The 264,763-nt window shown below is 49.3% G+C and overlaps 7 protein-coding genes, 1 non-coding gene and 1 pseudogene across 35 annotated transcripts; 4 read left to right on the forward strand and 5 right to left on the reverse strand.

The window, feature by feature from the left end:
- Positions 1-12,220: 12,220 nt before the first annotated feature.
- NEFH (neurofilament heavy chain) lies at positions 12,221-20,638 on the reverse strand. 5 transcript variants are annotated; one of them, XM_043557988.1, is made up of 5 exons: positions 19,704-20,638; positions 17,664-17,863; positions 16,559-16,683; positions 14,238-14,925; positions 12,221-13,985 (listed from the first exon to the last, which is right to left on the reverse strand). In XM_043557988.1, the coding sequence occupies exons 1-5, from the start codon at positions 20,575-20,577 to the stop codon at positions 12,828-12,830; spliced, it is 3,045 nt and encodes a 1,014-aa protein (XP_043413923.1). In that variant the 5' UTR covers positions 20,578-20,638; the 3' UTR covers positions 12,221-12,827. The 5 variants fall into 5 exon arrangements, with proteins under 5 accessions (XP_043413923.1, XP_043413924.1, XP_043413925.1 ...); XM_043557989.1 differs by having other exon boundaries at positions 12,221-13,943; positions 14,214-14,925; XM_043557990.1 differs by having other exon boundaries at positions 12,221-13,781; positions 14,070-14,925.
- A 9,564-nt stretch (positions 20,639-30,202) lies between these two features.
- AP1B1 (adaptor related protein complex 1 subunit beta 1) lies at positions 30,203-116,406 on the forward strand. 11 transcript variants are annotated; one of them, XM_043557993.1, is made up of 23 exons: positions 30,238-30,428; positions 80,669-80,731; positions 83,660-83,765; positions 86,609-86,744; positions 87,524-87,769; positions 89,569-89,759; positions 90,564-90,785; positions 93,305-93,425; positions 93,890-93,985; positions 94,998-95,113; positions 95,462-95,627; positions 102,325-102,423; positions 102,960-103,219; positions 103,872-104,073; positions 104,850-104,870; positions 105,421-105,564; positions 110,369-110,514; positions 112,283-112,412; positions 112,710-112,794; positions 113,492-113,578; positions 113,682-113,836; positions 114,533-114,541; positions 115,405-116,406. In XM_043557993.1, exons 2-23 carry the CDS (start codon positions 80,695-80,697, stop codon positions 115,477-115,479), a joined length of 2,850 nt encoding a protein of 949 aa, XP_043413928.1. In that variant the 5' UTR covers positions 30,238-30,428; positions 80,669-80,694; the 3' UTR covers positions 115,480-116,406. The 11 variants fall into 11 exon arrangements, with proteins under 11 accessions (XP_043413936.1, XP_043413928.1, XP_043413935.1 ...); XM_043558000.1 differs by lacking the exons at positions 104,850-104,870; positions 114,533-114,541 and adding exons at positions 60,830-60,935; positions 61,272-61,398 and having other exon boundaries at positions 30,240-30,428; XM_043557995.1 differs by lacking the exon at positions 30,238-30,428 and adding an exon at positions 60,830-60,935.
- On the forward strand, positions 111,080-111,176 carry LOC122471086. Its single transcript, XR_006294103.1, has one exon. It is a non-coding gene; the product is annotated as a small nucleolar RNA SNORD125 (small nucleolar RNA).
- Positions 116,407-126,401: 9,995 nt separating the features above from the next.
- On the forward strand, positions 126,402-129,559 carry RASL10A (RAS like family 10 member A). 2 transcript variants are annotated; one of them, XM_043558005.1, is made up of 4 exons: positions 126,402-127,257; positions 127,432-127,467; positions 128,511-128,635; positions 128,919-129,559. In XM_043558005.1, the coding sequence occupies exons 1-4, from the start codon at positions 127,039-127,041 to the stop codon at positions 129,184-129,186; spliced, it is 648 nt and encodes a 215-aa protein (XP_043413940.1). In that variant the 5' UTR covers positions 126,402-127,038; the 3' UTR covers positions 129,187-129,559. The 2 variants fall into 2 exon arrangements, with proteins under 2 accessions (XP_043413940.1, XP_043413941.1); XM_043558006.1 differs by lacking the exon at positions 127,432-127,467 and having other exon boundaries at positions 126,415-127,257.
- Positions 129,560-129,706: 147 nt separating this feature from the next.
- On the reverse strand, positions 129,707-135,184 carry GAS2L1 (growth arrest specific 2 like 1). The gene is made up of 6 exons (XM_043558004.1): positions 135,026-135,184; positions 133,406-134,057; positions 132,025-132,132; positions 131,834-131,930; positions 131,559-131,730; positions 129,707-131,028 (listed from the first exon to the last, which is right to left on the reverse strand). The coding sequence occupies exons 2-6, from the start codon at positions 134,036-134,038 to the stop codon at positions 129,993-129,995; spliced, it is 2,046 nt and encodes a 681-aa protein (XP_043413939.1). The 5' UTR covers positions 134,039-134,057; positions 135,026-135,184; the 3' UTR covers positions 129,707-129,992.
- Positions 135,185-142,008: 6,824 nt separating this feature from the next.
- Positions 142,009-169,468, reverse strand: EWSR1 (EWS RNA binding protein 1). 5 transcript variants are annotated; one of them, XM_043558009.1, is made up of 18 exons: positions 169,389-169,468; positions 165,415-165,451; positions 165,221-165,272; positions 163,091-163,214; positions 162,684-162,701; positions 158,589-158,775; positions 156,475-156,642; positions 154,533-154,744; positions 153,338-153,518; positions 150,533-150,567; positions 149,965-149,997; positions 149,530-149,648; positions 145,086-145,215; positions 144,111-144,233; positions 143,445-143,607; positions 142,931-143,028; positions 142,378-142,630; positions 142,009-142,223 (listed from the first exon to the last, which is right to left on the reverse strand). In XM_043558009.1, exons 1-18 carry the CDS (start codon positions 169,399-169,401, stop codon positions 142,184-142,186), a joined length of 1,986 nt encoding a protein of 661 aa, XP_043413944.1. In that variant the 5' UTR covers positions 169,402-169,468; the 3' UTR covers positions 142,009-142,183. The 5 variants fall into 5 exon arrangements, with proteins under 5 accessions (XP_043413944.1, XP_043413943.1, XP_043413946.1 ...); XM_043558008.1 differs by having other exon boundaries at positions 150,533-150,570; XM_043558011.1 differs by lacking the exon at positions 162,684-162,701.
- Positions 169,089-175,019, forward strand: RHBDD3 (rhomboid domain containing 3). Of its 3 annotated transcripts, none has more exons than XM_043558022.1 (7): positions 169,089-169,269; positions 170,193-170,340; positions 171,960-172,148; positions 172,776-173,159; positions 174,060-174,222; positions 174,311-174,598; positions 174,685-175,019. In XM_043558022.1, exons 3-7 carry the CDS (start codon positions 172,001-172,003, stop codon positions 174,860-174,862), a joined length of 1,161 nt encoding a protein of 386 aa, XP_043413957.1. In that variant the 5' UTR covers positions 169,089-169,269; positions 170,193-170,340; positions 171,960-172,000; the 3' UTR covers positions 174,863-175,019. The 3 variants fall into 3 exon arrangements, with proteins under 3 accessions (XP_043413957.1, XP_043413956.1, XP_043413955.1); XM_043558021.1 differs by lacking the exon at positions 169,089-169,269 and adding an exon at positions 169,539-169,650; XM_043558020.1 differs by lacking the exon at positions 169,089-169,269 and adding an exon at positions 169,904-170,014.
- A 1,092-nt stretch (positions 175,020-176,111) lies between these two features.
- Positions 176,112-224,088, reverse strand: EMID1 (EMI domain containing 1). 7 transcript variants are annotated; one of them, XR_006293909.1, is made up of 17 exons: positions 223,939-224,087; positions 215,662-215,775; positions 215,065-215,168; positions 207,344-207,427; positions 206,162-206,223; positions 204,068-204,188; positions 203,815-203,865; positions 203,648-203,737; positions 202,713-202,868; positions 201,643-201,732; positions 201,450-201,502; positions 200,904-200,966; positions 200,753-200,797; positions 186,260-186,304; positions 181,194-181,278; positions 180,121-180,211; positions 176,865-176,897 (listed from the first exon to the last, which is right to left on the reverse strand). XR_006293909.1 is itself a non-coding variant. In XM_043558014.1 (16 exons), exons 1-16 carry the CDS (start codon positions 224,037-224,039, stop codon positions 176,773-176,775), a joined length of 1,395 nt encoding a protein of 464 aa, XP_043413949.1. In that variant the 5' UTR covers positions 224,040-224,087; the 3' UTR covers positions 176,658-176,772. The 7 variants fall into 7 exon arrangements, 6 of the variants coding, with proteins under 6 accessions (XP_043413948.1, XP_043413951.1, XP_043413949.1 ...); XM_043558014.1 differs by lacking the exon at positions 181,194-181,278 and having other exon boundaries at positions 176,658-176,897; XM_043558015.1 differs by lacking the exon at positions 180,121-180,211 and having other exon boundaries at positions 176,658-176,897; positions 223,939-224,086.
- LOC122471098 lies at positions 197,903-198,070 on the reverse strand (annotated as a pseudogene).
- Positions 224,089-264,763: the final 40,675 nt, after the last annotated feature.

The following is a 264,763-nucleotide window of genomic DNA, read 5'->3' on the forward strand; positions in this document are numbered from 1 at the left end:
GGGTCTCCTGGGTGGCTCAGTCGGTTGAGAGTCCAACTTGATCTCTGCTTGGGTCGTGATCCCAGGGTCGTGGGATCAAGCCCTATGTCAGGCTCCACACTGAGCTTGGGGCCTGATTGGGCTTCTCTCTCTCTCGCCCTCTCTGCCCCTTTCCCTGCTTGTGCCTTCTCTCTCTCTCTCTGTCTCTCTCTCTCTCTCTAAAAAAATAAATTTTTTAAAAAGTGGCTTTTTTCTCCCAGAACATACTTTGAACTTTGTTCCCTATCATGCATTTATTCACTCGGTGGACTAAATATCCTTGGATAACATGGGTCTCTGGTATAAAAGCTGTTTCCTCCTGTCTTGGCTGATCACAGAGCATCTCAGTAATAAGGATTTCCTGAGAAAGAACCAGGAGACTCCTGGCCTTCCCAGGGCCCTTCATTTTACAGATGGAGGCCTGAGCCCTTGAAGAAAGGAGAATGTCCTCTCTGGTGGCTAAATGACCACCACCACCTGTGCCTCTCGTTTCCCTCAGCCTGCATCATTCTTTTGAATTCAAAGGTAGATACTCTTCTGCCCAGAGGCCCTCAAATGTAAGTGTGTGTGAGTCCCCCATCCCAAGAGGGCGTTAGAAAAACAGATTCCCATGCCTCCCGCTAATATTCGGACTCTGTTGACCTAAGATGGGCCCAGGAAGTGTATTTTTAACAAACTCCCCAGGTGCACGTTGCCCTAGTCTCTTTTTGGAAGTAGCTGTACTTCCTTCCCGTCCCTCATTTTTCTTGGTGACTCCTCATATAATGTAGGAAGGCCCGATTTTCTGCAATCAGCTCCCCCTCTTCTGTCTTCCGTACTGTGGGCAGCAGAGTGAACCTCCCTCCGTGTGCTGCTTTCTCTCCACATAGTGAGATCTCCTTGTCATTTCCCTGACCTACTTGCCTGGACCCTGTCCCTGCCGGCATCCCCTTGGTCTGGACACCTTCAGGCCCTGCATCTCACCGCCTGTGCTGAATAAGATTGAAATGGGGCCTAAAAATAGTTCCTTTAATGGCCCCTGCATTGCAGCCTCCACTGTTCTTGGCTGGAAGGCAGCCAAACTGACTCAGCACAAAAGCTGGTCTCCAGTAGCTGGGACAAGGTTGCAAAGAATGTGAGCACAGGGGAAAGGCTCTACTTCCCCGGGGCGGATGTCAGAACCTGTCGCCCTCCAGAAGAGATTTTCCCTCTTCAAAGGAGCTGGCTGAACAAAATAATCCTTTGGCTGTAAGGAGAAGTATTTTAAAGCTAGTGACAAGCTCAGGACAGTCCAGCCCCTTTGAGGTACTTGACAGCCATATGTGCTTCCAGTCAGCAGTTAGGGGAAGGGCCTGGCTTGGAAGGACCTCAAAGCTTCCCCCTCAACCAGAATTGTCCTTGGCCTTTCCTGGAGCACCTCCCAGACAGTAGTCCCTCTCTGTCATCCTCCCATACCTGGGACTCAGCCTAGGTTCCTTACCTTTTTATTTATTTTTAGTTTTTTAAAAAGTAATCTCTGTGCCCAACGTGGGGCTCAAATTCACGACTCCGGGATCAAGAGTCGCATGCTCTACCGACAGCCAGCCAGGTGCCCCTCCTTGTCTTTTTATTTTTATTTTTTAATTATTTTTAAAGGTTGGTTTATCTTTGAGAAAGAGGGAGACAGAGGATCCAAAGCCGGCTCTGTGCTGACATCAGCAAGCCCAATGCGGGGCTCAAACTCACAAACCGTGAGATCATGACCTGAGCTGAAGTTGGACCCTCAATAGACTGAGCCCCTAGGTGCCCCATCTCCTTGCCTGTTTTAAAGCTACCATCCACGTTCTTGATTTCTTTGTATATCTTAATCTCGCCATTATTTTCTTCTCAGCTTGCTCTCTCCTGTTTTCTCTACAAATAAAATCCAAAAGACCCTTTTTATTTTAAGGGTGTTCTTGCTGATCACTGTGGGGAAATGGCTAAAAACCCTATCCATGGGCTGCCAGACTGCCAAAGGAACTTTCTCCCTGTCTCTAGCCCCAACTCTGTCCTTTCCCTGGCGTGCAGCAGTCTGTCTGTTGAGACAGTTGTGCTAGTCACAATTTTACATTCACTGTCCCATTTAATTACAACAGGACACCAAGAATACACATTCTCTTCATTTTTACAGTTGAGGAAAGTGAGGCTCAGAGCATAAAATGAGGTGTTCAACCCGGAGGCCTTCTTGAGCTGAGCACCCAGGGTGAGATCTCAGCAGGTCTAACTACCGTGAAGGCTTTCCTTTTCTTTTTTGTCTTTATTAAAGTATTTATTTATTTACTTACTTAGGGAGAGAGCGTGAGAGAGAAAGCACACAAGCAGGAGAAGGGGGGAGAGAGAGAATCCCAAGTAGGCTCTGCACTGCCAGCATAGACCCCTACACGGGGCTCAAACTCACAAACCGTGAGATCATGACCTGAGCCGAAATTAAGTCAGACGCTTAGCCAACTGAGCTACCCAGGCGCCCCAGAGCTTTCCTTTTCATAAGAGCACCTACAGGCTCAGCATAGTTTCATGCTGGCACTTTTTGCTGGGCCGTTTGTTCATTTCATCGACACAAGTACACCAAGAGCACTATGGTGGTCAAGAGTTACAGCTTAGTGTCCGGCTGACCCATCAGGTCCTTGTTCCACCCTTGAGCAACTGTTTGACCTTGGGCAGGTTGCTTGACTCTAAGTTTTGGGGTCCCCATCTGCAACTGGGAGTGGTTGTAGGGATTAAGTATCAACTTTCTCAGCACCGTGCCCAACACCTAGCATTGCTCAGCAAAGGGGAGAGATTCCTGTCCTTGCCTTCCAGATTTCAGCCCCAGAGAAGGGGCCTCTCTCTTTTTTTTTAATGTTTTTATTTATTTTTGAGAGAGAGATGCAGACAGCGAGCAGGGGAGGGGCAGAAAGACAGGGAGACAGAGGATCTGAAGCAGGCTCTGCTCTGACAGCAGAGAGCCCGATGCGGGGCCCCAACTCTCAAACTGTGAGATCATGACCGGAGCTTAACCGGAGGTTAAGTCAGATACTTAACAGACTGAGCCACCCAGGCGCCCTGAGAAGGGGCCTCTTGAGTAAGGAAGGCCTCTCCTGCCTGATATGCCATTCCCCTGCAGATGGTTCCCAGGTTCTGGAAGCCCAGCTCTCTCTGGTCCTGTCACTCCTGGCCCCCAGCACTTCCACCTGTGGCAGCTAAACTGGGCTCTGCCCTCAGGTGGAGGAGCCAAGCTCTCATTACCTGTCACTAGGCCAACCACAGCCCATTAGCCTCACATCTGCTCCCTGCTGTCTGTGGGCCTGTGTCCTGGTTCCCACCAGAGGGTCACCTCAACTTCCTGGGCTCTTGCCACACCCTCTCCTCACTTGGCTTTCTCACTACTTCCACAGATGACCTAAACTGGGAAAGGAAACTCCAGCACTACCCAGTGGGGCTGGCGGGGGACCCTCAGAGTACATTTGTGCAATGAGTGAATCGATGGCATCCCAAAATATTTCAAAGGTGGACCCAGTCTAACAAGTTGCAATGTAAAATTCTACATGAAGGGCATAAAAACCAATCAATCGCTCACCCATGTGCTGGGATACAGCAGCTTGAGTGAAAATATGTGGTGGTTTTGGTGAGCAACTGTGCCCAAGGGGTATCTGCCCTGGCAATGCAGGGAACTGGCAGAAACGCTGAAATTGCACTATTCCTTTTCTTATTCCATTGGGTCAAATTCCACAGGACCAGTTACCATATTTATTTCCCACTGTATGTAGACTAATCACTTACTGGCTGGGTGTTTCATATTTTCCAATTTCACATTTATTTGTTTTCTTACTAAAATGAAGCCATAGTATACAAAATTCTTAATTTGATTTTTAGAATAAGTAATTCATTCACAAGAGGGAGAAACCAGAAAGCATAAGAAGTGAAAGTACAGTGAAAAGTTTTACCATCAATCTTATCCCCCACCTGCCAAGTTCCCACCTCTCCCACAAATAAGCAACCAAGTTGCTTACTTTCTCTTATATCCTTTCAAATTCTTTAAACAAACACAAATTGTTTTTCTATTTTTTAAGAAATTTATTTTTAAGTAGGCTCCACACCCAATGCAGAGCTTGAAACTCATGACTCCAAGATCACGAGTCGCATGCTCTAACGACTGAGCCAGCCAGGCGTCACTATTTTTCCATCTTTGCACAAAATACCATACTGCATACACTGTTTTTGCATTTTGGCTTTTTTCTTTTGTTTCTTTTTTTTTTTTTTTTTAGACATCTTTCCATATCAGTGCAGGGGTATAAAGAGCTTCCTCATCCTTCTTTACAGCTGCATAGTATTCCATTCAATGGATGTTCCATATTTAATTAGTTTTAATGGATAGTTGGCTGTGCCACCTGGGTGTCTCAGTCCGTTGAGCATCTGACTCTTGGTTTGGGCTCAGGTCACGATCTCACAGTTTGTGGGTTCGAGCCCCATGTGGGGCTCCATACTGATAGCATGGGGCCTGCTTGGGATTCCCTTTCTCTCTCTCCCAAAATACATAAATAAACTTTAGTTTTTAATTTTTTTAACGTTTATTTTTGAGAGAGAGAGATTGTGAGCCGGGGAAGGACAGAGAGAGAGGGAGTCAGAGGGTACGAAGAGGGCTCTGCTCGAGAGCCCGATATGGGGCTCAAACTCAGGAACCAGGAGATCATGACCTGGGCCAAAGTTGGATGACTAATCAACTGAATCACTCAGGTGCCCCTGTATCTAGAAACTTTTAAAATATACAAATGTATATTTTTTATTAAATAAACTCTACCCAACGGGGTTTGATCTCACAACCCTGGGATCATGATCCAAAATCAAGAGTCATATGCTCAACCAAATGAACCACCCAGGTACCCCTGAAATCACTAATTTAATCTCTATTTGTGGTAGATATATTCCGATTTTCTATTTTTTCTTGAGTAAGTTTCAGTAGTTTGTGCCTTTTTAGGAATTTCTCCATTTAACCTGAATTATCAGGGATGTAGTTGTTCACAGTATTCCCTTATAATCCTTTTTATTTCTGTAAGTTTGGTATTAATGTCCCCTCTTCCATTCCTGACTTTAGCAATTGAGTGCTCTTTCTTTTCTTCCTCAGTCTAGCTAAAGGTTTGTCAGTTTGGTTGATCTTTCCAAGAACCAATTGTTAGTTTCACTGACTTTTGTCTTAGTTTTTATTCCTATGCCATTAATTTCTACTCTAATTCTGCTTTGAGTTTAGTTTTCTTTTTCTATCATTAATCTTAAGGTAGGAAATTAGGTTATCAATTTGAAAACTTTCTTCCTTTTAAATGTGGATAATTGCAACTATAAATTTTCCTCTAAGCATTGCATTAGCCACATCCCATAAGTTTCCATATGTCTTTATTTGCATTCACCTCAAAGTATTTTCTAATTTCCCCCATAGTTTCTTTCTCTTTAAAAAAAAAAAAAGTTAATTTATTTTGAGAGAGAGAGCACACACACACATGGAGGGGGGCAGAGAGAGGGAGAGAGAGAATCCCAAGCAGGCTCCATGCTGTCAGCACAGAGCCTGACTGGGGGCTCAATCCCATAAACAGTGAGATCATGACCTGAGCCAAAATCAAGAGTCGGACGCAACTGACTGAGCCACCCAGGTGCATCCCCCATGGTATTTTCTTTGATTTTTTTGTTATTTAGAAGCGTGTTGTTTAATTTCCATATATTTGTGAGTTTTACAAATTTGTTTGTTATTTCTAATTTCACTCTATTATGATCAGAGAACAGACTTTGTCCTATTTCAATCCTTTTTAGATTTGTTGAAGCTTGTTTTATGATCTAACGTATGATCTGTCCTGGAGAACATTCCGTATGCTTGCATGGAGTGTTTTAAAGATGTTTGCTATAAACTGATATAAATTACTTGTAACATTAAAAATTAGTTTTCTTTTGGGGTGCCCGGGTGGCTCAGTTGGTTAAATGTCTGACTTCAGCTCAGGTCATGATCTCATGGTTCATAGGTTCAAGCCCCATGTCAGCTTGTGTGCTGACAGCTCAGAGCCTGGAGCCCGCTTCAGATTCTTTGTCTTCCCCTCTCTCTGCCCCTCCCCCACTTTCACTCTGTCTCTCTCTCTCTCAAAAATAAACATTAAAAAAATTTTTTAAATAGTTTTCTTTTTTGCTGCAGAATCTTTACTAATATAAATGTAATTTAATTTATTTAGTCATTCTCCTATTATTGTATATTCAGGGTATTTTCCATTTTTCCAAAATATAAACAAAGCTGAAGTGAACATATTTTGGATTTGAATATTTCTGTACAGACCTGATTATTGATTTAGGATACATTTCCCAAAGTGGCATACTTTGGTTAGAGTATCTCAGCTTTTACGCTTCTGATATATCTCATTAGATTGCCTTCCAAGAAGGTTTTGTCAGTTTCCATTCCAACCATTAGTTCCAAAAAATTCAGGTTTCCCAGCATGCCCACTGACACTGAGTATTATTGCTCCTTGGATCTTCTACTACATGCACTGTGGACATTTATCATTGTTACCACCAAGCATCTACTCCTTTTTAATAGCAGTATCTCCAATTTCGTTTAGGAACCACACCTTCTAAACTCTCAATTTCAATTTGAGGGCCTAACATATTTCCCCAGCTGTAAGCATGAGCAAGTGACTACAGCCTACAGTGTACCAGAGAGGAGCATGTGACCTTATCAGCCCAATGAGAACCAACCCGTGGACTTTTCCTGAAATATTGAAGAGTTTACTCATCTGGTGGCACGGAAGCTGGAAGCTGGAAGAGACTACATGGAGAGGTCCTGCCTGAGAATGAAGCCTACACAAAAGAAAACAGCTGAGAGATGGGGAAAGAAATGACAGCATCTTGGGGAACATCCTTTGAGAATTCCCCCGATCTAGCTTTATCTGAGGCAAGTCAACCTTCTTAAACTCCTTGGTTCTGTAAGGTAATATATTTATTAATTTATCGGTAGCAATGGTATTTTGTTTAAACTAGTTTGGTTCTGTTTTGACCACTTGCAACAGAAATAATGCTGATGAATATGGAAACCTCCAGTACATCCTCTCAGGAGCTGCTGGTCAGAATTCTCTGGAACATTGCTGTGGAATTATCAGTGCTGTCCCCTAAAAAAGTTTCCCCTCTTCTCCCTTTAGCACTGAGTAGGACTGCTCTGCCTATCTCCTCTGATATTAGATATAACTGTGTGAATTACTTTGGCCAGTGAAATGTTGCCAGAAGAGACCTGTATCACTTTCAAGTGGAACTTTTAAGAGCCTGTGCATAGTTTGCTGTATTCTCTCTCTCTTGCCTCAGTGAACTTGGAAAGCCTGGGTCTACATGGGTCACCTATGAACTTGGTTCTCGAGTGACCACTATGAACACAGACCCCTGCTGACCCACACTGGATGTGTAGCATGAGTGAGAAAGATGCTACATCGAGATGTAGTTGTTTATTATCACAGACAGAACCTAACCTAGTCCTTCTGAAACAATTCCCCTGAGAAAAAATGAAGGATGTTTTTCATCAACCCAGCTGTGTTTGCTGAACCGACAGCTAGCCAGCAGGAAGGGCACATCCTAAAGCAATCAGCTTCTTTCCATGTATCATTTGTGTCCCCCAGGCCTTTGACATCTGACAAGCAATTTCTTAGCAAATTGACTCCCTTGGTTTTTCCCAAGCTTTGTTATCCTCTCAGAAGGAGAATTATTTTGTTTGGCAGATGGTTAAAGTTAGTCCTAGTTGGTATCTGGCCTGCTAATCCTACCTACAGCATTGGGAGCATACCCACTTAGGGCAAGAGAAGAGGAATAGCTGGCTCAGATCCTTCTGCCCTGCCTGTGCCACTTGGGGCCACCATGAAAATGATATCACCAAAGAAGGCTACAGCTTTTGGCATTCCAGATACCTACAGCATCTGGTTTGGGGTGGTCATGTAATATGTCAGAAGACAGAATGGCAAAGAAAGGAAGAGCTTGGGCTGTGTGGTCAGACAGGCTCAAATTTAAATCCAGCCTTCACCTCTTCCTGGCTCTGGGATTTGGGGCAAAGTCACTTCTCTGAGCCTCAGTTTTCTTGACTGAGAAAATGCAGGCCCAAGAGTGCTCATTTCATCAGGCTGTTGTTAGACTGTGAATATAAAATGTGTAGCCCAGTGCCCAGTCCTTGGAAAGTGCTCAGTAAGTGGTGACCATGATGGTGCATCAAAGCTGATGACCTGGATTCTAATCTAGACAAGCCCCCTGTTGTCTCCTGTGGACATCGGCTGAGTCAGTGATTTGTAAGAGGCCTTGTATCTCTAACACCAATCATGTCTTCCCTGCAATTTCAAAACTGAGTAAGTATACATTTCCTAAATGAGGGTCACTGAGGGCAATTTTTAAAAAATAGAACTGTAAAAAATTGACATCCAGGTAATTCATATTTTCTCTCTAGAACAAATAGGAAAGCGAAATCTCTGCTACCAACTTGGCCTCAGGCAGGCTCCTGCGTCCTCTGGCCTCCTCTTAGAATAAGGAGATGGGGCTAGAAGCTGTTTTGGACCCTGTTGGCATTGACTGGTTATGATCTGCTTATAGTGATGCATAGGGGTCTTTGCCTCCTCTCCTGACCCTCATCTGCTTTATCTTCAACTCCATGGCTTAGGTTCTGATGTCTGATATTTTACCTTGTATTTTTAGCCCTGTGCAACTTCTTGATATATCATTTTTTTAAGCTTTATTTTGAAGTAATTTAAAATGTACTGAAAAGTTGCAAAGACAGCATAGTGAGTTCCTGAATACCCTCAGGAATTGGTTTCTTTTAATAGTCACCTCTGTGTGATCATGGTATGTTTGTCAAAATGAAGAGATTAATATTGGTATGTTACTCTTAACTAAATGACAGACTGCATTTGAATTCACTGCTTTTTCCTCTAATGTTCCAGGATCCAATGCAGGCTGCCACACAGCATTAAGTCATCATGTCTCCTCAGTCTCCTCTAGTCTGATGGCTTCTCAGGCCTTTGATGTATCAGTTTTAAGCAGTTTCTCCAGACTGGCATGAGAGATAAGTGTTTTTGATCAATTACACACTCCAGTTTCCCTTTCCCCATCTTTCCCTTATGTTTATCTTACCTTTGGGTGTAATCCACATTCATTGCTTTTGTTATCTTTATGTGAATATTGTTACCTGTTGGATTCACTATGCATATTACACTTCCTCTTATACATAATTTTTTGCCTTATAGTTATTTTATTATTTGTTTTATTTTCCTTGAATTGACTAAATCTTCCCACACTCTCCAATAGTTCAGTAATAGACTTCCAATTTTATACATGATGGATCATGTCAAGCAATTTATCAGTTTAATTTTTTTCTTGGAAATCCCTCTCCCCCCCAGACTCATTCCAATCTGGATACAGGCTGCACAGCCATTGTCCTTCAGTTCATCCTCATTTGTCCAGGACTTTCCTAGTTTGAAACACTGAAAGCCCTATATCCTGGGAAACTTCTCCATGCCAGACAAATTAGGACAGTTGTCACCCTACATAGCAGTCCTCTGATGACCAAAATTAAGCCAATGATACACCACAGAAACTTGTTCAGGATTCTGTGGCAGGTTACTACAGAAAACATACAGACTCTGGAGTTCTAGGTTTAAATCCTGGCTTTACCACTTACTAGCCGTATGACTGGGCAACTCACCTCACCAGTTTTCTCAGCATTATACAATAGGCAACAGAACAGCTACCTTGAGAAACTCCCATGTAGATGGGAAAATGTGAAATAGGATTACTTCAACAAATGGTAGTTATCATTATAAGCAATTTGGGGAACGCAACTAATTGTGACTTTTTTCAGAAAAGACACATGGGGATTTCCTAGGTCCTAGATCCCCCTCAATATTTAGGTAGTGTAGCTATATGCCAGGGCCTGTGGAGGTCTGATTTCCCTAGGAAAGAACTGTTCAGAAAATTAATACTCAGGTTTCATAGAGTCCTTGGTTGTGTTTGATAACTTGAAGGGCCAATCAAAACTGTTTCTAAAATGACATTTAAAGACCCCTTTGTCGGGGCGCCTGGGTGGCGCAGTCGGTTAAGCGTCCGACTTCAGCCAGGTCGTGATCTCGCGGTCCGTGAGTTCGAGCCCCGCGTCAGGCTCTGGGCTGATGGCTCGGAGCCTGGAGCCTGCTTCCGATTCTGTGTCTCCCTCTCTCTCTGCCCCTCCCCTGTTCATGCTCTGTCTCTCTCTGTCCCAAAAATAAATAAATGTTGAAAAAAAAAAATAAAAATAAAGACCCCTTTGTTTAAATGTGACCACCCTATACTGTCTTGATACTCTGTTTTAAAACTTCAGACCTATGGGGCTCCTGGCTGCTCAGTTGGTGCAACTTTTGATCTCGGGGTTGTGAGTTCGAGCCCCATGTTGGGTGTGGAGATCACTTAAAAATAAAATCTTTGGGGCACCTGGGTGGCTCAGTCAGTTGAACGTTTGACTTCGGCTCAGGTCATGATCTCGGTTTGTGGGTTCGAGCGCTGCATCAGGCTCTGTGCTGACCGCTTGCTCAGAGCCTGGAGCCTGCTTCAGATTCTGTGTCTCCTTCTCTCTCTGCCCCTCCCCCGCTCACACTTTGTCTCACTCTGTTTCTCAAAAATAAATAAATGTATAAAAACATTTTTAATAATAAAAAATAAAATCTTTTTAAAAATACATAAATTAAAAAATAAAAATTGAGACCTGTAACAGATGAAAGTGGTTGCCAAAAGTGAGATGTGGGCCTTGGGCTGAGGAGTGGATTTTGGGCACAACTTTGAGGAGTTACTTGCTCATTCTCTGAGAGATCATCATTTGTGTTCTAGCACAGTGACCAGCCCCCTTCAGTTACTACATTATTCAGAACTCTTCTGGTTGCATATGACAGAATCCTAAAGTATCCTAAATGAATTTTAACAAAACTTTATTGGCTCAAAGAATGGCCAACAAGCTTTGGAAAGGAACATCAGAATCAAGGACTTGAAATCTATAATGACTCTCTAGGTATTTTGTCTCTATCCATCTATCTCTGTCCATCTATCTCTCCCTTTCTCACAGACTAACTTTTCCTCAAGGCTGGAAAAATGGTAGCCCATAGCTACCGATTCCCATATCTTCCCACCTTCCACAATGAGAAAACTGCCAGCCAATCTGGTCTCAAGTTTGAAATCCCGGGAAAGGGATCTCATTGACTCACCTGGAGCCACGTGGTCATTCTTGGGCCAATCACCAGTGACCAGTGGCATAGAGCAATTAGAAAACATGGTGGCTCTGAGAACCACCTGGTTGGGGCAGGGAAAGAAGCAATTCCCAGGAGAAGTGCTAAAAATAAACACAAGGAGTCATGACAGTGCTAAAATTGGAAACCACACAGGGATTTTACAGTAAAGACCTCACATCAGTCCACCAGAACAACACAACTTTCAAAATCATGTCTGGAGAAGTATGCTGGCGTTCAATTAAGGGACTACTGACAGATTGTTCCCAATGGTGGTGACTGTAGTCTTCACCACAGGTGAATTGGCAACATATGGCCCCTCATTCAGAAGACTCATCCCTCCTTACAAAAGAGGACATAGAGCTCTGTAAATAGACTTTAATATTCAAAGGACCTCACCTATTCTCAGGTGTCAGGGTGCATCAGAATCAAGTGGGAGTTGGTAAAGCATGTACTTTCCCAGGCTTACCCCTCAAATTTTGATTCAATGGTCTACAATGGAAACAAGGAATCTCCTTTTTCTTTTTTTAGTTTTAGAGACAGTGTGCCTGCGAGTAGGGTGAGAGTGTCAGAGGGAGAGAGAATCTTCTCTCCCTCAGAGGGAGAGCCTGACATGGGGCTTCATCCCATGACCCTGGATCATTACCTGAGCCAAAATCAAAAGGCGGATGCTCAACCGAGACATCCAGAATCTTCATTTTTATATGGCTCCCAGATGATGCTGATATAGGTGATCCATGGACCACCCTGTGAAACCATACACCAGACCACTTATCTACAAGATCCTAAAAATAAAGCACATTGCCTGGCACATGATTTATGCCAGGAAATAGCCCAAGGAAGGCCACATTAACTGGTCCCATACCTGCATGAGACCTCTGATGCTTACTCAGTCCTCTGCTGTCTTGAGTGTGACATCTAGACTTCCCCTGGCCCTGTCCCCCAACCTGCCTGGGGAAAGAGAATAAATAACAACAGAAACATTTTCATTTTATAAGCACTTGGTTTTATTGCACAGAAGCAATTGAAAGTGAACTCCAGTGGAAAAGTGCGCCCTGGCATGATTCAGTGGCCAGTGCACAGCCCCACCTGCTCCAGCTCTTCCAGGATAGAGAGCTCTGGGCAAGGGCTCGGCCACTCCTTTGGAAAACAGAAGGCATTCAGGAATAAGTTAAGACATCTCAAGCATTATGTGTTTCTAACTGCTCATTCATTATTGCGGTCATCTGTCAGTTGCACATACAGGAAATAAATGCACTTATTTGGAAAGGAGGGGGTCAGTTTGTATACTCAAGTGTTTACATGTGGCATTCGGCATATATCACATTCGGCTACATAAGCTATCATATAACATAATTGTCCATCACCTGGGAAGGGTTTGGGGTGTGGAGTTGGGGGGTCGGGAATACCCTCTCTTGCTAAATATTGCTAATAGAAATTTCTGTTTGGTGAAGGAGGGCCCCATCGTCTAAGTAGAGTTTCTTATATAAAGAAAAGGGAGAAAAACATGAAAATTTGTTATGTCAACTCTTGAGCTCCCAGACCCTCCTGAGTTTCTTTGGCTGTTCTGGATAGTCCTTTCTCCCTGCTTTACTTCTCCCCCTTGGAGGCCTTGTCTTCTGTGGCCTTCTCTGGAGGCCTGCTGTCTTTCTGGTCTGTGCTAGAGGATTTCTCAGCCTTTTCCGTCTTGGCTTTGCCAGGTGTGGGGGCCTCCTTGCCAGGCTCCTCTTTGGGTTTCTCTTCAGGCTTCTTGGCCTCTGTGGTCTTCTCCTTGGCATCTTTTTTCTCAGGTGCTGCTGGTGTCTCTTCCTTCTTTGGCTTTTCTGGCTCCTTCTCTGCTGCTTTGCTGGGTTCTTTGGCCTTGGCATCATCTGGCTCCTTCTTGGACACCTCAGTCTTCTCTTTGGGCTTGGCCTCCTCCTTCACCTTGGCAGGAGCCTCCTTCTCTGGGGTCACTGCTTTTTTCTTATCTTCAGCCTCTTTCTTGGCTTCAACCTTGGATTCTTTGGGCTTCTCCACAGCAGGTTCCTTCTTTTCCTGGACCTCAGGCTTTGGAGTCTCCTTCTTGGGCACCTCATCTTTCTTGCTGTCCTTCTTCTCCTCAGGTTTTGGTGTGGCTGGAGCTTTCTCTTCCTCGACCTTCTTTGGGGGCTCTTTGACTTTCACTTCCTGGGGTTTCTCTTCCTCCTTCACGGGGGACTTTGCCTCTTCCTTCTTTGTGACCTCTTTCTCAGAAGCCTTGGTCTCCTCCTTCACAGGAGATTTCACCTTCTCTGGGGACTTGACCTCCTCCTTGACAGGGCTTTTTGCCTTTTCAGGAGATTTGATGTCTGCAGGGGACCTTTCTTCCTCCTTTGCTGGGGTCTTGGCTTCTGGGGACTTCACATCAAGAGTCTTAGCCTTCTCAGGGGATTTGGCCTTCTCAGGGGATTTGGCCTCTTCCTTCACAGGGGACTTGGCCTTCTCAGGGGACTTGGCCTCTTCCTTCACAGGGGACTTGGCCTTCTCTGGGGATTTGGCCTCTTCCTTCACAGGGGACTTGGCCTTCTCAGGGGATTTGGCCTCTTCCTTCACAGGGGACTTGGCCTTCTCTGGGGACTTGGCCTTCTCAGGGGACTTGGCCTCTTCCTTCACAGGGGACTTGGCCTTCTCAGGGGATTTGGCCTCTTCCTTCACAGGGGACTTGGCCTTCTCTGGGGACTTGGCCTTCTCAGGGGATTTGGCCTCTTCCTTCACAGGGGACTTGGCCTTCTCAGGGGACTTGGCCTCTTCCTTCACAGGGGACTTGGCCTTCTCAGGGGACTTGGCCTCTTCCTTCACAGGGGACTTGGCCTTCTCTGGGGACTTGGCTTCTTCCTTCACAGGGGACTTGGCCTTCTCAGGGGATTTGGCCTCTTCCTTCACTGGAGACTTGGCCTTCTCTGGGGACTTGGCTTCTTCCTTCACAGGGGACTTGGCCTTCTCTGGGGACTTGGCCTCTTCCTTCACAGGAGACTTGGCCTTCTCTGGGGACTTGGCCTCTTCCTTCACAGGGGACTTGGCCTTCTCTGGGGACTTGGCCTCCACTGGGGACTTTGCTTCTTCCTTCACAGGGGACTTGGTCTTCTCTGGAGACTTCACCTCAGTTGGTGATTTTGCTGCTTCTTTCACAGGGGATTTAGCTTTCTCAGGGGACTTCACCTCAGCTGGAGACTTGGCCTCTTCCTTCACAGGGGACTTGGCCTCAGCTGGTGATTTTGCTTCTTCTTTCATGGGTGACTTAGCCTTTTCTGGTGACTTAGCCTCTTCCTTCACTGGGGACTTGGCCTCGGCTGGGGACTTAGCTTCTTCCTTCACAGGGGACTTGGCTCCAACTGGTGACTTGGCCTCCTCCTTCTCTGGAGATGCAGCCTCTTCTGCTGAGGGAGATTTTGTTTCTTCTTCTCCTCCTTCTGCTTCCTCCTCCTCACCCTTCTCCTCTTTGGCCTCTTTCTCTTCTTCTTCAGTTACTTCTTCAGTCACTTGGATCTCCTCTGTCTGTTCCTCCAAAATCACAGTTTCCTTCTCTGACTTTTCTACCACCTTGATCTTCTCTTCACTTTTGACCTTTATGTGAGTGGCTGCAGAGGGAATTTTGGGGAGTGCTTCTGGAAGGGAGAAAGGACTGGGGCCAAAGCCAATCCGACACTCTTCGCCCTCCAGGAGTTTTCTGCAGAATGGATAATGGAACACATTATTATTATTAACTCAGAACAGATCGATGGATTGGGGGTATTCTTGAGTTACTCTGAAGGCCCACAGAATCCAACGGTATGGACTTTGGTGGAGGAAGGAATGTGAATGGTGGGCACTTTGAGACCGGAAAAAGTCACTTGGCAAATCATCCCAGGAACTACCCAGAATCTGCACCCCAATGGACTGGGGTTTTATGCAGCTAAGTATGAAACTTATAAAACAACCTCCCCTAACATGCACAAAAACATGGTCCTCAAAAGAGAGCACCTGCATTAACAAAAATTACATTAATTGTCCCTCAACTAAAACATTTAAGAGGAAGATGGGAGCCTGAGCAAACAATTCCACATTTATAAATTTGTGATTAAGAGGTCTCAGAATATACCCATTGGAATGTTAAGGGTCTCTTTTCACCTTATATTCTCATTCTTTGAGTTTTAGGAATAGGGAGGGGGCAGCAGTTTCTACCCTTTCCTACTCAGTAGATATGTGACCTCAGCCAAGCCACTCAAACACTTTAAGCCTCAAGTTTCTTCATTGGCAAAAAGAGGGTCACTAAGAGTCCCTACCTCAGAGGATTGTTTCAGTGAGATAATGAATAAAAAGAACCTGGCAGTACCTGCCTCACAGTAGGTGTAGGGGTTACCCCTAGAGACCAGTGTTTTGCAAATTTAACAGCATACACATACCCCAGCAATCTAGTTAAAATGCAGATTCTGATTCAGTAAATCTTGGGGGGACCCGAGAGTCTGACTTTCTAACATGCTTGTGGAAGATGCCAATTGTGCTGGTTCATGGACCACACTCTGAGCACCAAGATTACAAACTAGACCCAAGAGGTGAGAAGTAAAGGGTCACCAGCCAGCAACTGGGACAGGTCTTCAGGGGGTCAGTCTGCTCTTTAGCAAGAGATTGCTAAATTGGGAGGTCTCATGACCTTCTCCTGGCTACCATTTCCTGAGGGCTTGCTCTGTGACAACCCAGAGGTACTAAGATCCGCTCAGGAACTGGATTAGCACCTCCTCCTGACAACCCAACAAGAGTACTGTTATTATCATCCCCATTTTATTTCCCCGGAAAACCAAAGCTCAGGGAGCTAAAAAACACTACGAGAATTGTAAAGGCCCCTAACAACTGAAGTATCTCCCTTCCCTCCAAAGCAGACCTCTAGTCAGCTGGATTTGGGGAGGGATGAGGAACATTAATCCTCTAAATCACTGTCAGAATGAAAATAAGCCACTCTCAAGACTTATTTCTCTCAGAAATCAGGATGATGGTTGCCAGGGCCAGAGGAAGGGAGGAAAGGGCAGTGGGGAGTTATTCATTATCAAGCACAGAGTTTCAGTTTGGGAAGATGAAAAAAGTTCTAGAGATAGATGGTGGTGACTGTTGCACAACAATGTAAGTGTACTTAATGCCACTGAACTGTACACTTAAAAATGGTTAAATAGCAAATTTTGTGTTATACATTTTACCACAATAAAAAAAATTCTTTTTGCTCTCTAAGACAGGCAGGCCACCTTGCTGGGAACTTGAAACTCAGTGCTTCGCTTCTCATAAGAACACAAGGGCTCCCCACCATGACAAAGGCCCCTGGCCCACCTCACCTGTAAGCAGCGATCTCAATATCCAGAGCCATCTTGACATTGAGCAGGTCCTGGTACTCTCGAAGCTGGGCTGCCATTTCCCACTTGGTGTTCCTCAGCTCGGTGTCCAGCTGCTGGATGGCTTCCTGGGGAGAGGTCACACACACACATGTCACGCACCAGCCAGTGCCTGGCCTTCAGCACCAGAGAAGCTGGGGCAGACTGTGCAAACCCAAAGCAGTTCAATCTAGCCAGTCTCACTGGGGCCATGCTGTCAAAGCTGTGGCAGCCTCATTCATGGACATGGAAACCAGATGAAGCAAAAATCCTGCCGTGTATGTATATGACCTCAACCTGGGGACTGGTCTTGAATGAAACACACCAGGAATGATGGGTGACGTTTTACAGATCTTTTAAGCTTAGAAAATGCTCAGCAGGAACATAGCCTTGTCTGCTTTGGCTCCCAATGCTCCCAAGTGCCTGCCAGATAGGGCTGAGGAAGCACCCGCAGCTGATGACTGAAGCAACACACAGAAGCAGGTTAAATACTAGTGGAAGCTTCTCCACTAGTATGAAGGCTCACTTAGCCCTGCTTAAAGTGAAACATTATGGCTGATTTTTATTGCCTCCTTTCTGCTTTCTCCGTTCTCTAATTTATCCACAATCACCACAATCACCATACTTGCATAATACGTTCTTTCAAAGTGTTATTTTCTTTTGCCAGTTGTCTTTAATGCAAGGAATCTGCCAAGGTCTTCCCCAGGCTACGCTCACTCCCAGACACTGGTTATTATTTACCAGATGTGCACTGTGACTAAGACCCTGCTGAGCAGGCTCACACACAGCTCGTGAAAAGTTTGCCCATCTCTTTAACCTTTGCAGAGCAAAGTGGGCATTCTTTTTTTTTTTTTTTCTTCATTGCATTAAAGGAATTCAGACTCAGATAAAGCAGGTAACTTTCCTGGGGCCACTCAGCTAGAAAGACACAGTGGTACCCCTCATATGTCTGACTGACTCCAAGGCCCATGGTCTTCACCACCACAACCCTGCCGAGAGAGGGGCAGTGACTTGTTCAGGATAACCCAACCAGGTAAGGTAGTCTGGTCTCTGCTCCACCCCTGCCCACCTGGTAGGATGCGATATCGGCCTGATGACGGTCCTCCAGCTCAGAGCGTTGCCTCTCTAATGAGTCCTTGGTGCCTTTGAGCGCTTCCAGTTCTGTGGTCCTGGCCTGTAGCTGGCGCCGATACTCAGTTATCTCCTCCTGTGCTGAGCGCATGGCATCTGTGTTCACCTTGGCTGCCTCTGAGAGTCTGTCCAGCCTCACTGGGGGAGAAGGAGACAGGGAACAGAGTTAGACACACCTGGATTTGAATTCTACTGATCCAAAAGGTGACACACGTGCGTTGAGGACCTACTGGGTGCCTGGTGCCATCTTGGGTTCTTAATCCACCCTATCCTTTGTGATAGGCAAATTACTAATATCCAAGGCCACCTAGCTAGTAAGCAGTAGAGCTAAGATTCAAATCTAGTGTCTATCTGGTTCCAAAGATTACATTGTCTCCCCAATACAGGATCTGAAAACTCATAAGGCAGAAGAAGCCCCCAGTTCTGGTCCTAATACCCAGTTCAGCTCCCCAGCAAGGGCTGGCAGTGCTAGTGTTTAAATGTGAAACTTGGCGTACAGGGCTTAACTCTGAGCATGTGGCTGAACAAGTTAATGAGCCTGTGACCTTTGGAGGCATAAAGGTGCTATGAGCTACTATGTAGCCATAGCCCCTTTCTTGCAGGTTTTTGGCTCTGTAGAACCCAAGGTCACCGCAGAGCCTGGGGCCCATGCGCCATCTCCTCTGTCCCTTCCCCCACCTGGCTGTGCATTCTCTAGCATAGGAGTCCCTGTGCCAAGGACAGCCACACCCTGGCCCCTGTGAGCAATGGGCTGCTGGTTCCCAGAAGATCTCTCAGGATCAGTGGAGGTCTGGAGACTAATCTACATCTCCTGAAAGTGAATATCCTGCATCCCAAAATAGTAACACCCAGGGCCTGAGTCGGGAGGGTGGGCCAGGGAGAAGGGAAGCCAGTTGGATGGGCCAGAAGTCCTGGGATGGTTTGTCTATGTGAAGGCCAAAGCCCAAGAGAGCAGAGAGGTTTGCTCTGGGAGGTGTCTTGCTGCAGAGATGGGGGAGGGGAAGGTTCTGCCACTGCAAAGGAGAGGAAAAGTAATGGGAAAAACCATGCACCTAAGTTCTAGCTTTCCTGGCTTTCCCTGCTAGTGTTGGCAAAGACTTAAAAACCATCAAAGTGGGTGAGGACCCTTACCCATTGTGGATCACAGACCTGTTTGAAAATCGCTGGAGCCTCTGCACCCTCTCCCAAGAAAAATGCAAAAGTTGTATACAGAGTTTCAGGAAGGATCATATAGCTCCCCTGAGTAAGAGGCTCAGCTTGTCAACCGCCTCCCCTTTTAACCCGCAAAGAAATGAAAACCAGAGAAGGCAAGTGTTAGTCAAGGTCACCCTGCAGGTGCTGGGCACAGCTTCAGAGCTGCTGCTGCTGCAATCTAGCTGACTCAGAGCATCATGGAGTTGGGAGGAGGGGGGAACTTAAGAGGCTCCCAGCTTCTCAAGTGGAGAGAGGACATTAAGGGGCCACCTCAGCCTCACACACCCATTCGCTGAGGTGATGATCCCTCACTGGGGAGCAGCCTAATAGGAGTCTGGAGGATGGGGTCCCCTGCAGGGTGCAGGCAAGGGGGATGGGCAGTGTTGGGCAGCGAAGGCATGTTACTTTGAAGGGCAAAGAGTCCTCAGTGCCTATGACTAGAAGCCGTCACTGCTTTGGAACTGTGTTAGGAACCTGATGGAAAGGGGCCTCAGAGTGGGGTTATCCAATCTTGGGCGGGGGGGGACAGAGGGGATCCAGAGCTTAAGGACAGCTATAAGGCCCCTGGAGGAGGGCAGCCAAAGGAGAACCCAGAGCTGCAGGGAAGGGAAGGGGGTTATCTCCAGAGACCCAGAGTGAAACTGTCGTTTAACTAAGGGGGATGCACTTTGCAGGGGGAAGCTGAGCAATACATCCTCCAGCCCTGCCGCCTTCACCCTGGGAGTCCACCCTGCCAGGCCACCAGGGGGCGCCCCCTCCCCCGCACCACCGTGCGCCTACAAACCTCTGAACCACTCCTCCGACTGAAGCGTGCTCTGCACCGCGTGGCCTTCGAGTTGCGCGCGGATTTCGCGCAGCGCCGACGTCACGTCGCACTTAAGGGCGTCGCGCGCCTCGGCCTGCGCCTGCGCCTGCGCGGCGCCGCAGCCCTGGATCTGGCCGAGCAGCTCGCCCACCTCCTCCTGGTGGTGACGCCGCAGGTAGCCGCACTCTTCCTGCAGTGCTTGCGCTTTCTTCTGCAGCTCGACGCGTGCCGCCTCAGCCTCCTGCGCAAAGCGCGCGAGTGCGCGCGCTGCCGCCTCAGCTTCCTCCCGCTGCCGGGCCTCGTCGTCTAGGCGCTGGCGCACGTGCGCGATGTCTTCCAGCAGGTGCTCCTGCTCCAGGCGCAGCTGGCCGCGCGCCGCGCCTAGGCGCAGCACTGCACCGCGCATCTCGCGTACCTCTCGCTCATACAGCTCGCCCATGGCGGAGCGGCCCGCCTGCTGCTGCCGCAGCGCCGCCGCCTCGCCTTCCAGGCTGCGGTTATGTGCTTCGAGCTGCCGCACCTTGTCGATGTAGCCGGCGAAGCGGTCGTTCAGCGCCTGCAGCTGCTCCTTCTCGCTGCGGGCTGCCGCTGCTGCCACCACGCAGCCCTCCGGTCCGTTGCTCAACGTATCTAGCGAGTCGGTGCTCGAGGTGGCTCCTGCACCGCGGAAGCGGCCCGGCGAGGCCGATACGGAGCTCACGGATGTCCGCGCCCAGGAGTGGAAGCCGCTGGATGAGCCGGCAGCAGAACGCGCTCCGCCCTTGCGGGCCAGCGCGTAGTGCAGGCTGCCGCCTGCATGTAGCGGCGCGAACGGGGCGCCCAGCAGCGCGTCCGCGCCGCTGAAGCTCATCATGGCCGGAGCAGGTGCGGCCGCCGGTGGAGGGGGAAGCCCAAGGCCGAGACGGGGCGGGCGGCACTGCGGCAGCACTGGGATGCCGGGCTTTTTATAGCAGCCCGGTCGGGTCCAGCCCCTAGGCAGTGGGGGGGGGGGGGGGCGGGGGAGGAGGGCCCCGCCCTCTCTCCCTCCTCCCCCGCGGCCCGGGTCCGGCAGCTCCGCCGCAGTGAGAGGGGCGGGGCAGGGGGACTCTGGATTGAAGGGGAATCAACGCGACGTCAGAGGACCACCCTGAGATCGAGTTAGGGGGTAGAGGACTCCTGGAGTGGAATGGCGGGGACCCCTGGGTGCGAGTCCGAAGACCCTGCTACTGTGTTCGGAAACAGAAAAGGGGCCCGAAATGGGGAGATGACAAGGAGTCCTGGTGGGAATAGGGGCAGGTCGCCTTTGGGATGGAGTGATGGATGACTCTGTAGTCAGTAGGATGAGGGGACCCCTGAATGGGGGGCACAAAATTTTCCTGAAAGTTAGAGAGGACCTTCAGATAGGGGGTGTAGCGTGTCTGGAGATGGCCCAGAATAAGGGAGGGAGCAAAGTAATCATAAATGGACTCATGATGGGTGCTACAGAAGGTAGAGATAGAAGACTCCTGAATGGAGGTACACTTTTTCCCTCATAGCTTGGGACCCACCAGGAGAGGCCTCAAGAAACTGCAGCCGGCTGCGGAATAGGGGAGGGGGACTTGGAGTTGGGAAGGGGGGCAAGGCTACCCTGAATTGGGGGTATGGGAAACACTTCAGAAGATGGTGAAAGGGGAGCCCAGATGGGAGACACAGTGGTCTCCACAGTATAGGAGGAGGTAGGCTCTGCAGCTGGCCCCAGCAAGGGGGACCCTCAGTGAAAGAGGCAGAGGATGCCATGAATAGGCAGGAGGAACATGGGCTGTGTGAGAGAGAATTCAGGCCAGGGTCTGCACACTGAAGTCAGCTCCACAGTTTGCTGGCCAAATGACCTTGGACAAGCTGTGTCCCCCACCCCTGATTTTCCTGTCTGTACCAAGAGGGGGCCCTGCCCTGGGACAGGCTGCAACTAGAAACCCCCTCCCCACCCCACACAGCTTTTGCTTTGTGTGTGTGGGGGGGTGTCTCTGGCTGAACTAGGAAAGGGGACCCATATACTGCCCGTGGATATGGCAGCTGCTTTCGCACAACTAGGAAGTCCATCTTCCCTCCACTTTGACTTTGTCATCTCTCCCCCACTCCCACAGCAGAGAAGTGGGTGCTGCGATAGGCATCCCTTTTCGGCCCCAGCTAAGTGGTGGAATGCTTTCAGGGTACCAAAATCCCTTACCCCCATAATCCCTAATAGAGGGTCAGATAGAAAAGGGGTCCCTGGAATTTGGGGTGCCCTGCAGCTGCCGGTGTTCTATGACTTTTTCTTGGGCTTTCATTCTCATGTGAAATTCCTTGGGAGTGGGGGCCGGCTGCGTCTGTCGCTTCAGCACCGAGGCCAGGGTCTGTTCTTTCTAGGGGGAAAAAGGGGTTAATCTCTGCCTTTTCCTTGGGGGGAGAGGGGAGGGAGGTATGCGTATGTGTTATGCAGATGAAAACCGAGGAGGGGGCGGTGAATGATCTGGCGGGGTCACTCTGGGAGTCAGGGACACAGCCCCTTGATCTTCCGCAAGGGGTTCCAGTCCCATGTTTTCTATGATGTTCTCCCACTTACACACACCTGGGCTGTCCCACTCCTCCTTTGATAGCTGAAAGGACCCCCACAGTCTTTTTCTGGGAGGGAGCTTTAAGCCTCTCCTCCCAGATCTGAGCGTCCCTGAGGCAGTTATCTCAACCCCCACTACACTTCCACTTTACACTGGCTTTCCTTTGGTGGGATCCCCAGGATGGAGACAGATAGATCCCCCCAGAAAAGACCTCTGCCAGTTTGTTTCTCCTTGCCCTCTGCCTCATTCCCAGACCGCTGGTTCTAAGCAGACCCTCAGAGATGAAGAAGTGATGGTGCTGTCCCTTTAACCATGTTTTACTGGAAGGAGAGTGCGCCAGGGAGGAGCAAGGAGGGGGAAGGGAGTTTCTAGTTTCGAATGGAGAAGCAGAACATGATGAAGCATTTTTCCCCCCATTTAAAGATCCAGTCATGAGTCTGTTTGCAGGGGCCAGACGGTCTGGTTTGCAGTCGGTGCTGGGAGGATGGAGGTGAGTGTCTGGTCGAGGCTTCTGAGAATGGCATTTGGGGGGCTTGAGCAGGGCCTCCATGCTCTCAAGTGGCTCCCCATTTACTTGTCATTCTGCTTGAAATTTTGCCAGAAGAGCCAGACTCCTTTGAATCTTTTCAGTCATCTGCATAATGCAGATATATCCTCTGCATGTGTAGGATGTGCAGCTGACAGCAAGGGAGAGTGGTGAGAGGGGCTGGGTAAAAGAGGGGAGGGGGCCAAGATGGATTCTATCAAGGTCAGGGGGTCACAACCATGGGATCACAGCTGCCTGTGGATTCCAAGCAAGAAATCCCAAGCATGATTTGTGTGGTTGGAAAAATAACATGAGAGTGGGAACCCTGAGTTCATTATTCCAAAGGGCCCATTTGACTCACATCTAGGAAGCCATTTCTGGCCTCCTTTACCCCTGCATTTAGTTAATTATCCTCTCTGAGTCTTTAGTGCTAATCTACCACACTGCACTTAACCACTCTATGTTGTCATTGGTTGAATGAATGAATGAATGAATGAATGAATGAATTCCATCAGTTCTCCAGCCAAACTTGTGGTCTAAAAGGAACTAAAATGGTTCTGTCCTAAGTCCTTGGGCTTCACATCTCTTTCACCTTCCTCCCCTCAATTTTTACATTTGGAAATGAGAACAACATAATCATCCATCCATCCATCCATTCATCCATCCATCCATTATATGTTTACTGAGCACCTACTGTGTGATAGGCACACGCAAAACATGGAGGTTACAGAATCCCATAAACCTCTAAAATTGTCTCCCTGCGACAAGAATCCTCAAGTCCTTCCCAAATCCTAGTCCAGCATTTCCTAAGGCACCTTCTTGAGGATGATAAGTGTTCCTCCAAAAGGAGAGGAAAAGAGGAGTTTCATGGCTAAATGAGTTAAATAGGGCTCCTGGAGCCTGGACTGGCAATGAACACTGAAAATCTCCTGAGGTAGGTGGAGTATGCTGAGTTGCCCAAGCCTGTTTGACCATAGGTCCTTCTTGACCCCAAGTGTCTCCCATGGTAGCCCACACTGAAGGACCCACTCAGAACACCCCTGTGTTCTTCCTGGGCTGCCGTCTGGGCTCCTTTGGATCTTGTCTGTTTTTCTCAGACAAAATCACGAAAAATAAAAGAAGGACATTCACTTAAAAGGACATAATGAAACATGAAAAATGAATAACAATTTTTTAAGTAAGCTCTACACCCAACGTGGGGCTTGAACTCACAACCCCTAGGTCAAGAATCACACATTATCCTGACTGAACCAGCTAGGTGCCACTGAGAAACAAAATTTTAAAAGACTATTGCAAAATACAAAAATATTTGAATGCGTTTTAAATGTGTGTACATTCATGGCAATACTGCAAATAATTGACTTTATTTTGTGGATTGTACCTAAGCACTTACCTCAAAGTCATTTGTTCATAGTATTACACATTTTTTGCTTGCTGATTCATCTCATTTAGCATCACAGTTTTTCCTTCATTAAGAGAGGTATCCATTTCCAAATACTAGGATGCATATTTGTAACTGAGTTTTGTATTGCATCATGAAAGCCTTCTACTCTGTTGTTTGTTCTTGACATATTGCCACATGACCATTGATAGGCATCCCAAAGTTCTATGGGAAATGTGAGTTCAAGACTGCACCACTGGGGGCGCCTGGGTGGCCCAGTCGGTTAAGCGTCCGACTTCGGCTCAGGTCATGATCTCACAGTTTGTGAGTTCGAGCCCCGCATCGGACTCTGTGCTGACAGCTTGGAGCCTGGAGCCTGCTTCAAATTCTATGTCTCCCTCTCTGTCTGCTCCTCCCCCGCTCATGCTCTGTCTCTCCCTCCTTCAAAAATAAATTTTAAAAAACATTAAAAAAATTTAAAAAGACTGCACCACTGTATAGACCATTATAATGGCTGCAGTTTATATTATATACAAACGGGAGCACTATGTCAATGGAGAAATGAAACCAAACTGTCAGCTAGTTGAAGAAATCAACAAACTATCAAACCAAACTGCCAGCCAGTTATTTTTTTTTTAATCTTTTAAGGAAAAATTGTTTCATGGCCAGTTAGTTATGTGGTGAAAATGCTTGTAGCAAAGATGCTTGGGGCAAAACTATCCAGAACCCCTGTGGACCGTAAGATTAGCGCTCTTCAGGAACAGGGCTTCAATGTGAAGGATAAAGCAGCGCAGTTCTCCATGAACATCAACCAAACATTACTGTCACTCACTTCATTCATTCAGCATCTATGGGGTTAGACCCTGTGTTGAGCACTGGAGACTCTAAAGAATGAGACCTCAGTAAGGGGGAATCCTCCCCTACCCCGTCATGTATATAGCAAAGAGAACTCAGCCACCACTTTCTCCTTGGTACCTCCTCAACCCTTGTTCACTAGGCAAGGATCATTGTTGCTATTTTATAGATGAGTAAAATGAGGAAGTCAGTTGCCTGAGTTAACCCACTGATAAAGCAGAAGTGAGCCCAGTGTCTCAAATCATCCAGAACTAAACTGGTGCTGGACACGCAGGGTGGAAACTCACTTCTCTGGCACAGTAGGGACCCAGATGGCCTGAGGTTGAAGGAATGAGTATCACCCAGAGAGGGGACAGGCCAGGGTTGGAGTCTGGCCTCTGATGGGTCATTCAATTGAAAGTCCCTGTGACCTGTGACCCAATGTCAGCACATCCTTTATATAAGGGCTCACTCCCAACTTTGGCATCCTGTACCACTGTGTCACCTCTCTGGAGAGCAGCATGTGACCATTGTTTAGGGGTGCATTTGCCAAACTGTTCATTCTCTTCCTGCTTTATTTTTCTCCATAAAATGTGTCCCTTTTCCCACATTAAATATTGTATGAAAATTGTAACTGATTTAGCACTTTGTTAAAAGCGAAATGACAAATCACATACATAATGCATTCTGTGTGTGTGTGAATGTGTGTGTGTGTGTGTGTGGGTGTGGCTGTGGCTGTGGCTGTGGGTGTTGGCATCGGATGTAAAATCCATCACCAGCTATTACTTAATTAGGGTTGCGTTTTATTAAATGACCTTTGTTTGAAAACAATAATTTATAACAATTTATAACAACAAAAAAAAGTGACATAACATGGATAGTTCTACTCTCTTATCTTGTTTTCTTCCATGGGTTGTAAGCTTCATAAGGGCCCAGATTTTTGTCGGTTTTATTCACTGCTGCCTTCCTTGGCACTTGGAACAATAGCTGGCATATGGTAGGTGCTTAACAAGTAGTTGTCCAATGGCTGAGCAGTTCTGTCTGACAGGCTAGTAAGAGCCTATACATTTCAGCACCAGGCATCTGGACAGCTCCCAGGCTGCCGGGCTCTTCAGGCCCCAGTAAGGAGGAGGGAAGGGGAAAGGTGGGCTTGAAAACATGCCCTGTACACCGCCCTCACTCTCCCCACCCGCCCTCGCCCCCACCCTCAAGCTTGGAGCCTCGTGAGCCCAGCTGTGTGCTCAGTTTTGCTGGGGCTACAGCCTTGTCTATTCTGCTGCAGTCTCCCTCAGTATTCATTTTTGACTTCAGCAATTATTTGCACGTATCTATGAAGATCGCTTCTCAGGTTTTTGACTAAGATCAAGTACATAGACTTATTTTAAAAACTAAGCATTTCTCTTTCTCCTTGTCTCTCATCCCCTTCATCGTGCCCCCACATTCTCCTCTTTCCCTGTCCTTTATCCACTTTTCCCCTTTCCTTTTCCCTGTTATCACATCCCTCTTCCTTTCCCCCAATTTCTCTGTCCTATTTATCTCTGCCCTCTTCCTCCCCCATCCTTAGAGATGTCCCATTTTTTGCAGGGCTTGATTTATAGTAAAGGGAGGCAGCCTCCCTTCCCCTACTCCTTTTATGAAGGAAACAAAAAACGGAACTACATGCAGTTTTGCCATAAGCCTCCTCCTCCTAGTGTCCACCCACAGGTTAACCACCAGGGAACCTGCCTGCAGCTGATGAAAGCCTGCAGCAGGCCTGCCTGCCCACTTGTCTGCACCCTGGGGTGGCACCAAGTGGGAAGCAGAATTCTGCTGCAAAGGTCATGGGCTGGTGGGTGGATTTACTGATCTGCCCCATGTCCCCTGCTCCAGTTCCCTTTGTGGGTAATCATAGATGAATGATTTGGGGCTGTGGTTCCTAGACTAGGAGTGAGGTGATTCATTGGGCTTTCTAAGGGACCAGTTCTAGCAGCTGGGTGAGGTTTGCTGTGTTACACATGCTGTCATATTCTTGTAACGTAGAGCAAGAGGCTAAGCAACAATAGGAATGAAGGCTCTTAGCTAAAGAGGGGAGGAGGTGCGTCTGAGTTTACCTCTGGCCTTGCTCATCCCTGTAACCCTATGATGTAGATAGATACTGTTACTATCTCCACTTCATGGTCTGGGAATTGGAGGCCCAGAGAGGTAGGGTGACTTGCCCCAGGATATACAGCTAGAAAGTGGTGGAGCTGGGATTTGAACTCAAGTCTAATGGATTCAATTGCAGCAGGTATAATGAACTACAGGATTGTGCTACCACCTCTCACGTCCATGGGAAGGCCCAACTAGGTTCCCATAGGACCACTGTTGTAGAAATGGACCCAACACTCCCAGTTCCATCACAGCTGGCTGGGGCTTTGCTCTGGGCACTCCTTCTGTAACCTTGGGGGAAGCAAGGGGCATTGAGAACTGGCACTGTCTCTGGGGGAGGAGGCTTTCCAGAGAGTATAGTCAGGAAGTTAAGATGACAGCCAACTCAGCTTTCTGGATGACCTGACCAGAGGAGAGACTGATAAATAGAAAGTGGTCATGGAACCATAATTGATGTTCACAGTGTAGATCTGGAGTCATCAAGAAAACAATTTTGGCAGCCTCCATGTGGTGAGCACCTGCCTGCTGTGTGCTAGCCGCCTACATATGTGGTGTCTGCAACAACTTCGCTAGATCTGCAGGGTATCCTCTAATACAAAGTAGAAGATCTAGGTCAGAGAAAGTAAGTGACCTGCCAAGGTCACAGAGCAAAGTAGTGGAGGGGCTGTGGCTCACACCTAAGCCTCCTGTACTTTCCAGTTTCCACAATGGGTCTCAGAAAAAAAAAGGTTTCAGTGATGTTTCATCTCTTTATTCCAGAAGAGAAGGCAGCACATAGTAAATTTTAGAAAGATTATATGCCAATGAGTTTAAATTGAGGCTCTGGGGACTTGAGGGGAGAACTACCAGTTGATAAAAGGTCATTCCTTATGGTCAGTGTTAGCAGGTAAATGAGGCATTACTGGGCTTTAAAAAGGCCCCTGCAAGTGGGCACAGCCCCGGGGTTGGTGGACATGAAGCTTGCTTTACTTGGGGGCAGCCACCTCCTGGCCTGTCCCTCTGCAGTCAAACTGCGTGAAGACACAGGGGGCCACCCAAAAGCACCAAATGCCAGCATGGAGGAGACATGCCAGGAAAGTTTCTGAAACCTCTTCCTCTGCCCTGAGCCAGGCGCCTCGGGAGGACCCGGACTGGGGACTCAGTTACACATAAAAAGCTCTGCTTGGGTGCCTGACTGCTTCCTGGCTTCTGGGGAGATTAGTGGTGGAGGAAGGAGGAGACAGAGCTGAACTTGAGGTCTTTGCTCTTAGGGGGAATTAGTGGAGATAATGTGCTTTTTATTAAAATTTTAAAACTAGTTCTGCCCCAGTGCTGGTCACCAATGCATATTCCCAGGCCCACCCTGATCTTCTTGAGTCAGAATCTTTGCTGAAGGTCCTGGGGATGTGCATTCTATGCCAGTGTCCCTAGAGCAGAACTGCCTCTGGATCTGTTCTCAACCAACCTACCAAGTTCACTGATTCAGTTCCTGCTCTTGCCTTTTACATACATTCTCTCATTATGGTGTCACATCCACTCTAAGAAGCTTTGGTAACAAAAGTGAGGCCTGGAGAGGCTAATCCACTTGCCAGGCACAAAACTTCACAGTCTGGCTCTAGATAGCCACCCTGTCCTATCTTCCTGTCTGTTCACAACTAGATCTTTCCCAGGAATGCCTTCTTGCTTCATCACTCCACTCTAAGCCTTCCTCCATCTCCATGTGCCTTATGCCCTACTCATTACCTAAGTGTATGTCCTGGGTCCTAGATGATGACATGTGCTGGAGTCCCTGGCACCTGTGTCTAATGGCCTGTGGATGCAGGGAGTGGTCCTTGCACCTGGGGCTCAGGATGTGTGCAGTGGGTGAAGCAGCTGTGGGGACATAGTACTTGAGGCAGAGATGGAAGGACACAAGCATGTTCCCTCGTGGTGTCTTTGGAGGGGGCAGGACTGGATGGAATGGACAGAGAGAACTGGTATGCCCTCCCCTGCCCACATCCCTCTCTGTCCAAATCTCTTCTGCCTTCCAGGGCTGCCTCCATGGAATTCTGGATTCTGCCACATTCTCTTTCACCATGAGCTTCTTGTCTGAAATCCTTTCCTTCACTCCAGTAGTCACTCTTTACCCTTCCTTCACATAACTCCTTTCCATATTACAGCTACTTCTTGTTATCCACTCCTTCAGCAACTTTCCCTAACTGCCAAAGTTTTGATAGCTGCTTCCTTTGGGCTTCCACAGTTCCTCTCCCTGTCCCTCATTCTAGCCCAACACTATCCTAGAGGGCTGTTTATATGCTCCTAACTGAACTGTGAGCTCCCCAAGGGCAAGAGAGAGCCATCTCTACTCAATATTGCTTCCCTAGGATCTGGTATTAGAGTATTAGCTCAGTGAAGTTTTTTGTATGAATAGATGCCAATTGGTGGTGACTTTAGAGTCTGTAGACACTGCAAAGTCTCTACTCCATTTTATGAATCTAATTATAATACATCTTGGACTGCTTTTCACAAGCCAGAATCCAAGGAAGCCAGGCTAGAGAAAGGAGGAAGAAACTGAGGTCCAAGTGGTCAGTGACAGGTCTGATTCCGAGCCAGTGCTTTCACTGCAGCTCCCAGCTGCTTTGTTTCTGGTTCTACGACTGGAGCTCCTTGAGGACAGGAACCAAGTCTTGGACATTATTTCCTGGCTTGGCAGGACACTTTGCCTATTACCACAAATATTGCCATTTACTGGGTGCTTACAAGGTGCCAAGCCCTTGATATGCATTTTTCCCACAGTTTGCAACTCTCACAATATACACAGGGCAGGAAGGTACAATTATCCCCATTTACAGATGAACAAACCGAGGAAGGCCAAGTAACTGCATATTTATCAATGTTTCTTCTAGTTCATTTCATAAATGTATCCAGGTCCCACTGCGGCCTCACCAGACTTGTCATCAAACCCACTTTCCAGAGCAAGAAACCGAGGTTCTAGGACTACAGCTGATTCCTGTGCCTCCTGGATGCTTGGCCCACAATCTGACTTGAACGAATCGCGCAACAAGCGCCCTCTGCAGGCAGCGACGGTGACGTCTGCGTCACGTTCAGCCCCGCCCCTCGGCGCCGGAAACGCCCGAACGCTCCCTCCGGCCACGGAAGATTATGGAGCGCTCCTCCCAAGGCCCGGGCTCGGAGAAGCCGGGAACGCGACGTTCAGCCCGCACCCGACTTCCCGGCAGCCTTAGTCGCCGCGGCATCGGGTCAGAGGCATCCCCAGGGACCAAGGGAAGGTGGAGGCGGCCTTGGCTGCCGTCGTCTCCTTCGTTGTGAGTAATGTCCCCCCTACGGACGCCGCGGGGCGTCGGGGAGGGCCAGACGCCCACCCCCAAGCAGAGGAGGCGGGGCTCTGGGAGGGGTTCCTGCTGCAGAGGCTCGTCCCTGGGGGACGGTGCCACAAACGAGGGCACCCGTGCATCCAGCCCTGGGCACGTGTCCGTGCATCTGTGAGCAGCACCCTCCCCCTCCTCAGACCTCAGTTTCTGCACCTGTAAAATGGGGGCTCGGGACACTTCCGTGACTGCAAAAAACGGGATTTCGTCCAGTATTTTCAGAATTCCTGTCACCAGGCAGGCACCGAGAAATCAGAGCTGGGTCAGGCTATCCCGTGTGGCCGCGCAGAGCCCTGGGATCTCCTTCCCTTGCTGCATTAGCAGTCCTGAGACAGAAGAGTCCTAGAGGTTGGGGACTAGCCCCTTCCTGGTGGACCAGACACCCTGCAGCCTGGGATGGGACAGACATGAGACATGGCCATGCAAGTAACAAGTAATAGTGTTAGCTCAGATTTACTGAGCACTTATTGGGTGCCTGGCTTTACACGAAGCCCATCACATGTGCTACTTCCACCTCGCCACAACCCTGCCTGGGAGGTACTGTCCTTGCCATCCTGTTGAATGGAGGAGATATTTGAGGCCCAGAATCACAGAACAGTAACCAGTCCAAGGTTACCCAGCTAACAGGTGGCTGGAGCAGCAGTCCACAGTCTTACCCACTACACTGTTCTGAGAAATGTTTGATCTGGAAGGCAGGATGGCAGACGGGGAAAATGACAAGGGCCTGCCAGTATTAAGTATGTGTCGGGTGCCAGCCTAAGGGCCAGCATCCTTTATACTGCTGACAGTGACCCTACACTATAAGTTTCGTTATTTCTACTTCACAGATTAGACTCAGAGAGGTCACCTCACGTGTCTCAGGTCACACTATTAAACTGGGACTTTCGAGTTCATTGATGGTGCACTCTGCCTGCCTGTATATCGCTCCTACCCCACTCTCCTCTGAGCCTCAGTTTCCCCTTCTGTGAAATGGGAGGTTTGGGCCAGAAGACCCTGGACATTGATTGTTTCCTGAGCTCACATTCTTTGACTTTTAGGTAGCATTGACATGATGTCTAGAGTCCTGGGTTTGTTCCCAGTTATCTGCAACTTGGGAATGACTTGGCCAAGTCCCCTGCATCGCTGAGCCTCAGTTTCCCCTTCATAAGATGTAGAGACTAGACAATCCTAATTGCAATGGCACCTTCTGGCTTTAATATTTTATGACCGTAGATGAAGAGACAAGTTGAGGTTCAGCAAAACATGCATCCCCTGAGAATTTCTAATGAATGCAAATCTGCCACTTCACTCAGAATGTCCCGGTGCTAGACTTCCAAGGACAGATACTGTACATGGGTCAAAGGGAGCAGACACCTCCAATCAGGAGTAATTTCTGGGGGAGGCTTACTCCTCCAATGGTACAGAGCCCACTGCTGAGGTCAGACCAACCCAAGGCTGAGTGCTAGCATTCCCACTTCCCCTCAGAGCACCTCGAGCGAGCGACCTCTCCTTTCCATGCCTCAGTTTCTGAATCTGTAAAATGGGGTACTAATAATACCAGCTTCGTTTGAGATTTGGTGGAAAACATAAGCAAAAAGACAACCGCTTCTGGCCTAGAAAACCCTCAAAAAACATCTGTCTGCTGCGCCATCCTGGGGCTGGGAGAGTTCCTGAGTTTTGGACCCTGCCACCCTCTGCCCCCTGAGACCAAGGTGGTGTTAGGGGTGAGGGAGGAGACGCAGGGTCCTGCTGAGTCAGCAGGGGACCCAGATAAGAGATATAGGCGGCCCCACCCCTAATACTGCTGGTGTAGGCTGCCAGGTCTGATGGTGGCTGAAGTGGCTAGTGCATTCCTGCACGTCCCTGGCTGGCGGCAGCCCCCGGGGTGGGGCAGAGGCTGTCTGAGGACAGAAGAGGCAGAGGAATGGTGTCAGGACTGCTGCATTGTGTGCCAGGGGCTGCAGCGAGGTGCGGGCTCGCGGTTGAAGATGACACAGCTGACGTGCGTGCTATGCTTCAGGCTTTTATGAAGTGCATTCATATCTCGTGTCCCCAGGACAGGGCTGTGTGACATAGGACAGGATTCTCCGCCTGCAGTATAGAGATGCTACTCCTGGCCTGTGAGTGAGCTACAGGGAGCCAGGAGCCCTCAGAACTGTGTGTAGGATTGTGTGAGTGGTTGTCCAAGAGGTGCAGGACCCCAAAATGCCAGAAGTTCTCGATTTAGGAGTCAGAAGAACTGATGTTAGTAAATGGCATAGTGTGACTCTGGGCAGGCGGCTGAACCCCCCACCCCCACCCCTCAAACCTTATTCCTTCCTTCCTCTCTTCCATCATCTGTTCAACAAACATTTCTTGAGACCTGTTCGAGGCCCAGGCCTGTACTGGAAATACAGTCACAAAGACAGTGGTCCCACCTCCTCTTACCACGAACAAATAAGGAACCGGTTTTATAAGGGCTGATAGAAGGGCAAGTCCAGGGGCTATGGGAGTCACAAATTGCTGCTCCTGACCCAGCATGTTGGGGGGGGGGGCAAGTTGGGGAATCAGGAGGTGAAGCCTGGTTCCGTGTCTATAGCCTCGGGCAGGTCACTAGACTTTCTGAGCGTCATTTTCCTCCTCTTTCCCATAGGCTCAATGGCACCACTTTGGGGTGGAGTGAGGGGAGGGGTGAGGGGGGGGGAGGTTAAGGGTTCCCCTTTTGAATAGGCCAGTGGGGAGAAAATTGGTGTGGGACTCGAGGATCTGGCCTCAGTCCCCTTTCTACTTGGTCTCACTAGGTCACCCCAAACACCTCCTCAGGGCCTCAGTTTCCTTCCCACACAAAGAGGGAGCCTGGCTGCCCAGTCTTCCACGGGCAAATGCACATGGGCAGTGGGAGCTCCAAGAAAGGTGAGCAATCAGGGAGAAGGTCCCAAAGGAGGTGGCATCGCTGAGGCCTGGAGGGTAGCAGAGGTTGTGGGAGAACCACAGGGGTCCCTGGCAGAACCCCCGGTGTGATGGAGGAATTTAGGGGTGGGGCCTTGGGTTCAGGTAGAAGGGAGGGGAGGAGCGGGGTGGTCCTTGAGCTCTAGCATTCACTGACTGGTGGAGTTAATGACGAAGAGCAGGGCCTCTGAGTCAGGTGAGCCTGAGTTTCAAGCCTACCCATCATTGCTTCATGAAATGCCCTTGGTGGGACACCTGTGTGGCTCGGTCGGTTAAGCATCTGATTTTGGCTCAGGTCATGATCCCATAGTTGGTGAGTTCAAGCCCCTGCTCCGGCTCTGTGTTGACAGTGCAGAGCCTGCTTTGGATCCTCTGTTTCCCTCTCTCTGTGCTCCTTCCCAGCTCTCTCTCTCTTTCTCAAAAATAAATAAGCATTAAAAATTGTTTATAAAGGCCCTCAGTAAGGTTTTCACCTGTCTAAGCCTCAGTTACTGCCATCTGGGAAATGGGGATAAGATAACCCATTCATAAAGTTGTTGGATATTATATGACTCCATTTATGTGAAATGTCCAGAATAGGCAGATGTATAAAGAAGAAAGTAGGTTAATGGTTTCCTTTAGCTGGAGGGTTGAGGGAATCGAAGGATGATTGTTCAGGAGCATTGGGTTTCTTTTTGTGGGGATGAAAATGTCCTAAAATCGACTGTGGTGGTGGTTGCACGACAATATACTAAAAAGCATTGACTTGTACACTTTAAGTGGCTGAATTGGATGGATGGTGTGTGAATTATATCTCAGTAGACTGTCACAAAAAACCAAAAGGTTGGGAAGATCCGATGAGATGCTACATGCCAGCACATTGTAGGTGCTGTCTGAATGTTAGCTATCACTGGCACTGTTTATTCCCAGTAGCAAGTCCAGCCCTCCCTCAGAGAGGGCTGATACACTCCAGGAGGAGGGGAAGGAGCCTGACCCACCACCGGCTGGCTAGGGGCCCAAAGCAAGGCGCATAACCTCTCTGAGCCTCAATTTTCTCATCTGTGAAATGGGGTGATTTTCCACATTTTGGCCACCTCTTGAGACACTGTGAGGTTCAGATCAGACTGAGTTTTTGCCAGATACAGACACAAGGTTGGATGCATCCCCACTTAGGCAGAGAAGGACGGGGAGATTGCATGTTCCCTCTCTCTGCCTGAGGTGGGACTGGCTTCACCCACCCATTCGTCTTGAGTACTGAGTGCAGATTGCATTTAAGGCACTGGGCAAAGGATAGAGCAGGGCTGGCAACAACCAGAGCCCTGGACCTCAGAGGAGCCTGGGTGGAGGGACACGCAAGGGTCTCCCAGGCTAGGATTGATCAAGCCGTCATGTTATCATTCTGGGCCTCAGTTATCTCATCTGTGAAAAGGGGAAAAATTGTGTCTCCCGGGTGAAGCTTAACTGAGGCTTACAGTGACTGGCCCAGTGACTACACTTAATACGTGGGAACCATTATTATTAATTGCTATCATTAATATCATGATCAAGTGCCTTTTCTCACCCCATTTCAGCTATCTTGTTACACGGTGAATTGTGTCAGGTCTCCATCTCTCCTGTCCGTGTCCTAGATGATCAAGTCCCCCAGGTCAGGGCCTAGATGCCCCTTCCTGGTACTGTCCTTTTCAGACCCAGCCCTGGGGCTTGAAGAAGCTTCTCCTCTGTGCAGCCCCAAGCCCCCTTCTTGCCCCCTTCCTCTAAGACCCTTTTCTCTGGACCTGCAGGTCTGGCCAAGCAGGGAACTGAACCCCTCTCCTTCCACCCAGCTGCAGGGTAAGGTCACCAGGCTGCCCCCTGGGAGGCCTTTCTGGGCATTTTGTTCTCACTGCGGCTGGAGCTGAGCTAGAGCAAGCTGAGCCTGGCTCAGCGTCTCCTCCCACATCCCTCCCTCTGCAGAGCTGTAAACCAGGCTGGCTGGCGACTCAGCCAGGGCCGCAGCAGCATCTGCAGCATCCCTGTTGCTGTGGTGGATGGAGGGCAGGGATAGAGGGGTGTGCTTTCCCTTGCTGGGTGCTACTCTCCACTCTGGATCTGCACTGCCTGCTTTGCAGCTCCCTCAGAGTGCTCTCCCCCAAAACTGCCTGCTGACAACTCCTTCCCCCTTTTTTCCTGGTTCCCATCTGCAGACAGCATGGTTGTCTCAGGCTACAGCCTGCCAGGCACCTGGGATAATGAGACACGTTGTGTATTGAGAGTAAGGTCAAGGTCCCACCACAGCGCTACCATGAATGGGCTGGGCACCTCAGAGTGGTTCATGGAATTTCTCTGGGTCTGTTTCCCCATTTGTACAGTGTGAATGATCCTGAAAGTGTCGGCACTGACATCCATCCTGCTGATTTCTTTTTAACTCCCCCCGACCCTGAATCTTTTACCTTGAAACTAGGTCTCCTGTGTGACCTCAGCAACCAGGCCAGGCAAACAGGAGAGAGCTAAGATAGGGTGGGTGATGGGGGTGGTGGAGAAGCCAAGCTTTGGAGCCTGCAACCTTGGGCTGGACTCATCTCCACCACCCCCCACCACCCACCCCACCCCGGCCAGTCCTCACCTTCCTGAACCTTGTTCTCTTCATCTGTAAAATTACAAGAGTCAGACCTGAGTTATTGGAGGTGGACCCCTCTGCCAGACACGCTGCTAGCAGGTGACAATAAATATGGGTCTCCTTCCCCTTCAAAGTGCAGCTTCGCTCCCCAAATCTGGGCCTCTCCTGTAGAGGTCCCTGCAGATAGTGTCAGGGATGGGGAATGAACTAGCGATGGACATTTTGTGGCTGAGGTGGTTCCCAGGTGGCGCAGGGGATAGGAGCATCAGTGTGCCTCCAGGTGATCTGTGTGATCCCAGCACAAAGTGTGTATGGTGAGCACAAAGCGGGGAGGCCAGAGCAGACTCCACCCCCGGGGGTCAGCAGAGGGGTCATGGGACTTGGCACCCTGTTTGCTCATTTGTTCATCCACTCAGCAAATAATTTAGTCTCCTTGAAGGCCACTGCGTGCCTGGGCCTGTGGAGGACAGAGCAGTACAGGGCTGTGTGCCAGCCCCTGGTTCTAAGCACCTTACGTGAATTAACTCACTTTTACCCTCACGACAACAGAATGGGATAAGCACTGTTTGCCTCGTTTGGCACAGAGAAGTTAAGTACCTTGGCCAAGGTTACATAGCAGGTAACTCGTAGACCTGGTGTCTGAAACCAGACAGTCCTCTGAGGTCAGTGACAAAAACGTCTCCTCATCTTCCCATTGCCCTCAGTGGGCCTGGCTTCATTTCCTTCCTGCGTGTTCTGGAACAACCCACTGGGTCTTACACCTCTAGCCCTTGTTCTTACAGCTTCCCCTGTCTGCAGTGTGTTTTCCGACTCTCTTTCTCCTCTGACTGACCAACTCCTAGTCATCCTTCAGTGCTCAGCTGTGGCAACACCTCTTCCAGGAAGGCTTCCTTGGTGCCCTTTCCACCCCTGGCTGGGTTAGGCCCCTCTGCTGGCCTCTGTTCGCTCCCTTTCCCCCATCTCCCACTTATCTCTCTTGTCACAAGCATCTGTTAATTTATTTTTTTAATGTTTATTTATTTTTGAGAGAGAGCAAGCACAAGCGGGGGGGAAGGGCAGAGAGAGAGGAAGACAGAGGATCCGAAGCAGGCTCTGCACTGAGAGCAGAGCCCAATTGGGGCTTGAACTCACAAACTGTGAGATTATGACCTGAGCCGAAGTAGGACACTCAACCAGCTGGCCCACCCAGGTGCCCCAAGCATCTGTTAATTTAGGTGCCTTCCCACCAGACTGTGAGCCCCTTGCCCTCACCTTGGCACCCCCTGTGCCTGCCACCATATGTGGTAAGTCTTGATTGTTAATAATCTTGTGAATAGTGGGCAAGTCTAGTATCTCTGTTTCATAGAGGGAGAAGCTGAGGCACAGAAAGGTGACATGACCTACCCAAGTCACAGTAACAGAGCCAGCATTTGCTGGGATGGCCTCAGTCTCGAGGAAGAGACTTTGGAAGGTGTCAGAGAACTTTGTAGTAGCCCTTGCTTGAGGTCTGACAGGCAAATGGCCAATAGTAGTAATAACAATATTAATAATAATAATAGCAGTCCCACTTAAGAGCTTTTCCTGTGTCTCGGGCATCATGCTAAGCACGGTGTATGAATACTTTCACTTCTGCCTTACTCTTTCCTTATGAAGTAAGTGTTATGATTAACCCTATTTTAGAGCTGGGGAAATCGAAGCTCAGAGAGGTTAAGTGACATGCTCAAGGTCACACAGCAGTGATTTACCAAACCAGAGTTTAAACTTTTTAAGTGATTTATTAATGGCTAAAAGCCCAGAGGCCCAAAGGGTAGATGATGAAAAGCCTCCCTGTCTTCTGTCCCCAGCCACCCAGCTCCTCCCCTGGAGGCGACTAGGATGATTCACAAATGTCCTTCAGAGCAGGTCTGTGTGTTCACAGACAAACCTGGGTTTGTGTTATTCAGAGCCAGGTTTAAACCCACACCTATGAGATTTTCTGTCACCCACAGAGGCTCAGGGCTTGACACAGAGTGCCCACCATGCCCTGGCAGAGATTTGGGGACCCCAAAAGCCTCTGTCCTCTGCCCGAGTTCCCTCTCCCCACTGCCATTGTGTCTCTTCAGCAGTTGGCTGAGGGCCTGCCTCGCTCGACTCAGGCTGCAGCAGAGCCTGGGCACTGGTCCAGGGCCCTGCCCAGCAATGGCAGAAGGGCTGCGGCAAGCCATGGGGGACCCCTTCAACCCAGTCTGACATCCATTTTACTATCCCTCATGGTGGTAGCCCAGCATAGGGGAACAGCTCATGCAAAGGCAGGGAGGTGAGAATGAGCACAGGGGTATGGAGGTGCCATGGTCTTTGGGTACAAGGAGACTTGGGTCCGAGTCCCGGCTCCACCCCTTCCTGCTGTGGAACCAGATGGGCCTGCCTCCTTAAGGAGCCTCTGTTCTCTCAGGACACTCATGAGGATTAAGAGACAAAGCACCTGCTTGGGGAATGTAATAGGTCCCCGATAAGTTGGTAGTCGGCTTGTTTTAATTATGAAGGCCTCTGTTCTGAGCTTTTCCAAATTTCTACCTGACCCCTGGAAAGCGGGGATGCAAGATCCTCAGCTCTCCCTTCCTTTCTACATGCCGAAGGAATTGAATGTGAATAAACATTAGGTTGTATTATTATTGTTGTCGTTGGTATTATTATTACTCTTACTTGGTGCCCAGAGAGTGGTGTCCTTGGGTATGTAGACCCCAAGGACCCCACCCCTATCCTACTCCCCGGGTGACACTCTGAGGGGAAGCCCATGGCAGGAGTTTACTGTCTTGGGGGGCAGAGCAGCAGGGGACCTGTGTGTGGAGATTCGAGTTTTGAAGACCAGGGGAAGGGGGCTAACAGGAAGCTGGCTGGGAGTAAGAGCATAGGGCTGGGAATGGGGTGTCTTGGTCAGTAGCCATGGCCTGCCTGAGCTCCAGTTTCCTGTGTGGAATTGGGGTCATCTGTCCTTTCCCATTAATATCGTGAGATTTGGGATGCTCAGGCAGGGGAATACATGAGAGAATATCTGCCACCTTCAAAGCCAAGGTCACGAGCAGTCAGCCCACAGGCTGATGTGGCCTGTGGAGCAGCTGGGTCCAGCCCCTCCCCCAACCAAGGGTATTAAAAAAATTCGTTTGGAAATAATGGTCATGGTTGCACAGCATTGTGAATGTAATTAGTGCCACTGAATTGTACACTTAGAAATGGTTAAAATGGTAAATTTTATGTTATATATATTACACTATGATTAAAAAGTGCAGAAAAAAGAGGATTTGAATCAATTGCTGTTATCAGAAAAACAGAGACCACTTTATGGGGGTCAGTAGCGACAATTTTGAAAAGCCAAATAGGAGGCAGTAAGGGCGTGGTTACCCAAACTTGTGACCTGGACACATGGAGGATGGGCTGGCTTTGGAGGGCACAGTGGCTTTGGAGGAGACCCAGGCACTGCACAGAGAGCTGGGAAATACCCTGGCCTCTTCCTACCTGCCAGTCTTTCTTTAATGCCTCCCATTGGCTGAACCTAACCAGAGTCCGTTGGCAGAGGAGCTTGGGAAATGTAGTTTCCCAATGAGCACTTGGGATGCCAAGAAAAGCAGAGGAAGAGCAGGGAATGGGTCTGAGATCATATAGCAAATGACTGGTACAGTTGTCAACATCTGACAGCTGGGTCATTTAACATAAAAATCTGGATTCATAACTTTTTCCAAAACATCCTTGAGCCCCCTATCCTGGCAATGACCCTGTAGACAGGGAAAGGAAATGAAAGGAAAGGAAAGGAAAGCAGAGAAGAGGAGAGGGGAGGGGAGGGGAGGGGACAGGTGGGGAGGGGAGGAGAGGAGAGGAGAGGAAGACAGGGCATGGGGGTCAGCAAGGCCCATGAGGGGAGGGGAGGGGGAGGGGAGGGGAGGAGAGGAGAGGAAGACAGGGCATGGGGGTCAGCAAGGCCCACCTCTGCCGAGTCATGCTGGGGCACTGCCTTGGGCAGGCCAGCTGAGGAGTCCTGAAAAGCTTACAGAGTCTCCAGTTTTCTGACCAGCACCTAATGAGGCATGAAGGGACCCCCAAGTCCTTTAGAGCAGGGATAGACGAAAAGCCATGAGGACCCTGAGCCGGGTGGACAGAACAGGCAGGGCCAGGGGAACTGACAGGGCTGGATCGGCCTTTAGAAAGAGCGCACCGGGTATCCAGGACTATGGGAATACCCTAGCTCTTGGAGACTCTCTGGTCCTGTGGAGGTTTTGTTTGTTTGCTTTTTGTTTTATTTTTTCTTTCTGAGGCTGTCAGGCCCTTTGTTCATACCAAATCTTCCAGGAAAGCCCAACATGTTAACTCATGGCAGAACTATCCTGGAGGAGGAGGTTGGGCGGCCTGAAGTTCTCCTCTGAAAATCCCTGAGGCGATACTCAGGAAGGGTCTCAGACCTGTCCAAGGTCACACATGGCATTTGAGGAGATCTGTGCTTATGCCACAGGCCTCTTGGCTCCCAAGATGCTGAGAACACTGGCTTTGGAGTCACTTGGACTGGAGACAAATCCCCACCATAGCTCAGTGACCTCAGACAAGGACCCTCACCCCTTGTTAGAAGGGGATGCCAGTATCTCCCTCATAGGATGTGGGGAGGGGAGGAGAGGTTTATGCTTGTCAGGTGCCCACACAGTGCGTGGTTACCTAGGTTATCATGGTTACCAAGGGGCCAGTCCCATGGCTAACCCTCTGACCCCCAAGATGGGGAGAACTCCCCAGATTCTTCCTACCTCTCTTCCTGCTCCCTCCCAGGCCACACAGCCAGCAAGAATTTGTCCTCTGCAGGGATGTGCAGGGAGAAAGTCTCCTTTTTTGATGAAACAGCAATGAGGTGATGTCTGGGTTTTTTATATCCCCATTGCTGAACTGGTGCCAGACACAAGAGTACAAGCCAGATTCCATTAGCCACATTTGTCCTATGGACTCCTAGCCCTGTGGGGACCTCCCAGTGGTCCAGTGTGAGACCCAGCAACTGGGAAGACATTGGCCAGGGCCAATGAAAGCAGTTACAAGATGTGACACCTCCCCTAGGGACCCAGGCAGGGTCTTAAGAGTCTGCCTCGCTCAAGAGCCTTTCCTTTTAGGGGTGCCTGGGTGGCACAGTCGAGTTATGCGTCCAACTCTTGGTTTAGGCTCAGGTCATGATCTCACAGTCATTGGGATCAAGCTGTGCTTTGGGCTGGTCACAGAGCCTGGTTGAGAGAATCTCCCCCGCTAGTGTGTGCGAGCTCTCTCTCTCTCTCTTTCTCAAAAAAAAAAAAAAAAAAAAAAAAAGTCTTTCCTTAAAAAAAAAGAGACATGGTTACATTTTTCTTCTTGCCAATGTAAGAAATCCTTTGAGGTGTAGGAGTTACTACTAACCCCATTTTTTTGAGAATAAAGTGAGGCCTAGATAGGTTAATTACCTTGCTCTGAGGAACCCATCTGTAAGTGTCAAGTCATGGCTTAATCCTGCTAATCTATTGTCAATCAGACTTCAGAAACCTGAGTGCTCATTATCATTCTGCTCAACCAAAGTATCAATGGTCTGGAGAATTTGAGATTGTTGGTGATAATATCATAGGATTATATTTAAAAAAAATTTTTTTTGTCAACATTTATTTATTTTTGGGGACAGAGAGAGACAGAGCATGAACGGGGGAGGGGCAGAGAGAGAGGGAGACACAGAATCGGAAACAGGCTCCAGGCTCTGAGCCATCAGCCCAGAGCCCGACGCGGGGCTCGAACTCACGGACCGCGAGATCATGACCTGGCTGAAGTCGGACGCTTAACCGACTGCGCCACCCAGGCGCCCCTCATAGGATTATATTTTAAATGGGGGGAAAATCCCTCAAAGTAGCATGCACTTGTTAAAAAAAATATTCAGTTACAAAAATGTCTGAAGTAGATAGTAAAAGGCCCTGCAACCCTACTTTCCAGAGATAAGCTCTGGAACCACTTATTATATATATTCTTCCAGGTTCTTTTATGCATTTACAAGTAAGTGTTAATATTTATGTTTTAAGAAGATTGTACATTCTGTTTTGCAACTTGCTTTTTGCAAGTAACAGTAGCTCTTGAAATACAGAGGTTCCTAACCACTCAGATCTGTGGGGGAAGCGACTGGTAAAGTTTTAATGCGAAATTGTGTTTTGTGTATGTGAGTGGAGGGATGGTGATTATGAGTATCATCAGAATTTCTGAAAAGATTCGGACCCAAGCCCCTTGTATTTCAGCTGGAGAAAACGAGGCCGAGAGGGGAAAGGCAGGTGAGTGGGGAGCCCAGCCCCTCAGGGTGGCCTTGAAGGATGACAGGGAGAATGCTGCAGTTGCTGGCCCTGGGCACCCTGCCCTGGCCCCGAGAGGAACTGCGCCCTGCGGAACCAGAAGGAGGGTGAGGGAGTCAGCCTTGCCTGAGCTAGCAGACAGGGCTTCTGCAGTCCCTGCCAGGCCAAGATTTACGGCCACCAGGAGCTGGAGGTTACAGAGAAAGAGCCTGGTGCAGCACTTGGGAAGGGAGCCGTCCGCAGTGCCTGCAGTGAGCCAGCTACTGGTCAGGCCTGGCTCCTCTGGGCTCAGGAAAGCCCTCTGAGGTGCAGGCCTAGAACATGGGGATGGACAAAGGGTGGGGTCAGAGGGCACTCTTGGGCCTGGCCAGGTTCTTGTTACTGAGCTAGTAGCAAGAAGTTGCTAGAGAAGGGGCAAAGGACAGAGTGACCAGCACAGGTAGAATGACATGAGGGATTTTAGAGGAGGTCCAGATGGCTGGAGCTCAGAGCAGAAGGGTGAGGTAGGCGAAGGGAGAGGCTAGGAGCATCGTGCCATGTGGAGAGCTGGACCAGGGAAATTTCGAGAAGGGTTCAGGCAGGGGCTCACCATGTCTCAGATGCAATATTTGAAGGCTCCCTCTGGGGACTGGATCAGAAGAGATCAGATGGGAAGGTGGTGAGGAAGCAATGGCCAGCGGCCATGTGCCACACTGGGCGGAGTGTAAACAGGGCTGGGCCACTGAACCGGCCAGGAGGCTCACACCTTTGGCTTCCTGTCCCACGTCCCTACCCAGCTGGGCCAACAGAAGCCTCACCGTCAGAGTTTCATGCCGGCACCCTCGCTATCAGATGAGCATCACCCCTGCACCTCCAAACCCACCTCTAGTTCCTCTAATTCTGGTGGCTCAGGAAGGTGGGCATTCACAGGGTGGGTAATCATAACAGTACCAGGCTGTGCTCACTTCTTTCCATGGTGTCTCCACATTGGCTCCAAGAGGTAAGGACTGTTACTCTCCCTGGTTTATAGAAGAGGAAACAGGCTTGGGGAAATTGAGAGCCTTGATCAAGGCTCCACAGTTACTGAGTGGTGGCAGACAGAGCCAGGACACAGATCCAGGGTTCCCAGTGCCATTGAGATCCCCTGAGTCCCCCAAATCCAAAGACCAAACCCAACCCTTCCTCATTTTTTCTTTCACTCGATTCATTCGTTCGCTTGTCCATTCATTCATTCATTCATTCATTCACATTCTCATGAGCCCCACTGTGTGCCTGGCTATGTCAGGCACTGGAAAGGCAGCAGCCCCTCCACTCTCAGGGGGCTACCCCGTGTGCAAAGAACAGAAGCTTTAGTAGAAACCACATGGTAGGGACCCAGGAGACCAGAGGCACTGCCAACCCTATCCCTTGATGGCATCCACCAGACACAAATACCAGCAGCGTCCTCTTTGAGAACAGCATCTTCTTGGTACTCAGGCAGGTGAGCTGGGTGGGGGCAAAGGAGTCAGCCAGATTGGGGGTTACTGGGTAAGAGATCTGGGTAAGGCTAACGTGGAGGGACAGAGAAGGGATATCTTTCAAAGGGCAGCCCATGGGAGGTTATAAGGTATTCTGTTATCTTGTGGGTGAGCCTTGCAGAGGAGGTGCAGAGAGTTTGGTGAGGAGCAAATGGGAAGCTGCTGGGGGCAGAGGCTGGCTCTGGGCCTGCCAGGATGGGGTGGCAGAGGCTGCTGGCCAGGTGAGTGAGAATGCTTGTGCCGCACCCCCTCCCCGGGGGGCAGGCCCATCTGGCTCGAGAATGGGGCCAAGCAGCTTTCTGGGCACCTGGCAGGCCTGTTATGCGGCTGTGGCAACCGGAGCCTGTCATGAAATCCAAGTCCTCAACCCAGACAGCATTTCATCTCCTGCTTCAGCAGGGATTTACCCAGAGGGTGGAGAGCTGGTGCTGAGGACCAAGTAGATTGTGGTTCACATCCCAGCCACAGATAATAACGCATTTAATATGGAACAGTGATCGATGTGGTGTGCTCCTTGTATACCAGGCATTTGGCATTACTGCTTTTGGTCCTCGTGGCAGCCCTGTGGAATGGGCATCAGAGGAGACCGAGGCACAGGGAGGGTGAGTGATTTGTTCAGGGTCACACAGCTAAAAACAGCTGAACCTGGGTCCAAGCCCAGGTCCATGTGATTCTGGGATGGGCTCTTCCTAGCTGTATTATCTCTCTCCTAGCCCAACAGTTTTCCAGCTGTGTGAGCCTCCATGTTTTCACCTATGAAAATGGGGATGACAGGTGTGCCTACCCCACGGGGTTATCGTGCAGATTAAGGGAGACAGTCGAATTGAATGATTTTAGTGTGGAGCCTGGCACATACTGAGTGCATGGCAAATGTCACTGCTATCATCATCGCCACCATCACCACCATTATTACCGATGGGCTAGAAGCCACCTGAATGATCATCCGATCCAGCCTCCTTGTACAGATGCGGAAACTGAGATCTGAACAGGGGGCGGTGGATCACACAGTTGGTGAGCCGTGAGGGAGTATCAGAAATCCTCATGAGTCAGGCCTGCCACCTCCAGCCTCCCCACCCTGCAATGATGAGTGTCAGGCCTTCCCATGAATGTAGCCCCAACGGGGGTCCCAAGGGGCACTAACCCAGCTTTATACCCCCAGCTACCTAAGGTGGAACAGATGCAGCTACAGCACCAAGAGTTCCTACAGATGTGGCTGGCCGCCTTGCACAGGAAATTTGTCCTGTTCCACCTTGGAGAACCCCACTGCTCTATCCTGGAGGCTTCCTCTACCTCACAGCCTCAGGACGCCACTTTCTTCCTAGACGTGGCTTGAGAGCCCTCTGGTGGCCACCTAGGGCTGCAGCTTCAGAGTCTGGGCATCATGGAAGTCCCGCTCTGCCCCAGCTGGGAGCCCGGTTCACATGTGTGTCTTTTTTGTTGTTGTTTTTTCTTTTAATGTTTATTTACTTTCGAGAAAGAGAGAGAGGGGCGGATGGAGACAGGATCTGAATCAGGCTCCACGCTGACAGCGGCGAGGCCGATGCAGGGCTTCAACTCCAGAACCGTGAAATCATGACCTGAGCCAAAGTAGAACACTCAACCAACTGAGCCCCCCAGGTGCTCCAGCCCCACTGAGTGTCCCAACCTTGGTGCTAAGGTCTGAACTGTGCTCCTATGTGGCATAGGATCCATCCCGGTAGGGTGTTAATACCTCATCCCCAGACCCTCATCACCCTTTTGGTCCCCGGGGTGTCCCAGTTCTGGATGCCCACTTACCACAGTTCCCCTTGTGATACAGAGGATCTGGTTTTTATTATGTAGGATTCTGGGTTTCCTTTTATTTTGCTTAGGAAAATCCATGGGATGGCAGGTAACTGTGGCTTTTTGTTGTTGGAGCCAGCTTGGCAAAAATCTGTCCTCCTCCAGCCACAGAGAGTGACAGGGAAGTTAGGAGAGTTGGACTCTGTCTGAGTGGGTCTGTCAGGAGGACCTCACACTGATGGCCTTTGGAGGCCCTGAGCTCTAAGAACCTGCCTGCTCTGACCCAGTGTCCCTCCTCTGATTCAGTCAGGGGTCAAGCAGAAATACCAGGCCACAGAGAGGAAGGGATTTGTCCCAGGTGTTTGAACTTGAGCAATTATGGGAGCCGCTTAAGCAGTCTCTGCAAGGATATTGTCATCGAGTCTGGACATCGAGGCTGGAGCTTGAAGACATAGAGCAGGCTGTCAGCAAGGACAGAGGTATATCATGTATGGGAAGGACAAGAACATTCTGGGATCCACAGGAACAAGCTGGAACCCACATGGGCAGACTGGAACCCCGGTTGGTTCTTGCTGCTGCCAACCTTGAGGGGTGTATGTGGGGTTTCTGGAGAGACCAGGGCCCTTCTCATAGATCTAAACACACACACCTGGCTTAGCAAGTGTCAAAGCTGAATGCTGATCCCAGGGTGGGAGAGGCAGTTGCAGACCAGCCACTGCCTTGAGACAGAGAAACTGAAGGAACCCCCATGAAGAACTGCTTTTTTGTTCCTTTTCCTGCTTCTGTTCTTGCTAGGACCTGCCCCCTGCCTTACACATGCCTTCTTGTACAGGTAATGTATGTCCTCCTTGTAAAGGTCAAGAAACCGATGATTTCTCTGGAGTCTTCCAGCACAACAGATAACATCTAAGGAGTGACCAGGGTCATCATGAACATTTTCCAAGACCTCTGACACACCAAGATCCCTGGCTTCAGGGCATAAGTGACTTATGGTGGACACCTAAACCATTGTCTTTGTTCACGGGTGCCTGAGAAGACACAGGCATTGGACCATAGACCTCAATAAAAACCCCAGACTCCAAGCAAAGATGAAACTCACTCTTCTTTCCTTTCCAAGTCTCCTGGATGCTCTGTCCAAATCTACACACACTCCCTATCTTTAATAAACTCTGCTCTCACTTCTTCTTGGATTGCATTTGATTCCTATCCCGCGTGAAGCCAAGGACCCTCTTGGCTAGTTGTGCGGGACCCCCGCCCCCCCCCCCCCGCCCGGATCCTTGGGCCCAACCAGCCCGCATCAGCCTCATGCCCACAAAATGAGCCAGTCCCTCCGCTTCAATATGTGGGAGCTACAAAAAGCATTGCCATTTCACTTCTGTCCCCCTAAATCTTTCATAAGAACCTCTCCTGTGCCCCAACCAGGGAAGGGAATTGTGAGAAATGTCATTCAACCTAGCCAAATTCACACCTTATAGACCTACCATAGCCTCTGAGGTGTCCATCAAGAGCCTTCTAGCTGTTGGTATGGATTTGTCCATTCCCTCATGTCCCCGGGCCCTCCCCAACTTCCATTATCCATCAGAGAAAAGAGCCCAGGCTTTGGAGGCCCACAGACCTGGGCTCACACTCTCAATCTGACATTTATGAACTGAGTTTTGAGCCTCAGTTTCTCTGTGTGTAAAAGAGGGTTAATAGTGCACAACCTGCAGAGGTAACATGAGGATTGACGATAATGCACAGAGGGGTGCCTGGCTGGATCAGTTGGTAGGATATGCAACTCTTGATCTCGGGATTGTGAGTTCGAGACCCACGTTGGGCATGGAGCCTACTTAAAAAAAAAAAAAAGAGCCTCATTAATAAAGAAAAGAAAGGGAGGAAGAAAAGAGAAAGAAAATGCATATAACATACCCAGGAAGACATGTTCAGGTAACCTACTTAATATTAATCTGAGGGGCACTTGGGTGGCTCAGTCGGTTAAGTGACTGACTCTTGATTTTGACTCAGGTCGTGATCCCACAGTCGTGAAATTGAGCCCCTAGTTGGGCCCTGTGCTGAGCGTGGAGTCTGCTTAAGATTCTTTCTCTCGGGGCGCCTGGGTGGCTCAGTTGGTTAAGCATCCAACTTCAGCTTAGGTCATGATCTCGCGGTTCGTGAGTTTGAGCCTCACATCAGGCTTTGCGCTGACAGTGGAGCGTGCTTGGGATTCTCTTTCTCTCCTTGTCTGTCTCTGCCCCTCAGCCACTTGTGTGCAGGTGCACACGCTCTCCCTCTCTCTCAAAAATAAATAACTTAAAAAAAAGATGCCCTTCCTCTCTCTCCCTCTCTGCTCCTCCCCTGCTTGCTCTCTTTCTCTCTCTCAAAAATAAATATTAACCTGAATAAAGCACAATTGATCATTTTAATCTGCCCTTAATAAAATAATGATCCCATGGTAATTTACTTGGAAAAATGGTTTGATTCCAGTGCTGGGACAGAGAAAATACAAGATGAGCCTGGAAACATCATGAGGTACCAGAGAATAAGGAAGTGCTAAAAAAAAAAAAAGTGGGGTCATGTTGAAAGGAGCCAACCTAAAGGAATTCCTAAGGGCCAAAGCTGGGAAAAATGATCAGCAAAATAAATAATGATAGGTTTGGATTATAACTCAATATCCATAAGCTTAAATGGCTAATAAATAATTGAATTTAAATAAATAATTGACGATGGAGAAATAAGTAATTGAACAAATAAATTAATGGGGAAGAAAGGGCAACTCTTCCTGGCAGAATTTCAACTAATAAATGTAGAAGGAATCAGGGAACTAGAAAATCACCATTAAGCAAACACAACAGTAATGCCTCAGTCTTTCCCCACAAGATATTCATTAATTCCAAAGGAAAAACAGGAAGGCGGAGAAACGTGATGGACACATCCTCAACCAGGTGGCCATGATTGACGTTACCAATAGTTTTTTTTTTTTTTTAATGTTTATTTATTTTGAGGGCAGGGGAGGGGCAGAGAGAGAGGAAGAGAGAGAATCCCAAGCAGGCTCTGCACTATCAGTGCATAGTCTGATGAGGGGCTCATTCCCATGAACTGTGAAATCATGACCTGAGCCGAAATCAAGAGTCAGATGCTTAATTGACTGAGCCACCCAGAAGCCCCAACATCACCAATAGTAAGGTATATCGCCATCATGTATCATGTCTCCCCTGATATATGCTGATGAGAGTACGTCACTTTTTCGTATTGCCAAAAATGTATAATGCTTGAAGTTTGTAAAAGAGGAGAAATGGAAAAACTGTCAGCAACCAGAGGAGACTAAAGAGACACAATGGGGGCACCTGAGTGGCTCAGTTGGTTAAGCATCTGACTTCGGCTCAGGTCATGATCGCACTGTTTGTGGGTTTGAGCCCTGCATCAGGCTCTGTGCTGACATCTCAGAACCTGGAGCCTGCTTCAGATTCTGTGTCTCTGCCCCTCCCCCACTCACACTCACACTCGGTCTCTCTCTCTCTCTCTCTCTCTCTCTCTCTCTCTCTCTCAAAAAATAAATAAACATTAAACATTTTTTTTTTAAAAAGAGAGGGAGACGATAATTAAATGCAATGAGAGATCGTGGATTGGACCCTGAAACGGAAAAAAGACATCAGTAGGAAAACCGGTGAAATGTGAATGAGGGCTGTAGCTAAAATAGTTACGGTATAGTATCAATGATTTTGAGCATTGCACTATGGTTAGATAAGGTGTAAATATCAGACAAAGCTGGGTGAAAGGTAGGTGGCATTTTTGTAACTTCTCTGTATATCCAGAAGTATTTAAAAATGAAAAGTTTAGGGGCATCTGGTTGGCTCAGTTGGCAGAGCATGTGATTCTTGATCTTGGGGTTGTGATTTCGAGCCCAACATTGGGTATAAAGCTACTTAAAGAAAAAAGGAAAGTTTAGGGACACCTGGCTGGCACAGTCAGTGGAGCATACAACTCTTGACTTTGGGGTTGTGAGTTCGAGCCCCGTGTTGGGTGTAGAGATTACTTAAAAGCTTTAAAAAAAAAGTTTAAACTAATTTTACAGATTCAAACGGAAGTATTGTGAAATGTCTCCTACCTTCCCATGTCTTTCAGCCACCCAGGTCTCTTCCCCACAGGCATCAATGTTATCAGCTTCTTCTGTTTCCTTCCAGAATAATCTATGTGTATGCCACAACTAGTCTAGATTGTATCTATGCTGTTTTACTCATCTGGCCTCTTGGCCTCTGACTTCCATATTTTGCAAATGCCTGGTGATCCTTGGCTGCTTCTTCAGCTTTAAGGGAGGTACTGACAGCTGAGTGATCGCTCTGGTGGACGTGGGCTTGTCCACCATGGTCCTCACTGTTTTTACTGTGATCCCCGCCCCCACTATGCTGGTTTTCTTTTCTGAGAGTAGACCTCAGTCTTCTGTGGGAGGGAAGGGGGAAGTTGTCTGACAGAGTGGGGGAAGGATCTGGGGGGTGTCTGACTCCTTTTCAGATGTTCACCCGATCCTCCAAATTTTACTCAATTCTTCACTTCCACTTCCAGACTTTTCTGGTGCCACCAGTTCCTGGATCTTTGGGGTCCTGCAGTATCAATTGGGTTGCTTCTTGGCTTCCCTTCTTGTGGCTTAGGATTCAGCTAAGTCAGTAACCTTTTATCCATTTGCTTTTAGCTTTCAGTGTTGTTCCTGTTGTCTCTTGTTCTCATGGCTCTTGTAGATTTCCACCTTAAAACAATCCCTTTAACCACAATGAGATACCACTTCACACCCATTAGGATGGCTGTTATTGGGGTGCCTGGGTGGCTCAGTCGGTTAAATGTCTGACTCTTGATTTTGGCTCAGGTCACAATCTCATGATTCGTGGGATTGAGCCCCGAGTCAGGCTTTGCGCTGACAGTGCAGAACCTGCTTTGGATTCCCTCTTTCCCTCTCTCTCTGCCCTTCCCCTGCTCGCGGTCTCTTTCTCTAAATAAATAAACATAAAAAATGGTTAAAATAAGTTGCATGCTATACATTCTGCATTATCAAAATTATAAGACCCCTTAATGTAGGTTTTTATTTGTTGTTGTTGTTGTTGTTGTTGTTTGTTTTTTAGTAAGCTCTACATCCATCGTGAGGCTCAAGCTCATGACCCCAGGATCAAGAGTCACATGTTCTGCTGACTGAGCCAGCCAGGTGCCCTCCCCGTCCTAATATAGGGCACATGAATTCACTCCCTCACCCAGAAGATTCAGGTGTTATTTAAAAGAGAGTGCTTTAGGGGCGCCTGGGTGGCGCAGTCGGTTGGGCGTCCGACTTCAGCCAGGTCACGATCTCGCGGTCCGTGAGTTCGAGCCCCGCGTCGGGCTCTGGGCTGATGGCTCAGAGCCTGGAGCCTGTTTCCGATTCTGTGTCTCCCTCTCTCTCTCTGCCCCTCCCCCGTTCATGCTCTGTCTCTCTCTGTCCCAAAAATAAAAATAAAACGTTGAAAAAAGGGGCGCCTGGGTGGCGCAGTCGGTTAAGCGTCCGACTTCAGCCAGGTCACGATCTCACGGTCCGTGAGTTCGAGCCCCGCGTCGGGCTCTGGGCTGATGGCTCAGAGCCTGGAGCCTGTTTCAGATTCTCTGTCTCCCTCTCTCTCTGCCCCTCCCCCGTTCATGCTCTATCTCTCTCTGTCCCAAAAATAAATAAACGTTGAAAAAAAAAAAAATTAAAAAAAAAAAAAAAAGAAAAAAAATTAAAAAAAAAAGAGAGTGCTTTATTTGCCAGGTGTAGGGTCAGTTTTCTGATTTTATTATTGATTTCTAGTCTTTTAGGTTGCAATCTAAGAATGATTTATGAATTCTGATTCTACTATGTTAGTTTATTGATATTTCCTTTGTTCCCTAATTTATGGCCTTTAATAATTGTAATCATTACTAATCATTTGGTGCTTGCTAGGCATTGCTCTAAAAACATTACCTACAATATCCAGTGCAATTCTCCTGACATCTGTATAAGTCCCATTTTCCAGATGGGAAAGCTGAGGCTCAAAGAAGCTAAGTTATGTGCTCCTACATACACAGTCAGGAAATGGCTGAGCTGAACTAATATTAACACAAGTAGCAGCTTCCATTGAAGGAGGCTTTATAGGTTGCCAGGCACTGAATATAAGCTGTACAATTTAATCTCCTTAACCACATAAGGAAGCCCATCAGCCCCATTTTACAAATTGGAAAGTAAGGTCCAGTTGGGGACTTGAACCCAGGTGGGATTCAGATCCTGGCCTCTTCAGTTGCAGCAGTGGAGGGCGGTTTGGCTCTCTCGGGGGCACCTGTGAGGCAGAGCAGAGCTGTTTGAGAAGCAGCCTATTGTGGCAGCAATGGAGCCAGGATGAGGTGAGCAGAATTTTGCTCCTGGGAGGACCAGGGATGATGTAATGAGAACATTTGCAGCAGGAAGAAATGGGGGTGGAGGAGGAGTCCCCAGGAGCCGCTAGGCCCTTCTGCCCCTTGGGGGGGTGCTGTGCCAGGCCTGGCCTGGGCTGGAAGAATATGGAGCTGCCCACCCTCAGCAGGTGCAGGACTGGTGTTATTAGTGAGGGCTTGACAAAGTCACCTCCTTCCTCCTTCCAGAAAGGATCTGAGGTAACTTTTAGTAATTTGTAGGGTAAAAATAATAAAAATGGCAAACAGAAATTGAAGTAGAGGAATAGTAATCACATAGGAAGAAGAATCCAGAAGGAAGATTGAGACACAGGGATGTGGTGGGGCTGCCTAACAATTACACAGGAAGGGAAAGGTGGCAGTTAGTGTCACTTGTGTGCCCTCTAGTGGGCATCAAGAGAAATAATACTTAATTTGTGCAACATATATTTATTAATGCACCAGTATGGCAGGAGGGTTGGAAGGACATGCTGGGAGATTCTGTGTGTCAGAAAGAGGAGGGGACTTACTGAAGGGCACACAGTGCCAGGAGCATATCTTCGATCATTTTATGACCACAAGAACTCCCAACCTTCCTCTGATTGGATGAAACCTCACAATGCAGGTATGGATGGGGGAAGGAGAAAGCATGGGCCCTGCTGTCATCAACCTTGACTCCCAGCTCAACATTGTTGCCTTGTGAAAGTAGGAAAGTTCCTCAGCTTCTCAAGGTCTTGGCAGGCTCACCTGTGACTGAGGGTTATTGTAGCCCCCACCTCTTGAGAATGGTGAAGGTTAACATAAAGGGATTGGATGTCAAAGGCATACAAAGGTGCTTGGCCCCTAATGAGTGCAGGGTTCTCAGGAGAAACCGTGGGGCACCTGAGTGGCTCAGTCAGTTGAGCATCGGACTTTGGCTCAGGTCATGATCTCGTGGTTCATGAGTTTGAGCCCCACATCAGGCTCACTGTTGTCAGACTGTCAGTATCCTTTGTCTCCCTGTCTCTACCCCTCCCCTGCTTGCACTCTCCCAAAAGAATAAATAAATATTTTTTGTTTAAAGGAGGAGAAACTGAGGTTCAAAGAGTTAGACAAGCCAGCCCAACATCAGCCAGCTCAATACCGCAGAGTACAAAGTGAATAGGGCTTGGAGAAAAGTTTTTTTTTTTTTTTTTTTTTTAATTTTTTTTTTTAACGTTTATTTATTTTTGAGACAGAGAGAGACAGAGCATGAACAGGGGAGGGGCAGAGAGAGAGGGAGACACAGAATCTGAAACAAGCTCCAGGTTCTGAGCTGTCAGCACAGAGCCCGACGCGGGGCTCGAACCCACGGACCGTGAGATCATGACCTGAGCTGAAGTCGGATGCTTAACCGACCGAGCCACCCAGGCGCCCCGAAAAGTTTTAAAACATCCTCTTCCAACCAGGATGTGATGTTATTGTTAGTAATGGTGTATTTTTATTTATTTTTTAATGTTTATTTATTTTTGAGAGAGACAGAGCATGAGAGAGGAAGGGGCAAGGAGAGAGGGAGGCACAGAATCTGAGGCAGGCTGTGGGTTCTCAGCTGTCAGCAAGGAGCCTGACGTGCGGCTCAAACTCATGGACCATGAGATCATGACCTGAGCCGAAGTCGGACACCCAACTGACTGAGCCACGCAGGCGCCCCCAGTAGTGGTGTATTTGTTGGGAGAGGTCAGTTCTGTCTGCATGCGGGTTTGGCCATCATTGACTCTGCTCCACCCTCCTGGAGCAAAGGGCTCCTCCTGGGCCTGGGGTCTCCGATGGCAAGTGAGATGCATAAGGTCCAGGTGTGACTGTTCTAGCCACAGCCATAAGTCTTTGATGGTGAGTGTGACTGAGGCAGAGTGGCCAGCTGGGTTTGATGGTAGAGGTGGAAAGGGAAGCCCCCGAGAAGGCCCCCCCGTCTTGCTTCCGGCTCCTACCTCTGCAAGCTGTAATTATCCAGCCTTTGACATTTAACTGTGCCTCTTATTATTAGTACTATATTTTTAGCTCTCCTGCCAGGCCAAACTGTGGAAGAGGAGGCCAAGACCCACAGGGAAGTGTGCCCACTGGCCTGTTTCCTCAGTTTTACCTGGGGACAGCCATGGAACCTCAAATCGTCGGGAGAGTCCTGTGAGTTAGTACTTGGAAGAGCCCAGCACAGTGCCTGCTTCATGGCAACTATTGGTAGTAGTAGTATCATCCTTCATAGAATGTCACCTCCTCCAGGAAGTCTTCCCTGACTTTCCCAGGGTGAGTTTGCTGCCTGAGTCTCCTGTGCATCCCTGGTCCTTCTGGGCTGTGTTATAATTGCCCCTTTGTCTCTCTCCCACACTCAACAGTAGCCCAAAGAGAGGTGTGCTACCTCTCTTTGTTGTATCCCCCTTATGGCTGGCTGGCTCAGGTAGGAGTGACAAATATATTTTAGGTGAACAAGTGGGACTCATCAGAGCACATATCCTGGGGCTCTAGGACTAGGCCCTTAGCCCAGAAACTCACACATTGTGACTTAAACTCTTGGAGTTACATCCCCTCCTGCCCTCACATAAAATGGGGCTGATGTGAGGAGCAAATGAGACCCTCTCCATACCACCTGGAGCACCACAGATGCTCCATAAACATTCATTGCTCTGCAGTTCCAGATTAAATGCCCTCCACTTGTCTAGGCCTCCCCTTGTCCCCTCAACTCTAGGGAGCTTCAGTTCCTGCTCTGGACTCCAATAGCCCCTAAGACCTCCCCTATCACTGCACCAATCACATTTGGGTCTACTGCTCTGTCACCATCTCCAGACAGACTGTAGGTTCAGCAAGGGCCAGGCTTTTGCTTCACCCATGTACTATCCAACACCCAGCCCAGGGCCTGGTTCAGAATAGAGACTTGTGAAATGCTTTCTTCTAAAAAAAATTTTTTTAATGTTTGTTTACTTTTGAGAGAGAGAGAGCATGAGCGGGGGAGGGACAGAGAGAGAGGGAGACACAGAATCCGAAGCAGGTTCCAGGCTCTGAGCTGTCAGCACAGCACAGAGCCCAATGCGGGTCTCAAACCCATGAACCATGAGCTCATGACCTGAGCCGGAAGTTGGACACCCAACCGACTGAGCCACCCAGGCGCCCCTGAAATGCTTTCTGAAGGACCCAGATGCCTGGCTCCCTTGCTTTCCCACCTCCCTTGCCTTCCTACTATTGTCCCTGGATTGCCTTTTCCTTCCATCTCAGCCTGTGCGACTCTGTTCTCATTGGGCAAGGCCTGGCACAGATGTCACGGTCCCCAGGATGTCTTTCCTGAACAAGCTAACACTGTGACTTCTGTCTCCTTGGAAATCTTAAAGCTCTGACTGCTCCTACCATTAACTTGACACTTTCACATATGCTCTCCACCTTGGTACCTTTAGGTTTGTTGGTTTGTTTTGCTGGATAATTCTTCTCTTTCCACGTTACATTCCCAGTGAAAGTTTGTTTTCTGGCGAGGCTGACAGCATTTGTCAACATTTATCATCAGGGGAAGGTAGTTCCTCCAGGCAGCTGTGCATAGCATGCGGAACATAGGACATACATATAAAATTATTCTACTTGTCCCCTGCCTACTTCAGAGAAGCATTTAAACATTGAGTAAGGTCTGTAATTTTAGGCAACTGGCATTGTACCAATGTCAGTTTCTTGCTTTTGATATTATACTGCTGATATATAAAGTGTCACCGTTGAGGGAAGCTGGGTGAAGGGTACATGAGACTCTCTGCACTAGTTTTGCAATCCTATAAGTCTATAACTATTTCAAAATAAATTTTACAGAAAGGACTCGAGACTGATTAAACATATAAAACTACAATAACTATTACAAAGTAATATCTACATTAGATGGGACATACAGACTTGGCTGTAGAAGCTTATTTATTAAGTTTATAATATTAATAGATTGGTGGCAACCTAAGTGTACAACGGTAGGGGATTGTTTTTGAGAACTGCAATACCATCCATACAGTGGAATACTATACAGGAATTAGCACCATGTATAAATATATTTATATTTATGTATATCAGTGAGTTAAAAATACTAAATGATGTGTCAACTCTACTTCAACTAAAAAATACCAACTGAGGAGCACCTGCGTGGCTCAGTTGGTTGAAAGTCCAACTGTTGATTTTGGCTCAGGTCATAATCCCAGGGTTGTGGGATTGAGCCCTGCGAAGTGTGGAGCCTGCTTGAGATTCTCTCTCTCCTCTTCCTCTGCCCCTCTTCCCTTCTTGTGCCCTCTCTCTAATAAAAAAATAAAAATAAAAATAAAATAAATACCAACTGATATATGAAGTCTAGAAGGATATTCACCAAAATATAGAAAGTGATTGTCTCAGCACAGTGAGATTGCTGATGACTTTTATTCTTTTTGCTTCCTAGTATATTTCCATTTCTCCACAATGCAGATATTGGTTACCCAGTAAAACCTTTTTTTAAACAAAGCTATGTGGTTTTTTTTTTTTTTTGCTATGTTTTATTATCAAATCCCTCGACTCTTTTAAATTATATTAATTCCTGGGGCGCCTGGGTGGCTCAGTCGGTTGAGTGTACGACTTTGGCTCAGGCCACGATCTCACAGTTTGTGAGTTCAAACCCTGCATCAGGCTCTGTGCTAACAGCTTGGAGCCTGGAGCCTGCTTTGGATTCTGTGTCTCCCTCTGTCTCTACCTCTCCCCAGCTTGCTCTCTGTCTGTCTCTCAAAAAATAAATTTAAAAAAATTATATTAATTCCTGAAGAATATTACATTTGCACTCTGTCAAAAATAACTAAACATCTAAAAAATAACAAAAAAAGAATTCTTATTTTTAATGATTATTTATTTTTGAGAGAGCACAAGCAAGGGAAGGGCAGAGAGAGAGGGAGACACCAAATCCAAAGCAGGACCCAGGCTCTCAGTTGCCAACACAGAGCATGACACAGGGCTTGAACTCACAAACCGTGAGATCATGACCTGAGCCGAAGTCAGATGCTCAACCAACTGAGCCACCCAGACACCCCTAGAATTCTTTTAAGATTTTTTTAAAGTAATCTCTACATTCAACACGGGACTTGAGCTCATAACCCGGAGATCAGGAGTCACGTGCTCTACTGACTGAGTCAGCCAGGTGCCCCACGGAAAACACAAATCATTATTTTTTTTAAGAGAAAGAGAGAGAGAGGGAGAGAGGGAGAGAATCTTAGGCAGGCCCCACACTCAGCGAGGAGCCCCACATAGGACTGGATCCCATGACCCCTGGGATCATGACCTAAATCAAAATCAAGAGTCAGACACTCAGCAGAATGAGCCACTCAGGTGCCCCCACAAATTCTTAATTATGATCCATTCCTATCATTTAGTAAGTGGTCTAATTACAAATCTTCACATTTTCCAGTATATTAAAAAAATACTTATTTTGTCACTGAGTAAATTGGAAGGGAAAGGGGCATGGAGCTCAAACTTTATTTGCAATGAAAGTATGAGGTAAATATAAGTTTATTAAGTATGACCACAGGTCCACTAATAGTTCATGAGGTATGAAAAATACCAGTTTCCTAAAAAGTCAGGCAAATGTCTATAGCTTTTTTGCTTCTAGCCAAGGGACAGGTTAAAAGTAAGTCATCAGTGCATGAACACCCTACTTACTGCATATAACCCAAACGTTTTTTTAAATATTTATTTTAGAAAAAGAGAGAATGTGCGCATGCACACAAATGGGGAGGGGCAGAGAAAGAAAGGGAGACACAGAATCCGAAGCAGGCTCCAGCCTCTGAGCTGTCAGCACAGAGCCTGATGCAGGGCTCGAATCCACGAGCTGAGATTGTGACCTGAGCCGAAGTGGGAAGCTTAACCGACTGAGCCACCCAGGCACCCAGCCCAAAAATTTTTTACAGTTTTATTTATTTAAGTAGCTCTACACCCCATGTGGGACTTGAATTCATGACCCGAGATCAAAAATTGCATGCTCTTCTGACTGAGCCAGCCAAGTGCCCCTAACCCAAACATTTTTCATTCTTTGAAAATAAAACTCTCCACTGCCAAGGTGAAAAAAAAAAAAAATGAAGCAAAATACATGTTTAAAAACCAAAACACACTTTCCATAAATACAAATAAATATTTAATGATGGCAAATATGTACTGCTTTCTCCAGACTTTCTTAGAATCTCCTGTGATCTGTTTGTCCTTCAAAAAAATAATAGCTCCTATTCTACTTCTCAGCAGAACCTAAGAGAGCTGCCATTATTTCCCCATAAGTAACAAAAATATCCAGAACTACCATAAGCATTAAGTGCTACCAAGGATTATCTTTCTTAACAGGTAGATTATGTACAAAGAAACCTACATGTCCAACCACCTTTTTTTTTTTTTTTAATTTTTTTTTTCAACGTTTATTTATTTTTGGGACAGAGAGAGACAGAGCATGAACGGGGGAGGGGCAGAGAGAGAGGGAGACACAGAATCGGAAACTGGCTCCAGGCTCTGAGCCATCAGCCCAGAGCCCGACGCGGGGCTCGAACTCCCGGACCGCGAGATCGTGACCTGGCTGAAGTCGGACGCTTAACCGACTGCGCCACCCAGGCGCTCCCCAACCACCTTTTTAAATGATTAAAGAGCAGAAGATACCTAGCCACAGCAGGCCGTTATTTTCTGACAAGATGTGTCATAAGAGTTTTCTGTTTTGCTAAGTGTTGGTAAAGGGGCGGGGAAAGCATTAAAGAACTATTTACATTGCTATTGGCCCCGTGCAGATTTCAGCCCAAAAGGATCCAATGCCAAATTAAGATTTAATTATTCTTTAGAAGAAAGAGAAACCAAATGATGAAAATGTTCAAAACATTAGTGGATTATTTTAAGAAACAAAATTCTAAAATGGGCACGTGCACTGGTAAATTCCAGGTATGCTTCAAGTTCATAGATAAAAGAGACATTTCACTCTTCCCAGTAATCATTCCAAATAAAAGTACTGGTGTTTTGAAAGAGACTAAGAAAATAACCACCTTCGCACCTTCAGTATCATAATTCCTTAGAAGAGCGTCAGGTAAATTGATTTTTCCTTTGGTAAATTAGGTACATCTAAGGGAATATTAGAAACTATCATATTCAATCGCACTTTATTATCTACTGGAATTCTTAAGTAATGATTCAATTTACAAACAGACCAATCAAATCCAATAAAAGCAAACTACACACATATGCCATGTACTTCTCTCTGGTCTTGACAAAAGCTTCAGGTAACTGAACAGCTTGGGTTAGCAAAGCAGAGACTCAAATGTATCTTTGGGGCACCTGGCTGGCTCAGTCGGTGGAACGCATGACTCTTGATCTTGGGGTTGTAAGTTCGAGCCCCACATTGGGTGTAGAGATTACTTAAATAAAATCTTTAAAAAAAAAAAAAGTATCTTTGGAGTGCCTGGGTGGCTCAGTAGGTTAAGCGTCTCACTTGGGCTCAGGTCATGATCTCACAGTTTGTGAGTTCCAGCCGGGCATCAGGCTTTCTGCTGTCAGCATGGAGCATGTTTTGGATCCTCTGTCTCCCACCTCTCTGCCCTCCCCTGCTCTCTCTCTCAAAAATAACCAAACATTAAAAAAAATTTTTTTAAATATATCTTTTGCTATCACCTTGTTAATCAGGCTACATGCCACAAAGGTAGCAAAACAAAGGTTGAACATACCTTAAGAAAGTTCATGTCAGCTGAGGTATAGAGGAACCCATAATTGTTTGGCTTTTTAATATCTAATATTTAAGCATGTGAAAATTTTAAGTAAAGGCAAAGCAAACAAACTTTGCCATTGTCCAGATTTTCATATTTTCACTAGCAAAAATTTTTCATTAGGTTAACGTTTGACTTCATTCTTCCCCTGGAGTTGAATTAACACATCTTTCAAATGCAAACCTGTTACTGATACAATTTAGAGGATGAAACTTATTCCTCTTCTTATCTTCTGGTTAAATACATGCATGTGGTTTATAACTTGGTAATATATTAGTGATGTATCTAAAAGCAATGTTTTCTAACACTTAGGTGAATAATGTCAGAAAGAGTGTGAAACCAAAGTCACTTGTTTAATGCTGCAATGCATGTAAAGATAGTGCCTTACAATACGAAGTGCTCACCAAATTTGTAATTACATTAAAAAAAAAAACCTATGCAAGTACTCAAAAACAACACAAATAATCTTTACCCAACCTGAGTGGTTTAAAACATTAGAAATAACACTTAGCAGTTATATATATTTATAGTTCATAATTGAAATACTTCCCCCCCCACACACACACAAAAACAAGATGTTCTTTACTTTTCCTGTAATGAACTGAGGAAGCAGTAAAGTCAACTTTTACATACAAGAAATGGGAAATGTTACTTTAGACTTCTAAATCATATTAACTGACTAGTGTTTCAGCATAACTGTTTTATTTATTTTATAAGTTTATTTATATTTGAGAGCGAGCGAGCATGGAAGGGGGGGAGAGAGAGAGAGAGAGAGAGAGAGAGAGAGAGAGAGAGAGAATCCCAAGCAGGGATCAGAACCCTAGCTGATGTCGGAGGACACTTAACCCATTGAGCCACCCAGGCACTCCAGCATGACTGTTTTAACAGTCTCATAATGTACTAATAAGCAACTTAAAAAAAATAAGTGTTCTTTTCTCAACCTGAAGTTTATTTTAGAAACCTTTATTATCTTTGCTGAAACACCTTTGACAGAGGTGACACTCATACCCGATTACAAGTGTGCCCAAATCAAACTAATCAAATCACTATCATGGCAAAAAGAAAATACCGTAAGAGTCAGAATATGAGCTTGTCCTGGTTAAACTCATTGCCAGTAAAACATTTTTAAAGAGCAGACACGAAATACTGTTTTAAGGGGGTATGATAAAAAATTTATCTATAAGGAGGAGAAAGTATCAGAGTGAGATGATTATAGGAATTAATGTCCTGGCAGACCCAGCAAAAGGGAAAACGGGATATTATGAAGTTCCTCTTGGATAGAAGTTCCTTGGAGGTACATGGAGAATTACAGCTCTGGTTTTGACTCTTCCATTCATAAGGTAAGTGATCTTGAGCAAAACTTTGCCTTTCTGAGAGCCTCAGTTTTCCCGTCTGTAACACAAAAGAAAGATGGCCCTTAAAGTCTGTCTGTACGACCTTCTCCATTTCCATCACCTTAAGCTACTTAGCGATTAGCTGGCTCCTTTTCAGCGCGCCACCAGAGGCAGCAGCGAAGCAGCGCCGCTGCTGGGGAGGGGTTAATTCCGTTTGCCCCCGCCCCTCCTGGCCCCGCCCCTCGGGCACCACCCCCGCCGGGGTTGCACCCTTGACCCCGCCCCGAAGCCGTGCGTCCACCGGAAGTGCCCGCGCGCGGGCAGCTCACTTCCGCCCGGCAGGTGACAGCCGTGGGGCTCCGAGCGGCCGGCGGCACGGACGCACCGGGGGAGAGGGAGGACGAGGCCGCGGACATTTTGCTGGCGATCCGAGCCGCGCCGTGGCGCCGGGAGCCGTTCGGACCTTCGGGTGAGGAAGAAGGGAGTCCGGCGGGGCAGGGGTGGGGAGGCGGTGGTCTGAGATGAGGGGGTTTGTGGGGTCAGAGGTCACGGAGAGGACGGGGAGCTAGATGGGCGAGAGTGGCTTCCCAACCTCCGACGAGGCAGAAGGACTGCGGGTTCATTCATTCGCGCCCACTTGGCCGCCGGCCTGAATCCCCGCCTCCCCAGCCCGCAGCCCCTCCTGGGGCGTCCTCCGGAGAGACTCCTAGACTTAGGCCCCTGGGAGTCCGCCTCTGGCCAGACGGGAAACTCCTCTTCGGGTCCTGGTTTCCCCCTTCACATTCTGAGGCCTCCCTGTCGTTCAGGGCCTTATCTCTTTGCCAAGGTTCAAAAAAAAAAAAAAAAAAATCAAGAACCGGCCCTGCGCCGCCTGCCCCGCGGTAGGCTTGGGCTTGATCTGTCCCTTGGCGCTTCGTGGACAGGTTATCTGGGGACACCTGTAATCATGTTAAAAATACTGACGAAATGCCAGCTACTGGTTATTGAGCTCCTACTGCGGACCAGACACTGTGCTAAGCACTTTGCATACAGTACGTGTAAACTTCACAACAACCCGCGTGAGGTAGCTGTTGTTGATATCCCCATTTTCTCCACAAGGAAACTGAGGCACAGTGAGGTTGAATCACATATGGTAAGGTCAATCCTGTAGTATAGGCAGAGCCAGGGTTCTTACCCAGGGCTTTCAGGGACCTGCAAAGTGCAGAGACCAAAGAGGCTGGAGCAAGGTTGGGGTGTAGGGGCTATTTAGTATCATTAGCTGTCATTCTGTTTATTCACAGCCAGGTAAAGTGTAGTCTTATTACTTTGCATCTAATCTTCATAAGGGGCATTTGATTCACATATTTAGGATGAAACAATCCTGCAGGCTGTTGCTGTAAGTGATTACCACTCGGGACAGAAATGGAAGCTTTTCCTGACTATTGAGACACAAAACAGGCCATCCATGAAGCTAATTTGGGAATATTCAGTCCCACTGTTAAGAGTGGTTGAGCTGCATTCCTTTTGGAATAAAGAAAGGAAGCATGTGACACCTAGGGGGACCTTTTGGCCCTGGGTTCTTGAAGAACATTCTCAAGGGAAGGGTCTCTGTCTCTCTGAGAAAAGTGCAGACCCCTTGGCTTCTTGGCTGGGGAGAGCACATTTGCCTGGAAGATGGTGAGGTCATTTGATGGCCGGAGGACTAGACTCTGTGAGTCTGAGCCTTGTTCCTTTGCAGGCATTCACTTGCTCCATTTCTGCCTCAGTTTCCCTGACAGCAGCACGAGAAGGACCTGCTGCCTTCCTATCCACTGCTGGGTGTTACAAGCCTTAGTGAACCCGTGAAGGTTTCTGCATGCTTCTGGAGAAAGCTGTGATATAATTACTGTAGTACTTTTTTTTTCTTTTAACTCTATGATCTGTTCTCCTAGTTCCATTGAATTCACAGAAACTTAATATTGTCACCTTATCCCCATCCTTCCAAGGGAGGATTCGAGATGAAGCTGCTTGTCCCAGATGGTGGGAACATGAGCAGAGCTCAGAGCATCTGGCTCCCTGTCCTGAGTTGAGCCCACCAGCCTCCTCCAACCTCTTAAAAATTGTCATGGAGAAAAGCTTCAATAGTTCTCAAAGAATCAGGTCTCTCAGAGGTTGTTGAGTATGGGTTGAGCAGAGGCTTCACCCTGGGCAACTGGAAGGGCTCAGAGGTGTAATGGAAAAAGCACTGCCTGACTCCCCATCAGTCAACTCTGAGTTCTGACCCCAGTTCAGCAGCTTCCTGGTAATATGACTGGGTCAACTTACTTGGGCTAGGCCTCCTTTACTTCAGCTCTAAAATGATAGTGACCATCACCTTCTCCCCATCTCCTCTCCCCCAACCCCCAGTAGTCTCGTGTGTGTGTGTGTGTGTGTGTGTGTGTGTATTAGATAAGGAAATTTGTGTAGAGACTGTTACTGTGGTTGGATGCTTTGACTCTAGGCAGTTGGTGCCTACTGGGGGCCTGTGTCTGAGGAAGGCTGTCAACCCTGCTTTGTGGGGTGTTACTTCCTCTTGCAGAGACCTTTGTATACACAGGACTACTACTACCCTTCTTGTTTCACTTCCTAAAAGTTTCAGGACAAGTTTAGTCTATTGGCCCTACTGGCTCTGGCCTCTCATCTTTTTCTGGTCATCCTCTGAAACTGTTGCTGTCTTGACTGCTCACTTCCCAGAAAACCCTCACGGCTGGCACCAGAGTCTGATGTGCTGACAGTGAGCAAGCATGGCTCGGGTGTGGGTTTTGCACGTTTGTGTAATTATGAAAGCTGAGAGGACATCAACGTCATGTAGATGTTTCTTTTTCTGAACAGGGTCTTGTTTTTTTGCTGCTTAAGACAGGTCACTGATAAGTGATCACAGCCCAGAAATGGTTTTTGTATTGTTTTTTTTCTCTTCACACAGAGAGAAGCAAATAACACCGGAGAGAAAATATCACTTGAGCAGTTGGGAAATCCTTAAAAAAATAATCCTGCTTGATTATCCATCAGTGGCTCCTCATTGCCCTCAGGCTAAAACTCACATTCCTTATCGTGGCCTTCAAGGCCTTTTGGGCTGACTCCAGCCTAGCTCTCCTGCCTTATCTGTCCTACTCCTCACTTCATCTCTTCCCAAGCTCCAGTCAAATTCAGCTGCTTGCCACTTCTGCAGCCTCCAACTCTTTTTACCTCTGTCTCTGTTTTGTGCTGTCCTCATTGCCTGAACACCATTCCCTGTCACACACATGGCTCTTTCTTTGCTGGACCACTACTTGGAGCTTCCTATCTAATCATCTCCCCCACCTTGGAGGCCTGAACTTCCACCGTGTCCTGTGTCACTGATCACGATGGGTTGTCATTGTCTGTTCACTTGGCTGTCTTCTAAGTAAACAGCTCTTAATCCCTGGGGAGAACTTGTCTTAACTGTGTGTGTGTGTGTCTAGCACTTAGTGAAATGTCTGGCATATAGTAGGTGCTCAGTAAGTGTTCAGTAAATGAATGAATGTTGCCTTGAATTGTTAGGATTCCTTGATTCCTAAAGAATTCAAAGCACTTTTCCAGATGATCTCCTGTCCATCCTGATATCACTCCAGGGGAATAGGGAGAAATCTGACGAGTGATAGGATTACTCCTCTTGGGCTGCTGTTGCTACCACCCAGCCAACCACCAGAGTGCTTCAGGGCCTCCAGAGACCTGGGGTTGGGGAGCAGCAAGGAGGTGCTGGTGGTAACCACTCTCTCTAGGTAGTAGGAAGAGTGGCTACATTCATCAAGCGCTTGGTGAGCTGGGCACTGCTGGAGGCTTTGTATGTATTGACCCGTTTTAGCCTCACAAATCCCTCAGGTATGTGACATTGCAATTATCATTTACAGCGGTGGTATGCTTGTGCTTCTTAAGTTGTGTAGACGCCCTGGAGAACCCCTGTCACACCTGCTGTAGCCACCTTTCCTATCCCAACCCCTTGTTCTTGGATTGTCTCCCCTGTTATTTAGTGGAGCTGACCTTGGCTGTGGTTTTAGATTCCCAAGTCTCATCCTTTTCGGGTCTTTAGTCTTGACCTTGATCCCTGACTCCATTAAGAGGGTTTCCCCGAAGTTGGGAGACCCCCTTCCAGTTAAGGTAAGAGTATGGCTGGTTGACTCCAGAATGCCCACAGTTCATCAGCAGCCAGGATGCCTGCCTTAGTGACTCCTCTCCCAGATTTACCATCTCCTCTATGGACTTGAGCTGGACGATGGTAGATTTGGAAGTCAGGTCTCCAAGGTTTAACACCAGTCCCGCATTGTTCACTTTCAGTACTGAAAACATTCGTCAAAGCAGAGCTCTGTAGAGAAATAGACTTGGGTGACACATACTCTTTGCCACACCTAATTGCTTTTAGGGCCTTAAGCATATTGAGAATGGAATGACAAAATTTCATTAGCTGGTGAGTCTGCTCCTGTGGTCTTCATTCTCTGATCTCTAAGGGCTGAGGGGCTGGATGTTGAGACACTTAGGACAGAGCCGTCACACATTTGGCGTTTATTCATTCAGTATTTATTGAGCCCTGCGGTGTGCCTGGCACTGGGCTAAGTGTGATTGATGATAGGTAAACAAGTCAATTTCTGTGCTTGGGTTGCTTACTGGATTTGAATGGGGTGGGGTTGGGGGGGGAGGCAAAGAGGAAATAGAAAACAAGTGTAATAATTAGAAAAACTGATAAGCCATGAGGGAAGCAGGCAGAGCAGCCAGCCCCTGTTGAAATGTAAGTCCGATCTTAGAACTCCTGCTCAAAACCCTCTAGCTGCTCCCACCTCACTCAGTGAAAGCCAGAGTTCTTACCTTGACCTGGAAGGCCCCCTCCATTCTCTGACCTCATAACCCACCCTTACTCAGCCTCCCTGCTGTTCTTCAAACATCCCCACTTCTCACTTCTTAGGCCTGGAAGGCTCTTTCCCCAGACAGTGTCACCTGTCACCTTCTCAAGGCGGCCACCTGGTTAAATTTCAACCTCTTTTCCTCCCCTCCCCCACACTCTGTATCCTCCTTCCCTACTTTCTTTTTCTCCATAGCATTTATCACTCTCAGAGATAGTCTCAGAGACTTGTGGGCCTTGTCTACTATTGGAATGCGTGCTCCATGAAGGGAAGGATTTTTATCTGACTTATTCACTGCTGCATCCCTAGCATGTAGACCTGCTTACAGTACATGGGAGGGAGGTGCTTAGCAAATCTGTGACTAGGAACAGGGGTGAGGGTGAGGACAGGAAAATACCTACTTAGTGAGCTCAGGACCGTGTCTTTGAAGTGATGTCATCTAAGCCGATATTTGAAGGATAAGTTGGAGCAGCCACTCTAGAAGCTGGAGAGGATAATCCAGGCAGAAGGCTCAGCAAGGGCAAAGGCAGTGAAGAGCTTGACAAAGGACACGGAAGGCCTGTGGGCCTAAAGGGTTACAGGCAGAGGGAAGGGCCTGCCTGTGCTCACTTCATAGCTGTGTCTGAGCACCCTGCCCCCAGCAGTTCATCCCCACCTCCTGCAGCCCTGTCTCTGAGCCGATGCCCATGGGAGCAGGGCATGGCGATCTGGCCTCACTGAGGGAAATGGCCTGGACCTTTCTCCCGCTGGAGGTGTTGCCACCTGATCTTCTCCCCCCTTTGCCCTTTCTTCTCTGTTTTCTTTATTTACTTGTCTTCCATTGATTGGCTGTAAAATGGCTACAGGGTCTGGCATTTTCAACTTCAGTTTTGTCAAAATAGCTTGACAGCCAGAGAAGACGCATTTCTGATGCTGGCACACCCTGTAAATGGAACAGGGGAAGCTGGTCTCTAGCTGAGGTTGGTTTACAAAACTTGAAATTTCCCGGAGTGGAGAGTTGAGCACTAATCGTTCAGACATTTATTGAGCATCTACTGTTTGCCAGATAACAGTCTAGGAGCTTCACAGTAGTGAATAAAATGGACAAAATCTTTGTCTTCATGAAGCACATTATGGAGGGGAAAAAAAATAGACAATATAAATACATTTTATAGGGGCTCCTGGGTGGCTCAGTTGGTTAAACGACTGACTTCAGCTCAGGTCATGATCTGACGGCTTGTGGGTTCGAGCCCTACATCTGGCTCTGTGCTGGTAGCTCAGAGCCTGCAGCCTGCTTTGGATTCTGTGTCTCCCTCTCTCTCTGCCCCTCTTCTGCTTGTGCGCTCTCTCTCTCTCTCTCTCTCTCTCTCTCTCTCTCTCTCAAAAATAAATAAATAAACTTAAAAAAAATTTTTAATAAATAAATAAATTTTATAGTATGTTGGTGATAAGTACCTTGAAGAAATACAGAAGGAGGAAAGAAAGAGGGAGTTGGGGAATTGGTTGGGGATGTATACAATTTTTTTTGAAGTTTATTTATTTTGAGAGAGAGAGAGAGAGGGTAAGGGACGCTATCAGCACAGAGCGCAACACAGGGCTAGATCTCATGAACCGTGAGGTCATGACCTGAGCTGAAACCAAGAGTTGGATGCTTAACCGACTGAGCCACCCAGGTGCCCCAGGGATGTGTACAATTTTACATAAAGTGGTCAGAGAAGGTGACATTTGAGTGAGATTTGAAAGAGGTGAGGGACTGAGCCATGACACTATCTGAAGAAAGCCTCTGTGGCAAAGTGACCATCACAGCACGTGCAAAGGCCCTGAGATAGAAGCACTCCTATTGTGTTCAAGGATCAGCAAAGAGGCGCATGTGGCTGGAATTGAGAGAAGGATGGGGAAAACACTGGGAAAAGAGTTGAAAGGAGTAATGGGTGGTATGAGACAGAAGGGATGTATCTCATACTGGCCTTATAGTCCATGAGGCCATGGTAGAGATTTTGGCCTCCAAATCTCTCATGGTAGAGATTTACTCTGAGTGAAGCAGGGAACCGTTGGACGATTTTGAACAGAAGAGTGGCACTTTCTGCCTTAGACGATAATGGGATCATTCTGCCTGTTGCTGAAGTGCGTTGTTGGAAGCAGTGTGGAAACAGCTTTGGTAGCAATCCCAATAAAGAGTGATGGTAGGTTGGGGCCTGGTGGTAGTGATGGTAGTGAATCCGCTTTATGGATTCTGGATTCATTTTGAAGGTAGACCCAGTAGGATTTGCTGATAGATTAGATGTGGGATGTGAGGGAGAGTGTGTGTTGTCAAGGGCAACTGAGGTTTTTAGCTTGAGGTCAGTTGTTAAGTTTGAGCTGCCTGTTAGCTATATGGACATTCAAGTTCAGATGTTGATTAGGCAATTTGGGTGTCTGTGCTGGGAGTTCACGGGAGAGGTTGGGTTTAGGAATGTAAACTTGTGGGTGTGAGCATGTAGATGATACTTAAAGCCTTGACACTGGGTGAGCTTACCAAAGAAGCCAGATAACATTGGTGGGGAAGGGAAGAGGTACCAGGCCTAGGGCCCTCCAGCATTGAAGAAGAGGGAGACGAGGAAGAACCCACAAAGGAGACTGAGAAGGAGCAGGCAGTGGGATGGAGGGGAAGGCGGAGAGCACAGCATCCTAGAATCCAGGGGAAGAAAGTGTTTCAAGGAAGAGGGAGTGATCAGCAGTGTCAAATGCTTGTCAGCGTGAGACTTGTCCTTTGACAGGATCACTGCATCTTCTGCCTGCAGGATCTAACATGCTCTGGCATCCAAGACCGTCTGTGAATCTCATCCTTCTTTGCCTCACCTCATCTACTCCTTTCTTTCCCAAGTCCTTGCCTTCAGCCAGGCAGGGCTTCTCACAAACTCCTGAGTACGCAGGCTGGCTTTGGCCTGGGATAAGTCACTCCGCTCTCAGCATCTTTAATTCCTCACTTATAAATGGGTTGGTTACCTTGAGAATTAAATGAGAGAGGGGCTATAAACCACTTAGCACAGAGCCTGCACCCTAGTCAGTGTTGCTGGCGGTTTAGCCTCAGTGGTTTAGCATCTTGTGGGTCTTTTCCAGGTCACCCTCAGCCCTCCTTTTACAAATGTGATCATCTTTTCCTATCCAGGCAAGCCCTTGTTCCTCTAAGAGGGCGTCCCTGGATGTTCTCTCATTCACAGAACCCTCGTCTGAGCAATGGTGGCACTCATCTGGAAGGCATGATTGCTCTGCCGTTCACCCGCAGTCCTTTACCTGACCTCTGCATCTGTAAGATCCCAGAGGGAAAACTGTCCTTTGTCTGCTGTGTGCATGCTCCTATGTGGGGCACAATCCCATCTCAGAGCTGACAGTGCCCCACACTGTTACACATGCTGAATGGATGACTCCAACACTTGACAGATCTTCAGAAAGTATTCCCATTGTATAGATGGGAAAACTGAGATCTCAAGGCACCTTGTTTTATAGTCTTTGGCCTCTTTTTCTTGATAGCAGATCTTTCCAAACATTACTGTCTGTAGATAGTTGAAAACTGGCATGCAATTCTTGGGGCGCCTGGGTGGCACAGTCGGTTAAGCGTCCGACTTCAGCCAGGTCACGATCTCGCGGTCCGTGAGTTCGAGCCCCGCGTCGGGCTCTGGCCTGATGGCTCAGAGCCTGGAGCCTGTTTCCGATTCTGTGTCTCCCTCTCTCTCTGTCCCTCCCCCGTTCATGCTCTGTCTCTCTGTCCCAAAAATAAATAAACGTTGAAAAAAAAAAAAAAAGAAAACTGGCATGCAATTCTCGAAATAGGTTCTAGAGACCCAGTGCTAACATAAGAACATGGCATGTGCCTGCCTTTACTTCCTTTTCATTTTGAGGTTTTAATTGCTAGTGGGTCTCAGGAGATTGATTTTGGCTAGTCACTTTTCATTCAAATCCCAGGAGGCCCATAACTCTGCACACTCATCCAGACAGGCTTTCACTAGGCACGTTACCAAACTTGACATTCGTGTTGTCCAAGCTGGATGGGCTGGCCCTGAAATAACCTGTAATTCAACATTCGAGGGACTCTGCAGGGATGTGTGGCAACATATTTCACGTATACTTTAGCTTGGAGTGTGTGTGTTTCTACCAGGGCTTCATTCAGATGGGAGAAGTTGCCTTGCTGGACAGAATGGGACCTGCGGGACCTATTATGAGGCAGGGATAGAGAGGGTCAGTGCTACCGTTTTCTAGCCGTGTGACTCCAGACAAATGCCTTGATCTCTCTGGGCTTCAGTTTCCTCATCTGTAAACTTGTGATATTATCAGTACCTTCTCCACAGATTATTGTGAGGATTAAATGCGAAGCTCTTTACACAGTGTCTGGCCCATGGTGCTCATCTGTTTGCCATTACGACTAGCACTGCCACCTTTGTTCTGAATTTCATGCCAAGCCTAAAGACGAACACAGCTTATTTTCTCACAATTCTTGAACCGACTTGAAAGAGCCTGTCTGTCTGAGTTTGGACCACATTGTCTCAGAGAGAAAGTCTGAAATCTGGTTTCTCTACTGCTGATTCACCTTTTAATCTTCAAGTTGGCCTTACCTATTTTCCTGTATATAAAGTGAACTTTAGGACTTACCTGTGAGGACCTTTTCCTTTTTTTTTTTTTTTTTTTTTTTTTTACTTTGTTTATTCTTGAGAGGGAGAGAGAGAGAAAGTGCACACAGGGAAGGGGCAGAGAAAGAGGGAAAGAGAGAGAATCCCAAGCGGGCTCCACACCACCAGCATGGAGCCCCATGTGGGGCTCCAACTCATGAACCATGAGATCATGACCTGAGCCAAAGTTGGACACTCAACCGACTGAGCCACGCAGGTGCCCCAGGACCTTTTTCCTTTTACGAGGGCCAGTCAGATAAGTGAACAGTGATGAGTGATTGCTGGGTGGTGAGTAGAATCATTATCTCTTATTATAAACTCTAGGCTTCATGGGGCAGGCACATAATCCATAGCGTGGCACAGAGTAGGGGAATATTTGTGAATGAATCAACCTGTGGCTTTGAGACAGAACTGAAACAGCCAAATGTGTGGGATGATTAAGTTTGGCTTTTCTGTTCTAAACGAAGAAGAAACAGCACCACCCTAACCCTTCTTATTCATTCTACCTAGCTTAGTCTTGACAGTCCTTGAGCTAGCATGTGCCTAGAACAGGCTTCTGAACAGCTGTTCATCAGGCAAGGGTTTAACAGTGACCTGTTTGTTTATTTTTGAGAGAGAGAGACAGACTGTGAGTTGGGGAGGGGCAGAGAGAGAGGGAGACCCAGAATCCCGAGCGGGCTGCAGGCTCTGAGCCGTCAGCACAGAGCCTGACCCAGGGCTCAAACTCACAAAGTGTGAGATCATGACCTGAGCCAAAGCCGGACGCTCAATCAACTAAGCCACCCAGGCACCCCAACGGTGACAATTTTAAACAGCACTAAAGTTGGAAGCCACCAACACAGACTTTCAGGGATCATTTTTCCCCTGCTCAAATATCCTTGAATTCAGAGATGAGTCTTAGTGGCTGGATCAGACCTTGCCAAATATCTCCTTCCCCTTTCCCTTTCCTAAAGCTGCTTCTCTGGCTCATCTCACGGTACTGATGGTCTCCCTTGTTAATTCACTGAGTGCCCATCATGCGTAGCGGACTGTGCTACTGCCGCCAACTTCATGCCTCTCGATTGCAGAGCATAGGTTGTTCTGGAACGAATCACTGCTCTGAGACTAGAAAAGTCCTTTCCCTGGCCATTGGCGGGCCGTTTGGGGGATTGCTTGGCTTGTTACTGTTTTCCTTCTTACTGAAGACCTAATAAGGTTTGCTGGCCATGCTGCATTCTGCATTTGTTTTCTCTTGTCCCTTGGAAACGTCTTCTGTCATGCTCTGAGAATGATCATGCTTCATTTCCTCTAGTTTGATAGCCTGGAAGAACACTCATTGGTGAAAAAATGGATTTCTCATCTAGCAGAGAATCACAAAACGTGAGATGTGGGAGGGAGTTTATCTGTCATTTGATAGGCCGAAACTCTTGTCCCTGGAACTGTGGGTTGCCTGAAGGGCCCCTGGTGAAGGAGGGGAGTTGAGCATTCTGGAATGAGCTAGGCTGTAGGTCCCCCAGTCTTATGTCAACCAGGGAAGTCATGTTTTTGTTTTAAACAGTTTGAAAAGAAGAAGGGGCTTGAAAAGCCATTGATCTGGTTGACAATTGGAAACAATCTCTTGTTTGACAATTGGAAAAAGTAAGTCCCAGAGATGAGGGGATTTGCCCAGGGTCATACAGCTGTTGGTAGCAAAGCTAGATTTCCTGGCAGCTATCTTGGCATTGGGTCAGCCTTGCCATGTTTGTTGAAAGTTATCCACAAAGGTTTATGTCCCTGGTCTGCCCCATTGTCACTCTCTGGTCTCATCAGGGAGCCCTCTTATCTTGATTTGTTATAGGCCCCTGGTTTTGTGACTTCTCTGGGAGCGTTTTCATTCATTTTGTCAGCATTTGGTGAGCTCCTGGAATGTGCCAGGCATAGTGCCAGTCACTGGGTTGACAGCATTAAACAGGACAGATCCCAAATTAGAGTCATGAGGAGGGCTGTGGAGAAGTCCATGATATGATTGAGTCAAATGTCGGGGAGACCTCTACCCCTCTGGGTCTGGAGTGTTTGAGCTGAGACTGAGGATAAGCATGGGGCTGGGAACAGTGCTTTCAACAGATGCTCCCCTGTTTTGTAAACTGCATTATATTTGGGGTGCCTGGGTGGCTCAGTCAGTTAAGTGTCTGACTTCGGCTCAGGTCAAGATCTCACAGTTTGTGAGTTTGAGCCCTGCAGCAGGCTCTCCACTGACAGCTCGGAGCCTGGAGCCTGCTTCAGGAGCCTGCTGTCTGTCTCTCTCTGCCCCTCCCCTGCTTGTGCGTATGCACATGCATTCTCTCTCTCTCTCTCTCAAAAACAAATAAACTTTAAAAAACCCTGCATTATATTTGAAAGAGGTGATACATACTTGTGATGAGCACTGGGTGTTATACGTAAGTGATGAATCCCTAAATTCTCTTGAAACCAATACTACACTATATGTTAACTAACTTGAATTTAAATAAAATCTTGGAAGAAAAAAAAAAAGAGGTGATATATGCACAGGGTAGAAAATTCCCAAGATAGAAGCTGGTGAGTGATGAAAGGTCAGTCTCTCACACTATCCCTTGGCAATCCAGCTTCTTTTCTGGAGGAAACTACTGTTAACTTTTCTTGTTTACCCTTTCTTTCTTTCTTTTTTTTTTTTATTTTTAATTAAAAAAAATTTTTTTAATGCTTTTATTTATTTTTGAGACAGAGAGAGACAGAGCATGAGCAGGGGAGGGGCAGAGAGAGGGGGAGACACAGAATCTGAAGCAGGCTCCAGGCTCTGAGCTGTCAGCACAGAGCCTGACGTGGGGCTCGAACTCACAGACCGTGAGATTATGGCCTGAGCTGAAGTTGGACGCTTAACCAACTGAGCCACCCAGGCGCCCCTATTTTTAATTTTTTTAACGTTTATTAATTTTTGAGAGACAGAGCATGAGCGGGGGAGGGGCAGAGAGAGGGAGACAGAATCTGAAGCAGGCTCCAGGCTCTGAACTGTCAGCACAGAACCCAATGCGGGGCTTGAACTCACAAACTGTAAGATCATGACCTGAACCGAAGTTGGATACTTAACCGACTGAGCCACCCAGGTGTCCGCTTGTTGCTTGATTGCTTGCTTGCTTGCTTCTTTTTTTTTAAGTATTCTCTGCCCTCAAAGTAGGGCTCAAGCTCACAACCCCGAGATCAGGAGTCACACCCTCCACTGACCGAGCCAGCCAAGTGCCCTGTTGTGCCATATTTTTTTTTAATGTTTATTTATTTTTGAGAGAGACAGAGAGAGACAGAGCGCGAGTGGGGAAGGGGCAGAGAGAGAGAGAGAAGAAGAAACAGAATCTGAAACAGGCTCCAGGCTCTGAACTGTTAGCACAGAGCCTGATGCGGGGCTTGAACTTGGGAACGGCAAGACCATGACCTAGGCTGAAGTCAGACAGTTAACCAACTGAGCCACCCAGGCACCCAATGTTGTGCCATAATTTTTAAACAAGCACTCTGTGGAAGAACATTTAAGGTGTTTACAATAGTTTGTTGTTACAAAGGATGCTACACGAATAACTACATGATCTACGCAGTGTGTGTGTGTATGTGTGTGTGTGTGTGTGTGTGTGTGTGTGTGTGTGTGTAAATATAAATAAAACAAATTCCTAGAAGCAGACTTGCTGGGTCAAAGGGTCAGCACCTTTGCAATTTTCAGAGCTGTTGCCAAATTGATGTAGAGACTGTAGCAATATAGACCCTCCTTAGCATCATATGAGGGTATCTTTTTTCCCACATCAGCATGAGCATGGCATATTATCAGATTTTTGGGTCTTTACCAGTCCAGTGGCTGATGGATGGTATTTCATTATAGTATCAATTTCTCTTATAAGTAAGCTTAAACCATTGTTCTTCATTTTCTCCAAACACACCGCATCCTTTGCCATTCTGTTTTTAGACACTTTTTATGTATTAAGGCAAATAGGCTTTTGTCTGCAATATGATTAAAATTTGTGTGTGTTTATCATATTTTTGGGTTTTTTTTATTATGTTTTTGGCCATGCAGGAAAACTTAATTTTTATATAATTGAACTCCTAGATTTCTTGATTTAATGTCATACTCAGAAAGGCTTTATTTCCTCTAGAGTATACAATTTTCTATTTTTATTCTTCAGCATTGAGTTTTATTTTGTTATTTAAAAAAATACAATATTTGTATGATTTATACCAAGTGAAATGCTCAGCTCTTGAGCGTATAGTCTGGCCAGTAGTGCGTCAATAGAGAGATCATAGGGGGCCTGGTAGACTCAGTTGGCTGGAGCGTCCGACTTCAGCTCAAGTCATGATCTCACGGTTCGTGAGTTCGAGCCCCGTGTTGGGCTCTGCTGACAGCTCAGAGCCTGGAGCCTGCTTCAAAGTCTGTGTCTCCCTCTCTCTCTGTCCCTGCCTTGCTCTCTCTCTCTCTCTCTGAAAAGTAAAATAAACGTTAAAAAAAAACATAAAAAAATAAAAATAGATCATTTCCATCACCCTTAGAGTTCTTTTTTTTTTTTAATGTTTTATTTATTTTTGAGAGAGAGTGCATGAGTGGGAGAGAAGCAGAGAGAGAGGGGGACAGAGGGTCCAAAGCAGGCTGTGTGCTGACAGCAACGAGCCCCATGTGGGGCTTGAACTCACGAACCCATGAACCATGAGATCATGACCTGAGCCGAAGTCGACCCTCAACCAACTGATCCACCCAGGCGCCCCACCCGTAGAGTTCTTTTGTGCCCCGTTCAAGACAGTCCTTCTCAGCTAGAAGCATCCACTGATCTTTTACCACCATAAGTTAGTTTTGCTCTTCTACTTATTCTAGAATTTCATGTAAATGGAATCCCACAACATTTACAATGTTTATACTTGTCAGTGTGCTTTCATGCCCACATTGTCCCCTGTCGGAAGAAATGAGTGAACTAAGAGCGACAAGTGCTGACATCCCCATTTTTCAAGAGAGGAATTGGATCATAGAGATGAAGTAAACTAATATCAATTCAGTGTTCTTTCCTTTAAAATTGTTACTGTTGGGGCACCTGGCTGGCTTGGTCTCTTCATCTCAGGGTCATGAGTTCAAGCCCCACACCGGGCATGAAGCCTACTAAAAAAATACTAATGATTAAAAGAAAAGAAAATAATTACCGTTATTAGCAATTTTGAGACCTTGGAGAAAACTTAAAATATGTTCAATGTTCTTCATGTATTTTTTGTACATTTAAATACGTTTTATTAGCTTAAAACACAAAAAGAGATTCTTTATCTCTTGTTCATAAAACTACAATGGGATATGTGAAGACTCACAAATTTAGAAAGTGTTGAGGACTTTTTTCCTTAAATCTAACTCTAACTCCAGTGGCTAAACTTCAAAGTCTTTAGCTGGGAATGTTTTTATGAGTTTTTCTTCCATTTTCTTCCTAGGACCTCATTTTCCCATTCTTTTTTTTTTTTTTTTTTTTTTAATTTTTTTTTTTCAACGTTTATTTATTTTTGGGACAGAGAGAGACAGAGCATGAACGGGGGATGGGCAGAGAGAGAGGGAGACACAGAATCGGAAACAGGCTCCAGGCTCTGAGCCATCAGCCCAGAGCCCGACGCGGGGCTCAAACTCACGGAGCGTGAGATCGTGACCTGGCTGAAGTCGGAGGCTTAACCGACTGCGCCACCCAGGTGCCCCTCATTTTCCCATTCTTAGATTGCATTACATCTTTGTCCTAGCCAATGTGTCAGTGTTTCTTACTGAGGACTTTTTTTTTTTTTTTTAATATTTACTTACTTTTTGGGAGAGTGCAGTGGGGGAGGGGCAGAGAGAGGGGGACAGAGGATCTGAAGCTGGCTCTGCTCTGACAGGCTGACAGCAGTGAGCCAGATGTGGAGCTCAAACTCAACGAACTGCGTGATTGGGACCTGAGCAAAAGTCAACCAACAGAGCCACCCAGGTGCCCCCTTACCAAGGACTTCTTTATAATTCTTTTAGGAAACATAAAACTACTCCATTTCAGGCTTTGTTACTCAGTTTCTTTGCTTTAATCCTGGTGGCAGGGGAAAGCAGGAGTGTGGGTAGGATTTTTTTTTTTTTTTTTTAAGTAAAATTACTAGGGACTCGTCCTGGAATTATGGGATCAAAGTCATAACTTTGCAAGTGTGGGAAGGTAGATTTAAGGTGAGCACAGCATCTGTGGCTCCTCAGAGACAGAACCAGTCTTTCCAGGTGTACCCCTCTTTAATTTTGACTTTCCCTCCCCTTGAGGCATTCCTTAGCCTGTAAATGCTGAAAATGAGGGGTATCCCAGCCCAGAATGCTGTCTCCTTAGCAAAAGTGACTCATCACACTGGCCAGAGCAGTTTCCAAACCAAAAATTCCCTCCAATTAATTGTTTTTTAAAGTGCGTCCTGCCACTTCCAAAGATGGAATCCAAACCCTACGCTTTTTCTTGCCTGAATTGGCTGCCTGTTTTCAGTTGTGGCTCATGTGTGCAATCAGATCCATCACACAAGGTCTTTAACCCCTTTGGCCTCCATTAGTAGGGACACAGCATATGGTGATAGCTGAGCGGTGCCAGGGAAAGCACCAGCCTTTCCTGGGGCATCTGCAAGTCTGGTCCTTTTGACCAAACTGTAGGGTTTTCTCCATTGCTTCAGAAAGAATGAAAAATCTTTTGCACTGACATCTAAGAGGCAACTGCAGAGAAAGGACACAGGAGATAACCACCCTTAGCAGATCAACCAGGTGTAACTGATCTTCCACAGTGAAAGGAGGTTTCTAAAATCTGTGCTCTGGGTGGCTTTGCAAAAGCGTTTTCACTTCTCCCTACCACCCCTTCCTCCTTCACTTTATTTTCCTATATGTGAAACAACTTCAGAGGGATACAGTTTCTGCATCATCAGTCCCCTTGGGCCCTCTGCAGAGGGATATGCGAAATAGACACTGCAGAGAAAAGAAGCAGCCAGCACCCGGGCTGGGTAGCAGTTTAAGTTGTGAGTAGTTGCTTAGCACCTGTAAAAGGAAGGGTGTCATCAAAGCTCAGCACTATAGGGGTGACAGCAGCTGTAGGGGTCTAATTAGCTGACCCTGTGGCTCTGTTGCTTTTTTTAATCCCCCAAAAGAGAAGCTTCTTACCCTTTCTTCCACCTGAGTGGTTGCATACAGCACAGATCTGTCCCCAGGAGGTTGTGTTCTGGGAATTGAGGGGGCCCCCAGATGTTTTGTGCCTGCAGATAAAGGGAAAGCCCCCGACAGCCTCCTCTGTTGGAGAAGGAAGAATTTCTGGGCAGCACAGACATTAGACATCTAAGGTAGTTTTTGCTTTTTGTTCACTTTGATTTCCTTCTGGATTTAGCAATGGAGGGGTTTATATGTTACTGTGATTCTTTCGGTCTATAATTTTTAGCCCCTTTTGCTTTCATTGATCCCTCTTCTTAGACTAAACTTGGAGAAATGGGGTACTTCTGTTTTGGATACCACTGCTAGTTGTGTTCATGCTTGTGACTCCTGAAGCCATACAGCCCTTTGTTGTGTGGCAGACATCCCATGATCTTGTTTACCTGCTCATTTTCAACACTCCAAAAGAAACCCCTGTAGGTTGGTGCGATTTCTCTGAGAAAATGGCTTCATGTGTGCTCAAAAGAAAATTATTTTCAGTGTAAGTAAACTCCTGTAGGAAACAAATGCTAAATAGTTACATAACCGAGCTGTCAGAGAGCAAGCTGAGGCTCCTGGGGATGTTCCTTGGCCCCTTTTCGTTTCTTTTAACAACTGTCAACTCAGACTCAACACTGGCCATGTGCAGAACCCTGGGCCGGGTGTGAGGAAGGAGGATGGATGGACCCATGGACCGGGCTGACCTGGTGGATCCGTCCATAGCCCTGACTGCTGCTGCCACAGCCTGCAAGCTAGAGTCCCCCTGTGGGTCTGCCATCATCAGACGCCACGGTCTCTTCTGCTTTTTCCCGCACCTCCTACAGGAAAGTGCCACCATCCCTTTTTATCCCCAAAGGAAAGTAGAGTTGTCGTTTTCCTCTTTGTACTGTTTTGTCAGCGAAGCCTTTATTCCTTTATTCTGACGGGATCCACAAAGGATGTAAGGCAGCCCTGAGACAGCACATGCTTGTTTTCCTTTGATTAGTGAGACGAGATCTATGGGTGTCTCAGTCGGGGAACGGTCTCATTGCCATCCTGCCATGAATACAAGCTTAGTCTGGAGAATTCAGTTGGGCTGAAGAGGAGCTATGTCAGCTTTGTTTCCAGAGACCTTTGAACTGATCCTGACCTCTCACATCCATCCCACCATTAACCTCCATCTTGCCCCGCGTAGTAACGCATTGAAAGAAGATGTTAATGGATTCTGTGTTGTTGTTTTCTAAGTGTATTTATTTTTATTTTTGAGAGAGAAAGAGCATGAGCAGGGGAGGGGCAGAGAGAGAGGGAGAGGGAGAATCCCAAGCAGGCTCCGCACCAGTCAGTGCAGAGGCCCACCACAGGACTCCATCCCACAAACCATGAGATTATGACCTGAACCGAAGTCAAGAGTCAGATGTTTAACTGAGCCAGCCAGGTGCCCTTATGTTTTTATTTGTAATGAATTTATTAAATGTTTTTTTGATTTCAAGTTTTTATTTAAATTCTAATTAGTTAACATGTAGTATGATATTCGTTTCAGGAGTAGGATTTAGTGATTCATCACTTACATATAACACCCAGTGTTCATCACAAGCGCCCTCGATGGGTTCTATGTTTAAGTCTCTTCCATGGAGGCAACAAAAGGGACAATGTGAGTGAGTTTTTTCCATTCAAATTCGTATTTTTTTGGTTGTGTGGTTTTCTGTACCATGTGAGATTACAGGTAGGACTGAACAGTTGTACTTGAAGGTCTTATCGTGTTTGGACCAAGTCCTTAGCCCCTGTCAGGGCTCCGTCCTCCCTTTCAGGTAGGGGAAACAATTCCTTCATTGATAGAATACAGCTGCTGAGCTCAGGCAGCCCTGAGATCGTCTCTCAGTTTAGCCATTTACAAGCCATGTTTGGGCAAGTTACTTAACAACCCTGAGCCTCAGTTTCCTCATCTGTAAAATAGGGTTAAAAACCAGTTATCTTATTGGTAGGATTAAATGAGATGATATGTGTAAAACCCTTGTCTGTGATAGGGGCTCTGTAAATGGATGCTTCTAAACGTTAGAACCACCTCAAGAACCTCTGCCATGTATCCAGGGTGCTTGGCCCCTGTGTAGCATCTTTAATCTTCATCTGTTCATCAAGGTGAACTATTGTAGGTACATAGTAGATACTCAGAAAATGTTGAATGAACAAGGGTGCCTTGGTATTTTGTCCTGTTGCCTTAGAACAGCACTTCACACTGTGACAAAAGTCATTGGGAGATGTCCTGACAGATGCTTTGAGGAAACTGGCCAGTTAGATTTGAGGAATGCTGGGGAGTCTACAGTATAGAGATAGATTCTAGCCCTCTCTAGAGACGAATAGTGCATACCACTGTTAGAGAAGCTCGGAAAAGTTGGGGAGAGAAGAAATCTTCCCATCTTTTCAAATTTGGCATCTTCCAAGCTCATTTGACTATATGGGATCACAAGAGTACCTCCATGAGGCTGTGATGAGGCTTTAATGGGTTAATTTGTGTGAAGCACTTAGGACAGTGCTGGGTGGAGTGAACACCACGAAGGGGTGGCTGTAACTAAGTGCTTTTTAATCTGTGGACTCGAGAGTACTTAGCCATTCCCTTATTGATGGGTATTTGAGTTAATTTCCAACAGTGTATTGTTACAGACAGTGCTGCAGTAAAACCCCTGTATCTGTGTGTAGGTATTTCTGTGGGAGAGAGTTCTAGAAGCAGAACTGCTGGCGTGCCTAGGTGGCTCACTCTGTTGAGCGTCTGACTTCTCTACTCAGGTCATGATCTCACACTTCATGAATTTCAGCCCCATGTCGGTCTCTGTGCTGACAGCTCAGAGCCTGAAGCCTGCTTTGGATTCTGTGTCTCCCTCTCTGTCTCTCTCAAAAAATAAAAAAGTTAAAAAAATTAAAAAAAAAGTAGAACTGCTGGGTCAAAGGATATGCATATTCAGAAATTTGATAGTTCCCTCAGAATGACCTTCCAAAATCTGATCAGCCATTATCTAACAGCCCCTTTTCCCAGGAGAGAGATAAGAAGCTATCTTCCCACACCACATGTGTGCTGGATCCTTCCCTTCTCCCCCTATGCTCCGTAACTGAAAACAGAATGGACACAATGGAAAGTCACCCCTTTTTTTTGTCTTGCAGAGTCTGGCCACAGATAAGGGACCAAAATGACTGACTCAAAATATTTCACCACCACCAAGAAAGGTACTGTTTATTTCTTTGTGGGGTCTCTTCCTACCCTTTCTGTGCCCCACCCTTCTGCCTTCTCCCTGCTGGGGTGGGGCTTGCGGTAGGGGTGGAGGCCTAGAAGCAATTGGTGGGGATTACCCAAGCATCTTTAACCTTGTGGATCCAGAAAATTGAAGTATTGATGGTGTAAGAAATTGACCACTTCTTTTAGACCTCAGGAAGGGAAGAGCATTAGCTCCAAGTGTAGGGGGGGGAACAAAGCCCTCGTTTGTTCCCCATGGTCTAACGTTCAATGTTTTTTGCTGGAGGAAAGAAAGCACACAATCCTATCAGTAACCCCACAGCGATTGTGTGTGTGTGTGTGTGTGTGTGTGTGGTCTTTATCCATGGGCACATGTTTTACGTGAAGTCAGAATTTATATCCTGTTTTTCATTTGACATTATCTTAACCATTTCCCCACAGTTCTAACGACTCAATGTTAAGTCTGCTGAGTTGCTGCACTGAAATTTGCTAAGCTAGTCTTATGTTGTAGGGTATTGTTTCTGCTTTCTGGAAAACAGGTGGTTGTAGTGGCTGACGAATGTGCTTTAACCCTGTAAGCTTCTTTCTGACTGGCCCTTCCTTCCTCCCTCCCTCCTTCCTTCCAAGTGAGATTGACACAGGCCTGCTGACCAGATGAAAAGAGTCTTGTCGCGACAGCTGAGACAGCTGAGCCGGGACCTGCAGCCTGCCCCTTACCAAGCACTTCAATTATTGGTCAGCCGGTTTTTACTGAGCCCCTTCCCTGTGCAGTGGAGGCAGCAAACTGGAGTCTCTGACCTGGCTTTGCTTGCAGTTAAGCAGCGAAGACAGTCTATTAAAAATAGTAATCACACTAAAGGGTGGTAGGTGTTATGACAAGGGCAGTACCCGGGGCTGTGGGAGGACCTTGGGTGGAGCTAGCTAGATAAGAAAGTGGAGGGGAGGGTAGCTCTTGCTCTGCCCAAGGAAAGCACATGGGCACAAGTTACCAGAGTGTGATGGAAGGTTGGAGAGGTGTGCAGGGCTGGAGGGGGTGAACCTATTGCTAAGTGTATTGGGGCATCAGTGGTGGGGTTTTTGTGGGTTTTCTTTTGAGGAGAATGTCTGCAGAGGGATGCCTGGGTCCCAATCAGACATCAGTGATGGTTTTAAGCAAGAGGAGGTGCAAGGCAGATTCTAATAAAGTTTTGAAGAGGGTGAAGATTGGGGCGAAGCAGGAAGACCAGTTACTAAAGCTCCCATGAGAGATAATAGTACCTGAGCCAGTGGGGTGGGGGTAGCATTGTGGGTAGAGAGAATTGGGTGCGTGGTATGTGACTGAGGAAGTAGGCTTGGTGACCGATTGGATTTGGGGCCCATTAGAGGAAAGAGAGATTTCAGAAACAGGCAGATCCCAGGTTCATCTCACCAATCTTCTTAGAACTGGGGTGATGCAGGCCTAGATCCATCAATTGACGGCCAGTTGTATTGAATCTGACCAAACACTTTAAGCAAAGCAGGGGCAGCCCTGCAGCAGGAGCCAGGGTCAGAGTCCTCGTGGTCTGTTGGATCCTGCAGCAGGGAGACGTGGCCCCCTCAGTCTCTTGAGGAGAAGGGCCTGTGTTCCTTCAGTCCTGTAGAATCAAGAGTCTGAACTGCAAGGTTTGCAGATTCCTCCTGGTTCTGTTGAGCAATATCCTCAGTGTGGCCTTGCCCTGGGCTGTGCTGGGCACTGTTCTTCATTAACTTTGTTTGCTGTCTGTCGTCTTAAGTTCTTTCCTGAACACCACATCGTTCAGTCATGATAAAAACCTGCAAGTTTTTTTTTTCTCACCGTAAATCCATCTAGATCTCTGCTTTATTCCCACCTGGGACACTCCTACAAAAGAGGGATCTAAGCCAAAGGTCACATGGCAAGTTAATAATAAGAACAGTCTCCTTTCATGCAGGGCATTGAGTGCTGGCACTGAGATGAGCATTTTACTTCTGAGTGTTAAATGAGAGACTTCACCGTTCCAGTCAAAGTAGAGAGTGTACAGACAAGGAAGCCGGTTCAGAGAAGCAAAGGGATGTCCTTGGTTGGCCCGAGCATGTGGGCTTTGGAGCTGGCAGACCCGGTTTTGAATCTTGGCCCTATCTGCTACTAGCTGCATATTCGTGGGCAAGTTTCTGAACCTCTCACAGCCTCTAGGTGCTCATCTGCAAAATGGAAAATGCAGAGTTGTCATGAGGATGAAATGAGAAGTGGGGAAAAGTTAGTGTGGCACCTGACTTGAGGAGAGGCTCAGGAAATCCTGGCGGCTGCTGTTGTGAGGGCAGGAGGCCTGTCTCATTCCAAAGTCTGCCCTTGTAACCGTCAGTGGGGTTATCTGGGCCCTGAACAACCCTATTTCCTCATTTGTTTTTTCCAGATCATCAAGTTCTTAAGAACAGTGTATTACGTGCTCGAGCCCTTGTGAGGCAGCTGAATTCCTATTTTCAGAGCTGAACAACCACATGTGGCTCAGGAAGTGAAACCCTGAGTGCGCTGTTTTAACTGGAGGTTCAGGAAAACAGGAAAAGCCAAGTGTGGGAATCAAGCAAATCCTACGCTCTCGCTTCCAATTTTCAGTCCTCAGATTCCATCACACACTGCCTTGGGGGTTTGGGTGAGGGTGGCTGAGGAGCACTTTCCTCTGAACGTGTTTAACCGTCTGGCTGAGCAGGACCTGCCCTCACACTTTGTGTCAGAACCTTTGTAGCTTCCACAGCTGCCTCTGTTCAGTCTAGCACGACCTCCAAGCTTCCCTCTTGATGATTCCTCTCCTAAGAGTTGTCCTTCTCTGCTGCCTGTGTCACTGAGACCAAGGACCTAAACAATCTCATTGTTTTGGGATTGGAAGATTGGGAATGGCCCCCCGGCAGGGTGGGGTTGGATCACTCATGCGTCCCTCCTTTTTTAGGGGAGATCTTCGAGCTGAAGGCAGAGCTCAACAGTGACAAGAAGGAGAAGAAGAAGGAGGCGGTAAAGAAAGTGATTGCATCCATGACCGTGGGCAAAGATGTCAGGTGTGCAGGCACAGGCCGGGTGGCAGCCGGAGGGGGGCTTCATAGCTTTGGTCTAATTCAGATCTCTCCTTGAGGGGATCTCCAGGGACCCGTGTCTCCCCTTGTTACAGCTCCCTTCCTGAACCTCCTTTCCAAACAGAAGGGCTTTGTTTACAGAGGGGTCCCGTGCTCAGATGCTGCTGGGGTCAGGCGGTAGTGGGGTAAGTGAAGTAGGCAAGGTCAAAAAGGCAGCAGGCAATGAAGTGGCTATGATGTGAACCCTGTCAGAAACTCCAGAGGATTGCTGCCAGCTGGGGAAAATGGAACCCAGTGTGGGCAGGTCTACTGGTTTTCTAAAAGGACAGGAAATCTGGATTTTTTTAATTTTAAATCTCGCTGTTTTCTATCGCTAGATGATGTTAAACAAACACATACACACTGCGGGTAAGCTCTGTCCCAGTAACATGCACCTGCAAGTGGGAATTGTTGAATTTGTCGCTGGTTTGCAGCCTCTACTTTGCATGTGGTTGCCAGAGCAGATCATATGTAGTATTGCTGCCTCTTCTTTGCTCCTGCGTTGTCCTTGCGTGGAATGTCCCTTTCTTCATTTCCATTTACCGGCTTGTTTTTCTAACTCTTAAAAACCTGGTCAAGGTCTCCCTGTTGCCTTCCCTCGTCACCGCAGCCCACCGCCCTGAATGTGCAGCTCTTGCTCTGTGTTTTGTCACTAATTCTGTCCTTTTCTTACACGTACTTGTGTTTCCCTGCCCACCACATCATAAAGGCCCCAAGGACAGGGACTGCATTTTGCAGCAACTTAATGCAGAGCACTTGATAGTATGCAGAACACCTTCAGATGCGTTTACCTAGCTGTTCCTTATAATTCCTGTATTGTAGGTAATGATGTATTCATGGCCAGGGAAACCACATAAAGAAGGGAGTGTGGTGACTTCCTGGCAGTCACGTGGTTAATGACAGAACTAGGACTCATGCCCAGCCCTTCTGAAATCCAAATCCAGGGCGATTCCACCCATACCCTCTCCTCTGTGCCCTCATAGTACCCAGCTCCACGCCTCAGAGGCCTGGAGCAGCACATCCGGGTCCCGTGTCAGGATTGCACTGCTCCAGACTTCTCCACGGATTGCCCTATCCCGTGGCCTCCTCAGCAAGGGACCTCCTGACAGGGCCGCAGAAGAAACAGTTCTGCAGGGAGACTTGCTGTAGAGAGAGTGGCAAAGGGATCAGGCATCTGCTGGAAAACTGGGCCTCCTTCCAAGTCAGATCCTTTCAGGACAAAGCCACTCTCCTTTAACTAGAACACCACTGTCACCTCCTCACAGAGGAAGCATCTTTGTTCTTCCATCTCAAGTAGACTTGTGCTCATGTGACATGCCTGTCAACTGTCCCTCTCCTCCACCCCCCTCTTGCTTCCTGGTTCTTCGCCTTCCGAGGTGATGCCTCAATTTCAGCACCAACTGGGCTATTTCCTATGGAGGCCCAGGAAGCTCACTTTGACCTCTTAAGTCTCTGTTACCACATTCTCGTGCATTAAGTTAGAAAACTTGAGAGGGGAGACAGAAAATAGGCTTCTAACTAAGCATATTTCACATCTCTGGGGTGCTGGGTGGCTCAGTCGGTTAAATGTCCAACTCTTGACTTCGGCTCAGGTCATGACCTCGCGGTTCTGTTTGTGAGTTGGAACCCCGCATCTGCTGACAGCACAGAGCCTGGTTGGGATTCTGTCTGCCTCTCTCTCTGCCCCTCCCCTGCTTGCTCTCTCTCTCTCTCAAAATAAATAAGTTAAAAAAAACTTTTTTTAGGGATGCCTGGGTGGCTCAGTTGGTTAGCGTCCAACTTCAGGTCATGATGTCGTGGTCCATGGGTTCGAGCCCTGCTGACAGCTCGAGCCTGCTGGAGCCTGCTTCGGATTCTCTCTCTGTCTCTCTCTGTCTCTCTCTCTCTCTGTCTCTCTCTCTCAAAAATAACTAAACATTAAAAAAAAAATTAAACATTTTTAAAAAGCATATTTTACATCTCTAAGGGCCTGTGGCTCTGGGACTGTGGGGTACCATGTTGGGAGGGGCTCCCCTCAGATTAATGGCAGTCACGAGCATGAGCTTTAGATCCAGACCTGGCTCCTCAGGCCAGCTGACATTTGTGAGCCTCAGTATTGTCTTCTGTAAAATGAGGATAAGAGCCTGGCTTCCCGGGGCTGTTAAATGAGACCATGTATATAAAGCCCATTCATGCTGGCTGATTTTTAGTGGGCACCTGAGCTGGCCCTTGTGGTCAAAGTAGCATGGTCCATCCCTGCTTCTAGAACCAACATTCTAATATAAGGGGCCATGTTAAGTATCAGGGAAGGAAAACAGTTGTTTTCAAGTAGTCAGTACTCTTGGATGGCAAGGACCAGACACCTAAAGTATATTGTCTTTCATTATCATAAAGGCCCTGTGTAATGGGGTTTTGTTTCACCTTTCCTGCAGGGCAGGTGAGGAAACTCAGACTTGGCGGGAGGCTGAAGGAATTTTCCCAACTCCATACAGCTAGCGTTAGACAGAGCTGGGGTTGAGCCAAGTCTGATGGGCTACAGAGCTTGTATGTGAATGAACCCTGTGAAAAGAACAGAGGACTTTGCTTTTCAAATCAAGTTTTGGGTTCTGTTTCTACCAATACGTGTTCGTGGTAACAGAGCAGAGCTGATGTCCTCCCTTTTACTAGGAAGTCCTGTTATCTTTTTACTTCCCTCCTATCCACTGTCTCTGTGCCCTGCACCTCCCCATACACACTCCCCATTAGCTGTTTGAAAAATCTTCTTCCTTTCTCCAGCCTTTCCCCACACTCACACCATTTTGACTTTCCAGTGCCCTCTTCCCCGATGTGGTGAACTGCATGCAGACGGACAACCTAGAGCTGAAGAAGCTGGTGTACCTGTATTTGATGAACTATGCCAAGAGTCAGCCCGACATGGCCATCATGGCTGTCAACACCTTTGTGAAGGTGAGTGGGAGCTTGGTGGGAGGAAGAGCAGAGGGCCTGGGTGCTCAGTGATCCATCTCCCTTTTGTCTCTTGGGATAGGACACTACGGCCCTGAGCAAAAACACTCAGGCTCTTTTCTAGTCCCTCCAACTCCTAGCCTGAGGGCTGCCTAGTCCTCCAGCAGGGGGCTCCCACTCTCTCAGAAAATCAGTTGCTACAGACCCTGCTAACTCATTCCGTGTGAGGTGACCTAAAGCCTGTTGACCTCCATGTCTCCCTGAGATGCACCGTTGCCCTACATCCTTTGCCAGGGCAGGATTCAGCAAGCATCTGAGAGCTGTGTTCCCCTTCTAGACTTTGCCCTTTTCTGTGTTTTCCATCCTCCAGATTAAGGAGCAAACGAGAACTTGAAGTGTCAGTGCTGTGTACCTTTAGGACCTTCCTAGCTCCCCTCGCCCTGTCAGTGCTCAGATTCAGACACGTGAGGGGTTCTGTGGGGTATGGTGCCAGATGGATGTGGGTTTGAATCATGGCTCGGCTCTGTGACTGGGCGAACTCCCAGTCTTCCTGGGAGCCTCAGCTGTTCCACCTGTAAAATGGGAACAGTATTGTGTGTCTGCTGTGAGAATCAGAGACAACATTGCACAGAGCCCCAGCACAGTATCTGACAAATGCTGGATGTCCCCACATGGCACTTACTTCTGGTGCTGTTGGCCACAGTTGGTGGGAGATCCCACAGCAGCACCTGATGTTGCTCAGTCTGCCCCTGCTCCCCTGGCCAATGGCTGATTCTCCTCAGGACTGTGAGGATCCCAATCCCTTAATCCGAGCCCTGGCCGTGCGGACCATGGGTTGTATCCGCGTTGACAAGATCACAGAGTACCTGTGTGAGCCACTCCGGAAGTGCCTGAAGGATGAGGACCCATACGTGCGCAAAACGGCGGCTGTGTGTGTAGCCAAGCTCCACGACATCAATGCCCAGCTGGTAGAGGACCAGGGCTTCCTGGACACCCTTAAAGACCTCATCTCTGACTCTAACCCCATGGTAAGCCGTTGCCATCCACCATGCCAGTTCCATTACCTACTGGGTTGCTTGGGAGCACCTTGGCTTGACCCTCCACCAGGTGCTCCCTGGGTCCTGGAAGTCAGAGCCTTGCTGGGTAGGCTAATTGTTCTCCTCCCTGCAGTGGTTTGGGAACCATCTTTGGAGTGAGCTAGACCTGAGTTGCCTTCTCTGTGGCCTTTCTAACATGAGCTATTGTGACCTTGGGCGGGCCGCCTAACCTTCCAGAGCCCTCTTTTTTTCGTCAGTAAGATGGATCTAATTCTCCGTGGCCGGCAGGAGTGCTGTGAGGCTTAACCTGTGAAGGTAATGTGCCTGGCACGGCCCAACACACAATGGGCATGCAACCAAGACTAGTGCCCTCCTTCCCCTTCCAGTCACTGTCACTGTCAGTGTCTTACCGGCACCATCGGTGAGCTCTGAATGTGAAGTACTTTTCCTTTTCCCCACATCTTTGCAGGGTTGCAAAGGGTCACTCTTAAAGTAGCATAGCCTGGAGGACAGGGCACCAGGGTATGGCTGGGAGGGAGCTCCTCCTCACACATAGGATGGCAGCAGTTTGGAAGGCAGTTTGGCAGGCACTGTTTAAAGTGAAATGCACAGAGGTGCCTGGCTGGCTCAGTGGGAGGAGCGTATGACTTTTTTTTTTTTTTTAATGTTTGTTTATTTTTGAGAGAGAGAGAGTGTGTGAGTGGGTGAGGGGCAGAGAGAGAAGGAGACACAGAATTTGAAGCAGACTCCAGGCTCTGAGCTGTCAGCACAGAGCCTAACACAGGTCTCAAACTCAACAGACTGCAAGATCATGACCTGAGCTAAAATTGGATGCTTAACCGACTGAGCCACCCTGGCACCCCTAATGTTTTTTTGTTTTTGAGAGAGAGACAGAGACAGAGTGTGAGCAGGGGAGGGGCAGAAAGAGGGAGACACAGAATCTGAAGCAGGCTCCAGGCTCTGAGCTGGCAGCACAGAGCCCAACTCAGGGCTTGATCTCACAGACCACGAGATCATGACCTGAGATGAAGTCAGACGCTTAACCAACTGAGCCACCCAGGTGCCCCAGGGAGCATGCAACTCTTGATCTCAGGGTTGTGAGTTTGAGCTCCATGTTGGGTGTAGAGATTACTTAAATAAACAAAACTTAAAAAAAAAGTGAAATGCATAAACTCCTCAGCTCAGCCATCCCGCTCTGTCCTACAGAAACACTGAACACACATGGGTGCTGAGTGGCCAGTACAGGATTGGCCAGTAGAGCACCGTTTGTACAGGGAAGAGTTCAAAACCCTGCAGAACACACATAAAAACAGCTACTCTGGTAGAAATGGGTTGAGAGTCCAGTGCTTCACCTGGCAACCTCCCTGGACTCCAGCTCCCATCTGTTACCAGCAGACCTAAGGGGCTCTGTGGAATCTTCTAGCTCCGAGAAGCACCCTCAACAGCCCCTGAATTGATTTGCTATAGGTGGTGGACAGGGGCCGTGTGTTAGGTGGCTAGGAATGTTTTCTGTTGCCGGGCATTTGGAGCCCGATCTTTCCTTTGTTTCTTTTGTTTTGCCTCTTTTTTTTTTTTTTTTTTTCACTGGTTGGGAGCACTTATGTTTGTTCTGGTTTACAGGGGAGTCTGTAGGGTGAGTGCTTGGAGGGGGTCTCAGTGCTGCAGACCCTGCCCATCGGGTCCTGTTCCTTTCAGGATATTCAACCTCTGACCGGCCAGCATGATTAGCCCCAATGCCCTGTGGCCCGAGCAGCGCCCCCAGCCTCTGCCCCTTCCACCCTCTCAACCAGGTGGTGGCAAACGCAGTGGCTGCCCTGTCAGAGATTGCCGAGTCTCACCCCAGCAGCAACCTGCTTGACCTGAACCCGCAGTCCATTAATAAGCTACTGACAGCCCTGAATGAGTGCACCGAGTGGGGCCAGATCTTCATCCTGGACTGCCTGGCCAACTATACGCCCAAAGATGACCGAGAGGCCCAGAGGTGAGCAGGCTGCCCCTTGCTTGCCAGCCCAGCGGGACCTGGTCCTTGCAGGGCTCCAACCATGAGCTGGGCCTCAGACCTCTACTGGGCCCTTTGCCAGGGCTTTGCCCCACAGACCATCCTCAGACACATCTCAAGGGAGGCCAGAGCCAGGCAGTCAGCTCCCTGCTCAGCATGGTACAGACAGAACAGAAGCCAGTGCCTGATCTGGTTGCTGACAGAGACCCCGATCACCTTGGGCTGAGTAAAGGAGGTGGATAGTACCAGAGTCTTCATTCACTGGATTCTTTCTGGGTGGCTGGGGCTCTGCTGAGCGCTTCCTATGCATTAGATGATCCTTAACGCACCTCTGTGGAAGCTGCCCCATCATTGTCCACATTTTACAGGTAAGGAAACACCGGCTTAGAAGGTGGAAGAAGTCATGCAGGTCACTCGCCTGGGTCACCCCTCACTTTTGGTCCTACCTAACATGATACCTTGCCCCTTTTGAATGCCCTTGTAGCGAGGGAAGGGAGGGACTTGAAAGTTACCCAGTATTTATTAACTACCATGCACCATGCTTGGTGCTTTATGTGGTTTATCTCATGTAAGCCCTCAGCAACCCTGTGAAGTTGGCATCCTCACCTCCGTTTTCTAGATGAAGAAACAGACTCTGAGTGGTTTTAACCTGTTGGGGTCAGTTAGCAAGCACCAGAAGCAGGATCTCGATCTTCCTACAGAAAACATACTCCCTCAATAACTAAAAACAGGGTGTCTTCCTTGTCTGTCTCTCCTGTTTGCCCCCCTCCTTGGAATGGACCCCAGCATCTGTGAGCGGGTCACCCCCAGGCTCTCCCATGCCAACTCTGCTGTGGTGCTGTCTGCTGTGAAAGTGCTGATGAAGTTCATGGAGATGTTGTCCAAGGACCTGGACTACTATGGCACACTGCTCAAGAAGCTGGCCCCACCCCTGGTCACGCTGCTGTCGGCCGAGCCTGAGCTGCAGTACGTGGCCCTGCGCAACATCAACCTCATCGTACAGAAAAGGTACCTGGGCTGCCACAAACGTGCAGCGTGCACTCAGGGTCGGGGGGCATCTCTTGACGGGATCGGGACCAAAGGGAAGCTGACCTGTCACCGTGCAGGAAGTCTTAATAGCTTAACCCAGAGTCTTAGCCACAGGCAGCTTTGTTCCTCAAGGGATATTTAGAAATGTCTGGAGACATTTTTGGTTGTCACACTTTGGGAGGTACTACTGACACCTAGTGGATGGAGGCCAAGGATGCTGCTCAGTGTCGTAGAGTGCACAGGACAGCCTCCACCCCCAGAGAACTCTCCATCCCAAAATGTCAGTAGTGCTGAGGGTGAGAAACCCTGGCTTCACCTAATCAGGTAGCAGGTGAGGTAAAGAGCAGCATGGAGCTTCTTAACCATACACAAGAGATAGCTCCATAGTCCATAGGACTAAAACAGGGTGTAAGATTCTGTGTGGGGTGTGTGTGTGTGTGTGTGTGTGTGTGTGTGTGTGTGTGTGTGTATTTTCCCTGGGGACAGAGTCTATAGTTTTAGTCAAATTCTCTGAGGTTGGAGGACTCCAAAGTGGTGAAGTGCTATGGACTTTGCATCGGATTGGGGGCTGAGCAGGAGGGTGCGAAAGTCACTCAGAAGACCATTTCTGCTCACCCCATAGAACGATTACAGCTGTAAGCCACTGCTTCTAAAGGGAAGTGCCTGATACCCAGGGTGGGTGGAGCTGAAAAACAACTAGTGCGGTCTGAGGGGCTCAGAACAGGAGGGGTTCTCTGGAACAATCCAGAGAACAGAGTGAGGCTGGTCTCTGGAGTTCCCCCAGCCTTTTTAGTCAAATGGCTCTCTCAGCAACTAATTCATGAGCGTCCGTGCATTCCGGCAGCCCCCTTGCTGGAAGCAGGGCTATGTGGAGAACAAGGGCCTCTTGTAGGCATTCTTTCTTGGAAGATAGCACATCTGCCTGTCCTTGAAGCATCATTCTGGTTCTTAGGACACTCTTGGGGGCCTAGAGATAGCAGTGGAATCGTGACAGTTGTGAAGGTTTGGGAGGTAAATTTGGGAACACTTTTTGAGTGCCTACACAGAGCCCTAAGACGGGATTCATTTGTAGTTGCGGTGTGGGATTTAGTGAGGTGTAGCGACCTGTACACCCCGATCAGCATGAAGGGCTCCCTGTGCTATATTTAACATGGCAAATCTCTTAAGAAGTTGACTGTGTTGCCCAGGCACCACCTGGCCCAGTCCCAACATGGTTGGGCGGCTTTTGCCAAGTCCTGACTGCAGAAATCATGTCTTCCTGTCCCCCAGCTTAGGATCCTGTCTCCCCCGCTAGGCATGACAAAGCCTCCTTACTTTGCCAGCACCTCCCCGCAGTTGTACAGCAGCACTGAGTACTACCTGGGTAGGGTCCCTCCTTCCTGTCTGCTGTGTCTTCTCTCCTGCTTTTTTCTTCCTTCCTTCTGTTCTGGAAAGGGCATAGGAGTGGGGGGTAGTGACTCTCGCTTCTGCCCTTACTAGCACTAGGTATGTGACCTGGTGCAAGCCCCTCCACCTTTCAGGTTTCCTCATCTAAGAAAAACAGGGTGCGTGGCACCAGTTGAGGGAGGGGCAGTGACACTGGTGACAGCTCCTGCATAGCAAGTGCCTTTTTGGAGGCAGGTGTCGATCATGCTGGATGCTTCCCATCTACCTCTCACCCTGTAGGTGTCTTTCGGGGTCCCCAGGACCGACCTCATGTTCAGAGATTCACTAGAAGGACTCACGGGAGTCAACATATAGTTGTTTTCATGGCTCAGATTTAGTGTGGACTTAGGAAGGATACACAGGTGGAGTCTGGAGGAATCCATGTACAGGGAGGGCATTACACACAGCACACTCTTCCCCCAGCAACAAAAAATGCAGCAACATGTGTGTAATTTTTTCTGCCCAGCGATGCCTGTTGGAGACTCAGCGCCCTAGGTTTTTACTGGGGCTGTTCACATACGCACCTAGCAAAATTTCAGACTCCCAGAGGGAAGGCAGATATTCAGCATAAATCGTATTATTTATACAAACAGTCTAGGCACAGTTAGCCACCTTTATCATTTAAGGAACAGTAAGAACACTCCCGAAAAATGAGCTCCCAGATGCCAGGCCTTTCTAGGACTAGAGACTGAGGCCTGCAATGGTAACGCTTCCTGTATGGTGTCATTTTGATTTCATGAGTGAGAAAACAGAGGCCTGAGGTCACAAGCTGGGATTGGCACAAGGTCTGATTGCCACACCCGTCTCCTGGTGCCTGCTACCTCTCAAATATGAACTGTCTCTTGCTCATATTCCCTCTTCCCTTCCTGGGATATGGTTGGTCATACAATGGCCAGTCAGAACCTTGCTCAGGATCAGTCAATGGATCCTTGCCCAGGAACCTGCAGCCACAACAGTTCAGATATCAGGGTCTGCCTCACACCCCAGAAATGCCCCAGTAAACATGAAAGGGGTTTTCTCATAGGGCTTACGCCCTGCTTTCTGCTCTTCGGGCAATCCTGTCTTGCCACCAGGCCTGAGATCCTGAAGCACGAAATGAAGGTCTTCTTTGTGAAGTACAATGACCCCATCTACGTGAAGCTGGAGAAGCTGGACATCATGATCCGTCTGGCCTCCCAGGCCAACATCGCCCAGGTCAGCAGAGGGCTGCAGCCAGGGACGTGAGCTTTGGTATTGGACAGCAGCCCCACCACCAAGCTGTGGTCTCGAGGCAGGCTGCCTTGTCTCACCATTAACAGTTCATCTCATGAAGAGTGCTGAGCGCAGGGCTCCAGAGGCAAGCACTCAGCAACTCTTAACTGACATTTTTATGATTAAGGCATTTGTTCTCCCTATTACTTATCTATCCATAGAAAAGTGGTAGTTCGGTGGCCATGTTAGCTAGATCAGCCTAAACAAGGGTTGTCCAGCCCTGCCAATTAGTTCTTCCCTGCTTTCCTCTTGGGCCACCTGACAGCTCTCTCCTTCCCTTGACCCTTCCACCTCAAGCAGGATGCAGAATCTCATCCTTCGGGGGGTCTGCATACACTTTGTCCAGGGGTGTTGGTTGCCCTGCCAGATCCCCCCTCCCAACCCCACCTTCTCTGTTTCGGCCACAGGTTCTGGCAGAGCTGAAAGAATATGCAACAGAGGTGGATGTGGACTTTGTACGGAAGGCTGTGCGAGCCATCGGCCGCTGTGCGATCAAGGTGGAGGTGAGGCTCTGGGACTCTGTCCTCTGGTCGGGGAGAGGGAGGAGAAGGAAGCTGAAACCAGGAAACCAGTCTGATTGTAGCAGAATCTGTCAGCTGCTCATGGTCCAGGAAGGCCTGAGGGTCACTGGAGGCCCCAAGGCACACATTGTGCAGATTTGATTAGGCTCCTCTCTCTGTAATCGCCTTTAGGCCTTCAGGTTGTTGCAGATGAAACAAACCCGTCTGTAACCATGGGTTCTGCAGCATTAGCTAAGGTGGTGGGACAGCCCCAGCCAGTGGTGGCCCCAGTAGACTTAGCTTTCACTCCATGGAGTTTTGGGGCAGGGGCTCTGCCTGCTGTACGTTTTAGCAATAATCATGATTTGACTGTGCAGACGTCCTTTTCTCCAAGCTCCCAAGGGCTGTCCAGACCCCTGTGTCCTGGTGTTTCATCCCTCCCATTCTCTGCCTGTGGCATTGTTCCTTGACCAATGAGGTGACTCTCCTTAAATTAGTCCACTGGCAATTGGGAGATCCTGGGACAGCTGGTCACCTCAGCCCAGCCCCTTGAGGCATTTTCCTGTTGGTGCTTATGGGGAGAATCTGAGAGTCTCTCCCACAAGGGCACTAGTGCAGTATGTTGGCATAAGGGGTGGGGGTAGGGTTCAAGTAGAGACTTTCTGGCTTTGATCATAGGAACCCATTTTGGGAAACAAGTAGAAGAGAGGTGGTATCAGGCTAGAGCATAGTCACTCTACCCTCAAGGCTTCGCCTGGAGGCACTGCAAATATCCTCCCCACTCAGGAGCTCACTGACCTTCTCAGTCTAATTGTATCTCTCTGTGTCCCTGCCATCCTCGGGCTGTCATTTTGTACTCATTCTCCCCCTTGTTATCTGGGGAGCGTGTTCTCCTGTTTTCCCACTGTGGCAAGGAAGGGGGCAAGGCATGACTGAGCCCTTGGCCAAGGCATGGTCATCAGAGGTTCTGTTGGAAGTGGGTGCAAGGGACTTGCCCACATTCCTCTTCCCACAGCAATCTGCAGAGCGCTGTGTAAGCACCCTGCTGGATCTCATCCAGACCAAGGTCAACTACGTTGTCCAGGAAGCCATCGTGGTCATCAAGGACATCTTCCGCAAATACCCCAACAAGTATGTGCCCACCCCTCCCAGTGTGAGAGTGATGTGGCTCCTGCTGGGGACAGGGGTGGTGGGGAGGAAAAACAAGAAGGAGCCTCTCCCTTCTTCCTTATTGCTCTGCCATAAATGGCATTCTCGAAAGAAACCCATTGTTTTTTTCTTACTTCTGAGCTGCTTCTCCTCTGCTCCCCACACCAAAATAAGCACTAGAATGTAACAGATAAACTCAAATCCCATTACTCACCACTCTCTCAGAGTCTTGCGGCGCAGCTTCCTGTCTCTCTTGGCCCCTGCTGGGCCTCCCCTGGGTTGCCCGGGCTCCTTCATTGCTCATATGCCGTCTGTGTGCCCATCTTTTAGGTACGAGAGTGTGATCGCCACGCTATGTGAGAACCTGGACTCTCTGGATGAGCCTGAGGCCCGGGCTGCCATGATTTGGATTGTAGGCGAGTACGCTGAGCGAATTGACAATGCCGATGAACTGCTAGAGAGCTTCCTTGAGGGCTTCCATGATGAGAGCACCCAGGTGAGCTGTCCAGTGGGGTGACTTGGGGCAGGATGTGGGTCATGACTGGTGGCTTGGCACCACTACAGTCCATCCTGCCCCGAAACCGTCCCCTCAGCCAGGAGGCCTCAGGGCCCTGCCCTTCATAATACAGCATTGACAGGGTGGTCAGGTAAGTGATGTAGCGCTGACAGGTGTGGCCCCTGTGATGGTGTGCACTGAATGCAGGCAGAAGTTTCTGGGTTTAATTTCATATTTATCTTTGGATAGGTAATACTTTGACTTGATTCAAAATTGAGAAAATAAGAATATATAGTGATTAAGTCTTCCTACCACTTTCCTGACAACCCAGTTCTTTTTTTTAATCATTTTTTTTTAAGTTTATTTATTTATTATGGAGAGAGTGAGAGAGCACAAGCTGGGGAGAGGCAGAGAGAGACAGAGACACAGAATCCAAAGCAGGCTCCAGGCTCTGAGCTGTTGGCACACAGCCTGACGTGGGGCTGGAACCCACAGACCGAGATCACGACCTGAGCCAAAGTCAGACACTTAACTGAGCCACCCAGGCACCCCAACAACCCAGTTCTCCTCACAGAAGTCATTGGTGTCATTTATTGGTTTCTTGAGGATACTTCCAGAGATAGGAATACACACCTCTACATACAAGCAAACATATACAGACATAGTTGGTTCTTACTCTTCATGGTACTTACATTCTATAAAGTTACTGCAAACACTGAATTAACGAGTGCTGAACCCATTGTTTCTAAGAGAAGTATAGAGCTGAGTTCTTACAAGCCTCTAATTAAAATAGTTTCGTCAGTCAATACAGTAATCTTGTTTTTTGTGTTTCTGTTTAGGGACATTTTAATATGTATTATTGATTCATTCACATTGAACTTATGACCACCAGTACTATAACTCACACCTGCATGAAGCTTAAGTAACATATATATTTTCTCCATAAGGCACATCACAGCCTCCTTGCACTTGGGAACACTAGACAGGAGCACTTCAGCATTACACTTGGGAACCATTTTGGGTTTTTTTGTTTGTTTGTTTTAATTTTTTTTTTTAACATTTATTTATTTTTGAGACAGAGAGAAACAGAGCATGAACGGGGGAGGGGCAGAGAGAGAGGGAGACACAGAATCGGAAGCAGGCTCCAGGCTCTGAGCCATCAGCCCAGAGCCCAATGCGGGGCTCGAACTCACGGACCATGAGATTGTGACCTGAGCCAAAGTCGGATGCTCAACCGACTGAGCCACCCAGGCGCCCCTTGGAGACCATTTTGAAACAGTGAAAGTACCAACAAAAAAACAAAATGTGAAAGATATGGTACTAAATAGATTGTGAAAAGGCCACTTATTTATGGTAGGAGAGCTGAAACAACAAGGCAGAGCATCACCTTCTTGGACCTCAGCTGCGAGTATGTAACACCTCAGGCAACTTGAACTTTTCACTGCCCTGCACTTTGCTGTGCAAGATCACGAAAGCCCCCAGACATTGATTTTGGGGTTATAAGTACATTTTAGAAAATAGGCAAATTCGAAATATGGACTCTGTGTATAAATACTAAGGCACAACCATGTATATGTTGCCTCTCATTTATTTTTAGACACTATCATGGGGTGCCTGACCAGCTCTATTGGTAGAACATGCGACTCTTGATCTTGGAGTTGTGAGTTCGAGCCCAATGTTGGGTGTAGAAATTACTTAAAAATAAACACTACTGGGGACGCCTGGGTGGCTCAGTCAGTTAAGTATCTGACTTGGTTTTGGCTCAGGTCATGATCTCACAGTTTGTGGGTTCGAGCCCCACATCGGTCCCTGCTTGGGATTCTCTCTCTTTCTCTCTCTGCTCCTCCCACGTGCTCTTTCCCTCTCTCTCTCTTTCTCAAAATAAATATATAATCTTTAAAAATAAATAAATAAATAAGGGACACCTATGTGGCTCAGTTGGTTAAGCATCCGACTTCAGCTCAGGTCATGATCTCACTGTTTGTGAGTTTGAGCCCTGGGTCAGGCTCTATGCTGACAGCTCAGGGCCTGGAGACTGCTTTGGATTCTGTGTCTCCCTCTCTCTCTTTCCCTCCCCCACTCATGTTCTGTCTCTCTCTCTCTGTCTCTCAAAAAAATAAAACATTAAAAATAATCAAAGTAAATAAATAAATGCTACTGATAGCACACTATACCCTGTCAAATTGTATAACACCTTGACTTTTTCCCTTAAAAATACATCTGAAGGCCCTGCTGTTACTAATTTACGGGACTCTGCAGCTGCATAGTGCCATGTTTATTTAACCAGCCTCCCCTGATAGATACGAAGGTGTCAGTCTTCTACTCTTGTAATCAATACTGCTGTGAATAACCTGGGTAGGGCACATCTGCAAGTCTAGCTGGGGGATAATCCTTAGATAAATTCTTTTTTTTTTCTTTTTTTTAACGTCTGCTTATTTTTGAGAGAGAGTGTGTGTGTGAGCAACAGAAGGGCAGAGAGAGAGAGGGAGACATAGAATCCGAAGCATGATCCAGGCTCTGAGCTGTCAGCACAGGGTCCAACGCAGGCCTCGAACCCACGAGCTGTGAGATTGGATGCTTAACTGACTGAGCCACCCAGGCACCCCCTTAGATAAATTCTTTCTAGTAAATGGGCCCGTGCGTTGATGATGGGAGTAGTTGTTCCACATTTCCCTCAGTGTAGAGGGTTTACATTCCGATCTCAGAGGTGGCATTCACCTTACCTCCTTGCCAACCTAGTACATCCTCAAACAATTTTTGCCAATCTGATAAACAACAAAGTGTACCTTGGTTGGTTTTGTTTGCATTTCTGTTCTGAGTGAGGTTGAACATCTTTTCATATTGTATTCCATTTTCTGTGAACCAGGCACTGTCTGCTCACGCAAGGGGGCTTCTAAAACGTGTTTGTAAGCACAGAAATCTTTGCTCTCCAGCTAGGGAGTGTAACCTGTTGGGTCAGAGCATGAGCCTTGGGATAGGAGACCCCAGAGTCCAAACCCCTCTTCTGCCCTTTCCTGGCTTGGTGGCTTTCCACTAATTTTCTGCTTCTCTGAGCCTCAGTTTCCTCATTTGTAAGATGAGTGTTGTAAGACTTTTCCTCATCCTGTTGCTCTGAAAGTTAAATGGGATGCTTTGTGTAATGTCCCTAACATGTGCCCAGCCCATGATAAGCACTCACGAATGGTAGTATTGGTGTTGGTCAGAATTGGTTGAAAATTGGTTCAGGCAACAAAGAGGGCACCTACTGGTTCCTGTAGCTGATAAGTTCTGGGAGTGTGCTCTCTTCCAGCATGCTTGGGTGAGGGTGCCCAGATGGTGGCATCAGGACTGTCTCTGTCTCCTTGGGGTGGCTTCTCCCTTAGGAAGGCTCCCACAGGTGGAGCCTGCGTGAGGTCAGTTGTTCCAGGCTGTGTCCTTACAGCTTAGCAACTCCCCTAACTCCCTTCCCCTCGGTAGTTCCAGCAACAGTCCAGGCCCGTTTACATTCTCCTAAGCCAGTCGCCATGAATCCAAGTGACTATGTCTGTCAGACGCTTGTCCTAGTCTCTGTGGATCGGACAGGGCAAGAGAAGAGAGTGATTTTCTGAAGGAAAGCAAGCATTTTTGGTGCCAGAAGACAGACTAGATGCTGGGTGGGCAAAAACAACAGATGTCCATCATGAAATAATAGTACTAACTCCTACCATCACCCACTCCCACTGCCACCTGCCAAGTCGGCTGCCAGCCTGCCCCGGGCTTGCTTTCACTTTCACACCCACCCCCTCATTCGCTTGTCTCTAAGAGAAGCAGAGCGTCGTTTGGGATTGCTTGTGCCCCTGAGTCCTGCCTGGGATTACTGCAGAGAATGCCCTCTGGGGGGTGTTTCTGCCCATATAGTAGAGTAAATCTTTTGTAGCCGCTTCCCCCTTGGCAAAGCCTGCTGAAGAGCCCAGGATGAGAGAAGTCGGACAAGGGAAAGCCGAGCAGGAGCCTGGCTTGAGGAAATCCAGTCTCCTCCCCCGTCGGGTGACCTGGAGCAAGTTAAACTTGCCAAGCCTGTTTCTTTGTCTCCAGCACGGGGTTGCTGCAAAGCTTATTGGATGACGTGTGTAAACTGGCCTCTCCAGTGCTCAGCAAACAGTAGCTGGGTGATGGTGATGGTGGTTTTAATTAAGTGGCCAGCTCCCTTTGCCTTCTGGGTTCACAGCACCATTGAAAGCTTTCGTAAGAATACTTGTTCAGTGCTTTGCAGCTTGGAAACTTACTTTAGATTATCTCTTTGAGCTCCCTTCTCCTGGGCTCCTAGGCCTCTCCACCCATGGACCTGGAGCTCAGAAAGTCTTGGCTGAGGTGGTATGTCAGTCCAGCCTGTGCCTCGCCCCTGTCTGGATGGCAGGGGCGGGGGCATCATTGCAGGAGGGTTGCCGTGAACATGCATGCTAACACGAGGGTGTTGTGTGTTGGTGAGGGGTGGGAGGAGTTGGGCTAGTGGTCAGAGTTCCCAGGCAGTGTAGCCAACCCAATGAGTGATTGGGTGATGAATGATTCCAGGCAGCCAGCTGACCTGGGTTGAGAACTTGGTAAAGAATCCCTGTGTGCTGGGGCATCTGGGTGGCTCAGTCGGTTAAGCATCCACCTTCGGCTCGGGTCATGATCTCGTGGTTCATGAGTTTGAATCCCCATCGGGCCCTGTGCTGACAGCTCGGAGCCTAGACCCCGCTTCAGATTCTGTGTCTCCCTCTCTCTGCCCCTCTCCCACTTATACTCTGTCTTTCTTTCTCTCCCTCTCTCTCTCTCTCTCTCTCTCTCTCTCTCTCTCCCAAAAATAAATAAACATTAAAAATTAAAAGAAAAAAATCCCTGCATGCTGGCTGTAGTGATACTGATGACCACAGTGAGAGCTATTGTATATTGAGAGAATCCATGATAGGTTCTTTACATTCCTTCCCTCCTTCCTTCCTTCCTTCCTTCCTTCCTTCCTTCCTTTTTCTCTCTCTCTCTCTCTCTCTTTCTTTCTTTCTTCTTTCTTTCTTTCTTTCTTTCTTTTTTTTCTTTCTTTCTTTCTTTCATGTTTGTTTGTTTATTTTGAGAGAGAGAGAGAGACAGTATGAGCTGGGGAGGAGAGGCAGAGAGAGGGGGAGAGAGAGAATCCCAAACAGGCTCTGCACTGTCAGCACTGAGCCCGATACGAGGGCCGGTCTCATGTACTGTGGGATCATGACCTGAGCTGAAATCAAGAGTCGGATGCTTAAGCGACTGAGCTGCCCAGGCACCCTGGTTCTTTACATTTCTTGTCTCATTGACTCTTCCATTAACCCTGTGAGGTATTTAAATCCACATTATTAATAAGGAAGCAGACTCAGAAGTTACATGACTTGTCCAGAGTCACGTTCAAATGAGGTGTGATGTAACTCTAACTTCAAAGTCCACTGTCATAAATTGCCATTTTCAGAGCTCATAGAACCCCTTGAAGCAAAACACCCCTCTCCCCACCAACTGAGGATAAATGGTTTCCCCTAGACTACCTGGCCAGGGACTGTAGCCAAGTCCTGGAAGCCAGTTCGTTGGGCTGCCTCCTACCTGGGCAACAGCCAGCCCACTGCCCCTCTGCTGTTGGCCCATGTGTAACCAAATCGCAAGAACTCTGGATTGCTTGATTCCAGAAATGGACTATATCCCCTCTATCCTGCCTCCTGCTGTCAGCCTGCCCTGTGTACCAGGATTTCTATGAGTGCCCTCCTGCCGGCCTGACCCGGGAGGTGCTGTCAGCCCTGTTGCCGCCCTCCTGCCACAGGTCTGCCCCTGGCACCGCCCTGGCTTGGGAACCTCAGGCTGTCCTCTTGTCTCGTGACTGGCAAAAAGGAGATGTGGCTAAGGAAGGACTATGTGCAGAGAATTGTTCTTTCAGAGATGTTTTTTGAGTTAGCAGGTTTTTCTCAAATGCTTCCTGTGCACTGGGCACTAGATAGAATAGTGACCAGGAATACCATGTGACAGACATGATCTCTGCCCTCAAAGGGCTGTCTCCACAGCACAGACAGCCTGGTGGCTGGACAACATTTCTAATACTGTGGGGCAATGCCCATGAGGGGGTGCAGGCAGCTGCAGAAGCCTGGGGGTGCTGGGGTCAGCATGAGCTCCGAGGGGTAAGAAGATAGTGGCCAGGGTAAGGGCAGCGGGGGGCATGATCAGGTGAAGGCAGCAGCTCGGTAAGAAAGGGGTGCCAAGAGAGGGCTGGGCAAGAGTTGTTCCCACCTTCTGGTGGAAGCCCAGCTCCTCAGTGACGGGCTGGCTCTGTGGGCCCTGCTGGCCCTGTCCCCAGGGCCTCCCTGGCACCGTTTCTGCTTATTGACAGGTGGCCCCTTTAAGAAGTACACCAGCTACACACGGTGCCCTTTTAAGCTGCGAGCTCTTTTAAGGCACTGGAGGCGGAGAGCCCTGACAGGCTGCTGGGACCCTGGGGTGGAATGTCCAAATAGTAGTGGCCCTCTCCTGCCTGGGTGGTAACACCAAGGTTTAGGCTACTTGGCGCTACCAGCAGCCCCCTGGCCTTAGTCCGTTTTCTGTGGCCACCTCCAAACTTGGGGTAGCTGCTCTTGGCTTTCGGGACCTTTGAAAAATACCCTTTTCTCTCTTTGAGGGCCTGATTTGGTTTCCTTCTGTCCCCCACATGAAGCCCTTGCTACTTCCTCCTTGTTACCTCTCTGTCTTCCTGCAGGTCCAGCTGCAGCTACTGACAGCCATTGTGAAACTCTTTCTGAAGAAGCCAACAGAGACCCAGGAGCTGGTGCAGCAGGTCCTCAGCTTGGCCACTCAGGTCCGTGCCTCAGCCTCCCTGCTGCGCCCAGTGCAGGTCTCACTCTGCAGGGGGTGCTCCGGTCCCAGGAGCCAGACCTTCGAGCCAAGGTCCTGCCCCTAAGACTGGTACCACTGGGGGGTTTGGCCCCAGAGTAATCCAGGATCCCTATGCAGGGAGCTCAGTCACAAAGAAATCAAGATGGAGTGGGGTCAGGTAGTAAAGTTGAGCCAGACTGTAAACTAAAGAGGAGAGGGAGGTCCAGGAGAGCCAGATGGTTTGTAGGAGGACGGGGAGGGAAGATTTTGAAGGGGAGGGTGGAGAGTGGGGACAGGAGTGGGAATGGCATATTTAATCCTGGACTAGAGTAGGACACCAAGGGGCCAGTCCATGTTTAGGGACAGGTTCATGGGACTGCTCAGGATCACTGTCGGCAGCCAGCACTGTGACCATGTCTGGATCATGGGCTTTGGGGAGGGTTTCTCCCCTTTCCCTCAGCTGGTAGCTCTGCTCTGAGTTTAATAGGTTTCTCATCACCCCCCTCACCCCCATCCCAGGACTCTGATAACCCGGACTTGCGGGACCGTGGCTACATCTACTGGCGTCTGCTTTCCACGGACCCGGTGGCTGCCAAGGAAGTGGTTTTGGCTGAGAAGCCACTCATCTCCGAAGAGACGGACCTCATTGAGCCCACACTGCTGGATGAGCTCATCTGCTACATTGGCACACTGGCCTCCGTCTACCACAAGCCTCCCAGCGCCTTTGTGGAGGGGGGCCGGGGCGTTGTGCACAAGAGCCTGCCACCTCGCACCGCCTCGTGAGTGATGTGGGCCAGGCTCCAGGCTGAGCCTCCTTACCTGGTTTTCAGAGTCATTAGCACAGGCACTCGGGCTTGATGTAGTAACCCCCTGGCAAGACCTGAGTCTGAGGAAAATTCTAATCCTAGTGACTTTTTAATGAAAAAAAGTCCATACCAGGTGTGGACTAAGTTACCTCATTTGACCGTTACAGTAGCTCTAAGACGTAACCCCATTTAACAGACGAGGACAATAGGCACGGAGAGCTTGAGGGCCTGTGCAGCATCCCACAGCCAGCACAGCTAGGCTCAGACCCAATTCTAATTCCAGAGCCCTGTTCTTCTCACCCTCCTCTGCCACCCCCTGGTGGTTGGTTTGGCCTGGGTGCCCAGGCTTCCAGGGCCAGCATCCAGTCTTTAAAGTGCGCTGAGTGGTGGAAGTACAGAGGGCCCCTCCCTTTGCTCACCCCCAGGAAGCTGGATCTCTTGGAGAGCCAAAAAGCTGGATCGAGCGTGGGAAGGGGGAAGAGGAGGGGGCACGTAGACAGCGCTTCTGGGACTGTGAGGAGACGGGTGCCCGTCCAAGGGGAGGATCCCGGAGCCTGGGACTCTGACTTCCCTGAGACAGCCCAACGCCCACCCCACTGAACCTCTCTCTCCTGTGTCCTCACAGGAGCGAGAGCACAGAGAGCCCCGAGACGGCCCCTGCCGGAGCACCCTCTGGTGAGCAGCCGGATGTCATCCCCACCCAGGGAGACCTGCTAGGCGACCTCCTCAACCTGGACCTTGGCCCCCCAGTGAGCGGTCCACCCCTGGCCACCTCCTCGGTGCAGATGGGAGCTGTGGATCTTCTTGGTGGAGGCCTTGACAGCCTGGTATGTCCTGGGGCCCCTTCTGGATGACACTGATAATGATCTTCAGATGAGCAGTCGTTGAAGGCCCTGTCTGTGCCATTCACGAACCAGGGGCCTCAGGCACCCCTGTCTGCAGAGGCGATGGTGTAGCTCCCTACTTACAGGGGAGGAAAACCGAGGCTTAAAGAGTTCAGCTGATCTTCCCTCCAAGAGTGCACAGTATGGGGCTTACACGGGCCTTAGCCCCTTGCTGAGCTACTGAGCCCCAAGAGACCTGGGGCCGGTAAAGCTGGAGAGGAGCCAGACCAGGGTCCACTTAGCCCCACACCCTGCTCCACTTCAGGGTAGCAGCCCAGCAGGCCTGGGAGGCCCAGGAGCAATCAGAGACAACCTTCCTCCCCTGTAGAAAGGGGGTGGTAAGACTGGACTAGGTATCTCCCTGGGACTTCTCCGGGCAGCTGGTAGAGCCAGGTAGAAGGGGTGGCAGAATCCCTGTCATTTGGCCATGTGTGGCTCAGGTCCCCAAGGCATCGCACTGGAAAGGGGAGGAAAGGTCATGGCACAGGAACTGAGTGGGGGTGAAGCTCAGGCAGTAGTGCCCTTCACAGAGATGGGCCCCCCTCTTACGCCTGGCACAGATGTCTTACTGTCTTGCCACAGACTCATCTCAGTGAAGCAGCGGTGACTAATCTTTTCCCTCTTTCCCTCTCTCTCTTGTCTGTCTCTGTCTTCTCTGCTGGCTTTTCTCTCTGCATGTGGCTGCCTGTTCTCTTCACCCTGCCTGCTTCCGCTTGGAGATGGGGGATGAGCCTGAAGGGGTACGGTTCAACCCTTGTGCCCCCAAGCCTTTGTCCCTGCTCTTCCTGAGTGCTGGCCCAGCGTCCCAAGGGGTGGTTGATGTCAAAGCCGTCCCTCCTCCTGCTGAGCCACGGCCTTGTATCCAGTGTCCCATCCTCACTACCCTAAGACAAACTTGCCTTGTCATCCCAAGGATCACCCACGCTCTCAGTTCCCACGGGCCCTCTGTGACGTCCTAGAGAGTGTGCTCCTGTCTGCTGAGCACAGCCTCACAGCAGTGGTCTCGGCGCTCCTTTTATCTGTGGGCTGCGTGTTAGTTTACAAGCGTCCCAGCCCTTTCCCAGAGGTCACCCCTAAGGTTGGAGGCTTGCAGTCATGGGAGGGCACAGCCTCTCTTCTCCACCCACCTCACCCTGTCTTGTCTCTGAAAGAATTGCTGTGACAACAGCCCTACAGCCCTTCCCACCCCGTCCCATTTTCTAAAGTACCAGGTGGCTCCACTCATGCCTGGGCCCCTAATGTCCCCCCACCTCTGATGCCCACCTCTGACCCCTTTCCCTTTCTTTCCAGATTGGGGGCCCCAACTTTGTGGCACCCCCAGCAACAACAGTCCCAGCCAACCTAGGAGCATCCATGGGCAGTGGCTTGAGTGACCTCTTTGACCTGACCAGTGGTGTGGGCACACTGTCAGGGTCGTACGTGGCCCCCAAAGCGGTAAGTACTGTGCCTCCTTCCACGGCAGGAGCAGAAAATTAAGACACTGGCTGATGTGTGGGTTCCTTAGATGGCCCGTTCATGGAATCGGCTCAGGCCAACAAGGATGGGCCCAAGGAGCAATAGTTTGCCAACACGATGCTGAGGGCAGCTAGGGGCTGTGGGAGCAGAGGGAAGAGATGCTAGGTGGGGCCTGGGGGCCTAGGAAGACCTCCCAGAGTGGGGTCACTGGAGCTCTGGCCTGTAGATCAAGTCTGAATTGGCCGGACACACAAGTGGAGAGACAGCTCTGAGTGGAGGTAATGGCCTGTGGAGGGGCCTGGAGGTGAGGGAGAGAGAGCTGGCAGAAGTCCTGGCTCGTCGGAGCAGCAGTTCTCAGCACTGCCCCACCCAACACCCCTTATCAACGATAGACAGTGCCTGGTGTATCCTTTATTTCCTGTGTTTAAAGGAGATGCGTGGACTGTGCAGCCTACTTATGTGTATCATTTCAGAGTTAGTAAGATGCTGTCACTTCATAAAGGAGACATCCAAGGAAGAGTATCAAATTATGTATTTCAGTGTCATAAATGTTTGGGCCCACCCACCCCAGAAGATCTGATGAAGTTGTCAGCTGTTTGTAGTTCGGGTGTTGTAAGCCTTGTGGCCAGCGGTGCCCTCAGTTTCTGAAGTGGTGACTGACTCCCACTAAAGGTTCAGTAAAACAACACGAGGAACAGGCTTTCTTTGATTTTCACCACAGTTAGAATCCCAGCAATCTGGGGGTATGTTGAAACCGTGCAAAACATACTTGAGGGATGGAGGACAATTGCTCGTCGAGGGGACTCTTGTCCTCCCAGCAGCATGTCTAGCATCCCTGACCCCAGCCCACTAAACGTGGTGCCTCCCCACCATTGTGCCACCTGAAGATGCCCCATGCTACCTAAGGGCGGTGCTCCCCCAAGACTCCTGGCTACACTAGAGATTCGGGAGGGAAGAAAGCAGCAAGGTCAGCAGCGCCAGGCTGTGAGGGTTTCTCTCAGTCCTAGCGGTGGAGCTCTTAGAAGGTTCTAAGCAGAGATGAAACAGATTTGCACTTGAGAGAGATTGCTTTGGCTCCACTGTGTGTGGGGCGGGAGGCAGGTTGGAAGGGTTAGAACAGAAGCAGGTGCCCAGTGAGGAGACTGGTAGGAGTTGTATGCTGATGGTGGCCCGGACAAGGTGGGCACCTTTGAGGGTGGAGGCAAAAGGCTGCACTGGAGAGCTCGGGCGGTGGGACTGGCAGAATGTGGGGGTTGGTGGGGAGGAGAGGATGCTGGCTCAAGTGGTGGGGTGGGGGAGGTGCCATCTGCAGAGATGGGGGCGAGGGGAAGGAAGAAGAGCTGAGTTTGGGAGACAAGATCATGTGGGCCTGGCACTGAGGAGAGCGCAGTGCGGGCCAGGCCCCCAGCATCAAGGAAGCTGCCAGAGGGGACCGACATGGCCAGACTCTGGTCGGACACTGTGTCTGCCACTTCGTTCCCAGCCGGAGCCCCTCTCTCTCTTCCAAGGTTCCCATCCCAGAGCAGGACGCCGCTGAGCTCCAGGGCCAAGGGGATATCTCTGCTGTGACTGGGGGGACATGAGCCAGCACCTGCCCTGGCCTCACCAGGTGTGCTGGCTGTACCTGAGGTGGTGATAGCAGGATGTGGGCCCACGGAGCCCACGGCAGACAGGAAGTCTAGACAGGAAGTGCCAACAGCTGCACACTTCTGTGCCATGGACTGCAGGAACATGGCACAGCCCCCACACCCCTAAATCTTGCCAGAAGCCTTACGGTGCTGTGATTCCTGTTCTGAGGTTGAGAAATCTGGGTGTTTTGCCTAAGGTCACACAACCGGTAAGTGAGAGTCTGAAACTGATGCAAGGTGGGGGCACCAAAGCCTCTGTTCCTTATCCCTGCGTGATCATGCCCCGAAGTGTTTGCCAACATCCTGTGTGCCTGCCTCAGTGTCATAGGTTGGCAGAATCACTAATTGCTCCCCAGATTGGTTACCTCACTGCATGAGGCCGACGCATACATGTTAAAAACCCAGAGCAACGATGACTCCTGCAATCCTGTGGGTGCCAGGCCTTGCCAGGACTGCAGACCCGCCAGGAATATTAAGTCTGGAGCTGGCCTTCTGCTTGTGTGTTCATTTTACTGGATGCTGTCATTGCTTTTTCTTGGGTGTGCCAACAGTGAGTGCTAGAAGTGGGAGGTTAGAGGATCACCCGGTCAGAGGAATTCAGCGCAGGCTGCCTGCAAGAGGAGTCCTTGCAGCACAGGCAGGACTTTCCCCTTTATCTGAGACACAGGAGTTTCTGGGGTATGGGTGTGTTCTGCCTTCAGAAGTAGTAGGTGTGTCATCTACATTTTCCTAACAGCACTGTGACTACCTAGAATGGTTTGTCCCACGTGCATTCCCCCCCATGCATGTGGGGGTAAATCTATTTGCCAAAATTCCTGGTCAAGGGAATAAGGCTTTCTCTGCACAAGAACTTGGAGTTCCTCAAGCATTTGGACCGGTGGGTGGTGATATTTCCTTGGGTCCTTCAGGAAATGCTGAAGATTAGTTCTGTGGTGGGCTAGACTCCATGAACCCACAGTGACCAAGAGAGACAAGGTCCCCACCCTCAGCAGTAAGTCCCAGTGACAGGCACTTCTGCAAGAACTGCGAAAGGGGGCCTGCTGGTGGGGGGTGGTGCAGGGCCCAGGGAAGCCACTGTGGGGGCATTCTCTGAGCTCTCTGCTTGCTGGATCTCAGCTGAGGCTAAAGCCCTGAAATTCTGCCCTCACACATTTGTCCCAGGGAAACAAAGGATGATCAGGTTAGCACGTGGGGTGGGGGTGGGAGTGCCTGCAGAAGCACTTTCCAAATAGGGAACAATGTGGTGGGGGAGGGCAGAGGAGCAGGTGCAATCCAAGCCTGGCAGAGGGGATACCAGGCCATGGAAGCCATGGGGAGTGGAAGCCATTGCAGGACTGGGAGGGCTTTTAAGGATACCATGGTCAAATTTGCATTTTTTAAAAGTTTTATTTATTTAGGTAATCTCTACACCACACATGGGGCTCACACTCACAACCCCGAGATCGAGTTGCATGCTCCTCTGACTGAGCCAGCCAGGTGCCCCCAGATTCGCATTTTAAAAGATGACTTTAGGGGTACCTGGGTAGCTCAGCTGGTTGAGTGTCTGACTCTTGATTTCGACTCAGATCATGGTCCCAGGGTCATGGGATAGAGCCCTGTGTTTGGCTCCACACAGAGCTTGGAACCTGCTTCGGATTCTCTCTGTCTCCCTTTGCCCTGCTTGCTCTTACGCTCTCTGAATGAATGAATGAATGAGTGAATGAATGAATGAATGAATGAATAAAAATAAATAAAAGATGACTTGGCTGCTGTGAAGGGCGGGGAGAGAGGGACTGGGTCAGCCACGTGGGCTGCCGCCTTACCCAGTGGACTCTGGCTGGCTCAGATGCAGGAGTGCCTGCAGAGAGAAGTAGAGGCCCTGGCGGCAGATGGAGGAGGTGGGGGTGATAGGACCTGGGCCGTGTGACAGTGTTGTAGGGGTTGGGATCGGCTGAGGGTGGGGACCCAGACGTCTCTGAAGTTCCTGGAATTGGCACCTTGAGAGGTGGTGAGACATTTGCCCATGCAGGGCACCTTGGGGAAGCTCTCAAGGGGGCCTGGGTCTTTTGACCTCGGGGGGCCTGTGAGGCATCTGAGACAAAAACGTCCTGAAAGGCATTTTCACAGCCATGGGTGACACTTGTGGATGTCCTGCGTGGTTGGGGTTTTAATTCAAGCTGTCTCACTTTGCAAGCGCTGTGTGAATGCCGGTGCCACAGCAAGCTCTAGGCCAAGGATGTAAAGACAGAAAGCAGAGCCCTTCCCCTCAAAGAGCTGGCTGGGTGCAGGGGCGACAGACACACAGACTCACATTTGTCCGTTAAAATGTCTTGGTGGTGGGAATGTAGGGAAGGAACCTAGGTGAGAGGCAGTGGCTCTTGAGCTGAGGCTCCCGTGCAGCCAGGCAGCAGAGGCCTACCAGGCAAGAGGCCGTCTTAGGTGCTGTCCTTGGTCAGGCCAGTTTCTACAATTAAAAGGCCAGTCCTGCGGCGCCTGGGTGGCTCAGTCAGTTGAGTGTCTGACTCTGGATTTCAGCTCAGGTCATGATCTCACGGTTCATGAGATTGAGCCCTACGTTGGGCTCTGCACTGACAGCACGGAGCATGCTTGGGATTCTCTCTCTCTCCCTCTCCCCCTCCTCTGCTTGTGTGCATATGCACACCTCTCTCTCTCTCTCTTTCTCTTAAAATAAATAAACTTAAAAAAAAAAAAAAAAAAGGCCAGCCCTGCCTTCTGCTAGGAAGAACAGACTGTGACAGCCAGGGAGGCCTCAGGCTCTGGCTGAGGCCCCAGATGCCCTTGGGCTCTTGATTCTACTTGGCTCTTCAGGAGGCTGGCAGGACCCACGTGTCTCATTACCTTCCTCAGTGCTACTGACTGAGTGTTCCTTCTTGGACCTCTGGAGACTGGTCAGCCCTTGGGCACACAAAACACCTCCCTACCCCAGGCTGCTCTGATACACAGCCACACTGAGGTGGTGCCCTCCATGGCCCATGCCGGATTGTTCCTCTCGTCCCAAGATCCACATGGTCACCTCCTAGTGGTAAAGGCAGGTGTGGTTGATCGGAGAGAGCGGGGGAGAGGGGGAAGGAGAAGAGGGGGCGGACCCTCCAGTGGGCTATTAAGTTTTAGCGCAGTGGCAAACATGAGCCTCGTCCCCGCTGTCTTCCCTGCAGGTGTGGCTCCCGGCCATGAAGGCCAAAGGGTTGGAGATCTCAGGTACCTTCACCCGCCAGGTGGGCTCCATCTCCATGGACCTGCAGCTGACCAACAAGGCTCTGCAGGTCATGACCGACTTTGCCATCCAGTTTAACCGCAACAGGTAAGCTCCCTGAGGCCGGTCTGTCGAGAGCCCGTGCTGGTGACTGTAGGCAGCGGCTGAGAGTTCTGAGGGGTCTGGTGCCTCGTTTCTGGTGAAGACGGATATTCCTGCATCTCAGGCCAAAGCCCTCTAAAGCAGCGATTTTTTTTCTTCCCAGTGACCTCTTTACGTGGACCCCACAATACCAAGCATAGGGGAGAGTGTCTCCCCTTATTTTAGCCTTCCTCCACTGCCCAAAGAGTGTTTTGCTGACAAAACCCCCAGCTCCAAACTAGGAACTTGCCTTTGGCAAACACCCCACATAACAGGAGGTAGCCTCCTGTCCAGGCCTGAGTTGCTGTCATCTCAGGGCCCAGCTCTAAAGAAGCCTGACGGGGGTGGACCTTGCTGCCCCAGCCCCTTGTGGCACAGGATTAAACAATCAGACTGAGCCTCGGAGTGGTGGCTGCCCCGGGCTCTTCACCCCCACTGGGTCCCCTGCGCTGGAGGTTCCTGGGGAAGGTTTCCTCTCTGGCACCATGAGGGTCTTCACGGACCAGGCCCACTAGGCCAGGGCTCTCTAGGGGACCCAAGCAGCCTCTCCTGATGATTCTTCTTCCTGAGCAGCTCTAGTGATGAGCAAACTGAGCCTCTAAGAAGTTGACTGAAGGGGCTGCTTCCTCAGGGAGAGCCCTCAAGCCAGTGGGTCCTGACCCTCCATCAGCTCTGCTACTCACCCTCAGATGGCCCCAGAGGCCGTAGAAGCACTCGGGGTTCTAAGGGGTAGTCCCATTGCTTGCTCGTAACAGACGTACAGCGTGCTGGCAACCTCCTGGGTAGCAGACCCTGTGCCGAGGGCTTTAGGAGTACATATTATCTTACTTTGAGCCCAGGGAAGTCCGTGCCATTATCCCCCTTTCAGTAGATAATGACACCTGAGCTCAAAATAGGTGGCTTGCCCAGGATCAGTGGGGGAGCTTCCAAGAAAGCCTGAAGCGCTGGGCCACCACAGGAGCCCATGGTTCTCCCACATCACCTCCCACTGTGTCCCGGGCAGGCCTGATTGCCATCGTGGGCAAGTACAGGCCAGGTCAGGCAGCTCAAGCTCTGGGTCTCAGCTACTCACCCTGAACATAGGGTCTGAACACAGGCCTGCCCCTCCCTGATTCTCCGTGTCCTGGAGGATAAGAGAATATATACTTCTCACTGTTTTTATGAGGGTAGGAGTTGGTATAATATCAAATGTCCAGGTTGGGCACAGTGAGCTGTTGGTTCATGGTCATGTATCACACTCATGGGGATCCTCTTGATATACCCACGTGTTGCTTTACCAAGAAGCAGGGCTTTTCTGAATCTCTCCCTGGCCAGTTCTAAGCTAGACAGTGAAATCTGGCATCTTGCTTGGGGTGGTCACATCTGTCTTGGGAGATGGGGATTGCCAGCAGCTTATAGTCCAGGCCCCTGGTGTCAGATGGAGCTCCTCAAGGGCAGGACAGAGCAAGGCCATGTTCACCCAGGCCTACCCAGTGCCTAGGCCAGAGGAGCAGAGGAGTAGAGATAGGCTTTAGGCCTGCAGCTGGCCTGGGGCTCCTTCCTCCTGTCCACATGGCCATTGAGGGTGGGGTCAGGAACTTATTCTTCTGTCCTGGGCCTAGAGCTGAGGTGAGGCCAGCTGACTAGAGAGGCCTCTTGCCAGCTGCTGCCCTAGCTCTGGACCCTGAGGAGCCTATACATCCCTCGTCAGCACCTGTTCCCCCTGCCATTCCCGCGGGGGCTTCTCTTTCCCCAGCTTCGGCCTGGCCCCTGCCGCCCCCCTCCAGGTCCACGCACCACTCAGCCCCAACCAGACTGTGGAAATCTCTCTGCCTCTCAACACGGTGGGCTCGGTCATGAAGATGGAGCCTCTGAACAACCTCCAGGTGTGTTCCAGTCAGGGCCAAGCACCCCCATCCTCACCTGCCCACTCGCTGCAGGGAAGGAGCCCAGTGGAGAGTTCTGGGGTCTGGGGGTCTGGCCTTTGTTGGCAAAGGGGTGTATCTATGGAGTTGTGCCCTTAGCTGAAGATCTGGCAGGGAAGGCCTAATCCGAGGGAATGTGGTTACCAGGGAAGGGATGTGAGGGAACCTGCTCAGGGGGAAGCACAGGGAATAGGCCTTTCCTGGGGCCTCAGAGGTAGTATTGGGCATCAGGGACCAATTAGGTGGCCTTGTTCCTAGGTGGCCGTAAAGAACAACATTGACGTCTTCTACTTCAGCACTTTGTACCCACTGCATATCCTCTTTGTGGAGGATGGGAAGATGGGTGAGTCCTGATGGTACCCCCTGGAGTCCCTGGAATAGAACGATTGGGTTTGCCCCACAGTGAAGTCTGTGAGTCGCTGGCCTCTCTGCAGAGCCTAAGGCGAGGGTCACACCTCCTTCAAGGCCTGCTGGGTGTTGCCTGGCCATCTCTGTCCCGAGGTGGGGGCGGGCCACGCGGGACCTTTCACTCCTGGGTTCTCCTGCTCTGCCCCTCGGCCATCCCCACGGCTCTCGAGGCCGCGAGCCAACACCGTGCCACACTTGATGTCCGTCTCCTGTGCCCTGGCTGAAACCCCCGAGAAGACTCATCCCCACCCCGGGAGGGCTCTCTGCCAGCTCAGAGCTGTGCAGACAACTTTGTCCACATCATCTCTCAGTCACCGCAGAAGCCCTGTGACACAGGCTGTGATTAACAAGCAGGCTGCTCGGGACCAGGAAGGAGCGCATGTGTGGATGCTGGGAAGGGGAGATTTAAGGTGCAGAGGTGGGAAGCCCAGGGCCTTTTGGAAGCGCACTGACAGCCACCTTCACAGAGCTGAGGGTTTGTTCAGGGAAGCAGCAGGCGCGGTGGCAGAGCCAGTCCCTGTCTTCAGCTTCAGGTTGGCATCCCCGGCAGACCCACTTCCTGCTGGATGTCAATGAGCAGGGCCACAGGTTTATCGGGGTCCCATCTTCTACCCTGCCCCCCCATCCTCTAGACCGGCAGATGTTCCTGGCCACGTGGAAGGACATTCCCAATGAAAATGAAGCCCAGTTCCAGATCAGAGACTGCCCCCTCAATGCAGGTAGGACTTTGCACCCTCCCCCACCCTCCTGCCCATTGCACACTGCCCTGCATCCGTGCCCCCGGCCCTCACACCGCTGACTGGGGGCCCTTCTCGCTCTCAGAGGCTGTGAGCAGCAGGCTACAGAGCAGCAACATCTTCACTGTCGCCAAGAGGAACGTGGAGGGCCAGGACATGCTCTACCAGTCCCTGAAGCTGACCAACGGCATCTGGGTGCTGGCAGAGCTGCGTATCCAGCCAGGCAACCCCAGCTTCACGGTGAGGGTCCCCGCTCCTGCCCTGCCAGCCCCAGGGTGTCTGCCTCCATGTTCCGGGCAGCCTTTCCTGCCCTCACTCCTTCCCAGACTAGGGGTCAGTTCTGATGGGGTGCGCTCTAGCCCAGCTAGGCTGGGGCCCCTTGGAACCTGGCACGAATGAGCATCAGAATTCTGACCCTAGCTCCGAACTCTGCTCATCAGGTTATCCAGTCAGACACCAAACTGTGTCACCAAACAGTGAGTTGGACTAGAAGGTTCTATAACATTGGCCCCTGTGAGGTGGCACAGTTGGCCCGAGGCCCACCTGACTGGGAAATGGCACTCCTGGGCCTGTACCCTGGCCCTCCTCCTACTCTTTCCTGCCTGAGGGCCCGCCTGGGAGGATGCTGATTCCCAGCATCTCGTCCTTCCTGGCCTTTGTGTCAGACCCCAGTCAGAACATGGCTTCCACGGAGTACATGGTCGTCGTGGAGGCCGTGCTGCTGTTCCAGGCCCCAGAGAGCTCCAGGCTTTGCTTCTCCCCCGGAACCAAAGTGTCTGGCAGGCGTGGCCCTCCAGACGTTGTTCCCGGGCCCCGCTGGCGGTGTTGGCACTGTGGTTGGGCGGGGGCCGCGGCATTGGCTTCGGTCATGGTAATTTCCGTCTCCCTATGTTTGGTTGCTGCATGCCCACCCTCCCTGCCGGTGCCGTGGTGCAGGACTTGGAGGTTAGCAGATTGCTTTTCTCTTCCTCTTTCCCCTCATTCTCCCCAGCCATACCTTGCACAGCTCACATCCCGGCCTGGCTCCAGTGCACCCTGCCTCTCCTAGCCTTGCCTCACCCTGCTGCTCCCCAGAGCGGGGCAGACATGCATGCAGGCTGCAGGCAGAGGGCACCCCAAAGCTTCCCAACCAGGTGAACCCGATTGAGGAGCTGGTACCCCTACTTCCCCACACATGCAGTGTGCACAGAGTCCTCCAGAGAAGATTGGACCCCACGGGCCCACCATGGCTGGCTTCCGGAGCTCCATTTGCTCCTCCCTTTCCTAATCGCACCCTTTAGAAGCAGTGATTTTGGCAGAAATGGTGGCGGCACTCATTTCTCCTCTGCCTCTCCCTACTCTCCAGGCTCACGATGCGGCAAAACTTCCTGTGCAGGAAGCCTGGAAGAATCCCCGGTGCCTGCCCCCCAGTCTCTCTAAGCAGAGGCCTGCTCCCTCTCGGCCCCCTGCCTCCTCAGAGACCCCAGCCCTCCACAGGCTGTGAAAGGCCCCAGCAGCTCTGCGGGGTGGGGGCTGGGCACTCCCTGACAGCCTCCAGCTCATGATTCACGCTGCCTGCCAGCAGGGCCGTGGTGGCTGGGCTGACAGCAGGTGTGTGGGCTGCAAGTATATTTGGTCCACGCAGCAGCCACCCACTCCGCTTTACCACACATCTGCCCCAGCTGTGCTGCCCCCAGGCCACACGTGCACACCGCACTCTTCCATCTGGTTCTCCCCCTCTCTTCCCTCCCTGTGTTCCTTCCCAGCCCCAGAGAGGAGCCTGGAGAACTGAGTGCTCCGTCCCCTGACCTCTCTTTCCCCCCCTGCAGCTGTCCCTGAAATGTCGAGCGCCAGAGGTGTCCCAACATGTGTACCAGGCCTATGAGACCATCCTCAAGAACTGAGGCCCCATCCAGTGCCCGTCCCAGCCTTCTGCCAGCCCCGTCGAGGAGCCCCCCGGGAGTGGCAGCACCTCCTCCCCGGAGAGGTCGAGCAAGGCTGCCCATGGAGCTCCCTGGTCCTGACCGCCGGGCCCACCTAGGTCCTCGGGGTGGGGCAGCATTCCACCTGGAGTGAAAGCTCGGGGACTCCCCTCTTCTGTTGCTGCTGACAGGGTCAGGTGAGGAGGGGACCAAAGAAGACAGAGCCAGAGGGGCCACAGAAGCTGATCAGCTGACCCAGGGTTCTTCTCTTCCTTTTCCCTGGCTGGTGCCTGAAGGGCGAGTGTGTGGCTCCCTCCTCGGGGCTCTTGGTCCAGGAAGCCCCCTGCCCTTCAGTCTCTTTTGGGTCAGTGTTAGAGGTCTTCCCTGTTGCCCACTCTCGTGCCAGGCTGCCCTGGTGTGTGTGGAAGGTTCTCTTGGTGGGCTCTGGGGAGCTCTTCTGTCGGGTCTAGGGCTCCCAGGGCCTACACCCCAACCCTCCCTCCTGCATCCACCCAGGCTGGGGCCCTGTGGTTGTGCCAGTTGGGCCACAGCCTCCTGAGCACTGACCCACATGGGCAAGACTGGGCAGAAACTTCCAGAGCCCCTGCCCAGACTCTTGCTCCCCTAGCAGTTGCACACACCCACTCACCCCTCTCCCTCTCTTGCCCCTGAGGACGGTCACTGCCTATGATATAGTCCTTGGCGTCCCCTGTGTTCCTGAAGCAGAGACAGGGCTGAGAGATGGGGTACGTGGGTGAGCGCGGTGCTTCCTATCTGGGGTTTCTTTGGGGTTTCTCCTTAGTGTCTGCTGCCCTCCCCCTGGCCTCTCAAGTTTCAGTTGTGTCTGACAGACCATTAGGTTTTCCTGTACTGCTGTTTAATAATAAAGAAAGATTCTGCTTTTGGCAATCACAGACACTTTTTTCCCCCTCCACTAAACGTCAGAATTGAAAATTGGCTCCGAGTGGTTGAGGATGGTTTTCTGACCCCTGCAGTAACTATAATATACATAGAGAAGAGAAAATATACATATATATATGTGTGTATATGTATGTATATTTTTCATGTATGTAAAACGTATGTTGACTCTTATTTTCAAAAACAGAAAGTGAATAAAAATGATGGCATCAAGCGTGTCCCTGGCCAGTGTGTCAGGTCTTGAGACTCTTCTGGGTGTGGTCCTGGGTCCAAGATCAAGGGTTCCAGCTGTGTGCCCAGCCCTTCCCCTGGCTCTCTGAGGACAGTGCCTTTTCCTCTACCCTGTCCTTAAAAACGGACCTCTGAGGCCTGCTCGTCTCCCTGGCACCTCTCCTGCCCTTGATCCTAACTCCACCCAGCCGTCTTGCCTTTTGATGTTGCCTGAGAAGGCTGATTTCTGTTCTGGTTTTCCTCAGCTCCCTGCCATCAGGAAGGCTCCCAGGAGCGGTGGGGAGGTGCTCTGATCGGGGGCAGCTGCAGGAGAGAGGGAACAGTCGGGTAGGCCAAGCGCCAGGCCTGTCTGGGCAGGCTCCTCCCCGCTCTGCGTCTGCGGCTGGCTGAGTGCGGGTACTAAGCGGGTGCCCACCCCAGCTACCACTAAGGATGTCCCCTGTGGCTCCAGTGCTGGCACTGGAGGGCAGCCAGACCCTGGGCAGAGCCCTAACAGCCAAAGCTGCCTGTGGTTCTCAGTGCCTGGTGGTCAGTGGGCCTTCGGCCTGCCACTGCGGGGGGAGCAGCCTGGGTGCCCTGACCCCATTTCAGCCCAGCCACTCCCTGCACTGCCTGCTTCTGACCCAATGTTGCTTTCCTAGCTCTGGAGGGGCTGAAAGAACAGTGTCAGCAGGAGTACCTGGCTCTCCACTAACCCACCTCTTAACCCCTGGGACTAAAAAGACTATAGAGTGGCCAAATCCCTTGATTGCACAGTCCAGTTCTCAGTTTACCTGAAAGTCCCGGGCTCAGAAGGCCCTACACCAACACAGCTGTGGTACCTTCAGTTGTGGACTAGAGAAACAGGGTTTTGAGCCCTTGATGAGGCTTACCCTGGCTTGCTATGTCGCCTGCCACCCCTGATTGGCTGAGGTCATGGCTCCACACCTCTCTGCCACGGAGGGCAGACTAGAAGTGTAGGGTAGCTGTCCGCAGCGGGGTGATGATGGATGAGGAGGCCCAGGACTGAGTACTGGGGTGAGGAGGCAGAGCTGATGAGAAAGACTGGCCTGCTGGGATGGAGCACCTTGGACTGTCACTGGACACCTTGGGTCCTATATAAAGCTGTGGACGGGACCTTATCATGATTGTGCCTTTCCCCCAGTCACATGGCATCTGGCATGATGGGACCCAGCAGAGTCCACATTTGCAGGGAAAAACTGAGGCAGGGAGAGCATCTTCACCCCCAGTTCCCCAAGCCTGGGCCTTACCACATCACTGCATCCAAAAAACAAGCAGCCAGGGCCACCACTGGGGCCCAGGCCTTTAGGAGAAGTGCTTTAGGGGATGGCCGGTCAGCCCCAGCTCTGTCCTTCAGAAGCCTCCCTGTTTCCCCTCATCTGAGGGAGGGCCCATCACGTGCCTTTTCACCCTCCTCACGTGGCACTCCCTGGTCCTGATATGCTCAGGCCTGCCCCCTCTCAGGGCCTGACACCTCTCGGGAGCCTTAGTGTCCTATAGAAGATTCTCAAGTGTTCTGGGCCTTCCCAGCCAGTTGAGGAGTTCGTCAACAACCAGTTATTTCTGGAGGGCCCAACAAATGCCCAGGGGCCAGATGGGCTCCCTGTGTGCCAGGCACTGTGCTAAGTAAGGCCTGTGGGGGGACCTCATTTTTACTTTTTTTTTTTTTTTTTCTCTTCAGCTAGTGGTTTGCTTTGTTGCTAGTTTAGTTTTTTGTTTTGGGTTTGTTTTTTGGTTTTTGGTTTTTGGTTTTTTTTTCCCCCTATGGAGAGGGCTAGGTTCTGGACCATGGGAAAAGATAAGCCATACAAAATATCCCTCCCATCTTCCTCAGTTCTTAGTTTTTCTCCCTCAATGCAAACTTTGTTGCTAGATTGGGGTTTTCTTCCAGGAATATTCTGTGCATGTATACAAGCAAATCCGTGGAGATACTTACTAAACAAATGGCAGCACCTTCCAGACACTACCAGCCCTTTGCTTTCCTTACCTATCAGTGCAAACAGGCACACCTCAGAATTTCATAGGTGAACGGGCTGCCAGTAGCTGGGGCCTGCTGCTGGACATTCAGGCAGTTTCCATCCTCTGTGAGTCCAAGCAACAGTGTGGTAAATCTCTGCCTACATACGTCCTCGCTCGTGGGCACAAATGTAGCTGTAGGATCTAGCTCCAGAATTGCTGGACCAGAGGGTGTAGCATTTTATATTTTAAAGTGTACTTCTTGTTTTGAGAAGGCAATGTATTCACATGACTCAAAATCCCAAAGGCAAAAAAAGAAGTGAAAAATTCTACTGCTTAATCCTCTTCCCAAAGGAATGCAGTGTTACCTTCCAAAGAGACTCAAAGAGGGGCGCCTGGGTGGCTCAGTTGGTTAAGCGTCTGACTTCAGCTTGGGTCACGACCTTATGGTTCGTGGGTTCGCGCCCCGCCTCGGGCTCTGTGCTGACAGCTAGGAGTCTGGACCCTGCTTCAGATTCTGTGTCTCCCTATCTCTGCTCCTCCCCTGCTCACACTCTGTCTCTTAAAAATGAGTAAACGTTAAAAAAAATTTTTTTAAAGAAATAAGAGAAACTCAAAGATGTCAAATACAGCCCCCCCCCTTTTTTTACACAACGGGTAGCATGGAATACACCCCAGTCTGCACCATACTTAGATTTTGGAGACTTTTCCATTATCAGCCCATTACAGAGAGGGTCCTCAAGCCTTTTTCTGAGGGCTGTATGCATTTCCATTGAACGGAGGTACCATCCTGAACCAATAGCCCAGCAATGCCCATTGAATTGTTTCTAGGGTATTGCTAATACAAGTGATACTGCAAAGAATATTCACTTTCACACATGGATAAATTCCTCAGGCACGAGTTTCTGGGTCAGAGGTAGGTGCGCTCATAATTTTGGTACCTGTTGCTAAAAATTCTCCAACTTCCACTCCTGCCAGCCAGGAGTAACATGCCTGCGTCCCCCACCCCTGCACAAATGACCCCCACACTGATGGTGAAAAGTGCTCCCTTACTGTGTTTTCAATGTGCCTCTGTGTGCTTTCAAGCCATTTGTCCTTTTCTGTGAGCTGCTTCATCCTATTTCTTGCCCATCTTTTTCTGTAGAGTCGTCCTCTTACTGATGTCATTATTTCTTCCCATCTTGTTATTGCCTTTTTACTTTTCCATTCCGAAATGGTTTTCCTATGCTATCTTCCTTTAATTTCTTCTATACTTGCTTGATCTACTATTCGTCTGATCTTCGTTTTGTGTATTTCAATCTTGCTCCATCTGGGCTTTATGTTTGGGACGAGGTAGGGATCCAACTCTCTCTTTTCCCAGATGGTTACCCAGTTGCCTATATGCCTATATGCAATTCACTGAGCAATTCATCTTTTCCCCACAGAGCTGAAATGTCATTTGTAACATGGACTACATTTCCATATGTATATGAGTCCTTTTCTGGACTCCGTTCTCTACCAGAGAATTGGTCTATTCATTTCTGTGTTTTTGTGTTTTTTTGTTAAAGTATCGTAACTTTGGGTCGCCTGGTTGGCTCAGTTGGTTAAGCATCCGACTTCAGCTCAGGTCATGAACTCGTGGTTCGTGGGTTCGAGTCCCCTGTTGGGCTCTGTGCTGACAGCTTAGAGCCTGGAGCCTGCTTCAGATTTTGTGTCTCCCTCTCTCTCTGCCCCTCCCCTGCTCATGTGCTGTCTCTCTCAAAAAAAAAAAACAAAAACATTAAAATAACTAAATAAAGTATCATACCTTTGTATTTCCATAATTCACAGTACCATTTTATATTCCCCCTCTTTGTCCCAATTGAACTTTAGAACTAGTTTGTCTTTAAAAAAATCAATGGTATTGGGGCACCTGAGTGGCTCGGTCGGTTGAGCATCCAACTTTGGCTCAGGTTCGTGAGTTCGAGCTCATGGTTTGGCTCATGGTTCATGAGTTCGAGCCCTGCATCGGGTTCTGTGCTGAAAGCTCAGCCTGGAGCCTGCTCTGGATTCTGTCTCCCTCTCTCTCTGCCCCTCCCATGTTCATGCTCTGTCTCTCTCTGTCTCAAAAATAAATACACATTATTAAAAAAATCGGTGGTATTATTTTTATTTGGATCACACCAAATGTTTACATTACCTAAGAGAACAAAGAACTGATGTTCTTATAATGATGTCAATAATAACATTAATCTTTATATTCAAATAGAGAAGTTGATGCTTCTCCATCAGTTCATGCTTTCTTTTATGTCTCTGTAATATTTTGTTTAATATTTTTATTTTTAAAGACTTTTTTTTTAATTTTTTTTTCAACGTTTATTTATTTTTGGGACAGAGAGAGACAGAGCATGAACGGGGGAGGGGCAGAGAGAGAGGGAGACACAGAATCGGAAACAGGCTCCAGGCTCTGAGCCATCAGCCCAGAGCCCGACGTGGGGCTCGAACTCACGGACCGCGAGATCGTGACCTGGCTGAAGTCGGACGCTTAACCGACTGCGCCACCCAGGCGCCCCTTAAAGACTTTTAAAAATTTATTTATTTTGAGAACGAGAGAGAGCACAAGTGGGGAAGAAACAGAGAGAGAGAGGAAGAGAGAGAGAGAGAGAGAGAGAGGAGAATCCCAAGCAGGCTCCACATGGTCAGCACAGAGAACATTTTTATTTTTTACTAAAAATTTTTTTTCAATGTTTATTTCTGAGAGAGAGAGAGAGAGACAGAGAGAACACAAGTCGGGGAGGGGCAGAGAGAGAGAGGGAGACACAGAATCCGAAGCAGGCTCCAGGCTTTGAGCTGTGAGCAGAGCCCGACACAGGCTTGAACTCATGAACCGTGAGATCATGACCTAAGCCAAAATCAGACGCTTAACCAACTGAGCCACCTAGGTGCCCCGGAATATTTTTATTTTTAAGTAATCTCTATACCCAGTGTGGGTCCTGAACCCACAATCCCAAGATCAAGTGTTGCACGTTCCACTGACTGAGCCAGCCAGGGGCCCCATCTCTAATATTTTAAGTTTTATTCATTTTAAAAGTTCTTGTATGTACATTTATTTTATTCTTACAAAGATTCATGAGTATTTTTTTTGGTTCCTTTTTGTAAATGGGCTCTTTTCCATTCCTTTTTTTTTTTAAGTTTATTTATTTTGAGAGAGAGCGCAAGTGGTGAAGGATCCCAAGCAGGCTCCACACTGCCAGCACAGAGCCCAACATGGGGCTTGATCCCATGAACTGTGGATATGACCTGAGCTGAAGTCAGGCACTCAACTGACTGAGCCACCCAGGCACCCCATCCATTCTCTCTCTCTCTTTCTTTCTCTGTGTGTGTGTGTGTGTGTGTGTGTGTGATGTGAATATACAATTTTTAAGCTAAACTCCAGACTTTATTCAGATTTGACCAGCTTCCCCACTCATGTTCCTTGTTCTGATCCTGGGTCCCACATTCCATGTGATTGCTGTGTCTCCTCAGCTCCTCTGGTCTGTGACAGTTTCTCAGACTTTGTTTTTTATCACCTTGACAATTTCAAGGAGTACTAGTTGGGTATAGTGTAGACTATCCCTCAGTTTGGGTTTGTTTGATGTCTTTCTTGTGGTTAGATTGGGGTTGTGGGTTTTTAGGAAGAGGGCCAGAGAGTTGGCCTTCTCATCACATCGGATCAAGGGCACACACCATTGATAAGACTCTATCACTATATGGGGCGCCTGGGTGGCGCAGTCGGTTAAGCGTCCAACTTCAGCCAGGTCACGATCTCGCGGTCCGTGAGTTCGAGCCCCACGTCAGGCTCTGGGCTGATGGCTCGGAGCCTGGAGCCTGTTTCCGATTCTGTGTCTCCCTCTCTCTCTGCCCCTCCCCCGTTCATGCTCTGTCTCTCTCTGTCCCAAAAAAAAAAAAAAAAAAAAAAAACCAAGAAAAAAACAAAAAACGTTGAAAAAAAAAAGACTCTATCACTGTCACATTAGGCTGGATCACTTGGCCAAGGTGGTATTTCCAGCTTTCTCCACTGTGGAGTTACTCTCATCCTCTTTCCCTATTCTGTTCTTTAGAAGCAAAGTCACCAAGTGCAGTCTACACTCTGGAAGGATCGTGGGGGCAGGGAGTAGTACATCATTATTTGAAATTCTTCTGTAGGAAAGAATTTGTTTCTTGTATTTATGTATTAATTCAGTCATTTATGTCAGTTTGGATTCATGGATATTTATTTTCCAATTTGGAATTAATCTAAAAGTACATTATTTATTTTGTTATTTAAATTGGTCCAATTTGGCCACTGGGAGCTCTTTTGGGTACCCTCTGTTCTTTTGATATGCACCCATCCCTTTGTTTCTTTGCAACTTCCTTACTTTCCAGCATTACATGATGCTCCAGGCTCATCTCATATCAGTCCTGTCCCAACCCTAGCATCAGCCACTTGTCCAAGGAGCATGGTTCCTTTCATTGGTGAGTGGCCTTAGAAACCAAGATCTAGGTGCTGGGTGTGCTTATTTCTCCTGGGGTGACACTTCTAGGCCCTGTCAGCAGCGGAGCTAGGAAATATCTGTGCGTACTTACCCGGGTAGACACCCATATCCCTCCACCGTGTTGTAACTAATAGCTATTTTCATATAAAAATGAAATTGTTTTATATTTACAAGTCTTGTCCCTCCCCAACCTTACTAAAATTGTCTTGCTTTTAGACAAATTAAAATCGTCCGTTTTATCTCCTCTCATCCCACAACAACTTGTGTGAAGTCACGACCGTTGTTATCCCATTACAGAGAGGGAAACTGAGGCTTAGAGAGTTTAAATAACTTGCACAGATAACACACTCCTGGAAAGAAGCCTCAAACTCAAGAGGCCCGGAAGCCCTGCTCTGTGCTGCCCCCTTGTGTCCTGATGGCCTTCAAGAGGCTGACCGCTACACTCAATGGGTGGCATTATAATGATGACCAAGGACCCACTACACACCAAGCATCTGAGAGACAGGGGTACTCCCTCCCACCCCCCGCCATCCAGGGCTCCGGAAGTGAGTCACTGTTGGGACAAATGGAATCGTGCTGTCATTAACAAGACAGACCACATTCATGGTCAGGGGCATGGTCCAGAGCAAATGCCCCTGGGAGCTGGATGCAGTCCAGGGTGCTCGACCCCAGGGAAGGGCTGGTATTGGGCCAGTTGGGAAGAAGCCATGTGGGCACAGGTGGTAGGGAAGGGGGTTGCGCAGCGGGCTGGCACTGGGAGGCTGTGGGCTCAGAATTCTCCATCTGGTGCTTGCCCCTGCCCAGGGCCTCTCAACAGCCTCCCAGCCCACCCAACTTTCTGCAGCTTAACCCTTCAGCTCAGGCGTGGCATGAGGCCCTTCCCGAGCCCCCAACCTCCATAGGCCAGTGTCTCCCCTCGGTCCTCTCTCAGCCCCCAGGCCTGAAGCAGCACAGTGCTCCGTTTCTACCTGTCAGTACCTGGCTGCATGTGTGGCTCCTTCACAAGCCACAGAGGGCAGGCAGGAACCAGCTCGGCCACCTCGGGCCCAGCACCAAGTCCTGAAGGAAAAGATGTATGGATGCTTGGTGACTGCTCTCTGGAGCACCACATGGAAGACTGGGAGGAGCCTGGGAGACGTGGTACAGCAGACAGCACCCTGGCTGCCTCTCCTTCGGGGAAGGAGTGAAGGGACCGATGATGGAAACTGAAATTCACACTCCAGCCAGAGTTCTCTGGCTTGCTAGTCTTTGGGAAGCCTGGCACCTGGGCTACCCACTCCTGTCATAGCTCAGTGGCCACCGATGACAGCTGATTGTCTCCTGAAGGCCCTCTGGTCCCTGGGCCCAGATAAAATTGGGCTGCTCAGAAAGTCTGGTTCAACAGCCCAAACGTCCTTGGTTCCAGTGGCTGTGCTGTCACTTTCCTGCCAGGCAATCCCAGACAAACCACTGCATCCCATTGCTGGGCCCCAGTGAGCACATGGCTCTGGGGCAGGTGTGGCATATCACAGGCCTGTGCTAAATGGGGACTCCTGCTTAGGGGTGCTGATGCAGGAGTTTCCTAGGGAATGGGTCACCCCTGTGCAGTCTGCAGGGCTTTGTAGGAGCTTTAGGACATGCTCATCATTCCCAAACCATACACTGAAAAACCACACTGGGACCCAGTAAATCCACCCCCCCACAAAACACACACACACACACACACACACACACACACACACACAGCCCTGTTTGCTGGTCCTGAAGAAGCCTTGCCCAGGAAGGCACTCTGACAGAGAGTGAAGCAAGGAAGGTTTTCTAGAGGAAGGACACCCAGAACTGGCTCCCAAGGGTGGGCTTGCTCCCAAAGAGCAAGAAGAGAGGGTGCTCCAGTCAGAGGTGTGGGTCCCACCGGGGCTTTAAGGAAGACCATCCTGATGTCAGCCGCACACCCTGCTGAATGCCAAAAGGGAAGTGGGGCTTAGTTTATTAATGCTCAGCCTTGTTCCCCACAAGGAATTGAGGCAGCTCACAAAACCCAGAAGTTTGAAATGTCAGAAAATGAGTGGGATAGTTGGGTGAAGGGAAAGAATCATGGCAGGAAAGGAAGATGAAGCCAGGAGTCCCCACTCACTGGGCTTGAAGACCTAGAACACCTGCCAGAGGTAGTCACAAGTCACTCTGAGCTCCCTAGAGGCTGAGGAGAAGAGTGAAAGCAGACCCAGTTTCCCTATCTGACGTGGGAGGATGAAAACACAACCAGTGCTCTGGAGAAACATCTTCTGTTGCCATCACCTGCTTCCTGGAGGATGCACCCTCTCCTCATTTCAGGGCTGAGCTCCTCTCTCCTCCAGTTCCTTCAGGCTGGAGTGGGCTTATTGTCTCTGCTCCTACAATTCCTGGATCCCATGTGTTCTACTAAGGTAGGATTTTCCCCTTCCCTCTTCCTCTCCTCCCCCACTCCAGTCCCAGCAAGCAGTAAGACTGGGAATATTTGTTGAAAAGATGGGTAAGTGAAAACTCTTGGCCAGTGCAGAAACACTGATGTCTGTACATTTCACCCAGTGCCTGGGCATCTATCTGGTCAGAGAAGTGGGAGCCCCTCCTCTGCAGGGAGGAGGCAAGCAGAGGCAGAGGATAGGGGGCTGGACCAACCCAAACTTTCCAGGCTGTGTTGGTTAAGGAGCTTCTCACCAGCTCCACGGAGGTGGGAATTTGGGTTTTGAGTGAAGCTACAGGTGGAGGCTCAGGCAGAAAACTCGGCCTTAGCAGTGACAGAGGTGGTGTTGACCAATTTCTGGATCTTTCAGCCTTGCTGGGACAGGGATTTGGGGCTGAGCTGCTGTGACCCAGTGTGTACTGATTTCAGCACACTCTGTTCAGCCCCACCTGGATGAGGGCCATTTGATACATTGTTTAATGCTGGCCATTTACCCTTATGTGTAGGACAAAGGCGGGAGGGTTCCCTAGAGGAGACCACAAGGCTGTGGGTCAGGGGACACCCACTGTCCCCCAACCTTGAAGAGTCCCCTCTCCAGCCTGTTTTCTTCTCTCAAACGGAGATAAGCAGAATAAGGCTGTAGATTCAGTGATCACTAAGCAACAGCTTAGTAAAGGGCCCCGCACGTAGTAGGTTCTCAAGAAAGATGTTTGCCTGTGATGAATATGGAGCAGAGAGCCAGCGCAGCGCGCTGACTTGCCCAAGGTCACGCAGCTGGGGCCAGATCCGACCCCTGGAGGCCTGACTCCAGCGGGCTGGGTTTGTCTGGAGCCAGCTTGGGGGAGCGGTGCTTGGAGGAACGGACGCGGACGTGGGCGGGAAGGGACTTCTATTTTGGAGCTGGTGAGAGGAGCGCGGGACGCGGAGGGGGCTGGGTCCCTCCCCGGGCTCCCTGCGCCCCAGTCACCTTCCCGCGACCCTTCCCGGGAGGGGCGTCCCGGGTGGGTAGAGGGGGAGGTAGGAGGGGCGGGCAGACGGTTACCTCATCTCCGCCTCCGGGAGGCTCCGCGCGCCCGCTCGCTCGCGCCGCTGGCTGGGGAGGCGATTCAGGGCGCCGGAGCGACAGAAGGACGGAGGGACGGAGGCTCCGAGAGGCAGCGCTGTCCTCGCGCCCCGCTCCGCTGCAGGACCCGCTGCAGGACCCGCCAGGAGGTCGGACCTCGGTGCTCCGACTGCGGGCGGAGCCCCCAGTCTCGCTGCGGATCGGAGGCGGCGGTGTCTGCGCGGCGCACGGCGGGGTCTGTTCTCTCCCGAGCTCCGGCACCTGCCGGAGCTGCTCGTGCGTCCTCCGTCGGCCTGCTCGACTATCTGTCTGCCCTCCCGCCGCCTGCTCCGTCCTCTGGCCTGGCCTCTCCGGGTCCCGGGTGTTCCGGGGGGCGATGAGGAGCGTGGGGTCGGGGCGCACGGAGCTGGGCACGCGGAGCGCACGGCGCGGCGCTGGCCCATGAGGCTTTCCAGCGCAGGGCGCGGCAGCGCGCGCGGGCCATGGGGGGCAGCCTGCGGGTGGCCGTGCTGGGCGCCCCTGGCGTGGGCAAGACGGCCATCATCCGCCAGTTCCTGTTCGGTGACTACCCGGAGCGCCACCGGCCCACGGACGGGCCACGCCTCTACCGGCCCGCGGTGCTGCTCGACGGCGCGGTCTACGACCTGAGCATCCGGGACGGCGACGGCGCTCCCCCGAGTCAGAACCCCGGGGGTCCAGAGGTAGCGGCTCGAAGGGCGGGCAGGGGCGTGTGACAGCGTGTGGGGGGTGGGGATGTGCTTGGTGCACACGTGCATGTCCGCCTGGACAGCCCAGGAATGCCCAACTGTGTTCATGGATTGAAGGATGAATGTGTCCTGGTGGTTTGTGTGTCTCTCCTTCTTGCCGGCCTGGAGTTGCCCAAGATCAGGCCAGGGGATTTTGAAACACACGTAAGTGCCTGTATATTTGTCTGCCTCCACTGGTGGGTCTGGATCAGTGCATGACGGAGCATGGTTGTGCCTTCCTGAGGGTGAGCATTGTATGTTTGGGACCTTAAGCAGAGCCTCGGTGGGGGAGAAAGGGGCCAGACACAGGGGTGTACTGTCAGGGGTGGGGGGAGTTGTCATTCTCTGCTCCCTTATTCCTGTGACTTGGTTGGAGCAAAGCCTCATTTCCTTAATTTATGCAAAGTCCAGGACAGACTTTGAATTCTTGGAGCTGGATGCCTGGGAGAGGTGAAGAGGAAAGAGCAAGTGGGATTAAGCAGGGCTTCCTGGAGGGGGGGAAGGGGGGGAAGAGGGGGGTGACAATTGGGCTGACCCTGGAATGATGAGTGAAGTTTTTTTTTTTTTTAATGTTTATTTATCTTTGAGAGAGGGAGAGGGAGAATCTGAACGAGGCTCTAGGCTCTGAGCTGTCAGCACAGAGCCCGATGTGGGGCTTGAACCCACGAACCATGAGATCATGACCTGAGCCAAAGTGAGAGGCCTAACCAACAGAGCCACCCAGGCGCCCCTAATGAGTCAAGTCTTGATTAAAGGAAGTGGCAGAAGCCTTCCACGTGCAAAGAACAGCATGTGTTTAGGCGGGGAGACCTGAATGTGCACAGCTGCCCATCATCAGTGATCTCTGAGGGCCTGGGGAACACGGAGCCCGGTGCTTTGGAATTAGTCCTAGAGGCAGCTGTAGTAACCAGGGAGGGAGTGAAGGGGCGTGACCCACGTTGAGCTTCGGAAAGCTGGTAGGAGGAAGATGAGGGGTGGGCTGAGAGGAGGCCGAGAGTGAAGGAGGGCTGGTAGCTGACAGGCTTCAGGCACGGGTAGGCATTTTTACCCTGGCGACTGTGAGGACAGTGGGGCCTAGAGAGTTCGGGGGAGATGGCGACGGCTGAGGCCTGAGGATGAACTGTGGGTTTAGTGTCAAGTCCCTTCAGAGGGTCTGGGCGTGGGACAGTGAGAATAGGTCTCTGGCAAACTCCGGCCTCCCGCCCCAGGAGTGGCCGGACCCCAAGGACTGGAGCTTGCAGGACACGGATGCCTTCGTGCTGGTCTACGACATCTGCAGCCCGGACAGTTTCGACTACGTGAAGGCGCTGCGGCAGCGCATCTCAGAGACCAGGTAGGGACGCGGCCACAGGTGTCTGTGGGCGGAGGAGGGGAGTTTTTGCCAGTCTTGTTGGGCCTTTGCCAGAGGGTAGTGGGTAGGTTCTTCCCCAGTCCTGGCCGCATGTCGGGCCTGCCAGCTATGCGGTCTTTGGGCCACATGGGTCTTGTGTTTCCCGGGGCGGCTCTCCGGCCACAGGAGTGTACATACCCCCTTGGGGTGGGGTGGGGCGGGGGGTTCTCCGGCCGTGGGCCGTCCGTGTCCGGCACCGCAGCCCTCATTCGCATCTGGCCCCCAGGCCGGCGGGCGCACCCGAGGCGCCCATCCTCGTAGTAGGCAACAAGCGGGACCGGCAGCGGCTGCGTTTCGGGCCCCGGCGCGCGCTGGCCGCCCTGGTGCGCAGGGGCTGGCGCTGCGGCTACCTCGAGTGTTCCGCCAAGTACAACTGGCACGTGCTCCGTCTCTTCCGCGAACTGCTGCGTTGCGCTTTGGTACGCGCGCGTCCCGCGCACCCGGCCTTGCGCCTGCAGGGGGCGCTGCACCCGGCGCGCTGCAGCCTCATGTGACCGAATTGGACGACAACGCCGATGGTGGGGGGAGGGTCCCAGTTTGATGAACAACCGGGTACCTGGATTGGACGCAGTTGCCCAACTTCTCTCGGATTGGACTAGGCAAAGTCTCCTCCTTGATTGGATTTGGAAAGCTCCCACCCAGTCTCCTGGGCGACAGGACTCTTTGTGCCTCATTGGACCCAACCAGGCCCCAAGCTACATTGGGCAAGATAAGTCCTTTCTGGGACCTCATTGGGTTACAATCCCACTGGATGAAAGGGACTCGCTATGAACCTGATTGGAAGTTCTCAGGTAGCTTCTGGGGTTTCAGTGGACAATCTTAAATCACACCTCTCAGGAGGTAATAAAGGGGGAACCAATGCAAGCATACAAGTGTACCTAGCATTTCTTGGGTGGGTAGCATGATTTTAACCTTAGAGGCCAGAGTTGCCAGGCATTGCTCGCTGGCAGTTAATGCCAGAATCCCGACATGGATTAAGGGGCCCCCAAAGGTATGCCAGGAAGCAGACACAAGTGGCTGGAACAAATACTTTACTGTCAGGCTCTGCAGGCCAGAGGACCTCAGGAAGGGTCCTCACTGGCCTCCTCTAAGGCATTCAATAATATTAGTAATTAAATAGCAACGCTCATCCCCCAACCGGAATGTACAACAGAGGTCCCATTGTGCCATGTGGTCCCAAGGGGTCTGGTCCCATGAGGTCTGGTACCCAGGGGGGGGGGGCTCCCTGATGCAGAGGGGTTAAGGCCACAAAGGAAAAGGAAAAAAAGGAATGGGGTCCAGGGGCAGCTGGGCTGGTTCATCACATCCAGGAATCCGGCTCTCCCCTTGGGCTCACTGAGTGCAGGGCATGCCAGGACCCAGGCTCTGTGGATCCAGACGGGCGGCGAGGGCCCCGTGGCGTTGGGATGCGTGAAGGTTTTCTGTCTGGCTGTGTGTCCACCCGGCCCCGTGCCCAGGTCCTCGGGAGCTCCAGGCCAGCCAAGGGGCTCCCAGGTGCATCTGGTGGGCCCCCTACACCAGGGCAGGGGCTGCCTTCATCAGAAGAGCTGGACAGGACTGGGCCTCGGGGTCCGGGCAGCCCATTGGCCATCCGGCTAGAGTCCCCGGGTTGGCCACACTTGCTACCCAGGACACTGAGGGATGAAGAGGAGGAGCTGGAGGAACAGTAGGCCGAGTCAGAAGCTGGAGGGTCTGGGGGCCGAGCTGGGTCAGAGGCTGGTCCAGGGGGGGTCCCGCCAGCAGCAGCCTCAAGGGCTCGGGCATTGGCCAAGAACTCCTCTTCCAAGCGCCGGAACAGTTGCTGCTCCTGCTTTGGGTCAAGCTGCAGGGGGGTGCGGAAGACACTGGCCGGTGTGGTGCCCAGCTCTGGACTGGGGCTGGAGACCCGCAGAGGCCGGGGGGCTGCAGGGCTGCGAGCCCGGGGAGTCTGGGGGCTGCTCCTGCCTGAGCCCCCGCTGACCCTGCCCCGGGGCACCCACGAGTGCTGCCCATCTCGGTCCCTGTGCACGAGCAGCGTGGTCTGCTCCTCACGGCTCTGGCTCCGGGCCCGTCGGGCAGGGCTGGGGGCCAACAGCTGGGTTCCCCTGCCTCCTGGGGCCCCACGCGGCCGCCCTCGATCCATCCGGTCTCGGGACTGGCTGCGTGGAGCTGGAGGCCGTCTTGGAGAGGCCGGGGTGCCTGTGGTCAGCCTCCGGCTGGGTCGCTCCCTCCGGGAGCCAGTGCCTGAGTCTTCACTGCGGGCACCAAGGGGGCCGCTCTGGGCTGAGGAGGCTGAGGAGTCACTGTCCCCAGAGCAGCGGCGGGAGCGGGGATGGGGGGGCAGCTGGTCCCGGACCCTGGGGCAGGGGAACAAGAGAGAGAGAGATGGGGCATCTCAAGAGAGGACTGGCGTGTAGAAAGAGCAGGCAGAGGAAGGAACAAGCAGCTGAGTGGTTGGGGCTGGGGAAGACACCTGTGGTGGGGGTGGGGGTGGGGGCAATCAAGGGCTTCTGTCCTGGGGACTTCCAGAGAGAAGTGAGCCACTGGGCAGCAGCTACCGGCAGCCACCCTCCCCCCCCTCTCCCCCCCCCCCCCTCCAGGCAGCAGAAAAAGCCAGGCTCTGAGCTCCCCCTCCCCAGGCCTCCAGCTTCCTGGGTAGGCCAGAGGGAAGCGGTAGGACTGGCCAACACCCAGCCCCCAGGGCCCGCCCCAGCTGTGTTGTTGGGTTGCTTGGGTTGCCATGGAGATAGGAAGCCAGGCCTGCCCCCACCCACGGGAACTTTTCCCAGGGTGAGTCACTCTGGAGCACAGGCTCCTTCGTCATCCAGGCCAGGGCGGATGCCCGCCCCCTCTGGACCCCTCACCCCTTTGTCCTAGTGCCTCTCACCTGAGTGGGGTCTCAGTTCCCTCCTTTGAGCTGCGTAAGCTAATGGGTGTCACCTCTGGCCGGGAGCTCCGCCGCTCAGCCCCAGGGGCTGGGCTGCCCGCACGGGGACTGGGGGTGGGAGACACCCTCTGTGGGGAGAAGGTGCGGGCCCGGGACTGGGGCGGGCGGTGGGCTGCAAGGTGAGAGGACAGGTGGCATTTGAAGGGTGCAGCCACAGAGACAAGCCCTCTGCTGGCCCGCTCCCCCATCCCCCCATCCCTGCCAGGGGCACTGACCCGAGGAGGAGCAGCGGCAAGGGTCATGCTTGTCCAGATAGTGCTCCAGAGTGTCCCAGCCGCCACCCACGCGCACCATCACGTGGCTCCTCAGCACCTGTGGGAGTCCAGCGTGGACAGGTCACGGCCTGTCTGATGGGCCTGGCAGCCCACTGTGGGCTGCCGTCTGCCGGGCAGTCCCAAACTCTTACCCGCACGAAGATGAGGAGACTGGAGTCTCCCACGCGGTACTTCCCCTCTGAGACCTTGATCATGGGAAACTGGTCTGGGCAGGTGCAGTAGCCTAAGATCTCCCTCACCTGAGGCCAGAGAGGAGAGGCTGGAGGTCAGGGATCAAGTCCCTCCTCCTAGGCCTGATGTCAGCAGCTCCAGGGTCAGGAGGAAGCAGGTCCTTCCGGGGAAAGGGGACATAGATCGTGTTGCCCCAGACTTGGTTGCAGCCTCTACATTTGACCTTTCACCAGCTCTCCTTCCCCTCTGGCTATCGGAAGTCAGGGTCTGTGGTCAGGCCAGGGCTTGGGACCCCAGTGAGGCACAACCCTGTGGCCCCTGAGCCTGGGGAAGCCCTGGAACCCATCCTCACTCCCTGCCCCCTTCACCTACTTCACAGACATGTAGGCTGAGGCCCACAGGGAGGCCAGGTTCTGGGAGGACGCAGGCCATGGGACACGAGTGCAGGGAACCCACACCACATCAGTGTCAAAGACACGTAGAGTACACCACCCAGCATGCACACACAGGCACACATCTGCCCACATGCCCCACCCCCGCCCCTAAGCCAGGAGCTGCCAGGCTGGCTATGTGGGCGGCCCTGCCCGCCTCCCAGCCCACAGTGGAGCCAGAGGAAATGAGCAGGTGGAGCCTCGGGTGACCCTGTGCCCACGACAGGGGAGGGGTGACAGCCTCTGCCCACGGATTCCGGCTACCCCCTCTGGGACAGGCACATCATAGTCCTGCCCTTCTGATAAGAAGGCAACTCTTGGCCAGGCTGCGGGGGTGTCCTGGGAAAAGGAGGAGGGAGCTGGGGGTGGGGTCCAGCACCTCCTGTGCTCACAGTAGAGCTAATCCTGTCCTCCTAAGAGGACCTCTGGCTCCTAGCAGCAGTGGCAGCTCTGGGCCTGGCTTCCCAGATAAGCCCCTGGAGAGTGGGTGGGCCTGTAGAGCCCCCCGGGACCTGCCCTAGGCACTCACTGAGAGCCTACTGTGTGCCAGGCACCTTGCTCAGGGCCAAGCATGACAGGTACCCACTCAACCTCAAGCTCTGTGATGTTGTGGATGCAACTGTCCACTCAAGTACATACAGAGGGGTTCAAATCATGCGCCCCCCTGGATGAAAGAACTGATCTGGCACACGGGAAGCACATAAGGGGGGGAGCTCACATTTTACCCCAGGCCCTACTGGGTCTTGTGACCTCAACCAGCACCTCTCTGGGTCTGCTTATCTCCTTGGGGCCAGGTATACACTTGGTGCTCAATATGTGCACCCACTCCATGGGGCAGGCTGTCCCATCGCTGGCGCACGGTGGGGGCACAAGCAGGGCCATGAGCACGCACACTCACTGGTGGACTCACCAGCTCGTCCAGGTTGCGCAGGTCGCTGGGAGTCATGCGGGGCCCACGGGCAGGAGCCCCTGCCACGGTGGCAGTTTCGGTGGCATCCTCCTCAGCAGCAGGTGCACTGGGGGCCGGGGGCGCGGCGCGGAGCTCCCGCTCAATCTCCTGCTCAAACTGCACGAGGCGAGGGGCGAGCAGGCCGAGGCGGGCCCCACGCCGCGCCACCTCCAGCAGGCACAGCACCACGCTTTTCTCGTTCTTCCGCAGCACCAGGTCCTCAGTCTCAAACATGAGCACTTCAGGCACACCCAACTCTGTTCGGCACCAGCCGATGAAAGTGGCCACGTTGTCTCGGGCCATGAAAGAGCCGGGCACCACGCTGTGTGCCTGGAAGGCCACGCCGCGGGCCGGGCGGGCAGCGGCCAAAGCGCGGGCGGCCTCAGTGACGGCGTTGGCATGTTGGCACAGGGTGGTGCCTGTGGCCAGCCCCGTCAGGAAGCCCTCGCCACCACTGGGCAGACCCAGGCCATACAAGGCGTTGAGCCACTCAGCTAGGTCCTCTTTCATGGCCTCCACGTAGGCCTCACTTGAGCGGAATGGCCGCACACTCTTGGCTGCCGAGCCCGCGATGCCCGCCACTGGGTCCGCCATGGCCGGGCCGGCCGAGTCACTGTGGGTGGGCAGGGACACAGGAATGCTGTGAGGACTCAGCACAGACTAAGCCCCAGACCATCCGCACTCGCCTGTCATCTCAGGCCAAATGCCTGGTTGCGCGTGCTGGCTGTGAGAAAGTTCACTGTACCTCAGTTTCCTCGTCTATGAAATGGGTACAATATTACCTTCCTTGCAAGACCTAATGGGATAATTTGCATGAAAGATTTAGTATCTATAAATGTTTGCTATTTTGCTCTTTGGGGGTGGGGGCAATGGGGGAATTGGCTGTGTCCTCCCTCCCACAAAGGGACGCATTTGTGGCATCCTTATTGCAATGCATCCTTATTGCCCAATACGGTGGGTGAAAAGCGGAGCCCTAGAGAGATGAAGCCCACAGCCCTGCACTCAATGGACAGGCAGGACAGGAATCCAGGTCCCAACCACAGCAATGGTTAGCTCCATCGCTCAAGGCTGATGCCCCTCCCACCTCCTCTGGGAAGGTGCGGGGTCCTCCCTCAGCTCCCCTTCCGTGAGGACTCTGCCATTATAACAACGACGTAACAGCAGTAATAGTAACAGTAAACTCAATGTCCCTGCCCAGGGCTGAGTGCCAGTGATATTATCTCCATTTTACAGATGAGGAAACTGAGGTGCAGAGAGGGTAAGAGCTCACTCAAGGTCGCAGAGCAGAGGATGGCAAAGCCAGGCCGACGTGAGCCGCTCGGCTGATCCCCAGCGCCGTGGGCAGCCCGGTGGCCGGAGCGAGGCCCCGCCTCCTCCGAGGAGCCTCCCTAGCGCCGCAGGCCGGGTGCGTGCGGGTCGGGACTCAGAATGGCTTCCGACAGCCCCGGCTGTCCTCCGGGCTTCGGCCCAGAGAGGGTGTGGGCTGCCCAAGGTCACACAGCTCGGGGGAACAGAGGCCGCAGCCTCCAGGTCCCCGGGAGTGCGCGCCAGGCAGGGGGTGCTGGGGGTCCCCGCGCTCACCTGGCTCATCCTGCGGCCTCGGGGAGCATCGCCCCGGCGGGGCCGAGCGGGCCAGGCCGCCGCAGGGAGGAGCCGCCCGAGCCACAGCAATCCGGTCCCGCGGCTGAGGCCTCCGCACCCTCCCGCTGTCTCCGCCCCGCCTCCCTGGAATTCGGCTCCGGCCCGAGGGGGCGGGCGGGGCCGCGCGCTCTTAAAGGGGCAGCGCAGTTCCCGGGTGGACGGAGAGAGGGAGGAGCTGGAGTCTCCTGACTGGGGGGGTGGGAGGAGCGGGACCAGGGCCCTACCAGCCCAGACTCGCCATCCCTGCCCAAGCTAGTCCCTAGAGTCCCTTCCAACCCTCCTTGGTCTGTTGGAGAGAGGTTTGGGCTGCCCCCTCCCCAGATATCGGCCTCCCCGGGCGGGCTGCACGGCCTGTTCCCAAGAGGAGCTCAGGAAGCGATAGGGACCAGGGCTGCAAAGTCACCTCCGTCTGGAGTGAACCTCCCCATGTCAGATAAATGAGGCCCGAGCGACTGGGATGTGAGCTTCCTACCGGCAGTGGGGGCCTCGTGGAGGGGAGGATGGCCTGTTGTGTCCACCGGGCGTCCTACTCTCACCGAATCCTCATCTTTTATGTGGAGGTTAGGGAAACCTGTTTCTCCGATGAGAACACTGAGGCTTAGAGGGGTAGGCTGGTGGCTAAAGCCTGTGGGTCTGACACCTTGGCCCCTGCCCTTCCCCAGGAGGCCAGTCCCCTACCACGTCTGGTTGCCCAGGTCAGGCGCAGAATTAAGGGGACAGGAGGTTAAGAAGGAGCCTGGGTAGGTTTGGCTTGGGAGGGTTAATCGCTGCTAGTTTCTTTTCAAACTGCAGAGGAGGGACCTGGCTGGGATCTGCGGGAAATCCTGCCCCCCCCCCGCCCCCCCCCCTCCTGCTGCTGGCTGGGCGGGGACAGCTGGCCTGGCTGGGCTGCAGCCTTGCTGGCCAGGCGGGGCCATCCTTGGGGGAAGTGCCACCAACAATAGCCAAGTCTCAGAGCTTTAATAAAGTGCCTACTGTGTGCCAGGGCTGCTCTGTGCCCTTGACCTGGGCCGGTCAGGTCCCCTCTATGAGGGACTCTCTTTTCCCCAGACTAGGTCTCAGGACAGTAGCTCAGGGTTTGAACATGGCTATTATGGGAATACTCTCATGCAAGGATCAGGGGCATTTGTTGAGTACTTACTGTGTGCCAGACCTTCTGGTGCTAGGCTGCTCACATGCATCATCTCACTGAGTCCTCATGACTGAGTGGGCTCACACCCCAGTGTCCTAGATACCCAGGTGGTTCCAATCAACCCTCTCCTCCAGCACCCCCACCTACAAAGAGTGAGGAAGGCGGGTAACTAGTAATAGTAATAGCTAACACTTACTTGGCACCTACTGTGTGATGGGTCTCATCTGGCACTGGGAACTGAGAGCAAAAAGTGGGGAAGGAAACAGCCAGTTCTCAGGGTTCCCAGTGTTGTAGGAAGGGAGCCCCTGGGCTGAAATAGGGATGAGGCACTAGGGAGGACAGAGCACAGGGACCAGGTGAGGGGACTGGGAGTGTGGGGTGGGATGAGCCTGAAGTTTTAAATCAGTGGTCAGGGAAGGAGCTAAGAGAAGGAGCTGTGGGGATGGCTGGAAGGAGAGTGTTTCAAATAGAGGGAATGGCCAGTGTAAAGGTCCTGAGGTGGGCGTGTGATTGGTGTGTTCAAGAAAGAGTTAGAAGGCCTGTGAGGCTAGGGTGAAGGTAGGGATGAAGATAAAGGGATTGGGGGCAGATTGAGTGGGGCTTTGCAGGCCATGCCTCTGGGCAGGGACATGGGAGCCATGGAAGGATTTAGAGCAGGGGAGGGGTATGACCTGACTTAGGTCTTAACAGGTACTCTGTGGTTGCTGTAGTGGGCAGGCAGGAACCCCAGAGGAGACCAGGTGGTGCCAGTGAGGGTGGTGGAGTATGGTGCCTCCTGGCTATATTTGAAGGGAAAGCCGGTGGGATGTGCTGGTGAGTTGGGTGTGAATGTGAGGACAGAGTCAGGAATGGCTCCTCGGTCTGGGACTGCTGATACCTGGGGAGGAGAGGCTGCTGGAGATGGGGCAGGGGAACTCGGGGATCAGGGTAGAAGATCAAGATATGGAAACTAAGTAATTTAGTCTTCAAAATCATCCTATGTGGTATGATGTTTTTATGTGTTCTCATCTTATAATTTGAGGAAACTGAGGCCCAGAGAGGATAAGGGATGTGTGTGGTCAGTAGGTAGTTGTGCAGGAATTTGATTCCTGCTTATTATCTACCTTGCTGAACTACAGGGATCTGGACATAAGAGAGGTTAGATTGAACCTGGGCTCTGCTCTTGGTCACTGGGTGAGACAGTTAAGCTCTCTGAGCCTCAGTGATACTATCTGTAAAATGGGACAACAGTAGTAGTCAGATCATAGAGTTGTGAAAATGGTATCATTAGTTAGCAGTCAGGGCATGTGTCTGCTACTCCTCTGAGGAGGAGGGGATGGGGGCAGGGGCTTGCTTCTCCCTGTCTCCCATACCTGAGCCCAGAGGCCCACTCCAGACCACAGGCTCCAACAGTCTGATTACAGGACAGGCAGCAAGTGTAGGGCTGACTGGCATGGCCAGACTCCTGGCCCAGGCCATGGAGGACCTTGGCTTTAACTCCCTCTGTTGTGTGGTGGCCTCTCCTGTTCCTTGCAGGACCAAGGGAAGTCACAGGAACTGCTGGAGGGACAGGAGGTTTGGGCTATGGTTTGGGCTATGTCTTGGACCCATTCCCACAGACCCCGGAAGCCACTCTGGTGTATAGAATGCTGTGCCCCCAGTGCAGGCATGGTCTTGCCTGTGGCCAGTGGGCACATGGCCAGATTTCTTGCCTTCACTGCTGGGTGCCAGGGGATAGTGTTGTTGGCCTTGGTTGCAGATGGAGGTCAGATGATGGCCAGGGAGTATTCAAGCAAAACCCTCACTGGCAGGACTCAGCCCTGGCACCAGGCAGCTCAGGGGCTGGTTGGGTCTACTCAAAGCTCTGCAGGCTAGATTGAGCCTGTGAGCACAGCCTGGCTGAGTGAGTGACCCACAGGGGTCCTGAGGCTGCTCTGTCCCGATGTGGATCCAACCATGATTGACTGCTTGCTCCTGTCCCGGCTGTGGGACAAGTGACCCTGAGCTGCCTCTCGTGCCCTCCATGAGAGAAACCAGAAAGCCCCAGAGGGCCTGCTTTCCAACCTTGCCTCCATTACACTGCTCATTGCCTGCCCTGTGCCCGGCAGCTCTCAGTGAGCCAGCTCTTGGCCCCGGTGTCTGGGGGCTTGGCTCCGGTCACTGCACTGTCCTTGGCCCCACAGCAGCTGCAGCCTTGGAGCCTGACGTTCCCTCCTGTGGAGCAGGTGAGCCACTGCCTGCAGCCTGTTCACATGCGGGGCATAGATGGGTCTCCCCACTGACTCCTCAATCTTTGCCCAGGACTGTGGAGTGTGGCCTAGTGGAACCATGAGGCTGCGATGGAAATTTTTATTCCAAGCGTGACTGACCAAGAACTCTTGGAGAGTTTGGGGCAGGGTGTGGAACCTGACCAGGACCTTTTTCTGAGACTTCTTCCTCCCATCTCCCCTGCTCCTGGCTACCACTGCCCCTGCTTTCCATCCTCTTCCACTTCCAAGGGCACTGAGCAGCTTTGTACAGCCCTTTGAGACAGGGCTTGGAACTCATGCTGTCTGAGGTCCTCTGGGGCCGGTGCAGTCCAGACGTTTCTTTTGGCTAAGAGAAATCTCGGCCCTTCTGACATGAACAATTCCGCTCCAAGGCCTAGGCACCTGGGACATCAATACCTCTTACAGGGCTATTTAGTGCTAGTGACAAGCCCCTCTCTAGGCAGGGACACGAGTGATTCCTGGGGCAGCTTCAAGCTCCAGGCAGGAGCTGGTCGCATGTGATGGGCTTCTGTGCAGCAGGTCGCCATGAGGACTGCTTGTTGTGCCTTAGCTCCGGCTGCAGGCCACGGGGGTGGCTAACCCACATCCGTTGCTGCCGGAGCACCCAGCCTTTCGGACACAAGACGCCTGTGTGTGGGGCTCTGTAGACCGCCGCTGGCAAGTCCCGTCTCCTCACCCGGGAGACTCCTACCCCAGACTTCTTAGGAAGTAAACATGGTGAGGTGGTGCTTGGCACGATGCCCAAGGCCGGGCATGTCATGGTTGTTTGGGCCTCAGGGTGTGCACCCTGGCTCTGATGCTTCAGACACCTGCCAAGGCTGAGGCGGGAGCCTCCTGAGCCCCTTGGAGGAGGAGCACCGGTCTGTGTGGCTGGACCGCAGTGAGCAAGCCTGAGCGGGGCCGCTGAGGTCACAGGGGCCTCTGGGGCCAGATGGAGTAGGGCCTTGTGGGTCACGGCAAGTGCAGTGGAAGCCCTTGGAGAGTTTCTAGAATTGCAGGGACTTAAAGTGTCAGGAAGTCACTCTGGCCTCTGTGAGGCAAGGGCTGGAGGGGCCGAGGGAAGCGGGGAGCTCAGTGAGAGGCAACAAACTCGAGGTGGGAGGCCTGGGTGGTTTATACTGTCCTGTACTTGGAAGAGAGCCTGCTGGGCTGGGTCGCGGCTGGGGCTGGGGCAACATGAGACAACTTAGGAGGCAAGGAGGACCGTGAGGTTCTGGATGAGCTGAGGCGGAGGGAGCAGCTGGCTCCCGCCCTGCTGTAAGCCCGTCAGACACCCAGGAGCTGGCGCCTGGGAGATCAGCCAGGCGGTGAGAAGGCCTTCCCTGGTTGAGGTTGAGAGGTCAGAAGAGGAGAAGGGGCAGCAGCCATCAGAGGACTGAGAGAGAAGCATTGACTTGGAACCACTGTGGTCACTGGGGACTTTGAGAACTACGGTATCAGTAGAAACAGATGACTGATTGGAAGTGGGTTCTAGAAAGGGAGAGGAGGTAGGCACTAGGGGAATAGAAAAGTGGCTTGGTATCTAGAGGGGCTGATGAGAGGTTTCCCAAAGATGGGAAAAGCAATGCCTATTCATGAGAAATGACCAGGTAACGTTAAAAGACAAAGCCATAGAGATGTTGAATGTATGCCTAGGTGGGCTGGGAAAGTGCAGGGGACCTGTCCCCATCTGCCCCCGAGGAGCACAGGCGAGTCCTGTGAGCAGTGAGGGGCATATGAGCTCCTCAAAGGTTTCCCAAGGTCTTGCTCTCATTGGGCAGGGGATGGAGGGGAAATAATTTATTTCAAGTTCTTATGCCTGCCCCTAGCAAAGGTGGCAATCTCTCCTTGATGCTTCAGACACTAGCTGGCTTTTTAAATATTTTTTTAAAGTTTATTTAGTTTGAGAGAGAGCAGGGGAGGGGCAGAGAGAGAGGGAGAGAGAATCCCAAGCAGGCTCTGCACTGCCAGCCTGGAGCCCAACTCCAGGCTCAGAATCACAAGATCGCAATTTGAGCCAAAATCAAGTCAGGCACTTAATCGACCAAGCCACCCGGGGGCCAAACACCCTTTTTTTTTTTTAGCTCCAAAAAACCAGAGTAAAAATTTCATACGTTAACTTTTGAAATACGGAATAACATAAATGCTAAGAGAAAAGCTGGTGATGTTATTCTTGGGAGTAAGTAGGAGTTACACAGGACTCGGGCTCACTGAGCATCATTATATGCAGGGTACTTCAGAGCCAGGAGTCCTAGTTTTCAACATCCCATTTCCAGAAGACCTCCCCACACAGAGGTCAATCAGGACTACGTGCACAGCCCTGCCCTAGCTGGTCTTTTTTTTTTTTTTTAATGTTTATTTTAGAGAGAGAGAGCACAAGGAGGAAAGCAGGGGCAGAGAAAGAGTGACAGAATCCAAAGCAGGCTCCACTCTGTCAGCGCAAAGCCTGATGCAAGGCTCAAACCCACAAATTTTGAGATCAGGACCTGAGCCGAAGTTGGACACTCAGCCGACTGAGCCATCCAGGCACCCCTAGTTGGTCTTTTTTGACTTGGTATGTTAAGGCCTGCGTTTCTTTCCAGTGCATCTGGTGATTAACTTATTCATAGACTGGATTACACACAGTTGTTTACTTGGAAAACCTCATCCCAGGTAGGCACATGAGCCTCAATCTCCGAATGCCTGAAATCACCCACATGCAGGAAGGAATCCAGACTTAAATCTGGCCTGGACCTTTCTCTTCATGTAAGTCCAAGAAGAGACAAGACTCACCAAAAAGACATGGAGGCGAAGGGTCTGGGGCTCTTCTCCCTAACAATTTCAGAAGCACGCCCACGGGAAAAAGGCCTGGCCTCTGACGTTGCACAACCAACCGGGGAGAGCTGAACAGTGGCCTCTATTTACCAAGTTCTAGAACCCTGACCCTGTAACATCAAGGAAGTGTCCCATCATGGAGGAGGAAGTAAAAATAAAATGGTTCTGTTAGCAGTCACTGAAACAGACCTTCATTCTGAAGCGTGTGGAGCCTGACTCAGAATGCCACTAAGCCAGGACACAGCCTGGAAGCGGCAGTCACCCGTGTCCATGTGACCAAAGGGGACGTGCCTAGCCATAGCACCGGGCCCTGACACAGTGCTCCTCCCTACAAATCAGATGGACCCAGGCTAGATGTCCCCATCTGCAGATACAGCTCAGGGTCAGTGTGACACCTTGGCTCCGTGCTGGCAGCACCATGACTGACATGGCACCGTTCTTTGTTTTCACGTCCCGACCAGGTTTTCCCTCACAGGACACTTGAAGGAGCAGTTATCTGGCGGGTCGGGGCGCACTCCAAGGAGACAAAGCAGCGACTGTGGAACAGAGGCCGAGAAGGATGACTGTTTATAAACATTTGGAATTTTATTTAAAAAAAAAAAAAAAAAACATCACAACCATGAACATTGTTACAGTTAGAGGCCCTCTTGGTTCTCCACAATGATACTGAGCATGCTCACAAGGGGTTCCCATTGTTTAGTCTTAGTTAAACAACCATCTTTAAAAGAAGGAAAAAAAACTCAGCACACTACCATTTAACTTGTTTTAATGTTTCTTCACAAATGGTGAAAAATACTAAAGTACAGACAAGGAATAATCATAATGTTGTGGCCAACATTATAAATATGGAATTATAAATTTAAAACATTTTCTGGTTTAAAAAATAAATCTGGTAGTCAATGCAGCTCTGCGGGGTCTCTGCGTCTAGTAGGGCCGGTCTCTGCGTTCCTGACGGTGCTCGCCTCTGCAAGGCGGAAAGGGGTGATGAGTTAAAGGAGGGGGAATGAGAGGGAGCTTCCCACCCCCTCCCACTGGAGCTGGACCCACTCCAGTCGGACAGGAAGGGGCTGTGGCCCCGACGCGCCCGGTAGCCGCAGCTGGTTTTCACCATCACATACTTATCCATTTTCCCGGGGCCTCCACGCCCGCCTCTTCTGCCTCCCATTTGTTCCATCAAAGGCCCAGGGGGCCCACCGGGGCCACCTCGTCTTCCTCCACCAAAGCCACCTCGGTCCATGCCCCGGCCACCACGGAAGCCACCTCTGTCGCCACCACGGCCACCTCTGAACATTCCACCAGGACCACCGCGGTCCATGAGGCCGCCTCTTCCTCCTCGCATGCCACCAGGGCCACCTCTGCCACGGTCACCACCTAAAATAAGGAAAAGGACAGATCAGCAGCAAGACAGGACGGAGGCTGCTATAGACATGCCTCAGAGGCTGCTCAGGATCTGCGACCTCCTCCCAGAACAGAAACAAAGCAGATACTTTACTTGATCTGAATATCTGGGCCATACTTTATTTAGGACTCGAGGACCCCACTGCCAAGATTGCACTTACTGCAACCATCAGCTTGGCCATCAGCAGCGGGACTTTACCAAGTCCACCAAGTTAACAAGAGAGGTTTATAGTATGAAGAAGCTGAGGGGATGCTCCCAAAACCTATACCTACCTGGGGGTGGAAAGGGTGGTGGAAGGAAGCCTTCAGGCTTCGGGGCCTTACACTGGTTGCATTCTGTTCTCCAGGCGAAGTTCTGGTTTCCACACCCCCTGCATAAAATTGTATCACAACAGAAATCACCAACTGAACTAAGGAAGTTAAGCAAAGGCACTCACTGTATTTCCACCAGCATAAATATACTGGGGTCTGGGTCAAACACCAGTAAGAGGGTCTGTCGACAGAAACTGGCTTTAGAGCCACCACCTCAGGCAGCAAGGCACTGAAAGGACTGAGGTATGATCCAGAAAATGTCTGCAAAACCACACACACGTGGACCCCAGGAGTCCACTGGAACCATGACTTCCTTCAGAAGGCCCCCCCATCCACCCCACCACAGAGCAATCTGGGTCCTCATTACAAAACCATCTAGACAAAAACCATCCAGTGGCCCTCCTCTCCACAGTGGGAATGGGTAAGATGTGACTTCACTAGTGCAGACTGTCAGTTTGTCAAGAGAAGTACATACGGATTGGGGCACTGCCAGTCTCCAGCTCGGTGCTGGACGTTTCCTCCTCCGGATGGGTTCCCCCGGGAACCCCGGGGCCCTCTTGGGGGAAAGCCACCTCTGTCTCCTCCACGGCCTCCCATGCGACCCATGGGGCCCCCAGGACCTCCTGGGCCCCCTGGACCTGCAATAAGAAAAGAGCCAGTCACCTCTCCACAGCACTAGATTTGCTGCAGGGAACACCCTAGCATTAAAGGCATTCGCAGAGAGCACAGCTGTCAACTGTCCCATCATCGGCCCCAGACATGAGGGCCCAGCCCTGTGCCTTCCATACACATTTCAGTTAGCTCCCACAAACTGTACAAGTACAGGCATTTCATGCAGATGAAGAGACCAAAGCAAAATAAATATAAATAAATGGCAGCCCTGGGCTGATAGCCAGGCAGTGGTTCCCAGGCACGCCAGCACCCCCCCACCCATCCGGCCAAAAAACCCGTTCTTCTCTTCCTTTCATTCCTGCAAACTTTTGCTGTTGGTATTTAGTGGTTCAGTATTAATTCTACACACCTTCTTACTATTTCTAACGGGCTTGTTTACATTCTAGAAATCAAGTTTCTCAAAGACAAGTGTGCCATAAAATGCCCAAAGCAACACAGAAGCAGCTCAGGGAAGGTGTCTGGTAAATACCTCCACGGAGCGGTGGCGGCATCCCTCGGCCCTCACGGGGAGGCATACCACCCCGCATGCTGTTCATTGGAGGCTTCTTCCGAGCAAGAGAAACCTTAAGTTTGCTCCCTTGAAAATCTTTCCCTGGAATAAGAGAACAGAATACCAGTTACTCCCAACTCTTCCCTCCTTGGGGGATTAGGCAAGGCTAGAACACTCCTTGCTCACAATCCACCACCACCACACTCATCCCCTCAACCCCAGCGCAGCACACGTGCTCCACCCACACTCTGCTCTAAGATCGTCACTGGCAAGGCCATAAACACCTTCAAAAGCAACCTCATAAACCTCTGTACCCTAAGCCAGGGGAAAACAAAGTGCACTGGCACCTGTGCCCAGAAAAGGGTGAGAAGTAGGGACAAGTGCATGAAAGTGGCGAAGAGAGAAGACCCAGGAGCTGTCCTCTGGCACTTTCAAGTTGGTTTTGTCTGCAGTGAAAACTCCAGAACCAATGCCAAAGGCCAAATGTATATATTGAAATGTATACTGGATTTCTGTGTGGTTGTCTGTACCTCCTGATACCCGTGCTTAGAGAAGCACCTACAACTTTAAGCAAGGTGGATTTGTAATAATAATGACTCAAAATAAAGAATCTCCTAATCCAGGGCCAGCAACTGGGCCCTCCCATGGCAGAAGGGAGCCAGGTATGTAGCTTCCCAACAGCCATCCAGTGCTCCTCTAGCACAGACAGAGGGTCTTCTGGCTCCTATGGCTCTCAAGTTCCTCCTTCCCGCCATGCCTTCTAGTCACGCAGAGGGAGAACAGATCCTTGTCCCTAAAATTACTTCCGAGAACGATATTCTAACATACATCAGCAAGACCCTTGCTTCACCTGCAGGCTGATACACACATCTACTCTAAGACCTTCAGTGTGCCCCAGGGCAGGTGGAGTTAAGAATGCCAGTGAGCACCCCCTGTTGACTCTAGAGCTCCTACCATCAAACCACTCCACGGCCGCCTTGGCAGTTGGTGGGTCTTCATAGGACACTGTAGCATCGCCTTTGGGCTTTCCTGTTTCCTTGTCCAAGTAGATATGGATCATGGGTTGTCCGGTTCTCTTGTTCATCTAGGCACAAAATAGCACAGTTAGGCTTCTTTTGGGGGAAATAAAGCCCATGCAAAATTTAGATAAGCCCTTGGATCGTCCAAAGCAGTAATTTTTCCACACACACGCACATTTAGTAGGATATTAGTTTATCTCCTAAGTACTGCAATTATGGGTGACTGATCTAAATTGCCATAACATATACACTTAGGTGATTTTTTTTCCCCTTAGGTGTAGGGATCATGAAAACCAAAACATGCCTTAAGTTCTGAAGTGTGTCAATGAACAATATAGGTTCTGTTCTTTCCCCAGTTGTCATTCTGCTGGTGTCCTTGCACCTGCCCGACATTTTGTGTGTCCATACTAACAGGCACCTGGTCAGAGCAGCCACCTCTTATAATGTGACAGTCAGGCTTTGATGCCATCACATAAGCTATGTCTTGCTTAAGGAAAAATCTTCCTTAAATCATTACAGGACTGAGTGTGCTAGAAGCATTCTTGATTACGTCTAACACAGCCAATTTTTCCTCCAGAGCTAGAACACATCACTAGCTTTTCAGGTGAACACCAGATGCAATGAGATTGTATTCAGGAGCCACACTGTACAAGAATATGGCTTCATGTGTTTTTTGCATTAAATGTGCATATGATCAAAGTCTAATCTATACATGTTTGTTTATACACCTAGTGATACCTAAGAGTATTGACATAGAAGGCTTTCTTTTTTTTAAAAGAAAGATAACTTTTGTAAGATTATGTACAGATACCTATATTTTTATAAATAACATATACAGATTGAAAAGAAACATGCAAATAGCGGTATGAATGATGGGCTATGTGTGTTTTTTTTTTTAAAGGGTTATTTATTTTGAGAGAGACAGCACGGGTGTACAAGTGGGGGAGGGGCAAAGAGAGAGGGAGAGAGAATCCCAAGCAGGCTCCACACTCAGCATGGAGCCAGCCGACGTGAGGCTCAATCTCATGAAGGGAAGATCACCTGAGCTGACATCAAGAGTCAGATGCTCAAGTGACTGAGCCACCCATACGCCCCTTGGGCTATGTATTTTTAAAATCTCCTTTATTTTACAAAATTCACAGTATACACTACTTTCTAAACTAGGAAAAAAACCCCATGTACCCAAATAAACAACATGCCATATACATCACAAGTAGAGAGAAATCTTCATTATGTAAGTGTTAAGATCTACCAGAATCATCCCTATTTCTATGCAGTTACAACCACCACAAAATATCATTTGAAAATGACCATTAACTAAAAAAAAAATCTAAAAATAAAACTAACGAAGACTTGCAAAACCTTATTAAGGACAGTCTTTATTAAAGACCTAAATAAATGGGCATAGGATATTCATGGAAAAAACTACTCAGTATTATAAAAATGTCAATTCTCCTCAAACTGTCTTACAGATTCAATAAATACCCAACTGGGGTTTTTAAAGAACTTCCTAAATGGAAATGTACACAGAAGAGCAAGCAGTAAATAGCAAAGCATTCCTGAGGAAAAAGAACAAAACTGAAGAATTTGCTTGATATTTGCAGATCTCAAGACTTGGCATAAAAATAATGAGCTCTGCTATCATTAGCACAGGCTCATACAAATGAACCCAAAGTATACAAGATATGTTATGTGACTGATACAGTCTATACCATCCAGGAAAGGACAGATCTTTCAATAAATGTTGCCAGAACACAAGGTCTTACGAATAGAAAAGGAAGACACAAACCAGTAAGGACAAGACTGGTAAGTTCAACTACACAAAGAGCTTCCATTCATCCCAAGAAAAGGAGTTAAAGGCTGGGAGAATACATCTGCAGTATTAGACAAGGATCAGCCTTCAGAGAATATAAAGAACTATAGGCAGAACAACAAATAACAATCCAATGAAAAATGAGCATAAGACTAACAGGCATTTCACAAAAGATAGCATGCAATTAGAACATGATTAGCAATCAGGGCAAGTCAAATTAAAACCACATTTCCATTTTCTTAAAGTAGATTGGCTTAAACTAAAGATTCGGGAGATTCCCAGTAGCAGTGAGGATGTGGTGAATGTGGTATCAGGAATGCTGGCAGAATTGAAGTTGCTCAGCTGTACTCTTATCTTGTGAAGTTAAACATGCACACCTTAAGAACCAGCAATTCTATGCCTGGGTACAGTCGATCCTCATTTTTGCCTACTTGCTAAAATTTAGAACTCCAAATCCAATACTTGTAGCACTTTTGTGGTTACCTGTACACATGCACAGAGGGACAAAAATTTATGCTGCCTGATGCATGTGTTCCAGCTGAGCTCCAGAGACACACTGCCTCCTCATTCCAGCTCTCTCTAGATAAGACCAGGGGATGGAGACTGTAGGGGACAGGGCAGTGTAGTGCAAGAAGTTCTGGCCCTGGGGCCTGTTAGATGAATTTGAATGTCAACTCAGGCAAGTCATTTAACACTTCAGAACCTCACTTTCTCTTTGTAAGAGTAAACAGAATCTCAAGGTGAATTGTTTTTAGAATTTATGATTATAATCTATGTGAGATGTGTGTATACAGCTGTGTACGTACTTTCCCTAGGAGCAGTGGTTGAGCATTCATTAATTCAGTATTTTGTAGTGACTTTACAGAACTTAACTACTGCAAGTGCACTGTGCCCCAGTAGTGTACAAGAATGTTCACTGCATCATGGGCTGTAGACTAAAAACTTAGAAATAACCCAACTGTCTATTAGAGAATATATGAATAACTTGTGAAGTATTTACAAATGAACAAGACCCCCCCCCCCCAATTTTCTAAATCTTAGATTAGTATTTTTTTTAAGTTTATTTTTTTTTATTTAAAAAAAAAAATTTTTTTTAACGTTTATTTTTGAGACAGAGAGAGACAGAGCATGAACGGGGGAGGGGCAGAGAGAGAGGGAGACACAGAATCGGAAGCAGGCTCCAGGCTCTGAGCCATCAGCCCAGAGCCCGACGTGGGGCTCGAACTCACGGACCGCGAGATCATGACCTGAGCTGAAGTCGGACGCTTAACCGACTGAGCCACCCAGGCGCCCCAAAGTTTATTTATTTTGAGAGAGAGAGAGAGAGAGAGAGAGAGAGAGAGAGAGAGAAAGGGAGGGAGAGAGGGAGAGGGAGAAGGAGAGGGAGAGGGAGAGAGAATATGAATCCCAAGCAGGCACCACACCCAGCAGAGCCTGATGTGGGGCTTGATCCCACGAACTCGGAGATTGTGACGTGAGCTGAAATCAAGAATCTGATGCTTAACTGAGCAAACCACATGCCCCTTCCCAAACTTTGGGATTTCTGACCTGGGGACCCCTAGTCCCTTCTCAAAACCCTAGTGTCTCTTAGTTTTCCCCACGTAAGGAATAACCCAACCACCACTGCAATAGCTCAGATCAAAACTTTCTGGTCACACCAGTTTTGTTGGGCTCCTCGGACCTTATGCCTTGCTACTCCCTCCGTTTTTCTGAAAAGCCTTCCCGACTCTGAACTATACAGCTCTATTCGTTTTACCCCAGCCCTCCTTGCTGTATTTACTTTTCCTCCATAACATCATCTAACATACTGTATTTCTTTTTACTATGTTCCCTATACATGAACTCCAAGGGTTTCTATCTGCCCATTCCTGCTGTATTCCCAGAATACCGCTGCCTTACAGTACCATCTAATAAACATTCTCCAATACTAAGCATACGTCTACGAAAAAAAAGGGAGAGGTAAGATTTGGGATGGGAGTGCTGACAAGGGATAAAAGTGGAAAAGAAATATGCCACATACACTTAGAGCTCTACTACTTATACCGGGAAGAAGAAATATAAATGTTCACTATTTTAAAACTGTTATGTTATATTCTGTATTTCACAAAAAGTAGTGTCCATGTAAGTATTCTTACAAGTAATTGACAATGATAAACAAAGGACTGAGTTGTTGCGGTGCCAGGGTGGTTCAGTCAGTTAAGCGTCCGACTTCGGCTCAGGTCATAATCTCTCAGTTCAAGGGTTTGAGCCTGCTTTGGATTCTGTGTCTCCCTCCCTCTCTCTGCCCCTCCTCTGCTCACGTTCTCTCAAAAATTAGTAATTAAAAACAAATTAAAGAAAGGACTGAGTTGTTAAGTATACCCAAACCATGTTTAGCATTTCTTTTCCACATAAAATAAAGTTTTTTTTTGTATTTTAAGGAGCAAACTACAACACACTAAGAAAAGTCAGGCAACTTCAGAAGCAGTCAGATCTTCAGAAACATTCAACATCAACCATGTCTCTATGAAGTAAATGCCTAGTGACTGGAAGATCTGTCAGCTCACATGGTTATGCTTTTACTCACCTTAACAACTCCACACTGCTTAAAGAAGTCTGCCAGATCATCCAGAGTCACATTGTCATTTAAGCCTTGCACATAAATTGCACTGTTGTCAGAGTCTTCATCTGGATCTACAGGTGGGCCTTCCAGAAAAAAGACAGAAGGGAGTTATTGTCCTGTATCTACATGGACTAATTAAGCCACTAGTCACTACTACTCACTGGTAATTATCACAAAGCTAAGAGAACTACCAGCCACACTAACAAGAATGCCTTGGAACTTGTGGTTTCCTTTGTCTAAGGCTATTATGAGTAGACGCTCATGAGAAAGGGAGCCCAAACTGCTCCTGACAGCAAAAATATCACACCGATCTGTCAGGCTGCTGAGCTCCAGCACACACTTAACTTCTGTGCTGTTTGTTTATAAAGCAAGATACAAAATTCAAGAGTTCAAAATTACCTAGATCAAGATCTGGTCCTTCGTCCATGGGTCCTGCCAACCAGGAAAGATCACATAAGATACTATTAGTGCACGTCTTGCAAGCTACAAACCTTACAAACACACATAGCTATCTACTATACCACCATTTGATGGGGCTTCATTAAATTCAAAAAGACCCGCACTGCTAAAATGGAGCAGTGCCCCTTTAAACATTTGTGAAAGATTTGCTAGGGTTTTGCTTTTTCTTTGCTGGTTTGCTTTTAAACCATTAACCAAATACACTCTCAATGCTTATGTGCCAAATTAGTGTTAAATTTAAGTCAAAAATTTTCCTCCAAACAAACCAAATTTAAAAAATGATTCTCCCCCATATTACAGAAGCAGTTGCTCAATACTTCAAGTTACCCTTTGTTTTGTAACCATAGGTTAACCTTATTACCCCTAAGACAATGCCGGCAGTACCCATTAGTCTCTTTGTATAGATCATTTTTAAACCGCTTATGAAACTAATAAAAAATTATAGTTTTCTAAAAACTGACTGTATTTTTTTTTTAAACACTATCCATGGTAATACTCAAAAACTTACCACCAGGCTTATTGAAGCCACCTCGCTCTCCAGCGCTGCTGGGGGGATAAACGAAGAAATGAAGGCCTTTCCCTTTAAAAGCCAGTACCGCTCTGAGCCTTGGGGGGGCTCGTGGGGAAGAAGGGCACTGGCTAAACACATCTCCAAACAATGCATCTCTCTCATCTCGTCACTATGCCTTTCTTCAGGGCAGCTTGCTCAAATTTTCTTTATATACAACCTTGCTTGTCTGATTGTACACACCAGTGTGGTTGGTTCCTTTCATTTCGGGGGCTGGTATTAATAGTGCAATACTTGGCAAATTAGGGGAAGAAAACAGATCCCAACACCCACCCCATCGGCTGAAAAACAGGGAGAGCTTGGTCATAGAGTGGAGCAGCAAAGCTGGGGCAACTGCTTTCCATGTTCATAAAGGTGCACCCTCAACCTCTCCTAGGGGAGAGCCCAGGGAGGCTTCCTAACAAGTCACAGTATAATCAAGCAGGAGACAACCACATTAAACGCCTACAACACACATCAGAGGACGCATCCAGCCAATCTTCAGCATAAAGCCATACATTTCAGGGCACTAATGGGTTTAACAATTGCTGTGAAAGGAGAATTTACAACAAATACCAAGGCTCAACAGACTGGGGGTGCAACTTTATAGACATATCAGTTGAGAACAGAGATGACAGCAGTATAATATTACTGCCTCACATACTGTAAACAGGGGGAGGGAATATGCTGGGCCTTTTGTTTTTTCTTTAAAATTAAATAAAGGCAGCTCCCCAGTGGGAGGCCTTGAGCTTTTCCTAACCAGTATTGCACCTTTAATACCTGAATATACAGTTTCAAGCTGTTGCATGCAGCTTTCTTTCCTTTTTAAAAGTACACACCATAAAATGTTCTCTCTCTTTAAACACAAAAGTTTACACTTTAATGTTACACAATTCTAGAGTATTATACCTCCTCTGGTTCATTACCAAATAACAAGTATGCAGTTACCAAAGTTACAGAAGGATTCCATTTATACAATGAATACATTTTGTTAAAAATATTCTATGTATATTTTTCCTCTCCATATGGACACCGTGTCTAGTCCCACTTTTCATTATGCTGCCGGCTGAGTACTGAGTACGGGTACTTTTTAAGTATTGAAGTGTATACAAGGCTCTCACTTTGTAACCTGTAGCATATAAATGCGACAAAGCATGTTAAAAAGTTTCCACGTTTAACAGCCAATGAAAATATCAAAATACTGAGGCAATGAAAAAGGGCATGTTAACAACATTGAGTGCCTTACCTGCTGAAGACACTGAAAACCATCACCACACCACAGTAAAAAAGAGGGGAGGGGAGAATGCCCCTGTCCTGTCCCCAAGGAATCCAACTGACTGCTTCACAGTCAGTTGAAAAACCTGTGGGAAAGCCACGATTTTTTCTATGGCTCCAGGAGAGACTTCTCATCCAGAAAGAGGGGATCCCTCTATTAGCAAAGTCTAGCAAAATTAGTAGAATTATTACTTCTGGAGTATTAAAATGAGTGAACTTGAAATTGGTTTTGCAATTGAAAAATTCTAAGAATTCTAGGTGATTGGAGACGTGATGATAGTAATTTCAAGTGTCTACATCTATTTTAAAACATCCATATAAAGAAGTGAAACCTTTATAATGGAATGATTTTCTCCAAATCAGACTGATTTTACTTTTTACCAAATTGTTCATAAATTTTTGTATTTTGTCAAGTAACGGTTTCTTCCAATAAAGATTTCACCAAAGACTTTAAGTTATGCAGAATATGCAAAGTGGTATGTTCAATCAGTATCTTTCAACAGTAAACAGATTTGCTAATATAAAAATTAGAGATCAACTTTTATTCTAATTTTGAAGTCCACTTCTATATATATATATACACACATATAAAAATCCTATCCAGTTTTTCCTTGAACAGTGGCACCAATTCCAATATACATAATATGTAACATTCTGCATAACTTTTTTTACTAATTTATATAGGGACAGAACACACACAGAACTAAACCTTCTGGATTATGTTAACCACCAACATTATACCTCACCTTCATCAAAGTACAGACACCAGAAAGGGGAGAAGGGACGGGAGAAGGGAGGGGAGGGGCAGGCACAGGTAGCAGGGTTATATTATTGATCTAAACAAAAGTTTTCTAAACCAGATTGTGCCATTAATCAAAATGGTCAAACCGATTTAGACTTCTCAAGATCTCCAATGGGGAGTGATCCTGTAATTATATACATTACTCTGCAAAAAGCTATTGGACTTTTCTGTGTACCAGGTGCACCTCAGGGTTACAGGACCAAAATCTTCATCATTATGTTCAACAGTTGCGAGTACAAACAGAAGTTGGGGACAAACACCGGAAAACAGCTGCTCTCCTTTTCTGCAGTATATATATATATATATACCAGGTGTTTCAAGACAACCATTCAGAGGCCATTAGTTAAAAACCTAGGGGTGTTAGAAGGTTGTGTGTGTTCCATCCCGAGTCTATTACCCACAGAGGCTTTTGACCTCTGGAAACCATGAAGGGAACTGAAAGCTCTAGTTTCAAAACCATTCTTTATTCTCCCCAACCCAACTAAGTAGATTGGCAGGGAAAAAAGCAAACTGCCACTTAATCTATGCCACAAAGATGACATTTCCATGTTTTAGAAGATGGCCTGGGCTCAACAGATTGTCCATGGAAATGTAGAAATAAATTTCTTATGTCTTTCAGTCCCTTCTTTCCATTGAAAATCCTATGGATGAAACAAAATTAAGTAAAAGGATAAAAGGTTTGCTCTTACCCCATTCCACCGCGTCCTCCTCCCCGCCCACCTCTGCTCATGCCTCCACGATCAAATCCCCCTCTTCCCCTGCCCCGGTTATCAGGGCCACTCATGCTCCGGTTCTCTCCTGGTCCGGAAAATCCTCCAGACTCCTGCCCATAAACACCCATGCTACTGGGGTGGTCCTGTCGGAATGAACCTGAGGAAAGAGTCACATCTGTAAGCCATGGACCAGCATTTGAACCACTGCCTGCTGTACTTTCTCCTGGAATCACAGAATTCTCAATTGCAAGGCACTAACCAAGGCACTATCTTCTTCACACCTGACAAGGCACATCTATCAGTAGGCTCTTATAAGTTTAACCAAAACTGCTAATTCATCAAGTGAAATAACCTTACATAGTTACCCTAGAATAAACCACCCAAACAAACAAAAGCCCCCTGGCCAACAGTTTGTAAGGTTTTGTATCCTAAGATGTCTCCAAAAGCTGCTGCTTTAAACTACTCTCAAAAACAAAAACAGAGCCAGGTTTCTTAGGGCTTTAGAATATTGCCCCATCAAGCAGCACTACTCATTTCATAGCCATAATGAAACATGCCCATGGATAGAGTTTAGTTAAAAAAACACTTAAAAAAAAAAAAAAAAGGCAACAACAACAAAACACCCCAAAACCTCAAAACAAAAATCCCCCAACAATCCGGGTAAAAATTAAATTGTGAAACAGCAGTTTTGAATTTTTGGTTATTTCTCCATGTCAAACTAAGTGTTCTGTGAGAAGGACTTTTCTTTTCTTTACAGATGTAAACAAAAACCAAAAACAAAACCTAGCATTTTTTAGACTATCAAAATTGCAGTAGTCTTCAACAGCTACCTGCTCATGTCCTTCTAATGAGTTGTGGTGGGCAGGCCACAGGAATGCCAGCTTCACTCACTGTGTGTAACCTCAAAGAGAGCAAAGCTGGCAGTCTTAACATGTGTGCTCTGGTCAGTTACAAACTCTCTTTTCTCTCTTTTGCAAGGCATACTAACAACAACTAAACTGGAGAAAAGCACTCATGTCTTTAGTGGGACATCCAAGTGGTTAGCCAGGATGCTATGTCCTAAAGATGCATCCTGGAGTCTGAAAGTAAACAACTGTAAAAGAGCATTTCCCCACGTTCAGAAACTCCAAACATAATCATTCTTATTTGGTTTTCTCTCTTAGCAACTCACTCTGCTGCCCGTAGCTGCTGCTCTGTTGGCTATATTGACTTGGAGCCTGGCTGTAGGATCCAGTTTGGGGGGGATAACTAGTGGGCGGCTGCTGCCCATAGCTGCTTTGTTGACCATAGCTACTCTGCTGTCCATAGCTGCTCGGCTGCCCATAGGTGTTCTGCTGAGAGTAACTGCTCTGATCATAACTAGTCGGCTGTGTAGAGGAATAGCTGAAAGAAAAAAAAAAGCTTTTTAGAGAGGCTTGTTATTTCTTCAAGCCCCCTTTAATCAAGAGACATTCAAAGCATGTGACATAGAAAACTCAAAAATGCACTTACTTTCTACATATCAACAGTTTGAATTCAAAATAAGCAAATATTTTTGTATTTGGAACAATAAAGCTTTAAATGCACAAGAGAGGAAAATACCGAAAACCTATCTAGTATAACGACCCTAAGAGTCTCCTCTTCTACTTTGCACCCCATTAAAACCAGAGTTATTTTTAATTAAATTCAAGGTCAATTTGGGAGTTTAGGTGCTTCCTGGATTAAGGGAAGAATACCTAGGGCACGATGACCCAGTGAAAAAGCCACCAAGGAAAAGGAGGTAGTTAAGTATGGCAACTCTAAGCCTGGCTCCAACAATTCCCTTCAGTCATGACAGTGATTTTTCAGAAGGTACAAGGATGCTCGGTGTGTGTGTGTGGTCACACAAATATGGCAATTTTCTCTTGACAATTTGTCCCAAGTTTCAAACTATTTTTCTATGTACGGTATATAGTTTTAAACTTTTAGACATGTCTGATCTATCATCTATGAAATCTGGGCATTAATGAAGGAAAGATGGAAACTTTAGAATTAAGACACTATACAAGAAGCATCAGAAGTTCTTCATCTGCTGACATGGCAACCACATGTCAGGGAAACTAAACCAAGATACCTTCTTGCATAGAAATAAACCTCGAAAAGAACTATTAAACTTTAGATGAACTATGATAATGAAGAAAACAAAACAAAACAACCCCATCATATTAGAAGTACAGTTAAACTAAGCCTCTACCACCACACCCAACAGCATGGCTATACAGACCCAACAGCCTCTCTTCACTAGGTGCACCTATTCAATGGGCCACATTAACTACGTGCAGCAGAAGAGGCGCAACTGGGCTCTGTGAAGAACTCTTGCTGTTAAGCCTGCCCATTGCTGCTCCAAGTTGTGCACTTACCGGGTCAGCTGTATCTGCTTCTAAACCTGTTCACATCTGCTGTGCTCTACTGTGTAAACCAATGAAATTGAGTACAAAACAGGGAACTGCCACCTCTAGCAGAACTAAGTCAACACTTCAGGACACAATTCAGACAATTCATTTGAAAATTTGCTTCTAATTAAACCGTGAGCGAGAAAACTTGCAGTTCTTTCCTCTACTATTAAAAGAAACCCAAACTAGACATTACAGCTGCTGGTGTGGTTAACCTAAGACAGAAAATGTTGAATAAGCCTGTAGACAAAAGTAAAGGCCCTGGCCCGATCATTAAAAGACTTTTGTGCATGAACGGACCTCTGAATTAAGTCAAATATGAAATGATTACAGTGAAGTTTCTTTTCTTTTTTATGTCCTGCACTTTATCCATCCAAACTGCATTGGAGAAGGTGGCTCCCATGGTTGGGTTTACCTGTCTTCATATACCTGTTTTTCATGCATCTGAATTAGCTAAAAGAGCAAAATTAAAAGGAAGAACCTGGAGTGGTAACAATGTTTTCATTTGTATTCAAGAGAAAAGAGTTACTGGCTGCCAGGTACTACTACAGGGACCTAAGACTGATTAATGTAATACTGCATGGCCAGGCTTAAACACTGAGAGAGTCAGATAACCCATTTCACCTAAGGAAGAAGCACGTCAACAGCCTGACAAAAACGATTTTGTTATTCTACTAGCTCACTGGCCAGGAGGATACTGACCTGGTAGGAGGATAAGATGGTGGTGCCGTGACTGGCTGCATGGGGTAGCTCCCAGGTACCTGGGGATAACTGTAGTTACTCTGTCCATATCCTAGGCTGGGCTGGTTGTAACCCCCTGTGCTAGATTGAGGTTGACTAGTCTCAGCGGGTTTGTTACCATCCTGCGGTCTAAAAGGAGAAATAAAAAAGTAAGACTTTTTCCCTCAACCATAAAACTCCCGGGAATAAGAACTCTACAACCTCGGAGCAATGTGCAATGGTAGGATTGAGCTTGGAAGTAAATACAATTGTGAAGTGACCTACATCAAACCCAGTGTTGGTCCAACTGTATTTGCTGGAAGAGGACATGAAAAAAGAGGGAGAATTCATCACACCCACAGAAGAGATACCAACATGTTCCACTTGTTCCACATTAACACAGCTATGAAAGGCAGTTACAAGATTTTCTGCTGCCAATTTAAGTGATTTGGGAGGGGAGGTGGTTTGTTAGGTAAGAAAATGCTTTCTCTCAAAAAGGATGTTGCAGACAGACAAGAAACTTTTTAACAGTAACGCAGAAGTTTTAGTACTGTCTAGTAACTGTGGGTTACTTTATGTTTCTCATTTATTAGGACCAAACCTGAAAACAAATTTTCCTAACTCCGACTGCCACTAATAACTCTAACTTTGCTTGAAAATCTCCATAATGGAAATACCAGAGTAGGGGAGGGACATGCCTCTCACCAATGCTTGGATGAACTGGGAAATATTCTTAAGTGATAAAAACCAATCCCAATCCCAAAGGAAAACAAAAAAATCCAGGGTTTTCTATTACCTCTCAGTCCTAACTGTGCAACAAGACAGTAGCAAAGTGAGCTTGAGCTATTTTAAGCAAACCCCCAAGAATCGGTAGGCAGACCAGACAGGATGTGGAAGTACTGCTTTCTCCAGAGCTGAAATAGGTCACAAGCCCCCTCTTTCCAGTGGAAAAGAGGAGTAGCTGTCACTGGTCACGAGACAGTTTTAAAGTGGTAAGAATTGAAACTCGAGGGAAAAAAAGGAACCAAAAAGAGTAATTTATAAAAACCAATTAATAGATCTGCCCCCCACCCCCACCCCACGGCTTGGATATACTGTTGCAACGGATCATCTAACGGGCCTTTTAACATTTGATAACACTCTGCAATGCCTAGGTCAACTGAAATGGAGCCCTATAGGAATCAGTGAGTTTCACCTAACTACTGCACAGGCCGTCTAGCAGATGCAGACTACCAAGTAGCTCTGATTACTCACTGTGCACATTAGAAGTAATTTCATGAGTGTTTGCCAGAGCTAATTTCTTACCTCTACAGTAGGCAAAAAGTCTAGGTTACAAGTTGATCTTGTTTATTCCCTAAAGTCTTCTTTCAAATCAGAATTCAATGTTCCTTCAAGACTGTATGCAGATGCCACCTATGTGCATTGCCTAAAGCAAAGACCTGAAATCTTCTGTTAAGTAATAATATTGTTTACCTGCTAATTAGTCATGGAGTATGAAATGTGTTTGCCCAAATATTCACCCCATAACAGGATATCCAGTTAAGAATGTATACTTGCCTGTGGTATTTAGAAAACCAAACTACATAATACAGAAAAAAACATGTCAATTCCTTCAGCTAAGACACCACTGTAGGACTTCCCACCTCCCCTTTACTGTGAACTGCCATGTTTTTCCCAAAGAGAAACGTGTTACCCATTTACAAGGCCAATAAAACCAAAGATAAAAGCACCAATAGTACACCTCTATCAGCTTTGTTGTGAGGGAAAACACACACCCGATTTTTTTCTGGGTTTGGTAATAGCCTCTTATCCTAAAAGATCACTCTTCTGAAACTAGACCATCTGGCCAGTGACATTCCTCATCTTGGCCCCTGGATGGCACCACTTCTCTACTAAATGGAGAACAATGTATTTGTGGTGTGTCCTAGCACATTAGCCTGATGATTGTAAGCACACAGTCAACACTTAAAAGTATGTTAAGAGTAACCATCAAAAAGGAATGAAATCCTGGACACTCTTAAGTGTGCATAGTTGCTCTCTTTCCCGAAAATAGATTGATGCCCTGCAGAATCAGAACTAGGTGAGCATGGCCTTACCTTGCAGGTGCAGTGGCTGCCGGCTGCTGCCCATAGGCTGGGTAAGCAGGCTGAGTGCCATATGCAGACTGGGCTGCATAGGAGGCCTGGGTGGTAGTGACCGTAGCAGTGGTGGTATCATAAGCACCAGAGCCGTACCCCTGGACAGGCTGGCTGTACGCCTGGGGGGCAGTTGGAGTAGTATAACCTAGAACAAAGGACAGCTATATCAGATTCCTGGCTCTTCAGAGATCTGCCTATACACTCATTAACAGAACAATTTGTAAACAAACCACCTACTTTCAACCACAATATTTAGCCCCTTAAATATTTCCCGTTCAGCGACAAACCAGTATTTAAAGCCTAAGTTCTCTGAAAAGTCGCCCACTTTTCAGCAAAGCACTCTCCTTTGCTCTACAACCACACGTAACAGAAAGGAGGAAATAGGGTATGTTACAGAAAACAAGGTTCTTGCTGCAGCCCCCCACCCCCTGCCCGAATGAATAGGAGAAAAGTCGGCTTTTGCTAAATCTACTCTGGTTTTGCTAGCAGGCCTTCTTACCAATTTTATTGACTAACTAGTTAAGTACCCCCAAAAACTCTCAAGCAAGAATAAAACATCCCAGAAAGGGAAAAGCCAATGAGACATTGCTAAAATAGCTAAAAGTAATGATCCAGGTACTAGTTTCAGCAATAAAACCTGTAATTTGGAATTACTTTACTTTCAATCCCAATTACTCCAAAACGGACAGTTCAGGTTTAAGGAAACTGAATCACAGAGAACACATGTTTAATCTTCAGTGGGAGATATTAAGAACAAATGAACACTCCAACAATTGCTACTTCTGTTTCAGGTAACAACTAAAAAGATGTTTGTTACCAGCACCAAGTTTTGAAATGGCACTCAAGTAATAAGACACTACAAATTATATTACTTAAGTATAACCAATGAAGGTTATCCTATTTGACCTTTCTGATAATGATTTTAACTAAACTTAATACTCCCCAAATAAACCTTTAAAAGATAAATATTTTTCACATAATAAAACCATCTGAGATTCTAGGCTTGTCATCAAACTACCCATACACCCCTTCCTTTCTTCACCCACCACAAGCAAAAAGGTCTTTTTCCCATTTGGCAATATTGGAAGTAGACCCTAGAGTTAGCATCACAAAGACCTGCCCTCACTGGGAGAAGGCAGACCAAGGTAGACTCTCTCCCTAGTTTGTGCCTCTACCAGACCAGGCAGGATGCAAACCCTTTCATCTGCAACTTGAGCTTGCAGTGTGACAAAAGGCCCCCAAATCTGCAGCTTCTAACTTGAATCCTCCTCCTGTGAGACGTCTTATAAACTTCCCTGGTACTGGGCTCTTCTCTGACTCCTCATGGTCAATGAGCACAAGTAAGCCATGCAACAAAAAGTTGGGTCTAGTTCTCAGCATTTATACCCACCAAAAAATAGTCTGTATCTCAACTAAAGTAAAAAAAAGTTTCAGCACTTAAAAACAAATCTTGAATTAAGACTGCTCATTTTAGTTAGGATTTAGGGCCTTAACCTTTAGTAAAGTGTCCTCACTATACACACATTATTAGCCAATACCAACTTCCCTCTGTACAATCTAAAGTTATCACCTCTTGTTGGACAGACTAATACTTTCTTCTCCATCCCAAACATTTTAAGTAAATTCTAAAGTTAATTATACACAAAGACAGTTATTTCCTTCTCAAAACTGCTAGGCTGAAATGTATATGAAAGCATAATGCACCAAACAGAAAGCCCCAAGCAATGGAAGTTTTTTGAGCTGGCATGTCGTTCGTCTGCTTATTTAATTTAAAAGTTCTCTGCAGAGTCCTAATGTCAAACATATAAAGCACTCATTTATTTAAATTTAACTGGAATCTAATTCCACCTACCCTATTACTCCTACACAGATTTTTTCCCCCCTACAGATGACAGGGCCATCTATAAGATTCACAAGGGCAAGTAAAAACAACAAACTATGACTGATCAGGCCAACAACTGATGTCATAAAACTACGCAGTAACTGTTAGAGCCTTGTAGTGCTAAAGATTAAGGTAATAGACACTGGGTTAATTAATAATCTTTAAAATAATCTGTAGTACCCACACAAACAGCCAGGCAAATGAGCAAAAATTAACAGAGCAAAATGATTTAATGACAATAAAAACAACTGACAGCAAAAAGACAACACATCTCCTCTGTGCTGATGACTTTAAGGAAAAAGGAAACATTACACAAATCAAGCAAAATTTTTATTCGACTTGAATGGTAAAAATTGAAGTTTCGGATTTTTATTCTAAGTAATGAGACAAGATTTATATGGCCACTTTCTCTTAAAGTTTAATACAGAAAAAAACTCTATTAAGAGAAAAGGGTCTTTTCATACATTCCTTCCAGTAACTATCTGATGACTTTTATGTGTAAACACAGCACGATGTAAGGACAAAAGTGTCTGAACCCATTCACTGCCTGTGAAGGTTCCTAACTTAGTTTGGTTTGGCCTCAGTTTTGCCCATCAGGTTTAATTTTGATGTCTACACTTCAAAGATCAATGGGAGCACTAAGGGAGGTATAAATGGTTCTCCATAAACTATAAAATCCATATAAACAGTCCTTATTAAGTGCAATCTCTTGCTCATTAAAGCCACTGGTTTCTGTATCAGAATGTCCTATGTTTTTGTACTCATTATAGAACTTGTCCATTTAATGACAATGAGAACACATGACTCTAAAGAACCTAGAAGACTCCTGTATTTCCTATAAATGACTTTATCATGTCCCTATAAAATGATCTAGACTCCAAAGGCTAGATCTAAGCTGTATTATTTATTTTCAAATGATACTTGTTTTTAAAATCGAGTGAAGGTAGTCAAAAGCTTCTGTTTACAAAATAAATAAATCCCAAGGATGTAATGTACAGCACCTTGACTATAGTTAATAAACTGTCTTGTATATTTTAAAGTTGGTAAGACACTGTATCTTAAATGTTCTCAATGCAAGAAAAAAAATTTGTTAACCATGTGTACCAACAGATGTTAACTAGAATTATTGTGGCAATCATTTCACGACATATACAAATATGGAATCATTATGTTGTATACCTGAAACTAATATTGTATGCTCATTATGATCAATAAAAAACTCTAGTAGCTTGGTATGTAAAGTTCACCTCACGATTTCAAAATTGAATCTCACAATTCAAATTGCATGGTACTAGTTCCAGCTTTTCTTCCAGTACTAACACCAACAGGAAGTGCAAACATTTCTCATGCTATATGAGATATGCATTAATTACACAGATTAGGGAATTCTTCCCATCAAATCCAGGACATTGTCACTCAATGACATAAATTACATATATAGGTTTCCCCCTACTAAAGACTCTTGATTAATAGAACAGGGAACTAAAAATAGTTGGAAAATTAGAGTTTTTACATCTTTAAAACTACTGTATACTCAATATTCTCTTATAATAATAAAGACGGGAGTGGGTGGGTGAGGAGAAGGTAGGGATTCTAAAATGTTATGCAGAAACACTAAACATAAAAATTCTTATAAATTTTTCACATATTCCACTCAATCCTAGTATTAGGGTATACTTTGTTCTAATTCTCAGAGTAGTTTATTTTTTTGGCTCCTTGGAATGCTGGTACGACATACTATGAATTAAAATAATTAACATTTAAAACAGAAAATAAAATGTGTCTGGACTGGAAACCAACCAAGAGACAAACATTACATGCAGGGTGGCAGTCTGTTCCTCTAAATAAATCTACTCATGCAATCTATTCTTCAGGGAATAGGAGGAAGTCAGCTGGGGAATAGTTATCTGAAATACCTTTGGGAAAGTGAACTATTATTAGGGCCTGACAGAAAATAATGTAAAATAAAGCATAACCTTTCCCAAAATCACAAAAAGAAAAGGACATGGATCTGTGAATGGCACCTGAAGCAATTTCCCATTAGCACCTTGTTGTGTGTGATGTTAGAAAGTTTGAGGGTTAAACAGATGGAAACACCTAAAGGGTCAACATTACAGGGTTAGACAAGATGGAAAGCATTTCCCATGCAAGAATGAGCAGGATAGTCAAACCTGTACTGGTCCCTTCTACTGTGGAAAGCACAAAACAAAAAGTAGAGGGTACACTATCAGATGAAGCAAACAGATGTGAAAATCAGTTTGATTTTAAGCAGCTCACTTTAAGGCGGCTCATTCTTACCCAGTATTACCATTAGCACAATCTTTTATATATTCTCCATTTGGTTATGAAATTATTCAATACACTGTATGAAATAGTTAATAGAAAATTATCCCACCCACATTCTATTACAGATCCTTTAGGAGAACTAAGGAAAGAAAAAAGAGACCAAAAAAAGTGCTCCTCCTAAAAATAAAGGATCCCCAAATGCCAAAGTATGGACCAGAATATACAGAATAACAAGATTCTTAGCAAACTCCCAGTGGCTATGACCCAAAAGTCTCTCCAAGGCAGGCCTTACCAGCAGGAGGTTGTCCATAAGAAGTTGCATAGGCAGTCTGCCCATAGGTCGCAGTGGTCTGAGCCTGGGTATAGCTGACATCAGTGGGCTGTCCATAGGTTCCATAACTTTGCTGCCCATATGCCTGCTCAAAGAAAACGCATGCAGGAAGTTCATATGTAAACCTGGTATTTTAGCAATAAAATAGATCGACTTATTTCTGAGTTTCCAAATTGGGAGACCAAAGCCAAAAATATTGCTTTCTAGTAAAAAGACTGGAAAAAACAGACAAGTGATTACATTATCACAAATGCTTGTTTTCCCTTATCTAATTCACTCATATTTTCGTAAACTTAACTACAAAAAAGTTCCTGAGATAATTAGGCAAAATCTCAGTTAACATACAAGAGATTAACAAGAGACTCTCAAGGGATGGGCAATAAGGGAACAGGTGCATAATTGCCAACACTTAGTGTAGCAGTTTTAGCAGCTGGAAACAAATGTTAGGAAGGCAAAATGAGCCAAAGGAAAGGGGAATTTCCAAAAGGAAAATGGGATTAAAATCTGTTGATTTGATAACCAGATTTTCAGCCTGACATACAGATTTAAAAACTATTACATCACTTCAAAAACAAAAAAACAAAAACCAAACCAGAACACCAAGTGTCTCCTCTTAAGATTAACATATCAAGGGCAGTCTTTTGAACCTGGACTTTAGTTAATACTTAAAACCTGGCAAGGAAGAGGTATTCTTCCAGGTTATTAGCAAGATTACATTTGAGATTTGAATGACCAATTATGTAAGATCTGCCAGACACTTCACAATCTGTCTGTCCTAGGATGTTTCCATGGAAGAATTATCAGCACCCATTTAATGTATGGATCATTTCAGAATTTGAAGTGATCTTAAGAATTCTAGGATGATAGTTTCTAACACGTGTTGGCCTAGGCTTTTTCTTTTTTTTAACTTTATACTCACTTGAGTTTTTATTTATCATTAAAAAAATTTTTTTTAAATATTTATTTTTGAGAGAGAGAGAGAGAGAGAGAGAGAGACAGTGCTCAAGTGGGGGAGGGGCAGAGAGAGGGGAAACAGAATCTGAAGCAGACTCCAGGCTTTGAGGTGTCAGCACAGAACCCAATGTGGGGCTCAAACCAACAAACCGTGAGATCATGACGTGAGCTGAAGTCGGACGCTTAACCGAGTGAGCCCCCCAGGTGCCCCCACTTGGGTTTTTTTTTTTTAATTTTTATTTTTGAGAGAAAGAGAATACAAGTGGTGGGGGGGAAGGGGGGGCGGGTAGAGAGAAAGGGAGACACAGAATCTAAAGTGGGCTCCAAGCTGTCAGTGCAGAGCTTGAGTTGGGGCTCAAACTCACAAACCATGAGATCATGACCTGAGGCAAAGTCAGGCACTTAAATGACCAAATGAGCCATCCAGGTACCCTGGCCTAGGCTTTTAAACACAAGCTCCTGTACTGGAAAGGGCTCAGAGGCTCTGTAGCTAAGCAGCCATACTTAGCAGAGCTGATCCTGCCATTTACTGTGTGAACACTGGCAAATGACATATCTATGCACTGCAATTTTTTGTATTGACAGAATTGCTGTATAATAAAGTTAAATAAATTTAAACAGAATATAGTATGTAGACAGACCTAGCACAAAACAAGGCACTTAACTTGAGAAATGATACCAGAAAGGTATAGGGAGCTAGCAATTCCCAGTTTGAGAATGGTGTCATTTCACTCCCACTGTGAAAGTTTAAAACACCTGGGTATTTTTATGATTACAAGCACATTATACTTTCCTATTACTGAATTTTTAAAAAATATCTGTATCTGTTATTGTTTTTTTTTTTAATTTTTTTTTCAACGTTTATTTATTTTTGGGACAGAGAGAGACAGAGCATGAACGGGGGAGGGGCAGAGAGAGAGGGAGACACAGAATCGGAAACAGGCTCCAGGCTCTGAGCCATCAGCCCAGAGCCTGACGCGGGGCTCGAACTCACGGACCGCGAGATCGTGACCTGGCTGAAGTCGGACGCTTAACCGACTGCGCCACCCAGGCGCCCCTGTATCTGTTATTGTTTTAATGGCTGACAGAAACATTTTGCTTGGGGATGCAATCATATGCAATTATCTTAAAGATTACCTGGGTGGTCTGTGCATATCCTTGAGTGGGCTGGGCGGTGTAAGCACTGTAGCTGTAAGAAAAATTAAATTCAAGAACTGAATACAGAACATTCAGATTCCATCACAAAATTCTCTATAACTCCAGGAGACTTGGTACTCTAAAAACAGTATAATCAATCACACCCAAAGTCCTGTTATAAAAGACTGACTTACCCCTGCTGGGCTGCAGCTTGGCTGTAGGTACTGTAATCTAGAGGAAACAAGGAGAGAAAATAGTGTCAAGTCAGCAGAGGCAAGGAAAAAGAAAAAAAGGGGTGAAGGAATTCAGGTGGCAGAGATAAATTCTTTAAATTGTTGAGAGGAAGTACAGGCCAATACAGGTTCCAATAAGTGCCTCTTGCCTCTCAACATCAAACCAAAAAATAAGTCTAAGCCAGTTAAATTCAAAGTTTGAATATAGTGCCAGCTAATGAGGTCAAGATCAGCTGATTTGGCAGAGCTACTTTGAAGGTTCCCATGACCACAAACCCCCCTTAACTGCAGGCTGTCATTTCAAATACATGGATCATCAGCCTAAGACTAACAAAAAAACCCCAAGATGAACCAACAGGATCAGAAGTTTTACCTTCATATAAAAACGAAGCATGCCACAATATCACAATGTTTAACATCAGACTGGTTACATCAGTCACTACACCTCCTCAAAAACTAGTTTTTCTATCACTCCCTCACTTTAGCAAGTTAGACCAACCAAAATTCCCTAGCAGGACTGTGACATGGAATGGCAAAAAGGAGAGCCATCTCAATCCAGTGTTTTAAAGGCCTTCCTAAGTATATCAGGGTTACATGTGTACAGTTAAGTCAGAAGCTAGACACGACATAAATCCCAGCAGTTAAAAGTTTCAGAATCTGAAATGTGGCAGAGAAGAAAGCACGGGAGTAATTTGGTTTTAGGTAATATCTTTTAAAAACTCAAAATGATTTCAATTCTAAAGAAAACAAACGAACCCACAACTTTTCTTCTTTTCTCTTTCTACATAATCCTTCCCATAATTTCCTTTTTCATATGAAATTTACAACATGCACAGAAAGGAACTCTGGTTCACTGAGGTGTCTACAAGTAGTGAAAATAGAAAATAAAATGATTAAGAAGTTTTCACAGCACTACTGAACTTGACATATATTTTTAAAGTTAATTATTTTTGAGAATTCTGCCCAATGCTTTACTTTCCACAAGAAATACTTATCTTCTTCTATGCCAGAAGACAGTACTGCCATTAGTGCTAAACAAAAGGGTCCTTTATTTTCCAATCAGAAAGTAGCCCCTCATTTGAAAACAACAGTGGACATCTATCTCAGCTCTTCACGGATGAGTTTCTATCTACCCCCACTCCATCCAAAGCCTGCCTCACAGTCCACCTGACCCCAAAGCATTTTGCTGAATCTGTCTTCAAGTAGGGTCACCTTTCTACCTCTCTACCTGTAACTACTTTCCTTCCTCTGTACAGCCTTAACACAGAATCCCAAATAATCAACATGATCAAATCAAATGTCCAAAGGGTTTGTATAATGAACAAATTGATTTGTTCAAGACAATCTTAAGGCATTTTCAAAAGCACAAGTCATGCTTCCTATGTAGTGCATAAAAAATAAATGCAAATCACTTCTTCCATGTGGTATTCACAAAACAAACGAAGCATCAAAAATAAAATATTTCAGTCTACGTTTTGTTGGTGTCTTGTATGAGAAATTATTCTAAATTGCTGACATATAAGTTCAACTTTGCAAGAGGACTTTTACACAAGAACAGTTATGTAAAAACAGAAAACTGTCAAAGCTGATATGGAACAACGAATGATCTCAGATCAGCGTGAAACCAGCCCATTTAGTCCCACACGGGTGGGCTAAGGGAGGTAGCAAATTTGTTTCCTGAGAACTTATTTTATTTACCTACAGCACACAAACATTTTACGGACTCAAAAATGTTAGTTACAGAATGGTCAGATTTTTTTTAGCAGTCAGTTATACTTTGTTTTTAACCCTCACATGCGCAGCTGAAGACTCCACTAAAAATACAAGACAAGTTGAGGAGAAGGGAGCCTCCGGAGTGCTGGCAATGTTCTATTTCTTGGTCTGAATGGTGGTTACTCGGGAGTTTGCACTGTAATTCTTTGTTAAAGTGGACATCGACTTCACTTTTCTACCTATAACATACATGAGGGAAAAAACCCACATCTTACATTACCCAAAGTAGTGACTTTCAGATACTTTAGGGTACTCACTATGCAAACAGAGATTTAGAGCTTCAGACTACATAATGAGTTAAAGTCAATATGGAGTAATTTGTGGGAACCAAATATTCTATAAGGTCAATAAGTTCAGGGCTCAAAAAGCACTGAAAAGATCTAGCCTCACTCCTTCATTTTGAACGTAAGGAAACCAAAGTCCATGATTTAAGATCCTCCAGCTGGCCTAATACTGTGTGTCTAACATAAAACGCAATTGTAATTCTAATACAGTACATGGAGGTTTCCAAAAAACATTTTCAGCAAAGTAGACCAAGAAACTGGCATGTCCAGCCTCGCAAAAATTTGACCATACACATTTTGACTCCCCATGCTTAAAGAGGGAAGGGAGAATAGCACTCTTCCCTCACAAAATTCAAACACCGCCAAGGAAGAGGAAGGTGGAAAGGGCTCTGCAGAAACCACTTTCCACCAGGATGTGCCTTGGGCTGTGGTATTTCAGAGTCCTCTCATCTATGGGCACTCTGAACCCATAGCCAGCATTTACCTGCCTGTTTACTGATCACACAGCAGGGGAAGACTTAAAATTGTCCTTAAGTTGCTGGATTCTGGACCCCTTTCAAATTAAATCTCGGAAGGAACCAGAGCTTTTCCGGTCTTCCCTCGACTTCTACCACTGCTTCTAAGGCCTGGTGTTAGATGGCTTAAGAATACCCCCCCCCCCCAGGCAAAAATGCCCCGCCCTACCAAAAACCGCAGGTTAGTGCACAAACAGGCTGCAAACTGCCGGTGATGTTTAGGCTACAAGGTTAAACAACTCACGCATCAAAGACCACCCTAGATTTTCACATTCGAGCTCCCCACCCCCACCCCGGGCTTTCTTTCAAAGTCCAGCCTGCGTCTCCCTTCCCTCTCTCGTATCAGTCCGAGAGATAAACAAGCCCGCCAGCTTAACCTAGTCGAATAAACGTGCGAGGCAACTGCTTAAGAATAATTCAAATGCCGACTTGGGCCTTTTGTTTCTCCTAGGTCAAAGAGGCCAGAATTTCCTTTCGGAAGGGATTTCTGGCCTCGCGATCCAGGCTGGTCTTATTATACAACGGATCTCCCTCGGCATTTGCTGAAAAATGGCCCCGGGAAGCCACTGAATTGCTTTTTGAGGAGAAAAGATAGTGGAATCAATAATAGTAAGAACGAAGCGGGGGGGGGGGGGTTGCTCTGGAGGGGGAAGCACATTCCGCCCAAAGCCCAGTCGGGCAGAAGTTCGGTTTGGGGCTAGAACCCGCCGAGAGGGCAGCTCGGCCACACCGGACGCCCCTGCCGACCGGGCCATGACGGGGCGCCCGCTCATAGGTCGGCACCCCTCGGCTCACAAACCCGCGATGCCTTTTTTGTTTGTTTATTTGCTTTTCCCCCCGGGCTTCTCGGCGAAGCAGAGTCCCCCTCAAGCTTGGGCCGCCTCCCTAAAAATGGGGGTGGGGTGAGGAATCACAGAAGCGGCAGTGCTGCGACTTCTTGAGCAGCCGTCGAGACCTCCCCCCCGCCCGCGCTCCGGTTTAAGGGCGCCGGACTCGAGGCCTTGCCGAGCCCTACCCCCATCCCCACGCGGGGGCCCGGAGGCCTAAGGCCCCGCCCACGTGGCGAGCAGCCCGGAGCGCGGGACCCGACGGCCGCCATACAATAGAGACCACGGCAGGCCCCGCGCGCCCCCGCCGCCGCATGCACCCCGCGCGCCGGGGGCGCCGGAAGATTCCAGAACCGGCCTTCCCGGTGGGGGGAGGGGAGGAGAACTCGAGCCCTCGAGCTCGTCGGGCCCCGGAAGGTACCTCACACCCTTCTCCGCAACTCTATTTAGTCGTCTCGGTCACCCCCTGAGACAAGCGGCCTCACATTTGGGTGTCCCGACCGTCGCCGGCGCGACCGTGGTTTCACCACACTCACCCGTGGACGCCATTTTCTCTCCTTCCTTCTCGTTCTCTCAACGTCCGTCTCCCTCTCGCTTTCCCTCTAGGCGCCGCACTGCGCAGGCGCGAAACCCGCAACCTCGGGCGCTACCATCGAGCCAGGCCGCAGGGGTGAGGGAAGGAGGGATGAACCACAGCCTTCTCGTCCTTCTCGCCTGCAGCTCTTGTCCTAATGTTCTCTCAAAGGCGCTGGGCGTGACATGCGGGCCAAACTAGCGCCGAAGGTTCCGAAGCGGAGGGTGAGCGGGTCTTGGTATCAACCCGGAGTGATTCTCCGTGCAAAGCTAAGCTGTTCGGAATGGTTACGTCCGCTGGCTCTAGGGACCGTCTCTGAAGAGTCTGCCTTGGAGGGACACGGAGGCCGGCGGGAGGGCTGGGGGAAGGGACCCGGGCCTAGAACAACTGCTGACTAATCGGCGGACGGCGGGGGACGGGAGGGCGGGGGAAGAGGTGGCGAGCCAGCCCGGCCGGGGTCACGCGCCCGAGTGCAACCAGAATGGGCTCGGGGCTCTCAGACCTCTCCGGGAAGCTAGAGTCCCGACTCCCAGCCGGGGCCCCACCTGGCATTCCGGGGGCGGGGGAGGGGGGGGAACGCGCTCTGCAGTGAGTACCCCGGACACGTGGCCTGGGCCGGAGGGGGGAGGGGGCCGAGGCGGGTGGGCTAGATGGGACGCCCCCCGAACGTAGCGCGCCAGATCCTAAGAGCCCCCCCCCCCAGTAACGGTCAACGTTGAGAGTGCCCTTTTAGTACCCCCCCCATCCAATACCCTTGTTTTTACAGAAGGGGAAACTGAGGCCCAAGGAATTTGTGTGCTTTTCCTAAGTCACAAAGCTGAGTCCGACCCACGCTCTGGGACTCCCACTTTATCGCTCGGAAGAATCTTCCCGGTTCTTGTCTTCTCATTGCGTCCTCCAGTCTTCCTAGTAAGGTAGGCAGGGTCTGATGGTGCACAGCCCCATTTTATCGATGAAGAGACTGAGGCCCAGAGGGTTCCAGTCCCAGTTCTGTTTGTCCGTGTGCAAGTCTTTCACCCTTGTAAGGTGCCCTGGGTACAATGGTTGTGAAGGTGCAGAAGGAGGGAGGCTTGCAGTGGTTTTCTTGGCTCTGGGCAAGGCTGGCACCTGTCTGCCTTTCTGGACTCCGTCTAGTCTCCTCAAACGTGCTCAGGCCCAAGGAAGCACAGGGCTCACCCAAATCTTTCAGCCGGACCTGGAAGCAAGCCAGTGTCTCTCTTTCAGTGAACACGTACGGGAAACTTGGGGATGAGTAAGAGGAGGGCACTCCCACCTGCCCCCTGTCCAGACCATCCGCTCAGGAAAAAAGACAGGCCAAGCTGTACTCACTAGATAGGATAAGATCTATGACCCATGACATGGCGGGCCAGGGCAAGAGACAGGGACATTTGAACTGGGCTTCAAGGGGTGTATAGGAGTTTGCCTATTGGAGAGCTGAAGGGAGGGACATTGCAGGCAGAGGAACTTTCTACATTCTTCCTGCAGGAAACTGGCAGGTGGGTTTTGATGCTGAGGTTGCTCTTGGGAAAGGAGCAGATGAAGCAGTCTTCTTGTCTCTGGGCTTTTGCTTTCTGCCTCATGAGATCGGCTCACTCGGAGGCTCCAGGCCTGGCTGGGGGTGAGAAGGTTTCAGCAAGGCCTGTGCCTTGTGGGCTGGGAGTTGGCTTTTTTGAGGGCCAGACTGAACCAGCCAGGCTGGAGCAGCTGCTTCCATGTTGAGGAGCCACCCCCCCCCCCCTGCCCCCCACCTCACTGGTGGCTAGTTATCTCTGCCTCCTCCCACAATTAGCTGGGATGGCTACAGTTTTTGAGCAGGAGCTGTGGGCTGGGCCCTGCCTTAGTCCATTTCTTTTTCTCACTGTATGAGGAAAGGATTTTCTTAATCCCCATCTTACAGATGAGGAAGGAGAGGCCCAGAGGATGGAAAACTTGTCCAGGGATGCACAGCAGGAAGGAGTGGAGGGGACACTGGAAGGAGGGCTAGGGCCAGAAGGGCTGTACTCATAGCTGAAGAAAGGGAATGTCTCTGTCTCTCTGCACTTAGGGTGTGGGACTCTTGCCCCTCCTCCAGGCCTTCTGCCTTAGCCCCTTCCGAATCTGCCTGCCGACTGGTTGGCCTCACCCTGTGTCAAGGGCAGCTGAGCCCCTCTAGAGCTCTAAGGCTGGGCACAGTGGAGGGGAGAAGGGAGAAAGGTGGCTGGTCTGCAACCCGAGGGAAGAGGGAGGCAGAGGAAAGCTGGAGATGACCCTTAGTTTGTCCTGGAGTGCTGCACCCCTTTTTTTGGGAGTCCAGAGCCCCAGATCAACTCACAGCCCTTTTGGTCTGGCTCCTCACCATCCTCACACAGGCAGAGGGGATGGCAGGATGGCTAAGCACATGGTTAGGGTCCGAGCTCTATGGTTGAGTTGCTGGACCTGCCTCTCCAGCTTCAGTTTCTACTTCTGTAAAATGGAGCCATTGGGAGGGTAGTTGAAAGGAAGTTGGGTGAAAATTGCAGTAATAACTATTGTTATTGTTTTCCTTTACTCCTAGCACACAGCCTCAAGACCACTCTTGACGCCTTCAGCCGTGCTATGCATGCCAGAGGTCCCCCTGGCCCACTGTCCCCGGCACTGCCTCTTGCCTCCTCTGTCCTGATGCTGCTGCTGAGCTGCCTGTGGCTGGTGGGGGCTGGCCCCAGCCTTGCCCTGGCCCCAGAGCTGCTGCTGGACCCTTGGCAGGGTGAGAGCCAGCCCCATGGACCTTGGAAGAGGCAGGAGACTTAGGTAGGGCCTAAGACCAGTTCATGGGAGCGGCATGCATCATACACTGGTCAAGCAGAGAGAGGACCCAGTGCCCCCAGTGGCCTTGGACAGGAGCATGCCCAGCTCATCCACAGCCAAGAAGGGAGGGCGGAGCACCTAGGCAGAGGGGCCAGCAGAGCTGTGGGAGCCTGTGAGTAGGTATTCTTTTCAGATGGCTTTCTTTTTTGGTGGTTTTCTCTTAAAATAAGAACTAAGGCTTTCAGCTTAGTACAGGAATGTTCAGGAGGTCCTGGGAGTTTGAGGAGTGACCCCAGCTGAGTGTTTCCCATCAGACGTTAAGTGACTCATCCATAGTTGGGTTGCTCTTGAGAAGACTGAGTGGTGTCTCCAGCATGTTCGGTTAACACAGTAGGGGAGCAGCCGCAGCATTTAGAAGCCCTTGGTCCCTTTCACGAGTAATTACAGTGCTGGCAGTGGGCAGACTTTGGCTCCTGGGGAGAGGAGGCTGGCTTAGTGGGTATTCTGTAGAGGGTAACTACCACTCTGGGACAGCCTTGGGGGTTAGGGCCACTAACCTGGCACATAAGATCCTTTTCTCTCCCAGCACACCGTCTGCTGACCCACGTCCTGGGCCACACGGCCCTACCTGGCCTCCTCCTGAGCCTGCTGCTCCTGCCCACACTGGGCTGGTGGCAGGAGTGCCACCTGGGCACGCTGCGGTTCCTGCATGCCTCTGCCCTGCTCGCCCTGGCTGCTGGGCTAATGGGTGTGCTGCTGGCAGGCCTCGGGGTACCCAGCGCAGCTGGTGGCTGTGGCTACATGCCTGTCCACCTGGCCATGCTGGCGGGGCAGGGTTACCACCCTAGACAGCCCCAGGGGGTACTGCCACCGTGGCTGCTGCCGTGGCTGCTGCTTGCCTTGACACCAGTGCTCAGCTCCGAGCCACCCTTCCTGCAGCTATTGTGCGGCCTCCTTGCTGGCCTCGCCTGTATCCTTTGCCTGGGTCCAGGGCCCACGTGGACATGTGGGTTCTGTGGCTGGGCCCCCAGGCTGCCTGGGAGGGAAGCAGCGCAAGGAGGTCAGGTCCTTGCAGGTCAGCTGTGCAAACACATTCTGGGAGCATCTGTGAGTCTTCTTCTGGCCAGACTGGGCGGGGGTGGAGCTGAGGGCTAATGGCCAGGTAGAGGCACCAACTATAATATAAAGGGGAGCCCTCCCCTACGGAGGCGGCATCTGAGCTGAGATGTGCAGGATGAAGGGTTCAGGGCAAGTGAAAAAGAGCAGGCCAGGCAGAGGGTGCAGGAAGTGCAAGGCCAGGGTGAGAGTGAGCCCCGGGGCTCAGCACTGAAAGGTGGAACACGTGTGGCTGGCGGTGCAGGTGTGTTGAACACAGGCTTTTGCTCCAAAGATGCTCCGTGCCTATTGGGGAAACCGTGCCTTTGGAGAGAACAGTGGGCACAGGCTTACCCGCTGTGGCTTTTTAGGACTGGGGACACCAGTTGCCCAGGCCTGGCTGTATCCTGCAGTGGGGAGTACGTTGCCCTGGCTGAGGGCAATGAGGGGGGTGTCACTGGGCACAAGGGTGGGCCTTGAGTCAGACCGGAGAGCTCTGGGAACAGAGCAGGCAGGGGATGCCGGAGACGAGGGGATAGAGCTTTTGTGGGGAGATACACCTGCCTCCCCCTCTAACTGGCTGAGTAGCTTCGGGCAGGTTCCTTTTCCTAGAGCTGCTGACTAGGATGACAACACACCCCTTGCTGAGCCACAGTGAGGAGATAGATGTGAGGGAATGCCTGTCACCACTTGGCCCAGGGCCTGGCATGCAGTGTGGGCTCACCCCTGCTGGTTTTGGTTTTCCTTGACCGGCCGCCCTGCCCCGGGCAGACAGATGCAGCCGGGGCCTTCCGGTGGCTGGAGCTCTCTGAGCGGCGGCTGCAAGCACTGCAGGAGGGCATCTTGTGCAGGGCCCTGGCAGAGTGCTGGCCGGTCAGACTCCTTCCTACCCCAGGCAGCCTGGCCGAGCTGCCGGTCACCCATCCTGCCGGAGTCAGGTGAGAGTTATGCCAAAGACGGCGGCCCCGCCGGTGTAATCCGCAGCAGTGCTGGCAGTCAGGCCCTCTTCTGCTTCTGCTTCTCCAGGCCTCCCGCCCCCGGACCTCTTTACACAGCCTCCCCTAGCCTCTGGTCCCGCAGCGAAGGCTCAGCCCACCTCCCCCCAGGCCTAGGGCCTGTGCAGCTGACCTGGGAGGGCTCCTCTGAGGTGGGCCTGGCCTGGACCGGGCCTGTCTTGCCCCCAGGGACCCCGCTGTGGGCAGCCCTGGATGAGCAGATGCTGCAGGAGGGGATCCAGGCCTCACTCCTTGAGGGGCCAGCCCAGTGTCCTGAGAGCCCGCTACGGCTGCCTAAGTCCTCTGTCTCCTCTCTGCGGTAAGGCGGTTGGGTGGGGGTGGGGTCCCCTGGTGCAGGGGCTGGAGGTGGCCCTGACATTCCCTCCCTGTCCCCCCATCCCACAGGTTGCAGCAGCTGGAGCGCATGGGCTTCCCCACAGAGCAGGCAGTGGTGGCACTGGCAGCCACGGGCCGAGTGGAGGGTGCCGTGTCCCTGCTGGTTGAGGGGGAGGTGGGCACTGAGGCCTTAGTGACTCAGGGGAGGGGTGGACCCGCCCACCCTGAGGGCCCTGGTCCCCCCTAGCACATGCAGGCCCTTGGGTGACGAGGGGCTCGGCCTGTGGTTGGGGAGTCGGAGCCCCAGCCCTGTCTGCTGAGAGTCACAGTGTGGTGCAGGAGAGGCCCCTCTGGCACCCCACCCTGGTACCGTTCAGAATAAAAACAGTGCACTTTTCAACCTAGACCTCCTCGGGAGCAGCAGTTGTGTCTGACTCTTCTGTGTTGGCAGCAAGGGGGATGAATGAATGAGCGGGGAGGGACTGACTGATTTCAGGCAAACAGCTCCTTGATGTGCAGAGACCAAGGCTGAACTGCAGCCTCTTCCTGGGGAAGCTACACCCTCCACCTCGGGGCATAGAAGACCCTCTGCTGAGGAGCAATCTTGTTTCCCAGCTGATTTCTACCCAGCCTTGGGTCTCAGCCTACAGGAGACCTTCCTTCAGGAAACCTTCCCCAATTCCCCAGGAATATCATCCCTTCGCTGCCCGCACCCTGACAGTGTCCCTGCTGGACAGGGGCCAGTTCAGTCTCCTGAGGCTCTGGAGCTGGTGGCTGTGCCTGCTGGGCTCCCTGCACAGGAAGCAATGTGGGGGTGCCATGAGGGAGAAGCTTTCTCAGCTTGGAAGAGGCAGCTCCTCCCTTTTGGCCCTCCTCAGTCCTTGACCCCTTCCCCGGAAGGGGAGGGGCAGACTGAGCCAGAGGGTGGAGGGTGGGGCCTGGGTGTGAGGCTGACTGGCTGTGGGGAGAGGTAAGGCCAGGGGCACCTGGGAAGCTGGACTTTGAGGGGTGATGCAGGGAACTGTGTGTCCTGGAGCAGCCTACAGACTAGTCGCCTGAGGGGGCTGTACCCCACGCTGGGGCCAGAGTAAAGGGGCTATAGAGATCGGCCCTGCCGTTGGCCACAGGCAAGGGGCCAGAAACAGACTGGACAGCCTGAAGGTCATGCCGTCCTTTTATGGGTGAGGAAACAGTCTTTGGGGGGATGCTGCGGGTCACCCAATCTGGAAGCTGCCCCAAGGTCTGGCAGTTTCTTGCTCCTTGGGCTTCTCAGAAGCTGCAGCCATTGCCGAACACCTGGCCAGGGGATGGGGATGGTGTGAGCCTCTGCTCTGCTCACCTACCCCTGTGTGCCCCCCTGCCCAACAGCACCTTGACTGCCCTCACAGTCCTGCTGTGCATGTGGGCAGGGAAGGCCACCAAGAAGAGAGAAGAGGCTCCTGGCCCTGCCCAGCTGCACCCCATCTAAGCACACACCGAGACCAGGCCAGTGGGACTTCAGGTTGGGTGCCTTTATTGGCTGGAGACCTCTTCCTCCAGGGTGCCCCTCCCTCTCCATGCCTCCGCCCCCACCTGGAACATGGGAGGGGCTGGGGGCTCAGGAGGCAGGACCTATGCAATGTCCTGCCTGTTGAGCTCAGGGTGGGGACCCAGCACCAGAAATCAAGGAGAGGAGGGCTGCGGTGGGCTCCCCGAGGTTTGGCTGGGGAGGAGGGAGAGGCAAGCCTGCCTTTCCCCACCAGCCCGTGTGTGCTAAGGGCCCAGAAGAACCCTAGCTCCAGCCACCCATCAGTGCCCACAGGCCTGGATGCCCGGGCAGCCCGTGAGAATACCAAAGCCTCCAACCTGCCACCCCTTCCCTGCAGGCTTGCACCATCCTATTTCACAGAGGGCAATGGAGGCCCAAGGCCCTGAACAAGGTCTCATCTCTTGCCTGGGCTGCCCCTCCCTCTCAGGCCACAGTCCCTTCTCAGCTTCATAGTAGGCAGACTTGCACGGGGTGTCAGGACCAAGACTTGCCTATCCCAAAGGCCTAGGTGGCAGAAGGGACCCTGAGGACATTAATAAATATGCATGGGCGGTCCCTGGAGGCAGTTGGCCAAGTCCAGGCTAGGAAGGGAAGCCAGGCCAGGTCTGCCCCTAGGGCCGCCCCTGCTCTCAGCCTCTCTCGTTGCGGCTCCTGGGGGCCACGATCCGGTAGTTGGCCGCGTGTCCTCCCCTCTTGCCCCGCAGGAGGCTGGGGCTGCCTGTGCCGGCAGGGCCTGCCCCCGACCCCTCTGGTTCTGCCGGAGGGAAGGAGAGAGTCAGGGTTAGTGAGGTCTGTATGAGGTGCCCATCTCCCTTCGGCCCTCTGGGGGCTGGGGTGCTGGGCACTCTGCCCTGGCATCTGGGAGGCAGAGCTGTGAGAAAGGGTAGTTTGCAAGCTGATTAGTGTCTCCCCTTACCCCCTGGAGTTAGCAGCTCCCAGCCCAATGAGAGCACTCAAGGGTCTCTGATTTTCTCTGTCAAGGGGGATAAATGAACCTGCCATATTTCTGAAACGTTTAGCACATAGTGAATGAATGATCCATACAAGTATAGTTCTTTTCCACACTTTGGAATATAGGTGAATCATCCTCATTTTGTAGCTGGGTAAACTAAGGTCAGGGAACAGACTCAGGCCACCTGTGATGGGGAAGAGTTTCGGAAGGCCAGGCTCTGCCACTGACCTACTGTGCAGCTTTGGGCAAGTCTAACCTCTGTCAGAGGCTCAGTTGTCTCATCTCTAAAACCAGGGGGGATAGTTCCAGATACACTGAGGTCCTGACCAGCTTCAATAATATTGAAATCAGTTCTGATTTGACTATGGTGAAATATGCCCCAACCTGGAAATAAGGTATCCCCCAAGAGTGAAACAATAATTGGCATTTTTGCCACCTGGAAAACTCATCCTTCAAAACCCAGAGGAAGGCCTATCTCCTCCAGGAAGCCTTCTGCCACTAACTTTAGTCCCTCTCTAAGTTAAACAAACAGGTCAGGTAGGTCAGGTTGGGCTATTTTCCCAGGGGAAGAGGAACATCCATGGAGCAGAGCCCTAGGATGGGGGACTTGGCTGAGCCTCCAAAGTCCTGTTCAAAGGGATGGACACTTGGACTCTGGTGAGCACCAGCGTCCCATTGGGCCACTGCCAGGGGAATGGGCTATACCTTCATAATAATAACTGTCTAGCACCCTGACTCTGTGTGTCCCAGCCTCCCATGCACCTCTGGGCCGAAATTTGGGGCCTCTGGGACAGACCGATTTGTGTGTGCTCACAGTCAAGGGAGATTTGATGCCCTAAATCAGGGAGCATAGGAGGAGAGTACCACAGAGCTCAGCCTCTAATATCAGCTAGGGCCAAGTCCTAAACCAAGTATAGAACCTCTGAGCCTCATCTGGAACATGGGGATAATACTGTGTCCCACCCTTGTGGTAAGTGTTTAAGGTACCCAGGAGTGGTTTTCATAATAAATGTTGGATTATTATGGTCACTAAATGTGTTTTTGACCCAGGTCTCCCGCAGGCCTGGTTACTGTTTGAGTTGCTCATGAGATACTATTTTGACACAATCAAGTTCAGGGTCCTTGGTTTCCCCTGGCCCCACTCAATGCCTGGCAGAACAGAGGTGTCAGTGAACTTTTGTTGATGGAACGAAAAGAGCCAGAGCTTTAAAGGACAGACCTATGGTGGACCCCTGGCCTTACCACTACTATCGCTATGACCCTGCGGAAATCATGTGAGCTCTCTGAACCTCTGTTTCTTCATCTGTGAAATGGGCGTGGCATTGCCCACTTGGCAAGCTTGTATTAGGGACTGGATATAAATCCCCCAGCCTGGGGGGCTGGATGTGTGACAGCTGTTACTATCTCATTATTATTGATTATAGCCTAAACATGAGCCCTATCTGGGTCTTTAGTTAGCACCTGCTGTGTACGATGGGTGAGGGGAAAGTTCCTTCTTCAATGCTCCCCTCCTCCCTTACCCCCTCTTCAGGCCCATCACCCAAGCTTGCTTATGGGGTCACTCCCCCAGGCTTGTGGCCACAGAGAGTGGGCGTGGGCTTTCTAAGGTGACCAGAACTCCCTCCCTGGGCTGCTGGATACAGTAGACTAAAGTGCGGTATGGCTCCAAGGCTAGTGTGTCCCTTCTGGTTCCTGTCCCTATCCTTCTGAGAGAGGAGGTGCAGAGACACTTGAAAAAGGCGCTGAGAGCCTGGGATTTGGTCCTTGGTCCCAAATCTGTGAGAGGGGAGGAGGTCTGGGAGATGGTCACTGATGTTTCTAAAAGTTAGAGAAGCCATGTGGCAAGGTGAGAGGAGCTTGGGAAGCAGACCACACGCCCCTTGCAGCCTCCAGGTCTTTGTCCATGCAGGACTCTGTCAAGGCTGCCCTTTCTACCTTCTCGTAGGGATTTTCCATTACTCAGTGCAAGTGTCCCCATTCCAGGAAGGCTTCTCCAACCCATAGCCAGAAGTGACTGCCACTCACTCACATCCTTTGGTGCCCCTGTACCCCTTGGCCCTCATCTCTGTAGACACTGAGGATCCCCCATCACTTGATGGGCACAGAGTGTCCGCCCAGACCTGGCACTCAGTAGATATGCCCTACAGTTTTGCTGAATGAAGGAGGCTTGGCTGTATCCTTAGCCCTCCTTCCTGCTTGGGGCCTCTGTTTCCTCATCTATAAAACAGATGCGAACTTGGACATGATTCTGAGGCCCATGTGCACTGATGTACTAGGACCAGGCTGTGATATGGGGTGGCTGGAGGTGGGAGAAGGATGGCTTATGGGGGCCTCTTAGTGGTTAGGTGAAGACCAGAGCTCAGCCCCGAGGGTGGCCAATCCCTGCCTCTCTTGAGGGCCACCCACAAGCTCTGTTTCATGGGGAGGGCCCTCCTTGGCCCCACCATGACAAGCCAGGCGCAGGGAGGGGTGCTGCCCACTTGGTGTCCAACCTCCTTCCTTGCCTTCTACCTCCCTTCAAGAGCCTTCTCAAACTGGGCCCTGCCAGATTCTCTAGCTTCACCTATTGCTCTTTAGCAACCTCACAGAACCGGCCTCTTGGCTTTTGCTCATGCTGTTCCTGTGCCCATTTACTTGTCTCAATCCTTGCCCTTCAGGTCTCCACTTAGATGACACTTCCTCCAGGAAGCCCTCCCTGAGATGCCCTTCCCCACTCCCCAGCCTGGGTCAGGGGCACTTCTGTGCTGTCACAGTACTCACTCCACCGTGGTATTCCTTGCCCTGGGTCTAGCAGCCCGTACCAGGGCAACCCCCGTGTCCTTGCACCCTGTACTCCATGAGAGCAGGACTATGTCTGTCTAATCTGGGAGCCTGTGCCAGCAGGGTGTCAGGCACCATCTGCTGGCTGGCTGGAAGGACTAAAGGAGGAGTGTCTGCTGGCCTGGATCCAGCAGTGGGAGGTAACTTCTATGTCCCTAGGCCCTTCCTGGAAGGGACTGCCCCTACCTGCCCGCCCTGCCGTTACCTGGCCAGATGATGGCTTCCAGCAGGGTGACTCGTCTGGCCAGGAGCTCCAGCTGAGCCTGCTGCTGCAGGAAGCTCTGTAAGCTAGGAGCCTGATGGGAGATCAAGAAAAGCAGACGGTGCAAGTCGGGCCTCCAAGGGCTGGGCCGGGGAGCTGACGGTGGGGTGTAGGGGCCAGGCCCCTGCCAGCTTCGAAGCAGGAGCCTGGGTGTGAGTCTCTACCGAGACCTCGGTCTCCCCTTCTAACTGGGGACAGGGCTTGCCTGGCTCCTCAAGTGACCAGATGGGTGGAGAAATTGGTGGGTGAGAGCCTGGGGTGACGGTCTGTCTCCCTCCAGCCCCCAAAGGGACCTGTAGGACACATTAGGAGGACCAGAGGAGGAACTGTAAGGGAGATACTTGGGGCCAGGAAGGCCTGCCCTGTGAGAGCCTCTGGGGGCTCCTGGGGGAGGGGAGATCAGAACTGGTGGGTGGTATATTACCTGGAGTACCCCGGGGACTGAGCCTGGCTTCGTCACCCGCAGTCCCCGCACTTCTGGAGTCTAGTTCCATGACCTATTGTCCTGTGGGCTTGGGGACTGGCTCTCTTACCCATGACTTCTCTAGAGCTGAATGAAGCCTGGTTGGAGTCTGGATTTCTTACCCATAACCCTCCTGTGGGCCTGGGCTCTGACTTTATTACCCATGATCCCCTGCTCTTCTGCCATGTGGCTCTGTTACCCACAATCCCTTTCTGGTCTGGAGTTTGGCTCCACTGCCCCTAATTTCTTCGAAACTCAAAATCTGTCATCTCTGCTTCCCCTGCAGGCCTGGAAACCGCATTACTCACAATGCCCGGAGGCCCAGTCTGACCACAGAGGTGGGGGCCCAGGTTTCTAGGGCCCCCTTTCACCTGTGGAGGAGGAACCAGCCATTGAGGGATGGGTGGCCTTGTTCTCTCACGTCCTCACCTGCCTGGGGCAGGCACCTTCTCCAGCCTCATGACTGGGTCCAGGCAGCTCCACCCCTGGAGGGCCTGGGGAAGGCTGGTGGGTGGGGGCTGGGCTGTCTGTCCGTCTGTCTGTCTCTACTCACCATAGAGCCCAATCATTGTTTCCAAGATTAAAACCCTCTCAGCTAAAATCTTCAAAGCCTCGCGTAGTTGGTGCAACCCCTCCCCCTGCGGAGGAAAGAGACAGATGCAGCCGTGAAGGGGGCAAGGGAGGAGGTCCTGCAAAGCTCGTTGGTGGCCCATGCCCCACCCTGGACATGCACCTGCGGCCCCGCACCACCTGCCACAACCCAGGGTCCGCGGACAGCCAGGATAAGGCCGGGGGAGGATGGGGCAGGGAGGGGCAAGACAGGTGGAAGCAGCCCCCTCAGTAAGTCCTGATGGGTCCCAGCTGGCTGCTCTCTGCCCACACCCCTGCACATCTGCTGCACTGGGGGCAGGGCAGTGCCAGGCCACAGGGGCCGCACTGCCGTCCCAGAACCTGCCTCGGGGCCTGCCCTGGAGGTTGTCATGGGGCACCCCCAAATCTCTGTTGCCTGACACCTGCATGATTCCTGCCACATCCCTGGGCTACCTGCACTCTTGTTTACTTAATATTCTTTAAACTGACTCACTTTTTGCCTACATTAACATACTACATTAACCTCACTCTAATGAATTCCATCAATTCCACTCAGGCTCCCACTGATCTTCTTTCCATTAACATCAAAATGAATATAGGCAAGTAAAATTAGAAAATGTTTGAGTGGCATCACTTTTGGGAACTTGTGCTTAACGTGTTGGAGAAGCTAAGGCTCAGGCCCAGGTGTCCACTCCTCAGCCCTTCTCACTTTGGGCTCAATCCCTCCCCAGGCTCTGACTGTTCCAAGTCTGCATTCTGCATGTCCTGGAATCAGGCCCCCAGCCCCACCCTCCCTTCGAAGTAGCATCCCTAGGTCTGTAGCCCCCAGGCCCAGGGATGTGGCAGCGGGCCCCCAAAGCCCCTGCCCCAGGCCTCCCCACCCCGAGATATTGTCGGCTGCTACCCAGGGCTCAGGCCAGCCCTCACGTTCACTTCCAGTTTGTCTGTCTGTCCTTTCCTTCCCCAGCATGAGGTCCATGATCTGGCTGAAACTCCACACTCCCTCACTCCTTCCTCTTTCCTAATCCAGACTAAAGCTATTTCCGGAATGTCGATATCTTAATTCCAAAGGAGCACCCCAGGACAGCAAATAGAACTATTCCAGCCCTCACATATCTGGGAGTCTCTCTCAGTGTCCTTTACTTGGTTCAGATTAAGTGAAGGGATGGGGTAGCATATGCATATTGCCACCATTGAAATCCAACATCTAACAACCGAGAGACCTCCCAACGTGTCTGTGAGCCTGCTGTGGCCTTGCTGGGGCTGTCTGTTATAACCCAGCTGTCTGTCCACATCACAAGGATTTGGATACTCTCAGGCCACTGACTGGACATTGCAGCCTAACGGTCAGAGTCACCGTGGGCCGCACACCAAAGTAATCCCTTTCAAGTATTACAAGAGCAGGATCTAAAAATGGATGACCTTCAAAAATTATGTTAAGCCACTCCCAGCATGGACAGTGGGACAAGCTGACCTCACGAACCTCCTGATAAGATGTAATAAAGGGTACTGCAGCCCCCACCAATGCTCCTGCCAAGAGCATTTAACTGCATCTCGTCGCAAGGAAACAATCGGGCAAATCTAGATAGATGGTGGGACACTCACAAAAAGACAAAGTCAAGAGAAAGAAGAAAAGGACAGGGACCATTCTAGATGAAAAGACACTAGAGTTGTAACAACCAAATGCAATGCATGAATCTTGATGAGCTTAGATTAAAAAAAAAAAAGCAAAAAAAAAAAAGGCATTTTGGGGACAACTGGTAAAATTTGTATGTAGGTTAAATGATACATCACTTTAGAGCATCATTTCACTGAATCAATTTCAGCTTTCTTAGGTGTGATGGTGGTATTGGAGCGTTTTGGGAGAATGTCCACACTCTTTTGAGATACACACTGATGTGTTAGGGAAAATACAGATGAGGTTTGCAATTTAGTTTCAAATAGATTTTTTAAAGTCTGTAAATATAAGTAAAGAGAGAAAGAGCAAACGTGGCAAAATACTAATAGTTGGTCTGGCTAGTGGAAGGCAGGAGGATATTCATTCTGGATTTTCCTGAACATTTGAAAATCTTCTAAATGAAAATTGGAGGAAAACACTAAAGCAACATTCCTGCTATTTGGATGCCTTCCAAGATGAGAGGCCTGTTGTTTGTACTGATAACACCCCAGTCGCCTCCAAACCCAGACTGAGCGTCCAGGGTCTGCCAGACACCCCGTACTCAGCTTTACGACAGATACCTCCCATTTTCCATGGGCAGAACCCCGGGCGGGGGGCTTCTTCTTCTTGTTCTTTTCTGTGAAAGTTGCCTTAACTTTTTGCTCCCCTTCACAGCCAAACCAGCACCAAGTCTCTGTTAGTCCACTGACATCCATCCATCCATCCTCACTGCCCTCCTTCCGGTTCCTGCTCCCAGGGTCTCTTGCCAGGATGGCCACAACAGACTCCTGCCTGCCGTCTCTCTTTCTGCTTCTCCCATCCATTCTCCGCAGGGCAGTCAGAGGAATGGTTTGCAAACAGAAATCTGACTGTGTCTCTTTCCTGCTGTTCAATACTTCAGTGACTCCCCACTGTCCACAGAACGAAGTTCAAATTCCTCAACATGGCCTAAGTCCTGCAAGGCTATTTGACCTCCGTCTCACCCCTTGACTGTCACACTGTACCATGCAAAGTATTTGCAGCTCCTTGGCTACCCCAGGCTCACTCCAGCCCCAAGGCCTTTGTTCATGATGTTCCCACTCCTCTACCTGAATACCCTTTGCTTGATTAATGCACCTTTCGGGCCTCAGCTCCCATCTCCTCCTTCAGGAGGCTAAATCCTCCCCCATCACAGCTGAGCTCCCTCTATCCTGTTGCTGCTGGTTACTGGTCTGTATCCCCCCCCCCCCCCCCTTCCCAAATCACATCTATGTCCACAGAACCCAGCCTGGGGCCTGGCACCCACCAAGGAAGGGCTGGTTTCCCAGGTCCTGGAAGCTGAAAATCCTGGGTTTCATTTCCAGCTCTGCCAACAATTTGCTCTGTGGAGTTAGGCCTCAGTTTTTCTTGTCTGAATAAGGGGTATGAGCTTTGGCTAGATGGGATGGCTCAGCCTACTCTGGGGCAGTGCCTGCACTTTATGCTCATGACCACTGGGTGTCACTGCCGAGCCGCAATCGGACTGTTGGCTCAGGTCTACCTGGGGGTGGTAGGTGGAGAGTGGCCCCCCAGGGCCCTTCCCCACACTGGGCCTCATCTCCACCTACCCCCCACAGAGCTGGTCCCCAAGTCCCCAAAGCCTCATGCTGACCCCAGCCCAGCAGGTCCCCCTCAGGCAGGCAGCAAGCAGGGGCAGAAGTACAGGTGGGAGTCAGGGAGGAAGGAGGATGGGCAGGGGCCCTGCTACCTTTTGGGCAGCCCCTCCTACAGGTGGTCCTGAGTTCAAGGCCTGGTTTGGGATAGTTCAGGCATCCATTCTCCTCCCAGAATCTCCATGTATGGATAAAGCTGCATAACCTAATTCAGCTTCACTTCACCTCTCCTACCTCTCCTGGGCTGAGTAGAAAACATGTTCCTAGAGTGGAGGTGGCCAGTGACAGGCCCAGGGGAGGCAGAGGGCTGGGCTTATATGGGTCTACCTGACCCCCGGCCTGGCTCATGCACCTATTGGTAGTATGCTTAAGAGACTCTAGAGCCACTGGGGGATGAAGGGGGGTATGGGGAGTGGAGTGACAAGCAAGGGGCTGGGGGAGGTTTGCCGGAGAGGTAGCAGGGCCCCAGAAGTCATGGGAAGACATGGGGAAGGGCTCGTGCGGGGTGAGGGGCTCCCACGGCTGTATCCATCACTGACCCCACAATCAGGAGCAGAGAGGGCAAGGCAGGCGCTGGGTGCATCCCATGTCTTCGTTAACTAGTGCCTGCTGGAAAGTAGGGCACCCCAGCCAGACTGCATCCAGACGGGGTTGGGGGAAAGGGAGGCACGATACCAGTCTCCTAAAGAGCTTCCCAGTTTTCTCTCCTGTAGGGGTGTCTGCCTCCACCCTGTCCATTTTCCAAATGTCTATGTCACAATGGTTTCCAGGTTCTTGCATTGTGGGCTTTTGGTCCTCTCCCCATGTATCTTGGGTGGGTCAGTTTCTAGGCCTGGGAATTCATTCACTGCAACCATCACCAATGATTGTAAAGGTCTCTAGGACCCCAGCTGTGGTTTCCAAGTCTCCTTTCTCATACATGCTATGTCTCCTGTGTATGTGACAGTTTCTAGGCCTTCCTTCTCAATCTTCCTGGGCTTCCTTTGTGCAGAGTGATTTTTAGATCACCCCATCTCATTTTCCATGTTTCTCCCATGCATGATAGTCCTGTCATTGCACTCCCCCTGTCCTTGCACTCCCCCTGAGTCTCCTATGTATGTGATGGTGTCTAGGACCTCGTGTTAATTACAGGTCTTTTGAGAATAGTGAAGTCTAGGTCCCCTGACCTCATTTACCATGTACCATGTATACATAATGGCTTCTAGGCCTCCCTTCCTGTGCTCCATGGATTTCCTATGTATACGGTGGTATCTAGGTCCCCTGTCCCTTTAACCATAGGGCCTTCACCATTCCTATGCTTCACAGATTTCTCAAGGCTTCCGTCCCATTCTTTTGTGTGGATATTGTCTTCACACCTCCCTTTCTTCTGCAGACAAAGGAGCAGAAGCCAAAGCCCTTGCTGGGAAGGGACTATGAGGCAGAGGATGCAGTCTGGACTGGGTCAGCCCAAACCACCCAGGCGGAACAGGCAGGGTCACCCTGGCTTGGAAAGGCCACAGAGGGAAGGCGGAGACAGGGACAAAGACAGAGACAGAGAGCATGGGGTCTGCTGATAAGGCTGGCCCTGTCCGGTTGGGAAGGACAGGATTGGGAGGGGGCTAGAGCTGAGATCTGTCAAGCCTCCTTCCTAGGAGACCAGGTTACAGTGGGGATTTGGATGAGGTGTCCCCACTGCTAATGATCTCCTGAGAGCCCAGGGCAGGAAGGGCAGTGGGAGGTCAGTGCTCGGCTGGAGCTTACCCAGTGGCTCTTCTCACCAGGGTCTCCTTTGGGGCCAGGTTCTCCCTGCAAGGAGAGATAGAGGTAGAAGCAATGAGAGAGGGAAGGAGGGAGGGAGAGTGGGAAAAGGAAGGAGGGGAGGAGAGGGGGAAAGAGGGGGAAAGAGGGAAGGAGAGACTGGAAGAAGCTAGAAGGCTGAGAGAGACAGAGAGTGGCTTGTATGGGACTAACACTAGATTAAATGCAAAAAAACCCCCCAAAACAATGACTTGAAGACAATAGAACGTGGGAAAGAGCAGCCAGAAACTGGAGGCTATTTGACTTTTGAAATAAGGGAACTACACTGGGTAAAAAATAAATACTTGTGGCGTTTCTTCTGAGGGCACGCTGCAGCCCCCTCAGCCTGGCAAATAGCTCAAGCAGAAAGCTTTATCATCTTACTGGGCCGAAGAATCACAGGCTGGAGTTGAGATGGCCACAGGAGAGTGAAATTGAAAGGAAATACTGGAAAGCAGGGAGCTACAGTAGGGGAGTAAAATCTATATAAATACCCCCCTCTAATGCTCAGATGGTCCATGAACTACCCATCCTAAAGTCACAAGCTGAGTCCAACCCACACGCTGGACCAAATATCAACACTCTTCAGAGGAAGATAATAGATCCCAGATTCTCTTTACTCTGTTATCTATATTGTCCAGTATGCAATAATAATTACTAGATATGTGAAGAAACAGGAAAATGTGACCCAATATCAAGAGAAAAATAAGTCAGTAGAAACAGATCCATAGCCAACCCAGATTTTGGGTTTAGTAGACACAAAGTTTAAAATATCTGTGATATTGGGGCACCTGGGTGGCTCAGCTCAGGTCATGATCTCGTGGTTCACGAGTTTGAGCCCTGCGTCGGGCTCTGTGCTGACAGCTTAGAGCCTGCTTCAGATTCTGTGTCTGCCTCTTTCTCTGCTCCTCCCTTGCTTGTGCTCAGTCTCTCTCTCTCTCTCTCTCTCAAAAATAAATAAAAGCATTAAAATTTTTTTAAATATCTGTGATATTTGTCATCAGGGAAATCCAGGGACACCTGGGTGGCTCAGTCGGGTAAGCATCTGACTCTTGATCTTGGCTCAGGTCATGATCTCATGGTTCATGGGATGGAGCCCCACATCAGGCTCTGTGCTGACAAGCATGGAACTTGCTTGGGATTTTCTCTTTCTCTCTCCCTCTCTCTCTCTCTCTCTCTCTTTCTCTCTCTCCTCTCTCTCTGCCCCTCCCACCACTTGCACTCTCTCTCTCAAAAGAAATAAATGAACATTAAAAAAAAAATTTAAAATGGGGGCACCTGGGTGGCTTAGTCAGTTGAGCATCTGACTTCAGCTCTGGTCATAATTTTGTGGTTTGTGGGTTTGAGCCCCCCCGTTGGGCTCTGTGCTGACAGTTCAGAGCCTGAAGCCTGTGTCACATTCTGGGTCTCTCTTCCTGTCCCACCCCTGCTTGTGCTCTTTCTCTCTCAAAAATAAATAAACATTAAAAGAAAACAAGCATCTTCTCAAAAAAATAAATAAAAAATAAAATATCTGTGATATTTATCATCAGGGAAATCCAAATAAAAACTACAATGATATTCACTTCATGCCTATCAGAATGGCTAAAATCAGCAACACAAGAAACAACAGGTGTTGGTGAGGATGCAGAGAAAGGGGAACCTCCTCACACTATTGGTGGGAATGCAAACTGGGGCAGCCACTGTGGAAAACAGTATGGAGGTTCCCCAGAAATTTAAAAATAGAACTACCCTATGATCCAGCAATTGCACTACTGAGTATTTACCCAAAGAATACAAAAATGCTAATTCAAAGGGATATATATATATACTCTGATATTTACAGCAGCATTATCTACAATAGCCAAATTATGGAAATAGCCCGAGTGTCCACTGATTGATGAATGGATAAAGAAGATGTGGTGTATGCATACAACGGAATATTATTCAGCCATAAAAAAGAATGAAATCTTGCCATTTGCAATGACATGAATGGAGCTAGGGACTATAATGCTAAGTCAGAGAAAGACAAATGTCTTATGTTTCACTCATATGTAGAATTTAGGAAACAAAACAAATGAGCAAAAGGGAAAAAAAGAGAGAGAGAGAGGTGGAGGGGGCAAAGCAAGAAACAGACTCAATTATAGGGAAGAGACTGATGGTTGCCAGAGGGGAGTGGGGGGATGGGTGAAATAGGTGATGGGGATTAAGGAGGGCACTTGTCCGGATGAGCACCAGGTGTTGTTTGTAAGTGTTGAATCACTATATTGTACACCTGAAACTAATATTACACTGGACGCTAATTAACTGGAATTTAAATACAAACTTAAAGTATCTGCGATAAACATGTTAAAGAATGTAGGGGAACTGATATAATGGTGGTGAGACGGGGAATTTCAGGAGATCTGTGAATACTGTGAAAAAGCATCAGATGGAAATCCTGGAGATGAAAAGGATAATACCTGAAAGAAAAAATTCAGTAGCTGAGATTAACGGAAGATAGGCCATAACAGAAGAAAGAATTAGTTAACCTGAAGACAGGTCAAGACAATAACTCAAACTGAAGCACAAAGAGAAAAAAGATTTTTAGAAAAGTTAACAGAGACTCAATGACTCATGAGAGAGTATTAAGTATAATTAGGATCACAAAAGGAGAGAAGAGAGTACAGGAACAGAAAAAATGTGGAGAAATATTAACCAATTTTCCCCTAAATTTGACTTAAAAAAAAAACAATGAAACAAAACAGATTTTTTTGTGTCTGGTATGGCACATGAGGAATTCAGAAGTCACCATTTTTTCCTAATAACAAATAAAACACTGAACAAAATGAAAAATCAACAACTCTTCTTAGAAGCATCAAAGATGTGAGGTCACAGGACAAAGCACTGCCCCCCAAGTTGCAGAGAGAGAGAGAGAGAGAGAGAGAGAGAGAGAGAGAGAAGAAGGGAGGTGGATTATAATTTACTGAACATAAGCCTCCTTGGGAACCAGCACCAGGGTAGGAAAACCCAAATGTATTGACAAATTGCCAAAGGCTCAGTGTGGACAACTCTGAGAGTTAACCATTCCAGGGGGACCCAGATTTTGGAGAATATTCACATCTTTGCTAGTTTTACTCAAGAGCTCTGTCAGGTCCTTATAGTGAATGCTGTAGAAAAATCTCCTCTTGCTTTCAGCAGCAGGAAGGGGGAAAGGTACCATCTTGAAACACACCAGAGCATTCTGCTCTCAGCAAGGCCTGCCCTCAGGAGAAACTATTTTATCAGAGTTTAACCTGCTGGGGTCTTATCAGAGCCTACCGATCTGGAGGGGGAGGGAAATGCCCAACTATAGCTAGCTTTAGCCTTCCACATGGGGGAAGAGAAATATCCCAGCTCTAGCCACCTTGTCCCACCTGAGGGGAAACAAAACAAACAAAACAAAATTAAGAGGCACTGGTGAAGTTAACAATGTAGGGAGATAGGCTTACCCAAAGACTGAGACCTAACCATGAGACTACAGAATGCTTCCTCACATTACTCTTTACTGGAGTACATTACCACTACATTACTCTTTACTGGAATAAAGAGGCCTTTCACCCAGTACCTCATGTTTACCTTCTAACCAAAAATTACGAGGCATACTAAAAGGCAAAAAACACAGTTTTAAAAGAGTGAGTAAATATTAGAACTAGAGTCAGATATAGCATGGATGTTGGAATTATCAGACCAGGAATTAACAAATAAAACACTATGGTTAATATTCTAAATTAAATTTCCATTAATTTTAATGTAAAAAATTGACAACACGGATAATGTGAGCAGAGAGATGAAAATTCTAAAAATCAAAAAGAAATGTTAGATTTCAGTCGAAGGTCCTCTTCATAAAGTCTGTTAGCTAAGGGTAATCACATTTTTCCCAGGCCTCTTAAGAAATACTTAAATCCACAGGGCACCTGTGTGGCTCAGTCATTTGAGTGTTTGACTCTTGATTTCGGCTCAGGTCATGATCCCAGAGTTGTGGGATCGAGCCCTGTGTCAGGCTTTGCACTGAATTTGGAGACTGCTTAAGATCCTCTCCCCCCCCCCCCTCCCCCTCTCTTTCTCTCTCCTTTTGCCCTTCCCTGGCTTGCACACACACACATGCACATGCTTTGTCTCTCTCCAAGAAAAAAAAAAAGATTGTCTTCCTCTCTTCTTCTGCCCCTCTTCCCTGCTCATGCATACTCTCTCTCTAAAAGAAAAAGAAAAGAAAAGAAAAGAAAAAAAGAAATATTTCAGGCCTAACAAAGGCCTTTCTTTCTAGTATCAGGAGCCATGTTCCAGAAATAAAAATTCAACAGAATTTCATCCCAGACTGTCCCCTCCCTAAAGTTCTACCTACAGCAAGAAAAATAACAAAACACTACCTGTAGTCATAAAGTCCTTCAGTTTCTTGGTCAAGATTTCACATTTCCTTTATTTATTTATTTTTTAGGTTTATTTATTTATTTTGAGAGAGGGAGAGAGAGCACGTGGGAGGGGAGGAGAGAGAGAGAGAGAGAGAGAGAGAGAGAGAGAGAGAGAGAGAGAATCCCAAGCAGGTTCTGCACTGTCAACACGGAGCCTGATACAGGGCTCAAACTCATGAACTGTGAGATCATGATTTGAACTGAAACCAAGACTTGGATGCTTAACTGACTGAGCCACCCAGGCACCCTTCACATTCCCTTTAAAGATACCTTTCATGGGTGCCTGGGACGCTCAGTCGGTTGAGTATCTGACTTTGACTCAGGTCATGATCTCGTGGTTCATGGGTTTCCCTGTGTTGGGCTCTGTGCTGACAGCTCAGATCCTGGAGTCTGCTTTGAATTCTGTGCCTCCCTCTCTCTCTCTGCCCTTCCTTTGCTCATGTTCTGTGTCTCTCTCTCTCTCAAAAAGAAATGTCAAAAATTAAAAAAAAGTTTTTAAGTAATAATTAAAAATATAAAAATAAAGATACCTTTCAAGGAGAAAGACTCAAAAGGGGCACATGGGGGGCTTCAAAGGTACTGATAAGGTTCTATTTCTTGAGCTTGGTGTTGGGCACATGAATATATGACTTAATATTAATATTTAGATTTTTCAGGTTAAAAACTTGCATATATGTTTAAGAAAATACTAGAGATTGAAAACTTGTAACAGAAATGAAGAATGCCTTTGATGGGCTCAGTAGTGGACTGGACATGGTGGAGGCAAGAATCTCTAAACTTGAAATTATGACAATTAGAAGCTTCCCAAACTGAAAAGCAATAAGAAAAGAGACTGAAAAAAAGAATAGAATATCCAAGAATGATAGGATGATCACAAAAAAAGTATAACATACATGTAATGAGAAGATGGGAAGGGAAAGAAAAAGAAAGGAACAGAAGCAGCATTTAAAGCAATAATGACTGAGAATTTTCTCAAAGGCACAGATCAGGAAGTTCAGAGAACACGAAGCAGGATAAATGTCCGCCCCCCCCCCACCCCGCCCCAAAATACTACACCCTGGGCATATCATCTTTAAACTTCAGAAAACCAAAGATAAAGAAGTATCTTGAAAGGGGCGCTTTGGTTGGCTCAGTCCGTACAGCATGCGACTCTTGATCTTGGGGGTTGTGAGTTTGAGCACCACAGTGATTGTAGAGATTATTTTTTTTAAAGTTTAAGGAAGTGTATTTTTATACCTAATAAATGTTTATTTATTTATTTTGAGAGAGATAGAGAGTAAGAGCAGGGGAGGAGCAGAGAGAGCAAGGGAAAGATAGGGAATCCCAGGCAGATCCCATGCTCAGTGCAGAGCCTGATGTGGGGCGCGATCTCACAACCATGAGATCATGACCTAAGCTGATTATCAAGAGTCACATGTTTAATTGACTAAGCCACCCAGGTGCCCCCCACCTCCTGCCAAAAAAAGTATTTTGAAAGAAGCCAGAGGAAAAACGTCACCTTATCTAGAGGAGCAAAGATAAGAATTCCATCCAACTTCTCAGAAACCATTCAAGCAAGAAGAGAGCATAGTGAAATATTTTAAGTGTTAAAAGAATAAAACCACTAACCTAGAATTCTGTACCCTGTGAAATTATCCTTCAAAAGTGAAGGAGAAAGACTTTCTCAGAAAAACAAAAACTGAGGGAATTTTTGCCAGTAGATCTGCCTTGTAAGAAATGTTAAAAGAGATTCTTCAAAGAGAAGGAAGTGACAAGTCAGAAACTCAGGATCTATATAAGGAAAGGAAGGGCATCAGAGAAGGAATAAATGAAGGTAAAAACCCAATGAAACTTTTATCTCTCTTATTCTTAACTGACCTAACAGAAAACACTTTGTTCAACATAGTAATACCAACAATATATTTGATCATATAGGCTTATGCATGTGAGTCTATGTATATCTGTGTGTGTGTGTATAGATAGATAGATTTACATATGATTATATATGAGTGAAATGAATGACAGCAATGATACAAGGAACAGGAGGGAAGAATTGGAATATTTTATTATAAGGTATTTGCACTAACCATGAAGCAGTAATGTGTTATTTGCAAGTAGAGTTGGATTAGTTGTAAATGTATATTACAGACTCTGGGGAAACAACTACAAGAAATAAAAAAAAAAAAAAAAGGAAGTGCAATCAATGTACCAAGAAAGGAGAGAAAATGGAATCATGTGAAATGATGACTTAAAACCACAAAATGCAGAAAAATTGTAGAAGACAAAAATAGGAACAAAGAATAAGGGCAACAAATAGAAGACAGTAAAAAATACGGTAAATATTAACCTAATAACCACTTTAAATGCCAATGGTTTAAATATCCCAGTTAAAAGACAGGATTGTCAGAGTGAATAAAAAAACAAGACCCAACTGTAAGTTGTCCAGAAGAAGCCCACTTTAAATATAAAGACACACAAAAAGCCAACGGATAGAAAAAGATATACCATTCTACCACTAACCAAATGAAAATGAGAGTAACTATATTAATTTGAGACAGAACAGACTTCAGAGCAAGGAAAACTTTCATGGATAAAGAGGGACAATACATAATGATGATAAAGCGATCAATGAAGGCACAACAATCCTTAACGTGTAGGTGCCTAACAAGAGAGCATCAAAATATACGAGGCGAAGGGGTGCCTGGGTAGCTCAGTTATTTAAGTGTCCAACTCTTGATTTCAGCCTAGGTTATGATCTCATGGTTTGTGAGATCGAGCCCCGAATTGATCTCTGTGCTGACAGCATGGAGCCTGCTTGGAATTCTCTCTCCCTCTCTCTCTGCCCCTCCCAACTTGTGCTCTCTTTTCAAAATAAATAAATAAACATTAGAAAAATTATTTAAAAATTTTTTTTTTAAATACACGGGGCCAAAACTGATAGAATTGCAAGGAGAAATAGATGAATCCACTATTAGAGTTGGAAACTCTAACATCCTTGGCTAGAAACAGACAAATGTAGTCAGGCAGAAAATCAGAAAGAACATAGTTGATGGGCGCCTGGGTGGCTCAGTCAGTTTCAGAGTGCTGTTTCAGGTCAGGTCATGATGTCATGATCTCACAGTTCATGGGTTCGAGCCCTGCATTGGGCTCTGTGCTCACAGCTCAGAGCCTGAAGCCTGCTTTGGATTCTGTGCCTCTCTCTCCCTCTGTCCCTCCCCCACTCATGCTCTATCTCTATCTATCTCTCAAAAAAATGAATAAACATTAAAAAAATTAAAAAAAAAAAAGAAAGAACATAGTTGAAATCAACAATACCATCAATCAACTGGATATAATTGACATCTATAGACCATTTCATCCAACAACAGATTACACATTCTTCTCAAGCTCACATGGAACATTTGGGGCCATAAAATATATCTCAACAAATTTCAAAGAATAGAAATCATACCATGCATGTTCTTAAGTCACAATGGAATTAAACTAGAAATTAATAATAGAAAGATAACTGGAAACTCCCCAAATACTTGGAAATTAACAACAGATTTCTAAATAACACATGGGTCAAATAAGAAATCTCAAGAGATATTTAAAAATATTTTTAACTACATAAAAATAAAATTGCAACTTACCAAAATTTATGGGATGTATCGAAAGCAATGCCTAGGTGGAAATGTATTGCACTGAATGCATATATTAGAAAAGAAGAAAGATCTGGGACACCAGGGTGGCTCAGTTGGTTAAGCCTTTGACTCTTGATTTCAGCTCAGGTCACGATCTTGCAGTTTGTAGTATCAAGCCCTGCATTGGGCTCCATCCTAACATCATGGAAACTGCTTGGGATTCTCTCTCTCCCTCTCTCTCTGCCCCTCCCTTGCTCATGACCTCCCTCCCTCTCTCTCTCTCTCTCTCTCAAAAAAAAAAAAGCTTAAAAACAAAATCTAAAATCAATAAACTAAACTTTGACTTCAGAAAAGTAGAAAAAAGGAGAGTAAATTAAATCCAAAGTAAGCAACATAAAAGAAATAATAAAAATTAGAGCAGAAATCAATGAAATTGAAAACAGAAAATCAATAGAGAAAATCAACAAAGTCAAATGCTGGTTCTTTGAAAATATCAATAAAACTGACAATCCCCTAGCCAGGATAATTAAAAGAGAAAAAAGAAAGACACAAATGACTAACACCAGAAATGAAAGGGGGGACATCACTACAGATCCCCTGGACATTAAAAGGATAAAATGAAATATTATCAACAACTTTATGCCAACAAATTTGGTAATTTAGACGAACTAGACCAATTCCTTGAAAAACCTAATCTGCCAAAAGAAGAAGAAATACACAATCTGAGTAGGCCTAGATCTATTTTTTTTAATTAAACATTTTTTTAAATGTTTATTTTTGAGAGAGAGAGAGAGAGAGAGAGAGAGACAGAGGGCGAACAGGGGAGGGGCAGAGAGAGAGGGAGACAGAGAATCTAAGCAGGCTCTAGGCTCTGAGCCATCAGCACAGAGCCGGACATGGGGCTTGAACCCACGAACTGTGAGATCATGACCTGAGCCAAAGTCGGACGCTTAACCGACTGAGCCACTCAGGTGCCCCTGAAATTAAAAACACATTATCATTTACATAAGCACTCCCCAAAATGAAATACTTAGGTATAAATCTAACAAAATATATACAAGATCTATATGAAGAGAATCACCAAACTCTGATGAAGGATAGCAAAGAACTAAATAAATATGGATGGATGGGTAGACTCCATATTTTCGAGATGTCATTCATCCCAACTCGATCTATAGATTTAATGGAATTCCAATAAAAATTCTAGCAAGTTATTTTGTGGATATTGATCAGCTAACTCTAAAGTTTATATGGAGAAGAAAAAGAGTCAGAATAGCCAACTCAATATTGAAGGAGAAGAACAAAGTCCGAGGACTAACACTACCTTACTTCAAGACTTACTATAAAGCTACAGTAATCAAGACATTGTGCAATTGGCTAAAGAATAGACAGATAAATGCAATAGAACAGAGAGCCCAGATATATAAATATAGTTAACTGATCTTCAACAAAGAAATGAAGACAATGCAGTGGAGCAAAGATAATCTTTTTCAAAAATGATGCTGGAACAACTGGACACTTACAGGCAAAAAAAAGTAATAATCTAGGGATGCCTGGGTGGCTCAGTCAGTTAAGTGTTTGACTCGTGATTTCAGCTCAGGTCATGGTTGAACTCTCATGGTGTGTGAGTTCAAGTCCCGCATCAGGCTCCACACTGACAGTGTGGAGCCTGCTTGGGATTCTCTCTCCCTCCCTCTCTCTCTGCCCCTCCCATGCATGCATGCTCTCTCTCTCTCAAAATAAATTTAAAAAAAACTTTAAAAAATTAAAAAAAATTAATCTAGACACAGACCTCATACCCTTCACAGAAATTAACTCAAAATGGATCACAAATCTAAGTGCAAAAAGCAAACCATAGAATTTCTAGAAGGTAATGTAGGAGAAAACTTAGATGACTTTGGGTTTCATGATGACTTTTTGAAACAATATCAAAAGCACAATCCATGAAAGAAATCACTGATAAGCTGGAATTCATTGAAATTAAAAACTTCTGCTCTGCAAAAGATAATGTCAAGAGAGTAAGAGAAGTCACACACTGGGAGAAAATATTTGCAAAAGACACACCTGATAAAGGACTATTATCCAAAATACACAAAGAACTCTTAAAGCTCAACAATAAGAAAAACTAATTTAACAATTTTTTGCACAGAGGTGCCTGGGTGGCTCAGTGAATTGAGCGTTGGACTCTTGATTTTGGCTCAGGTCATGATGCAGGGTCATGGGATGGAGGCATGCATCATTGGGCGCCCTCTCCCTCTCTCTCCCACTTGCTTGCTCACTTTCAAAAAAAAAAAAAAAAAGGGAAGGGAAAAAAAGGCAATCTATGGAACGGGGGAAAATATTTGCAAACCACCTATCCAACAAGAGTTGATATCCAAAATATATAAGGAATTTATACAACTCAAGTGGAAAAAACCCAACCCAACAAATAACTCAATTAAAAACAGGCAAGGACCTGAACAGACATCTTCCCAAAGAAGATATACGAATGGCAAATAGGTATGTAAGAAGATGTTCAAGATTACTAATTATTAGGGACATGCAAATCATAACCACAATTTTAGATATTACCTCACACCTGTTAGGATGTCTATTATCAAAGAGAGAGAGAGAGAGAGAGAGAGAGAGAGAGAGAGAGAGAGAGAGAAATGGTGTGTATGTGAAAAAAAAAGGGAACCCTTGTGCATTGTTGGTGGGAATGTAAATTAATACAGCCATTATGGAAAACAGAATGGAGGTTCCTCAAGAAATTAAGAATAGAATTGCCATACAATCCAGCAGTCCCACTTCCGGGTATTTATCCAAAGAAAACAAAAATCACTATCTTGAAGAAATATCTGCATTCTCATATTCACTGCAGCATCATTCACAAAAGCCAAGATATGGATGAATGGATAAGCACAATGTGGTATGTATGTATATGTGTGTGTGTATATATAATGGAACATTATTCATCCTTAAAAAAGATGGAATCTTAATGATAAGAAGGATATGTGGATTTTAAGAAAAAAAAAAAGTTGAACTCAGAGAAACAGAGTAGAATGGTGGATCCCAGGGCCTGGGGCAGGGGATGGGAAATGGGGAAGGCTGATAAAAGAATATCAATTTTCAGTTATAGCATGGCCGAGTTCTTTGGATCTAATATTTAGTATGGTGACTAGAGTTAATAATACTACATTGTATAACTGAAATTTGTTAAGAGAGATCTTCAGTGTTCTCACCACACATAGACACACACAAAAGGTGTGTTTCTTATTTAAAAAGCTTTTTTTTTAAGTTTATTTATTTTGAGAGAGAGAGAGAGAAAGAGAAAGAGAATCATTAGGGGAGGGGCAGAGAGAGAGGGGGACAGAGGATCCGAAGTGGGCTCCGCACTGGCAGCAAAGAGCCTGACACAGGGCTTGAACTCACGATCCATGAGATCATGACCTGATAGATGTTGGACGTTTAACCGATTGAGCCACCCAGATGCCCCTTACAAAAACGTTTCTTACAAAACCAAACATACTATATGATCCAGTGATTGCACTCAATGTCATTTACCCAAATGAACTGGAAACTTACGTCCACACAAAAACCTGCATGTGGATATTTATTCATAATTGCCCAAACTCGGAAAGGTGTCTTTCAGTAGGTGAATGGATAAATAAACTGTAGTATATACAATGGAAAATTATTTACAGCTAAAAAGAAATGAGTTATCAAACCATGAAAAGATATGGAGGAAACTACACTTGATCTTAGCCAAAAGGCCGAGAAGCGATATATGGAGGAAACTTAAATGCATATTAGTGAGGAAAAAGGGACGAATGGGCAGAGCACCAAGGATTTTTAGGTCAGTGAACTATTCTATATGATGCTACAATGGTAGATACTAACAGTATACATCCATCGATACTGTAGAATGTACACCACCATGAGGGAGCCTTAATGTAAACTGTGGACTCAGGATGATAATAATGTGTCAATGTGGGTTCGATTGTACCAAATGTCCCACTGTATTCGAGATGTTGATAGTGGGGGGAGACTGTGTATATGTGAGGACAGGGAGTATATAAGAATTCTCTATACTTTCTGCTCAATTTTACTGTGAACCCCACCCCCCCCCAAAATGCTCTAAGAAATAATTTCATTAATTAAACAACAACAAAAAAAACTAACAAAAATAAAAATCCTTACAGATTTAGGAATCTTAGCAAACCCAAAGCAGGATAAACATAAAATCATCCCAACCACATCATTATCAACCTGTTGAAAACCAAGGGTAAAGAGAAAATCTTATTTTAATTTTTAAAAAATTTTTATTAAAAATTTTTTTTAACGTTTATTCATTTTTGAGAGACAGAGAGGGACAAACCACGAGTGGGGGAGGGGCAGAGACAGACAGGGAGACACAGACTCCAAAGCAGGCTCCAGGCTCTGAGCTGTTAGCACAGAGCCCGACGCTGGGCTTGAACTCACGAACCGTGAGATCATGACCTGAGCTGAAGTCGGATGCTCAACCAACTAAGCCACCCAGGCGCCCCTAAAGAGAAAATCTTAAAAGCCAGAGCAAAAAGATATGTACAAGGAAAACAACAAGAACCACAGCCAATTTCTCATGAGAAATGCTAATTTTCTCAGCCAGAAGACCATGGAACAACATCTTTAAAGTGCTAAAAGGAAGGAAAACTGCCAAGCTATCATTTTATATCCAATTTAAAATATCTTTCAAAAATTAAGGTAAAATAAAGACAGTTTTGGACAGAAGCGGTGAGGATTTGTTGCCAGCAGACTCATACAAGCAGAGCTAAAGGGCATTCTTTCTTTAGGCTGAAGACAAATGATACCAGATGGAATCTGGAGCTACAGGAAATCATTAGAAATGATAAATATATCAATAGATGTAAAAGACAATTTTTCTTTGTTTTCTTAACTTCTTTCAAAGTCAACTGTTTAAAGCAATAACAACAATGTATTGTGGGGTTTATAACAAATGCAGAAGTGAAATATATGGCAGTCATAGCACAAGGTCAGAAGGAGGCAAATTATACAGTTGTAACATTCCTATTCAGACGTGGAGTGGTATAATATTAATTCAAGTTAATTGTGGTAAGTCAAGGATGTATTTTTTATCCTTAAAACAACTGTGAAAAAATAACACAAAGTCATTGGCAGAGATAAAATGGAGTAAACAGTACTCAATCCAAAAGAAAGCAGAATAAAGGGGGAAAAAATAAAGAAGAGATGGAGTAAATAGAACACAAATAGCCAGCTGGTTGACGTAAATGGTACCGTATTAATAAATGTAAATGAACTCCACAGTAGAGAGACCTAACTATATGCCGTTTACCGGAGGTATACTTTAAATAGAAAAAGTTGAAAGCAAAAGTATTGAAAAAGATATACCATTCAAACACTAAGTGTAAGAAAGCTGGTGTGTTTTAGTATCAAAGTAGAATGCAGAGGATACCCTTGTTGGCTCAGTCTGAAGAGTATGAGGCTCCTGATCTTGGGGTTGTGAGTCTGAGCCCTACTTTGAGTGCAGAAATTACTTAAATAAATAAGAAACTTTATTGGGGCACCTAGGTGGCTCAGTCAGTTAAGCATCCAACTTGATTTTGGCTCAGGTCATGATCTCAGGGTTATGAGATTAAGCCCTCTGTTGGGCTCTGCACTGAGCCAGGAGCCTGCTTAAGACTTTTTTTTTTCTCTCTTTCTCTCTCCCTCCCTCTACCTCTCCCCCCAATGTGTACATGCGCTCTCTCTCTACAAAAAAGTCAATAAAAAAACTTTATTTAAAAAAAGGTAGAATTGGGGTGACTGGGTGGCTGTCAGTTAAATGTCTGACTTTGGCTCAGGTCATGATCTCATGGTTTGTGAGTTTGAGCCCCACATCGGGCTCTGTACTGACAGCTCAGAACCTGGATTCTGTGTCCCCCTTTCTCTCTGCTCCTCCCCTGTTCACACTCTGTCTCTCTCTTCTTCAAAAATAAATAAACAGTAAAAAAATTTTTTTTAATTAAAAAAAGTAGAATGTAGAACAAGGAGTATCCCCAGAGAGAAAAATATTCATTTCATAGACATTAAAATTCTGAACATGTATGCACCTAATAACAAAACTTCAAAACACACAAAGCAAAAGTTGACCAAACTAAAGGGAGAAACAGACAAATCAACAATCATAGTTGGAAAGATGGAGAGTGAAAGAAATATAGAGTGTCAGAGACACAGAGGAAAGAAAGAGATAGAGAAAAGCTACAGGGACACAGAGCCCGAGTGAAGGAGAGGTATATGGCCTGATACTAAGAGGCTGACAGGACCCAGAGATAAGGAAAGAGAGGGATGGATCATGCCCTGGAGAGGAAGGGGGTCAGGAGCTCTGGTCTCAGTGTGTAGAGCCAGAGCAGGGGTCTGAGCCTGTGGGATCCTGGAGGGGGTGCTGCAGGGTGGACAGCATCACTCACCCGCTGCCCCATGGAGCCTTGGGGGCCAGGTTCTCCACGCAGTCCCTGTGTGGGAGGGAGGAGAGGTATAGAGTCAGCTATTGGAGTGGGTGTGACCCAGGGATCCCAGGATTCCCCAGAATCCTCCACCAGGGGCTGCCTCAGTACTCACTCTCTCTCCCTTCTCTCCTGGGTGGCCGGAGATTCCTTTGGGTCCAGTGGGGCCTGGGGGTCCCTGAGCAACAAGACAGGGCCTCAGCTTTGTACTGATGCAGGGTGGGGTGGGCAAGGACTTGGGGGGCACAGGGGTCAAGGAGGGAGTCCCAGTTTGGCCTGGACCTCTGGGTTCTTTACCACACTCCCAGTGCCTGGCATACAGCTGGCAGTTTATACATCTCAGGGTTTAGAGTTATGGCCCTGGAGTCAGAGAGTCCCTACCCCTGATCTGCAAGTTGCCATGTGCTGGTGGCAGCCCTTTAAAAAAAAAAAAAAAGAACCTCTATCATTCTTGGCTGTATGTGCTGCTCTTCCTTACATGGACTGAATGACTGAATAAAAAGATTTACTGAAAGTAGTTTGCATATTAAGTGCTCAATAAATGCTTGAATGAATGAACAAATGAATGAATGGTAGATGGGTGAATGGATGAATATGTGGACTGACAGTGGGTGGGTGGATGGATGGACAGATGAGTGGGACCACTTGGAGAATTACTCACCATGTGTCCAGGACTCCCAGGAATGCCCATGGGACCAGGAAGTCCAGGGGGACCTGGAGTAAGACACGACATCCTCAGGACTCAGAGTACAATACCAGTAAGTCTGCTATCCACTCCCTCCTGATGGCCACAGCCCTAGCCACTCTGCCATCATCTGACCCCACCCCTTACATTGGGCCTGGACTCAACTTACCCATTGGCCCTGGGGGGCCTGGGAGTCCGACTGGTCCCTGGGGCCAGTGGCTGCTGGTCTCAGTGAAGGTGTTGGACAGTAATGGGTCCCCTGGGGGAGGAAAGATGGTGAGTGAGCAGGACTGGGCAGGGATAGGGCACTCAGTCTTTACCTGCCATACCTCTGCCAAGCCAGCTTTGACTACCCTGTGGGACAACCTATAGTGTGGGCGGGGCCATTGGACACCTGCTCCAAGGGTGAGGAGTGTGGAGAGTGCTGGTCATATGGGACCAGGAAGCAGGGAGGCCTGGGTTCTAACCTTACCGCACTCTGGCTAGTGACATTCAGCAAGACCCTCCACCTTGCTGAGCCTATACTGCCACACGTCAAATGGGAATAGTAATAACAGCTACCATTTATTGACCACCTACTTTGTGCTAGGCTTCTGTGCATGGGGGTCATGGAGCTCTGGGAGAACTGTGCAGTCACTCTCCCCATTGTACAGATGAGAAAACTGAGGCTTGGAGAGGGAGGAGTGGTGAGATGGAATGAATGGCGCCCAGTCATACATCAAAGATACGGCACAGGTATGATTGAACCTGGTACTCCTAGCTTCTGACCACTGGCGGCACACACGTAGGTCAGCCTGGGGAGGAGGTCAAGGATACATGTCTGGGTCCAGATGGGTGGAGGAGGCTCTCTGAGCACAGGGTCAGGGAGCACAGAACTCATTTCCTGCCATCAGGCCTGGGGCTCTCCAGCGCTCTGAGGGCTGGATCACCGCCAGCTCCAAGACTTGGCAGGAGGGCCGGATGCTGGTAATTCTAAGCACAGGCTCCGGAGGACGCCTGGGTTTGAAGCTGGTCTCTCATGTTCTGGCTATGTAATCGCTCCTCTCTGGCCCTCAGTCTTCCTCATCGGAGAACAGAAGAGGACAATGGCACTATTGGAGGACTGGGTGACACATAGCTGACCAAGGGCAAGCCTAGTATACAGAAGGTACCTGGTAGATGGCAGTGACAATGGGATGATCATTATGCCAGCCCTGCCCCCACTCCCACCATTATCTGTCATGACCCCAAGGGACTTACCATATTGGGGGTTCCAGGCATGGGGTGGTCCAACAGGGACTGGGGGGCCAGGGGGCCCAGGGGGGCCAGGAGGCCCTGGTGGACCTGGAGGTCCCCTCTCTCCAGGAGTGCCCACAGCTCCAGCCTGGCCAGGGCTTCCTGGGGGGCCCTGAGGACCTACAATGGAACCAGGGAGTTGTTGGGTGTATGAGAGGCAGGGAAGTCCAGGGTGGCTGCAAGGGGGTGGAACAAGGCAGCCTGGGGGAGTGGGTACACGATGGCTGTGGAGGCCACAAGCCCAGGCCGGTCCTGGCCCTGACCTCCCTGGCCATCTATTAAGGGGATGAACACAGCCCTCTTCAGGGGCTTTAGGACAATGGACACTTGGTATACAGCAGGTTCTTAGGAAATGTTGATTTCCAGAATGTTCTCTTCTCTCCCTTCCAGACTTTTGAATGAGTTGTTCCCTCCATCAGTCCTCCCTTTGCTCTGCCTGGTGTCCCCTCCAAGTCATCCTTTAGGCCTCAGCTATGATGTCACTCCCCAGGAAGCCCTTCTCATGCCCCACCCCATCCAGGCTGGGTCTAGGCTTCCTTCCTTGGGGTTTCCATACCTACAACTTCCCCCAGAACAACCTTGGTCACATGGTGGGGGACACTGCTATTTCTCCTCTGCCTGCCTCTCCTCCTCCCAGCTGGTCTGGAAGCATCAGAAGGGTATGGACAGGTCTGACCCCACCAAGTACCCAGCTCAGAGCCTGCTGTGGTAGGTTCCCAGGACACATGGGTCCAGAGAATGCAAAAGAGGGTTTTGGGGAGCCCAGGTATGAGTGGAGGGGTGATGAGCTGAGAGACACGTGGGTGGAAGGGGCCCAGGCTACCTCTGGCCAAGTAAGGGTTCACCTGACAGGGCTGACCTGGGAAGCTGGGGGTAGGGGCAGTGCTGTGGGCACTCACCTGGTGGGCCTCTCATCCCCGTTGGGCCCCGGCTGCCAGTGTCTCCCTTGGGGCCAGTGGGCCCAGGAAGCCCCTGGCCACCAACTCGATCTGGGGGAGAAAGTTCATCAGCTTGGTAGCTCCAACTTTGCCCTGACACTGGCCCTCGTCCCCCAGTCAGCACCTACCCTCTCGAGGGAGCAGCGGGGCCCTCACGTTCTCTCTGGCTCCTGGTAGCCCTGGGGCAGGGGTAGACAGGGGTCAGTGTCATCCAAGGTCCCTGCCTCCAGCTCCAGTGTGTACGACAGGGGCTACTGGGGTGCTGCGCCCCATCCCCTCAGGCCCAGAAAGGGGTCAAGCTGGGAGTCAGCAGCAGGGCGGGGACTGGAGTCTCACTCCCCTGATTCATTCCCAACACACTGCCCCTACTGACCCACTCACCTTGGAGGCTTCCATCTCCCGGGCTACCCCGGGCAGCTGGGGAGCCCCAGAGTGGGACAGGGTCCCCGGGTGCTGCTGGGGTCGGGAGCACTGCCCGCTCAGTGACAGTTAGCACCGCCACCTGCGGAGGAAGAAAAAGACAGGTAGGTACCAGGGTCTCAACAGGGGCAGGTCAGCAGAGGGGCCCCCGTGTTGGGGGCAGGAGGCCCATGCAGCCAGCATAGCCCAGCTTGGAGTGGAGACCCACCTCCCAGAGGCTCAGAACTTCATCAGAAGTGACTGTGGTTTTCAAACTACACAATTCGTCACCGTAAAAAAGCCATCATACACCGTCACTGCCACCCAAGTGGAGTTCTGTGTCGCCATGTTTGCTGGGCCACAGGGTCTTTCCTATGCTGAGCTGCATAATAACATGAAACTCCTCTTGGTCTATTCAAGTACTACAGGCTGGGAGGATTTTTACTAAATTTTGAGGGAAGTTTGGGAAGGTCTGACATGAAATAGAGGCCCTGAGGTGTATACAAAACCACTTTGGGACCCAGTGTGGGGAGCCTCTGAAAGTCAGTGGTGTCCGCTGAGCCTCTGACCTGGGATTAAAGAGGGGCCAGAATGCCCACTGACCAGGGGGCGGGGGTCGTGTGGTCCTGTCCAGAGAAAAGCTGAAACTCCCAGACAGACCCAGAACTAAGAACCACACCCCAGACCTGAGACTGAGCCCCTCATGCCGGCTCCTCCTGGGAGGAAGCCTGGGGAGCAGTGTGGGGTTCCCGGAGCTCCCACACTTCCTAGCGGGGGTTCTAGCACATGCTGTTCAGAAACTTCCTTTTCCCCCTTGATATCTCAGGGGCATCTTTTCATGTTACAAAACGGAGGTGTTGTGAACGGCTGTCTGGTATTATGCTAATTATGCAACCACTCCCTCCACCATATGGTTTTCAATTTTCCCTATTAATTATTATTATTTTTTAAATTTTTATTTATTTATTTTTTTGAGAGACAGAGTGCAAGTCGGGGAGGGGCAGAGAGAAAGGGAGACACAGAATCTGAAGCAGGCTCCAGGTTCTGAGCTGTCCGCACAGAGCCCACTGCGGGGGCTCGAATTCACAAACTATGAGATCATGACCGGAGCCGAAGTCAGATGCTTAACCAACTGAGCCACCCAGGCGCCCCTTCCCTATTAATCATTAACATTTTGGTAACCACCTTTGCATCTATCTACTCTCCTTAAGATAAATTCCCAAAGGATAGAATGATGGAGGAAAGGATATGCAGACAAAACATGTATGTCTTTACGTGTGCTTAGAAAATCTGGGGGGGGGGGGTGCTCCTGGGTGGCTCAGTTGGTTAAGCGTCTGACTCTCGATTTCTGCTCAGGTCATGATTTCATGGTCCGTGGGATTGAGCCCTGCTGACAGTGCAGAGCCTGCTTAGGATTCTCTCTCTCTGCCCCCTCATGCTTGTGCGCGCTCTCTCTCTTTCTCTCTCAAGATAAGTAAGTAAACTTAAAAAAAAGAAAAGAAAATCTGGAAGAAAAGATGCTTAAATATTGACCGTTGCTCTCTCTCGGGGCATAGGTGACTGCTGCAGATGGTTTTCTGGTAGGTTTTTCACAGTTCTGAGCTATTCATGTTTCTAAACTTACAATGTCTTGCTTTTAATTGCTGAAACCTTTGTATCTTGAGATAATTTGGGATGTGCAGATGTTTTGCTTTGGAAACTGGGAAGATAGTATTATGGTGGTGGAGGGAAATAAAAGGCAAAGGCGACAGGGCAAATAAGAGACTCAGCCACGGGCTCTGGGGGGGTGGGGTCTACAAATATCTGGCTGGCATGGAGATGGGGGTGCACAGGGAGCTTCGTAGGCCTCCTGGAGGAAGAGCAGGCCAGGCGATCTGACTGTGAGCAGGCTTCCTGGGGAAGGGCACAGAGGGGAAGCCAGCTTGTTCTGGAGGGTGGTGGGTGCCTGGTAGGGAGGTCACATGCTCTTGGGTGTTGAAGCTCAGCTCAGAGATGCAATGGGAATCATGAGTGGATGGGGCGTAGGGGTGCAGGGAGGGGGTGGGGAGGCCAGGGGAAGGGCAGCTGCTCACCCACCTTGGCTTCCAGCACCTTCAGCCGCTCGGTCAGCTCTGATACTTTGCTGCAGTTGAGGCAACCTGCAGGGAGGGATGAGGCTGGGGCTGGGGCCAGGTGCCACAGGTTCCCCATGGAGCCCCTCAACGCCTGGGGGCAGGATGGAGGCAATGGGACACCTGATGACCCCAAACCATGAGATAGCCCAGTACAGGAGAAGGGGCTACAGCCTGTTCAAGGTAGGCCATGTCCTGAGGGTTTCCTTTGGCTCCAGATCCTCCAGAGCAGAATCAGGGACACACCTCCTGCAACCTTTACATCTAAGATGACTCCTTCCCTGGAAGCCAGGGCAGGAAATCCTGTTGCTTCCCCTTGGGCAGGGCTGGCCTGGGCTTGCCAGCTTTGGGGACTGACACATCACAACCTGACTGAGCTGGCTCAGAGGCGCTACCCTCTGATTCTGCCTCCGCAACCACCGTCCAGCTCCTCGGGCCTCCCCAGGGATACCCCTAAGTTATCGATAGCAGCTCTCTGGCCCATTCCAGAACTTGCCAGCTGCGGTGCACGGGGACTAGTGCTTTAAGGGCTCATCTCTCCAGTCCACGCCAGGATCCCATGTGTTACGACGAGTGTCACCCCAGTTCACATCTGAGGGCACTGAGTTCAGAGCAAGGGTGCAGTGAGTTCTTGACAAGCACAAAGTCTGGGGTCGAGTCCCAGAGCTGCCCCTTCCTGGTTATGGGGCCTTGGGAAGGGCGCATCTCCTCTCTGACCCTCAGCTTCCTCCTCTTTAGAATGGGGACAATGATGCCTTCCTGGGGCTGTGAGATTGAAATGGGTTGACAATGGAAAGCACCTGGCGCAGTGCCTCACTCATTGCAGATGCGGAGAAAAGCATAGTTTAAATAAAAAGAGGACTGGCGGCTTGGGCCCACGTCTGCAAGAGTCTGGGGATCACACACACACACAAAAGAGTTTGGGGGTCATGGGTCTTGGGGTGCTGGGCCCAGGTCAGACTCCTTCTAGGCCCTTTCTCTCCACCCCCCCACTTTTCTTTCCAGGCTGGGGTGGGCAAGGGTGGGCGCTCTCCCTGACCCTCCATTGCTGGACTCAGCTGGCTTTAGGATCATCACCACATTGCCTGTGCCCCCGCCCGGCCTCTCCTAAACCAGGGGGACCCCAAGCAGCTGCCCCAGGACCCACCTGAGAAGGCTGTGGGCCTAAGTGCCATCCGTCGCATGGTGTTGCCTGACCAGCCAGGCTCCAAGAAGCCAGCGGAACCTGAAACTGAGGGATGATACTGATGAGAGCCCCGCTGGCCTGCACTATTCCCCATGTGCCACTGTGGCCCCGACCAGGATCCCTACCCCTCCTGATGAAGAGGGAGACAGAGGCCCAGAGAGGTGGGACAGTTTTCCTGAGTCACACAGCAAGAGCTGGGATGAACTGGAACAAGACTGCGAACTTGATGGGACTGGGGAGCGGGCTGGCAGCAGGTAGGGGCCAATGACCCCAGCAAGCTGCATGGGTTAAGAGCTTAGAGGTAACAGATGCAAGGTTGGGTCCCAGCCCTGCTACTTGCTGACCTGTATGACTTGTCCTCTCTGGACCCGCCTATATTCCCACCTGTAAAGTGGAGTCATAAGGCTACTACGCCCCCCAGGCTGGTGTGATCCTGAGGAAGGCAATGTATACAAAGGGCCCCCTGGGCACACATAGGCACACAGCAGGCAGCTGGGACATGGCTGTCCCCCTTCTCCCTGCCCCAATTGGTAAGAAGACACTGAAGTGGAACCCGCCCTGGTTTTAAATGAAAACCAGAGGGAGGCTGGCTGCCTGGGAAGGGCAAGGGGGGCTGTGCTCTACTCTGCCACCACCCCTATGAAGAGCGGCCACCCTGGCTGGTCTGGCTCTGGGGGCCTGGTTTTCCCCACAGCCAGAGGGATGGGCTGGCCGAGCCAGGGGCAGGGGTACAGCTGGAGGGGCTCTGGAGCCAGCAGTAGCAACTGCCCTTCTCTGCCCCCCCCCCCCCACCGCCCCCCAGGCCTGCCTTTTAAGGCCACAGAGTGCCATCTGGTTGGGGGGGGGCGGGGAGAAAAGACCCAAATAAGGCACAGACCTGGCAGCTCTGAGCCAGGCTGCGGGTTGGTGCAGGGAGTGCGGCGCCGGGAACTCAAACCAGACGGGTGTCTCTGGCCAGCCCCCAGCAGGGAGGCGGCCAGAACCTGCTCCACTATGGGGCCTCTGCTCAGACTGGCCTTGCATCTCCCGCTCACCCTCCCTGGGGACTTGGGACTTGCCCCATCGCAGGGAATAAATCTGGCCCAGGACAGAGGAAGGTGGGCTGGCAGCCCAGGACCGGGGGCAGGGATCGGGGCAAGGTGGGGGGAATGCCATGTGAGCCAAGGCCAATGCTAAGTGTTCTACACACCCCAGCTCAATCTCACATGGTAGGTTGTAACAGCTAACACTTAACAGCTAGCACTTACTCTGGGCCTGGCACATTCTAGTAAGCACTTCACATACACATTTTTAACTCATTATCCTCATGGAACCCTATAAATGGGTAGCTAGTACCACCTCCACTTTACAGATGGGAAACTGAGGCACAGAGCTCCTCTGTCCCCTGTGCTCAGATGAATGGACGAGTGAATATGAGTATCTCTCTGGAGGGAAACCAAGACGGCTGGAGCCTGGACTTGAACTCAGGTTAGCCTAACTCCAGGGCTCGACCTCTGGGCCACCTGTTACCTCGAGTCAGCCCACTGGGTGGAGGCAGGGAGGCCTGGCACCTGCAGGAATGCTGGCTCTGGAGGAGAATGGGCTCGGCAAGCCTTCCTCGTCCTCTTTGCTCCCAGGTGAAGATGTAAAAGGCCATTTTATTACTCTTTTCAGGAAGTCAACCAAAGGAAGCTGCTGTCTCTCCAACCTCATGGAAGTTTGGGTTTTCTCTGGGATGAAGTCTGGCAGAGCATCTGCCCGGCCCGGCCTCCTCACTTACCCTGCTGTTTCCCCCTTTTTTCATGGCATTCCCACCCTCTAACATGTACTGTGTCAGTTCCCCAGTTCACGGCCAGTCACCCACCCCACTGGCTGGAACATGAGCCCCACCAGGGCAGGGACCTAGTCTGTCCCATGAATGGCCTGGAAAAGTGCCTGTTGCATAGTAGGGCCTCAGTGGCCTCAACAGACCTTCTGTTAACAAATGCATGAATCACCGGCCCAAAATGAATGTAAAACAAACAAAACAAAAGGCAAAATAATGTGGACGGCAGACACAATGGTCTTGAAAATGAGCATAAATGTTCTAACGTCACACGAGGGCTTCCCTGAGTTACTAATCTATGCACTTGTGGTTGGAAATTCTTTTTCAACCAATTTGCTTTTGTACATTTCATTGGACGCCAGAGAGAACTAGAAAAACTAATGAAAACATGGTCTGACCATCAGCATAGATGTAACTGGTTCAAAGTGATGGCAAGTGAAAATTTTAAAAGAAAGAAAGATGGAAGCAAGGAAGGAAGGAAAGAAAGAAGGAAGATAGTTAAAGAAATAACAAAACTGCTAAAAAAAAAAAAAAAACAAACCCAGAAAATATTGGTTTGGTTCAGGATTCACAAAAACAATCCCTAAAACTTCAAATTCTGGTAAGTGGACAGAACTACTTTAAGGGGCAAATCAGGCTGTAAAATGGCCCTTTCGCACAGCAAATCCCAGTAGGAAAAAAGCTCAGGGTTGGGACAAGGTCCCCTGTCATCCAAAAGTATCATATCCTTCCCACTGGTGTTGGGCCAGGACCTCTGGAGCAGACCCCAACGGGCTGAAAGTCCCCCAGACCCCAGCCTGGTGGTCTGTCCTGAAGTTCCACCCCTCAGCCCTAACCTTGCCCTCTCAGGGGCTCCAGGCTGGGTTCCAGGACCACAAACCCCAGCTTCACTCTGGGAAACCTGACTGTGGGCTACTTCCCACCACCTGGGAGGTCTCTGCCAGTACCACACACACTGCCTCCCTACCCCCTTCCCCACAGCTGCCAGTCCTATATCACCTCCTCCAGGAAGCCTTCCCAGACACACCAGGGTACCCACCAAAGCTCCCCCCATGACACTCTCATCACTCCCTGCCTTGATCTGCACAAGGACAGCATCAGGTACAGTTTCAAGCCCTGTGCCCCCATAAACAGCTCCCCTTCCCCCTGCCCACCACTAGGGCTAAGCTAAGAAGCCCCTTCTCATTGGGTCTTCATGAGAACATGAGGCCCAGAAAGGAGAGGCCGCCTGCCCACACAGAGAGGTAGGGATGTGGGGATTCAAACACCACCCTACACTGGGAATGTGGGTGTGAGAAGTTGCGAGTGTCCCTGGGCTTCATCTCTGGCTTTCTCTTCCAGGACAGGGGCCAGCAGAGGGGCTTCCTCATTCATGAGCCACCCACAGGTCTGCTGGGTCCAGTGACCACAGCCACAGAGATGCAGTCTCCCCAGCCTCAGTCCAGGTGTCGTCCTGGGAATTTACTTTGCAAATGTAAATATTTGCTGCTGTTGGCCTGAACCAAAGATGGGGTCAGGGATGGGGCCAGGAGCTCCAAGAACCCTCCAGCTGGCTTCTGGGAAGCCTCAGTCTGTGTCCAGCCTGGCCCTCTCTTCAGGGTAAAAGGAGGTTCCCATTCATTTCCCATGTACCCACTGTACGTCAGGCACTGGAGAGACACGAGTAGTGATGGCAAGGCGGGGGCCACCGTAGCCAGGTGGCAGCTCCAGGAGGGTCACAGGCAGAGGGGACAGCTGCTGCCCAGGCTGTGGGGTGGGAGAGAAGGCCAGTGTAGGCCAGGGGTAAGATGGAGTGAGGGCAAGGCTGGAGCACATCACTGGGGTGGTCAGGAAGGTGGAGAGGGGAGCCACCCAGCTAGGGGTGAAGGACAGACAGGCAGGGAGTCAGAAGATAGGGGCTGCTGGACCTTCCAGACAGGAGTGGAGTAGACGGGTGGCAGACTCGGGCAGCACTGAGCCCACAGGATCCTGAATCTTCAGAGTAAAGCACAAACTTTGCACTGTAACTGGCATCTAGTTAGGGCTGGAAAGATAGGTGCAGGAAGGGCCTGGCCCTGGATGGTGGAGAAGCCCAGGGCCCAGGCAACACCTGGGCCAGAACCTCTGGTCTGTTCTTAAGCTTTTTTTGCTGTGTGACCTGGGGCAAACTTCTTCCCTCTCTGGTAGCCCATCATCGAAAGGCTGTGGGAGTCCACAGATGGGGAAGGGACATGTGTGCTAAGGACAGTGGAACAGTGAGGGGCAAACAGAGGTCACCTAGCTGCAGGGGGTCCCATGGGAGAGGAGGGTGAGGGAGCTTCTCGATTTTTCTATCAGGGAGCAATTGGGGCTGAGATTGGCTTCCACCAGTCTCATGGTGCCCCAACTGTCCGAATACTCCCCTACTGGAAATCCTCAGCTGATGCTGCTGCAGAGGAAAAATCCTGGCCCCAGGTCATACTGATGGACTTTGAATCGGGATGTGACCTTGAGCAAGGCATTTCCCTCTCCCAGCCTCAATTTCCATACCTGGACCTTCTGCATCATGGCATGATAGGTAGCATGACACCGGTGGGTGTGAGTCATGGTACCCGGCATGGAAGACAGCGGACGCTTTCCTTCCCCTCATCATTATTATTACGGGAGGGTCTGAGCCAGGGGGAAGCTGCAGACCCCAGGTCAGAGCCCTAGCTCTGAGAATCCCAGCTATAAAGCTTATTTGCTGTGTGACCCTGGATGAGATCTACACCCTCTCTGAGCCTCACTTACATCGCCTGAACAATGGGGCTGATGGGTGAACAATCTGTCTGCAAGGACTCCCTCCTCTCAGAGGCAGAATAACACGGAGGCCACAGCAGCTCTGCCCTCAGCAGAGCCCACCAGGGGCTCAGGACCAGCAGACACAGTGCATCCGGCCTTGGCCCTTCCTCAACGTTTTCCAGTGGGAGTGGGCAGCCAGGTGAGACTCAGCCAGGCTCCCTTCCTCCATCTAGTCCCACCTCCCAAGGCCAAGAGGCATTAGTAGAGGCTTGATCAGACAGGTCCCGTGCTCAGTGACTCCAGGTCCAGGTGAATACCCTTCTGAGCCTCAGTTACCCCATCTGTAAAACGGGGCCTATTCCAGTGTTTTCCTCATAGGTTGTCATGAACATCAGGGTACATCCTCACTCATCATCACAGAGTGAACATTGCCATTCCGAAGATGAGAAAGCCAGGGCTAAGAGCTACGAGTGAATGAAGAACCTGCAGACTCGACGCCTGTTTGCTGAGCAGCTGACTGAGAAACTAATCTCAGAGGTGGGAGGGAGGACAGTCCCAGAGAGCCATCGCAGAATCCCCAGCACAGGGGCCAAGGGGGAGAGGAAGATATAAATTTATGAATATCCACTGTGTTTGAGGCATGAGTCTCAGATGCTCATAATAAAGTACAAGGTGGGCACTTTTCAATCCCAGGTGACTTCCAGATAGAGACAAGATTCAGAGAGGTAGGGTGACCTGCCCCAGATCACACAGCAGAGCACAGCTGATCTAGATCTGAATTCTGGAATGATGGGTGCTCCCTCTCCTCCTTCATGTCACCCCACACTGCTCTGGTGACACTGCTCTGTGGCCCCAGGGCCATGTCACAGGGCTGGGCAGACTATGAGGGCAGTTACCAGCCAGGGAAACTGCTGGGGGGGTGGGGCTCAGCCTCAACCAAGCTGTCAGAGGAAGGGCACGGCCTGGGTTGGGCTTGCAATGTCCTCATGCTTCCCCACCCTCATTCCCAGGACCCCAGAAGAGCAGTGTTCCAGAACATCCAGGCCTGGGCATCTCTTTAGTCTGCTCTGCCTGTGTGTGTGTGGGAGAGGCCCTTCCTGTCTCTGGTTATCACATAGTGCCCACCACAGGCTGCCGTGCCACTGCAGGGTCTTTACGGCTTCATTTCATCCTTGAAACATCCCTGGGAAGCAGACTCTAGTACCCTGCCCATTTCACAAGTGAGAACACAGAAGTTTAGTGTGGGAGAGCCCAGGCTCTGCAAGAGCACACAGCAGCTTGGTGCTCTTTAGAGAAGGTATTCCTCCCTTTGAATGGGCACGAGATACGGGCCACCTGCACTGCAGTCCCCACCCCGCCCCCTCTGCCCGGTGCCCTTGCACAATGACTTGCACAATGTATGGGGAGTCCCTGGCCCAAGGCCACACAGCTGGTGTGTGGCAGATCTGGCCTGGCCCATGAAGCCCTGGAGACGTCCATCCCAGGCTGGGACCTGGAGGCCCTGAAAGAGGAGATGGCAGATGTCAGGGTTGGCCTAGCCCAGCCCCCGTCTTGCACACCAACCTTGCCATTGGCAGAGACCTTAGCCTTGATCCTGGTTTCTGGACACACAGCCTCCAGCTGTGGGACTCAAGGGCATGGGAACTGCCCCCACCTGTCCTCCGCCCTCACTGGCTCCATGATGGCCCCACAGACCTGGGAAGGTCTGCCCTTGGGAGGGAAGCCACTGACAGAGTGGCCTTTGTCTGGGCAGGCCCTGCCTGGCTCAGGCCCGCTAGGCCCAGGTGGCCCCCACACTCTGGGGACTTACTTCCCCCCAACCAGCTACTCTGTGTCCTCTTTGGCAGCAGCCCCTCCTTGTTGGCTCTCCTCCTGCCCCCTGGGCCCCTCTTCCTCCCACCAGGGAGGGGAGGGTCCCATTCCTGGTTCCCCTTGATGTCCCCTCCCACACCGGCACCGGCAGCTGCCTCTCTGTACAGGACCCCTGCTGGGCATCAGGCAGCTCCCCCACTCCCTCTGGCCACCCCTACCAGAACTGGAGACTCCCCAACCCCACAGGGAAATCTGCCAGGCCCCTCCCTGCCCCACTCTGTCATGAGCTCTACCCCCCACCCTGTGTGACTCTGGGCATGTGACTCCACCTCTCTGGGCCTCTGTTGCCCATCCTATGAAGCAGGACTCTTGTGGGTCCCAGGGAGGCGAAGCATGTAAATCTTTCAAGAAGCACCTATGAATGGTGACTTCTGTTAGCATCACGCTCTCTTGATTCAGAGGCCATGTCTCACACGTTCGTGTTTCTGGAATCAGAGTATGTCTTGTGACTGATGCTCACATTAACGTGCTGCTCTGGGGGCCCTGAATGCCTCTTTCCACTTATGTGCCTACAGGCGTGCTTCTTGGGCTGGTTCTGACAGCTTCTCTTGCTGAATTCAGATAGGTAGTGAGGGTGGGAGCCACCCAGACTGCTTAGCAGAGAGGCAGGTGCCCTTGAGAGAGGGCTCTCCAGGTAACCATGTGTCCAGGGTGCAGGGAGGCCTGGGCTGTGTCCTCTGTACCACTGCTGGGTGCTGGGCCCTGAGCCACCCGTGTTGCATGCAGAGAAGGGGGGTGGGGTGAAAGGGCTCCCTCTGCCTGCGACACACTCCACATGTGGTGGCCCATCTCTAAGGCCCTGGGAGAGGCCAGGCAGACCAGCCTTCAAATCCTGACCGTCACTCAGGAGCTGTATACCCATCACTTTCCTGAGCCTCAGTTTCCTCACCCACAAGATGGATACAACCATCCCAACCGGGCCAGTTCACAGACTTAAGGGGTGCTTTGCTTCCATGTGCTGTTACCATATCCAATGGAAATGTCCACACGGGTTCTCCCCAAGTTTGGAGGAAAGGCTTGGGACGGTGTGCCTCAAGACATGAGCTATGCAGCATGTATGAAATTCCTTCAGGGGTCCTGAGAGTTAGGCGGTCAACACCCATGGGACAGCAGGCCCTGACTGTGTGCATACCAGCCACGCCTCACTAGTGGGCCTGGGTGTGCCCAGTGCTGGCCACTGTAGCATCTACCGACTTAGCAAGGGTTGACTACTCCCACCCACGCGCCCGAGGGAAGGCACCTGGCCTGTACCTCGGGGTAGTCCTACCTTCCTCGCAGTTCACCCCTGAGTGCCCGGGGCAGCACCTCCACTCACGCGTGGTCACTGTCTTGTACATCACCTTGTATGTGGGTCTCACCACGGTTCTGTAGCTGAAAGAGTGTCCAGGGGGCCGGACTCAGACAGAGTTTTCTGCCACCTTTCCCACCGACCTGGATGTCCGTGGGGATAAGCTCCAGGGTCCTCTGCTACCTCTGAGCCCCTCTGGAGCCTCTCTCCTCCTCTACACAGGGATTCAGCCCTTCCAATCCCTTGTAACTCCCCGGGTGGGGGGATCTAGATACTAAGTGGACAGGAAGTCCCTGCAAGCTGGGTTGGCCTGTCCCGCCGAGCAGTGAAGCTTCACCAAGTGAATGCATGTGGGTAAATGGTGGAATCCTTCCCCCAGGAGGCCCTCCAAGTGCCCCAGGAGCCTAAGGGGAGGTGCTGAGGATGGGGACGGGGCCAAAATTCCCTTTGCTCCGCCCACCCTCGGGGCCCCTGCATTTCCCTGCACTCTCGATGCAGTGTCACAACCAGGCCTTTGCTCCTGCTGGCCTCCACCTAGCATGCCACCAGCCCCTGTTCCACCATGGTCTCACTTACCTGTTCCCTGGGCAGCTCATGGGCCAGGGGCAATTCTGCAGCACTCGCTGAAGGTAGGTGCCATTTTGCACGTGGCATGAGATGGTACGGGTCACCACATAGGAGCACCAGTTCCTGAAACAGACCCACAGTGAGGAAGCTCAGGTGCCATGCGCAGCCTCTTCCCAGGACCCCAGGGAGGATGAGTGAGGAGGTCCAGGTTCTTTCCAGGAGCCCTGAGTCTCTAGGGAGAGAGACCCCCGAGCTCTGAGTCCTTTGGGCCCCAGTCAGGAGTCTCTGGGCTACTGTGGCTGAGGAGTGACTCCTATAGCTCTGGAGGGGCAGCTGTGCTGGGGGCTCTCGGAAGGTCGTGGGGACTGAGCTGCGGGGGACAAGACGGGAGCAAGGCATCCTTGCCTGCGCTCTCCTTTCTCGATATCACTTCTCTCCATCCGGGTCACCAGGGCCTCCTGCCTCCCACCCGGACAACAGCAGCAGCCCCCGTCTTGCCCCTCAGTTGCTCCCTAGGGAGAGTGTCATAAAATGGAAACCTGGCCATGTTCTTCCCGTGCTCATCCTCACTCGGCGCCCTCCAGATGTCCTGTGCTCACATCTGCTGTGAACCCTCACCTCCAGGTCTTCACACACACTCACGCTGGGCCCACTGCCTGGGCCCACTGCCACACGCTGGGCCCACCCTGCCCCCACTTCTCCACTTGGCACCTCCGACCTTCAAAGCCCTACTGTGCTGTCACCTCTCCCCGAGTCCTTTTCCACCTCCACCCCTACCTGAACAGAATTGATGGTTCCCTGCCAGGGATCCCCTGCAGCACTTTGTATACCTGTCTCGCTGAGTTAGGCTGAGGATTCATGTCTGTCCTGTCCCTCCCCTGGCATGACAGAAGAGAGGCCCTGTCTCACTTATCCTTGTGTCCCCTCTGTGTGATAGCCAGATGTCCCAAGCATGGGGGACTGGATTCTCCAAATGCCCATTAATAATCATATTGCTTTGCAGGGCGCCTGGGTAGCTCAGTCATTTCAGCAGCTGACTCTTGATTTCAGCTCAGGTCATGATCCCAAGGTTGTGGGATTGAGCCCTACATTGGGCTCCACACTCAGCAGGGAGGATTCTCTCTGTCTTTCCCTCTGTCCCTCTCTCCCCTGCTCGTGTGTTCTCTCTCTAAAAAAACAAAAAACAAAAAACATATTGCATTGCATTTATTGAGCACCCACTGTATGCTAAGGGTATTTACATTATCTTCCTAGTAAGTCAGGAAGGCACCTCCCTACATTTTACAAAGGTGTAAACTGAGGCTTGGGGAGGGGAGGACAACTGCTCACGTACCAGAGCTGGTGCATGGTAGAGTCGGATTTGCACCCAGGAATGTGGATGGCCCAGCCTGGCCCCTGACTTCATCCCAGAGATCTCAGCTCCTGTCTCCTCCCCATCTCCTGAGCCACGGTCCATGGTTCTGTGAAGGCCCCAGCCTGGGAACCTGCTGACCCCAGGCTCAAGACCACAAAGGAAAGTCTGGTGGGGTGACAGGCTCTGGCTGAAAAGGGTCACCTGAAACAGTCCCTCCTTTCCCAATCCCGGCAAAAAATGCAGGGCCTGTGACCCTGTGCGGGGCTGAGGGCTGCTGAGCCGCTGGAATGTCTCAGCCATCACAGAGATGTCTGCCACCACCGACATCCAGTCTCCCAGCTGCCGTCCCACCCCCGACCCTGGTCACCCATCAGAGAATGTCCTTGGCCGGGACCTGCCGACTAACTCACTGTGGGACGCTGGGGAAGTCCCTTCACCGTTTTGTCACCCTGGGATAAATCCAGAAGGAAGAAACAGCCTTAGCCAAAGGCAAAGTGGGGAGAAGGGATGGCTCTGTTTAGACCAATGACCTGGCAGAGGCTCACCGTAGCCCTTGGCCAGACACCACATGGAAGAGGTGACAGGGGCTTGTGGCAGCACTGCTGGGAACCACGCGACACTGGGAACAGCCTAAACAGCTACAGGACCACTGGACGTGGAAAACCAGATGCGAGATAGAGCCCAAGTTCTCCACGTGTAGACCACCATGTCTGGCTAATTGAGAAACGCAAGTGCAGACCAACGGATAGAGAAGGATTGGATTTCTATTAAAATAAGAAAGCTCAGGGTGGGGGTGGGGGGCCCTGGGTGGCTCCGTCAGTTAAGTGGTTAAGTGTCTGACTTTGGCTCAGGTCATGATCTCACAGTGTGTCAGGCTCCGTGCTGACATCTCAGCCTGCGGGTTCTATGTCTCCCTCTCTCTCTGCTCCTCCCCTGCTCACCCTCTGTCTCTCTCTCTCAAAAATAAATAAACATTACATGAAAAAAAAAAAAAGCTCAGGGGTGCCTGGGTGGCTCAGTTGGTTAACTGTCCAACTCTTGACTTCCGCTCAGGTCATGATCTCACTGTTTATGGGTTCGAGCCCCACACTGGGCTCTGTGCTGACAGTGGGGGAGCCTGCTTGGGATTCTCTCTCTGCCTTTCTCTCTGCCTCTCCCGGGCTCAAGCTCATGCTCTCTTTCAAAATAGATAAACTTAAAGAAATTTAAAAAAGAGAAAGCTCAAAGACTATTTATATGTATATGCACATATATAGCTATGTGTGCAAAGTTAGGAAAAATCACACGCTCACATCAAATTGCCACCCATGGGGGCAGGGAGGAGCTTTCCATCTGCTCTGTCTCCTGCAGTAACAGCAGCCTTCAATGATCATGCGTGCTGCACACCAGGAGCTTGGGTCCAAAGCCTTTCACATACCAACTATGAGTGCCACTTTACAGATGGGAAGACTGAGGCTCTCATGTCTGGGATGAGCCCCAGGCACCCAAGATGAACAACACAGTAAAGGTTGGGATTCAGGTCCATCTGACCCTAGAGTTGGCACTCTTAACCTCAGGCTGGAAATTTTCTCCCAATGAGCAGGTGGGTGATTTTAGAAGTTAAAAAAAAAAAAATACATTTCTTCAAAAAGGCCCCACTCTTTAGATCCTCTGGGTCCCTAGAGCTGTTTGAGTTTTGTTTGGTGTGTGGGGGGGCATAAGCCCCTTTGAGAAAGTGATGTCAGTTGTGGTTCTTATCCAGAAAAATGCATAAAACTTGGGGTGCAAGTTTTGGAAGGCACTTCCTGAGGGGTGCTGGGGGTTCCCTGCAGCCTGTGTGATGTTCCTCAGGCTGGCCCTAGGGCTCTGGGATTGAAGGAAGGAGGGAGGGAGGGAGGGAGGGAGCAACCCGGGCAGAGGACAGTCAGAAGCTCCAGATACTGGAGGGGCCCCTGCGCCAGGAATGAAGACTCCGTCCCAGTGTATGGTTGTATACACACACACAAAGGCATGCACATCCATCAATGCAGTGAGCACACACACAGACACACACACACATGGACACACACGCACGTATTTATGAGTGCCTACAACTCCTGGACACACGTGTACCCATGTGCACACACACAGACCCACATAAGCACACACACACACACACATTCAAGCACAGTCAGACCTAGGCAAATCCAATAGGACACACAGCCACAGAATGATCATCCTGTCAGGCAAATGGCCCTGTGCACACACGCCTCCCTCTATGCCCAGGCCCTGGACCGGGCTGGGGGAGGTGGGCCTGTGCCTGCCCACAATTGCTTGACCTGCCCCTTTTTCTTTATACCAGGGGGCAGTGAAAGAAAATGATTTTCTTCTTCCTTAATTAAAATTGCCCCCATGTGGGTCCCTGGTTTATTTCCCACGAGCTGGAGTTTGCTTGAATCCCCTGCTTAAAAGATGTGGAGCTGATGGCTGACTAAACAGGAGGGGATACTTAGGCCATGTGGGGTTCAAGGTCAGCCCCTGGCCACTCCCCTGGGATGGGGCGGGGAATCACCAATAACCACTCCCACCCTTCCCCCGGCCTTGACCCCAGCCCCACTGCTCCCAGGATAAACCCAAGTTCCTCTGAAGAGTCCTGGCCTGGCCCCTCTGTCTACTTTCCAGGGGCAGCAGGACCTCCTTCTAAAGCACAGACCTAATGTTGCCACTGCCTGCTGTGAGTCCACAGCCACCAAGGCTCCCCATCGCCCTGTGAGGCCTGCCAGCCCTGTCCTTGCATTCGAATTCCCTCTGCCTGGAAAGCACCCACTCCCCCCTGCTCCAGCAAACTCCTATTTGTCCTTTAGGTCTCAGTCCTAAGATCCCAGGAGAGGTGAGGCACCTCCAGGGGTCACCTTCAGCCACTCAAGGCAGCCTTGAGCTTTTCCCTTCCTTGCAGATGCTGAGGGAAGGCACTGGCAGGGGCCACACTAGAATGGGGCTCAGCCTGAGGGTGCCCAGGGAGGTTTGCTGAATGACTGAATGACCAAGAACAGGCAATGGCCCTGGGCAGAGGAGCCAGGACCCAGGTTCCCAGAGATAGGCGCTGTACTTGGAAGCCTGCCTACATCCCACTGTCCCTGGGGGTTTTCTTTCTTTTTTTTTTTTTTTAATTTTTTTAACGTTTTATTTATTTTTGAGACAGGGAGAGACAGAGCATGAACAGGGGAGGGTCAGAGAGAGGGAGACACAGAATCTGAAACAGGCTCCAGGCACAGAGTCCGACGCGGGGCTCGAACTCACGGACTGCGAGATCATGACCGGAGCCGAAGTCGGCCACTTAACCGACTGAGCCACCCAGGCACCCCTGGGCGGGGGGGGGGGGGGTTCTTTTCTGAGATGCGGGTCAGTGATAAGTTGCCCAAGAACCCAGTGAGGCTGAGCCTGTGGGACGGGGCGAGGGCAGGAGCTGGGAGGGGGCAGCCCTTCTCTTCCGGGCTTGCCACTGCTCCCACTCAGCACTTCCTGGGCCCCCAGAGGCTGCTGGAGGAGAGAAAACAGGCCAGACCAGCTCGGTGTGGCACCAGCTACCCCTACCAGGGCCCCCCCACTTGCCCTCCACCCCCTGCCATGTGGGCCCAGGGGACTTTGTCTCTGCAGGGCCCAGGGCTGCGATCCGGAACAGTGATAGGGCTAATTGCAGGAGGCAGCCAAGCGGGCCAGGGGCCAAGGGCCGTTATGAAAAGGAGAGGAAAGAAAGGAGATGTACACGGTGGGGGCAGGGTGATCAGAGCCAGAGCCCCGCTCTGGAGGAGAAGTTCCAGTCCTGGCCCTGCTGCTTCCTAACTCAGTGACCTTGGACCCTGACCCTCTCTGCGCCTCTGTTTGTCCATCTGCAAATGGGGACAGCAGAATCTCCTCTCACACAAACTGTAAAGCACGGTGCTAATAGCTATTGTTCTCGAACTGTGACACTGGCTCCACACCCCACTGCTGTGGTAGAGTGGATTCGCTGAGAGACACCAGCACAGTACCTTCCACAGGTCCTTCCTTTGACTTTGGGATAGGAATTGCCAGGCTCTGCATTTTATTTTATTTTATTTTTTATTTTATTTTATTTTATTTTATTTTATTATTTTATTTTACTATTTTATTTTATTTTATTTAGTTTTTGAGAGAGAGCATGCGCATGTGAGCAGGGGAGAGGGGCAGAGGGAAAGAGAGAGAGAAAGAGAATCCTAAGCAGGCTCCACACTGAGCATGGAGCTCCTGGTTGAGCTCAATCTCAGGACTCTGGGATCATGACCTGAGCCAAAATCCAGAGTCAGACGCTTCACCGACCAAGCCACCCAGGCGCCTCAGGCTCTTCATTTTAAAGAGGGGGACACTGAGGTTCTGAGAGAAGTCACCTGGCCAGGTCACCCATGTGGGCAGAGAGCTGGGATTTGAGCTCCCCAGGGAGGGGCTGGGGAGGAAAATTCTCCACTCCTCTCGATTCTAGGATTTGCCCAAAGGAAGCCCATCTTGCAGAGGGAAGTGGCCTAGGCCAGGCCACGGTGATGGCTTCTACTCTAGAGCCATAGTGCTGAGATGGGTTGTTAAAGGAAATAAGGATTCAGGTGGGAAGGGATCTCATGGGGGCCAGGAAGCAGCCCCAGCAGGGATTGGGGGGGGCGGGTAGACAGGGGCAGGGGTGAGCCAAGGCATCTCTGCACAGCCCCCGGGCACCCTGGTTCCGGGGGTCTCAAAGTCTTGCCACATTCCTGGGGCTGGGGCGGCTCCTTGGATGCCTTCCCGGGCCTCCCCCTCCCCAAGCACAAAGCCTCTTTTCTGCCTCTGATCCTTTGGCTGCCAAGGGGCGCCTGGGGTGCTGGGCTGGGGGTGGAGGGAGTGCTGATGGGGTGTGACGTCCCCATGCTGTCTCCAACAATGCTGGGACGTGGCCACAAGGGGAGGTCCTGGCAGCCGAGGACCACAGATTCCTCGAGTTAGGGGTCCCTTCCTCCACCTAATGTCAGTGATAGGAGGAACCACTGTTCATTCTTCTTATGGGGGACCATCCACCCTCAGAACAGGCAGGGGACAAGGGGAGGAAAGAGGGAAACATTGAGGAAACAGAGACCCGGAGCTATGAAGTGACCTGCGTGAGGTCACACACTGAGTGAGTGCCAGAGCCAGGGCCAGAGCCCCCACCTCCTAACCATAAGCTGCACACCTTTCCCAGACCCACAGCTGACCACTGCTACAACGCAAAGGACACTGGATTGGGAAAATGGCTGGCCTGGATCCAGGTGCCACTTTTCCTCTTTGGGCCCCAGTCTTATCTGTAAAATGGGAGCAACAGCACCGCCCATAGGGCTTTTGTGATGCTCAGGCCACTGGGAGCCTTCTGAGAACAGATGGGGTGACAGTCCCCAGTGACAACAGATACCTGCCCAGAGCCACTATCCTGCTCCCACGCAGGAAGCCGTGAGGAGGTGAGAAGCCCCGGCTGGAAGGCCCTGCCCTGGACTGGCCGGAGGGCAGTCTGGACCTTCAGTCCCCTCAACCATCATCCTGAGCCTGACACTGGGGATTCGAGTTTAGGGTCTTGGTCACCTTAGCACCTAGGATCCTGGGGGTTCACATTCATGCCCTGGGGAGGTGTTCTCCTCCCTTAGAGCCGCAGCTTCCTCCTCTATGGAATGGGAACCATCAAAATGCATGCCTTCCATGGCAGTTGGGAAGAAGATTCTGGAGGTGGTAGATGCGGGTAAAATGCCCAACCCAAGTCAGCTGTGTTCAGCATGTAATAGGTGGTGGCGGCTGTGGTATCTGCCACCTGCCTGTCCCTGTCTCAGATAACCGCTATTCTGGCCTATGATGCCTTGACCACCTGCCCTCCAGCCCCAGCCATGTCACCTGCTCTTGCTAGCCCAGCAGGGGCATGCTGGCCCCTGACCACTGAGAAAGGGAATCTCTGAAAAGAATTAAAGAATTGAGGCCCTAGGGGGTGGGGGCCGGGGAAGGCCTTTGAATGGGATGAAAAGGCCTGAAGAGGCCTGGCTACTCCGTATTGTCTGCCTCAGACAAGGGCTGGCCCTCGAGAGAGAGGACCCCAGCAGGGGTGGGGGCTGCAGCCAGGACAGGGGCCAGTACAGGTTCAAACACTTATCAAAGCCAGAAAGACAGATTCAAATCCCAGCACTTCTACTAATGGCCCAAGAGCCTAGAACATTATGTTAATTATCTGGGACCTCAGTTTGCTCATCTGCTAAATGGGGATAGTGCTTCCTACCTCATTCAAATCCGTCATTTGAAGGATTAATGACCACACGGCAAATAAAGGGGCTCAACTCCCCACTGGGGAGATGCTCCACAAACACCAACAGAGAGAATGTTCCCAGCTCCAGAAACAGCAGAAGGAACACAGAATACTCTCTCCCATCTCTGTTCAAAATGCCAGGTCCCTGGGGGTGACCACTGACCCACGGACTGTGAAATTCCACCCCTGTCTTCTCCCTCCGAGGGAAATAAATAGCCAGGGTACTAAAAAAAGCCAAGAGCAGAGGGGAAAGGGTGGAGGTTCCCGAAGGGGGGTCAGCTAGGGGATGTGCTGGGCTTTTCCTGTGTGCAGGGAGGGGGTCCCTTGAGCTAGGGCCACGGAAGTCCTGCGAGGCGGGCTTCTCCCTGGCTGTTCCCCTTCCCCCTCCTTTGGGGCTCTGGAGGTGAAGCGGTGGTGGAGGGGTGGAGGAGGCTGTAGGGGAACGCCGGCTCAGGACACTTGCAGTAGGAGACCCCCGTACTGCCGGGAGCTTAGGCCAGATAGCTGGGCTGCCCAGGTCCCTTACTCCCATCCCGGCTGGCACTGAGGTGGGGGACCAGGTCCCCTCCCCAATCCCTGGCTTGCACGGAGGTTGGGGGGAGGGAAGGGGGGGTGCCTGGAGTCCTGGCCCCAGGGCTGGCAGGGCACAGAGGTGGTGGGAGGCAGCCCTTACCTGCGTCCGGAGAACTGGGCTCCCCCGACGTTCCACGCGGCGCTGCCTCCCGGGAGCAGGAGCCCGAGGCAGAGCAGCGCCCAGGCCCGCGGGCCGCCCATGCTGCGCCCGGCGCCCTCCGCGCGCGGCCCCTCGCCGTCGCCGCCCCCAGCCTGCCGTCCCCGCCCGCCCGCGCCGCCAGCCTCCCCGGACGCGCGGCTCCCGGTTCCCAGCGCAGCGACCGGAGGGCGGGCGGGAGGCGGGCGCGGGGCGGGGGCGCGCGTTCCCGGCCTCGCCCGGCCCCTCGGCGCGGCCCCCCGCCCCCTGCGCAGCCGTTGCCAACCCGGAAGGAGCCCCGGGGGGTCGGGCGCCCCCGCCGGGAGGCCCGCCAGGTGCCCACCTGAGCCTGGCGCCTTTCGCCGCGTGGCCCTTTTGGGACCAGGCTGCCAGTTCGGAGGTGCACTCTCACGTGCTGCAGACCCGGGACCTGTGGCCGGGGCCACCATCTCAGACGCAGCCCGGACCCAACCAGAGCCGCCACGCCTGGACTAGCGATGCCAGGGCCCTCATCCCTTCCCAACATTTGTGAGAGATCTAGTTCCCAAGGCACGCGGGATCCATCCATCCATGCAACAAAGGCTTCCTGAGCAGTGAGCACCACTGTGTGCAGGGCACCTGGCCTCCACTTCACATCCTGTCTCTGTTTATTCCTGCAACCACTCTGGGCAAGGTGGGCATGATTATTCCTATTATACAGAGAAGAAACCTGAGGCCCAGGTCCTTGTAGCCGCTCCTGCAAGGAGAAGACCTGAGCTGGTCATAAGATCAGTGTCTTCTTTTACTGTCGTCTTACAGATCAAGAAACTGAGGCACAGAGAGGGGCTGTCTGTCAGTGGTTGGAAGAGCCAGGATTTGAACCCATATCTTCTGACTTCAGAGGAATCAGCTCCCCCCCCCCTTTTTTCTAATGTTTATTCGTTTATTTTGAGAGAGAGGACGTGCAAGCAGGGAGAGGCAGAGAGAGAGAGAGAATCCCAAGCAGGCTCCACACTTGTTTGCACAGGGAGCGTGATACAGGGCCCAATCCCAGGTACCGTGAGATCATGACCTGAGCCAAAATCCTAAATCCGATGCTTGATGGGCTGAGCCACCCAAGGAAGGGATTACCTCTTAAGCACAATTAGGGAAGAGAGCAGACAGCATATTGGTCTGGACCTCAGTTTCCTCATCTGTAACAAGGTAAGGATTGGCTTAGAGTATCTGAAGTACGTGGATAAACTTCTGGGGAGAGGGCTGTGAATCAGTCCCTCAGAGGTGTATGCAAGTGTGTGTTTGTGTGTGTATGTGCACGATGGATGAATGTGTATGTGTATGATGATGCTTGTGATGCATGTGTGTGATATGTGGTGTGCAGGTATGATGGGTGTGTGTGTTTATGGGGAGGAACCACAGCTGTCATCAGAGGGGACCCCTCCAGAACGTCAGGACAGTCTCAACTCCCTCTTCTGCCTGGATTGATATGCGGCAGGCAGTCCTGGGCTGGGGAGCCCCCTGCCCCGCTTGGCAGTGCACCAGGGGCCTGCTTCTCAGGATCCTGCTGTGGCTTGTCCAGACCCAAACCCAGGATCTCTGCTAGAAACATTCCAGCAGGAAGGATTTGCCAGCCCCTAACTCTGATTCCCAGGGACTGTCTCTCCTGCACTCACCAGGGCTGGGCCAGCACCGGATCCTGGGCCTAAGTCAGGATGGGGGAGGGTATGCCAATACCCGTGAGGGGGCAAGTAGTAAGAGCCAGGTTCAAACCTTGCCTCTGCTGCCTTTGCCCAAGTTAGCTTGAGCAAGTCCTGCCCCTCTCCAGCCTCAGTTTCTTTGTGTAAGGACATCTGCACGTTCACTATGTGGGTGTGACCATGAGATGTCTGGCCCTGCCTTGGCATCCACCGTCTCTTGCTTCATATGGTCCCCCAAGCATGCACCACTTCCTCCAAAGACATCGTCATAGTGCCAACTTCGCCCCCTTGGGGAGCTGCCTCCCTCCCTTCCATGTGCCATTTTGGGCCACCTACTTTATGCCATCTGTCTGACCTCCCAAAATGCAGCTTTGCACCTCTGTGGTTAGCCCTTGTTTTGACACAACTAGATCAGTGACTTCATCCCCTGGATGACTGGTCACTTCCAAGGGGCCATCTCATGAGAGGATCCCAGACCCATCAAATCCTGGTTAAATGGCTGGGATAAAAAAACCGTCTCCCCAAAGGGCACTTCATTTTATCTATCATCTATCTATCTATCTATCTATCTATTAGGTTGAGAGAGAGAGAGTGAGCTCTCTCAGGTTGAAAGAGAGAGAGGGGGCAGGGGCAGAAGGGGAGAGAGAGAAAATCTTAAACAGCATGGAGCCTGATGAGGGACTCGATCCCATGACCTTGGGATCATGACCTGAGCCGAAATCAGGAGTCGGACACTCAACCGACTCAGCCACCCAGGCACCCCCACAAAGGGCACTTTGAAGGGCATGCATCTCTTGAGGAAGGAGAAGTGCCAGGCAGTGGCTTCTGTCCTGCAGAGTGCCTGGAAGGGGCTGCAAGATGTCCGAGACCCCCTCTGGGGCCACAGAAAAGAGGAGGCACTGCCAGGTCTATGTGCAACGTGTCCAAGATGCTCCTGTGATTACTGGCACACACATTCCTTTGTCAATGCCACCAAACTTGTGGGAGCTTCAGGCTACTGCGGAATTTTTCCAGCCAGCGAACCCTGTCAAAAAAGGGACCTCTCAGCCAGGGACACTCTCAGTAATAGGTGTTATCGACATTTGGACATCAGAAGGGGTCCTTGTCCTTGCTGAGACTGGGATCTCCTGGGATCTCCTATAACTACAGCCACACCTTGTGGTAGTGCAGCCTGCTGGTTACTGCATGGTCTCAGTTTCCCAAAAACCTAGGTGTCAATTCCAGGGCAAGCTCTGGGAGCTGTGTGACCTAGGACAAGTCACCTCCCCTCTCTGAGTCTCATTTCCTTGCCTGAAAGAACAAGCCGTAGGACCTTTTAAAGATCCCTCTGGCTCAGGAGTGTGCTTCTGGGGAAGTGTGAAAGCTCTGAGTCTCTGTGTGGTGGTCCTGGCGCACAGCCTGAAGCCCCCTTTTAAGCACACACTTTCCTGGTAAATGTCATCCTGTTTTCTGGTCCTCTTTCCTCCCTAAGCAGGAAGGGCAGGAAATGCTGCGGGGACCTGGGTCTTGGTCAACTGAGGTTTCAGTGTTTGCTGAGGCAGAGAGGAGAGGGGCCGCTGGCTCCAGCTCTCAGGGAGTGGGGGCTGTCCCTGTGGGCGGGGCCTCCTCCCTCGGGGCCTGGTCCTATCTACTGCCAAGACCCGAGACCGCAACGGCCAGTAAGACAGCAGCTTCCGTTCCCCAGAGCTGACCCTGTGCCAGGTGCTGTGCTAAGCATTTTGCTTGCATTGTCTCCTGCCCTCCTCTCCGTCCCCAGGGAGGCCGCTTTATCATCCCCCCAGGTGTGGGGCTCGCCCGAGGCCCGGCTGGTGAGTGATGGGTGCCGATCTACCCACCAGGCCACACTGGCGCCCTTTGGCCGAGCCCCACAGTGGGGCTGCTTTAGGGAAAAAGAGAACTTGGCTCAGATTTAGGCTCCCGTCTGGGAGCCGATGAGGTGAGAGAAAACACATGGGCACACGCACGTGTGTGTCGGCCACACAGGCACACGGACTCAGACACACGTGTCCACACACACACACACACATGCACACACATCCTCCTGGAGCAGGCCGTGGGGTCTGGGGAAACACAGCCCTTCTGCTGTGGATTCACTGACATGTCCACCAGGCCTAGTCCAAACAGGAAATAGTGTTCTCATAGCAAACAAACCTGGGTCGCAGCCTCCCTTCCTTATGAACTCCCACTGGAGCCTGTGCTAAGGGCCTTTCCCCTGCCTATGTCCCACAGGACAGCCTCCCTGGCTCAGGGGTGCCGTCATTATCGACCTTGTTTGCGTACCAGCTTGTGTGAGCCCAGGAGCCCCACCTCATCTGTCCATATCATCCCGATTCTATCGGTGAGGAAGCAGCTCAAGTGGGCTGGGGGCCCAGGGGTGCCCACAGAACCATGGCAGCAGCCCCCAGGGCCCCAGGCCTAATGGCCCAGGCAGTGCCTGGATGTTATGAAAGGGAGGGGGCTGCGTAAATGTCAGTGGCCTTCAAAGCTTCTGCCCAGACAAAGGGCAGGCCGGAGGGCTAGGCCTTCCCCAAGCGTTTCCAGGTTGGGGAACAATGCCCGCTTTCTGTGCCTTTGATCTGGAGGCCTGGCCCTGTTGCCCCTCAGTCCCAGAGCAGGGGACACCCCGCTGGGCCAGGGCGGGGGTGCTGGGGGCCTCCCGAGAGCCTGCAGCTGCCTGGACAAATTATTTATGCTCCATGGAGCTGCCTTCTACCCAGCTCATTCCTTCCTCACAGAGCTGGGTCTGAGTCTGGAAGAGAAAGGTAGGAAGGAAGCTGTCAGAAAATCATAAATTAGGGCTGCAAGAGGGACTTCTGTCCTCCTCAGGAATCCTTGGGAGGAGAGGCCTGCACCTTAGGGAGTAGGAGGAAGACAACAGAGTGATAAGACAGGGCACAAACTAGCATGGCAGGCAGGACAAGGGGCCTGGATTTGGAGACAGGAGTCCTGGATGTTCTGTGTGATCCACAGCGGGTCCCTTCTCTGTGGGCCTCAGTTTCCCATCTGGAAAGTGGGGGTGATGACAAGACTTGGGGGCTTTCCTGTGACTGTGCTTTGTGAACTATGAAGGGATAGACAAATAAGAGGCCTTCTGCTTAACTTTTTGTTCCACCTCCCATCCTCTGTTACCTTTCCCCAAATCCCCTCCTTTCTGCCTTCCACCTCTGTCCCCTCTGCCTTCTGTGGGGTCCTTTATTCTGCTTCTCTTTTTACACCTGTCCTCCTGCAAAAATGGGTTAATGGGGTCTCCTTCGGCAGCGTCCACCGAGCTGGGGGGCAGAGAGAGGAGCTGTTGGCTCATTTGCACTAGCATGTCAATGACTAATATGTTGAATGTTAAATGTTGGAGGGCAGTTAACAGAGATTCTTCCTCATTTAAGCCCTGAATCACTGGTAGTGGAACCTTGAGGCTGATAAGGGGGATATTTGGTGACCAATGGTCTAGGAACAAAGGTCTGCCAAGTGAGAGGGCCTTCTGTGTGCTAAGGTGTCTATCTCCCAGCTCCAGTGAAATGAAGCCCACCCCCTGTTGGATGCATTTGGGGTGCTGGCCATAAGTCCCTGGGGTTATATGGATCTGGCAGGCAAGAAGGGCAAGCAAGAGGGTGACTCAGAGCAGAGACCCTGGGCCCCTGCCAGTCCCAGGTGGTGCCTGCTGGGCCATGAGCACGTGACACCCTTAAGATGAATCATTTCTACCTCTGAGGAAGTGATTCTGAGGGGGAAGAGAAGAACAAGAGGAAGGGGAAAGAGCCAGAGAGAGGTACTCAGAGAGAGAAAGGGCCAGCAAGCCGAGACAGAGGAAGACAAATAAACTAGAGAGATGGAGAAAGTAAATGGATGGAGAGACAGAAGAAGAGACAGGGAGAAGGGTCCTTTGGGCAGAGGACCTCAGGTCCTTCTGGAGCCGGGCAGAGCGGGCAGGACCAGGGTGCCAGCCCAGCACCACTCCTGAGCCTCGCCCCTTTCTCTGCACCCCACGGGCTCTGGCCTCCCTCAGAACCGCACCCCTATGCCTCAAGCATGGGGAGCCAGTCTCCCACCCGTGCCTGGCACTGGCTGACCTGGGCTGGTATAAATTGTGTAACAGAGTCTCTGAGCCTAAAAGAATTGGATCCCTAGCTTCCTGCTTGGCCTGGAGAGTCTTAAGTGGATGGACAGCCATATGGGGGAATATGTGTCCCTTGAGCACCTGGACTCCAGGCTCTTCTCGCCCTGCCCTCTGGTCCGGCCCTGTGGCGCTGAGCCTGGATCCCATCTCTATCTGCCCACCCCTTGGCTTTGTCTCCTCTAGCCTCCCCGCTTCACAGGATATGGCCTCAGTCTCCTTGGTGGCCTTAAGTCCTCTCTGACCCTTCCAGTTCTTCGGGATCTTTCCAAAGGCAAATGAAGCCAATTTACCCTGTGAGGAATACGTTAGCCTCTCTGCAGCCCTCAGGTTGAGAACTGAATATGGTCCAGCCTGCTCATCTTCCCTCTGCCCCTGACCCTGGGACATCAAATGTGTCTCAGTTCTCCTGACCACTCTGTGCTCTGCAGTTGGCTATATAGCTTTCCTATCCTGTCCCCTCTGCCTGCCAATGCTCACTCATCCTTCAGTCTAGCTCAGCTATCACCCCCTTTGCCTCTTGGAAGATGTCCTAGAAAGATACCCCCCAAGACTGGGTCGTGTGTCCACTGGGCTTCCCCACTCACAGCATTCTGTATTGGAGCCACCTGTTGATTTGTCTGGTTCTCTTGGTAGGTCGTAAATAGGCATAGATGCTGGGACTGTTTTGTAATTTTTTCTAAGAATTCTAGGAAAGATACATACCCCAGGCATCATCAAAGATATATTTGGGTACAGAAAAAAGTAACGTGATTAGCTATGGGAAAATTTGCAAAGTATCAGTCAGATAAAAAGGTTGATTCCCTCCATATATAAAGAGCCCTTACAAATCAATGACACCAATGGCCCAATAGAGAAATGAACAAAAGGCATGAACAGACAACGTGGAATGAAAAGGCATTCACCTTCACTCAAAAGAGAAGCAATGCAAATGAAAACTACAATAAGATAGCACCCTCCAAAATGAATGCTAAGGATTTAAACCATTTTTGATAAAATGGGTTGGCAAGGGTGTGGAAAAATGTCACTTCACATATGCCCGCTTTGAAGTGCAGTTTGTAATACGTAATGAAAGGTAAAACGTATACTCCTTTGACCTAGCAATTCCACACCGAGCAAGTCTCTTACACATACATTTGCAAAGAACACAAGGAAATCAGCTGCAGCACCATTTGTGGAAGTAAGAGACTAGAAACAACCTAAGCGCCCATTGCAGGAGACGGGTAAATTAAGGTGCACGCATCAGTGGAATGCTACGTTGCCGTTAAAAAGAATGAGGGGGTTGGGGCGCCTAGAGCTCAGTTGACTGAGCGTCCCAACTCTTGATTTTAGCTCAGGTCATGATCTCACAGTTCGTGAGTTTGAGTCCCGTGTTGGGCTCTGCGCCGACAGTGCAGAGCCTGCTTGGGGTTCTCTTCCTCTCTCTCTGCCTCTGTCTCTCTCTCTCTCTCTCAAAAATAAACATTTTTTAAAAACGAGATAAACAAACTATGGTATACTCTTACAGTGGAATATTAGCCATTAATATGACACCCGCTACTGCATGGATGAACCTTGAAAACATTACACCGAATGAAAGAAGCCAGACACCAAGGGCCACATATTGTATTCATATGAAATGTCCAGAGCAGACAAATCCACAGAGACAGAAAGCAGATTAATGTTTGCCAGGAGCTGGGGATGGGGGATGGGGAGGGACCGCTCATGGGTACGGGGTTTCTTTTTAAGGTGATGAAAATGTTCTAAAATTAGATCATCATAATGGTTGCACAGCCCTGAATACACTAAAAGCCACTGAATCGTGCACGTTCAAAGATGAATTTTGTGGAACGTGAAATGAGGCAGATTATGGAACAATTTCCAAGATTGGATGTTAAGTGAAAAAGGTAAGTACCTCTGTGTATGAAGGCTGCCGCCATTTAGGGGGGAAATTGCAGGGATATATAGCCATACGTGCATCGTGCACTCACTGTCTCTAGAAGGATTCACGAGAAATTGGTAACCAGCTGCCTTTGGGAAGGTGAGCCGCTAGACTGAGGGTGTTTGTTTTCATTGTGAATCCTTTTACGTAGTTTGAAAAAATGAATACCCAAAAGTACACACGCACAGTCACTCTTTGCCCTGAGAATTAACTATGTGTTATACGTGTATGCACGTATAAGATGGCAGTTCTTACGCCTCCAGCTCTGGTGGCCATTGCCTGCAGCTTGGGAGTGCCCCTGGGTGCTGGGGTGAGGTAGCTACACAGATTTCTGCCACTGGGCAGGCAGAGATCGGCTAGTACCAAGGCCGCATCAGGAACTGTACCTCTGAACCTGCTCTCCCTGGGAGGACCCCAAGCTCCTGGCCTGAGCAGGCCTGGCCCAGGGCTTCCTGGGCTCATGACACACCTGCATGGAGGCTGTTCAGGGAGGTGACAGAGAAGTGGGAAGGGCCCGTCCCAGGAATTGAGCTGACAGACAGCCTCCATGTCTGCAGGCTGGAGCCACCAGAAGCTGAAATTGGGTGTCATCCCCTGATCCCATGGAGGGAGGAAGAGTAAGAGAGGAGGAGGGAAGACGGAAACAGAGAAGAGAAGGGTGGGAGACAGAGAGGGGAAGGATAAGAGAGGCCGTGTGAGAGATGGAGAGAGACTGAACTCTAATGTCAGCAAGGCAGAACTTGAGCCTGGCGTGGAGAGAAGGCAGGTCAGAGTAGTCATACAGGCAGAGACAGAGATAGATACTAAGAGAACAGAGAGTCCGAAGGAGGACACGGTGGTGGAGAGGGGTGTGGGGGCAGGGAGAAGGGGGCCAGCGTTGACCTGCTTCCTGCTGGGTCAGCCCCAGGCCCTTATCTGTGTGACTGCAGACTGCGTGCGTTATCACAGCTGCCCACGCGGAGGTATTTTGCCCAAGAAAGGGAGGCCAGGGAGGTCGATACACTGCACGCAGGCAATGGCAGAGTGGGACCCAACGTCTGGCTGCAGAACCCTGGAGCCAGTGGTCAGGACTGGCCTGTGGTCAGGATTGTCCAGGTCCAGAATTGGCCCTGGGACCCTGCCCCGTGGACATCTCCCTGCTGAAAGGGGCCCATTGGCCCCTCTGGGGCTGCTTGTGCCCTGTCCCAGTGGGATGCTCCCGGGAGCACAGCTGACCTTCTTTGGACTCTTCCAGCAACAAGAGCAGCCTGTTTTCAGAAAGGGGCCCAGCACGTGGCTAATGTTGTGGGGCCCGTAGCCCCCGTTGACCAGGAGGATGCTTCAATCCTGCCTCTGTCTTCCTCACTGTGTGACCTTGGCCAAGTTGCTTCCCCTTCCTGAGCCTCAGTGTTCTTGCTTGGAAAATGGGGATAGCAGCAGGTGTCTCAGGGTAGACTACTATGAGGAGCCTTTAAATGAGCTCCTTGCCCAGTGACCGGCACATCTGCCCAGGAAAGAGTACCCATGTTGAATCTGAAGCATGTGACATGTAGTTTATGAAATAAGACATCTGGGCAGCCTGGGGACCTGAAGCCTGGGACAGACAGAAGGGTCAGCCTTTGGCAAAGAGAATGTTGGGGAAGAATCTAGGGTTACCTAAAGGGTCTTTACCATTAATTGTTGTTTGAAATGCTTCTACTGGCCAATATGTTGGGCTAAAGCAAGGAAAAGTCATATTGAAATTCAAAGCTCTTGTCTAGGAGAGCTATTGTATTTATGCAAGACTAGGCTGAATAGTTAATGTGCCATCATTTTGTCTGGCTTTGCTGGCTCAGAACAGGTCCTGTGTACTCTGCCTGCAATTAGAAAGCTTTGCCAGTAGGTGGCGTCTTGGGCTTGTACCCACACCGATCCACTCCTAGAAGCTGCCTTTTGAGAAGAGTAGACAGGGCTACGGAGACTGTCCTGAGATTGGTGGGAAAGAGTGCTGTTATCATTTAGCAATGTCTGTCCTGCGTGAAGGTGGGGAAGTAGCCGGTCCCCTGCCAGGCATCTTGCCACCTCTAGACTGTGCTGTTTAGTAGACAAGCATGTTTTTCTATTTAATGGTACTTTTTAGAATAAGTGGGACTCTTTTTAAAACACTTGAGCATAAATATTAGAAATATTCATCACTGTTTAAGAAGTGATGCTTATAAAAATTATTATTATAGGGGCGTCTGGGTGGCTTAGCCGGTTGAACATCCGACTCTTGATTTCGGCTCATATCGTGATCTCAGCGTCGTGGGATTGAGCCCTGTGTCAGGCTCCACACTCAGCAAGGAGTGTGGAGCCTGCTTAAGATTCTCTCTCTCTCTCTCTCTCTCTCTCTTTCTCTCTCTCTCTTTCTCTTTCCCTCTGCCCCTCTCCCCCACTTGTGTTCTCTCTCAAGATATTCTCAAAAGTAAAAAATTAAAAAATAAATCATTATTATAATAAGAACATACAGTTTGGGAATGGATACTTACACAGGAAGGTATTTATTTTTTTTTTAACGTTTTTGTTTTTGAGACAGAGAGAGACAGAGCATGAACAGGGGAGGGGTAGAGAGAGAGGGAGACACAGAATCTGAAACAGGCTCCAGGCTTTGAGTTGTCAGCACAGAGCCCGACGCGGGGCTCGAACTCACGGACCATGAAATCATGACCTGAGCCAAAGTCAGATGCTTAACCGACCAAGCCACCAGGCGCCCCAAAAGGAAGGTATTTACAAAGACAAATATGTAGGCATAGCCTTTCTTACTGGTCATGAATGGTTAAGAATTTCCAATTTTTCCCCCCACAGTAGTTTTAAAGGGGGAAAGCTTTAATGCCTTTTCTTACCTGCTTTTTCCTCCATGCTCATAAGCTGAGATCCTCACAGCTTCCCGCAGGTCTGCGGCTGTCTGCTTGCTCAGCCTCTGTCTCAGTGAGCCAGTTCTTGGAAGAAACTATAAAGGAGCAAGAAAGCCTTTTTGGCCGCACCCTTCTTAAGAATGGCTGAGTTTTATAAAATCATTCTTTTTCATCAGTAAGCCCTCAAAGGCTTCTTAGAATCTTTTTTAGTGGCAAAACATTATAATCACAATATTGTATCATTAACATTTCTTAAAAGAAAATAAATCACTTGTAAGCCATCCACCTTGATACAATGATTCCCCAGGTTTTTGCTTGGTTGTTACCTCCTTTGTTTTCTTACTGCCCCCCTTTTTTTTTCCAAAGAGAAGTTTTAGCCCCTTGAAAATCTGTCTCTAGACACCTGAAAATTCTCCATTCTCTTAGCTGTTTGTCCTTTGAAGTCAAATCTGGTTTCTTTTCTAATCTGCACTGAATGGCACTTTATTGATAGTCACAGGAGGGATCAGGGGGTGCCAGGTGTAGGCTGTCTTTTCCATGGATGGAAAGTAGTCAGTTTCCACATACACGGCCTCCTGTCCACCCACCATATAAGTAAACAGTAGCAAAGGGGTGTCTGCAGGGCCGGACACAAGATATCTTTGTTTGGGGGGATTATGGACTGTGTCTATATTTTCTTCTAATTTGTCATTTGGGTGATCTCCAATGTATCGCATTTGTAATTTAAATTTTTTTTAACATTTATTTATTTTTGAGACAGAGAGAGGCAGAGCATGAACGGGGGAGGGTCAGAGAGAGAGGGAGACACAGAATCTGAAACAGGCTCCAGGCTCCGAGCTGTCAGCACAGAGCCCGACGCGGGGCTCGAACTCACGGACCGCGAGACCGTGACCTGAGCCAAAGCTGGATGCTTAACTGACTGAGCCACCCAGGCACCCCACATTTGTAATTTAAAATAGAAGTTATCTGGGGTGCCTGGGTGGCTCAGGTGGTTGAGCGTCCAATATTGACTCGGGTCATGATCTCTCGGTTTGTGATTTTGAGCCCCACATCAGGCTTGCTGCTGGCAGTGCAGAACCCACTTTAGATCTCTCCCCCTCACCCCGTCCCTCCCTTGCTTACACTCTCACTCTTGAAAATAAACCAAACATTAAAAAAATTTTTTAAATAAAAGCTATTTTTAATTTAAAAAACATTTCCAGGGGCGCCTGGCTAGCTCAGTCAGTACAGCAAGCAGCTCATGATCTCAGGGTTTGTAAGTTCGAACCCCATGTTGGTCACAGAGCCAAATGAAAAAAAACAAAACAAAACAAAAAAAGAAAAGGAAAAAACCCACATTCACCACTCCTAGGTGTATACTCAAGAAAAATGAAAGCATACAACCACACAAAAACTTGCACGCAGCCTTGTTCATAATCTAAAAGTGGAAACAACCCAATGCCCATCGCTGATGGACGGATAAACGGTGGTGATGTGTCCATACAACGGAATATTATTCAGACGATAAAAAGGAATGAATACTGACACAGGCTTACGATACCTCAAAAACATTATGCGAAGTCAAAGAAGCCGGTTACAAAAGGCAATATATTGTACCATTCCGTTGCTATGCAATGTCCAGAGGAGGGAAATCTATAGAGACAGAAAGCAGGTTAGCGGTTGCCAAGGGCTGGGGAAGGAGAGCAATTGGAGGGAAATGGGGAGTGACTGCTAATCTGCACAGGATTTCTTTGGGAGACGATAAAAATGTTCTAAATTTGATTGCAGTGATGGTTGCACAACTCTGAATATACTAAAAACCACTGGCTTGTACACTTTAAATAGGTGAATTGTATGATACGTGAAGTATATCACAATACAGCTGTTATATATAAAACACACACTCAAACATAACTTCAGATTTTATAAATTAAGAAAAAATTTTAATGTTTATTTATTTTTGAGAGAGAGAGACATAGAAGCCGCAAAGCAGGTTCCTGGCTCTGAGCTGTCAGCACAGAGCCCGACGCGGGGCTTGAGCCCATGGATCGAGAGATCATAACCTGAGCTGAAGTCGAAGGCTTAACCAACTGAGCCAGCCAGGCGCCCCTATAAATTGTTTTTAATGTTTATTTTTGAGAGAGAGGGAGAGAGTGCAAACGGGGGAGGGGCAGAGAGAGAGGGTGACAGAGGATCTGAAGCGGGCTCCACACTGCCAGCAGAGAGCCCGATGTGGGGCTCGAACTCGCGAACCGTGAGATCATGACCTGAGCCGAAGTTGGGTGTTCAACCGATAGAGAAATTCAGGCGCCCCAGAACTTAAGATTTTAACAGTGAGAGAAAGGTGTTCCTCAAGACTCTGAGGAAGGAAGATGGGCAGGGGTGGGAGGTAGAGGGAATGGTCCAGCCATGCCTGACATTCAGGCCCCCAGAAACACCTTAGGACACTGCCCTGGGGTGGGTGGTGACCATCCGTGGTGAGTAAGATGGGTGTGGGCAACCTTCGCCTTCCCTGGCCGAGCTCCCCCTCCAGGGAGCGAATCAGGTGAACCCACGCTATACCCCACTGCCGTAGCTCATGACGGCGACAGCCCAGGGACTGTGGGAGCTCAGAGGAGGCCATGACCCAGCCAGGGTTGGCGAGGGAGGGGTGTCTACACTGAGACGAGACGTGGTGGATGAGCAAGTCATCGGGTGGAGCCCAGGGAGGAGTCCCAGGTGCTGGGAAAGTGGTGGAAGCGAGGCCTGAAGGCGAGAGCAGGCTTAGACCCCTGTGGGAACCAAAGGCAGGGCAGTGCAGTGGGAACAGGGTTGGGGGAGGGCAGCAGAGAGAGCCCACGCCTGAGAGGCCAGCAGGGCCAAGCCCGGGGTCTGGGCCGCTTGCCGAGGCCCTTAGAGCCGCTGTGAGATTTAAGTAGGGAAGGATACGAGGCTGCTCCCTGATTTTGCAAGATCCCTCTGGCTGCAAGGGCTGCAGGCGGGAGATGGGGGCTGTTGCTCAGCAGTCCAGCTTGGACGATGGTGTCCAGCACGGTACGCGAGCGTTGAATGGTGACCCCCAAAATGTATTGTCCAGATCCTAGAATCTGTGAATGTGTCCTTTTTGGGAGACGAAAGGTCTTTGCAGTTATGATGAAATTAAGGATTTTGAGATCAGCTCATCCTAGGTCACCTGGGTGGGCCCGAAACCCAATAACAAATGTTCTAGTGCGAAACACCCAGAGGAGAGAGAGGCAGAGAAGACGAGAAGGCCTCAGGAAGACAGGGGGACACAGCCACCGGGCAATGAATGCCTGGAGCCACCAGAAGCTGCAAGAGGCCCGAAGGGGGTCCCTCCCCCACCTCCGTTTGCCCCCCTCCCCTCCCCCGAGCCCAGAGTCTTTGGAGGGAGTGAGGCCCTACCGACATCTCGACTTCAGACTTCTGGCCTCCAGAACTGTGAGAATACAGCCTCTGGACACTAATACGTATAGGAGGTCACAGCAGGGATGGAGAAAAGACACCGGAATCTCGAGAGATTTTTAGGAGGTCGAAACGACCTCTTTTCACATGGCTCCTCTCCCGAATCCCCAGGCATAGCTTTTTACTCCAACGAGGCAATAATTTGAGCCTCACTTCTCCAGCTGAGAGTCGTGTTGCTCACCTGTAAAATCAGATAGGTGGCAACAGCCACCCAGCTGCTCAGGCCTGGGGACCGTGTAGACCGTAGCACCTGGCCCACCACAAGCATTCAGTTCACGATGGCGAAGGTTCTGAAGTCCTGAAACCGCAGAGAGGAGGCGAGATAGCATTTTGCTTGGCCAATTTCTCTGGCCCACAGAACCTTCCCCTCTGGCCTCCTGGGTGCTGAGTGGAGTAATGGCATCAGGGGACAGAGTTATGGGTTGAACTGCATCCCCCTCAAATATGTTGGAAGCTGTGGATATGACCTTATGTAGAGATTGTCTTTGCAGAAGACCAAGTTAAGATGAGGTCACTAGGGTGGCCCTAATCCAACATGACTGTGTCCTTATCAAAGGGGAAATTTGGACACAGACAGGCATGCATGCGTGGCTGGAAGATGATGTGGAGACCCAGGGAGGCCATCTACAAGCCAGGGAACGCCTGAGGCCTCCTGAAGCCAGGAGAGAGCAGTGGAACTGATTCTCCCTCACGGCCCTCAGAAGGAGCCAACCGGGCAGCACGTCAATTCAGTCTTCCGGCCTCCTGAGCTATGAGACAAAGAATTACGTTGTTTAAGCACCCAATTTGTGGCACTTTGTCATGGCAGCTCCGGGGAACTAATGCCAGTGGAATAAGATGAGTCTCGTTGTCTGGGGAAACTGGGCCCTCCAGGGGCTGTGGGAATACAGGGGGCTAGTGCCATCCCCCGGCCCCCCAACGGTCACTGACGAGGCCTGTGGTCAGGCTCGTCTGCCTCTCTGCTCCCCACCACCCCAGCAGGAGGGCACCAGACGCTTCCAGGACAGAAGTCTGGGATGCATTTGGAAACCCTGGCGAAGGGGTTTCAAGTTCGGCCCCATCCCGGTCAGCGGGGGATCCGCCATCTGGATCCTGTTTGCTGTCCCCTGGCAGGGGAATCTGAGCAGAACTGTGGAACGTGGTCAGGAAGGGGGTGGCTCCCTTTGTGGCCAGGGCCCCGGGTGGGGAGACGGCAGGCCTTGTAGGCAGGCCCTGGGCCGAACCCTGGTCCTGCCACCCAGGCCCCGGGTGACCTCAGGCCACTCACGGCACCGCCCTGGCCTTGGTTTTCTCGCTTATAAAACAAGGACAATAGTAGACTTTACCTCCAGATGTTGCCACCAGGATTCAATGGGATAATTCAAATAGCAAAATGCTTGCTTGACGAAGGGAAACTTCAGATTTTTTTTTTATTCTTTAAAAACAATGTGGTAAATACACAGAATAGAATATTTACCATTTTAACCATTTGTAAGTGCTTCAGTGGCATTAAGGACGTTCCCACTGTGGTGCGGCCACCACCACCATCTGTGTCTGGAACTCTTCGTCTTGCAAAAATTGAAACTGTGTCCCCGTTAAACCCGAACTCCCCATTCTCCCCCTCCCCCCACCATCCCCAGCCCCTGGTGCCCATCCTTCTTTCTGCCTATGAATTTGACCTTTCGAGGTATCTCACATAAGTGAAATCATATAGGATACCGCAAACACACAATCCTTCTGTGGCTGATTTCACTTAGAATGTCCGCAAGTTTCATCCACGTCGTAACATGTGTCAGAATTTCCTTTAGTGTTTTGTTTTTTTTTTCAAATTTTTTATGTTGATTCATTTCTTTTGAGAGAGAGAGAGCACAAGCAGGGGAGGAGCAGAGAGAAGGAGAGACAGAATCCCAAGCAGGCTCCTCACCATCAGTGCAGAGTCTGATGTGGGGCTTGAACCCATGAACCATGACATCGTGACCCGAGCTGAGTTCAAGAGTTGGATGTTTAAATGACTGAGCCATCCAGGCGCCCCATTTTGTGTGTGTGTGTGTGTGGTTTTTTTAATGAGGAAAAATAATATTAGTGCTTCATGCTGTGGCAGGCTCCTGGTCACCTCGGGTGAAGGCTCTGAGAAGTCGTTTGTGTGACTGAGGGACAAGCAGGTGCCCTGGTCCTGGAGGACGCAAGCCCTGGGACAGTGTCTGCTCTCAGGGCAGCCTGCCTTGTCTACCTCTTGTTTGGGGAGCCAGAAGGGGGTGTTTTCTTAGGGATGCTGGAGCTCCTGAGCTGTTTCCTTTTGAGTTTCTAAAGTTTCTAAAAGGAGATCCTAAGGGCACCTGGGTGGCCCAGTTGGTTGAGGATCCAACTCTTGATTTTGGCTCATGTGATCCCAGGGTCATGGGGTCAAGCTCTGCATCATGCTCCATGCTGAGTGTGGAGCCTGCTTGGGATTCTCTCTCTCTTTGCTTCTGCCCCTCTGCCCCGCTCACATACTCTCTCTCTCTAGAAAAAAAAACTTTTTTGGGGCGTCTGGGTGGCTCTGTCAGTTGGGCGTCTGACTTCGGCTCAGGTCATGATCTTGCAGTCTGTGAGTTCGAGCCCCGTGTCAGGCTCTGTGCTAACAAATAGCTCAGAGCCTAGAGGCTGCTTTGGATTCTGTATCTCTCTCTCTCTCTCTCTCCCTCCCCTGCTCATGCTCTGCCTCTCTCTGTCTCAAAAATAAATAAAAACACGGGCGCCTGGGTGGCTCAGTCGGTTAAGCGGCCGACTTCGACTCAGGTCATGATCTCACGGTCCGTGAGTTGGAGCCCCGCATCGGGTTCTGTGCTGACAGCTCAGAGCCTGGAGCCTGTTTCAGATTTTGTGTCTCCCTCCCCTGTTCATGCTCTGTCTCTCACTGTCTCAAAAATAAATAAAACGTTAAAAGAATCTTTTTTAAATAAATAAATAAATAAATAAATAAAAACATTTAATAAAAAAAAAGAAAAAAAAAACTTTAAAAGAAGGTCCCAGGGCTCTGGGAACCCACACTGGGCTGGAGCAGGAGTGGGGTGCTGGTTCCTAGCCTGCCCAGGGGTGGGGTGAAGAAATGGCTGTGTGCACCAAGGTTATGTGTATAAATTTACGTCAACCGAAAAGGGGAGTGGCAAATACTGAGAGGACCCAGTCTAACTTGGGGTGTCTCAGCCAGCATCTGATGGGGGTCCTGGAAATCTCCCCTCCAGAGCTGCCTCTGAGCTTATGTTCTGTCATACGTGCAGCCAGGCTGGACCCTGCCAGAGAGGACCTCGAAATTCCCTGACAGGATGGAGCCCCTGGCCCCTGGGTCACCCTCAGCCTCACACATGACTAGCTGCTTCCACTGCTCCTTCCGGCCCCCTGGCTCTCATTGCTCAGCAGAGCCTTCCTCCCAGCACACAAGTGGCCCTGGGCACCACTCTGAGATGGAATGGTCCTTGGATGGTTGATGTACTCAAAAGGCCTTGGGGTCATCCTTCTGCATAGTGATCTTTAGCGTCTAGGGAGAAGGGATGTGATGGACGATGGGGCCAAGCCTGGGGTCTGGAAGTCAAATAGACTTGAGGCCCTTGCGGGCCTGAGCAGGGCATCTCACTCCCCTTCACCAGCCACAGTCTCCTCGCTGATAGACTGGAGATAATAAGAAGTGTGGCCACCTGATAGGGCGGGAGAGGATTCAGTGGGGTGATGTACAGGCTGTGCCCAGCGCACTGTGAGTAAAAGGCCCTGTGACCATTAGGAGGGAGGACAGCTGTCCAGACTGAATGTGCACTGGGACACCCCCTGGAATGTTTTTCTTTCTTTCTTTCCTTTTTTTTTTTTTTTTGGATGTGTCAGTTCACTTTCTGGCCACTGGCCTCTTCTAGAAGTTGCACACAGATAAAAGGTCCCAGTTAATGAGGATTCTGGTTAAAGTTTTAAAATTCACAGCAAGCCCACTCTGCATAATAATGTATCAGCAACACAACAATCCTTTAATCTAGGAAGAATTAATTGCTGGGCCCAGAAATTCAGGGCACGCTGACAGAATCCTTAATTTCTTGAGCTGATGGTTTTCAAAAAGCGACTGATTTTAGACTGGCTTCTCTCTACGCGTAAGTGAAACCCCCACAGTTCTGACAAAGGGCGAGATTGTCCTGATGTCTTACTCAGTAAGAATCATGTATGTGGGGTCTGAATTAATGTCAGCTCTGAAATTCGCCTGCTGGGTGGAACGTGGCGGACTGGATCCCTGGGAGATTCAATGCCGGCTCTGTGGCTCGAGCATACCGGGCACTGTGCGGGGAATGTCCTCACTCGCCCCACACACGTTTGCTGAGCGCCACTCAGAGCCCAAGCTCAGGTTTGGTGTCGGCCATGCAGGAACAGGCACGACCAGCCGAGAGGACAGGCCGTAGACAAACCGATAGTCAGATAACTGTGATGCATATCGTGATAGGAAATGATGGCAGGGAATGAGGCAAGGCACGTGCAAGAGAGTAACAAGGACCCAATTTAGATGGCAGGGCTTGGGAGTGGGGGTGCAGGTCAAAGACAATCTTTGTAAGTTGACAGCTGAAGGATGAGGGGAATTAACTGGTGGAGAGTGAAGAGACTGGCGCCACTGGGTGAGGAGACACCCTGTGCAAAGGCCCTGAGGTAGGAATATGCTGTTATGGGAGCTAGGAGCTATTTTCAAGAGGTCTGAGGCACCTGGGACAAGAAAAGCAAAATCATGATCCTCACCATCATCGTCATAGATGAAAGTGAAGTGTCATAAATGCTTCACATAGGCTCATGTGCTCTGGGTGTTGTGCTATTCAGGGGAATCTGATCTCCATTTTGGCCCCAGAAAGGATCATCTTTGGTGAATAACGAGAGGCAGGAGACAGTTGAGGGCACAGACTCCGGGTCAGATGACCTGACTACTTCCCGATGCCCCTTTTAAGATGGAAGAGAGGGCCAGGCGCCTGGGTGGCTCAGTTAAGTGTCTGACTCTTGGTTTTGGCTCAGGTCACGATCTCATGGTTTGTGGGTTCGAGCCCTGCTTTGTGCTGACAGTGCAGAGCCTGCTTGGGATTCTCTCTCTCCCTTTTTCTGCCCTTCCCCACTCATGCTCTCTCTCTTTCTCTCAAAATAAATAAACATTCTTAAAAAAAAAGGAAAAGAAGCCCTCAATCCTCAGTACAAAAGCCCCTTTATCTAAAAAATTACATTTTATTATGTCATATATCATATGACATTATTGTTTTTTAATTATTCAAAAATGTTTATTTATCTTCAAGAGAGAGACCGTGAGTGGGGGAGGGACACAGAGAGAGGGAGTCACAGAACCCGAAGCAGGCTCCAGGCTCTGAGCTACCAGCACGAGCCCAACGTGGGGCCCGAACCCACAAACCGTAAGATCATGACCTGAGCCAAAGTCAGATGTCTAACCAACTGAGCCACCCAGGTGCCCCCATAAGACATTATTTTAAGCAGTTTTAATGAGGGTAAAATTGACTATAATCAACGTACACACTTAGAGGGTACGATCTGATCAGGTTTGACATATGTCTATATCTGGAAAAACCTTCTTCGCAACCAAGATAACGAACCTATCCACCCATGGCCCCCAAAGCTTCCTTGTGCTTTTCCTTGTGTGCTGTATTCTCTTCCTCCAACCCCTTCCCCAATCCCCAGGCAACCATTGATCAGCTTTCTGTCACTATAGATTATTTTGTATTTTCTAGGATTTTATATACATGGAATCATAGTGTTTGTATTTTTTTTTTTTTTTTTTGGTCTGGCATCTTTCACTCTACATAGTTATTACGGTGTTCTCCATTGTGACGTGTACCGATAGTTCATTCCCTCTTATTGCTAAAGTGGTTCACAGCTTGTTTATCCTCAGCCTGTTGATGACATAGATGGTGGTTTCCACTTTTGGGCTCTCATGAATAAAGTTGTGATGAATGTTTGCATACAACTGTTTGTGTGGACATATATTTTCATTTCTCTTGGGCAGAGAGACCCAGGAGTAGAATTGCTGGGTCATGGGCAAGGAGGATGACTTTTAAAGAAGCGGCCGAACTGTTTTCCAGAGTGGTTATAAAACAGTGCACGAGAGCTACGTTTGCTCCTCAGAGTCACCAACAGCTAGTATTGTCAGTCATTAATTTTAGCCATTGTAGGGGCGCCTGGTTGGCTCAGTCAGTAGAGCACGTGACTCTTGATGTCGTAGTTGTGGGTTCGAACCCCACGTTGGGTGTAGAGGTTACTTAAAAAAAAATTTAGCCATTCTAAAATATGTGCAAGGAACCTCACTGTAGTTTTAATTTGCATTTTTCTAATAACCGATGATATGGAGATAATTAAAAAAAATTTTTTTTTTAGAGAAACAAGAGCACGTGCATGAGAGGGGGAGGGGGCAGAGGTAGAGAGAGAGAATCTTTTTTTAGAAAAAATTTTTTTCAACGTTTATTTATTTTTGGGACAGAGACAGAGCATGAACGGGGGAGGGGCAGAGAGAGAGGGAGACACAGAATCGGAAACAGGCTCCAGGCTCTGAGCCATCAGCCCAGAGCCTGACGTGGGGCTCGAACTCCTGGACTGCGAGATCGTGACCTGGCTGAAGTCGGACGCTCAACTGACTGCACCACCCAGGTGCCCCTAGAGAGAGAATCTTAAGCAGGTTCCATGCTCAGCTTGGAGACCAAGGCAGGACTCGATACTACCACCCTGGGATCATGACCTGAGCCAAAATTAAGAGTTGGATGCTTGGGGCACCTGGGTGGCTCAGTCAGTTAAGCATCCAACTTCAGCTCAGGCCGTGATCTCGAGGGTTGTGAGTTCAAGCCCTGCATCGGGATCTCTGTTGTCAGCACAGAGCCTGCTTCAGATCCTGTGTCCTCACCCTCTCTGCCCCTCCCCCACTCTCTCTCTCTCTCTCTCTCTCTCTCTCAAATAAATAAACCATGAAAAAAATCTTAAAAAAATAAAAACAATAGAAATTTATTGTGTAACAGTTCTAGAGGTTAGAAGTCTGAAATTAAGGTGTTGGCAGAGCTATGTTCCTTCTGGAAAGTCTATAGGAAAATCCATTCCTCATGTATTCTAGCTACTGGTGGCTGCTCAGCATTCTTTGGCTTGTGGTCACATCACAACTGTGCCTGAGTTCACACCACCTTCCCCTTATGTGTCTTTCCTCTGTGTGTCTCTTATAAAAAATACTTGTCGGGGTGCCTGTGTGGCTCAGTCGGTTAGGCGGCTGACTTTGGCTCAGGTCATGATCTCATGGTTTGTGGGTTCGAGCCTCATGTCAGGCTCTGTGCTGACAGCTCGGAGCCTGGAGCCTGCTTCGGATTTTGTGTCTCCCTCTCTCTTTGCCCCTCCCCCACTCACATTCTGTGTCTCTCTCTATGTCAAAAAAATAAACATTAAAAAAAATTAAAAAAAAATACTTGTCACCCAGAGAATCCAGGATAATCTTCTCCTTTCAAGACCCTTCACTTAATTACATCTGCAAAGACCTTTTTTTTTTTTTTTTTCCCAAATAAGGTAACATTCGTAGGTTCCAGGAATTAAGATGTGGACATATTTTTGGAGAGGGGGTACCATTCAGCACACTATAATTGTTGAAAATATTACTCTTTCTCTACAAAAACACCTTTGCAACTTTTAAAAAGTCAATTGACCATATGCATATATGGGTCTTTTTCTGGACTTTTGTTCTCTTCCATTAAGCTACTTGTCTATTTTTATACTAATGCCACATCGTTTTAATTGCTATAAATTTAAAACAAGCCTTTTTAAAAAATGTTTATTTATATTTGAGAGACAGAGAGAGACAGAGTGTGAGCAGGGGAGGGGCAGAGAGAGAAAAACACAGAATCTGAGAGTCTCTAGGCTCTGAGCTGTCAGCACAGAGCCCGACGCGGAGCTCGAACTCACAATCTGTGAGATCATGCCTGAGCTGAAGTTGGACGCTTAACCAGCTGAGCCACCAAGGAGCCCCTAAAACAAGTCTTGAAGGCAGGTATTTAAGTCCTCCAACTTTTTTTTTTAAGTTGTTTTGACCATTCTAAGTCCTTTGCATTTCCATATAAATTTTAGAGTAAGTTTGTCCATTTCTAAAACAAAAAACAACAAAACCAGACTGCTGGGATTTTGACTACGGTTTATGTTGAAATCTATAGATTGTTTTAGGGAAAGTTGACAATATTGAGTCTCTCAATCCATGGACATTGTATACCTCTCCACTTATTTAGACTTTTAAATTTTCTCTCAACAATATTCTGTGCAATGTTTAATACTTTGTATTGTGTTTATCCCTAAATATTTCATATTTTTATGCTATTGTAAATAGTGTTTAAAATTTTTTTAATTTCCAATTTTTTGTTGCTAGTAATAGTATTAATTTTTGTATGTTGATTTTGTATCTTGCATCTTTATAATACTCACTAGTTCCAGTAGCTTTTTTGTAAATTCCATCAGATTTCGAACAGAGATGTACATGTTATATGCAAATACAGGAAGTTTTTCTTCTTTCTCTCAAATACGGATGCCTTTTATTTCTTTTTCTTGCCTGACTATATTGGCTAGAACCTCCATCACAATGCTGAATAGAAGGTAGGAGTAGATAGGCCTGTCTTGTTCATGATCTTAGGGGGAAACATTCAGTTTTTCCCCATCAAAGATGATGTTAGCTCTGTATTTTTTGTTGGTTTTTGTTTTTGTTTTGGTAGTTGTCTTTTATTAGGTAAGAAAGTTCCCTTCTATTCCTGGTTTGCTTAAAATTTTTTTTTAAATCAGGAATGAGTGTTTTTCTGCATTTATTAAAATGATTCTATAGTTTTTATTTTTAAGTCTGTTAGTATGGTAAATTACACTGATTGATTTTCCAGTGTTAAAGTTACTTTGCATTCTTCAGGAAAATTCCACTTGGTTGTGATGTATTACTCTTTTTATAGATATTATATTCAGAGATGGCTTCTGGAATAGTGGTGTGAGGAGCTCTGTGGTCCCTCTCCCCAGAGAAACAACTATAACTGGTAAAATTTATTTGAAAAAAAAACACAACCATTTAAAGCCTCTGAAAATGTCCCTAAGGGCATACAGCAAACAAAGAAACATTTATTCAAGAAAATCTACTAAATCTCAGAACACAAGAGTCTGTAGCATTTGAGCCATGGCCTATTCCCTCCCTCCCCTATCCACAACAGTTCATAAAGAATCAGCAAACTTTTGGATAGACTGGTAGAGATTATGCAATTTTAAGGACACAGAGAGAAAAGAATGCAGAAAAATAAACAGAGATTAGAGAAATGTGAAACACCATTAAGCATACCAACACACGCATAATGGAAGCCCCAGAGGAGAGGAGAGCGGGAAAGGAGAAGAAAAACTTTTTGAAGAGATAATGGCTGAAAACTTCCCCCAATTTTTTTTATGTTATGTTATGTTTTCTTTTTTTTAATTTTTATTTATTTTTGAGAGAGAGAGAGAGAGAGAGAGGAGGGGTGGGGGCAGAGAGAGAAGGAGACACAGAATCTGAAGGAGGCTCCAGGCTCTGAGCTGTCAGCACAGAGCCCGACATGGGGCTTGAACTCACAGACTGCGAGATCATGACCTGAGCCGAAGTCAGGTGCTCAACTGACTAAGCCACCCAGGTGCCCCAAAACTTCCCCAAATTTGATGAAAACCTAAAATGTACATATTCAAAAAGCTTAATGGACTCCAAGTAGGAAAAATATGGACAGATCCACACCCAAATACATCAGAGTAAAAGTGTTCAAAGACAGAGAAATTCTTTTTTTTTTTTTAATTTTTTTTTTCAACGTTTATTTATTTTTGGGACAGAGAGAGACAGAGCATGAACGGGGGAGGGGCAGAGAGAGAGGGAGACACAGAATCGGAAACAGGCTCCAGGCTCCGAGCCATCAGCCCAGAGCCTGACGCGGGGCTCGAACTCACGGACCGCGAGATCGTGACCTGGCTGAAGTCGGACGCTTAACCAACTGCGCCACCCAGGCGCCCCAAAGACAGAGAAATTCTTGAAAGCAGAAAGAGAAACGAGTCATCACCTACAAGAGAACCTCAGTAAGATTAGCAGCGGACTTCTCATCAGAAACAATGCTAGAAGGCAAAGTGATGAAAGGAAAAAATAAGTCAACCAAGAATCATATCTCCAACAAAAACTATCTTTCAAAACTGAAGGAAGAATAAAGACATTCCCAGAAAAACAAGAACTGAGAGAATTTGCTATATATTAGTGGATTCAGTTTGCCAAAATTGTGTGAAGAGTTTTTGTTTCTATATTCATGAATGATATTGGACTATAGTTTCTCTATTCTTATAATACTCTTGTCCAGTTTGGTGTCAGGGATATAATGGCCTCATAGAATGAATTGGGAAATATGGCTTCCTTTTCAATTTTCTGAGAGTTTGTATGGAATTGGTATTATTTCTTCCTTAAACATTTGGTAGAGTTCCAGGCCCAGAAGCTATTTAGACCTAAAGTTTTGTTTGTAGAAAGATGTTTAACTATAAATTCCAACTCTTTAAAATATAGAAAGGTATTCTGGTTATTCTTGGTACTTGAATGAGCTTTGGTAAATCATGTCTTCCAAGGAATTTGTCCATTTCATCTAAATTGCCAATTTAATTGGCATGAAGTTGTTCAAAATATTCCCTTTTTGTCTTTTAAATATCTATAGAATCCATAGAGATGTCACTTCTGTAGTGTGTCTTCTTTCTTTTTTTTTACTGGTCAATCTGGCTAGAGGTTAACCAATTTTATTGTTATTCTTCAAGGACCAGATCTGGTTCAGTGATTTTTCTCTATTGTTTTTCTGTTTTCCATTTATTTGATTTCCACGTTGATTTTTATGCATTTTTTCTACTTACTTTGGGTCTCACTAATCATCTCCTCCTTCTCCTTGTCCTCCTCCTCCTTCTTCTCTTTCTCTTCCTTCTCCATCTCCTTCTTCTTGCTCTTCCTCTTCTTTCCCCCTTCCTCCTCCCCCTCCTCCTCCTCCTCCTTTTCCCCCTAGTTTCTTAAGGTGGAAGCTCACTTCAGTTCTTTTAAATTCACTGAGGCTTGTTTTATGGCCCAGAATATGTCTATCTTAGTAAATGTTCCATGCGCACTTGGAGAGATATGCATTCTGCTTTCGTTAGGTAGGGAGTTATGTAAATGCCAATTAGGTTGAATGTGGAGAAACCCTGAGTCAGTCCAGGCAATGAAGGGAAGGTCAGGGGTTGTTACAGAAGTTGCAGGAGTATTTTCCAGCCATGGAGAAGGCTAAGTCTGGGCAGGGATGGTCTGTCCAGGGCCTTGGGCAAACATGTGGCTATGGCAAGGAGAGATCCAGGAGGGAGGTACAGGTTCAAAGTCATCTTGGCCCTGGCCCTGTCTATATTGTGGCCCCCATGGCTGCTCCCTGAGTGCCCCCCTCATAGGTTCTCTCTACTGGGTTGGGCTGGTGCTCCACTTTCAATTTCCCACCCTCCTGAGGGTTCCAGGTCTTGACCCGGTGACCAGGCTGCTACGGAACCTCTGGCCACACAGAGAGTCACACTGGATTCTGTGCCTGCTTGGGTGGAGTACAGGCACTGTATATTTGTGTCCTGGTTTCTCCATTTCCAAGAGGGTGTCTGTCACAGGGTCACAGGGATACAGCCAAGGGGATGCAGCCATGGGACACAAGCCTGAGGAGGCCACATGTAGAGACACACCCACAGGGTTGGGTGGATTCTTGCAGCCAGTCTCATGTCCCCCCTTTTGGACTTAGCAAAATATTCTCTGGGGTCCCGGGTGTCCCCAGAGGGTTCTCCTTGGATAACTGAAGGCATTTCTCCTCACATTGGATGTATCTGTCACATGCATGTCTGTTTCTAAAGCTTCTGCTGCCTGGACCTCTGAGATTTCTGCAGACCCCTATGCCCACTCTTTCTCCTTCATCCCTCACCACCTACTCTCTGGGAGGGGCCTCCTCTTCTGGCCTGTTCCTCTCCACACTTGCCAGACCACTCCTTCTCATCCCCTAGTTCATCCAGTCCACCCTGAAGCCCCACCTTGAGTCTCTCTTGCTGGTTTAAGGAGTCCAGGGTGTGGGGTAGTGCGGTATCTCAGGAGGGCTGGCCCCTGCCACTGGCATTGCGCACTACATTCCGTGCAAGGACCCAAAGTGGGCCTGCTCATGACCCTTGAGGTCTCTGTGTGGACTCATCCATGTCCCCAGCCATTACCATAGTGCCTCTAATGTGTACCCAGCATTGGCACAGGCCTGGGGATCAAGGGACCTTGCTCTCCTGGAGAGCTAAGCCAGCAACATCTCCATCCAGGGGCTTAGCCTGGGGACCTTGGTAGCATAGATTGGATGCTGGTATCAGTCAAGGCCAGACTCAAAAGAGCTAACTGCACAGGATTTAATGCAAGGCTCTTACCAAAGTGTTGCAGGGACCCACAGGGCAGATGTCATAGGTGTGTGACCTGCATAGTCACACAGGACCCCAAGCTCAGAAGAGCCCTGCTTAATGCTCTGGTTTAATGCTCTGCTGTCACTGTTTTGAAACTCTCCATGGTTTTTGAATAAGGGCCCCTTATTTTCATTTCATACTTAGCCCTGCAGATTATGTAGCTGTTCCTGGGGCTCCAACTGGGATAGATACATGCCCAGGGGTGGCCTTACTGGGGACTGAGGGAGGGATGGCCTTAGTCTGGCAAAGAGGACATGGAGGTGTGTTCAGGGCTAAGGGAAAAGTGTGTCTGAGGGCCAGAGGAGAAAGAGTATGGACTGTACAAAGACTGAAGCTGGGCATAAGTTAGGGATGCTGGAGACCCCATCCTTGTAGCTGTTGAGAAGATGAAGTGAGTCGGTGTATTCAGGACATTTAAACTCCTATTAAACTGGAGTTTGATAGGTGCCATGTAAGTGTTGACAATCATCATCATCATCATCATATTATTATTATAATTATCATCATCACCATCATCATCATTGAGGTTAGAGTGGTCAGTTGAGTCCAGTTCATGAAAGCCCTGGAAGCCCTGTTATCCTGGGAGCACTGCAGAACCAGGGAAGATTTTAGGTAGGAAAGAGCTGGTAAGCCCTATGTTCAGGAAGGAACCCCTGTGGGATGGTGGAGAATGGGTGGGAGGAGAAAGACCATTGAGGATGCTGTTATGGTCACTCAGCAAGGGTTGATTATGGCACGACCTCAGTGGTGGCAGAGGGATAAAGGGTAATAGATGGGATTGAGAGACTGGTCAGGACAAGGCCCATATTCCTGAGCCAACAGGAGTCCAAGGTCTGGACAGACAAGTGTCCTATCTGTTGAATGCAGGACCAGCTGCCTGGAGAGGTATGAGCTTCTCCCCCTAGGAGGGTACAAGCGGGGGTAGTGGGCCATTTGCCCAGATGCTTCAGAGGTGTCTGCAGTTGATCTCCAGCTCTGATGGGCAGACTTTCCGGATTGTGACTTTAAATCACTTGGCCGTGGCATTTACATCTGGAACCAGAGGTAACTTAGGTAGGCCTGGTCTATAGATGGGGTGGTCCCAATGTGCTGAGGATCCCAAGGCTCTCTCACATGCACTTATGGGCTCACCCACCAAATGCACTCTCCACCGGGCATCACCCACCATCCTTGTCTTCTGCTGGGAGCTCATACTGCCCAAAGACCTGTGGTTGTAGTTCTCAGAGCTGGTGTCTGGCTGGGAGCTCCAGGAATGCTCTAATCCTGTTTCCAGGGAGGTCCCCCGCTTGTTAAATGCACAAAGACATTGACAAAAAGGAAATCAATATGCAACTTGGTTCTGGGACACTCTCAGAAAAGCCTGCACTGCACTTTGACATCACTGGGTGACAAGCTCTTCTTTGGAATTAAACAACTGTGACCACCGATCCTGAGGAAGCCACACAAGGCTCTATGTGGCCTTCCAGATGATAAAACATATTGCAACCAGGGCTGAATTCCTGTGGGAACTCCTTCCTTCCGCCCCAGAATTTGCAGCTTGCTGTGTGCTGTTTTGATGAGAGAGGAAAGGGGGAGTCACCTCCAGGGGTCCCATATGAGCTAAGAAAGTTGTGACCTGCCTCAAGCAAGTCAGACAGTTGTGCTGAGCCCACCATTTCTATCTGAGGAGGGGTAATGAAAATGTCCTCTCTGTCCTTTGAAGTTACCACCAGTTGTGCCCACAGAACTAGGGCATGCTGAGTTTCATCACTGCAGAGTCCTGCATTGCCTGGGCAAAGAAATCCTACCACTGGCAGAAAGCAGAAACGAGTCATATCTACAAGCTGCTTAGCACAGTTGGGGCAGAAGAGAAAAGAACAGTAAAAACCCTTTGATCTTGGTCTCTTGATTTCTGGAAAGTTCCATCTTACTGTGACTCAAAAAGTCAAGAGAGGCTGTGCATCTATAACTTTGGCAGGTTCTACAATACACGTTACCATTAATTAAGCTAATGATCAATTCCATACTGTGGACCTCTGGAAAACCGGGCAGAGTCCAAGGCTCAGGCTCCAGGTCTAGGGCGGCCTTTCCCATGCCTGCACCCAATGCTGAATGGAAGGGGTGAGTGAGTGCAGCAGATGTGATAGGAGGAGCAGGGACACCCAGAAGGCCAGTTCCACTTGGGGTGCATGAGCACAGGCTTCATGACAGTAAAGTGTGGTTTTAGGTTCATGGCAAACTAAGAGGAAGATGCAGAGATTTCCCATATACTCCCTGCCCCACACATGCATAGCCTTCCCCCTCAACAATCCTGCACCAGAGTGGGACATTTGTTACAGCTGATGAACATATATTGACACATCATTATTACCCAAAGTCCATAGTTTACATTAGGGCTCACTCTTGGTGTTGTACATTCTGTGGGTTTGGGCAAATGTAGAATAACATATATCCATCATTATAGTATCATACAGAGTATTTTACTGTTCTGTCTGCTCTGCCTATTCATTCCTCCCTCCCCCGAGGCCCCTGGCAACCACTGAACTTTTTGCTGTCTCCATAGTTTTGCCTTTTCCAGAATGTTGGAATCATACAGTATGTAGCCTTTTCAGATTGGTTTCTTTCACTTATTAATGTGCATTTTAGTTACCTCCACATCTTTTCATGACTTGATAGCTCATTAGTTTTTAGTGCTGAATAATATTCCATTGTCTGGATGTATCACAGTTTATTTATCTATTCATCTACTGAAGGATCTTGGTTGTGTCCAAATTTTGACAATTATGAATAAAGCTTCTGTAATTATCTGTGTTCAGAGGTTTGTGTGGATATAAGTTTTCAACTCCTTTTGGTAAATACCAACAAGAATGATTGCTATATCGTACAGTAAGAGCATGTTTAATTTTGTAAGAAACCACCGAACTGTCTTCCAAAGTGGTTGTACCATTTTGCATTCCCACTGCAATGAAAGAGAGTTCCTATTGCTCCACATCCTCACCAGAATTTGGTGTTGTCAGTGTTCCAGGTTTGGGTCATTCTAGTAGGTATGTAGTGGTATCTCATGGTTGTTTTAATTTGCATTTCTCTGAGGACATATGATATGGAGCATCTGTTCAAATGCTTATTTGCAATTTGCATATCTTTGGTGAGGTGTATGCTAAGATCTTTGGGCCATTAAAAAATCAGATTGTTTGTTTTCGTATTTTAGATAACAGTCCTTTATCAAATATGTCTTTTGCAAATATTTTTCCTAGTCTGTAGCTTGTCTTCTCATCCTCTTGACATTATCTTTGCAGAGCAGAAATTCTTTTAATGTTTACTTATTTACTTTGAGAGAGAGAGAAAGAGAGAGAGAGAAAGAGAGAAAGAGAGAGAGAGAGAGAATGGAGGAGGGGCAGAGAGAGAAAGGGAATCCCAAGTAGGCTCTGTGCTGGCAGCACAGAACCCAATGCAGGGCTTAATCTCACCAACTGTGAGATCATGACCTGAGCCAAAATCAAGAGTTGGACACTTAACCTACTGAGCCACTCAGGAGCTCCACAGAGCAAAAGTTTTTAATTTTTTAAAAGATTTTATTTTTATTTTTTAAGTTTATTTTTATTTATTTTGAGAGAGAGATAGAGAGCAAGTGGGGGAGGGGGAGAGAGAGAGGGAGACAATCCCAAGCAGGCTCTGTTCTGATAGCACAAAGCCCAATGCAGGACTCAAACTCACAAACTGTGAGATCATGTCCTGAGCCAAAGTCAAGAGTCAGAAGCTTAACTGATGGGGCCCCCCAGGGACCCCTTAAGATTTTAAGTAATCTCTACATCCACCATGGGACTCAAATTCACAACCCTGAGATCAAGAGTTACTTGTTCCACCAACTGAGCCAGTCAGGTGCCCCAGAAGTTCTTAATTTTAATGAAGTCCAGCTTATCAGTGATTTCTTTCATTGTGTCTTTGTTGTTGTTGTATCTAAAACAATCATCACCATACACAAGGTTATATAGATTTTCTCCTAAGTTATCTTCTAGTAGCTTTATAGTTTCTCACTTTATATTTAGATCTGTGATCCATTTTGAGTTAATTTTTGTAAAGGATGTAAGACCTGTGTCTAGATTTTTTAATGTGGATGTCCAGTTGTTCCAGCACCATTTGTTGAAAAGATCATCTTTGCTCCATTGTATTGCATTTGCTCCTTTGTAAAAAATCAGTTTCTATTTATGGGGGTCTATTTCTGGGGCCCTCTATTCTGTTCCATTTATGGGGGTCTATTTCTGGGCCCTCTATTCTGTTCCATTGATCTACTTGTCTATTCTTTCACCAATACCACACTGTATTGATTACTGTAGTTTTATAGTAAATCTTGAAATTGGATAGTGTTAGTTCTCCATTCTTCTTCAATATTGTATTGGTGATTCTGGGTCTTTTGCCATTCTATAAACTTAAGAGTCAGTTTGCCCAATTCACAGAATTTTTTTAAATGTTTATTAATTTGGGGGGGAGAGAGAGAGACAGAGCATGCGTGAGGAAGGGGCAGAGAGAGAGGGAGACCCAGAATCCGAAGCAGGCTCCAGGCTCTGAGCTGTGCTGACAGCCCGATGCGAGGTTTGAACTCATGAATTGCGAGATAATGACCTGGGCTGAAGTCGGACGCCCAACTGACTGAGCCACCCAAGTGCCCCAAATGGTATTTTTTTTTTAATTTCAAATTCCACTTGTTCATTTCTGGTATATAGAAAAGTGATTAACTTTTGTATATTAATCTTATATCCTGCAACCTTGCTATAATCACTTACTATTTCAGGGAGGTTTTTGTTTGTTTTTTTGGTCAAGTTTAAAAAATTTTTTACATAGATGATCATGTCATCAGTAAACAAAGAGAGTCTTATTTCTTCCCTCCCACTCTGTATACCTTTTACTTTCTTTCTTGTCCCGTTGCATTAGGAGAAACCATGTCTGTTTTTAATGCCATATCCCTTATCCCTTGAACCCAGCACCATGCCAGGCATAAAATACGTGCTCAATAAATATTTATGGAAAAAAATGGGGGTGGCTGGGTGGCCCAGTCGGTTAAATGTCCAATTTCAGCTCAGGTCATGATCTCATGGTTCGTGAGTTCAAGCCCCACATCAGGCTCTCTGCTGTCAACACAGAGCCTGATTCAATCCTCTGTCTCTTTCTCTCTCTGCCGCTCCCCCCTCTCTCAAAAATAAATAAATATTTTAAAAAAGAAAAAAATGAATCATGTGTTCACTCAGGGGCAGAAAGCCCAAAAGGAGAGTGTGTGGTGTGTGTTCATGTATGTGACATGTTCATGCATGTGACACACACATGCACTGTGTGGTATGCATGTGTGTATGACAGTGTGTGCACAGGCTTATGCATGTGTGGTTGTATGCATGCATGTGGTATGTATGTATGTGAAGAGACAGAGAGAGGTGCGTGTGAGAAGTATCTTCTAAAAATGACTGACCACCAATAAACTCAACTCAGTCACTATTCTGGAATCAGATTCATTTGGAGTAGCAGCCCCTCCTCTTGGAGAGAAATGAGGAGGGACTGGAAAGAGGCAGCTACTTTTTGTCCTCCCAGACCAAAGCTCCTCATGTCCCGTGAGACAGTTCGAGAGAAGATGCCTCTTTCCCTCAGGACTCTGCAGAGGAGAGAAACAAACACATCCTGCCGCTTGGAGTCCACTGTCTAATGGGGTTTTTTGAACATTTCTGTCAGGCCTTGCTTACATCACTGCTGCTCACCACAGAGTTCAGACATATCCAAGGGATAGCTGGATTCAAATCCTCACTCTGCTATGTATTGTTGTTTGATATTAAATAAACTTTCTTTCTTTGAGTAGGGGAAAATATTATGACCAACTCTATTGTGATGATTAAATGAGATAATGCAAGTAACACGCCATGGTACCCAGCACGACCCTCACCTCCTGGTATCTATGCCCTCGTGTAGTTGCCTCCCACACTGGATAGAGCTGACCTCTGTACCAATAGGATATTGTGGAGTGTAATTTCTGAGGCTACATCACAAAAGACATGGAAACTTCCATCTTCCTCTCTCTTCTACTGCCCCAGGGGGAGCCAGCTACCATGTATTGAGGATGCTTAAGCAGCCCCATAGAGAGGTTCAAGTGGTGAGGAACTGAGGCCTCCTGTCAGCAGTCAGCACCCACCTGCCAGATACATGAGTGAGCCATGTTGGACACGGATCATTCAGGCCCAGTCAAGCCTTCAGATGAGTGCCTCCCTGGTTGACATCCGGATTAGGACCTCATGGGAGACCCTGTGAACAGATAAGCTGTTCCTGAATCTCGACCCAGAAAAACTCTAGGTCATATACCGTCATTGTTTTAAGCTGTTAAATTCTGGGATGATTTGTTATGCAGCAGGGGATAACTAACATGTTTATAGCACAGTGCCTGGCACAGTATGTGCTGAACAAATGATAGCAAGGTCTTATTACTACTCACTCCTCTTATTTGTAACTAGGTTGAGCTCACTGTGCCAGCTTCCTACTTCCCTTAGGCCGTGGCCTCTTCTAGCTAATGCAATGGGGGGGCTGATCCCATCAGCTTGCCAGCTGTGCCTGAATCCCTCCTTGACTTGAAGAGGATCCCCACTACCACCATCCATAGCCATTTCCATTTAGGCCGATTAATCTATTCCCTGCTTTTGTAATGTCTCCAGCATCAGGACTATTTTTAACAAATGCACAGGCCTCTTTGGATGTCTGTATATGAAAGTAGAGACTACTGATTTTAGGGGCACCCTCACTTTGATTTGATGCCCTCGTTTTCCCGCCTGGGCTCCTGGACTTCATCTACTCATCTGTCATCCTCAACATCACACCTCTTTCAGAGCTCATCATTCTCTGTTTTTGAAAAATCTCTTACCAGTAAGCACCTGTTTCCTCCCAATCTGATTCCCTGAGCAAGTGGCATCTGAAGCCAGTCCCTTCTAAATGTTTATACCTGGGCACATTAAGGAGCAAGATACTCTGGGGTTGACCACCCCTACTCATCTTACCTCAGATCCAGCTCCTTGTTGCCTCACTGTCCCACCAGGCTGGAAAGCAGCCTGTGTCAGCAGCACCCCATGTCCTGGAGACAGAGTCATCTAGAACCAGTGCTGCTATCTCTGGACATAGGGCTGGCTATGTAACTTGTGGTGCCCCATATAAAATGAAAACGTGGGGCTCCTTCTTTGAAAATTATTAAGAATTTCAAGATGGCACCACAATGAGATATCACCTCACACCTGTCAGGATGGCTAAAACCAAACCACAAGAAACAGCAAGTGTTGGTGAGGATGTGGAGAGAAGGGAACCCTTGTGCACTGTTGGTGGGAATGCCAACTGGTGCAGCCACTGTGAAAAACAGTATGGAGGTTCCTCAAAAAATTAAAAATAGAACTACCACATGATCCAGGATTTCCACTACTGGCTACTTACCCAAAGAATATGAAAACACTAATTTGAAAAGATATATGCACCCCTATGTTTATTGCAGCATTATTTACAATAGCCAAATTATGGGAGTAGCCCAAGTGTCTATCAATAGATAAATGGCTGAAGAAGATGTGGCATACATATACAATGGAATATTATTCAGCCATAAAAAAGAACAAAATCTTGCCATTTGCAATAACATGGAAAGATCTAGAGGGTATAATGCTAAGTGAAATAAGTCAGCCAGAGAGAGATAAATACCATATTTCACTCATATGTAGAATTTAAGAAACAACACAAACAAATGAAATAAAAAAAAGAGACAAACCAAAAAAAAACAAACTCTTTTAACTATAGAGAAGAAACTGATGGTGACCAGAGTGGAGGTGGGAGTGGGGGATGGGTGAAATAGGTAAAGGGGATTAAGAGTACACTCACCCTGACTGAGTAATGTATAGAATTGTTGAATAACTATATTGTATACCTGAAACTAACATAACACAGTATGTTAACTATATTGGAATTAAAATTTAAATAAATAAATGGGGGAAAAAATAAACTTAAGATTGTCCTGAAAAAAAAATAAATAAAAAGAATTTCAAGATGGCGACAGCAGAGCCAAGCATGGGCCCCTTCTGAACATGGTGCCTTCTGTGACTGAGAAGTAGCAGACCTGTGAAGCAGGCCCTGTTGGAACCAGTCCCTGTGTCTTAGAATGCCCTAGTACCCCTTGTTTGCTTCTCTCTTCTGTTCTTTACTTGTATTTCCCAGTTTGCATCCTCTTCTTTTCTGGAGAGCCAGCAAGGCCTCCTCGCTTCATGTTTTCAGGGTTACTGGGTTTCCCTTGACATTCATCTGGAAGATTCTGCATCTTTCTCTGGCACCATCTTGACCTTCTGCTATGGCTGGATTGATGTCAGGGACTTGAGCCACATGGGGCTTGAATGCAAATCAGTACCTTCTTCCCCTTTCACCTTTTCACTGGCATTTCTCACGCTGTGCCAACCCACGTCACCAACCTCACATGTGCTGAGCAATACACACACTGGACTTCCCTCTGATCTTGAGATGTTTCAGGCCCTGACATGACAATAAACTTTTTTTTTTTTTTTTTAAGTAGGCTCTATGCCCTGTGTGAGGCTTGAACTCATGACCCTGAGTTCAAGAGTTGCATTCTTTACCAACTAAGCTGGCCAGGCACCCCATGACTGTGCACTTTTGAATAGTGTGTCAGAGACAATGCCATGGATTTACCAACTTCATTTCCCATACTTCCTTGCCCAAAGGAAGACTACATTTCCCAGAGGCCCTTGCATCCAGGTGAGCTCATGTGACTGGTTATGGCCAATGGGATGTGGGAGGAAGTGAACTACAGTGAAGAAGTATACTCCTAGCCCTTACCCCTAAAATCTCCTGGAGACCCTCTATGCACACTCCATGCCCTCATCTGCCTGTTTGTGATACAAGTGTGCCTTAAATCTATAAGATCGTAGAGCTAAAGGTGAAAGCCATCCATGGATGACTGTGCATAAGCAAGAAACACCCTTAGAAACTGCATGGTGCCCTCCTTTCATACTAGAGGGCCTAGGGAACACACCAGGAAGATCAGCTTTCTCCCTATATTCTCAGTCTGGTTCTTAACACTGGCTCCATTTTTCTCCAGGAAGCTCCACGCAGCCATGGAAAGGACGCTGATTGTGGAGACAAAGTCACAGTGGCATCTTGGGCATGAGTTCTGCCCTCTGGGCCTCAGTTTCCTCATTGGAAAGATGGAAGGGGTTGATCCTCTCAGTTGCCCTGGCCTCTCATGATGGGAGTCTGACAACTGCCTCTCCCATTCTCTCTGGCTACACCCAAGGGGAGCCCTGACCATAATCCTTGTAGTGAGTGGCCATAGGTTAGCTCCTTTGAGCTGGGCAGTGCTTCTGGAAGTCTGAAAAGTGATAACTGTCATTTGTGTTTGTGAACACAAATGGGTAGGGCTGGGCGGATGGGACTTTGAAGTCATAAAGCCTGGGGTTTCGGTCCCAGCTCTGCTGCCACTCACAAGCTTGATGACCTTGGGCAAAGGACACATGTTATATGAAGAAGAGAGTCTATTCAGCTGGGATGAAATGACATCAGCAACAGACTTTATTTCTCTGAGACTCAATTTTCTCACCTGTAAAATGCGAGTATGACCATACCCAGCCCACGGGGTTGCTGGGAAGACCAAATGAAATAATATGCTGTGTGTAGAGTTTAGCAGGGAGCCTGGTCCTTAGGCATTTAATAAATGTTGGCTACTAATGTGACTTTAGCCAATGTTAGCCCCGTGGTGGGCCCGGCTCCTCTGGGTTCTGTATGTACACCTACCACCAGGAACCTGGTCCTGAGTGGTTTGAATGCTGTGGCTGTTCACAGCCCTCCACCTAGAACGGGTGCTGCGGCATCAGGAACTTTCTGTGGATGGGTCCCTAGGGCCTAATTCAGAGTTTTAAAGACATAGTCAGCGTCCTTTCCAGAGAGCATTCCAAGGCCTCAAAGGCCCATCAAACACAAACTTATAGCAGAAGCCCACATCAGCCTCCCCCCCCCCCCCAACCTGCTGCAGACCCGTTGGCAGAAGATCAGACACCCCGATTGCTGAGGGTTAATTACTGCTTTGGCGCCCATCTGCTCAGGGAGAACTTGCGTCTTTCTTTTTTCTCTTTCCAAAGGCAGAAACATTTGTACTTCAAGTAGCCCAGGGGGGCTGGGGATGTTTATTTTGACTTCACAAAGAGAAGGACCTTTCGGCATGGGGGCCTAGTGTCCTGCTGACCCTGGGGAGAAGGCTTTGAGAGGCCCCCTGCACCAGCAGGTGTCTCCGGGAGACAGGGAGAGATTCGGGGTCAGATTCGGCAGCTTCACTCCCACCTGATGTAATTGCTTCCTTTTATAAGCAGAACAAAAAGGATGCTCTTAAATAAAGATCTTCTGTGGGGTCAAGGCCCAGAGGACTCACCTTCTGGCACGGTTAGCAAATCACAGAGCTTCTAAGTGTCCTGGTGAGAGTGAGAAACCGGAGTTAATGACCGGGAGGGTTGCGCGGAAGCGGCGGTTCAGGGCCGACCTTCTTCGGCAGGTCTCTGGTCTTACCACCGGGCGGCGCTGGCGAGCAAGGCTGCGCTGGGAAAGCTCCTGCAGGGAAAGCATGGGCGCGGAAGACCGGGTCTGGGGGCTGTGCAGAGGGGCAGCCTGACTGGCACGCAGCCCTTCTGCACCTTCCCTCTGCGAGCTGAGCCCGGGGGCTTACTTAGCCTGACTGTTTGCTCACCTGGCGCCAGGAGGGAAATAGGACTACATACAAATTCTGTATTTGTTCCTGATAAGGAAATCCACTGCGGGCATGAAGCCAGCAGAGAAGGTTACTTTCACCCCCATAGATAGATACGTCCCTGAGAAGGTGAAGGTCAGATACTTTTGTAAAACAGGGCCACATATAGAATGCACTGGGGACAACTAGCTCCTTAAAGGAACCAAATTAGGAATTATTTTCTACAGAGAGAACTGCCCTTAGTGCATTGTGTGCTTGGAGTTTGATAAATGGAGTTCTCGATCCCAAAGATGGGGTGCATCTGAAGTCCCCTGTGCTCCTGGTGGTCTCCGTGGGATCTAGTGAGAACCCTATGATTTAGCTCCCCCCTGCAGGGTCGGGACTACAGGCCAGGCCCCTGACATGTTGACTCCTCTCCAGACCTTTGTGGTTAGGAGGATAACCACCCTGAGTTTACCGATAAAAACTGTTAGAATGCTGGGAGCAGAGCTAACATTTTACCTTTATTATTTGATTAAAGCTCCACAACAACCCTATGAAAAACTACTGCCATACCTACTTTATAGGTGAGTAAACTGAGGTTAGGAAGGTAAAGCAACTTGCCTGAGATGTGGGAACTTGTGACCACAGAGCCCAAACTGAACCCGGGTCCCCACGAGTCTGGAGCTCATAGTCCTAATGTCCCTCCGATAAGGAATCAAGGCTCTTCCAAAGTGAAGCCAGGTTGCTCGGCCAAGGTTACCTACACAGGCTGTGACGTCAAACCCGTGTCCTTTTTCTACCTTCCTCAGTCCCAGCCTTGGGTGCCTGTCACCCCCCCCCCTCCCCACCCCAGAGTGTGTTTCTGGAGCAGAGAGTTCCAAAGCCTTGGGCCCAAGTTGCTAAGGCTGGAATGGAGAAATGGCGAAGACCATCAGGGAAGGAAGGTTGCCCTTTGCAGTCAGTCTCTGAGCCAGACAGCCCGGAAGGCAGGGAGTCGGACAAAGTTAAACAGATTCTGTCTCCCCCTTTGCTGAGAGATTTGGATGGCAAATCCCAGCCAAGCAAGGCGGCATGCAAAAAGGCCGGTGTTGCCCGCCTCACAGGCCTGAGAAGAAAGGCAATCCTGTAAGGGACGGGGGCTCCCTACATGGGAAAGGGAAGTGATTTTAGCCAAGCGTTTGGCTGGGAGTCCGGCTGATGGTTCCAACTTGCGGGTGTTAGCAAAGGAGAACAAGGAATTGCTGAGGGTGGTAAATTGGTTATAATTAAGAGAACCTGGGAGGTGCAAAACAATGTGAGGACCACCAGCTGCCCTGGGTCTGAGGGCCTCCATCCTTGGAGGAGGGGGTCAGGAAACGAGCCACCCTCTCCTGCAGAGCAGAGCGTTCAAGCAAAGATGAGGAAGGAGCCTCTTCTGGGCCCTCCCAGTGCCCAGAGTGCTGCCATGAGTGAGGGTCCCCCTTCCTGCTCCAACGGCAACTTTCCCTTCCCTTTCTCTGGAAAGCAAGTAGTTTTGGGAAGGGGTTCCAGTCCTGATTCCTGTGCTTCTTCAGTGAGTTACTTAACCTCTCTGAGCCTCAGTGGCCTCATGTGACAAAGGTATAATAAGAATGCCTAATCCGTACAGGTGTTGGGAGTGTGAAATAATATGAAAAGTGCTCAGCATAGTGCAGGGGGCAGCAAACCCTGGGCTGCGGGCTTGTCCCCTGTTTGGTTGGGCCCACGAGCTAGGGATGGCTTTTACATTTTTTGATTTGGGGAAAAATTAAAAGAATAGTGGGTGGCATGTGAAAGTTATATACAACTCAAGTGTCAGTGTCCATAAATTAGGTTTATTTACATGTTGGCTGTGGCGGCTTACTCATGGGCCTTGGTGACCCTTCCCCACCCACCCACCAATCCCCCACCCCTCACGGAACTGTCTGGATGGCGCCAAGATGGGCAGTGCCAAATGGGATCCTTGAGGGTCCCAGCGGATGGGCCCTGTTTCTGGCAAGCAGGTACCTCCCAACTAGTGCAGAGAGCTGAGTAGTTGTGACAGAGACCAGAGACCCCATGGCCTGCAAAGTCTAAAATAGTTATTTAGCAGAAAAGGTTGCTGGACACTTAATAAGTGATCAGGAAAGTGTATCCACGGTTGTTATTATTAGGCCACTCTTTTGGCCTAATTTTAACTTTTAGGTAAACTTGCTTATAGCTTAATGGAGAAATTCTAAAGCTAAAGTCCATGGGACAGTTTCAGGGAGGGGAGAGTGTCTGAATCTCCAGAATTTCTATGCAGATTTTTGTAGGTGGGGTCTTTGGGGGAGGGGAGGGGCTTGATAACATTCATCTGATTCTCAGAGGGTCCTGTGTCCGCAAATAGGTAAAGAAGCATAGGTCTGATGCCTTCCCTGCTCCAAGAAAATTGATTGGTACTGTCCCTGGGCTGTCTGGAGGCGACGCTCATGATGGGGAGATACTTGGGGGCTGCGGGGCCTTCCTCAGAGCCCATGCCCCTGCCTGGGCGGAAGAGGCCTGCAGCACAACAGGAGTAAGGCCCCCTGGTTTCGGAGCCAGTGGACGGGGGCTGGATCCTGGCTCTGCCCTCCCCTGGGCTGAGCCCCTTCTGTGAGCCTAGGTCCACAGGCTGGGTTGTCCCAAAGATGAATGTAGTCTTGTCTGTCAAGTGCTAGGCACAGTGTCTGGCTGTTATGATCATCACCTTCATCATTATTATTATCCTTGCACATTGAAAAGTGCTTTCCTCAGCTCACCTCCAAGCCCAACAAAAAATTGCCCCATATTGGGCCAAATAGGAGGTTTGAATACCCCTTGGTGCCTTTGATCCAATTTTATCTTTGGTGCTAGCAGCTAAAGCATGTTCATTAAATATATTCACACGATTTTTAAAAAATGTTTATTCAGCTTTTGAGAGGGAGAGAGAGAGAGAGAGAGAGAGTGAGTGAGCAGGGGAGAGGCAGAGAGGGGAACAGAGGATCTGAAGCAAATTCTGCACTGACAGCAGCAAGCCTGACGCGGGGCTCAAACTCACGAACCGTGAGATCATGACCTGAACGGAAGTTGGACGCTCAACCAACTGAGCCACCCAGGTGCCCCAAAACGTGTTCACACGATTAACGCGCAAAGTAGCAGGCCCCTACTAAGTTTTTAAAAGTTTGGTGGCCTCATTTGAATGGGGACAATGCTAAACATTCCTAAGAGTGAAATAAGTGATATCTGAAGCTCCTCAGTTGCAAAAGCCTTGGCTGTTTCAATCCTTTCTGCTCGTCCCCTGAGGAGTTATTCTGCACATTAATCTTGGATCCACTTTTCCCCTGAAATGCTTCTCTGTGGAGCCATTCTCTAGCCCAGTCATTGCTGCTAGCAGGCCGATTCCAGAGCTCAGTGAGCACCTTTGGGAGGGCCGCAGGCATCCTTGCCTCCGAGCTGTCCTGGAGACGGGCCTCCCTGGACATGGGCTGGTCCACGGCCAGCCCAGCCCAGTGCGGCCAGCCCTCGGTTACCAGGCATAGTCCCATTCAGCGGGGGCCTGGTGGCTCCAGACAACAGCTGGAGACCAGAAACGAAGCGTTCCAGCTACAAGCAAATATTGCTGCTTCTTGAGGTTGAAATATTCTATCCCCAAAGTGTCCCTTTCAGCCAAGAAAAAAC

The sequence above is a fragment of the Prionailurus bengalensis genome, chromosome D3 (assembly GCF_016509475.1).
Source record: "Prionailurus bengalensis isolate Pbe53 chromosome D3, Fcat_Pben_1.1_paternal_pri, whole genome shotgun sequence".
Taxonomy (NCBI): Eukaryota; Metazoa; Chordata; class Mammalia; order Carnivora; family Felidae; genus Prionailurus; species Prionailurus bengalensis.

Coding starts and splice junctions, on each gene's coding strand:
- GAS2L1 (XM_043558004.1), bottom strand. CDS start 134,038: ATGGCGGACCCAGTGGCGGGCATCGCGGGCTCGGCAGCCAAGAGTGTG. Junction 132,133..133,405: donor TGCGCAACCTGGACGAGCTG/GTGAGTCCACCA, acceptor CTCTGGCCTCAG/GTGAGGGAGATCTTAGGCTA. Junction 131,931..132,024: donor GTCTCCTCATCTTCGTGCGG/GTAAGAGTTTGG, acceptor GGACTCCCACAG/GTGCTGAGGAGCCACGTGAT.
- NEFH (XM_043557985.1), bottom strand. CDS start 20,577: ATGATGAGCTTCAGCGGCGCGGACGCGCTGCTGGGCGCCCCGTTCGCG. Junction 17,864..19,703: donor GTCGGAGGAGTGGTTCAGAG/GTTTGTAGGCGC, acceptor CTTCTCCCCCAG/TGAGGCTGGACAGACTCTCA. Junction 14,926..16,558: donor ATTGAGATCGCTGCTTACAG/GTGAGGTGGGCC, acceptor TCCATTCTGCAG/AAAACTCCTGGAGGGCGAAG.
- AP1B1 (XM_043557993.1), top strand. CDS start 80,695: ATGACTGACTCAAAATATTTCACCACCACCAAGAAAG. Junction 110,515..112,282: donor ATCCAGTTTAACCGCAACAG/GTAAGCTCCCTG, acceptor CTCTTTCCCCAG/CTTCGGCCTGGCCCCTGCCG. Junction 112,413..112,709: donor AGCCTCTGAACAACCTCCAG/GTGTGTTCCAGT, acceptor CCTTGTTCCTAG/GTGGCCGTAAAGAACAACAT.
- EWSR1 (XM_043558008.1), bottom strand. Junction 145,216..149,529: donor AGCAGTGTGGAGTTGTTAAG/GTGAGTAAAAGC, acceptor TTTTGTGCCTAG/ATGAACAAGAGAACCGGACA. Junction 143,029..143,444: donor GACTGGCAGTGCCCCAATCC/GTATGTACTTCT, acceptor AATTTTATGCAG/GGGGTGTGGAAACCAGAACT.
- EMID1 (XM_043558013.1), bottom strand. CDS start 224,039: ATGGGCGGCCCGCGGGCCTGGGCGCTGCTCTGCCTCGGGCTCCTGCTC. Junction 206,224..207,343: donor TAGGCCCACAGCCTTCTCAG/GTGGGTCCTGGG, acceptor CCCTCCCTGCAG/GTTGCCTCAACTGCAGCAAA. Junction 201,503..201,642: donor AGGCCCCCCAGGGCCAATGG/GTAAGTTGAGTC, acceptor GTCTTACTCCAG/GTCCCCCTGGACTTCCTGGT.
- RASL10A (XM_043558005.1), top strand. CDS start 127,039: ATGGGGGGCAGCCTGCGGGTGGCCGTGCTGGGCGCCCCTGGCGTGGGC. Junction 127,468..128,510: donor CAGGGGATTTTGAAACACAC/GTAAGTGCCTGT, acceptor CTCCCGCCCCAG/GAGTGGCCGGACCCCAAGGA. Junction 128,636..128,918: donor CAGCGCATCTCAGAGACCAG/GTAGGGACGCGG, acceptor TCTGGCCCCCAG/GCCGGCGGGCGCACCCGAGG.
- RHBDD3 (XM_043558022.1), top strand. CDS start 172,001: ATGCATGCCAGAGGTCCCCCTGGCCCACTGTCCCCGGCACTGCCTCTT. Junction 172,149..172,775: donor GCTGCTGGACCCTTGGCAGG/GTGAGAGCCAGC, acceptor TTTCTCTCCCAG/CACACCGTCTGCTGACCCAC. Junction 173,160..174,059: donor CCTCCTTGCTGGCCTCGCCT/GTATCCTTTGCC, acceptor CCGGGCAGACAG/ATGCAGCCGGGGCCTTCCGG.